At 37.4% G+C, this 288358-nt stretch overlaps 1 protein-coding gene and 2 pseudogenes across 5 annotated transcripts; all 3 read right to left on the reverse strand.

Annotated features, from left to right (window-relative positions):
- Positions 1-8034: 8034 nt before the first annotated feature.
- On the reverse strand, positions 8035-8758 carry LOC100985265 (swi5-dependent recombination DNA repair protein 1 homolog; annotated as a pseudogene).
- Positions 8759-19808: 11050 nt separating this feature from the next.
- Positions 19809-207221, reverse strand: CHM (CHM Rab escort protein). 5 transcript variants are annotated; one of them, XM_003824441.6, is made up of 15 exons: positions 207133-207221; positions 186595-186661; positions 140646-140718; positions 137679-137803; positions 122552-122939; positions 117747-117863; positions 116740-116860; positions 115039-115264; positions 70163-70240; positions 60081-60185; positions 59643-59706; positions 52863-52959; positions 37623-37721; positions 31690-31850; positions 19809-23468 (listed from the first exon to the last, which is right to left on the reverse strand). In XM_003824441.6, exons 1-15 carry the CDS (start codon positions 207179-207181, stop codon positions 23277-23279), a joined length of 1962 nt encoding a protein of 653 aa, XP_003824489.1. In that variant the 5' UTR covers positions 207182-207221; the 3' UTR covers positions 19809-23276. The 5 variants fall into 5 exon arrangements, with proteins under 5 accessions (XP_003824489.1, XP_024783108.1, XP_034806463.1 ...); XM_024927340.4 differs by lacking the exon at positions 207133-207221 and adding an exon at positions 206897-206973; XM_034950572.3 differs by lacking the exon at positions 207133-207221 and adding an exon at positions 206761-206837.
- Positions 207222-245098: 37877 nt separating this feature from the next.
- LOC100985600 (stress-induced-phosphoprotein 1-like) lies at positions 245099-248280 on the reverse strand (annotated as a pseudogene).
- Positions 248281-288358: the final 40078 nt, after the last annotated feature.

A 288358-nucleotide genomic window follows, 5' to 3' on the forward strand; every position in this document is an offset into this window, starting at 1 on the left:
GCCCATCTGGCATCCCTGTCTCCAGTAAGGCCCTACCACATCCTCTACTAACAACTTCAGCCTAAGCCACTGAAGAACCCACAGACACCATTTATGCTGATTGCAGTCAAATAAATCATACAGAGACTACAGAAAAGCGTGCACCCAGAATCAATGAAAAATCACCGAATCCAACCAGAACTATAGATAAATTTACAAGAAACAGTCTTTACCTACAAAATCCTATCCATAAAATAAGTGACTGCTACATCAGACATGCAAATATCAACATAAGAACACAAGAAACATGAAAAAAACAAGGAACTATGACACCTCCAAAGAACATAATTCTCCCGCAATAGATTCCACTGAAAAAGAAATCCATAAAATGCCTGAAAAAATGCAAAATGATATTAGAGAAGCTCAGTGAGATGCAAAAGAACACAGATAAACAATACAAAGAAATCATAAAAAAAGATTTATAATCTAAATGAGAAATTCAACACAGATAACTATCATAAAAAAGAATCAAACAGAAGTCTTGGAGCTGAGGAATTCAATGGGTGAAATGAAATAAAACATATAACTGAGTTTCAACAATAGACTAGATCAAGCAAAAGAAGGAATTTTTAAAGTTGAAGGCAGGTCTTTTGAAATAACCCAATCAGACAAAAAAGAGGAAAAATAATTTTAAAAAGAATAAAGAAAGCCTATGTGGCATATGGAACAACATAAAGCAACCAAATATTGAAATACTATGCAGCCATAATAAATGATGAGTTCATGTCCTTTGTAGGGACATGGATGAAATTGGAAATCATCATTCTCAGTAAACTATCGCAACAACAAAAACCAAACACTGCATATTCTCACTCATAGGTGGGAATTGAACAATGAGAACACATGGACACAGGAAGGGGAACATCACACTCTGGGGACTGTTGTGGGGTGGGGGGAGGGGGGAGGGATAGCATTGGGAGATATACCTAATGCTAGATGACGAGTTAGTGGGTGCAGTGCACCAGCATGGCACATGTATACATATGTAACTAACCTGCACATTGTGCACATGTACCCTAAAACTTAAAGTATAATAATAATAATAATAATAATAATAAAAAGAAAAAAAAAGAAATTGTGGGTGTTCCAGAAGAAGACATGGGCAAAGGCACAGAAATCTATTTAATGAAATAATAGCTGAAAACTTTGAAGTCTTGCAAGAGATACAGACATCTAGTCGCAGGAAGCTCAAAGATCCCCAAAGAGATTCAACCTAGAATGGTCTTTTCCCAGGCATATTATAGCCAAACTGTCAAAAGTCAAAGACAGAGAGAATTCTAAAAACAGTAAGAGAAAAGTGTCAAGTCACATATGAGTGAAACTCCATCAGTGTAAGAATGGATTTCTCAACAGAAACCTTATAGGAAAGGAGAGGATGGGATGAGGTACTCAAAAGTGCTGAAAAGAAAAAAAAAGAGGCCAGTCAAGGGTAATATAACAAGCAAAGTTCGTCTTCAAAAATGGAGATATAAACTCTTTCCTCCACAGGCAAAAACTGAGGGAATTCATCAACACTAGACCAGCCATCCAAGAAATACTTAAGGGAGTCCTACATCTGGAAGCAAAAGGACAATACCTATTATCACAAAAACACACACAAAAGTATAAAGGAGATACACAAATGAGAAAGAGAAGCAACTCAAATATTACCACTACAGAAAACCACAAAGCCATAATGATAAATGGATGGAAGGAAGGAAGAAATGAAGGAAGGAAGGAAGGAAGGAAGGAAGGAAGGAAGGAAGGAAGGAAGGAAGGAAGGAAGGACTCAGACACCACTTATGCTGATTACAGCCAAAGAAATCACACAGAGACTACACAAAAGCATGCACCCAGAATCAAAGCAAAAGTGCCTTACCCAACCAACACTATAGATACATCCATAAGAAACAGTATTTACCTACAAAATCCAATCCATAAAATAAAAGAGGTGACTGTTACATGAGACATGCAGATATCAACATAAGGACAGTTGATATCCTTTGATGAATTTCTCATTGAGATTATAAATCTTTTTTTTTTCTGATTTCTTTGCATTATTTGTGTTATTTTGCATATTATTGAGCTTCTGTAATATCATTATTTTACATTCTTTTCAGGAATTTTATGGATTTTTCATTGGAATCTATTGCTAGAAAATTATTAAGTTCTTTGGAGCTGTCACAGTTCCTTGCTTTTTCATGTTTCTTATAGGTTGTACAAAACGATCAGAAAATAATTAGCAAAATGACAGAAATAAGTCCTCACCTATCAATAATAACCATGAATGTAAACAAATTAAATTCCCCTAAAAGATATAGACAGGTTAAAATGGATTTTTAAAAGTATGACCCAATTATATGCTACCTACAAGAAACTAAGTTCCCTGTAAAGACATGCATACACTGAAAGTAAAGGGATGGAAAAAGATATTCCACGCAAACAGAAACAAAGGTAAGCAGGAATAGCTATACTTCTATCATATAAAAGAAACTTCAAGTCAAAAATAGTAAATAGAGATAAAGAAGGTCACTATATAATGATAAAGGGATCAATTCATGAAAAGAACATAAGAATTCTAAATATGTTTGCACCAAAACTCAGATAACCCAGATATATATAGCAAACATTTTTAGATATAAAGGGAGAGATTGATGCAAATACAATAATAGTTGGGGACTTCAACACCACACACTCAGGATTGGACAGGTCATCTATAGACAAAATTAACAAGGAAACAATTGTACTTTAGACTAAAATGGACCTAACAAATATTTAAGGAACATTTCATTCAATAACTGCAAGATACACATTCTTCTCATTAACACATGGAACATTCTCCAAGATAGACCATACATTAGGACACAAAACAAGCCTCAACACATTTTTAAAAATTAAAATCATATCCTGGTCAGGTGCGGTGGCTTATGCCTATAATTCCAGCACTTTGGGAGACGGAGGTGTGATTGCTTGAGGATTGCTTGAAGCCAGGAGTTTGAGAAGAGCCTGGGCAACAAAGCAAGACCCTGTTGCTACACAAAAATTAATAAATAAATCAGTTGTGGCAGCATGCACCTGTAGTCCCAGCTACTTAGGAGGCTGAGGTAGGAAGATTGCTTGAGCCCAGCAGGTTGAGGCTGCAGTGAACCACACTCACACCACTGCTCTCCAGCCTGAGCAACAAAGCAAGACTCCCTTCTCTTTCTCTCTCCCTCAAAAAAAAAATATTATGTATCTCCTCAGGCCACGATTACATAAAAGTAGAAATCAATAACAAGAGGAAACACTACAAATACATGGAAATTAAACAACATGTTCTTGAATAAGCATTGTGTCAAGGAAGAAATAAAGAAGGAAATCAAAAATTTCTTGAAATAAATGAAAATGGAGGCTAGGTGCAGTGGCTCATGCCTGCAATCCCAGCACTTTGGGAGGCTGAGACAGGAATCTCACTTGAGGCCAGGAGTTTGAGACCATACTAGGCAACATAGTGAGACCTTGTCTCTACAAAAAATATAAAAAATAGACAAGTATGGTGACACATGCCTGTAGTCCTAGCACCTCTGGAGGAAGGAAGGAAGGAAGGAAGGAAGGAAGGAAGGAAGGAAGGAAGGAAAGAAGGGAGGGAGGGAGGGAGGGAAAGAAGAAACAATATACAAGCATATCAAAACCTATGGAATACAGCAAAAGCAATGCTAAGAAGGAAGTTTATAGCAATAAACACCATATCAAAAAAGTAGAAAGATTTCAAATAAACAACTTAGCAATGTGCCTCAAGGAACTAGAAAAGCAATAATAAATTAAACCTAAAACTAGCAGATGGAAAAACAAAACAAAGAACAGAGGAGAACTAGGCAAAATTCAGAAGAAAAAAAATACATATATATTTTACATATATACAAATGTATATGTATTACAAAAAATACATATATACTATGTGTGTGTGTGTGTATGTGTATGTATGTATGTGTGTGTGTATATATATATATACACATATATATGTATATATATACATATACATATATATGTGTGTATATATATATATATATACACACATATATATGTATATGTATATATATACATATATATGTGTATATATATATATACACACACACATACATACATACACATATGGGACCAACAAGACAAAAAGTTGGTTTTTTGAAAGATAAACAAAATTGCTAAACTGCTAGCTAGACTAACTAAAAAAAGGAGAGAGGACCCAAACAAATAAAATCAGAAATTAAAAATGAGACATTATAACTGATACCACAGAAACACAAAAGCTCATTAGAGACTATTATGAACAACTAACTATATGTTAATAAACTGGAAAACCTCGAGGAAATGAACAAATTCCTAGATACTTACAACCTACCAAGATTGAATGCAGAATAAATAGCAAACCTGAATAGAACAATAATGAATAATGAGATTGAATAAGTAATTAAAAGTCTCCCAACAAAGAAAAGCCCAGGACTGGCTTTACTGCTGAATTCTACCAAAATTACAAAGAAGAACTCACACCATTTATTCTCGAACTATTCCAAAAATTTTAAAAGGTGGGAATTCTTCCTAACTCATTCTACAAGACCAGAAATACCCTATACCAAAACCAGAAAATAATGTAACAAAAAAGAAATTATAGGCCAATATTCCCGATGAAGATGGACACAACATTCTCCACAAAATACTAACAACCTGAATCTAACAGCACATCAAATAGATAATACGCTATGATCAAGTGGGATTTATCCCCAGGATGCAAGGATGTTTCAAGATATGGAAACCAATAAATGTTGATGTAATAATCAACAGAATGAAGAACAAAACAATGTGATTATATACTCGGATGCACAAAAAGCATTTGACAAAATTCAGCATCCCTCCATGGTAAAAACTCACAACAAGCTACACACTGAAGGATCATACCTCAACAGCATAAAGGCCATTTATGACAAAACCACAGCTAACAACATACTGAATGGGGAAAACCTGAAAGCCTTTCCTCTAAAAACGGGAGCAAGACAAGGATACCCACTTTCACCAGTCCTATTCAACATACTACTAGAAGTCCTGGCCAGAGCAATCAGGAAATAGAAAGAAATGAAAGGTATCCAAATAGGAAAAAAAGGAAGTCACACTGTCCCTCTCTGTGGATGACATAATCGTGTATATAGCAAAACCTGAAGGTTCCACAAAAAGCTCTTAGGATAGAGAAAGAAACTGAGTAAAATTTCAGATACAGAATAAACATACAAAAATCAACAGCATTTCTACACAACAATAAGAAACTAACTGAAAAAGCAATATCAAAGACAGGCAATAACAAATGCTCAGTATCACCAGCAGAACCTGCAGAACAGCAAAGATTGCTATCTGTTCCTTCCTCTGGAAGCTTCGTCCCAGAAAGGCACCCACCAGATGCCAGCTGGAGCTCTCCTGTATATCTGTTGACCGCTGCCAGGAGGTGTCTCCCAGTCAGGAGGCACAGGGGTCAGGGACCCACTTGAGGAGGCAGTCTGTCCCTTAGCAGAGCTCCAGCGCTGTGCTGGGAGATTCACTGCTCTCTTCAGAGCCAGCAGGCAGGAATATTTAAGTCTGCTGAAGCTGTGCGCACAGTTGCCGCTTCCCCCAAGTGCTCTGTCCCAGGGAGATGGGAGTTTTATCTATAAGCCCCTGACTAGTCATACACAAAAAACTGAAACTGGACCCCTTCCTTACATCTTATACAAAAATTAACTCAAGATGGATTAAAGACTTAAATGTGAGACCTAAAACCATAAAAATCCTAAAAGAAAACCTAGGCAATACCATTCAGGACACAGGCATGAACAAATATTTCATGACTAAAACACCAAAAGCAATGGAAACAAAAGCCAAAATTGACAATGGGATCTAATTAAACTAAAGAGCTTCTGCACAGCAAAAGAAACTATCATCAGGGTGAATAGACAACCTAGAGAATGGGAGAAAAATTTTGCAATCCATCCATCTGACAAAGGGCTTATATCCGGAATCTATAAGGAACTTAAACCAATTTACAAGAAAAAAACAACCCCATCAGAAAGTGGGCGAAGGATATGAACAGACACTTCTCAAAAGAAGACATTTATGTGGCCAACAAACATATGAAAAAAAGCTCATCATCACTGGTCATTAGAGAAATGCAAATCAAAACCACAATGAGATACCATCTCACACCAGTTAGAATGGCGGTCATTAAAAAGTCAGGAAACAATAGATGCTGGAGAGGATGTGGAGAAATAGGAACACTTTTATACTGTTGGTGGGAGTGTAAATTAGTTCAACCATTGTGGAAGACAGTGTGGCAATTCCTCAAGGATCTAGAACCAGAAATACCAATTGATCCAGCCATCCCATTACTGGGTATATACCCAAAGGAATATAAATCATTCTACTATAAAGACACATGCACATGTATGTTTATTGTAGCACTATTCACAATAGCAAAGACTTGCAACCAACTCAAATGCCCATCAATGATAGACTGGATAAAGAAAATATGGCACATATATACCATGGAATACTATGGAATACTATGCAGCCATAAAAAAGGATGAGTTCATGTCCTTTGCAGGGACATGGATGAAGCTGGAAACCATCACTCTCAGCAAACTAACACAGGAACAGAAAACCCAACATCGCATGTTCTCACTCATAAGTGGCAGTTGAACAATGAGAACGCATGGACACAGGGAGGGGAACATCACACACTGGGGCCTGTCATGGGGAAGCTAAGGGAGGGATAGCATTAAGAAAAATACCTAATGTAGATGACGGGTTGATGGGTGCAGCAAACCACCATGACACATGTATACCTATGTAACAAACCTGCATGTTCTGCACATGTATCCCAGAACTTAAAGTATAATAAAACAAAACACACAAACAAACAAGCAAATGCTGGCAAGGAGGTGGAGTAAAGGAAACACTCGTATACTGTTGGTGGGAATGTAAATTAGTACAACCACGATGGAGAACAATTTGGAGGTTCCTCAAAACAATAAAAATAGAGCTACCATATGATCCAGCAATCCCATTGCTGGGTAGATATCCAAAAACATGGTAATCAGTATATTGAAGAGATATCTGTACTCCCATGTTTATTTTAGCATTATTCACAATAGCCATGATATGGAATCAACCTAAGTGTCCATCAGCAGATAAATGGATAAAGAAAATGTGGTACACAATGGAATATTATTCAGCCATAAAAATAATGAAATCCTGTCATTTGCAGCAACATGGATGGAACTGAAGGTCATTATGTTAACTGAAATTAGCCAGGCACAGAAAGACAAATGTCATATGTTCTCACTTATTTATGAAATCTAAAAATGTAAACAATTGAACTCATGGACATAGAGAGTAGAAAGATGGTTACCAGAGGCTGGGAAGGGTAATGGGGGTGTGGGAAGGAGGTGGGGACAAAAAATAGAATGAATAAGACCTAGTATTTGATAGCACAACAGGGTGACTAGAGTCAATAATAATTTATTTTTATTTTTTTAAAAAATTTGGACATATGAGTTTAATTACCTGCTAGGTCATCAGATGGAAATATGTAGTAGTAAATGGATGGAAAAAAGGTTTATAGACTTAGGAGAGAGGCGGGCATTTTTAGACCACTTGAAATTTAGACATTCACCAGATTGGACAATTTTGGGCATTTAAAATAAATCATTTTGCCACAAAAAAACACAAAGCAATGTATTAAAACTGGTTTAGAGAATTGCCCAAATGATTTTTTCAACATGATTTGAATTTTTTTCATATTACATTAAATGTCAAATTTTCTTCGGCAAATCTATCCAAATACTACATTTTCATTCTACAACTTAATTTATATTAATATAGTAGAGTGTCCTAAATTGATGTTCATCAGGATACCTTCCTCTAAGCCCTAATGGTTTCTATCTTCCATTTAAAATGTACAAGTATCTTTTAATTAAGTTGTTATTCTCAAAGATATTCTGGAGAAATGATTAGGAATTAAACACCTATAAATTCTTCTTCACTTCTGTTACAGTGTAGCAATTTATTATCTAACCCATAGTGGTCTATCAATTGAGTAGGTTTACTTTCTTGTTCTCTGCAGACATAGCTGACTACAACTCATAAAGCAACGGCTGGCTACAGCTTCTCTACTTCTTTATTAACAACTGTAACTGAGACGATCAACATTCTTTGATCTATATACATTTGGACAAGATTTCGCCTCCAAAGAAAGTCTTCTTTCTCCTGAACCTGCTTCACCAATTTTGCTTTTTCTTCGTTTAATTCTTGTTTAGGAAGATTCTAATTCACAAACTCATTTTGGAGAGCACTGAATGACACAGAATCAAGTGACTGAGATTCACTCACATTGATATTCTTGAAGGTATTTTTCAAATATGTGATTTCTTCAAATTCACTTGTCTATGTGTTTAAAATTTTCTTGAAATTCCGAACAGTTTTCCTCTGTGGAATACGCTGGTTTCTCTGAAAAGTTCTGATTGTTTTCTTCATTCTCTACTTTAAGACGTTTTATCACATTGTAACAGGAATTAAATGAAGATCTTGTTTTCCTTAATCTTTCTTTAAGTGTTGCACTCATAGGTTGTTTTCATGAACTAGTTGTACGGGGAGATGATGGATTCACAAAGGCCTGTGGAGTACTAGGCAAAACCACAGCTGAGTCTGACTGACTTTCCATCTTGAAAATGAAATCTTGGTTTACCTCTCTGCTCTCCCCAGCATGAGCAGAAAGCACATGCAGTTGCAGCCATAAATCTATCCTGTGACCAAGGTGGGGCCATGCGAGAGAGCTATGGTCAATAATAATTTAATTGTACATTTAAAAATAACTCAAGGAGTATAATTGGATTGTTTGTAACACAAAGGATAAATGCCTGAGGGGAAGGATACCCCATTCTCTATTATGCAATTATTATGCATTGCATGCCCGTATCAAAACACCTCATATTCCCCATAAATATATACACCTACTATGTACCTACCAAAATTTTGAAAAAAAGCAATCCCATTTGAAATAGCTACAAAAAGGTACCTGGGAATAAACTTAACTAAGGAGTTGAAAGCCCTCTCCAAGGAAAACTAAAAAATTCTAATGACACAAAGTGAAGAGGATGCAAACTAATGAAAAGACATCCCAGGCTCACAGATCAGAAGAATTAACATCATTAAAGTAAGAAGACTGCCCAAAGCAGATTGAGTGCAATACTTATCAAAATGCAAATCTAACTGACGCCTGATGATCAGAGGTGACATTCTTTACAGAAATAGAAATAACAATCCTCAAATCCATATGGAAACACAAAAGACCCTCAATAGGCAAAGCAATCCTGAACAAAAGAACAAAGCTGGAGGCATCATACTACCTAACTTCAAAATATACTGTATCAAGCTATAGAAACCAAAACATCATGGCATTGATACAAAAAGACACATAGACTAATGGAAAAGAACAGGAAACCCAGAAATAAAACCACATATTTACAGCCAACTGATTTTTTGACAAAGGTGACAAGAATATACATAGGGAAAAGGATACCTTCCTCAATAAATGGTGCTGGTGTTTTACTGTCCCTTCTGTATGGAGCTTTGGACCTGAACCTTTTATGACACTTGCTAATCAGTATAAATGTAAATTTGCATAGTACACAAATGCATTCACAGACATACACATATAGATATGCATGAATAATAAGAGAGACCATTGATCAGCATGTTTCATGTTGGCCACTTGTGGACAGTGATTTCATCCAAAAAGAACATACGTTTTAAACATCTGAGTAGTTTAAGTTAGAAAAAAATTATGAAAGGAAAACAAGAAAACAGGACAAGTGTCCTCCAAAGAGCAGTAGCTGATGACCATACGTTGTAAACAGCCTGACTTCGACAGTGAGTGATAGGGGACATGTAATAAAGCCTGGTAGAACCCAAGAAATCCAGTGTGTCCACAGGCAGACAGGTGTATAGTATGGACTGATGTTTCTACAATTTAGGGTGAACCTTTCTGTCCCCAGTTAGTTGTGAAAATAGTTTTTAAAAACAGTTTTAGCCTTTTAAGAGTAATTTTCTAGTCCCTTCTGTGCTTTGAAATGTTAAGGATCAATTTTAGGGGCAAGTTCCCTGTTGGGAGATCCTTGTTTTCAGGATTTGAACATGTGCACGACTTGCACCACATACTGCCGGCAGATGGGGCACTTGCTCATGCGCTTGCTACACTTGGTGCAGGTGATCATGTGCCTGCACTCAAGCAGGTAGAGGCATTTTCAGAGGTTCTAATAAATGACATTTCCCAGAAGTGTGTATTTCGTTTAAACATTTTGTGTGCAAGTGTCAGAAATCCAGTGGTGTTTTCTGAACATCAAAGCAGGGGATTTGATTATAAGGATACAGGAGTGTATCACAAACCCTCAGGGCAGGAATGATACTGGACCTCCAGTATCATTAGAATTAGAAAGCTCTCAGAAACCAATTCTAGGTTCACCTGGCAGTTCTGTGTCTCTCATCTCTGTTTTTTCTTTCTTTACAAACAGATTTTCTCTGCTCTACTGTCCACCTAGTGGAAGATATGGCTGCCTATAGCTAAAGAGGTTTCATGGTACGTATCAGCCACCCAGAAAATTTAAAACTCATTATGGATCTCAATTTCAAAGTGGGTCAGGGGCCTGCCCCCACCCTAGGTCGAGTCTACTGTGGCCAGAGGAGCAGGGTTATGCAGGTGATGCATGGCAATGAGTCAGGCATTGTCATGTGCTGAGGACACAAGGATGAATGACAGGGTCCCTGCACTCAAGTTGTTCACTGTCTAGAAGACAGAAACAAAATCAGAAAACTTAGAATCCAACGAAGTAAGTACTTTATGAACAGTACTGTGGGTTCCACAGAGGGAAAAGTAATTTTGCCAAAGTATTAGCAGTCGAAGTAACACTACATCTGGATTTTAAAGACAGAATATAAATTTGTTGTAAGAAAAGGGGTGTGGTAGTAGCAGAGAGAGGTTAGAGGTTAGGGCAGGGGTCCCCAACCACTGGGTCACAGACCTGTACCAGTCTGCGGCCTGTTAGAAACTGGGCAGCACAACAGGAGGTGAGTGGCAGGCAAGCAAGCATTAGTGCCTGAGCTCTGCCACCTGTCAGATCAGCAGCTGCATTAGATTCTTATAGGAGCACAAACCCTATTGTGAATTGGCATGCGTGGGATCTAGGTTGTGCGCTCCTTATGAGAATCTGATTCCTAACGATCAGAGGTGAAACAGTTTCATCCTGAAACCATCCCTGTACTGCTTCCCGTCTGTGGAAAAATTCTCTTCCACAAAACTGGTCCTTGGTGCCAAAATGGTTGAGGACCGCTGAGTTAGGGCATTTTAGAAAAATAAATGATATGTGCAATGGGCCAGAGTCTGAGGATAGTGGGAAGTTCATTGTGATTGAAGAATAGAGTGAGAGGTGAGAAGGGAGGTAGAATGACAGGAGATGAAGCAAGAGAGGAATATTTTGTATTTTGGGGAGGTGAACTCACATGTATACTGAAGAGGTCAGATTGTATTTTATAGGCAGCAGTTTTAAAGGACTGACATGATCAGGGCTCTTATGTGTTTTTAATTTTTAGGTGAAACTCTGCCACTGGTAGGACAGGCAGATGTAGTTCATTATGATGAGAAAGAACAGAATCTTACTATTTACTAGTTCATAAACATGTTTTGATGTGTACCAATTCAGAGGAGCAATCCAAGCCTTTCCAACTATGACCTTGGATGTCATTCTATCTCTCGGCACTTCAGTTTCCTCATCAATGTCCTCATCTATAAAATGGAGGATAATTACTTACAAGTTATTATGAGATTAACAGAAGAGAGCCTAGTACATAGTAGGCACTACGAGTGTTACCTGTAATTTTTTTCCTATCCTCTGAGCTATGCTCAGGGTCCCAAGCTCTATCTCGTCACAGCCACATATGGTGCAGGCTGGGGATACCTACTTAACGGCTTCATTCTTACATATCTGTGGTGTGTTCCTATGCTAAATGACCTCCTTCTCATAATGCGTAAGCAGAAGAAGGAACCAATGAGGTGATTTCTACCTCAATAGGTATTGGAGTAGACAGAAGAGCCTGGTGTCAGGATGACTCATTAGAATAGTCTGAAAGAGAATGATAACAGTGGGTCGTGGGAATAAAGAGGAGGTGGCTGTGATCAGGAAGATATTCTGAGATAAAAAATCAGTAAGATTGTGTGCCCAAATGCATGCGGAAATTGAGGAAAAGTGATGAATTGTAATTTACCATGTGTGTAAGCAAGATGAATAGATCTTTTGACTCTACTGGATCAACTACTTTGATTTTTAAAAATCCTAGATTTCAGTTGGCTTATTCACTTGTTCCATTGGTAGCACAAGTTAGACAAAAATAACTGGCATGATCTCCACTCAGCCCTTAAGAAGAATAGGAAAAGAAAATTAGCCAGGTGTGATGGCGTGTGCCTGTTTTCTCAGCTACTCAGGAGGCTGAGGTGGGAGGATTGCTTGGGGCTAAGATGTCAAGGCTGCAGTGAGCTATGATTGCGCCATTGAACTCCAGCCTCAGGGACACGGTGAGACCCTGTCTCTAAGAAAAATAAAAATAAATTTAAAAACACAATAGATCTACTGCCCCATCACTGACAATTGTTGAAGGCAACAGCTAGTAACAGTGAAACTATGTTTATTTCTTCCAGCTTTACTAAGATATAACTGACAAACAAAATTGTACCCAAAGGATTATAAATCATTCTACCATAAAAACACAGGCACATGTATGTTTATTGTGGCACTGTTCACAATAGCAAACACTTGGAACCAACCCAAATGCCCATGAATAATAGACTGGATAAAGAAAATGTGGCATGTATACATCATAGAATACTATGCAGCCGTAAAAAAGGATGAGTTTATGTCCTTTGCAGGGACATGGATGAAGCTGGAAACCATCATTCTCAGCAAACTAACACAAGAACAGAAAACCAAACACCACATGTTCTCACTCATAAGTGGGAGTTGAACAATGAGAACACATGGACACAGGGAGGGGAACATCACACAGCGGGGCCTGTCGGGGAGTGGGGGGCTAGGGGAGGGGGAGCATTAGGAGAAATACCTAATGTAGATGACGGGTTGATGGGTGCAGCAAACCACCATGGCACGTGTATACCTATGTAACAAACCTGCACGTTCTGCACATGTATCCCAGAACTTAAAGTATATTTTAAAAATTTAAAAAAAACACAATAGATCTACTGCGCCATTACTGACAATTGTTGAAGGCAACAGCTAGTAACAGTGAAACTATATTTATATCCTTCCAGTTTTACTGAGACATAACTGACAAATAAAATTACACATATTTATGGTTTAAGCATTTTGATACATGTATATATTTTGAAATGATCCAATGTACAGCGTGGTGACTATAGTTAATAATACTGTATTGTATATTTGAAATTTGCTAAGAAAGTAGAACTTAAGTGTTCTCACCACAAACATACAAACATAAAGGAAACTGAGAATAAATGAATATACTAATTATCTTGATTGTGGTAATCATTTCACAATGTATACATATATCATTTCACAATAAATTATATTTTTAATATAGGGCAAAGATTGAATTTTTGACTGGATAATTGGAGCATATATTATACAATATATATTTTCGGCTGTTTCTGAAAAAAAATATTCAACAGATTCTCATAGAATAGTGTCACAAGTCCAAATGTGAGGCATCAAAAAGGTTTCATGTGTGGAAATTAGTAGCAGACTCCATGTTGCAACGTCTAAAAACTGCCTAGATAGAAACATTTTAGAGGTTAAAAAGCATTAACAATTTCATCATAGATTGGTGATAATAAAGTAGGCAATCTAAGTCGTAAGATTATAAATTCCCTCCACTCCATGGTACTCAATAATGCCATTTTCATTTTTAAATTTTTAACTAAGGGGAAGAGAGAGGGAGAGGGGCTGACTCTGTAAACATGTTTATTCTTCCTGACCTTGCCCTGTGCCAGTGTTGCTCAGCCACACTACCTCTTTCTCTTTCTTCCTCTGGCCTGGGAAGACATCAATCAAAGGTAATAAATTTAAACAGGTGATTTTTAGAGTCCCTGGTTTCAAAACATTATAAAACAAAGTATATAGGACTGAACTGAATCCTATAGGACCTCCTTTTCAGAAATAGTGGAGGGTAGTTATGTTGTAAAGGAAGAAACAATGTACAGGTAGGTTATTATTATTAACCTATATATTATTATTAACCTTTATCTGTCATTTAAAAAATTTACTATGAAAAATTTTAAACACAATAGAAAATGCATAATAGAAACAACTCCCCATATATCATGTATTTAATCATTAATATTTTGTTCTACTTATTTCATCTATTTTTAAAATCTCTGAGATATCTTTTAAAAATTAAAATTATCTCATTCAACACTATTAATATGAATTCCTTATATCAACTATCATCCAGTAAATGTTCAATTCCCTCTGATTGTCTCAAAACGGTCTGGATTTTGCTTTAAAAAAAAAAAAAAGATGTCAGTCTGGGTGCTGTGGCTAATGCCTGTAATCCCAGCACTTTGGGAGGCTGAAGTGGGCGGATCATTTGAGGTCAGGAGTTCCAGACCAGCCTGACCAACATGATAAAACCCCGTTTCTACTAAAAATACAAAAAAATTAGCTGAAAAAAATTAGCTGGGCATGGTGGCCTGCGTCTGTAATCCCAGCTACTTGGGAGGCTAAGGCAGGAGAATCACTTGAACCCGGGAAGCAGAGGTTGCAATGAGCCCAGATCACATTACTGCACTCCAGCCTGGGCAACAGAGCAGGACTCCATCTTAAAAAAAAAAAAAAAAAAAAAAGATGTCATTTGTTCAAAACAAGGTCAGCATGTTGCAGTTGTTTGATATCTCTAAAATCTCCTTTAGTCTGTAATAATGCTTCCTCCATTTTTTTTTTCCTGTGCCAGTTAATTGTTGATAAAATTGGGTCATTTGTCCTGTAGAATTTTACATGTTGTATCTTCATGATGTCACTTAGCATGCTTTCCTGTCCCCCTCATGCCTGTAAGCTGGTAGTTAGAGCTAAAGGCTTGATTAGATTTAGGTTCATTTTATTTTTTTATTTTGGCAAGAATTCTTCCTAGGCAATGCTGTATACTTTCTATTTCAACACACAAGGAAACTTATAATGTCTGCCTTTCTACTTATAATAATTTTAAGATTGATCAGTAGGTTCGAGTGATGCCTTTCAACTACAGGTTTTAGCAGTCATTGATAATCATTGCCTAGGTACATTATTATACTATATTGAGTTTATAAAACAGTGATTTTTCTAATTCTATCATTCCTCATGCATTTATTAATTGTGATTCTTCTACAAGAACTTTCCTTTAACAACTATTTGGATATCCTGAAATACAGTCTTTACAGGACATATATGATAATTGCTTCCGTCTCTTTATTAGTTTCTAGAACAAAGAGTGCCTTAGCAATCTTCATGGCTGGTCAATGAGGTTCGTTTGCTTTTTGGAGTATCATTATTCACTCTTGATGTTCAAATGGCCTTATCTGTGACCAATGGGAGTTCCTTCACATTGGTTCTTATGTCCTTTTGACATAACACCAGTAGCCTTTGCCAATTTTCTAGCTAGAAAATATATTTTTAGAAAGAAGTAACTGCATCTTGAGTGTATATTGATTTTTTTTTGGGGGGGGGTATAATTGAAATCCAAACACTGCACATATTTAATCTGTACAATTTGATGAGTTTGAACATATGCATACACTGATCTGATTCAAACTAAAGAGCACAGGGTTTTTACTTATCTTTGTTTTTATATTATTTTCTTGTTCTAAATGTTAATAATCCCATCAACATTATCTATCACAATAAATATTAGCACTATCATCAAGTCCACTCAATAAAGTTTAAGATTTGTGTTCTCTACCCATCTCCATATCTTACAATATATACTTAAATACTATGCTTGCATTAGTCCACTTTTGCATTGCTATAAAGAAATGCCTGAGACTGGGCAATTTATAAAGAAAACGGGTTTTATTGTTTCACAGTTCTGCAGGCTGTACAGGAAGCATGATGGTGGAATCTACTTGGCTTCTGGGAAGGCCTCATGAAACTTACAATCATGGTGAAAGCAGAAGCAAAAGAGAACTTTTAAATGACCAGGTCTCGTGAGAATTCACTCTCTATCATGAGGTGAGTGCCAAGAGGACTGTACTAAACTATTCATGAGAAATATGCCCTTATGATCCAATCACTTCCCACCAGGCCCCATCTCCAACATTAGGGATTACAATTCAACATGAGATTCGGGTGGGGACATAGATCCAAACTATACCAATGCTTTAAAGTCACCTAATTCTACATACAGTTATGCCAACAACTCAATACATGGTTATTAAAGGCTTCACATTTTATGGATTGCTTTTGGTTTCAAAGTCAAAACTATAAAACAAGGTACAAAGAGGTCTAGCTTCCATTCCTCCACCCTGCCTCCTCCCTTTCACAATAGGTGACTATTTAAATATGTGTTTTGGAATGCCCCTACCTTTCTCACACAAAATGAAGATATACATGCACATTTGTGTATATTCTTCTGTCACTTAAAAGTGTATTCTGGTGATCACATAAGCAGTAGTTTCCTAATTCCATCTTACAACTGCATAGTACTCCATTGTAAGAGATGAATCATAGTTTATGTAACTAGTCACCCGTTGATTATTACCTTTCATATCTGAACTGCACTTTATAAAACATCAATGTAACCCAAAGTCTGAAGTCACTATTTTTGGAGGTCCCACATGCCACCTAAGAACTTGGCTTTGGATTACTAAACAGATTCAAATTTTAAATACAACAATACGTGAATACTTGCTAGTTATAAAAAACTGGAAAACTAAAACAATTATGTAGAATTAGAAGTCTTTTCATTCTCCTCCTACGAATACTAATCTCTTCCCAACATAACCAGTTACCATTTTAGTATGTAACTTCCCAAAAATTTTCTATGATAGGCATATATATGTAATAAACACAGGGTTTTGATTTTTACACATATATACTTACCATTCTGTGACTTGGTTTTTAAACATGTTGGAGATATATTTCATACAGATGCACCTTACTTTTCGCAGCTGCATAGTATTCTATACTATTAAATGCCTATATTAACAATTCAAGCCAGTCTCCATTTAATGAACATATAGGTTATTTCAAAAATTAAATAAAACCACAAAGCTATAGTGTGGAACCTTGTATTTTGTGCACATGTACAAAACATTCTATAAGCTGGGTTTTTAGAAATGAAAGTGTTTGGCCAAAGGCTATCTGCATTTAAAGTTTTGATAGGTTTTGATTTGCATTTCTGATGCCAAATAAATCATTCTACCAAAAAGACACATGCACTCATATATTCATCAATGTGCTATTCACAATAGCAAAGACCTGGAATTAATCCAGGTGCCCATCAATGGCAGACTGGATAAAGAAAATGTGGTACTTACACACCTTGAAATGCTATGCAGCCATTAAAAAAAAAAAAAAAAAAAAGAAGACGAGATCATGGCCTTTGCAGCAATGTGGATGGAGATGGAGGCCATAATCCTAAACAAATACAGGAACAGAAAACCCAGATACAGCATGTTCTCACTTGTAAGTGGGAGCTAAACACTGAGCACATGTAGACATAAACATGGTAATAACACACAATGCAGTCTACTAGAGGAGGGAGGGAGGGAGGGAGGGAGGGGGACACGCATTGTAAAACTACTTACTGGGGTGCAGCACACCAACATGGCACATATATACATACGTAACTAACCTGCACGTTGTGCACACGTACCCTAAAACTTAAAGTATAATAATAATTTAAGAAAAACTACTTACTGGGTACTATGTTATCTGGGTGATGGGATTCATATCCCAAACCTCAGCATCATGCAATATTCCCATGTAATACTCCTTCATATGTACTGCCTGAAGCTAAAAGTGGCACTGAAAAAATTTGTAAATATTAAAAATAATGCCATTTTAATAATCTGCAAAAAAAAGTTTTGACAGGTTCTGCCAAATTGTCCTTTGAATATGCTGTAACCTACTTATGTACTTTCTTACTCACAATGTATGAGTGTCTTTTCCCCTACATCCTTACCACCCTGGCTATTATCAGTATTTGGGATTCTGCCAACTTGATAAACAAAACATATCTCCTGGGTTTGTCTGCATTTCCTTGATTGTTATGAGACTGGATTTTATTATATAGCTTTAAGATGTTAATTTCCAGAACTTTCAGGATGGTATTGACATATTAAAATGTGATTTCAACACAACCTTGGGCAAACTTATTTTACTTTTAAAAATAAGAGAAAAAATGCTATGTTAATAGTACACATAGAGCAGTAGTTTCTAACATATTTTAGAAATGGAAATGGAAAAATTAAGTGCTAGTATTTCATCTTTTCAAGTTCTGGAGAAAATGCTTGGCTAAGTTGGTACACTCATTCTATTTTTTTCCCCACACATAAAAATCCTGAATAGGACAATTCACTGAGGCTTCTAGATCAGTTACAGTGTCCACCTCTAAAGAATGTTTCTTTTAGGAGTCAACTGTCTCATTGACAGGAGGAAGATTTACACATGTAAGTCCTATTAATAGGAGTTACAAGCACAAATCCCCCTTCAACGATAGACCAAAAAGACCCTACAGTCTACCAGGATCCAGGTTCTAATGATTACCTGTCATATTGTCCTAGGAGTCATCATCACCAGAAAGAGCAGACATGGCAACTTATACCACAAGGGTATCTCATTGCAGCCCCAAAGCTAAATTGTGCATCAATGGAAAGAAAAGTGGCCTTCAAAATGTGACTTGGGATACTAAGTGTTAAACCACTTAACCAGTATTTTTAAACAGCCATCATTAAAGAAAATTCAAACATTTGGAACCATTTTTTTTTAAAGTGTGAATATTGTATGAGTTTCAAGGTGCTTGAAGGATAATACAGCTGTTTATTTAAAAATTCAATTAATCTTATCTTTCTTAAAATTGATTAATTAATAATCTCACAGATAAGCTGCCAGTTTTGAGAGTCCTGTTATCTTTTTAATGTCTCCTTACTGAGGAACTTTAGAAACTACTTGAAATTGACAAAAAGTGTGAGTCTGCTTTAATTATTTGACTCAATAGCAAATCATAGTTTAGTGAATAATTTCTGCATAAAAAGAACATCAGCAGTCTCTTGTCTCTTGCAAATGAGTTGCTGGGGACTCAAACCCCTTAAAGAAAAACATTTCAGGTTCTCATTTACAAAGCAGATATGAAAAACCTTTCAGATTCTCATCATGTAAGTGAGATGTGAAAACAGTCTGTAGGCAATCAATGTACTGTAAATTCACAGCCCATGCCGCACAGCCTCTACAGCACTGATTCCAAACAGAGGAAGGTCTCATCCACCTTTGTTTGATATTGGCACTAATGTTGGCATCTAGAACAGTTTGCAAAGTAGCTCATGCCCCTATATTATTTCATTGCCTTTCTCACAAACTTAGCACAGTTGGCAGATGCCTAAAAACAAAACCAAATATACAGCTTGACAATTAAGTATTTACATACTAGACTAATATTAAAACATAAATCAGGTTAAAGGCAATCTTCAAATTCTTGGCATATATAAAAGATGCAAGTATTACAAAATATGACACCATGACTGAAAAGGATTTAAAAGTCTTTATTTCCTCTGAAAACTTACTGGTAAAGTATACAATTTATGAATAATCATATATTCATGCTTTTTGAAATATATCTGAGTAAAAGACAAATTATTCAATATCAATAGCAGTAAATAACTTACTTGCAAGAAAATTATTACAATTCCTACTGTAAAGAATCACCAACCACTATTTAGCAATTAAATTTCAACAAATTTTTTTTGGAACTCTTTAGGACTTTAGACAAAGGCTACCAAGGCTGCCAATACAGGTAACTATGGCAGTGACAGAAGTCAATCATTAATACTGCCATTATTTTAGACAAAGGGCTGACAATCTCAGAAACTAGTTCTAGAAATGATCATCAATGTGGCCATTTTACTATGGACAAATAAATATGGGAGATAGGGAACTTGTTACTCCATTTTCCTATAGAAAAATATATAAATTGACCTTTTATATATACACAGGTATGTATACACATACAGTATATATTTTTCTGAGCAGGCACACCAACTAGGAAAAAATACAATAGCAACATAGGATTAGGTATTGGTTCTCATACTGATCACTAAACTAAATGGTATTATCATTTTCGGTTAATAAGAAGCATGCATAACTAAACAGTTTAAATACTTGAATCAAAATTCTTTAATAGCATTTTCTGAAATTTTAAATTAGCTACTGAAAATTTTCCACTATGTACAATATATTTTATTAATATGATTTCAAGCTTAAGGTTTTATAACAAGACTTTTCTTTTTGATTTAAAACTATAAGAACAAATATTTATTTGCAGTAATTAGGATAGCTAAAAACAAAGCTCTAAGAATAATTTCTGTTACATTTTGAGGCAACGGGAAATATATAAAGTTCTTAAAGTCTTTTATCAGTTGTATGATATTTTAATCATCATGAATCATGTTCAGGAACTTTTAAACATTTCAATCATATTTAATAAATGACCTGAAAGAGAGATTCTGATGCTAATGGATGAAACAGGGTACAATAATGGACCACAAACTATCTCCTCCATTGTTCTACATATAGGTGGCTGCAGTAAGGCCAATAGAATTTTTGTGGTTATTCTAGGCCTACCCTGATTGTCTGTTTACATGAATGTGCATGCTGCATTCAAGCGGCTTTAACTCTAAGACCGTAACAGTACAATATCTTTATTGGCACAATTTACTGCAATTGTATTCAGACTCAATCGTCTCATCTACTGGAACCTTTTATAATATATTGCTGATATCCAGGGGCAAGGCCAATATCTGGTACATTAATAAGTATGTATTAGACATTGAGTGCATATGCCCCAGCTGGGTTTCAGGAAACATGATTTGATATAAGAAAAATCGAATCCCTGTGACAAAGTAGGTTATAATGTGATCCTACTGTCCCTGATTTGTGTGACATTATAAAAGGGGAAGTGAGGGAAAGGGGACTAAAGAGATGGGGAGGGGCTGTACACTGGGAGGTAGGGATAGGAGCAGCCTGAGAGGCTAGTAAGTTAAGTTCTTCCATTATTCTGGCTTGAACTATATCTGCAGTGGGTAGAAAGGTGAGGCAAGAGCTATATTCCTTGGTTCTTTCCATTTCCCATGAATCTGTGACCTGCCACAGCTGGCTTCCTTTAAGAACATCTCTGAAACCTGGTGAGGTCAGGGACCAGCTGCAGTTGAAGTATGTAAGAACTATGTACTTTACATTGGAGCCATGGCTTCCTGACAGACAATATAGGCCAGATGTTGTGAAAAAAAAAACAAATAGTTCATTTGTTTGTTTATTTACAGGCAATTATAAGTCTCAACTATTGCTCAAATAAAGTAGACCATCAGAGCTTGGTCATTTGAGAAAATTTAAATATAGGCAACGTCACTGCAGCTTAGTTTGCTGCCTATGTACAGCCCTTTTTTTTTTTTTTTTTTTTTTTTTTTTTTTTTTGTGAGACAGAGTCTTGCTCTGTCACCCAGGCTGGAGTGCAGTGGCAAAATCTTGGCTCACTGCAACCTCCGCCTCCCTGGTTCAAGTGAGTCTGCTACCTCATCTTCAAAGTAGCTGGGATTACAGGTGCCCACCATAACACCCAGCTAAAATTTTGTATTTTTAGTAGAGACAGGGTTTCGCCATGTTGGCCAGGCTGGTCTCGAACTCCTGACCTCAAGTGATCTACCCACCTCAGCCTCCCAAAGTGCTGGGATTACAGGCAGCCCTAACGTTTTTATGTAGTGTATATTAGGGCTTACCAACTGTCATACACAATTTGGAGTCCTTGGTGGTTGCAGGTTTACCTACCAGAAAAGGAATAAAACAATTTATAGAGTGTTTTCCTTAGTAATATTTCAAAACCACAATTCTACTTGTTACTATTTTTACTGGTCTGTAAGACTATAAAATACTACTTTAAAAAAGAAATTTTCATTTAAAAAGCTTAATGCAATAAAAACACTGTGATCTATTTTGTTTGGAAGTTGACTGACAGCAAGCAATTATTTCCTGCGTGAGACTTTTGAGATTCATCAAGTCAATGGGAAAATTCTAAAACAATTTTCTTCTGGCAAACCGATTCTAAACATGGCATTGCATTGTCTTCATAACCATTCTCATATAGTAGGCATAGTAATACTATTTCCACTTTATATATGGAGAAACGTAGGCTCAGAAGTTAAACAATTTACCAAATATCATCAGTAGGACAGCCAGGATTAAATTAGGTCTGTAGACAATTAGCCTAATACTCTAGTTACTTGACAGACAGAATATCCAAATACCAATGAGCCTATCCACACCTTTCCTTCCATTCTTTCATTTCTTCATTATTGACCTTTCCCAATATGTAAATAATTTACAAACAAATATCACTACTGATACTAAAAAACACCACTGACTTGTTCGTAAAAATGTCTAAACACCTTTATATTAGCATTTTCAATGCTTCTCAACATAGAAAGCAAAACAAACCTGTATTCCAAATACAGGCTTCTATCTAGATCATGATACTTTAGTTTTTCTATATGTTTTTATCATTATGTTATGATGCTCTTGTCCATAAAGAAAATATAATTCAAATAACCAAAGAAAATACATGAGCTGGTTCTGAAAATGTGGCTTTCAAACAAAGATCCAAAGTGGTAAGCAAAATTGTCCTAAGACCATGGAATTATTAACAATGCATAGGATCACTTTCATATCCACAGTTACATTCCTGAGAATCAATTGATTTATAATTTTCATCTGCTAGTCACACAAGTTTGGTATTTAAAATGAGCAAGTCAATGTGCTTTATAAGTGTTGTGTGTTCTTGGAATGTCCTCTATAAGGAAAATCCCCTTTTGGATTTCTATTACCTATTTTGCCTTATAATTGCTGCTGCTTTCTAACATTTCTCAAACAGTCCTTCTATCAAGTAGACTCTGAGATCAGTCAAAATTTCCAAAGTTGGGTATCCAGTTTGGTGTATATCCATTATTCAGAGGACTCCTCTAGGTTTCCAAGGTTTGTGCTTTCCTTGAAAGTCTCCGAGTTAGCCTCTGGTATGGCACTGGATTCTGAAGCCTCTGGCTGTAAACTGTCTCCATCAAGGATAATGTCTTCAGGATTTGGTGGAGGGGGACAGAAATCTTCATTGGGGCAGATTTCCTGGAAAAGTGTTTCAGCCTGGCCAAGGAAGAAAAGATAAAATCGTTTTTGGAAATCGGTTTAAAATGTGTGTGCATTTCTGGCATTAACTAAAAAAAATTAAGTGTTTTATCCTTAAAAATTTGCTTAAACAGGCTACAGCACTTTATCAGAATACATGAAATTCCGTAAGTCTGTTTTCAGAATTCTATGACTTCTCCCTTTAATTCTATACATGTATTCAGGTCCACTCTTCAAGGATGGCAGTACCTCATCAGGTTCATTATCAAGTGTTCAGATTGTTGAGAACTGAAACACATTCATTCTATATATCAATAGAAATACAATTTCCTTAATATTGTTTATATGATTTCTTATAGAGCCTTGATATGGTTTGGTTCTGAGTCCTCACCCAAATCTCATCTCAAATTGTTATCCCCACGTGTTAGGGGGTGACTAGATTATGGGGGCAGCTGTTCCCATGTTGTTCTTGTGATAGTGAGTTCTCAGAATATCTGATGGTTTAAAAGTATTTAGCAGTTCCCCCTTTTCTCTTTCTCCTGCCACCATGTGAGATGTGCCTTGCTTCCCCTTCACCCTCTGCTATGATTGTAACTTTCCTGAGGCCTCCCCAGCCATGTGGCCTTGTGAGTCAATTAAACCTTTTTTGTTTACAAATTACCTAGTCTCAGGTAGTATCTTTATGGCAGTGTAAGAGGCACTAACACTGAGAATTGGTACCAGGAGTGGGGTACTGCTAAAAGATAACCTGAAAATGTGGAAGTGACTATGGAATTGGGTAACAGGCAGAGGTTAGAACAGTTTGGAGGGCTCAGAAGAAGACAGGTAAATGTGGGAAAATTTGGAACTTTCTAGAGACTTGTTGAATGGTTTTGGCCAAAATGCTGATAGTGATATGAACAATGATGTCCAGGCTGAGGTGGCCTCAGATGGAGATGAGGAACTTATTGGGAACTGGAGCAAAGGTGACTCTTGCTATGCTTTAGCAAAGAGACTAGTAGCATTTTCTCCCTGCCCTAGAGATCTGTGAAACTTTGAACTTGAGAAAGATGATTTAGGGTATGTGGCAGAAAAAATTTCTAAGCAGCAAAGCATTCAAGAGGTGACCCAGCTGATTCTGAAAGCACTCAGTCATGTGTGTTCACAAAGAGATGGCTTCATATTGGAACTTATGTTTAAAAGGGAAGCAGAGCATAAAGGTTTGGAAAATTTGCAGTCTGACCATGTGGGAGAAAAGAAAAAACCATTTTCTGGGGAGGAATTCAAGCTGGCTATAGCAATTTGCATAAGCAATGATGAGCCAAATGTCAATAGACAAGACAATGGGGAAAATGTCTCCAGGGCATGTCAGAGATCTTCCCTAGGAGGAAAAATGGTTTAGTGGGCTGGGTGGGCCCCACTGCTCTGTGCAGCCCTGGAACAAGGTACCCTACATCCCAGCTGCTCCAGCTCCAGCCATGGCTAAAAGGAATAAAGGTACAGCTTGGGCTGTTGCTTCAGAAGGTGCAAGCCCCGAGCGTTGCCAGCTTCCACGTGATGTTGGGCCTGAGGGTGCACAAAAGACAAGAGTTGAGGTTTGGGAGCTTCTGCATAGATTTCAGAGGATGTTAGGAAACGCCTAGATGGCCAGGCAGAAGTCTGCTGCAGGGGTAGAGCCCTCATGGAGAACCTCTGCTAGGGCAGTGCTGAAGGGAAATGTGGGTTTGGAGCCCCCACAAAGAGTCACCACTAGGGAACTGTTTAGTGGAGCTGTAAGAAGAGGGCCACTGTCCTCTAGACCCCAGAATGGTAGCTTCACTGACAGCTTGCACCATGCACCTGGAAAAGTCACAGGCACTCAATGCCAGCCCATGAAAGCAGGCACAGTGCCTATCCCCTGAAGAGCCACAGGGTTGGAACTGCCCAAGGCTGTGGGAGCCTAGCCCTTGTATCAGCATGGCCTGGATGTGAGACATGGAGTCAAAGGAGATTTTGGAGCTTTAAGATTTAATGACTGCCCAGCTGGGTTTTGGACTTGCATGGGGCCTATGGCCCCTTTGTTTTGTCCAATTTCTCCCATTTGGAATGGGGACATTTACCCAATGCCTATACCCCATCGTATCTTGGAAGTAACTAACTTGCTTTTGATTTTACAGGTTCATAGGCAGAAGGGACTTGACTTGTCTCAGATGAGACTTTGGACGTGGACTTTTGAGTTAATGCTGGAATGAGTTTTAAGACTTTGGAGGGCTGTTGGGAAGGGATGATTGGTTTTGAAATGTGAAAAGGACATGAGATTTGGGAAGGGTCGGGGCAGAATGATATGGTTTGGCTCTATGTCCCTACCCAAATCTCATTTGCAATTGTAATCCACAAGTATTAGGGAGGGACTGGTGGGAGATGAATGGATTATGGGGGCACTTTTCCCCATGCTGTCCTCGTGATAGTGACTTCTCACAAGATCTGATGGTTTAAAAGTGTTTGGCAGTTCCCTCTTTGCTTTCTCTCTCCTGCTGCCATGTAAGACATGCCTTGCTTCCCCTTTGCCTTCCACCCTGATTTTACATTTCCTTAGGCCTCCCCAGCTATGAGGAACTGTCAGTCAATTAAACCTCTTTTGTTTATAAATTACACAGTCTCAGGTGGTATCTTTATAGCAGTGTGAGGACAGACTAATACAAGCCTACATGTGATACTGGTATAGTCTAATTTAGCATATAGTAATTTTAACAAGTCACTGTTCAAATGAAGAAAACTCTTCACTGTTTGTTCAACTATTTGCTTTTTGATAGAATTTCCATTCCCTGGACTTTAAGGACTATAGCACTTGTTTAAGCTCACGGGTTTTGAAAAGATAGCCTCAGTAAAAATACTGGCTCTACGATTTAGCAGCTATGTGATTTGGGGAATGCTTTCTCAATTTCTGAGCTTTGGCTTCCTTATCTATAAAATATCAGAGATTAAGCCGACATATATGGTAGCTATTTTCATTATTACTAATAATAACATAAGTAAAAATGTCAAGATTTAAGCTGAACTTATTAGTATGACAGGGTAACAGAATAAAAAAACTTCAAGGATATGTTTTTGGACATGCCAATTACTATAGACAATTTAAGTTTTTAAATACTTAATTGACAAAAAGTATATATATTTAAGGTGTACAAGGTCACTTGATATACACTGTGTAATGATTACCACAATTAAGTTAACACGTCCATCACCACTAATAGTTACCACTGTGTGTGTGTGTGTGTGTGTGTGTGTGTTTGTAGTAAGAATACTTAAAATCTGCTCTCTTGTCAAATTTGAATTGAAGAATCCTGTCATTTATGACAAGATAAATGAACCTGGAGGACATTATGCTAAGTGAAATAAGCCAAGCACAGAAAGACAAATATCACATGATCTCACTTATATGTAGAATCTAAAAAAGTTGAGGGTGGTTGCCAGGGGCTGGGGAGTGAAGAGCTGTTGGTTTAAGGGTATGAACTTTCAGCTATAAGTTCTGGGGATCTAATGTACAGCATGGTAACTATAGCTAACTGCATTTTTTATTATGGCTATCTGGAAATTAAACATTACAGATGCCTGTCTTTGCTCTCCATCCCGGAGACTCACCATACTCCTTTGCTAGAGACACGCAACCCCTGTAGAAGCAGGACCTAGGTCAGACAAAGCCATTACCTCATACTTCCGTTCCCCTAATGGTCTTTTTGTCTTACATCTCTGTTTTTACTATCTGTAAAAGTTCTCCCTCCCTTTTATCTTTGGCATGCAAACAATCATCAAATTCTATCAATTTTATCTTCTATCTCTTAACTTCATCTGTTCCTTCCCCACTGACATAGCCCAGACATGCACCATCTTTCAACTAGACAACTACAATAGCCTCAGAATTGGACTGGTCTCCTTGCCTCTAGAGTTCCCCCATATAATCCATCTCCATGCCATCCTCAGATGGGTCAATGGAAAATAAAATTCTGTTTATTCCATTTTTGGCTTAAAATTCTTCAATGACTCCCCATCACCAATAGGATAAAATCCAAGATTCCTACTATAGAAAATAAAACCCTTCAGGCCTACCTTCTCTGATCTTATCATATACCATTTCATCTAGCCTCCATCTCTCAGACTTCTTGATTTACTAATACCTGTTTATTTGTATGAAACAATACACCATGATATTTATCTTTTACATCCTGGACTGGTACCAATGTTATTCTTCACATCCAGAATGTTTCAATTCTACTGTCTTTGATTTAGATGGAGAATTGCTACTCTTCTGTTATATCCCTCTCCGTAAGGTTCTCTGACTCCTAGATTGGGCTCATTTCTCCTTTGTGTTATTTCTAGACTTTGGATATATTAGTACATACGCCACACTACACTGTCATTTGTTTACATGCTTTTCTCCTTTACCTGACAGTGATTCCTCCAGGATGACAAATACTTTTAGTCAACTCTGGATCCTTAGTGCCTTGGCATAAAATAGAATGTCAGTAACATTTAATACAAATATTAAGTATAAATATAACAATTATTATTACTAATTCTTTTACTTCTTCTATGCTAGTTCCTCTGTGTTTGACACCTTGTCTCCCTTTTGCCTCCTCCCCATAGAATAGCTTTTACCCTAAACTCCAGTCTCTGTGGCTGGATCCCACACCACATACTTCCATATATCTTGTCATGCACCACCTGCCTCCTAAGATTAGCACCAGTTGCAGGTTGTCACACCACTCTTCCTTGTGTTCTACCTGCTTATGAAACTCCCACCTATAGCCCATCTGCCCTGGCCCTTGTTGATGCCAATTTCCAATAGCCGGACTCCAGCCCTTCCCAAATCTCTCCTCTCTCTAACTGCTGGAACCTCTTAGGGTCAACTGCCATGCTCTGGAAAGTGTATCTAATGCTTCTTGGTCTGCTGCATTTTGTTTGCCAACTAAACCTAGTTCTAAGCATAGAATAGTTGATTGGCAACTTTTCATCCTCTTCACCTTTTTTAAGCCGGAAGTTAGATCAAAGGGTAAAAAATTTCAGGTGGTTAAAACATTGGAAAGGGCTAATTATATTGTGACTTGGTGTGCTCACACTGGAAGTACAGAGAGAACAAAGTGAATTATTTAAAATATTTCTATGTTTAGTTAACATACATCAACACAAACAAAATTAAACATTTCATCAATATAGTACTTTAATGTTTTTAGGATGTATGCCTACTCATAAGCTGAAAGTAGCATATAACACTGGGTGAGTGTAAAAGCACTGGGATCCAAAAGAGTTGAGTTTAATTCTTGGCTCAAGAACTTACTAGCTATGGGACCTCTGGACAAGTTATTCAGCCCCTTCAGGACTTAGCTTCCTTATCTATAAATGGGTATATCACAAATACTTATTTCGTAAGATTGTTTTGAGGACCAAATAAGATAATATACATGAGATGCTAAGGATAGAATCTGACACACAGAAAGTGCTCAAATGAATGGCAGCTACAGAAAATATGACATCTAAAATTGCCCTCTCTCTCTCAAAGGCATGAGAAAACAAATGGCACTACCGTATGTGAACAACCTGATAGTTCAATCTATACAGTTAGCTCTCAACTTAATAATGGGCTGTATATCAAACGTCGTAAGTGACTGGCTAATCTGTCCATAAAACAATGCTCTAAATGGTGGTTAAGTTGCCTGCCCAGCCCAACATCAGCCAATTTAACTCATTTTATACTTGAAGTAAAATACAAAGAGTATGGTACTATTTATTCTTATTCCCATGGTAGTGACATCTCCAAGAGGGTGGGGCTCCTGAAGGAGTGAGCTATCAATGTCTTGGGAATGAGGACTATGGAACTGTCCATCAGTACGTTTGGGTAAATGGTACACAACATCTACCAAGAAAAGAGATATATCAGATGTCAGTTTCAGAAAAATAAAAACAAAACTGAAATACAAAAATGAGCAAGTCATAGAAAGAATCACAACTATCACTTAGGTTGGTATTGCGGTGGCAATAGAGAATGTCTTGGAGGCCAGGAGCACACAATTTGAACTTGTGGGTATTAAAGACAGATCACTTTATGTTTTCGGTGCATCTTCAAATCATAAATGGTTCCCTATGAAAACAAGAGTGTCAAGTTTACATTACTCAACCTCTATACATTTTACAAATAAGAAAAGATGTAAACCTGCCAACTGGTAAAATGAAGTATTTCATTTGCTTTTTAAAAATGAAGAAATCGGGCCGGGCGCGGTGGCTCACGCCTGTAATCCCAGCACTTTGGGAGGCCGAGGTGGGTGGATCTTGAGGTCAGGAGATTGAGACCATCCTGGCTAACATGGTGAAACCCCGTCTCTACTAAAAATACAAAAAATTAGCTGGGCGTGGTGGCAGGCGCCTCCCAGGTACCTGGGAGGCTGAGGCAGGAGAATGGCATGAACCCAGGAGGGGGAGCTTGCAGTGAGCCAAGATTGCGCCACTGCACTCCAGCCTGGGTGACAGAGCAAGACTGTCTCAAAAAAAAAAAAAAAAGAAGAAATCTGCATGGGCTTGTGTTGTCAACACAAGCAAAGTCTAGGTGATATTCTGAGAGCTTTTATGGATAATCTTCATTTGGAAAATACCAATCACCAGAAATCACCAATTAGTGACTGACATAATTACAGGCTGATACACAGGAATTAGCATGCAGTTTATCTGAATACACAAGCTATTTATAAATATTGTCAATGCTCTTTAAAGTAGGCATTATAATATTTCCCCCAAAATTGATGAGATTAAAAGCTATACAACAAATTTAAAACTGCTTACATTTAATAGCATATATTAATTAGTACCAAAATTAGCACTATACTGTTTTCTACTGTATAGCATGTTACCTCTGAAGATTATCTTCTTGAGAAGCAAATTACCTCATGATAAAATTATCCCTCAATTATAATCTTCTAGCATGCAGTTTAGATGTTTAGCTTACATTAGTACTTGTATTATAAGCCCTTACTTAAATTTTTTTGGTTAAAAAATATTAAAAGTTCATTCAGGGATAAAAATGACCTAAGCTACCTTGCTAAAAACTTGTTGGCAATTTCTACTTGCAAAAAATTAGAACATCAAGGTAAAAATGACTTGATCATTTCAAGCTATAAATGCAGATCTTCAGCCATCTTGGGTTCTTACTAAACTAACAGAAGGAATGATGGATGAGAGATGTGACTTCCTATTTTTGTTTGGTGTCACTGGCTGAATATGATTATCCAGGATCACCATCAGGCACTGAAGAAAATACACAAGAATTCTAGAAAAAAACTGCAGATGTCTGTATCCTCATGATAGACATAGCTTTGCTACTATGACTCAAAATTAGATTACAGGCTCAACCAGGACATTTGCTACTATAAGATCCTTGCCACTGGCGGGAATGAAAGTTCCATCTGTGGTCTTAGAACAATGCTAAATTACCCAATTATTGACTTAATGGACAGATGTGCCAGTTCTACCCGTGAAAAGTTTAGAAATGTGTCTCAAAAAATATTTTGTTTGTTTTCGTCCTGTCCAGGGCAAAGAAGTATATTTATATATACATATCAATATTCAGCTTAATGGAATCATGGCTCACTTTTAGCAGCTTGTATCAAACTGTGCCTCTTCATAGCCCTGACCGGGATGGCTATCACAAACTTCCACCTTACTTTACAATAGACCTCAGCAGCAGTAATGGTAGCTCCTGGGACAGGAATTTGTGTCAAAACATAAATAGAATCAAGTTAACTATGTAAAAACTAAGCTATAACTTATTTTCTATGATTAAAAAAATGCATTAAGACTACTGTAAAATTAATTTTATAAGCCTTAGTAGTTACAACCTTCTTGACTGTTTACCAAGAAAAATAATTTATGTATTTCAAAATAATATAGCAATCGTCCAACTGTTTAAGTTAGAAACAATGTTTCTTTAAAATATTGGCATTATAAATTCTTATGAAATATGTATTTTTAGCATCTTCTATCGTCATTCCCACGATGGAACTCATAAAAAATCTCTGTAACTCAACATTTTATTCAAGAAAGTGAAAATACCTGATCCTGTATTTAAAGTATATTTAAAGTAGCTTTGTAGGTCATAGAAAAAACTTTTAGGGAAAATTACAGAAATGGTACTACTGAGAGATGCTTTTCTAGACTTCTCTCCTCCCAGAGGAAAAAATATTTCCCAACCACACCAACATCTTAATACAAAACTGAGAAACATCAAGAGCCTTACCTGTTTGACTGCATTATCATTTCCTAAACCACAATCTGGGCCAGAGCAGACATAAACGTTGGATGGTAAATCATTATAACAGCTCCTGCTGATGTCTGACGAATCTCTCATATTGAAGTAAAGAGCCCACAGAATTCTTGGCTTTTCTACTTGTTCATTTTCTAAATATAGAAATAAATTTTATTTACATTCTAAAATACAATATGTTTGTCAATTACTACACTGTGTAGCCTATTACCGATTAAGCCATGACTAGACATTGTAGGAAATCAGAGCTTCGTATGTAAACATTTAGTAAATTTGCATCTACACACTCTATTTTGATTAGTAAGTTAATTAGATTTTACTCCAGTCATGCTCCTTTGGACTTCTATTACTTCTTCTCACTAGTATCAAAGGGTTTATGATCACATTCATCCTAAAATTTTCCCTATAAAGAGAGAAGATAACATAAATTGATTTCCTTATGTTTCAAATGGACAAACCAACTTGATAAATTATATAGTTATTCAATAGTATATACACATGAAATATCCAGGATAAGCAGGAAGTGGGTTAGTAGGTTACCTAGGGCTGAAGGAAATTGGGGGCAAATGGGAGGTGATCACTAATTGGTATGACGTTTCTTTTGGGGTGATGGAAATGTTCTAAAACTGATGGTGGTGATGTATGGACAATTCTACAAATATGCTAAGAGACAATGAATTGTACACTTCAAATGGGTGAATCATATGGTATATGAATGATATCTCAATAAAGTTATTATTAAAAAAATAGTAAATACAGGATTAAAACTTTGTTGTCCTAACTCACATCCTAATGCTTTGTCTTATTGGATTAAAAAATTAATGACAACCAACAAATATCAAAAATGAAGTCATAACAGTGAATGCCATTTTGAGCACATGTTCTCTCATTTAAGAGCATGTGTCTTTTATGCGTGTTAGGCATTGAGCTAGGAGCTGGGGATATACACATGAAGTAGACTTAGTTCTTACTCTCCTTCCTTGTTTTTGGTTCCCTAATATAGGGCCTAGCACACGACAGATGCTCAGTAAATAATTTCTGAATTGATGTTATTGTATTTTCAGGTATGATCAAAGTACGATGTGCTTATAAAAAGGTCCAACATTACTAATCTCAATGCATAAAGCCTATTTCTTGCTAATTTGATAATCATTTATTTGCCTCTCCTCTTTAAAACTGTTATAATTAAATTTTCTGTTTGAAAACATAAAATATTGCTGTTGATACACATTCATTGACTAGAGAGTTTTCTTTAGCCTGAATCTGAACAAAAGTTCAAATTTTGTACAATAATAATGAATGTTTATGAAGATTGCCCAAGACCACGAGGCACCTCATGAATAACAAAGAAAATGCTAAAGGCATAATTATCTCATTAATTACTATTATTTAATTGTTAATCAATGTAGAGAAATCTTCACCTAATAGCAGTATTCAGTTAACAAGAAAGCCCTATTTCCCACATCAGGATAAATAGGATTTTATTATATTTAATTTACAGTATCTCCACTATAAGAACACCAAATAAGTTATTTTCCTAGTTCATCCTGAATAATCCATAATTATTAGTGGAATAGGATGAAGAAACTGAGTGGAAGAAGTGATCTCCTAAGGTGCCCCTTTCTGGTGCTAAGATCTACGAGTCATCTAAGATATCGCTAACTTCATGTAGGAACATATTAGGTGGCTAAATCTATTGACAAAATAAAGGAACATAAGGAATTCATATTTTATAGCTAACATCATATGGTTCTTAGTAAACTGATTAATGAGTTTAGTTACACGAATCTTATGGGAAGATACTTAAATGTATCTCCTATGATTTGGGATACCAGACTTGGGGAGCACTGCTAACAAGTGGGCTAAGGTCTGGAAAGTCTTTAATAGTGCCCAGCCCATTTCTAAGCATATACTAGGAGAGCTTATCTTGTATCTCATTAAACATCCAGCTCAAAGGAACACTTCACTTAATAAACGCTGGAGGAAATGAATAATCCAATAGATTTAAACTAATTTCATAGACGTTGCGCCTTTGAAAAGAAACCATGAGGAAGGTGAAAAACTGACATAGGCTGAAGATAAATGCTCTGGATACTAGGGCATTATCAGGCTTTGACCTTAAAACTTTAAAGAGATATATAATTGCTTCATCTTTCTTTGAGGTCAGCTGGAAGGCAAAGAGATAGCTAGAAAAAGAATATGCAGTTGTGAAGTGCAAAACTGTCAAAAAATATTAAAGTTGCTGAGCTTTGGCTAGGAGTGCATCACAAGTTGCCAGGGGTAGAACTGGTTTTCTGCAGTAGCTCATTTCATTCAACTTGATAGTAAGAAGGACTAAAGATGTAACAGGTAATTTAGAATAGGGTCTTGGGCAAATTAAACTGGAGTAAGTGTAGAATAGGGTAGGTAGAAGAAAAGCAACTATAGCACAACAATAACAAGAAAGCAAGAAATGGTGTCTACAGCTGCATGCCATGTTTAGGGATAGAGTAAACTATGTTAGTAATACCAGCAGAGTGGTGGAGACTGTCATAGCCCTGACTGAGTCTGGATACAGCACACACAGAAAGGAATTAAGACATTTGCTTTCACAGCCCAACAATTACTTAACACACTAGCTATGGACTTTAAACTACACCTATAAGGGAAATTTCTGTTTTTTTAGGCAGTGCTGCTCTTTGAGATAGAAAATGAGTGAGACGCTTCACTGACCATATGATTCCATACCTAGAAAATCCTAAAGACGCCATCAAAAGGCTCCTTGAATTGATAAACGACTTCAGTAAAGTTTTAGGACACAAAAATCAGTAGGATTTCTATACACTAATAACAATCAAGCACAGGGCTAAGTCAAGAATGCAATCCTATTTACAATGCCACAACAAATATTTACAAGTCATGTATCTGATAAGGGATTAATATCCAGAATATGTAAAGAACTCCTACAACTCAACAACAACAAAAAATCCAATTAAAAAATGTGCAAAGGAAATGAATAGATATTTCTCCAGAGAAGATAGACAGATGGCCAATAAGTTCTTGAAAAGATGTTGAACATCACTAATCGCTGGGGGAGAAGCAAAGCAAGACTACTATGAGATACTACTTCACACGTACTAGGATGGCTATTATATAGATTTTTTTTAAAAGGTGACTAGGCTGACTTTCACTGAGGATTATGAAGCACAGAGAATGTAGAATTCAAAGACAAACAAAAAGAAAATATGCCCAAATAATGTTATTCCTTTGGTACATGTTTTAAACTAAAATATTTACAATGCAGTAAAGCATAAGGTATTATATGAATGTCAAATAATCAAAACATAATACTAAAAGCCATCAATCTGTGAAAATAGGGGCTTCTCCTACAGAGAAGAATGTGCTTTAATGTATTAGAAGTTCATATTGCTCATAAAGTTCCTTCTTCCTCATTTAGGCAGGAAAATGAATTGAGTTCTCTTCTCCAGGTGACTTTGCCTCTTTGACCTGCTATGGCCCAGTGCTCACTTTATCTGGTGATTCATTTTCAATAACTCCAACAGTATTTGTTCTGACATTTTAATTAAAATATGACCACTACCTCATCCTGATGATAAAAAGGCCTATGTGTCAGTGAAAACTAGCTTTTCAGTGCCTCAGTGCACCTGAGGACCCTTCTGAGCACATAGTTCTTATCAAAGAATTCCTCTCAGGTTCTAAACAATACATCATTTCAAAATGGGATCACTTTAACTATTAAGATTAATGTTTAAAAATCTAAAATGGATAGAGGATGCTAAGTAATGAACATGTAATTTCCCCCAGCTTGATTTTTTTAAAGAAAATTAAATGCATTTAAAAAGTGAAGAGTAATGATATGATTCATATTTAGTGCATTGAGACTACTACACAATGAAATTACAATATAAGAATTATTTAAAATTTCAGAAATAATTAAGAAACTCAGGGTTTCTACACAAAGTATAGTTGTAGTTAAAGCCAAAAGAAAAAACTATGACTCCATATTAGATTTAGGAATATTATCATGTATTTTACCTTAGCAATCAAATTTTTAATAATCTAAACATTTATATGATACTTTCCAATAAAGAAAATACGTAACTTACAAATTAATAAATTAAAACTAAAATAATTTAATTTGTAAATTAACCCCCAAATTAAAGTGAAGTTTTAAAATACTTTATTTGGGTAGCTCCCAAAAAACATAATTGATATTAGCCTCTGAGAACATAACAGGTTCATTATGTTAAGTGAAATAAGCCAGGCACAGAAAGACAAACTTAATGTGTTCTCACTCATTTGTGGGAGCTAAAAATTAAAACAATGTAATTCATGGAGATAGAGTGTACAACAATGGTTATCAGAGGCTAGGATGGGTAATGGAGAAGGAAGAGGGAAAAGTGGGGATGGTTAAAGGGTGCAGAACATAAATAGAATGAATAAGATCTAGCATTTGATAGCACAACAGGGTGAGTACAGTCATTTACAGTGTACTTTAAAAATAACTAAAAGAGTATAACTGGAATGATTGTAACACTGAGAAATGATAAATGCTTAAAGTGATGGGTATCCCATTTACCATGATGTGATTACTCCACATTGTATGCCTGTATCAATATATCTCATGTACCCAATAAATATATACACCTAGTATGTACCCATAAAATTAAAAAAAAAATTAAAGAACAGAACAGTTTGTCTTCTTATGTAAATAAACCCCCCTCTATGCACTATCTCTGCATTAAGAAAATAAGCAACCCACATAGGAAATGAGCTGCAAGGAAACAGAACAGGTATGAGTAAATAAATGGTTGCATGAACAAAAGTAACATGCAAAGAAAATAAAGATATATACATCAATGGAAGAAAATGATCAAGATTCAAGTGCACATGCAAATCCTACAATAAAAATCACCTTCACTTCATATAAAAGAAAATGCAAAAGGCTTCTTGTATCATTTACACAGAAAATATGCCATATTTTCTCCATTCACAGCTGCAAGTGCTACCCTATTATGTAGGGAGAAAGTTTTAAAATGTGTTTCCCCCATGAATAAGTAGCATATACACTTTTGGGAGTTAAATATTAAATCACTAGCACACTATGTATTAAAAGACTATTAGAGGCTGGATGCAGTGGCTCACGCCTTTAATTCCAGCACTTTGGGAAGCGGAGGTGGGCGGATCACCTGAGGTCAGGCGTTCCAGACTACCCTGGCCAACATGGGAAAACCCCGTCTCTACTACAAATACGAAAATCAGCTGGGTGTGGTGGCACTCGCCTGTAGCCCCAGCTACTCAGGAGGCTGAGGCAGAAGAATTGCTTGAACGTGGGAGGTGGAGGCTGCAGTGAGCCGAGATCATGCCACTGCACTCCAACCTGGGCGACAGAGTGAGACTCTGTCTCAAAAAAAAAAAAAAAAAAAAAAAAAAAGACTATTAGATAGGAAAGGATTTCTACATCTGCCAATTAATATTTTAATCTGTTAGTTGAATCTTTTTTCCTTAAAGAAAGATACATTTTTCTGATAAAGGAATATATGCTTTTTGTACAACACTTGTAAAATAAAGAAAATTATAAGGAAAATTGCCCATAATCCCACCAAAATTAACTGATTTTCTAACAATCCTTTTTCTGTGTAACTATACATATAAATGTATATTTTTGTGCTTAATTATGTTTTTTTTGTGTGTGTATGATGTATATACTTCCTTTAACATTGTAGAGTGAACATTTTCCCACATGTTTAGGCAGACACTGTGCTCAAGCATCTTATCAAAACATGTGAATTGTTGTTGAATACATCCCATTTCAGTTCAGGTTGCAGAAACTTTCATGATATATCTAAGAAGATTATGATGGTTACATTACCTTTCCATCATGAGTTATCAATTATTTTTCTTACCTATCTCCATTTCAGTATATGGAATAAACAATTTCTGCACAACCGATTCTAAATCTTCTCTTGCTGTTTTAGAAGATGTGCAAGTCAAATGAACCAAATCTGTTAAAAAAAAAAATTTGAGTTCCTTCTCATCACAAATCTATTTTACTTATACTTAAGGCATTAAGCTGGTATTATGGATAATAGAGAGCTGAGCAAGTCATGGTGGTTACAACATTTGTTAACTAACAGCTAAAGGAAGTACCCAACAAGTACCCAAGAAGTACCAGTTGATGTTAATTTGATAAAACAGAGTAGAAAATCTTAGACAATCATTTATTCACAGAAAAGAGCTTGTTATACTTATGACATTCCTAAAGAATAACTGGGTAAAAAAAGGCTGAAAGTGAGGTATGTATTTACCTAAGAGAACACACTTCATATACTGCAGACAGAAACACCCATTTATACGTGTTTTGCTGATAAGTTAACAACAAATTATCTACTAATTACAGGGTTCTCTAAAAACCTTTTGGGAGAACACTGCTGACTTAGTTAGAATCACACATATACTTGAAAGCACATAAAACGGCATAGGTTAAAACAGTCTATAATATTTTCAGGAATTTCAAATTATTTTCCTTTTGCATTTACAGAGTTATGGGGCCTGAATCTTGGAGAATGTTTATGTTAGAGAAAATCACGTACAAACAAGGCCCTTCATGGAAGTAAAATATTGTAGCCTAACTCCGTTAAAACTCCTAAAGGCCTATGCACAAAGGTGAAGAAAGAATAAAGAGTTCTGTGTTTTGCAATAAAGGAGTAAAGGGATCTCCAAATGAGAGAAGTTCTTACGGTCCTGTTATTTGGGATGAGATACAATAATGGCAGAAAGAATATATTAGAGAACAGTAAGTACCAGTACCGAGAAATTCCTCCCCCCACTATATTAGTAGGGGGAGAAAGATACACCCACTTCTCTTCCAATAGTTTATTTCAGACTACTAGAATTTTTTTTTTTAAACTCCAGGAAGATAGTTCAAATTTTATCATGAAAGCCAACATCAGAATAAGATTCTCATTATCAAAATTTATTCTACATTCAACTACTTTAAAATATATCTAAGCATAAATTGAGGGACTCTAATAACCATGGAACTAAAATCAAATGTTGTAGCTTTTTCCCTCCCAGGTCCACTAAAGGAAGTATATTTTCGGATGGTTCCTGAATTACTTATGGCCTAATAATAGGTCTATCTTATTTAAGCATTGTTTTCACATGAATTTAACAATGATTCTCATTGGTTCTGGGATACTGTAGGATGTATGGTACTAATTATTTCCAAAGATATAATGAGCTTCATAACAAAAATTATTTTGGTTAACTTTTTTCAAATGCTGTATAGCATTAGTTGGGATGAGACTTAATCCTCCTAGATAATTACTGAAGTAAACAGGGTATGCAATTACAAAGGTCAGCAATCCATAGGAGACAATCTATCCTGTCTCTTATTTCAAAATCTCGTGAAATACCAATGCCCAAAGTTCTCAATTTTCCAGTTTTTTGTTTGTTTGTTAATGTTTATTTGGGAAAAAGCAGATGAACCTGGACATAAATAAGTATATTTTGGAAAATATCTTAATGGGTAAACTATTGGTTCTGTTAAACAGGACATATATTTTAAAGAGATACACTTAAGTTACTATATCATTATATTTCTTAGCAACATAACAGACAGTTCAGGTTATGCTAGGAAAAATGTCTAGTAGTGAAGTAAGATTATCATCTCATGATTAATGAGTTTTATAACAATTCTTACAAAGACATTCATAAGCTGAATTATAATCCCTATACATTGACTTTGCTTAGAGGCTACATTGTTAATTGATCTATTAATACAAATTTAAGGTATGAATAACTACTTTTTCCCCTTACCCTTCCTGCTTTTCCTGTTACCTAGGTCACCTTCTAGTATAGATTACTGAATTCATTTTGGTTCTCTTCAAATCAGAGATTGCTGATTGTGCTATTTTTAAAATTCATTGATTCTCAACATTTGTTTATTAATCTTAATATATCTTGTAAGTCCTTTGCAGGGGCAAGCTTTAGAGTCGATTTTTCTCCTTTTTGTTAAATACAACTTTTACTTAGAGTGGGTATTCAATAAATGTTAATTATAATTTGTCTCACTGTCACGGACAAACATCAAGTATTCCTGTGTTTCAATAGATATGCATTCCCATACCAATAGATCTATGTGTACATATTCATGGGGAAATTCTGATTAGTTTCTTGTATAAAATTTGGGAAATTATCTGATTTACCAGGAAAGAGGAAAGGGAAGTACCAATTGATAATCTCAAATTATTTAAATCTGTCTGAGAAATGCTTATAAACACATTAAGATATATCTATAAAATTCTCAAAATACATTTAAGAGAATATCTAGAGTTGACTGTACAAATAACATGCATGTGTTAGACACTATTTTAAGCATGCTACAAGTATCATTTCACTTCACTTGTGCAACAGCAAACTGTTATTCTCATTTTACAGATGAGAAAACAGGGATGGGGGGCTATGCAGATTTCCTAAAGTCATGCAATTAGTAGAAGGAAGAGCTGGGACTCAGAGCTCGAATTGAAGCCCATATGGCCTGCCTGCAGAGTGTCTGCCTTTAGTCACTAAATTATATTATGTGATTCTAATAATCTCCTGCAGAAGGCACAGTCAGTCACTTAAGTCAGCAGCATTCAAACTGGGATGTGTGTGAGGATACAAGAGGACTTTTCACAAGTTATATCACCTACAAGGGGGTTCTCATACAGATGCTCAGCTCCACCTCTCCTACTTTATTCAGTGACACATTTCAACAAATTTTACTTATTCTGTTTAATATTTATTTACCAAAACTGTAATATATTTATGACAGTTAGATTAATTCTGTAGAAATAATAATTGCATTAATTACTAAATCCAGAAGAAAGTTTTAGATTAGAAGCTTATTGCCCTAGAAAGTTTCAAAAAAATTCTATTTCCATTTATTTTTTTAAATGGGTGATGGGTATCAAATATCCCTGATACTTAGATTCCACTGAATACATTTAAATGACTGATGGTATAATTTTACTATAAGTCAATATTTACGATGTTAGAAATTATATTCTTTGCAATTATTTGACTCTTCTGATGAAAAACTGTGTATGTCAACTTGTAAAGGGTTCAAGGGATAAATGAGCAAAAAGTCTGAAGACCTTAAGGGTATAAGGTAAACTCAAAACCAAACATGTAGAACATGCTATCACATTTCTACTAAAATTCAATTATGTAAAATACTTCTTTGCATCTATGTGACTTTAATTCTTCTCCAAATAATGAACTTGCTCAATACAGGCCAACAACGACCACAAATTAGATCATACAGGGTAAATGCTTTCCTAAAGGTATTACGTTTCATTAGTACCAATTGACAACTATCACTAAGATTGTGGAAGATGCAATACAAGTGGAAACATTTCCCACAGGCACCATGTGAGAAAACTGAACAAAAAAAATTTAATATCTTTTTATAAACTATGCTCCTTTGACTTCATTTAGCAACTGCTTAAAGGCTTAATGAGCTAAAAATGGCCAAAGACTTAATGAAAAAATGTGTTTTCTATCACAATCCCTCTTTTGGCAATACACTTAGATTTGTATTGGCATTAAAGAAATCTTAGTGCAAAATAAGTTTTAATTTAGAAGTGAGAAGTAACAACACAAAACTAGAAATAACAACACACTTTCAGTTCTCCAAAACTGCCTTTGGAATGCTGATCGCTCTTACGAGTTGTTTTGAAACACATGAGAAGTAGGATTTCTGCTCAGAATGTGCACAATAATGAGCACATTTAAAAGTAACAAGTCCAACGTACAGTAGCAGAGTGACATACTATAGGATGATTACGTGGGTCTGGTATTACGTCAGCTCTCTATATCTACTTGGCCAAGTCAGTTTTTCTCTCTGGCTTCAGTGTCCTCATAATTAAAATGAAGGGGTGCAATTAGTCCATCTTTAAGACCTCTTCTGGTCTCAAATTTACGAAGCTAATTCCTTACTCACCAGCTACGATTCTTTCAATGATGACAGATTTTAAATCAAAACGGATGGCATTACAAATGTGAATGTAAAACCTAAGTAAATGCTTGCTGTAAAAGGTAGGAAATCTATTCCTCAAGCTTCTGAGGTTACCACATACAGCAGTCATTCACTCTATACAAGCAGGCAAAATTGTTCCAAATGCATTTAAAGAATCTTTATTTATAGGCTAGTCAGCAAGTAGGCTTTGTTGTGTAACCTAACTAGAAATATGTAATTAATTTACATAGAGATCAATGTGGCTGGTAACATATCTTTCATATAACTAAAAAGGCCACATGTACTTTATGTAACATAGCACAAATGAGGATATGACTGTATCAATAAAACAGAGAACCTCAGAGACACACTTTCTCTATGGTAGCAAGTAAGGAACTGAGTTTGATGATATATGACACACAATTTAATTTTTTAATTCAACTATGAAAAAGTCTATAGTCGGCTTATACTTTCTCAGTAGAATTTAAGAAAAGAACTCCAGAACGTCACCTTAAGATCAGGAAGAAAAATTAGTTTACATATAATAAAATCAAATCTTTGTTTTGTGATAATACTAACAATAATAATTTGAAATGTCACATTTTCAAAAAGCAAATGAAAAAGGCACTGATAATTGTTTTAAATCAATATCTAACTCATTTTTATAAAAGGTATATAGCATTTTAAAACTAGGGTCACAAAAGCAGAAAAAGTATATAAACCAGTACCTACATGAAATTCTGGATTATTACATATATCATATATATATTTCACATTATATATTCACAAATATATAATCATATCACAGATAACATCCTGTAACATCAAATCCCAGAATAAAACAGCTGTTATTGCCTGATTAGTATGTACGAAAAAAATTCAAAATGTCTAGTGTATGAGTAAGTACTGCAAAGAACATGAAAATGAATGTCGAATGGAAGGGCTGCAAAGATAATGTTTTGTTCATTTACAAATGACTTTAAAAGAAAGTAAATCTCATATTAAATTCACTTAGGATATAAGATGAATAGAAATAAATATATTGGGTATGTCCTGAAAGATGAACTCTGTGAAAAAAAAATATGGCTTGTTTAGCTTTGAAAAACACAATAAACAAATACATTTCAGTTATTTAACAATCCCAGTAACTTGAACCAAATTAGCTGAGGGGAGGAAAATTTAAGTGGACTTATAGATTTTACAAAACATAACTTTACTACTTTAAAAAAAGATGCAATAACGATGCTAACCCAAAGTTGCTTAGAAAAACCCCTGCATTACTGGATAATCATGATTTCCTATCGGTCTATCAAAATATCAGCTTAAGTAACATTGATACTAATAACGGTCCTGAGGCAGATAGTATCATTATTCCTATTTCACAGATAGGAAAGCTGAGGCACATAGAAATTAAGTAACTTGCCTAAGGTTAGTCAAGTAGTTAGTAAAAACTGGGATTTGAACTTAGCCTATGTTCTCCACCACTATAAGGTAGTATGTTAATGAAATGTACCTCCCCTGTTTATTGAACTATTTATTTGCCTTTCAAGAACCTTTCATATATACTATTCCCATATGATGTGAAGGTAAACTTCAGTGGCATACGTATGGTTTTACAAATTCTAAATCAAACCAAATTTAAGGCAATGTGACATCTATGAAAAGTCATTAAAGAGAATAAAAAGTATAAGTGAACTCTGAGGTAGTTTTATGTCTTAAGCACATTCTTGAGCACACACTTAAGACTACATACAGTACAGCATTTGCATAGCACAGGATTAAAAATAAAAAGTGTAAAAAGTGTGATTTGTATAAAGAAAAAAGTGGTTGAGAAGTTGAAAACACTGAGAATTATACATTTTATCTTATTACATGACATCTAAAACATTAAGATTTAATGTTTTATATATTATATGCCACTGTGACACAGTAATTAAATAATATTTAATATAAAGTGCCACAATATTAGTCAAACCTGATTAGTCAACACTAAAAATTCACAAATTTCTACCCCATGCTTAATGGGAAGTAAAAGCTTGTGCTGATTTAAGAATGGACGAATTTGAGTAGTAGATACTGAAGAGAAGTAAAGATAAAATGAGTATCAGAATTAGTTAACAAGTGAATACTTAATATGTACTTAAAGACAACAACATAAAACCTTCACTAGTTAAGAGTAGAGTACCCGTGACAAATTTAAACTTCCTCATCTGCTTGGATTTATCTATGTGGGGAAAATACCTTTAAAATCAGTAATATTTTTCAAAGAAAAATACATCTTCACATATAGATTGTTATGGCTAATGAATAATGGACAAACTAGATTAGACATAAATGAAATCCAGTGTTTAAAGCTACAAAAAGGCTTAAATTTTTACTGAAGAATTCCCATAATTTCTCTAAAAGCCATAATTTTGTAACAAGTATGTCCAAGTTAATTTGCTCATGAATAATATATCTTTAAAACACATTCTTTGTTAAACAATTGAACTCTAATTAAATCACCAAAGTTTACATCATTTACTTTCTATAAAATTCATTTTATAAACTTTGAGGTATGCATACAAGTCACAAAGTCTCATTGGTCTATATTTTGATTATATTTGATTTATTCAAGTATAACTAAATCAGTTACAGTACTTGCCAATATTTGTCAAATGATTCTTCCAAGAGGAAGAACAATAAGTTTATTTCATGATTTCATTATTACAGCATCAAGTTTTAGGGCAAGGGAAGGCACTTGGTTCCACTCATTTAGCAATACTGATTACATGTCTGTCACTTATGCAATGGAACCAAAGTTTAAATGTATAGATGTGTTTGTCCACTTATTTTAAGTAGTTGTTTGAAGGGAAAATAAGTCACAACAAAATCCATTTAGAGTTAATGATTTTTTAAAAATATAAAATTTACATTTAAAATTTATTCTTCTTAAACACGATTTTATTGTTTGATTTCTACAAAACCATGATCAAATGGATGATCACAAACATTTCAACATCATAATTACTACAAATATGAGAATTCCACCACATAGCTAATGTAGACATATATAAATAACAACATTCAGATAGAATGGTAAAAAGCCTTCCACCAAGAATTCTATTTGAAACAAATTGTTCTGAATATACATTTCTTTCCAATTATGAGTAATGTCAAATTCCACACATCCTTCCCCCCAAAAGTGGGATGTTATGGCATAATAAGCATATTTAGTATTTTCAGTTTTTGGTGCTTGACCTGGAAAATAATGAAATTATGTTTCTACATTATTCTGTAAAGAAACAATTATGTGAATTTTAAAACATGTTCTATTGTGCTCAGGATATGCTTTATTCAAAAGGTATAGGAAAGTCAAAACCCTTAAAAGAGATTTGGAAGTAAAAGTAGTTAGGAAAGAGAATGACTGTGTAACATTCTAAACTATATAATTTGCCCATAATTGGGGAGCTTAAAAAGAGAAAAATAAATGAGTTACGAACAGGTTTGGATACATAAAATAAACACAGGGTATATTTGCTTCTTCTTCTTTTTTCTGACTTGAAATAGAAAGAAATCAATAGAAAAGAAAAAGGTGGTTTAAAGCCTTCTATGAGATTATAAGGCTAGTTGTTTCAGAAGACAGACTGAGAACAGAACAACTTGCAACTATTTGTGACATCAGTGACTCTCAATTAGGGCAGCAGCAAGAAAATATATCATTAAAGTCTTTTAATGTCCAAGTTACAAATTGCTCCTGAATGTCTATGAACAGGCCAAAAGCATTAAAAAAGGAGGAGAAAAAAAGAATCTAAGCTTTAATAAGAACAAGTGAATGATAAAAATATCAGTTTTATCTCAGTGTATTTCTTAAGTCTTGTTATATATTACACATTAACTCTATTATAGCACTACTACAGTAATGAATGTTATTTTAAAAAGAATGCATACAGGATTTTTAAATGAACATTAACTTCTCTTTTTATTGAGAACACGGCATAGTATAAATAATAAATTGAAACTTAACTTTCTCAGGCTTCCTGGTGTAAGCCTTACTATTAAGACTAAAAAACCCAAACCCAGTCCATTTGTCTACTTTTGTACTGATAAACTGATTAAACTATGGTGATATGGTTTGGCTGTGTCCCCACTCAAATCTCATCTTGAATTCTCACATGTTGTGGGATGGACCCAGCGGGAGGTAACTGAATAATGGTGACAGGTCTTTCCCATGCTGTTCTTGTGACAGTGAATAAGTCTCATGAGATCTGATGGTTTTACAAGAGGGAGTTTCCCTGCACAAGCTCTCTCTCTTTACCTGCTGGCATCCATGTAACACATGACTTGCTCCTTGATTCCCAACATGACTGTGAGGCTTCCCCAGCCACGTGGAACTGTAAGTCCATCATAAACCTCTTTCTTTGGTAAATTGCTCAGTTTCTGGTATGTCTTTATCAGCAGCATGAAAATGAACTAATACAGTAAATTGGTACCATTAGAGTAGGGCGCTGCTGAAAATATACCTGAAAACGTGGAAGCGACTTTGGAACTGGGTAACAGGGAGGGGTTGGAACAGTTTGGTGGGTTCAGAAGAAGACAGGAAAATGTGGGAAAGTTTGGAACTCCATAGATAGTTGTTTAATGGCTTTGACCAAAATGTTGATAATGATATGGACAATGAAATCCAGGCTGAGGTGGTCTCAGACGGAGATGAGGAACTTGTTGGGAACTGGAGTAAAGGTGACTCTTGTTATGTTTTAGCAAAGAGACTGGCAGCATTTTGCCCCTGCCCTACAGATCCGTGGAACTCTGAACTTAAGGGAGATGATTTACGGTATCTGGTGGAAGAAATTTCTAAGCAGCAAAGCATTCAAGAGGTGACTTGGGTGCTGTTAAAGGCATCCGGTTTTGAAAGGGAAACAGTGCATAAAAGTTTGGAAAATTTGCAGCCTGACAATGAGATTGAAAAGAAAAACCTATTTCCTGAGGAGAAATTCTAGCTGGTTGTAGAAATTTGTACATGTAATGAGGAGCCAAATGTTAATCACCAAGACAATGGTGAAAATGTCTCTAGGCCATGTCAAGAGACCTTTGCAGCAGCCCCTCCCATCACATGCCTGGAGGCCTAAGAGGAAAAAATGGCTTCATGGGCCAGGCCCAGGGCCCCCTGCTGTGTGAAGCCTAAGGATGTGGTGCCCTGCATCCCAGCTGCTCTAGCCATGGCTAAAAAGGGCCAAGGTACAGCTCATAACTCATAACGTTATGAGTTATTAAATGCAAGTTTAAACACAATATTTCAATTTTCAAATTGGCAAAAGAGTTTTGATAAGATAATATTCAGTGCTCTTGAGGCTTTGAAGAAAACAGACATGCTTGTTTATAAACTGCCATTGGATGTGTAAGTCGATATAACTTTGGGGGCACTTTGAGACTTCCACATCCAGAAAGAATAAAGGAGGTTATCCCGGTTTTTCCTGAGTACAGCTAAAAATTTTAGACATAATATATAAAACCAACATAGCAAGACTCTGAAAGCTGGAACAAAGAAAGCAGACTGGCTAGAGAACTTGGGACCAAAGAGCAAATGGCAGAGTCCCCTGGGTTTTCTTTTTGTATCATGTATCTCCAAGTAAGAGCCATAGAAACTGACAACTGGAAACACCAATGGTCTCAGATTTTAAAAACCCCAACAAAAACCTACACTCTCTAGCAAAAGACCATATCTTAGCAAGATAGAAAACTTTGAGACAATAATTGCTCTACTTCTACCAAGCATCACTGAAAAAATTGAGGTCTCACTTCAGTTTAAATGGCATAACCAAAATCACTGAAAATGCTATCACAGACATGCAAAACCATTTTTGTACTACATTTATTAAAAAACATATTATAAAACAGTATATAAAACAATATTGCATTTTATGAAAATGTATGTGCATGCCCATACAAAGAAAAAAGGACAAAGAATCATACACCAAGGGTATTTATCATTATTTGGTAGAGGGATTATAGTAACTTTTCTTTTTTATATCTTCCAAATTGTCAACAGTGAACATGAATTATTAGACTGCGGATATTAAAATATGACAAATGGAAAAATAATTTACAAAACAATTTATGAAGACTATTTACAATTTATGACCAAGTCCTCAAAAGCAAATGCAACAAAAACAAAAATTGACAAATGGGACTTCATTAAACTAAAGAGCGTGTACACAGCAAAAGAAATTATCAACAGAGTGAACAAACAAACTATAGAATGGGAGAGAATATTCACAAACTATGCATCCAAAAAACAACTAATATCCAAAATCTATAAAAAATTTAAATCAACAAGAATAAAACCATCCCATTAAAAAGCAGGCAAAGATTTGAACAGATGCTTCTCAAAAGAAGATACATAAGTAGCCAACAAACATATGAAAAAATGCTGAACATCACTAATCAGAGAAATGCAAATCAAACCACAAAGAGACACCATCTCACCCCAGTCAGAACGGCTATTATTAAAAATTCAAAAAATAACAGATGCTGTCCAGGCTGCAGAGAAAAGGGAATGCTTATACACTGTTGGCAGGAATGTGAATTAGTTCAGCCACTGTGGAAAGCAGTTTGGAGATTTCTCTAAAAACTTAGAACAGCGCTACCATTCAACCAAGCAATCCCATTACTGGGTATATATCCAAAAGAAAAGAAATCATTGTACAAAGAAAAAAAAATGCACTCCCATGTTCATCACAGCACTACTCATGATAGCAAAGACATGGAACCTAGGTGCCAATCAACGGTGGACTGGATTAAAAACATGTGGTACATATACAGCATGGGATACTATGCAGCCATAAAATCAAAGAAAATCATGTCATTTGCAGCAACATGGATGCAGCTGGAGGCCATTATCCTAAGTGAATTAACACAGAAATAGAAATCCAAATATTACATGAACTCACAAGTAGGAGCTAAATCTGGCATACACAAGGAGATACAGATGGGAACAATAGACACTGGAGACTCTAAAAGGAGGGAGGAAGGGAGGAAATGGCTGAAAAACTTCCTATGGGGTACTATGTTCACTATCTGAGTGACAGGATAAATAGAAGACCAAACCTCAGCATCATGCGATATACCCTTGTAACGAACCTGTGCATATACTCCGTGAATCTAAACTAAAAATGGAAATTTGAAAAAGAATATTCACAAACATAAAATAAATACAAATTACAAAAACCATAATAGGTGCAGTTTTATTTTATATCTAAGAAGCTAACACAGATAAAAAGACATGAAAAATAGTTAAAGTAATAATAGAAAATAACAACAACTGTCATGGTGAAGATTTTCCTGTAGCACAAATCACTATATGATATGGTTTGGCTGTGTCCACAGCCAAATCTCAACTTGAATTGTATCTCCCAGAATTCCCACGTGTTGTGGGAAGGACCCAGTGGGAGGTAATTGAATCACAGGGGCTGGTCTTTCCCACGCTATTCTCGTGATAGTGAATAAGTCTCAAGAGATCTGATGGGTTTATTAGGGGTTTCTGCTTTTGCTTCTTCCTGATTTTTCTCCTTCTGCTGCCATGTAAGAAGTGCCTTTTGCCTCCTGCCATGATTCTGAAGCATCCTCAGCCTATGGAACTGTAAGTCCAATTAAATCTCTTTTTCTTTCCAGTTTCGGGTATGTCTTTATCAGCAGCATGAAAACAGACGAATACAGTAAATCGGTCCCCGTAGAGTGAGGCATTGTTGAAAAGATACCCGAAAATGTGAAAGCGACTTTGTAATTGGTTAACAGGCAGAGGGTTGGAACAATTTGGAGGGCTCAGAAGAAGACAGGAAAATGTGGGAAAGTTTGGAACCTCCTAGAGACCTGTTGAATGGCATTGACAAAAATGCTGATAGTGATATGAACAGTAAGGTCCAGGCTGAGGTGGTCTCAGATGGAGCTGAGGAACTTGTTGAGAACTCGAGTAAAGGTGACTCTTGTTATGTTTTAGCAAAGAGACTGGCAGCACTTTGGCCCTGCCCTAGAGATTTGTGGAACTTTGAACTTGAGAGAGATTATTTAAGGTATCTGGTGGAAGAAATTTCTAAACAGCAAAGCATTCAAAAGGTGACTTGGGTGCTGTTAAAAGCATTCCATTTTAAAAGGGAAACAGAGCATAAAAGTTCAGAAAATCTGCAGCTTGACGATGCAGTAGAAAAGAAAACACATCTTTTGAGGAGAAATTCAAGCCTGTTGCAGAAATTTGCATAAGTAGCAAGGAACCTAATGTTAATCCCCAAGACCATGAGGAAAATGTCTCCAGGCCACGTCAGAGACCTTCACTGCAGCCTCTCTCACCATAGGCCTAGAGGCCCAGGAGGAAAAAGTGGTTTCATGGGCCAGTCCCCCCATATTGTGTGCAGCCTAGGAACTTGGTGCCCTGTGTCCCAGCCACTCCAGCAGTGGCTGAAAGGGCCCAACATAGAGCTCAGGCTGTGGCTTCAGAGGTGCAAGCCCCAAGCCTTGGCAGCTTCCATGTGGTGTTGACCCTGTGAGTGCACAGAAGTTAGAATTGGGGTTTGGGAACCTCTACCTAGATTTCAGAAGAAGTATGGAAATGCCTGGATGCCCAGGCAAAAGACTGCTGCAGGGGTGGGGCCCCCATGGAGAACCTCTGCTAGGGCACTGTGGAAGGGAAATGTGGGGTTGGAGGCCCCATACAGAGTCCCTATTCTGGCACTGCCTAGTGGAGCTGTGAGAAGAGGGCCACCATTCCAGACCCCAGAATGATGACAGATCCACCAACAGGTTGCGCCAGGAAAAGCTGCAGACACTCAACACCAGCCTGTGAAAGCAGCCGGGAGGCAGGATATACCCTGCAAAGCCACAAGGGTGGAGCTGCCCAAGACCATGGGAACCCACCTCTTGTATCAGTGTGACCTGGATGTGAGACCTGGAGTCAAAGGAGATCATTTTGGAGCTTTAAAATTTGACTGCCCCGCTGGAATTTGGACTTGCATGGGGCCTGTAAACCCTTTGTTTTGGCCAATTTCTCCTATTTGGAATGGCTGTATTTATCCAATACCTGGACCCCCATTGTATCTAGGAAGTTAACTAACTTGCTTTTGATTTTACAGGCTCATAGACAGATGGGACTTGCCTTGTGTCAGATGAGACTTTGGACTGTGGACTTTTGGGTTAATGCTGAAATAAGACTTTGGGGGACTGTTGGGAAGGCATGATTGCTTTTGAAATGTGAGGATATGAGATTTGGAGGGGCCAGGGGCAGAATGATACGGTTTGGCTGTGTCCCCACTGAAATCTCAACTTGAATTGTATCTCCCAGAATTCCCACGTGTTGTGGGAGGGACCCAGGGGGAGGTAACTGAATCATGGGGGCCGGTCTTTCTTGTGCTATTCTCATGATAGTGTGTAAGTCTTACAAGATCTGATGGGTTTATCAGGGGTTTCCGCTTTTGCTTCTTCCTCATTTTTTTCTTGCCACCGCCATGTTAAGAAGTGCCTTTTGCCTCCTGCCATGATTCTGAGACCTCCCTAGCCATGTGGAACTGTGATTCCAATTAAACCTCTTTTCCTTCTCAATTTCGGGTATGTTTTTACTAACAGCATGAAAAGGGACTAATACACTATAAAAGGAGAAATGGTCCTCTGAGCTACTTTTCCAAAGGAAATTTAGGATTATAGCAATGTTGAAAAGTTTTCTTAACCCTCTCTGCTGGCATCAGACTTCCCACTTTTCTGCCTGACCACATGTTCCCATTTTTAAGTAGTAGCTCTACATTTCCCCACTGAAGTTTTCCTTGTGACTACGCAAAACCATATTAGTTTTTTTGCTTCTCAGAACTCACATGACAATCTGAGTAACACTTACGTTTACTCAAATATTTTTTTACAAAAAATTTTTTTCTAGTTAATGATATTATGTCTCCCTCCTATGAATCCCTAGAGTACACTGTTTGTTGGTACCTCTCATATTTTGCATCTTCCAGCTACTTCTGTGCTTGTTTTATCTGTTCAACTAGACTGTGAATCTCCTACAGTCAGGGAATATCTTATTCATCTTTACGTACCATGAAATGCCTAGCACAATATGTTGTACTTGGTTAATAAATAGTCTTGTTCCATTAGGTGAGCAGTAAGATTATGAGCATTTCAAATCAGGTATCTCACCTTCTGCTTCTAATACTTATAGTACATAGCTTAGGTCTAGACACAGTGATGTATAATGTATACTTATTGACTCCTATTTACTGAAATAGCCTCAAGAAATATGTTGTAGAATGCATGATATCTAATGCTGGAAACAAAAAATTTGAAACAAATAAGTGAAAGAGCAGGTAAAGTAGTCCTTAACTTTAGTCTCATAAATAAACAAAATAAATTGAAAATTTATACATGAAAAAAGTTCAGTAATTGGATTTAGAATTTAGAATTCAAGGTGCTATGGTTTCAATGTTTGTGTCTCCCCACAATTCATTTGTTGACATATGCAATACAAAAGTATTACCTCTTAATACCTCAAGTAGGCCCACAATGCAAAAGTTATTAAGAAGTAGGGGCTTTGGAAGATGGTTAGGTAACAAGAGCTCTGCTCTCATAAATGGGATTAGTGCTCTTAAAAAGGGGTTCAAGGAAGCTTTTTTATCCCCTTGCCTGTATGAGGACACACAGAAGGTGCCACTTATGAGGAACGGGTCCTCATCAGACACTGAATCTGCTGGCACCTTGATTTTGGACTTTCCAGCCTCTAGAATTGTGAGCAATAAATTTCTATTGTTTATTCTAAGTTACCCAGTCTAAGGTATTTTTTCATAGCAGCCCAAATGGACTAAGAAAGTAAAGAAAAAAAATTAACAATAAAAAAAGTTATGCAACCAGGTTTTCAATAAGCTAAATAAAAATTAGAATTGAAAGTCATAAAATTTCTTAACTGGAGAACTAAAACATCATGCTTGTGAAGATTTAGCCACTGAAATGTTTATAGGTAAGGGGATGGTGTGAAATGACTTACTCTATAACCATCTTTTATATAAACAAAAACTGTGAATAATAAAAAAGTGAGAAAATCTCTACAAATACAACCTTCACAACTGTAATAACTGCCCCCTTTACCCCCTAAACAAACACAAAATACAAATAACCACTCTACTATGCTTACAGGTGCCTTTCATGCATGTCATCGTTGAAGAACATAACTCAATGACCCGAACAGCAAAAGTTCCTGGTTCCTCTGCTGGCACTGTCAAAATGGAAATCTAAAAAGCAAAAATAAAGTATCAGACACAGCTGTTAGATCTCATTTTCATTCTTCTAACATTAAAATGCTGTTAACTTCTAAACTGAGTATCTTTTTCAAACATCTCTTGATGTCTGAAAAAAATATGGCTTGTAAGGATTTAATTTTGGAACAGAATTTGAAACATTTATGTATCATTTTCATAATTCTCATAGATAATAACTTTTAAATATCTTTAATATTTATTAAATCCTTACTTACTATAGGTTTCTTACTATAAACTTACTACAGGTTGAGTAACCATTATCTAAATTCCAAAATACTCCAAAATCCAAAATTTAGCACCGACATGATGCTCTAAGGAAATGCTCATTGGAGCATGTTAGATTTTAGATATTCAGATTAGGGACATTCAACTGGTACACTCCAAAATCTGAAAAAATCTGAAATCCCAAACACTTCTGGTTTCAAGCATTTCAGATAAGGGATACTCAATCTGCATTTTTCAAAGGATACAATTATGACTTCTTAGTTCTGAAATATGTGTATTTTGCTGTTTGAAACCAGACCATATTAAATCAATCTTGATTACTCATAATGGCTAAAAACAGCAGTTAGCATTAATAATTAAAGATGTTACCCATTCCAATTATATTGAAGCAAGCAGTCAAACTATATATATATCAAAACATTTGAAAACAATTTTTAAAGACTCCATTAATAAAACTAGAAACTCAGAATCAAAAGTAAAATGTAAAATTATTCTTAAGTACTATTTATTTATATGTAGTATGCTATCCTAGGCATTAATGATATGCTAGATGGCTTTATATTTTAAAACTTTAAATGACCTTCAGGTCAATGTTTTTTGTTTTTTTTTTTTTTTTTTGAGATGGAGTCTCACTCTGTTGCCCAGGCTGGTGTACAGTGGTACAATCTCGGCTCACTGCAACCCCCGCCTCCTGGGTTCAAGTGATTCTCATGCCTCAGCCTCCCAAGTAGCTAGGATTACAGGCATGCATTACTACACCTGGCTATTTTTTTTTTTTTTGTATTTTTTGTAGAGATGGGGCTTCACCATGTTGGCCAGGCTGATCTCCAACTCATGACCTCAAGCAATCCAGCCACCTTGGCTTCCCAAAGTATTGAGATTATAGGCGTGAGCCACTGCGCCCGACCCAGGTCAATGTTTCTTTGTAGATCCTAAAGTTTCAATACTAATCCTCAAACTAATATTCATCTGAGGAAATTTTATCCTCTCACATAGAAAATACTTGTCAAAAGGGAAAAGCCCATTTGCACTTTGCCCTGTAAGTGCTATGCTACATTTTGACTGAGAATGTCACAGTGATGGCCCAAAGATGAAACACCTAAAACAAATTTTACATAGAAATTATTTTGATAACCATGACTATCCTACTTTTATGTGCATTTCTAGCCTCAAAATGTCTCAAAACTTTATTTCTCCATGTTCCTCTTAACTCCCTTTGTTCATGATAGAAAATGTACTTTAGCATTAAAGAGATAGAAGCCACTAAGACATTGAATGTTGAACAATAGTTAAATGAGTACAACTAAAAACATGACCATAATTGGAAAAGTACCTTAATGACTTCAATAACATGTAAGGACGTCTTTTGATTTCTACGACTATCACCTTTTTTTTTTTAACTGAGATGCAATTAGTAACCTCCTACTACAGTACCTCCGTCACCTGAACTCTGAGAAGTTAACTGTCTCAAACCTCATAGAGATGATAAAAAACCATCAAAAAAGAATTCCCTCAACCCTCTACTATCACTTCCATAAAATTTACCTGGACCCACACCTATTCTTCCCTCTAAGTCTCATCATTCTATCAATACTGCACAACTCAAAAAAAAAAAAAAAAGAAAAAAAAAAGAGAGAAGATGAAAGAAGAAAACTCTCTACAGGGAACAAAGAAAGACAATCAGGACACACACTTTAGACTGATCACTCTGAAGGATATGTAGAAGGCAGATTTGAAGTAGACAAGATGAGAGGCAGGGTGACCAATTACAAGTCAGAGGTGATGAGAACCTAACTGGAACAGTGAGAAAAGGCAGATCAAAGCAACTTTTAGGAAGTACATTGAAGGACGTGAAGTTGATGAGATGTCAGAGAGGGAAGGAAGAAGTTGCCATTGAAAGGATGTCAGAACTGTTCCCAGAAGTAGGGAACACTGGATGAGGAGCAGTTTGTGGAGGGAAGATGGTGAGTTCAGTTCTGAGTGTATTCCATTTGACAGATGTCCAGCAGGAAGCTTAGCATGTGGGCCAGACACTCCTGGGAGATACAGAAGTGTCTGTCACCAAGATTTATGCAGAATTGATATCATGAGACTACACAGAGTCATCTAGTGAGTATGCCCAAAGCAAGACATACTGTGGGCTGAGGGAAAAATACTGAGGAGCCCTGATATTTAAGGACTGAGTAAAGGAACAAGAGCCCACTAAAGAAGTAGAGAGGAAACAGCCAGAGTCATGAGGGGAACCAAAGAGCAGTTTCATGGAAGCCAAGAGTACAAACGTATATAATATATAATTATATAATATATTATATTATACGTATTATATATAGTATATAATATGTATTACATATTATATATAGTATATAATATGTATTACACATTATATATATAGTATATAATATGTATTACATATTATATAGTAATGTATTATATAATTATTATATAATGTATAATTATATATTACATATTATATATAGTAATGTATTATATAATGTATTATATAATACTATATATAATGTATATATAGTATTATATACTATATATAATATGTATTACATATTATATATAGTATATAATACATACTATATAATACATAATATATAATATGTAATACATAATATATAATACATGAAATATATAATATATAATACATATAATATATACTATATATTAATTATATAACATATATAATATATAATATATTAATTATATAATATATATAATATATAATACATTAATTATATAATATATATAATATATAATACATTACATAATATATTATATATAATATATTAATTACATAATATATTATATATAATATATTAATTACATAATATATTATATATAATATATTAATTACATAATATATTATATATAATATATTAATTACATAATATATTATATATAATATATAACAGCATATATGAAGTATATATAATATATAAATAATAAGTATATATAATATATAGCATATATATCTAATATATATTATATATATACTATATATTATATAGTATATATACCAGCATATATGAAAGTATATACTAGCATATATGAAATAGAAAGTAGTATATATATATACTAGCATATATGAAATAGAAAATGCTTGTGTATGTGTGTGTGTGTGTGTGTTTGTGTGTGTGTATGTGTCTGTGTCTGTTTAAAAAAAATGGTGCCAGCAGCAGTGGGGAGAGGCTGAAGATACAGGAGAGAGAGCAGGCAATAAAGGGTGGTGTGTGTGTGTGTCAAGAGCACTTGTCAAAAGGGCTGGCTTTGAACAAGGAGGGGAGCCTCCTGATTCATTCCTGGGCTGAAGTACACACGTGGTGGTGGGGCAGGAAGTCAAGGACTACTGCGCGTGGTGGACAGCCTCACTATTTTCAGCGAAGCAAGGTTGGTGGGGGAGGGGCAGCAGGTTGAGAGGAGCAGGGGATAAGCAGGGTGGGTAAAATCAGGAAGACTAGGATTAGGCACTGAGGGAAAAGGGAAAGGGGCTGTCTGAGGCCAGTGGAAGAACTGACTGGTGGTGTGTGCTGAAGGTCCAGCTGAATAACGCTGGCACCCTTGTGTCTGTGGCATGGTTAGTCTGTCTGGTTGCATGGTTTTCTTAAGCAGCCATCAGTGATCCAGATGAAGATTACAGCCTGACTCAGGGATGGGATCTTCCTCTGTGGGTGTAGTGAAAGGACATGACAACATGGGTACTGAGAGTGTCAGACAAAGAGCAATTCAGAAGATTTACTATGGGGTCTAGCACAGGGAAAAGGAAAAGGGCAGAAGGCAGATGATAAACTGAAAAGAAACAGGGAATGAGGAGTTGTACGTCTCTTAACAGACTGGGTGGGGGTAAGAGAATGAAAGAGCTGGAAGGATAGGAGCAGATTAATGCCACTATAGATTCATGACCTTCAGACTCAACTGGTCCATTAATATTGCCCAGCAATTTGACCATGAGACAGTACACTCTCCAACTCCTTATGGTGATTATTTTACATCTTTCCTTGAGCTTCTACCCATCCACATTTGCACACCCCCATTCTCAAAAGATGACCTCACCTTGTTTATAATTTAAAGAATAAATGTAACCCATAAGATGTGAATTCCCAAATCTACAAATGCATTCACCCTCTGGTTTCAACGTGTCTCCCATTCCATCCAAGGGCAACATTTTTGCCTGTTCTCTGAATTTTAGCCTCCCCAGCCTTTGCCTGGACCTTGATCTATCAATTATCCTCCTTCTTACTTCGGTATCTTCAACCTCTCCCTCTCTACTGGCTTCATCCCATCAGCTGAAATATATACTAATCTTTTAAAGTAAAGAAACACCCTCTTCATCTCCACATCCCTCTTCAAAGACCAGTTCCTCTCTCTTACTCTTCACAGCTTAGCTTCCTCCAAGAGTTATCTCTATTTGCTCTCTTCACTCTTCTGCCTCCCTGGCACTCTTTGATCCACTCACAAACCTCATAGCTTACTGGGAGATACAGACAATAAATCAGTAATTGTAGGACAGTGGAGTAAGTAATATAATAGCTGCTGTACTATTTCTTCTACCCACCCATGCTCATACTTGTCACACTGAACTACAGTTGCTACTTATCAGTATCTGTATTCTCCAGACCGTAAGCTATTTGAGAGCAGAGATGCTATCATAGTGACCACTATCTCCTTAGAACCCAGCAACACTGGCTGGAAGGTAAAAGGCACTCATTGTTTGCTGAATGGCTTAATGAAAGTATTTATGCTTACACATATAACAAGTATATTTGGGGGACTTTTTTGTATATAACGTTCATTTATTAGCAATAAAAATTGTTACAAATGAATTGACTTTATCCACTCACATATTTCTTTTATATAAGAAGAAGCTTTCAACTTAAAGAACTTTAGGAGCCTACTTTTAGCAGTGGCATACAGAACTGAAAGTCACGCCTACTGAGTAAGGTGAGTTTATCAATCACTATAAAATATGGTCAGAAGGAGAACTGGTACCCTGGAATTTAAGAGGTCTGACTGAGGAAAAATCAGAGGCATAATGACATTCCTCTATGGAACTGGGGGTAAGGAGAAAGAAGAGGGTACTGAAATGAACAATGGTGGTAAGTAAATACCATAACCGGGGACATGTGGAACCAGGCCTAACAGTGGACTTATAGTCATTGCCATAGGGTTGGCTACTGTCTTTTCCTACCAGATTTTTAAATGTATTCTCTGGGGATTCTCTTTTTCTCCCCATAACAATGTATTTTCAATTTCACAGAAATAATCGTCAAAATCTAGTATTTAGTCTGATTTTCCTAAAATAAATCTGTTATATAAGATGCAACTATTTGTTCCACTGGATGGAAATCCTTAAGAAACCAATGCCATTACATTATTGCCATCATGTATTTTTTAAAAACACATTTAAAAAATATGACAAGCTGAGTACCCTAATCCAAAAATCCGAAATCCAAAATGCTCTAAACCCACCCCCCCCCAAAAAAAACCCTAAAATCCAAGCACTTATGACCCCAAGCATTTTGGAGAAGGGATACTCAAACTTTAGTACATATAGCTTAATACGCTGTATTTTGCCAGTATTGATTTATACATATTACCATGTAGATTAAGTTCGTAACAATGTTATTAGCACAGGACTGAATGAGGTTTCATCTCACACCTGTTAGGATGGCTATTATTAACAAGACAAGACATAACAAGTGTTGATGAGGATACAGAAAAAAGCAGACCCTTTACACTGTTGGTTGGAATGCAAATCAAATCTATACAAACATTATGGAAAACAGTATGGAGGTTCCACAAAAAAATTAAAAATAGAATTATCCTATGATCCACCACTCCCATGTTCAATGCAGCATTATTCATTGCAGCGAAGATTTGGAAACAACCTAAGTGTTCATCAATGGAAGAATGGGTTTTTTAAAAATGGGGTGTGTGTATGTATAAACAATGGAATATTATTCAATCTTTAAAAAAGAAGAAAGTCCTACCATTTCCAACAACATAGATGAACCTGGAGGACATTATGCTAAGTGAAAGAAGCCAGACACAAAAAGGAAAGTACTGCATGATTGCACTTATATGTGAAATACAAAAAGCTTCAAATTCATAGAAGCAGAGAGTAAAACGGTGCTTGCCAGGAGCTAGGCAAAATGGGGAGACGTTGGTCAAAGGGTACAAACTTTCAGTTACACAAAAAGAATAAGTTTTAGAGATCTAATGTACAGTACAAGACTACAGTTAATAATATGGTATTATATATTTAAAATTTGCTGAAAGTAGATCTTAAGTGTTCTCACCACAAAAAAGGTAACTATGTAAAGACATACGTTAATTAGCTTGAGTGTAGTGATTAGTTCACCGTATATATATACCAAAACATCTTCATATATACAACTTTTATTAAAAATATATAGGACTGAATTTACCTGTTGATCTGAATCTGTTTTTAGGACAGATCTATCTGTAATCAGCACTGCCCTGGAGATCTGCCTGTAATGCACAAAACAGTGAAGCAGTAATTCTGATTCCATGGATAAGTTTCGTTTATAGTTATATAACCACCAGAAGGCACGTTTCAAAGATTTAAGTCAGGATAAAAGTGTCACCTCCCAAAACCAAGTCAAGTTCGGCTTTAATCTTTCCTTGGCTCATGAAAGAAGAATGCCTGACCTACAGACAAACCCCAGCTGAAGCAAAGGAGTTGAAATTATGCTAGGCTTCCCTAAAACCAGACCCCGTAAGTGAAGTAAGATATTGAATATATCTTTGGTTTGGCATTTATTTGCATGTTACCTGAAGAACAGAATTATACAGGAATGTCAATGAAATTACCTTCGCTTGCTAATGGGTGGAGGGGGCCTTACCTGTATTGCACACGTGAGCACATGTTCTCAGAAAAGTAACTGTCCTCCACGAGGAAATGCTCAGAGATTATTCTCTGACCAAACTGATCTATAATTGCTTTACATCTATAAAGAAGATAAGCATACCATAAAAGTTCATATTAATGATTAAATAATTGAGAAAAACAACGTAATCGGCTACCAATTTTGAATCTAAAATGAATTTCTCGTGAAGACAAGATTTAAAACTTGCCTACAATTCCACGTTTTCTGACACAAAACTGACAGTAAATGACAGAATATATATTCTTGTTGCTATTTTGAGGGCTTTTAAAGTACAAAATGAACATGGAATACAACTTAAACATGTATTTTGAATGCCATTAATAAGAATAAAGTCAGGTTAAGAATTATAGTAAACCATAAATTTCCTAATATTTAGGAACATAAAAGCATTTCCTTTGTTTAGAAAACAGGCTTTTTTTTCCCCCCTTCACAGCTCTAAGAAAAGAAAGAGAGAAAAATTGATTAAATACCTTGCTATACCATTCAGAGCCTGTAAAGGCCTTTTACGAGGTTTTTATTTTTCTGTTAAATGTTGGTTTCTCTTTTGTCCAAGAATAGCTATATGGTCACGTGTTGGATAATGTTTGAAACAGAAAAATGTGATAGAGCTTCTTTTAATATCTGTTTCCACTTTACTTCAAAGGATGATCATAGAAAGATTTCTTTGAAGTGCTGTTTCCAAATAAGGAAAACACTTATGCACGGACATTATCAGGTCTCTGTCATCTGATATGTGTTGGAACAATGAATCATATAGAACCCTCCATTGACCTTCTTTCAATGTGTCTAGATAAAAGGATGAAAATTAGAATCCATCTCCTTGCAGTGCCACAAGTTATAAATGTACTTTATAGGGCTCATTATCCAAACTAATGGACTAAGGGCAACATCCTTGAAATGGACTTACCAGCATTGACAAAGCCAGTATGCAATATTTCAGGAACTATATGCAAATGACTGTGTGTTTGCTATATCTTTTGATTATGGAAATATCAATTTATTTGTGTCACAGCTTCTCCTTTGGGGAACAGAATTATTTTATTAGAAATGACTTATGTGTTGTTGCCCCTCATAAAATGCTAGCAAATTAATTCCAAAAGCATACTGTAAAATATACTGGTATAAGTTAAAATCTGTTCAATCACTTAAAAAATAAGCCATATAAGTGATATTTTCCAGGAATAAAGGCATTAAAAATAAAATGACTAACACTCAAGACCAATAGTGAGAGGAATTTAATTTGTATTTCCTAAAGGCAGATTATAATATGCTGGTATTTTTTAATAAATGGCATCCCACTGTTGTAAGGATAGTCTATGATGTCTAGTGATGTTACATGTACATAATAGATATTTTAACCAATTAACCACCTTTTAATATAACATTTGTAATATTAGGTTAATATTTACATGATTTTTTTCCATCTCATCTCCACCTTCTTTCTCTTCTACACTTCTGTTTCTATACATACCTCTTCATATTTCATTGAACTAGAGCTCTTGCCTTATAAAATACTTAACAAAATAGATCTGAAGTATTTACATCTGATATTCTCCAAAATAATGTTTTAAAAACTGAAAATATAAGTAATTCACTCAGTCTTCTATTTTAAAACACTCATATACCATTTGAAACACAAAGTGCTTCAGGCAATTGAGAAGAGAAATCTGCTGTCATTAAACATCAATCTCTATTTGTCCTGTAAGCACTGACAAATCTTTTTCTTACCTTTAATTCAGAGACTATGTAAAGTCAAGAGGAAATAACTGGGCAGAAAAAAGGGGTTGTTAAATTTCTATATCTTGATAGGGGCTTAGGTTATACAGATTTATCATTTGTTAAAACTCAGTTAAGAAGCACTTAAGATTTGGACCCTTCACTGTATATAAATTTACATCAAAAGAAAAACACTTAACAAATATTGAGCTCCAGGTAATAATATGCAAGCTGGAAGTATTTAGGGGAAATTTTACTGACATCTGCAATTCACAGTCAAATGCATTAAAAAGATGACTCGATACATGGATAGAGGGGTTAATATTTGGGTAGACGTGTGACTGAACAAGTTTATTAAAATGTTAATTATAGAATCCAGGAGGTGGATATACAGGTGTTCTCTTGAAATTCCTTCCATGTCAGTATAAGTTTGAAAATGTTCATCATAAAATGTTAAAATAAAACCGGGGGAGGGGGTCAGTGTTAATGTAAATCTCAGACCTGAGTGTAAGTCTTTAAAAAGGGTTCCCATTTAAACTGTATTATTAAACCTGGCCCTCAAGCTTTGTAGGCTTCTAAACATGAACAAGGTTGTTTTGGTGGTAGCCATACCTTTGGTGACAGACATTTGTTTCAAAAGTTATGATATTAGAAAGAACTAATGGAGATCACTCAAAAGGCAAGTATGGGGGTTTGGGAGTTAGGGAGCTCAACCATACCAGGAGAAGATACTAATACATGTGCCTATTTATGCTGAGGCTTCTAAAGAAACGGTGATTCTCAGAGCAGGAGGAGGAAAAGGAAGCAAATCAGAATCACACCTGGGGGACTTTTTGAAATTATAAAGTACCCCTGGAGATTCTGATAAGCTCCCAAATCCCAGGAAAAAATCACTGTCAAGCGTGCCACTGCTACTGTTGTATCTCTTATGTTGTGCTAGGTGGAGAAAAGTCAAGGGCTATTGGTACAGATAAAATATTTGTTTCTGCAGAAATTGAGGTGATGGTCACATATGCCCAAGTCTCAGTCTGGTAGATGATAGTAACATGACTCACCTGATAATATCACGCTGAAGTACTAAGACTCTAGGCTTAAGCAAAACTGCTCAAATCAAGACATGTTTAAGCAAGTGATAAGATATGTTTTCCTCTCAGACATTTAACTTACTGTCATATATTCAGCGTAATTGGGAAAACAATGAATAAAAAAACATTGATTTTAGATCTAAATTTAGTCTTTGTATTATAAAGATTCATATAAAAAATTAGATGACATTTAATTAACAGAAAGCAGCAAAATAAACAGCGCTGCCAGAGTCATGAAAATACCCCTCCCACATAAACCTGAGGAAGGCAGGAAAGATTAAACCACGTAAGATTTAGTTGAGGGCCTTGCTGAGCCTCATAAATAGTAACTTGAGGAGGAACGTAACAGGTGTCTCCAGTTACAGGGACACAATGACCAAGCTGACCATACAGAACACTCAAGCCAGACAGAACATTTCTAGAGCTAAGCTTTCTAAATCAATAAATCACAAGTTATTCAGTTATTGGTTCAACAATATAAGTGTGTAGATAGCAAAATGATGATGAGGAAGAAAATAGTAAGATGAAAACTCAAAATCTGGAATTTGGCCCAGAAGAGAAAAATAACACTAAAACAAGTATTCAATCTCTGTGATCTTCAGAATGAATATACCAACTAATTTTATGATAAAGAAAGCAGAAATCACATATGGAATAATTTAAAGGAAAATGTACTAAGGAAATTAGAAGATTCTCAATCACTGAAGAAAACAAAATAATTTTCCCTAGTCACTATGCCCTTCTGAGCTTTCTCAAACACATTAGTTCAAATGCCACCTCATCCATAAAACCATTTCAAATGCTTCCCACTCATTTTTCTTGGGTGAAAAACACTCTACTAGTTCTAAACACCATTAACAGGCAAATAACTTCAAATCTATAGTTTTAGGCTCTGACTTCTGTTAAGTTCTGTATCCATACTTGTAATTGTCTATTATCTACTACTTTCTGGATAGACTCCAAGCTCCCTTTTAATAAATACTTAATTGAAAAACAAAAATTGTATATAGTCAATGTGTATAATGTAATGACTTGATATACACTGTGTAATGATTACCACAAATGAATTAACACATCTATTGCCACCCATCATTACCATCTGTGGGTGTCATGAGGAACTTAATACCTGCTCTTACCAAATCTCAAGGAAATAATATAGTATTATTAGCCAAGCATTTTTTAAAACTAGCATGCTACAAACTGAGTTTATCATGGCTCCTCACCTGCTCCCACTCCCTTGGAATCCCTATGTCAGGCAATGGCATAATCAGCAGTTTTCCTACCTCAAATCTCTTTTTATATCTAGTCTGCTACAACATTTTGATTGCACTTTATAAATACTTCCTGAAACTAGCCTCTTCTCTCCGTCTCCACTGATACTGCCTTAGACTCTTACAATGTCTAATATGATAATGACCTGCTAGCAAATTGGTAGTTCATTTGTTCAACATAAATGTATAGCATAACAACCATGTGCCAAGCACTGTTCTAAGAGGTAAGAATAAAAATGTTTTGCCCTAAAGGACAAGATTCAGACAGAGACAATTTTTGAAGATTCAGGCAGAGACAATTTTAAGACAATAGCAAAGTCCAGTGATAAAAGATAAGGATAGGGAATTACACAGTACTAGAAGAGGTACCTAACTCATCTTATGGTGGAGGGGTGGAGTATCAGGGAATGCTCTTTGGAGGAAGTGACACATTTGTTGCTTTTAAAGGATAACATACAGTTAAGCAAGCAAATAAGGATACAGATATCTCAGGTAGAAGGGCAGAATTTGCAGGGTTACAAAGGCAAGTAAGAGAAGAGCAGGTACAGAGACCCATGAACAGATCAGTATTATGTGACAATAAAATGAAAAGCAAGTAGGGAAGAGAGATGAGCCTAGACAGGGAGACAGAGGCCAGATTACAGAGTCTCACCCGTCATATGTCATGTAAAAAGGTCTTACACTTTATTCTGAGATTATATAAAGGCACTGAAGCTTTTTAAATAAGGAGGGGGCCAGATCTGCATACCGAACAGATCTCAATGTGCAATTATCTTATAAATTTAGTTGTTCTGTAATGTCCCCCAGTAGACTGTAAGTTCCTTAGAACAAAGACCCTGATTGTCTTATTCTCTGCTGTATCCCCAGTGCCTGGCAAAAAGAAAACAAATAATACTTGTTGCATGGATGGGTGAATGGATGGATGGTTAATGAAGTATTCCGTACTTTGTGAATAGTGTAGAGACAGGAAAAAAACGATACAGAATCTCTGATTTAGGAGGAAAAGAATCACTTTCCATCACAGTGCTTCTTCCAAATCATTGCCAGAATTACTAACTTAAAGTAGCAAATTTAATCTTGTTACCTCTGATTATAGTCCAAATTCCTTATTAGCATAGCACAGAAGAATCTTCACAATAGGTCTCCCCCACCACTGGATTCCAAGGTCTCCAATTATATTAATAGTTATTGTTAGCTAACATAGCTAGCACTTACAATGTGTAACAAATGGTTCTACAAGTTTTGTCTATTTAGTTAATACTTATAATAACCCTATGAAGTAGGTGTAGTCAATTGTCCAAGTTTCTAGATAAAGAAACTGGGTCACAGAGAGTTAAACGATTGCTCAAGTACACACAGCTAGTGACAAAGTCAGGATCCAAATCCAATCTATCTAACTTTAGAGCTGTACTCTTTACTGAAGTCTCCTTGTATACAAGGGCAAGGTCCATGTTTCATTCACTTCTTTATCCCCATAACAACTAGCACGGGGGTTGGCAGACGTTAAGTATCCAGAATATGACCACTACCATTTTGCAAGCAGGCCATGCTAAAATCAGTGCTTCAGCAATGACAAATGGTATTAACAGTCAGTCACCTCAAACTTGGTCTCACATTCTATTCATTACTAACTTCCAAGTATCTAGAAAAGGCATAGACAGCCGGACGTGGTGGCTCACGCCTGTAATCCCAGCACTCTGGGAGGCTGAGGCCGGCTGATCACCTGAGGTCAGGAGTTCGAGACCGGCCTGACAACATGGCAAAACCCCGTCTCTACTAAAAATACAAAAATTAGCCAAGCGTGGTCACGGGCCTGTAATCCCAGCTACTAGGGGGGCTGAGGCAGGAGAATCGCTTGAACCTGGGAGGCAGAGGTTGCAGTGAGCTGAGATTGCACCACTGCACTCCAGCCTGGGCAACAAAGCGAGACTCTGTCTCAAAAATAGAAAAAAAGAAAAGAAAAGTCAGAAAAATATATCTGACATCAGAAAATATATATTCCTGACATCAGAAAAATATATTCCTGACATCAAGAAAGAGTCATAGTAGGAAAGCTGGTAAGTGAGACAGGTGAAGTACACAGGAAACAGCAGCTGAAGTAATTAATTACAACTATTGGTTATAGATGTATCTGGTCCTAGTCCAAGGCCATCTCTACCCTACCGATATATAAAATACTATACTACTAAATGGCCAGATCTAATTTACAGGAGTTTTACCTGGTCAGCATAGCTGCAAAGGAAAAGAAAACTGTTCAACTAGAACATTCAGTTTTTCTAAAAACAGTCAACGGAAGCATGCAGTATTAGAATTTAGTGAAAAGGTTTAGAAAAGAACCACTGATGCATACCTACATCCTCTCAAATAAGAAAGCAGAACTAATCAAACAAAAATGAAAAATAAAACCTGGCTGAAAATAGGTATGCATTTGGTTACATATTCCATATACCATGATTTAGTGTGCCTCCTCAATGCCCTATTTCTTCGGTCAAAGTTTGTACAGTGTTTTGATGTATAATCACCACATTAAACTCAATGCTATGATCACTTATGCCTCTCTCAGTTTTCCTAAATGGAGAGTGCAAAGAAAAGCACAAAAAGGGTTATAGCCAGTCTTTAATCTTTAATCATTTATTTAACTCAAAGTTATTCAGTATAATGGCTACTAGGAACCTGCCTTGGTTCTGGAGATACAACAGTGAGATCCTGCCTTTTCTTATAGAGAAATTATAAAATGATCATACGAGGGGATGTGACAGTGGGGAGTGGAGACTGACAGAGGGTTCTGATGTAGTCTGTGGGATCACAGAATAAACTCAGAACTTTGACTCAAAGTATAAGTAGTTCTTAACTGTCCTAAAGAGGAGAGAGGATGTCAAGTGTTCCATATAGAAAACTAGGAAAAGAAAGGCAAACTAAAACCATAAGGAGACAAATGCAAATCTTTGCAGATTCCTTAGTGAGTACCCTAATTATACTTAGAACATAACAATTGTTTAAGCCAGCCTTGAATCCTTAAAAAGAAATGTATGTTGGATTTGCCTAATACAATGTCAAGGTTTTTCCCTCAAAAAACTATCCCTCACTTTATGTTCAAGTCCTAACAAAATATCTCCTATTACTGGTTATCTCTCTTGTATGTTTGATTTTGAATGGCAAAGCTGTGTTTGGTAAAGATACGCTGACCTGAGCCAACTTCAGTCAATGCTAGCTTTTATTTATAGAGACTATTTGACTTGCTAGTTTAAAGAGGAAAAATTTAATATAAATATGGTAATTATTACTGAAGGTATAAATATGAACTTATACTTTTCAAGTATTGCTTGAGTCTTAAAACTTTTAAAGATCACTTAAGCAATTTAGTATAGTGAGAATATTGTAGATGACAGTAGTACTATGATTACAGGTCAAGTTTTAAAAACTGGCAAGTTACAGAAATAAATAATTATAGCTTAGAATATATTTTCCAGGAAGAGATTCATATACAGAATCCAAAATCATTGCATTCTGAAAAAACAAGATGGACAAGAAGATCATGTTCACTGGAAAACTGGGGTTCTAGTAATATAACAATATAATTAATAGCACAAGAAGACTGTGTGCTATTTAATTTATATTCATAAAAGCAGGCACATCCAAGTTGTTCAACTTTTTTAAATTTCTCACTGGGACTGAAGATTATGCATTATGTGAGAATGGCTTACATTTGAGCATATAAAATACTTTAAGATAATTTATTTCTAAATAAGGAAAAGCCAAGTACTTTCTAAGAACATTATCAAAGAACTATCTAAGAACTCAACCAAGGAATGTCAAATCTAGAAAGATATCCAGAGATTACTGCAGAGTCCATGTCATTCATCTTACAGATAAAGGATCCGGTCCAGAGGAAAGGATTTGCCCACTGTCATTCATGGCACTAGTGGAAATCCAAGTCTCCTCTCATTCAAGGGCTACACAACCTTTACTCATGCCTTAGAAGTTACAAAACAAGACATGTCTTTCTATGAAGATATTCTTAGAAGCAGTCTGCCTGCTATTTAAAATTCACGTTTGATTGTTGGTATATCTGGCAGTTTCATATTGATACGGCCTTAGACTGAATTAAGACCTAGAGCCCCCAGTTTGTCATGGAACACAGTACCCTTTACTAAACCCTCATTTTTACCTTACAGATCAGTGTTATCTAATCTAAGGACTTCCTATACTAGATTCACTTGGGGTTTTCTTTAAAACTGCAAATTACTGCATTCCCCCTAAGCATATTAACCAATTTCACTTTCTGAGGGTGAAGAACAGAAATCTGCATTTTTGCCAAGATTACCTGGTAATTTTGGGGCACATTAAAGTTTGAAAACCACCAATCTAGAGATTCATTTGGTCTCTAGACCATTAGCTTTCAGCTATCTGTTGCAACTGGAATCTGTACCAGATCATAAAAAAGAGCTCCTCTGTTTAGAGCATGTCATAAAAACTAAGTCAAAGGTAAGGAAAAGGTAGCCTTTAGTTCAACAAAGGCAATTACTATACTAGCATACCTTTAAAAAGCAAACAAACAAACAAACATGAGCTATGCAAATTATTCATGTCACATGGGACTGAAATGGGACCCCCAGGGTAAAAGAATCTAAGCAAATAAACACCAAATAAGCAATTCATTATCTGGCTTTCTGTCATGGGAACATACTCTTGTAGCAAAATGAATGCACAAAGAAAAATGATTCTAGAAGTCTAAAGACAACTATTCCTTAACTTCAACAGAGTTCTTCATGAATCAAGATGTTAACATCCTGGGCCTTTAGGGATTAATTTTTCTCTGCAAACTATCATGTTTCATTTTGTACTATCCTTCTATAAAAGTGCTAAAGGTACTTTACAAGCCATTTAAAATACGTATCAATGTTATCTTATACTACAGAATTACTCTTCTAAAGCAAATTTACTATCTAAGCATTACACATTTCCAGAGTTGAGGATTTTCTTCACCGTAATTCAAAATACTAGTTTTTTCACTACAACTAGTCTATAAGAAGTTAATAGACATTGTATGCCACTTAAACAATACAAAACTTTTGTCAAATGAAAGAAATAGCTTAAAATTTATATTATTTAAGCTTCCAGTTCAAATATTAAAATGTTTTATAACCTCAAAAATACTATTTAACTATATACTCCTAAAAACAATCATCTCAGAAATACAGGTCAGTAGATTGTTGAGAACATGTAAAAAAAAGAAAAACACATTGCAATTTAGATAGTTTCTAAAACTGGATCTAAAATATTTAAGTTTCAGTGTAGAAGGCAGAAATCAAAGAATATTTTATCCAGTGTAATTCAGACCAGTGATTATAACTGAAATATAAAATACACAGTAAACAGATGGTGTTCAGCTCTTTTAAAGAAAAGGTAAATTCTTATTTCAATCCTAAAGCAGCCTATAGGCCTGATACTATTGTAAAAAATTTATCCTCAGATAAGAGGGCAGCATGGTTTATGACAACAACCTACCTAAAAACTCATTAAAGTCTTTTCTCTTGGAGTGACATGCATTATCAGCAGAGATTAATCTGATGAGTCTTTAGGTGAATTCCATTTTTAAAAATGCAATAACAGAGGGCTTTGTTGTCATCTGATGAAAATCAATTAGAGGAGGTAAGGCCACAAGGAAAACTAACATCACTCATCACCCACCCCCTGGCAGCTGAAATGATTTGTCTTCCAAGCTTGGATGACCAGGAGCTATAGGCATATTGCAGGGAAATTAATTTAGTTTCTATATTCTGAACTCACTATTCTTGTTCTGGAGGACCTAAACACAAATTACTTTTAATCAAGGTTGATATGTTATTAATACCAAGGAGGATCTTTGAAGAATCTTTTTCTTAAAACTGACTTCAGCATTTTTCACTTGTGTTTGGGATATGTATGTATATATATATATGAAGGTTACTTATATCATCCTTACTTTCTGGATTCTTTGTCCACTACAAGGCACTGTACTGAATGGCGAAGACAATAAATTCCACCAAACACAGCACACATCCTAGAAAGAGAACAGAAAAATAAGAATTAGGGTAATTGGGTTGAAAATAAAGGTAAAAGTATTTTCTTTTAAGTATTTTACACTTCATAACTGGTATTACAGAAAAAACATTTTGATAATGTATTATTTTCTCTATCATAGTATTAAAAATCTCTCAGAGGCAAGATTAGTAATATCTTGACACAGTAGAGGTGTTACTGATAATAATACAATGCTGACACTTAGAACTGTGAGCAAACCAGAAGTGTCCCTAAGCAAGAGCCAATTATCCCCCGAAAATCAGCTCCTGCCTACCTAAGATACAAAGAACACAAACAGCTTCAAGAGGTAATGCATGTATGACAAACCCAAGAGAAATCACCATTGAGAAGTGTTAAAGAGGAATTAAGCAGGGAAGACTCTGGAAAACTCCTAGATATTTTACTTACAATAAATGTAAACAAAATCTCCAGTAGCCAAAACTAAACTGGGAACTGAAAGCTAGAGCAGTAAACATGAGTAAATGCAGCAGAAGCCCTAGGGAGTGTGTCTATCTCAGTAGTAATCTAAGTGCATAAGTTTTAATGCACACATAAGGAGAGGAGAGGCCTTAAGATCCAAACAAGGCAGTAAGTACGAAAGGAGATATTTTCTTATATCTGGATTATTAAAGAGCTATGCCTCAGTTAAAGGGTAACCAAGAAAAGAAATCCACGTACAAAAAGAGGGAGAAAACAAGCAAAAAAACCCCATTTTTCTTTGGGTGGATCCCTGAATGGAGGAAGATTACACTGTGTATTTATTAATATTATCAGTAGTCTGCCCTCATACATGTTAGGGGTTTGAAATTATACCACTATATGATACAAGAAACTCTTAGCCAATAAAATATAAAATATCATGAGAAGTGGTTCTGGGTCAGTGAGTAGACTCCTGGACACTTAGGGGAAGCAATGGCTAAAGCTTTCTGGTGGAATAAGACTAACCAAGGCCACATGAGATTGCCACAGATAGAGTCCCTAGATGATGAGTTTATAATCTAAAATTATACAACACATGAGGAAACACATCTTACTTTGAGTGAGCAGACAAAAGAAATAGGATTAAACTCCCCAAAATGTTATTCGGATGGTATAACTATCTGATTGAGATTATAAAATGGGTATGCTTAGGGTGAATGAATCAAAAACACAGGAAAATAATAATGGAATGTCCAGAAAGACGACTATGGTAGGCTGAAAAATGCACTCTCCCATTAAGATGCTCACATTTTAATCTCTGGCTCCTGTGAATATATTACCATACCTGGTAAGAAGGACTTTACAGTGGTGATTAATGCACTGATCTTGAGACTGGGAGATTATTCTGGTGGGTGCAACATAATCACAAGTGTCTTTAAAAGAAAGAAGTGGCCAGGGAACAGAGGCTCACACCTGTAATCCCAGCACTTTGGGAGGCCGAGGCAGGCGGATCACCTGAGATCAGGAGTTCTAAGACCAGCCTGGCTAACATGGTGAAACCCCGTCTCTACTAAAAATACAAAATTAGCCAGGTACGGCGGTGCATGCCTGTCATCCCAGCTACACGGGAGGCTGAGGCAGGAGAATTGCTTGAATCTGGGAAGCAGAGATTGCAGTGAGCCAAGATCGCGCCACTGCACTCCAGCCTGGGTGACAGAGTGAGACTCCATCTCAGAAAAAAAAAAAAAAAAAAAAAGGAAAGAAAGAGGCAGGGCCCACGCCTGTAATCCTAGCACTTTGGGAGGCCAAGGCAGGCAGATCACCAGATGTCAGGAGTTCAAGACCAGCCTGGCCAACATGGTGAAACCTTGTCTCTACTAAAAATACAAAAATTAGCTGGGCATGGTGGTGCACACCTGTAATCCCAGCTACTTGGGAGGCTGAGGCAGGAGAATCACTTGAACCTGGAAGGCGGAGGTTGCAGTGAGCTGAGATTGTGCCAGTGCACTCCAGCCTGGGCAACAAACAGAGCAAGACTCTGTCAAAAAAAAAAAAAAGAAAGAAAGAAAGAAAGAAAAAAGGAAAAGGAAAGGAGAAAGGAGACGGGAGAGGAGACTGGAGAGGGGAGGGGAGGACAGGAGGCAGGAAGGCCAAAGTCAAAGAAGATGATGTGAAGACAGGAGTAGACGTCAGAATGATCCCACTGTTGGAAGTGGGGCACATGCCAAGGAATGCAGGCAGCTTCTATATGCTAGAAAAGACAAGGAACAGATTCTCCCCTAGTGGCCCGAGAAGAAATGCAGCCCTGCCAACCAGTTTTAAACTTCTGACCTCCAGGATGGTAAGATAATAAATTTGTGTTATTATAAGCTACTAAGTTTGTTATGGCACCAATAGGAAAGTAATAAAAAGATCCATGAATGTATGGAAATGATGACAGAAGTGGCATTACAAAACAGTGGGGAAAGAATGGAACCTTGAAAAAATGATTTGGAAGGAGAAGAGCCAAGATGGCACACTAGACACAGCCAATAAAAGCTTCTCCCACCAAGAGAGACCAGACAATCAAGCAGACAAGCATACTGCGAACAGATCTTCAGGAAGAAGGCACTGAGAGTGGATATACGGAGAAAGAATGCAGGCCCCAGGGCTGAAAAGGGAGGAGGCCGAGAAGACTCCATGGGGTTGCCAAACACCAAAACTTGTTCCTGGCCACTAGCGGCTCCTAAAGAAGGGGTGAGTGAAATAGGCATAGAATGGTTCACCTTTGTCATGGACCTCTGGAATGCTAGATGCAGGAGCCCCTATGAGCCCCATGGACATTTGAGATGGCAAGGAGAATTGCTCGGAGAGTTGGTAGAGACAGAAATCCAGTATACTTGGAGCCCAGAAGGTTTGGCACGGGAAGAGTTGCAGTGGAGCACAACCAAGGGAGCCCATCCCCCAAGGCTCACCATGCTCCTCTAGGTGGTTTTACCCTTTGTGAGCAACTGGACCTGGAGATTGCAAGTCTATCTTACCTGCAGGATTGGGCCGGTGTGATCTAAACAAACCCCCATGTGCTGATATCTCCTCTGGCCACACCTGCTTTCAGCACAGCCTCAGCTGCCCTGACAAAATCCTTGCCAGAGTTCACTGTCATAGATCATTGACTGACAGTCTCCACCTTCCCATCAGAGTATTTTTGAAGACAAACTTCCCCCAGTGAGCATCCACTTGCAGCCTCCCCTCAACGGTGCGCACTCAGCTACAGCCTCCCCAAGCCACGCTGCCAGGGCCCACATGCATAAGAATCTACCACCACCACATCAGCGCCCATGCACACACAAACCAACCACAGTCCCACTGACACACTGGGAGCCCTTCCCTCAGCGATACCATTGCTGCAGTCACCCATGGAGCCCAACACTGCCCTGCTAGTGTACACTTGCCTGTGCCCCAGCTGCCACAGCACCCATTCTGTGCCTCCCACGCCCAATTGCAGCAGTTTTGCTGGCAGCCCCTGTTGAAGAATTGTTGCCATTGGAATGGGAACACCTCACCTTCTCCAGCACAGCAGGTGCTTGACCTCAATAAACCAGAACAAAGTAGCAGGCCTGGTCCCAGCCACCTAGGGTTAGAGCATGCAGCCCAGGACAGGTGAGCTGAGCCTTGGCCACCTGAAAGTACCCAGAAAGGAAGCCAATGAAATAAACCCAACTTATACCACAAACAAACCTTCAAAAAAATAAAAAAATATAAAAGCAAAAAACCCATATAAAAAAAAACCCGGCAACTTCAGAGGTTAAACACCAGCTCACACAGACGAGAAAGAACCACCGTAAGAATTCTGGAAACCCTGGCATCATCCAGATACCAAAACCTGGCAGAGATATAACAGAAGAAGAAAACCTCGGGCCAATATCCTTGATTATTTCAATAGATGTAGAAAAGACTTTCAATAAAATTCAAAATCCATTCATGTTTAAAATGCTCAATAAGTTAGGTATTGAAGGAACATACCTCAAAATAATAAGAGCCATCTATGACACACCCACAGTCAATATCATGCTGAATGGGCAAAAGCTGGAAGCATTCCCCTTGAATACCGGCACAAGACAAGGATGCCCTCTCACCACTCCTATTCAACACAGTATTGGAAATTCTGGCCAGGGCAGTCAGGCAAGAGAAAGAAATAAAGTGCATCAAAATAGAAACAGAGGAAGTCAAACTATCTTGTCTGCAGATGACATGATCCTATATCTGGAAACCCCATAGTCTCAGCCAAAAGTTTCTTAAGCTAATAAACAACTTAAGCAAAGTCTCAGAATACAAAATCAATGTACAAAAATCACTAGCATTCCTATACACCAACAACTGTCAAGCTGAGAGGCAAATCAGGAAAGACCACTATACACAATTGCCACAAAATGAATAAACTACCTAGGAATACAGCTAACTAAGGAGGTGAAAGATCTCTCCAAGGAGAACTACAAACCACTGCTGAAAGAAATCAGAGATGACACAAACAAATGGAAAAACATTCATGCTCATGGATATGAAAAATCAATATTGTTAAAATGGCCATACTGCTCAAAGCAATTTATAGATTCAATGCTATTTCCATTAAACTACCACTGACATTCTTCAAAGGACTACAAAAAAAAACTATTTTAAAATTTATATGGAACCATAAAACAGCCTGAATAGCCAAGGCAATCCTATGCAAAAAGAACTAGGCTGGAGGCATCAGGCTACCTGACCTCAAACTATACTACAGGGTTACAGTAACCAAAGCAGTATGGTACTGGTACAAAAACAGACACATAGACCAATGGAACAGAATACAGAACCCAGAAAAAAGACCACACACCTACAACTATCTGACCTTTGACAAACCTGACAAAAACAAGCAATGGGGAAAGGATTCCCTATTCAATAAATGGTGCTAGGATAACTGGCTTAGCCACATGCAGAAGATCAAAACTGGACCCCTTCCTTACACCATATATATATCTAAATTAACTCAAGATAGATTAACAACTTAAATGTAAAACCCCAAACTATAAAAACCCTGGAAGACAATCTAGGAAATACCATTCTGGACATAGGCATGGGCAAAGATTTCATGATGAAGATGCCAAAAGCAATTTCAACAAAAGCAAACACTGAACAATGGGATCCAATTAAACTAAAGAGCTTCTGCACAGCAAAAGAAACTATCAACAGAGTAGCCAACCTACAGAATGGGAGAGAATTTTTACAATCTATCTATCTAAGGTCTAATATCCAGCATCTATAAGGAACTTAAAGTAATTTAAAAGAAAAAAATCACCCCATTAAAAAAGTGGGCAAAGAATATGAACACACACTTTTCAAAAGAAGACATACATGCAGCCAACAAGCATATGGAAAAAAGTTCAGCATCAGTTATCATTAAAGAAATGTAAATCGAAATCACAATGAGATACCATCTAGCACCAGTCAGAATGGCTATTACTAAAACATCAAAAAATAACAGATGCTGGTAAGGTTGTGGTGAAAAAGGAATGCTTATACACTGTTGGTGGGAGTGCAAATTAGTTCAACCATTATGGATGACTGTGGAGATTCCTCAAGGACCTAAAGACAGAAATACCATTCAACTCAGCAATCCCATCACTGGGTATATACCCAAAGGAATATAAATCATTCTATTGTAAAGACAGCATACACATGAATGTTTATTGCAGCACTCTTCACAACGGCAAAGACACAGAATCAACCTAAATGTCCATCAATGACAGAATGGATAAAGAAAATGTGGTACATATACACTGTGGAATACTATGCAGCCATAAAGAAAGATGAGCTCATGTCCTTCGCAGGGACATGGATGGAGCTGGGGGCCATTATCGTTAGAAAACTAACACAGGAACAGAAAACCAAATACTACTTGTTCTCACTTATAAGTGGGAGCTAAATGATGAGAATATATGGTCATATAGAGGGGAACAACATACACTGGGGCCTATGGGTCAAGGGAGGCTGGGAGGAGGGAGAGGATCAGGAAAAATAACTATTGGGTACTAGGCTTAATACCTGGGTGATGAAATAATCTATGCAACAAATCACCGTGACACAAGTTTAGCTATGTAACAAACCTGCAAATGTAGCCCTGAACTTAAAATCAAAGTTTTTTAAAAAAGAAAAAAACAAACAAAATACAATTCTGGCGACCCTAAAAGGCAGAGTGTCTTCTTACCTCCACACAACCACACTAGCTCTATAGCAGTGGTTCTTAACCAGATTGAAATGGCTGAAATGACAGACATATATTTCAGAACCTGGATGGGAAGAAAGCTCAATGAGATAGAGGAGAAGGTTGAAACGCATCCAAGTAAAGCAGTAAAATGATCCAAGAGTTGAAAGATGACTTAGCCATTTTAAGAAAGAACCAAACAGAACTTCTGGAAATAAAAAAAAAACACTACAGAAATTTCATAATGCAATTGGAAGCATAAATAACAAAATAAACCAATCTGAGGGAAAAAAAAAACCCTCAGAATTTGAAGACTGATGCTTCGAATCAACACAGACAAAATTTTTTAAAAGAACTGAAAAACTGAACAAAACCTCTGAGAAATATGGGACTACATAAAGAGACCAAACCTATAACACATCCGCATTCCTGAAAGAGATGGAGATAGAGCAAGCAACTTGGAAAACATATTTGAGGATATCATCCATAAAAATTTCCCCAACCTTGCTAGGGAGGTCAAAACACAAATTCAGGAAATTCCAAGAACCCCTGTGAGATAGTATGCAAGATGACAATCCCCAAAACACAGTCATCAGATTCTCCAAGGTCAATATGAAAGAAAAAGTCTTGAGAGCTGCTAGAGAGAAGGGGCAGATCAGGTACAAAGGGAACCCCATCAGGCTAACAACAGACCTTTCAGCAGAAACATTACAAGCCAGAAGAGATTAGGGGCCTATATACAGCATTCTTAAAAAAAGAAATCCCAACACAAAATTTCATATCTAGCCTAAGTGTCATAAGCGAAGGAGAAATAAAATACTTTTAGACAAGCAAATGCTAAGGGAATTCGTTACCACCACACCTACCTTAAAAGAGGTCCTCAAGGGACCTAAATATGGAAAAGAAAGATACTTGCCAGCAGAAAAAACATGCTAAAGTACATAGACCACTGCCACTATAAAGCAACCACACAACCAAGTCTACAAAACAACCAGCTAACAATATGATGACAGGATCAAATCTTCACATATCAATACTGACCTTGAAAGTAAACAAGATAAACGTCCCACTTAAAAGGCACAAAGTGGCAAGTTGGATAAAGAAGCAAGACCCAACAGTATGCTGTCTTCAAGAGGCTCATCTAACATGCTGTGACACCCACAGGCTCAAAGTAAACAGTTGGAAAAAGATCCATCAAGCAAATGGAAAACAACAAAGAGCAGGGGATCCTATTCTTATTTCAGACAAAATAGACTTTAAGCCAAAAATCATCAAAAAAGACAAAGAAGGGCATTACATAATGATAAAGGTTTCAATTCAATAAAAAGACTTAACTATCCTAAATGCACCCAACACAGGAGCACCCAGATTCATAAAACAAGTTCTTAGTGACCTACAAAGAGACTTAGATAACCACACAATAATAGTGGGAGACTTCAACACCCCACTGATGGTGTTAGATTACTGAGGCAGAAAAATAACCAAGATATTGAGGACCTGAATTCAGAACACCCTACCCAACAACGACAGAATATACAATATTCTTATCTGCACATAGCAAATACTCTAAAATCGACCACATGTTCAACCATAAAGCATATACACACAGAAAAAGAGCATTAGATAAAACTTAATATTATTGAATCAATTCTCCACTGGAGAAAAATAACTTTTAAATGTCTTTCCACATTACAAGAAATACAAAGGAATAAATTCAGAACCCACTGGAAGCTGTATACGGTTAAAAATATATAAAGGTTAAAAATATATAAAACAATATGCCACAGGCTATTACATTATCAAAAGCCTAAATAATCCACTTAACCAAAATTAAATGTAATTTTCTATAAAGACCTCCTTTTATGAAATAGTATAATGTTTATGAAATATACTATTACTTTATAATATTAAGTATCCTTTTCCTTGAAAATTAATTTTATGAAGTATTTTTAGGCTAAATGGGGCCTCAAATACATTTAAATACAGTTATAGATGCCGAGATACAGGGACATCTATAACTACTTATAGTAAATCATCAAAAAATTACCTGATTTTCAACAATATGATTTATTAACAGTGGATATACACTATATGGAAAAAAAACACAAGAATGTAAAGAATGTTAAGAACTAGTGTGAATGATGGGAAATATTATAGAAGAAGTTTAATAATGAGACAGAATTGTGATAATTCATTTAAATATCCTCTTAATTTTAAATGAGAACATAAGAAGTATTTTGTGCTCTTGGAAAGGTATATGGTTACATGTGCACATACATTTTTCATATTGCTTCTCATTTGTTTTTCCCCCATACCAGTCTTTGTTAGAAAGGGAAGCTATGTGTAGCTCATAATGGCAGCATTTGTTCTCTGTCACCTCTGTATTTTCTTCATGTATCTTATGCCCAAGTGAAAAAAAAAAGTGATTTGTAAGAAGTGCCACACAAAATGAGTATTGATATAAAGACTCCTCTGTATGCTATTCTTATCAGTCATTCCGATAGTCTTTAAAAAAAATAAGTTTTGGTTGGGGGTGTAAGGATTACTTGGTGTCAACGAGCAATAGTGGAAATCTTTTTTGTTTTTGTTATTTTTATTTATTTATCTATTTTTTTGAGATGGAGTCTCGCTCTGTCGCCCAGGCTGGAGTGCAGTGGCGCGATCTCGGCTCACTGCAAGCTCTGCCTCCCAGGTTCACGCCATTCTCCTGCTTCAGCCTCCCGAGTAGCTGGGACTACAGGCGCCCACCACCACACCCGGCTAATTTTTTCTATTTTTTAGTAGAGACGGGGTTTCACCGTGTTAGCCAGGATGGTCTCGATCTCCTGTCCTTGTGATCCGCCCGCCTCAGCCTCCCAAAGTGCTGGGATTACAGGCGTGAGCCACTGCGCCCGGCCCAATAGTAGAAATCTTTTGTAAGTGGGTAAGAAGCACAGTAGTAGGGAGTTCTTGAGAGCTGTATTCAAAACCCAAATAGGAGGCATTTACATGAGAAGTAGGGAATTACATGTGGGGAAATAACTATTGGCTACATACTGTTCTTTGGGGCACACAGCCAACAACAACAACCATACAAATAATAATCACAACTAGCATTGAGTGCTTACTACACAACAGATGTTTTACATGTATTAACACATTGTATCCTACAATAATCCTATAAGCCAGGGTTTCACAGATTTGGAAACTGAGGAAGAGGTCAAGTGACTTGCTTGAGGTCATTTAGGAAATGGTATTGCTGGGGTAAAAATCCAAGTGATTTGGTCTCAGAGGTTTCTCTGTTAACCATCATACCAACCTGCCCCATTGTCAGTATTATCTTTCTTGGGATTATGAAGGAAAGCAACAGAATCAGATGATCAAAGTTACTCTAAGACTTGTTCTAATTCCTGTTGAATTGCAAAAATTATTACAAAGAGTAAAATAATCCCTCAACTTCTGCACATTATTTTCTCTCAAGAAAGTACATGTTTATTCTGTCTGTACATGTTAAATGGATTATGTGTGACTTCATTTTAGATAGTGCAAAAACTCAAAGGAAGTATAACCATGGGAATAGTGGTCTTCAGAGTACCTAGCAAATTATGACTATCTTGTAATCCATATTTTAAAATGTGATGTATAAGTATACTGGTAAGCTAGAAATTTTTAAATAAAGAAAATGCTGTGAGTAGAAGGTAAATACTTTACCATGATTTTGGGGGAGGTAATAAGTTTCCACATGACACGTTTTCTTCCAGTGCATTAAATGGCAGCCTAACAACCCAAAGGTTAACATGTCTTAGTGAAGGACAATTAAGCAACCAAAGATGGCAAACATCTCTGAGATGTCAGGTAGGCTCCATCTTTGGTGCAGTTTACAGAAGCCATCCTAAGGCCTAACATAACACCTGGCAAGACAGCTCTGTACACCTCCCTTCCAAAGGGTAGTATGCAGCCTAGAGGCAAGCAAGTATAAATTTTGCAGGACTTATCTAAAAAAGAAATCTACTAAACACAGTAGGTAGGACTGTCCCCAAAAAAGTCACTACAAAAATACATTTGAACTCTTTATCAAATTCCATTAAAAACAAACCAAACAAAAAGGTCTGTTACAAGAGAAAAATTAGAGTGACCATTGATCATCAATGTGCTTTAGTGACACCCCAGCTAAAACCGTAAACTGAAAAGCAGAAGTTCCATTCCAACAGTAAGTAGGCATGCCTACATGTCACGAGACACTATAAGGCTTCAGTGATTGCATCTATCTATAAAAAGTTCAACTTTGTTTCTTGTAACTATATTCATACATATGCATTTATCATAACACTATATTTAAAACAACATATTGAGTTTTCTGTCATGTTGTAATGTTGACCTGATTGGTGGCTGCCAGTCTGAAAAAATACATGTAGGGAAACCTAAATGCATGTATTTATTTTTATATACACACACACACGGGAAGGGGATCCCAAAAGTCTTTACACACATGTGCATGAACTATAAATGCAGTATTTACACACATGTGCATTTACACACATGTGCATGTGGTATTTACACACATGTGCATGAACTATAAATGCAGCTTTTACACAGGATGGTCTTAGTGCTGTTTACACACATGTTCATGCACTATAAATGCAGTTTTACTATATACTGTAGATCAGATAGCATGTTTGTGGGTTACATACTTATATTGCATATTTATATTACTAAATCATGTAGTAGTAATATAAATGATATAAATATGCAATATAAATATGTAACCCACAAACATGCTATATGATCTACAGTATAAAGTAAATTATCAGAGTTTTCACTTATGCTAACATCCCCCCCTTTTTTTTCTTCCTTTCTTGGTATTTGGTATCTTTCTTTGAGCAGGAAGTAGAGGGAAGGAGAATATTTGTATGGTGGGTGTCAGAAGTAAATGCTGTATTTTGCTGTAGTGGGTCTGGCTCCTGGGAAGGCAAAATTGGACGGCATATGCCATAGCATCATCTCTCCCCAAGATCCCTGCTAAGACTCAAGCTATTGGAATCCAACTCAGCATGGACTTCCTATTGGCCTGAAACAGAATGCTTCCTCAAGAGCAGTAGCTAAATACAGATGCTCCTTGCCTTGTAAACTGAAAATATCAATGGGTATAATGGGACACAACTCCATCATAAGTTGAGGAGTGTACTGAATGTGTATCACTTTCATACCATTTTAATGTCAAAAAAACCTTAAATCAAACCAAGTTGGGGATGATCTTTCATAGGCAATGACTCCTGCAGCCTCAGGAAACAGTTACGTTCAAAACAATCCCAAGCCAGGCCTCATCCTCTGCTACAAGCTCTTGAAACTCATTATCTATAAGGTTTTACTCTATTCAGCAAGGCCATCAAAAAAGCCTTCAAATGAGTGTTCCACTACAACATAGCCTCATTCACAATGATCCAGTATTGCCAAAACAGCAAGCGTGACCTGATATGAGTCATGATGACAGAAGTTGAGTGGGCTTGTTTAGCAAGCAGTGATCACCAAAATCAAAATTACTAGGTCACCAGAAGTCAAGTGTATAACTTTAGTAATGATGTGCAAATTGCAAAGAGATCAACTCATGGGGGTGATTGTGAAATTAATGTGGACATTCTAACTCTTGAGTCAGACTGCCTAGGTTCCTTTCCCGATTCCTCCCACTTACCAGCTGTGTGACAGTGCTTCAGTTCTCAAGACTATAAAATGGGGATAATGATATCTATTGCATAGACTTGCCACAAGGATTAAATGGGTTAATACATGTAAAGTGCTTACTATCTGCCTGGTGCATGGTAAATGTTAAATACATCAACGCTTTTGTTAGCTATCATCTTCCGTAGCAAAGGAGATAATAATTACAGATTGTACCACCAATGTGGGGTTTGTAGGCTACATTGCTCTTATTGACTGTGTGAGAGTCCACCTCCAGGTGTTCAAGCCCTGTAGTTTCTAACAGAATTCAAGCAACTTGGGGACCTGGTCAATTCAACTACCTTCTACAGAGGAACTTGTGACAGTTTTAAGAGAAGTGTTAATGCTGATGGCAACAAGCAACAACATTTATACCTTTATGCACAAATATTTGTAGAACTAGGCCTACTGTGTACCAGGTATAATTCTGGGCACTGGGGATACAAAAGTATGCGAGACAAATGCTGTCCCTGCTGTCATATAACTTACCTAGTACAAGAGAGAGACAACAAACAAGAAATAAGAGTAGATAGTGGTAAGTGTTCTGAAGATAATAAAACAGGATAAGGTGAAGGTGATACGGGGGTTGGAACATTAGACAGGGTATTCAGGGACAGTCTCTTTGAGGAACTGGTATCTGAGCTGAGACCTGAATGATCAGAAGAAACTGACCACATGAAAGGGTGGAAGAACATTCCAAGCAGAAAGAAAATGAAATTTCAAAACTTGAAGTGCAAACTAGCTCAGTGTATTTGAAGAAGAAGAGAGATGGCTAATGGAGCTGGATCACAGTGAATAGGGAGGAATACAGTAGGAAACGAGGACGCATATAGTTGGGGGCCTAATCATGCAAGGCTTTCAAGGCCAGGGTAAAGATCTTAAACTTTACTCTTAAGTACAATGAGTAGTACAACCAGCAAGTTTTGAGCAAGGCAGCGACATGATCAGATTTGTATTATTTTTAAAATGGGTCTGGCTGCTCTGTGGAGAATTCTCAAAGGGGCAAGAGTGAAAGAGGGGAGGCCAGTTATGTCTGCCATAAACCAAGTAAGAGAAGATGGTGACCTAAAGCAAGGTAATGGCAGTGCACATGAAGAAGTGGAGAGGCTGGGGACATATATAAGACATTAAGCTGACAAGAATTGCTAATAGACTGGAGGCAGAAGGGAGGTGTCTTCCTCAGAACAAGTATAAGGTAATGTGCACATTCATGAAAGCAGTCTCCCCCATGAAATGTGAAGCAATCAAATGCAACTGCTCAAGCCTGGTAGTCTTCCTATACAAGTATTGCTGTGAAGGAATACCCAGAAAGCACTCTTACTCCACCTGTGGAGTGATTATTAGAGACAGCAAATTGTTACCAACCTCAAAAACCACTACTATCTCTTGGCCATTCATCAAGATTACAACTTAATACTCTGGGTACTAATTTCTATATAGGAGGGCACAAGAACAGGTTAGTTTCTGTGCCTTAAGGAGTCATCATGGACCTGGAATAACAGCACTGCTGCTAATTCAAGAAATTATGTAGTACAAGTATCTGAGTCTAGTGGGGCTTCTGGTGTAGATTTCCCACTCAAGGAAAAGGTTGTGGGCAGATGGACTGCCCTTTAGGAACTGCTGTCTATCTTGGAAGGCATAATCATCATGCTTAATCTAGAAAAAGCTGTCAAAAAAAACAACACATAGCCTTCAGAAAACTTGCTCCCAAAAAGTGCCTCCTTTTTATAAATCTTAGCCATTTATCTAGCTTCCTCTATTCTTGATGAGACTGTAGATGATACATTCATTATCTTTCAGTTTTTCCAGCTGTCCTTAAATTTAACCTTCTATAGGACAGTCACAATAAAACTATGTATTGGATGACAAAAACAGATCTGTATTAGTAATTGTACCAGGGGTCCAGAATAAATTAGCACAAATTATAGACTACAAGTGATCACTCAATCTTTAAAACATAAAGCCTTCTAAAATACTGAGGGTCAACTTATATGTCTGGGTCAAAACCTAGCCTCCATATCTATGTTTCATAAGTACAGTGACCACCTGGTTTGTACAAGGGCCAGAACCACCGAACCAACTCAATGATTCCTCAATATAGCTTATCACAATGATGTCAATGGACATCATTTCAATGGAACTTTTGATGGAAAAGCACTGGTGTTTCCTGACTACTCTTTAAACACATCATAATTTAAACTAAGCTCTTAATAAAATTGCATTTTTCAGTCTGAACACCCATGCTATTTGCCCCATCTTTATTATCTGCCACAGAGATACCTAAGCAAATTCATTCAAAAATAGGTTTTTTAAATTCAAAAGAAAGCCTTTGGTTCAAACTTTTGGGGTATAGCAAACTAGCCTATAGCAATCCTACTTAGAATCTCTATAAGATTTCTTTTGCTCAATCTCCTTTCTTGGGCTCTTTCTCTGGTTTAATGTCCTGTATGATATATATTCATTTTTGTTTTGAGTAATCCTTATTTAAATCATTGTTCCATTTTGCTGCCCAGTCTTGAAAATTCAAATTGTACAAATAACATAAAGGTAAAGAGACATCCATTTTGAATCCAGATAAGAATATACTTCTTTTACTTCTAATGCTCTTCATGGCTATGTTCAGGATTATGTTGGTTTTTCTGAATGTAGAAACAAAAATATCAAAAGTGAATGTCTTTAGGGAGCCCTACATAACAACTCCTAGATCTCTTTCATGGGTTGAAAAATGTACAGAGACCATCTTCTTAGAAACATGGCCACTCATGTCATTTTCCTGCTTTTTCACAGGGTCCTTGTGAAATAGTCCGTTAGCAAATACTCTTCAGCTTAGCATTTTATTTTACTATCTATAAGCTCTCAGCATCAACAATAAACTGGAAGGTGGGTTGGAAGTGTGTTACTATGCTGACTCTTAAATCATTTATAAAAATGTTAAAAAAAAACACAAAAAACTAAACATTGATTCTTGGCAAAGCCTACTGTAAAAATCTCCCCATGCAAGTAAGAGCTCATATAAACCACCCCCTTCCTTCCATATTGTGTTTAAACTGGATCTTTATGCATGACTAAACATTATTCCCAACCCCATGGTGGGAGAACATTTATTTTTTAAAGCAGTCTTTGGTATAAAATCTTCTCAGAGGCTGTTTGGAAATTCAAATGTTCACTGGCTCCCCCTTGTTCATACCTTATTTACCCCTCTCAAAGAACTCTGTTAGATGGTTGAGATATAATTACCTCACAAAAACCATGTTCTTCCCTCCTGTGGGTTATATGTTCAAGAATTTCACCCTTTAGCTATTTTTCACAAAATTGACTGTCATGCCACGGTAATAGTTAGCCTTACTTCTCTGTGGTTTCTGGCCTGTTTCTTGAAACTTCAGAAGGAAAAAAAAAGAAAAAAACTATAGAATACTATATATTTCCTCTGATGAGAAAAAATATATATATTTCAATGCACAGAAAAAGATCAGGAAAGATACACCACAAACTGGCAAGAGCTATTACCTTCCGATAGAGGGTTAGGGGGCTAAGGATGAAATTGAGGAGGATAAATGCCTTAAGGGCACTCTGGCCTCATTTGTACTACTTCCATTTTTAATAGAGATTTTTTAATAATTAAAATTTAATTTAAAATAAAAATATCTCTCTCTGAGATGAGAGCCAGTGATAAAAGAAAGTTTAAGCCTTATTCTGAGTTATTCTTACATAGAATGCTCATACGTTTTACATAACAGTTATTTGCCATTTAATACCAAGATAATCTTCATACTTTTCAGAAGTTTTGGAGAGTTCTGAAATTAACACAATGGGAATACTAATTTGAAAAAATTGGCATTTATTTGAAATTAATACCTGTGTCTGACTACTGACCAAGAGTAAAGACAATTTTCCTCACTTGTAAGCATGGTTTTCTTTTGTAAAAAATTAGTTACAAAAAAAGAAAATGTCACTTTCAACTATACAAAATAAATTATACTGCCCAGTAATTTAAATTGTTTTCTAAGTTAGTACAGTCTTGGATTTTTTTAAAAAAATAAATTTACTTTAATAGGCTCTGACAAGAGTATAATGTTTGACTGTACAAAGCTGTGGCTGAAACTTGTGGTTAGTATCACCAGCTAGCTTCACGATTCCCATACGATTCCTGTATATGCAACTGTAAAAAAATACAAAACTCAGCAGCAAGGAATTTCCCATTTGTCCCATTTTAATTGAAGTTAAAAAGAATATGGGAATCCATATAAATAGTTTCTGAGTAATGTGAAGTACTAAGTCTAATGAGATATTTTTCCTGCTTAAGTTTCAATTATTAAACTGCCACTTCAATTACTTGTTTACAAACTCGAGAAACATTCACTAAAGCAACTTAATATCTTTACAGTATATTATTCAGATAATTGCGTATATCTGGAGTATAATCTAATTCTTTGATGTTATTAACCCCAAACAACAGACATTTAAATCAATACAACTCTAATTGAGTATATTATATCCAACGAGTCAGATTTTACTGAAAGAGAGCATACCAACATGTACTGAATTTCAACTTTGCCCTGGTGACATCAAATTGCACTACAGATAAACTAAGAGTTGTCAAAATTTTTGGCTGGTAGCCCCCCTTCTACATATGCTTTACAAAAGCAATTTTGGTTCCTATCAAGGTACAAATCAGCAGTTGTAATTTTCTTAATCATAGCTGCAAAACAGTATGACCCACTAATAGCCGAACTTTTGACAGCACTATTCAAGATGATTTATGAGTTTGTATATAATTTGATTATTCTATTAATTCTTCTGATTACTGCTTCAGCTAATAAAGTGAAGGTCACTTCCAAAATAAATCTTCATTTCACAGAAAGTAACTGCATCCAACTAGTTTTCTTTAATTAAAAACTAATCTGTATAACAAGAAAGAAGACAGGCTTCAGGGTTAGGGAACCTGTTAAGAGAGAAATATACTGTGTGGACACAATGAAAGTGTCTCTTTATTCAGTATCTTTATTGTCAGAACATAAGAACTATTATATACATATGCATTCGTACTAATTTTAAATTATAAAAATAGGGCCGGGCGCGGTGGCTCAGGCCTGTAGTCCCAGCACTTTGGGAGGCCGAGGCAGGCAGATAATCTGAGGTCAGGAGTTTGAGACCATCCTGGCCAACATGGTGAAACCCCATCTCTACTAAAAATACAAAAATTAGCTGGGCATGGTGCGGGCGCCTGCAGTCCCAGCTACTCGAGAGGCTGAGGCAGGAGAATCTCTTGAACCCAAGAGGCAGAGGTTGCAGTGAGCCGAGATCGCGCCACTGCACTACAGCCTGGCTACAGAGCAAGACTCCGTTTCAAAAAAATAAATAAATAAAATAAAAAATTATAATAACTGAACTGTATTAATGCTTTAGAAACTGAAAACATAAAAGAATCTTTGAAAATAGCTTCCAAATTCATAAGTGCAATATGTAAGGCAATGTTTTCATTTCTAAAATTATGCATGTGGGATTCTATATATGAAAAATGAACAGTAGGTCTTAGCCTTAACTGGAGTTTTTCCTAAAGGTGACAAGAGGCCATTTCTGCCCCTTAAGATAAACACTGGGCACAAGGCCATGACAGGCTGGAGGGAGATCAGAGAAAAAATGTCAAGGGACATTGATATATTATTATTATTTAATCTATTTTTATACACAGAACATTCTGTGTCCTGAATTTAATGCTTCATTTTATTATGTTTTTTAAAGTTCCCCAGCCCTTCAGCTAAGGTTCTATCATCAAAGCTGTTGAGTCATACAACTATATAAAAGCAATAAAGCAAATTAAATATGATGCATATTTTCCAAAAGAAGTAAAAAGTCTCAAACTCAGAAAATCATATACCAAAAGACAGAAAGCTTGAACGTAAGAAATCAGGGAAGCACAGTGATACAGCAAAAAAGCAAGCAGCAATGATGTGTATGCTCACCAATGGCCTCCATTGGTATTGTCACAAACACACTCCTGATTAACTCCCTCACTCAACCTTTCTGCATATCAAAAGATCCTCTGACACTCACAGTTCCTTCTGACTAGAGAGCTCTTCCCTCAAATATTCAAAAACTCATCCATTCCCATCATATTCTGGTATCATTACACACTCAAATGCCACCCTCCTTAGTGGCCTTCGTTGACCATTATGCCCTCTAAAGAGGAATTCCTCCCTGTTCCTGCCAACTGTCACTCCCTGGCCTGTCTATTACCCTATTTGTTTTTTTTCTTTTCTTCACAGCACATTCATTCTCTCAAATTGTATTTGTCTACTGTCTCTCTGGGAAGAGCCTTCAACATCTTCCACAACCAGAGAGTTTCTGTTTTCAGCAGTGTATTCCAAATGTCTACAAAAGAGCTGGGATCAATACATTCAGTATATACTTACTAAATGAATCCTAATTTTTATTCTAAATACGCATAAGATAAAACAGCCCGAATTTATAGTCAATTCCTCCCTTAACTTTTCATTTAATAAAATATTAGTTTTAGCTCTTTTTATTCTAAATATGCATATGATAAAACAGCCCGAATTTATAGTCAATTCCTCCCTTTTCATTTAATATTAGTTTTAGGTCTTTGGTAAGAAATTCCATAACCAGGCCAGGTGTGGTGGCTCACGCCTGTAATCCCAGCACTTTGGGAGGGCAAGACAGACGGATCACTTGAGGTCAGGAGTTCGAGACCAGCCTGGCCAACATGGTAAAACCCTGTCTCTACTAATAATACAAAAATTAGCCAGGTGTGGTGGCATGCACCTGTAATCCCAGCTACTTGGGAGGCTGAGGCATAAGAATCCCTTGAACCAGGGAGGCAGAGGTTGCAGTGAGCCGAGATCATGCCATTGCACTCCAGCCTGGGCGACAGAGACTCTGTCTCAAAATAGAAAATAAAAAAATAAGTTTTTAAAAAAAGAAAGAAATTCCATAACCATTAAACCATACTTAACATGCCTTAAAGTGTGTCTGTGTATGCATACATAGACAAAACTCATATGGCTATCAAAGAATGTTAGAAATTCACTAAGGTACTGGTAGTAACAGACACATGAACCACTCCTACTCTCACGAGGTCCCTCTTGTGACCAAGAGTACGTACTTGCAAGACAGGTTTAGGGCCTCAATCTTTGGACAGGGAAGCAGTCTGTTTTCAAAGAGGACATAGTCAATGGGTAGAAGAAAATTAGATCAAAACTAGTACAAGTCCCCAAGGTCAAAGTTCCTATTTAAATTTATTTTACAGTTTTGTTTTTAAAAAACCTCTGATGTAGAAAAGGCTGATTTTATTGAAATGTCTAGTTTCTAATTTAACATCATAACTGGCACGCTTTAGTCTTGCAAAAAGTAGCATATAAACATATATACTGTTTTCTATTCCTACATTCTAGGGAAAAATGCCTCAACTTTGATGGATGGGCCTCTGAAATCCACTCTCTTATTCCCAGTCCTCACAGAAACTTTGTGATAATACTATTTTTAAAAAACACACAAAGAGACAGAGAGATGCTTTCCCATAACTTAATTTCTCCAACTTATGGATTCAAGTTTATTATGTCTTGTAACCTTCCCCTCATGAGAAATTCAAGTCTTTATCGAGTTATTTGTAGGAGGATCAGAATTTCTTCCTTTGCCAATAAATCATGTAAATATTAAAAAGGCAAAACATATTTGCAACACTGGAAGCCACAGAAGAGTGAAAAAAGCCTGAGAATTTTCAAACTTTAACAACAAACTTGTTTACAAAATGATACCATATTGAGCAATATGAAAGAGCTCTTTTTAGTTTCCAAGTATTCTAGTAGTATTGACACTATGCATAAATTAAGGCAGGGATACTAAGTAACAGGATGGTCAAAGTAAAGACAAGCCTATACGAGCCATTTTTAAAACAAACCAAAATGAATCAAGGTAATTCTGCTAAAAATAATTATTAATTTAAATTTTATGTTCTTAATACCTTCTTTCCTATCCAAATTCCTAATCATAGGCATGCATTATTTTCATAAGAAAAAAATACTTTATTTCAGGGGAAAAAACGGTCAACTTGCTATGAGGCACAACCAAAAACAGAACAGCAGTAAGTTAGGGAAAAAAAATAGCAAAAAAATAAACAGAACGCTATCCTTACCTAATATATGCACTGCCAAAAATAGACCAGTTCGATTTGCTTTATGGAACTAAAAATGCGTAAAAATCCAGACCCACAAAGAGATATAGTTCACATATCTTAGATACTATTTTTTCATCCAAACAAGAAATCTAAAATTGTGTTTTCTTTTTTCCTTAAAACATAAGGAAACACACATATCAGTTGTTAATAAGCCAAATTCCACCTAACAAGATCAATAAAAGCTATCACTCCTAGATGATTTACGGATCTACTATGAATTTCATGCTTAGTTTTACAATATAGTGGTCTTAACCTTGATGGTCTGAGAGGCAGTATTGTACCCCAATCCCATAGGAGAAAAAAATGGTGTCACAGTGGGACCCATGCAGAGACTACAGCCTCTCATCTATGCCAAAGCCTGTAAAAACTCTAGGTACATCCCTGGGAATGAGTCACATGTGAAAACGCATCCACCATGTATGCTGACATATAAATGGGTTTAAAGAACTAATGATTATTTAAGTATTCAATTCTTAGCAGAACAAGAGGGCATCCTGCCAGAGAGGACCTCAAAGTACCTTGCACTATGCTTTTGTGCTTTGCTGCTTTCAGTGTCCTCATTTTTACTAGCTTGATTTCTGATAGTATCTTTTCCTCATGCCATTTCAACATACAAACAATATGCTCCAAACTGACATTAAGGAATTAAACTCAATTTAATTTGGCAAACTTAGCTTTGTATCACTACAGAAAATATCCCTACTTATGGAGATATGTCACCCATAGCTCCTTTGATATCTTCCAGGGGGAGCAAACTGCACAGAAGCTCTAATTTAATCTGCAAGGATGACAGATTCGTATTTCTTAACCTCACTATATAAGGGTACTTCTAAAACCTTTCCGAATGCAATAGGCCAATTTTATTAGTACATTTCTAGGATTAAGACTATCTCTCTAAAGAATGGCTAAAGTGAACAGCAGAAATATTTGGTTTGTTCAATTGGCTGTGAATATTAACAAGCATCAATGTGTTTATTAGGGCCTTAAAATACCATTTCCAAAGTTTACATGTCCAAGGAAAATTATTTTCTACCCCAGTAACTATTCAGAAATAAAGCAATATTTCTTTTCTCATATAAATTGTGATATTATTAAATCTCTATTATAAAACAGAAACTGCACTGGACATGAGTAGTGCAGTCTCATCGTGGCTAGAATACTGAACATATAAAAACATATGACAAAACACTTCTGAGTCGCACTTGATTTATCTGTACAATACAGTGATTGCCTTAGTTTGCAGACCTTAAAGAGCCCATTTCAAACATTAAAACTTTCGTGTCCTAATTAGACATTAAACAGCACTTTTTATTTCTCCTTTTGGAGCACAAAGAAAACTAATGCTTGTTTTCGTCTGCATATTCTAGGAAAGAAGTACATCATAGCATACACTACTGCCCCACCACAATGCATGGAAAAGAGTGAGGCCTAACCTCACAAAAAAAGACAAGCAAGAAAGTTAATTCAGTGAGGGACAAGCAGGTGCTACACAAGATATGTGACAGTAGCAGCTCTGCTCTTGGTACATTTACACTTGTTATAGGATCACTACAGCCTGGCAGTTAAGTGTTGATTATGAAAACATCATGGAAGGTAGAAACACTCCAATCAGAAGTCTGTCTCTCAATTTGTTAGGCATTTGAGACCAGCCTACTATACCTAAGAACCTAAACTCAAAGCCAGGCACAGTGGTGTGCTTGTAGTCCCAGTTACTTGGGAGGCTAAGGCAGGAGGATCCCTTGAGCTCAGGAGTTTGAGGCTGCAGTGCACCAAGATCGCACCTCTGAAGAGCCATTGCACTCCAGCATGGGATTTAGTGAGACTCTGTCTCAAAAAATAAAATAAAATAAATAAATAAATAAGAAAAAAAATCTGAATTCATATATTCACAACTTAACACAGTTTGGAAATTATTTTAACTAACAATGGCTCATATAGTGCTGATCATGTGCCAGATATTATTCTAAGAGCTTTGCAAATATCAATTTCCTAATCCTCATAATAACCCCATGATATAGGTACTATTCCTTTTTTATAAAGGAAGAAATTGTAAAACAGAGAGGTTAAACAGTAGGATTCTAACTCAGAAAGTCTGGCTTCAAAGTCTGTGCTCTTGACCACCACACTATGCCTATATACACTTTGCAGACTTTTATAATACAAGAAGTTAAAACACAAAGTTAGGATCAAAGCTAATTATTTGTTCAATAAATGTGTGCTATTTAAAAGGGTTATTTTAGAGTTAATTTCTCCTTTAAATACACCTGAAGAATAAGATTCTATGCAGATAGGACCACAATTAAAGACTGTGGGGATCGAGAAGGAATATTTTACATTCTAACAGAGTGAAAAGAGATTTACTTAAGAAAAACAGCCACACAGAATCATATTTTTCTTTTAAAAACTGCAGATGGAAAAGCAAAACATTTAATAGGTATGGCTGTTTACAAACACGTGTGTATCTGCATGGCAAAATTTAATTTCTATGAAATAAATGAAGGATGCATATTATAAAATATAGGTTTATTAAATTCAAGTGTTGTCACTCAGTACATGAATTCAAGATTGCAGGAGTCATTTACAAAATGGTTGACACTAGCTTTTTTTTTTTTTTTTCTTTGAGACGGAGTCTCGCTCTGTTGCCCAGGCTGGAGTGCAGTAGCGCAATCTCGGCTCACTGCAACCTCCGCCTCCTGGGTTCACGCCATTCTCCTGCCTCAGCCTCCTGAGTAGCTGGGACTACAAAGGCCTGCCACTACACCAGTTTAATTTTTTGTATTTTTAGTAGAGACAGGGTTTCACTGTGTTACGCAGGATGGTCTCGATCTCCTGACCTTGTGATCTGCCCACCTTGGCCTCCCAAAGTGCTGGAATTACAGGCATGAGCCACTGCGCTCGGCCTTTTTTTTTTTTTTTTTTTTTTTTTTTAGGGCACATGTGCACAATGTGCAGGTTTGTTACATATGTACACATGTGCCATGGTGGCGTGCTGCATCCATCAACACATCGTTTACATTAGGTATTTCTCCTAATGTTATCCCTCCCCCCTCCCTCCACCCCATGACAGGTCCTGGTGTGATGTTCCCCATCCTGTCTCCATCCTGTGTCCAAGTGTTCTCATTGCTCAATTCCCACCTATGAGTGAGAACATGTGGTGTTTGGTTTTCTGTCCTTGCGATAGTTTGCTCAGAATGATGGTTTCCAGCTTCACTGATGTCCCTACAAAGGACATGAACTCATCCTTTTTTATGGCTGCATATTATTCCATGGTGTATATGTGCCACATTTCCTTAATCCAGTCTATCACTGATGGACATTTGGGTTGGTTCCAAGTTTTGCTATTGTGAATAGTGCCACAATAAACATACGTGTCCATGTGTCTTTATAGCAGCATGATTTATAATCCTTTGGGTATATACCCAGTAATGTTTGGTTTCTTGAGTAGGTATAATAAGAAGGTAATATACCTTCTTGTTCATGGTATTCATTTGATCAGCAAACTGTTTACATACAGAGTAGGAGGTAAAAACATTAAAATTGTTATGAATGTTTTGTTATAAATTCTAATTTGGTGAGATTAAAATCAGAGAAGTTTTACCAAATAAAACTGTCTTAGTCTGTTTGCACTGATATAAAGGAATACCTCAGGCTGAGTAATTTATAAAGCAGTTTATTTGGCTCCCAGTTCCACAGGCTGTTCAAGAAACATGGTGCCAGCATCTGCTTCTGGTGAGAGCTTCAGGAAGTTTCCAATAATGGTGGAAGGCAAAGAGGGAGTAGATGTGTCACACAGTAAAAGAGGACGAAGCAAGGGAGGGAGGAGAGGAGGCCAGGTTCTTTAACACTTTCCATGTGAAATAGAGTGAGAACTCACTTACGACCTCAAGGATCGCACCAAGCCATTCATAAGGAATCCACCCCCATGTCCCTAACACTTCCCACTAGGTCCCAACTCCAACACTGGGGGATCAAATTTCAACATGAGATTTGGAGGGGATAAGTATCTAAACCATGTCAACAGCCATCCATCGCTTAACAACAGGTCTGAGAAATGCACCATTAGGCAATTTCATTGTTTTGTGACCATCATAGAGTGTACTTAACAAACCTAGCTGATATGACCTATGACATGCCTAGGCTATATGCTATATAGCCTATTGTTCCTAGGCTACAAACCTGTGCAATGTGTGACTGTACTGAATACCGTAGACAAACGTAACACAATGGTATTTGTGTATCTCAACATATCTAAACAACATAGAAAAGGTACAGTCAAAATACAGTAATAGAATCTTATAGGAACACCATCATATATGTGGTCTGTTGTTGACTGAAATGTCACTATGCAGCACATGACTGTAACAGTATTTGTCAAAACTTTCATACTATTTTATTATATTAAGCAAGCATGAATCTACTGCCTAATTTGGAGAGAAGACAGAGGATGGAGCATGAAGAGATCCAGAAATAAAAAGGAGGAAGAGTAAAAGCTACATTAATTATTTCAGTCCTAACAGAGTTCTTTTTACAAATTATTTCTCTAGTACATGAAAGGAAAAGTTTCTGTCCCATAATATTTAATTTCTTTTTATGGTAATTGCTAATTAAATTTTAAAAAGTCAATTTACTAAGCACCTACTATGTGCCTACCAAAGTTCTAGGCAATTAACTGTGTATGAGTAAAACACAGAATTTGATAAGAAAAAATTATGGAGTACCCATTTTGTAGAAGGCAATATGCTCAGAACTATGGGAGAGATGAAGATGACTTTTATAAAGCAAATACATCTATCAACAGACATAAATTATTAGCTAATTTAATTACATAATTAAATGTTAATACCAAATCTAGTTTGTATAAACTGAATCATCTATAATATATAAATTAATCTTTTGGTAATCACCAAAACATTCATTCTAAACATCAAGACCGCAAAGTCATGCAACTTTTATGTAATAATACTCTGCATTAGTGTGGGATAAAATTCAACACTCTTTTCTTTACATTATCACATACAAGTCTCAAAGTAGCCAAAGGTAGGAGGTAAGACTAGATTATGGCCTTTTCCATAATACAGGTAAGACAACTGAGGCTTTGGGAATTTAAATGACATGTTCAAGTCCACCTAAATAACAACATGACAAAGTTAGAATCAAAACCCATTTCTGAGATTGATACTTCTGTAGCACATGGAAAACCTTACAAAGTTCATAAGATGTAACAAAGATTTTATAAAAAGACTCAGTTTTTGAGTATTCCCTTCCAAAGTAGAAGGTAAACTGATGAAGAATCAGAAATAAATAGCTTTGCTACAATTTATACCAATCACATTAATTGGATTATTTTAATCTAGAACAAAAACAAATTTACACTGGGGAATAGTAGAGAACACACGGAAACCCAGCAAGTAAAGCCTTAGATCTGGCTGCCTTTGTTTTGTGTGTTTTTGTTTTGTGTTATACTTTTTATTGAATGGCAATCTTAAATTTAGCTAGCAAATAAACACATTTCACATACTGTTTCTATCACAACTGGGTAACAGTATACTGGTTCCAAAGAGATGGGTCAAGAATTATCTTGAACAATCTTTAAAAAATTAGTCTGTGCAGGCCGGGTGCAGTGGCTCACGCCTGTAATCCCAGCACTTTGGGAGGCTGAGGCAGGTGGATCACGAGGTCAAGAGATCAAGACCATCCTGCCTAACACAGTGAAACCCCATCTCTACTAAAAATACAAAAAATTAGCCGGGTGTGGTTGCGGGCGCCTGTAGTCCCAGCTACTCAGGAGGCTGAGGCAGGAGAATCACTTGAACCCGGGAGGCGGAGGCTGCAGTGAGCCAAGATTGAGCCACTACACTCCAGCCTGGTGACAGAGTGAGACTCCGTCAAAAAAAAAAAAAAAGTCTGTGTAATAATACTATCTTTCAGTTTAATCAAACTAAGATTTCAGCTCCAAACACTTGCCTTAATTCAAATATCAGCCTTGCCCTATTATGAGTCAACCACCTTTTATTCTCATACAAACTATTAAAATTATTTTAAGAGCTGGAATAGTATACATATATAACAGAGAGAGAAAACTGGACTGGGTAAGTTTTGTATCTACCTATGAGGGTAATCTAGTATCTAAGTTAGTTAGCACTGAAGGGGGCTATTATTAAAATGGAAAATCAGGCCAGGCATGGTGGCTCACGTCTCAAGCCTGTAATCCCACCACTTTGGGAGGCTGAGGTGGGCAGACCACTTGAGGTCAGGAGTGCGAGACCAGCCTGGGCAACATGGTGAAACCCCACCTCCACTAAAAATACAAAAATTAGCATGGCGTGGTGGTGCACACCTGTAATCCCAGCTACTCAGGAAGCTGAGGCAGGAGAATCAGTTGAATCCCTGAGGCAGAGGTTGCAGTGAGTCGAGATCCTGCCACTGCACTGCAGCCTGGGAAACAGAGCAAGACTCTGTCTCAAAAAAAAAAAAAAAAAAAAAAAAAAAAAGGAAATTAAACTGTATCCACACCATAGGAAAGGTTTAAAAAAGAAGGAAATCAAACTCTATAATCTATATAGCCAATGTAATTCCAATATACTCATGAGAGTCACAATAATTCCTCCACAAAATATACTTAAATGTAAGTTTTAAAAGAGGTTATTCCCAAATGGGAAATATTTTTCTGTCAAAACGTAAGGAATAATGCAGGCAAGGACACAAAAGCATTCCATTGCTTTATTAACGACAATGTTCACTGATCTGTGAATAACCTGGAAAAAAAATGAAGATTATTGAGTTACTTTACCAATATATCCATCCATCACCAGAGAACAGGTTTCAAAATGATGGATTATCTCACCACCCCCTTCTGTTTATCCCAAGAAACACTCTTTCCTCAAGGGAAAAACAAATAAATGATCATACAAACATAATCATGTATCATCTCCATGCTAATATAAACTATCAACTAGAGAGGAAATTGTCTTTAAAATCATATACAAATTATTCTGAAAATAAAGTATGTTGCTGTGCTTATTTTATCCTCCAAAATTCCATAGTTTGTAAGAATTCTATTCAAATAGCAACCTTCAAACTTTTGGGATAGAAGCTTTTTGTCAATCTACTGCACACTACTCTTCTAATTTAGTAAAGACAGTTCTCAATTGAGATAGTATATCTCAGTGGTTCCTAATCTTTTTTTTTTTTTTTTTTTTGGTGGTGGGGTTGCAGGGGGCAGTCACACACTCCTCTGAGACACTAATAGAGACACTATGAACTTCCTTCCTAGAAAAATGTAGCTATGCACATTATACGCACAATATTTGGCATGCAATTTCAGGGTATTTACCCCCTAAATTCCTGAAACCCAAGTAACTGATTACAAACATTGAATATCAGTTTAAGGCCTCCTGAATTTAAAGACCTCCTCTTAATCTAGCCAGCCTTCCGTTGCTATTTTAAGCTGATATATGTGTGTGTGTGTGTTTTTTAATGATGGCTGTAAGTCTGCTTATTCTATAGTTGAAGATGCCCAAATACAAAAAATATTGAGATTATAACCATGCGCCACATAACAATATTTCAGAGAATAATGGACCACATATATGAGGAAAGTCCCATAAGATTCTAATACTGTATTTTTACTGTACCTTTCCTATGCTTACGTATGTTTAGATACACAAATACTTATCATTATGTTACACAATTGCCTACAGTATTCAGTGCAGTCACACACTGTACAGGTTTGTAGCCAAGAAGCAATAGGCTATATCATACAGTCTAGGTGTATATTAGGTTGTATCATCTAGGTTTGTGTAAGAACACTTTATGATGTTTGCACAACTATGGAATCACCTAATGATGCATTTCTCAGAATGTATCCCTGTTGTTAAGTGATGCACAAAGCTATATACTTTTTTAAATGTGTGGACTAAAAAATGTAGAAGAAAATACACCAAAATATTCAGTGTGCTATTGTTAACAAGTGATGGGATTTCAGTTAATTCTTGTAACAAAAAATAATACTTATGTTATTTTCTAAAATTTCTAGATATGAGATATTTCTTCCATATCAAAGACATAATTTTAATGCTTACACCAACAAGGAAAGTGATTAAATTATGGCATATACATCCTCATACCAGACAATACAGCCATCTAAATTTCTTTAAAGTATGCATATATGTACTCATTTATACACAGTTACCTGTACAAGCATGTAAAATGTAGGAAGACATGCAACCAACTTAACAATGATTAAGGGTGGAATATGAAGGTGTGGAATGGTGCTTCTATTTCTTTATAAAATTGAGGAGGATATGCGTATGTGCACATTATTCCCCCCATATTCTTATTCTTTTTCTAACTACTAAGATATGGTATACAAGAATTTGCTCATCAATGGCTACTCAGTATCTCCTATATGCTTTGGCACCTTGCTAAATAACCCTCACAAATTAGCCCATTGGTTCAAATGCCAACACATCTAAAACTGTCCTGTTCCTTAAATAGATTTTACTTTGTGCCAGACTACAGAATCAAAACATGAGTAATAAGATTCAAAGAAAGGACTGCAAGAAAATTTTATTCCTCCTGCCTCTATTAGTCCATTTTCACACTACTATAAAGAACTACCTGAGACTGGGTAATTTATGAAGGAGTTTTAACTGTCTCACAGTTCTTCAGGCTATACAGGGAGCATGGCTGGGAGGCCTCAGGAAACTTTACAACCATGGCAGAAGGTGATGGGGAACAAGCACGTCTTACCATGACGAAGCAGGAAAGAGAGAGCAAAGGGGAAAGTGCTACACACTTTTAAACACCAGATGTCTTACAAACTCACTCACTATCACAAGAACAGCAAGGGGGAAATCTGCCCTCATCCAATCACCTCCTACCAGGTCCCTCCCCCAACACTGGGAATTACAATTTGACATGAGATTTGAGTGGGGACACAGAGCCAAACGACATCACTGCCTTTCAACATTGAACTAGTTTGAGGTTACTTGTTAAAGAGAAAGAAAATCATATATTTATCATATTATTGTAAAGACTACAACAATTCAATATATACTGAGTTGGAGCAAACCAGTATTTTTCAAGCGGTTATGGTTTTGCCTCTATAGGGCATTTGGCAATGTTTAGAGACATTTTTGTCTGTCACAAGTGGGTTGGGTGAAGGTAGTGGCATCTAGTGGGTAGAATCCAGGTATGTTGCTAACATTTTACAATGCACAAGACAGCCCTTTCCCCAACACAGAGAAAATTATCCTGGCAAAAAAATGTAAATAGTGCTGAGATTGAGAAACTCTGGTCTAAACCATGAGTCTCTGAAACAATTAAGTATCTCAAACATATATGCACCATGTTAAAGATAGGTATGATCAGACTACTGATGGTTATTGGCTTAGAGTGGAGCCCAATCTTGTTGCTCTTTTCTGAGAATGGATGGGTTAACAGTAATCTGAGATTCCTATAACTTCAGCAAAGTAGTCAGCCTACTTTGATTAGTTTCATGTCATAACTGTTTAGGCCCCTTCTGATCATGCATTCATACCTCTACTGAAAATTTTGGAACCCGATAAAATACATTTTCTAATTCTCTAATTGGTCCATAAGTGCATACCATCTGTCTTTAACTAGATGCTTCTTGACATTGATATCAAGGTCTATGTCATATTCTTTTTCATATACTGTACATCCACTATACCTAGAAGAGTATTATGCAGAGAATAGATGCTTTAAAAAGTTGTTGTTGAATTAAATGGAAAGAAATGAAAAAAATTACATTTACAATAAAGACACAGATGCTTCTTCAAAAGATTTTGGTCATTTTAACTAAACCCTTTCTTTCTTGTTCATTAGAATTAGGCCCAGAGAACAATTCTTGTGATTGCTTCTTCTACAGCAGTGTTCCCTAGACCAGCAGCATGAGCAACACCTGGGAATTTGTTAAAATTTCACATTCTCATGCTCCACCCAGATCTACAAGTAAGAAATGCTGGAGATGGAACTCAGTAATGTTAATTTCTGACACACCTGAAAGCTTGGAAAAACACTGCTCTATCATTTCCTTAACATACAATTTCCTCAGTTATACATCATCTGCTATTCATTCATTAATCCATCAAATACTTAGTGCATGACTAATATACACTAGGCATTGCATTGAGACATTCCTGTATAATCTCTTAATACTGGGGTTTTTTAAAATTATCAATTTTTGGAAAAAAAGACGATTCAACTGAAGTTGGAAAAACCTGCCACCTATTTTTAGAAATAAATTTTTTAGAATACAGCCATATCCATTTGTTAACATATTGTCTATGGCTACAAAAGGTTTCAATGGAGACCATGCGGCCTGCAATACCTAAACTATGTACTATAATATTTGTCTATTTACGAAAAAAAAAATCGCGGATTCCTAACTTAGATCACTAAATCTAGCTAAGTCTCTAACTGCCTCATATTTTCCCTGCTGGCATTCTGTAACAGCAGCAGCAGCAGCAGCAATGGTTAAAAACAATCACAGTAACAACAGTAATAGTAATAACAGCTAACACTTATGTAGTACTTGGGCAAGCAATATTAAAAGCACTTTCTTCTACATGTTAGCTCATTTTAATCCTCACAACCTATGAGGTATGTACTATTATCCCACCAAAAATGATGAGCACAGAAAAGTTAAATAATTTGCCCAATGATACACAGTTAATAAATAGCAGAATCAGGAGACGATCCCATTGGTCTGGCTCCAAAATATACTTTCTTATTCACTATTCTACACTTATAATATTTCTGTCCCATATGACTAAGGCATAGATATCATCTGCTTGCGTGTTATATGAAGAGGTGCCTATATATCATAGTACTAACGGCAACATTTTCCAACTTTTCCCCTTCCCTTAGCCCCCAACCCCCAACCCCCAACCCCAAGTCTTTACATCCCAGAAGCACTCTTGTATTCACTCTTTAGGACCTCTTCCTTTTATAAGCTCTTAAGGAATGTTTATCTGAGTTTTAAAAAATAATAAAAATTCCTAACAACGGTTCTCAATCCTTGTTTTTAAGTCATGGATGTCTGTGAAATGCGATGAAACTATGGACTTCTTTTATGAAGAAACATAAAACATTTTGTAAATAAATTTCAAGGTCTTATGGACGCTAGATCAAGAACATTTCGCATATCTCAATGCAGTTCTCCTCAGCTGCAGTGCTGCAAAAGGATAGTATGTTGTGATTCAATAATCGAGCTTCACACACACACATCTGGACTAGTCAAATCTACCCATTTGACACAGGGTCAGTTTCTGCACCTAGATTTAGCTATATCACGTGGTTCTATGACACTGTGGGAGGAAACCAATGGGGATGGGGACATGAAACAGGTCAATGTTTTCTTTTTTTTTTATATATATACTTTAAGTTTTAGGGTACATGTGCACAACATGCAGGTTTGTTGCATATGTATACATGTGCCATGTTGGTGTGCTGCACCCATTAACTCATCATTTAACATTAGGTATATCTCTTAATGCTATCCCTCCCCCCTCCCCCCACCCCTCAACAGGCCCTGGTGTGTGATGTTCCCCTTCCTGTGTCCCTGTGTTCTCATTGTTCAATTCCCACCTATGAGTGAGAACATGCGGTGTTTGGTTTTTTGTCCTTGCGATAGTTTGCTGAGAACGATGGTTTCCAGCTTCATAAATTGACAAATGAGATCTAATTAAACTAAAGAGCTTCTGCACAGCAAAAGAAACTACCATCAGAGTGAACAGGCAACCTACAGAATGGGAGAAAATTTTTGCAATCTACTCATCTGACAAAGGGCTAATATCCAGAATCTACAATGAACTCAAACTACAATGAACTCAAACAAATTTACAAGAAAAAAACAACCCCATCAAAAAGTGGGCGAAGGATATGAACAGACACTTCTCAAAAGAAGACATTTATGCAGCCAAAAGACACATGAAAAAATGCTAACTATTCTAACCGCTACTGGGCTCCTCAGCATTAATGCTTATCGAATGCACAAATTCAAGTTATAGGGGTAAGGAGGAGATAATTTGCTCATGGCTTGTTTTTCCTTTTACCTTTATCAATTAACTAAAATATAGAAAGTTGAAATAAATTCTTTATTTATCTAAACTGGCATTTTGTATTGGGCACAGAATTGGAACATGTTTCTAGAATACTGTAAGAATGCCCCGTATTCTCTCCAACTTTTTCTGGAAGCTGAATATGCATCCATAATGAGAAAATAATTAAGTCATAGCAAATTACAAGTTGTTAAAAATTAAGAAATACCACAAATATAACAAGTTCCAGAAAATAACACAATATTTTTGCAAATTATGTCTTAATTATTTTCAAAAAAGTTGTTTAAAAATATAATAGGTGAGTCAAGAAAAATGCATATTAGAAAATCTGGTTTCTAGCCTCAGCCTTTTTATCTTAACTTTGTTCATTTGTAAAAATTAGACAACCAGTCAAAACAATATAAAAGAGTTCTATCAACTTTAATTTTTTTTGTACTGCTACCAGAATAGTAGGTAGATTTTTACAAGAAAAGAGGTTAAGGAGAATACTATGGAAGAAAAAAAAAATAATGTACTGTTGAAGAATCTACATCTATAATCTAACTCCAACTTGTTAAGGTAGAGGAGCAACAACATCGGGGGCAGACACTAAAATTCCATCTCAATGTTGCTCTGACTTCACATGCAGTTGAATATATAAACTCTTTAAATTTTCCAACAGTATACTCCTTGGCCAATTTTAAGACTTCTCTTGGTTTTCTAATAGGTTGATCCAGGATAGGAAATGTTTCTTAGATTTCTGAAAACTCTCTGAAGAAAAACACAATGGTTATCATAGAATAAAATAAGGTAGTTCCTTTGGTCTAAGAGATGCTTTATCTTTTGATTTATCCAAAGAGAACTAAAAAACACTCCGTAAAATGTATTGACTCTGCAATGAAGAAGGGGATTTTTAAAAGCAGGGGGAAAAGAGAAAACAATATAAAATACCTTACAGTCTATATAAATGCACAAATTCCATGGTTATGACAAAATCACAGTAGCATGTTGTCCCATTTTGGGCATAGTCCTGTCATCACTGAATAAGTTCATTAAATGGGAGATTCCTTTTCCATTCTCTCCATGTTGCTCCTATAATTTTGAGCAAGCTGCTTAAAGATACATATATCCATTTATATATTTGTAACTTTTGGCCTTCTCTAAATCTCTTTTTAAAAGCTGTAAGTTAGACAGCTGCTGGTGAGGCTGCAGAGAAAAGGGAAGCTTATACACTGCTGGTGGGTATGTAAATTAGCTCAGCCACTAAGAAAAGCAGTTTGGTGATTTCTCAAAGAACTTAAAACAGAACTACCATATGACCTAGCAATCCCATTATTGGTTACATACACAAAGGAATACAAATCATTCTACCATAAAAACACATGCCCCAGTATGTTCACTGCAGGACTATTTACAATAGCAAAGATATGGAATCAACCCAAATGGTCATCAATGGAAGACCTGACAAGGAAAACGTGGTACATCTACACCATGGAATACTATGCAGCCATAAAAAGGAACGAGATCATGTCCTTTGCAGGAACATGGATGGAGTTGGAGGACATTATCCTTAGCAAACTAACGCAGGAAGATAAAACCAAATGCCACATGTTCTCACTTATAAGTGGGAGCTAAATGACAGGAACACATGGACACATAGAGGGAAAAAATAGATGCTGGGACTTACCTGAAGGTGCAGGATGGGAGAAGGGTGAGGACTGAAAAACTAGAAAAACTACCTATCAGGTACTATGCTTATTACCTGGCTAACAATATGTACACCAAAGCCCCATGATATAGTTTACATATTTGTCCCTGTCGAAATCTCAAGTTGAATTGTAATCCCCAGTACTGGTGGTAGGGCCTGGTGGGAAGTGACTGAATCATGAGTGTGGATTTCTCATGAATGGTTTAGCATCATCCTCTTGGTGCTGTTCTCACTATATGAGTTCTCACAAGATCTGGTTGTATAAAAATGTGTGGCATCTCCCTCTCTCTCTCTCTCTCGTTCCTGCTCTTGCCATGTGATGTGCCTGCTCCACCTTCAGCTTCTGTCATAATTGTAAGCTTCCTGAGGCCTCCCCAGAAGCCAAGCAGATGATGGCACCATGCTTCCTATGGTGCTGCATCCTTCCTAAAGGCTGCAGAACTGTAAGCCAATTAAACCTCTTATTTTTATAAATAGCCCAGTGTCAGGTATTTCTTTATACGAGTGCAAGAACTGACTAATACAGAAAACTAGTACAGAGGAATGGGGCATTGCTATAAAGATACCTGAAAATACGGAAGCAATTTTGGAACTGCACAATGAGCAAAGGTTGGAAGAAATTAGAGGACCCAGAAGAAGATAGTAAGATGAGGGAAAGTTTAAAATTTCTCAGAGACAGGATAAATGGCTCTGATCAAAATGCTGACAGTTACATGGACAATGAAGTCCAGGCTGAGGAGGACTCAGATGGAAAAGAGGAACTTATTGGGAACTGGAGCAAAGGCCACCCATGTTATGCCTAAGCAAAGACCTTGGCTGCGTTCTGTTCATGTCCGGGGGATCTGTGGAAGCTTGACTTGAGAGTGATGATTTAGGGTATCTGAGAAATTTCTAAGCAGCAAAGCATTCCAGATGTGACCTGGCTGCTTCTAATAGCCTATGCTCAATGAGGGAGCAAATAAATGACTTAAGTTGGAACTTATATTTAATGGGAAAGCAGAGTGTAAACGTTTAGAAAACTTGTAGCCTGGCCGTGTGGTAGAAAAGAAAAGCCCATTTTTAGGAGAAGAATCAAAGTGAGCTGCAAAGCAACCTCTTTCTAGAGAAATGTGCATAACTAAAAAGGAGCCAAGTACTAACAGCCAAGACAATGGGAAAAAGGCTTAGAAGGCATTTCAGAGAACTTCGAGGCAGCCCCATCACAGGCCCTGTGGGCTAGAAAGAAATGGTTTCAGGAGCCAGGCCCAGGGCCCTGCTTCCCTGCACAACATGCTCCCCATATCCAGGCCACTTCAGCTCCAGCCTCAGCTCAGATGACCTCAGGTTTGGCTCTGGTCGCTACTTCAGAGGGTGTAAGCCATAAGCCTTGGTGGCTTCCATATTGTGTTAAGACTCCAGGCACACAGAGTATAAGAGTGGAAGGGGCTTGGCAGCCTCCACCTGGATTTCAGAGAATATATGGGAAAGCTTGGGTGTCCAGGCAGAAACCTACTGCACAGATGGAACCACCACAGAGAACCTGTATTAGGACAGTACATAGGGAAAATGTGGGGTCGGAGGCCCCATGCAGAGTCCCTACTGAGGCACTGCATAATGGAGCTGTGGGAAGGGAGCCACAATACTCCAGGCCCCAGAATGGTAGAGGCACAGGCAGCTTGCACCCTGCACCTGAAAAAGCCACAGGCACTCAACAACCTGTGAGAGCAGCCACAGGGGCTGAACTCTACAAAGCCACAGGGGCAGAGTTGCCCAAGGCCTTGGGAGCCCACTCCTTACAGGACTTGAATGGGGCCTGTAGCCCCCCTTTTTTGGACAATCTCTCCCTTTTGGAATGGAAATGTTTACCCAATACTTAAACCCCCATTGTATCTTGGAAGTAAATAACTTGTTTTGATTTTATAGGCCCAGAGGTGGAAGGAACTCATTTCCAGAAAATAATTTGAATTTGAGACTTGGGAATTTTGAGTTAATGCTGGAATGAGTTAAGATTTTGGTGGGGATTATTGAAAAGGGATGCTTGTATTTTGAAACGTGATAAGGAAATGAGATTTGGGAAGGGCCAGGGACAGAATAAGTTTGTACATTTGTCCCTACCCAAATATCATATTGAATTGTAGTTCCCAGTATTGGAAGTGTGAAGCCTATTTGGAGGTGACTGTATCATGGAGGTGAATTTCTCATGAATGGTTTAGCACCATCACCTTGGTGCTGCCCTCATGATAATGAGTGAGTTCTCATGAGTTCTGGCTGTTAAAAAGTGTGTGGCACCTCCCTCTATCTTGCTCCTGCTCTGGTCATGTGACATGTCTGCTGCCCTTTCGCCTTCCATCATGATTGTAAGCTTCTTGAGGCCTTCCCAGAAGTTGAGCAGATGCCAGTACCATGCTCCCTGTAAATCCTGCAGAACCATGAGCCAATTACGCCTCTTTTCATTATAAATTACCCAGTCTCAGGTATTTCTTTATAGAAATGCAAGAATGGCCTACTACACACAGCAATTTATCTATAGAACAAAGAGCCTGCACATCTACCCCTGAAACTAAAAGTTAAAAATAAATAAATAAATGAAAGCTATAAGCTAGAGATCAGCTTGTGTTACACAATTTCCTATAAATCTCACATCTTCAATTTTCCACATACAACAGTCAGGAAAATTTCATCTGAGGTTCAACAATTGGTAAAAAAGTGTTTGGTGGTGATAATTTACATGATTTATTTACATACATAAATTTATACCACAAGCTACAAGTGAAACATATTCATCCTTCATCTTTTAACAATTCTACCACATTAAAGGAAAAAATTAGATCAAATCTAGGCCACAGAATAATGAAAGGCTGAATTATCTAGAAGGTTGACAGTTAAATGCCCTCTTTTAACAAAATTAAGTAACAATCTCTGGGCAGTTCACATCTACACATAAAAAAAAAATGTGAAGTTTGTTCCCACTGATACTGCTCCAATTAACAGGTTATAAATACCTGACGTAGTATATAAAACATATTCCAAACTAGAATGTAGTTATAAAGGCTACTATGTTACCGACCACACAAATAAACAAATAGGTCAGTTAAGGCTTAAAAAGGACTTCTGTTTGGAAAATATATTGTGAGCGTTTTAAAGTCTATAAACTGCATATATATCCTGTGCAATGTGCCAGAAAATTTATCAACCAATTAATTTACATTAGGGAAAACTGTAAAGCTTGCTAGACTAGAAAAATATATAGGTTTTAATGACTTTTCTTCCAATATGCTCCAATTATTATATCTTGACATATTAATGGATACTAGGTAGCAACATAAATATGTTTCATTTTCTTTACCAAAAAAAATCTATCTATTTAAATTGATAAAAGCCTCAAAGGACATTTATTCATGAAAGTTATCTCTAGTAGTTAAAATGTCACATGCAGAAATCATTTAGAATGCAAGGATATGACTTCCAAGTGTCTTTGAATCCTTCACATAAATATGCATGCATACCATTTATAATAGTAGCCTTGATGAGAACATGCTGTAACTGGCTGTGAGAAATGCTTAAGAGGCTTATATTAAAACAGAATATAGAATGGTGGTTAGAAATCACAGAACAGGTGATACCTTATTCTGATAACCTGGTGATAAAAAGTGTAGGCTATGATGTATAGATGGTAATAGTGTTACTACTTTAGGATAAAAATAAAACAATATTTATATGGAATTATAAAGCATTATGAAGAGAATCTAATATAAAATTAAAAGTTAATATCTGTAGGTCAAGGAAATGCATGTTTATTATAATTCACAGACAGACTCTTGTATATAAAATGTAAGAACTCAAGAGAATTACCCAGAAGTTTAATATATTTAATCCCAAAGTGCTGGGATTACAGGCATGAGCCACCGCACCCGGCAGGATGAGGTATAATTTTTATAAAAAACATTCAATCTGAGCCACATGTAGGCTCTGCAGAGAATAAAAATATATGTAAGGCTGACAAATCTCAGCCTTAAGGTTACAACCATCTTTGGAGAAAAATGTTTTCTTTGTCTAAGATTCAATACATAAGATCACATTCTGAAATTTTATATCTGTACATGACAAACAAAACTTGTAAATGTCTTTTCCCTTCAAAAGAAATAAACAAAAACAAAATGCATTTTTTAATGTATGAATTAGAAATAGAGGGATTTAGTGGAAAAAAGAGAAATATAAACATTCCATTTTTGTAAAACACTAGTAAGGAGGCCAGTGAGCTTTAGATCACTTCCCAGTGATCTGTTCATTCTGTTTCTGTTCCTTACCCTAAGCTCCATAGGAGTGAGTAGCAAGTGGCAACATAAGAGGAAACATGGTGTGTCTCCTTTGAATCAGGCAATGACACAGGAAGAGGGAAAGAGTAACTAAGAAAACCATAGAACTCCCCCGCTTGTATTAAGTTGATAGAAGGACCTTTGGTTCCTGGGGGACATGGCACTCCCCATTTATTCCTACTTTGACAAGTAATCGGAAGAGGAAGAGCTTGTCTAGAAATACACAGATCCATCATATTCGGAAATAAGTTACTTCCAAATTTATAACGTTCCCACCTAAAGTCATAAAATCACATATTTAGGTAATGTAAATTTGAGAATACCTACTTCCAGTGGTAAACTGAACTAGATACTGTGAAGACACTTCCAGTTAATACCAAAACTAGGTCTTGGATGAAATAATTGTTATTGAACCAATGACACTGAAGGAAGGGGAATGTCCATGGGAAACACTGATCCCCATGTACATACAATACAAACCCTAACCTGAAATAAAAGCTTTGAGCAATAAACACTGAAATTAAAAAAATATATATATATATATCTTGTAATGGTATCACTATGTGGAGGTTGTATTGCATTATTAAGTGACGACCCCCAAAGGGAACTAAAATGATCCTAATTCTGTAGTGCCCTGAGGATGAAGCAAACACAAATAATCCCTGAAGAAAGGCACTCCCAATTTGGGTCCCCAGATTAAAATCAATCAAATATAAACTCTCAGCTAAGGAAAAGCATTGCACACACACACACACACAAATCACTGAGATGAATCAGTAGAAACAATACACGGCAATATTATATCGTTATGAAGTTTAAATATTAGAGTTATCAGAAAGAGAATGTAAAATATCTATATATGAAATGAATAGAATAAATAATTTCAAAAATGAACAAGTAAAAAAAAATCAAGAATGACAAGATGGTGAGTAGAATTTCTAAAAATGAAAGATAATATTGAAGAAAGAAAATGAATGGGTTACAGGTGAAGAGAATCAATATGCTGGAATACAGATCTTAATTAGGTACCCAGAATGCAGCCAGAAAGACAAGAAGATAGCAAATATGAAAAAGATATTGAGAGATATAGAAGAGAGAATGCTAAGTTCTAAAACTTACCTACTTAGGGTTCCAAAAAGGCAAGAAGATAAAAGGAAGAAAAAACAATACTTATAAAGATATTGGCTGATAAATTTCCAAAACAATAAACATAAATTTACAGACAGAAAAAGCACAATGTATTTAGTTGAACCACAGGATAATGTAGGTCTAAAATGGTTGAATAATGTTAATTTCATATGGTTCAACCTATACTAAGCAAGATAAATACAAAGAAATTAACACCTAAGATTCACTGTAGTAAAAATATAGAATACAAAAGACAAACTATATTAAAAACAATGTGAGAGAAAAAAAGATATCTTTGTAACTTGTCATAATAAAAAATGACAAAGTAGGCTGACACTGAACTTTTCAGCAGCAAAAATGGAACACAAATGACAATGGAATAAAATTTTAAAGTATTAACAAAAATTGTCAGCCTAGCATTGTTTACTCAGTAAACTTCCACTCAAGAGAAAAAAGAAGAAAAAGTTATTTTCAGATACACACAACTAGGATGCATTTGCCACCAGTAGATGTAAACTAGAGGAACTATTCTTAAATGCTTATATTAAAAAATATTTAAAAGATGAATACTTAATTCACGGAACTTCAGCCTAATAATTGCCAAGGGCAGGGGAGGGGAGAGATGATCTAAATATAATCCAGAGAAAGCAAAACAAAGGAGATAATAAAGAGCAGAAAATAATGAATTAGGACACAAAGCTACAACTGAATAAAAAAATCCCAAATTTGATTCCTGAAAAACAGAGAGAGGTCGTAAAACTTGCCCAAAGTTACATGGATAATAAACAGAAAAGTCAGGACTTAAATCTAAGCAGTCTTGTCTCTATACTTCAGGTATACTAAATGACCTCCCAAAAAAAGCTAAGCATAAAAAAAAAAGATTGCTCTATTTGACTATATTAATCTTCATGACCTTTATGTATCATAAAAACCATAAGACAAAATACATCCAACACATATAACTGAAAAAAGATCACTAATCAGAATATATTTTAAAACTCCTACAAATCAATAAGACCACAACCCAATAGACAAATGGGCAAAAGTCAACAATGAGAGGGTGGAGCAAGATGGTCAAATAGATGCCTCTAGTGATCATCCCTCCCACAGGAATGCAGAATTTTAACAACTAACTACACACAAAAAAAGAACCATCATAAGAAGCAAAAATCAGGTAAGCAATCACAGTACCAGGCTGCAACTTCCTATCACTGAAGGAGGCACTGAAGACAGTCTTGAATGGTCAATGCCACCCCTCCCCAATTCCACGGCAGTGGCCACATGGTGTGGAAAGAGAAATCTATGCATTTGAGGGAGTGAGAGCATAGCAACTGGGGGATGTAGCATTGAACTCGGTGCTGCCCTGTCAGTGGAGAGCAAAGCTATGCTAGGCTCAGGTGGCACTGAGAGAACATTTGGACCAGCCCTAGCAAGAAAGGAATGGCCCATCCCAACAGCTGGAACTCGAGTGTCTCAGCAAGCCTTGTCACAATGGGCTAAAGTGCTCTGGAGTTCTAGGTAAACTTGAAAGGCAATCTAGGACACAAGGACTGTAATTCCCAGGCAAGTGCTAATGCTAGGCTGGGCTTAGAGCCCATGGACTAGGGCAGCACATGACCTAGGGAGAAACAGCCTGAGCAGCTAAGGGAGTGCTTGTGCCACCCCTCCCCAAACCCTAGGCCATGCAGCTCACAGCAACGAAGGTGACTAATTCCTTCTGCTTGAGAAGAGGAGAGCAAAGAGTAAAAGGACTTTGTCTTTCATCTTGGATAGCAGCTCAGCCACAATAAGATAGGACACCAGGCAGAGTCATGAGGCCACCATTCTAGACCCTAACTCCCAGAAAACATTTCTAGACATACCATGGACGATAAGGGAACCCATTGCCTTCAAAGGAAGGACCCAATCCTGGCAGGGCTCATCACTTGCTAGTTAAAAGCCCTTGGCTACAAAATAATCAACAGTAATACCCAGGTAGTATGCCGTGAGCCTTGGGTGAGATTCTGAGACATGCTGGCTTCAGGTGAGACCCAGTACATTCCCAGCTGTGGTATCTATGGCAAAAGACTTCTGTTTGAGAAAAGCAGAGAGAAAAGTAAAGGGGACTTTGTGTTGTGTGTTAAACACCAACTCAGACACAGGGGTGCAGAGCACCAAGCAGGCTCTTGGGAACTCAAGTCGAGGCCTAGGCTCTTAGAAAGCCTTTCTGGACCTACCCTCGGCCAGAGGGGAGCCCACTGCCATGAAGGGTAAGGCCCAGGCCTGGAAGCATTCAACACAAGCTTACTGAAGGGTACTTGGGGTTTAAGTGAACATCAGGGGTGGCCTGGCAGAACTCCCAGTTGACCAGTGGCTGTGGTGGCCACTGGGAGAGGCTGAGAGAAGTCAAATTATCCTTGTTTGCAGATGATATAATTTTATATTTGGAGAATCCTAAAGACCCCATCAAAAAACTATTAGACTGACAAATTCAGTAAAGTTGCAGGGTATAAAATCAACATACAAAATTAATAGCATTTCTATATGTCAACACTGAAGAATCCAAAAAAGAAATTTTAAAAAGTAATCTCAATCAGAATACCCACAAATGCAATTAAATACCTAGGAATTAGCTTAATCAAAGAAGTGTATGATTCCTACAATGAAATCTATAAAACACTGATGAAAGATATTGAAGAGGACACAAAGAAATGGAAAACTATTCCATGTTCATGAACTGGAAGAATCAATATTGTTAAAATGTCCATACTATGCTAAGCAATCTACAGATTTAATGCAATCTATATCAAAATATCTATGGCATTCTTCAGAGAAATAAAAAAAATCCTAAAATGTATGTAGAGACACAAAAGACCCAGAATAGCCAAAGCTATCCTGAGCAAAAATAATAAAACTGGAGGAATCACATTACCTTACTTCAAATTATACTACAGAACTATAGTCACCAAAACAGCATGGTACTGGCATAAAAACAGACACATAAACCAAAAAAACAGAATAGAGAACCCAGAAACAAATCCACACACCTACAGTGAACTCATTTTTGAAAAAGGTGCCAAGAATATACACTGGGTAAAAGACAGTCTTTTCCATAAAGGGTGTTGGGGTAACTGGATATCTGTATGCAGAAAAATGAAACTAGACCCCTATCTTTTGCAGTATATAAAAAGCAAATCAAAATGGATTAAAGAATTAAATCTAATGCCTCAAACTACGAAACTACTACAAGAAAACATTGGAGAAAACCTCCAAGACACTGGTCTGGGCAAAGATTTCTTAAGCAATGCCCCACAAGCACAGGCGACTAAAGCAAAAATGGACAAACGGGAACACATGAAGTTAAAAAGTTTCTGCACAGCAAAAGAAACCATAAACAAAGTGAAAAGACAACCCACAGAATGAAAGAGAATATTTGCAAACTACCCGTCTAACAAGGAATTAATGACCAGAATATATAAGTAGCTCAAACAACTCTACAGGAAAAAAATCTAATGATATGACTAAAACATGGGCAAAAGATCTGAATAGACATTTTTCAAAAGAAGACATACAAATGACAAGGAGACATATAAAAAGGTGTTCAACATCACTGATCATCAGAGAAATGCACATCAAAATTACAATGAGATATTTTATTACCCCAGTTAAAATAACTTTTATTCAAAAGAAAGACACTAGCAAATGCTGGCAAAGATATGGAGAAAAGGGAACCCTTGAACACTGTGGGTGGGAGTGTTAATTAGTACAACCACTGTGGAGAACAGTTTGGAAGTTCCTCAGAAAAGTAAAAATAGAGGTACCATACGATCCAGCAATCCCACTGCTACGTATATACCCAAAAGAAAGGAAATCAGTGTATCAAAGGGATATCTACATACCACATTTGTCGCAGCACTGTTCACAATAACCAAGATTTGGAAGCAACCTAAGTGCCCAGCAACAGATAAATGGATAAAGAAAATGTAGTACAGTTACACCTTGGAGTAATACTCAGCCATAAAAAGAACGAGATCCTGGCTGGGCATGGTGGCTCACGCCTGTAACACCAGCACTTTGGGAGGCTGAGATGGGTGGATCACAAAGTCGGGAGTTCAAGACTAGCCTGGCCAAGATGCTGAAACTCCATCTCTACTAAAAATACAAAAATTAGCCAGGTGTGGTGGCACGTGCTTGTAATCCCAGCTACTCAGGAGGCTGAGGCAGGAGAATCACTTGAACCTGGGTGGCAGAGGTTGCAGTGAGCCGAGATCACACCACTGCACTCCACCCTGGGTGACAGAGCAAGACTCCATCTCCCAAAAAAAAAAAAAAAAAGAATGAGACCCTGACATTTGCAACAACATGACAACATGGATGAAACTGGAGGTCATTATATTAAGTGAAATAAGCCAGCCACAGAAAGACAAACAATGCATATCCTCACTTACTTGCGGGAGCTAAAAATTAAAACAATTAAACATATGGAGACAGAGAGTAAAAGGATGGTTATCAGAGCCTGGGGCGGGTTTTGAGGGGGCAGCGGATAAGTAGGAATGGTTAATAGGTACAAAACGTAGTTAGAAAGAATGAATAAAATCTAGTATTTGATATTACAACAGAGTGACTACAGTCAATAATGATTTAATTGTACATGTTAAAATGAAGAGTATAATTGGATTGTTTTCAACACAAAGGATAAATGCGTGAAGGGATGGATACTCCATTTACCATGATGGATTACACTTTGCATGCCTGTATTAAACTATCTCATGTACCCCACAAACACATATGCCTCCTATGTACCCACAAAAAATAAAAATTTTTAAAAATGTGTAAAACAAACAAAAAAAGACACAAACAAGTATTCCCTGAAGATAAAACATGAATGGCCAGTAAACATATGAGAAAAGGTTCAACTTCATAGGTAATTAGGGAAATGAAAAATAAAAATCCAATGCAATGATAATTTATGTGAGTTAGATTGACAAAAAAATTTTAAATGTTGGCAAACATGTAAAGCTTTGGGTATTCTCATGTACTGCTAAAAGGTTATAATTGGTACAGCCCTCTAGAGAAATAACTGAACACGATGTTGTAAAGTGTTAACATTCATGTATCTCAGGACTGGGGAATTCCACCCCTAGATATGTTTCCGAGAGAAATTCTTGAACATATACAACTTGAAACATACACAAGGGTGTTAACCTCAAAAAACTGGAAACATTCTGTGTTCAACAACAGAAAAATGAAAAAATTGATTGTGGTGTATTCACAATAACATACTATATAGTAATAAAAAATTAACTAAAATTATATGCAATGACAATACTTTCCATCATGCTATTGAGTGGAAAAAGGAATTTATAGTATTTTTATCAAGCTCAAAAACAGGCCACACTGAATATATCACTTAGGTGGGTAGATAGGTAGGTAAATAGATTATAAAAAATAAATAGAATAAAGTATATATTTGCATATACTAAATCTTGAATAAATCTCATTTTTGCCTGCCTAATTTTCATCTGTTATTCAAGTATCACCTTTAGAAGGGACAAGAAAATCAATGGCAAACTTACCTGCAGAAACACTGGGGGAGTTCTCCTTGGCCATATAAAGGAAACAAAAATGGAGTGTTGCCATACCGCCCAAGACAGTGAAGAAAGTTTTTGGTAGCTTTGAGACCATCTATGGTGCTGCTGGCTGTCTCTGATGTCATTGCAATTGAATGCATGACAATATATTGGAGGTTGGGGGTTAATTTTTGAGTCTTTAAATATTCATAAAATGTGATCTCTTCATATCCTATGAAAAGATGAAATTTTATCACTTAAAATCAGAACTAAACTTCTATTTAAAACCACCCCACAAAAAGGAGATGAAGTGTGTTTCACAGACCTCACAAAGGACATAGGTGGTATTACATTTTGGACACTGATGGTTGATCTTAGAAAAAAATGGAAACAATCTCTCTCTCTTATTTGGAGTAATGGCACAATTTTTAGCTTTAAATGATGAATTATGATTGAGCATTTCATGGATTTAAAAAAAACTAGAAAATATTAAATAACTCAATGGGTTGTCATAGTTGGCAATAATCTCACTTTATTATCATGAAACCTGCAGGATAATGCCAATAATGGTACTGAAAATATTAAACAACTATGACAACATGGGAATGTATTGATTTAAAATGATAAATATGTGAGTTTTGTAAAACGTATACTTCTCACTGATACTCAGAAAATAAACTAAAAAATAATGAAATGAATTTCCATGTGGCTACTAGAATCAGTCTTATGGCCACATAATCACATCAAAACATACGGGACCCCCAGAAGTTACTCCTTTAAACCAAGAACAGAATATAATGTAATTGGACTGTTAGTGGTGGGAAATAAATCCCATGATAAAAGACAAAAACTTTACAGAAATAATTTACATAAATAAAAATTATGAAAATTTACTGAGAGAATTGAATTTTACACAGCCACTGTGGATAACAACATGACAGTACCTAGTAGACTTGAAGCTTTAAGAGCAAGGATTAGACTTTCATTATTTCACAGAGGAAAAAAAATATCGCTGCACTTCTCATTGTAACTTTATAAATAAATTATCAATAGTATATTCCAATTTTGGATAACATTTTCAGACCAATGGACTTAAAGTATATAGCTCTGACACTAAAATGGCATATTCAATTTTTAACAGACAGTGAAGTAACTGGCCCCAGATCACATAATGAAATAGGTCAAAGCCAAGAATAGAAACCATGCCTTTTCTGAATCCAGTATTTTTCCCCATATACCATCTAGCCTTTTTTTTCAAACGAAATAGTTCAAGATTCTATGCAAAAGCAATCCTGGAAAATGATAAAATATATAGTATTTTTACTTATGAGAAAAAATAATGGAATCATGAAAACGGATTATCATCTATGAAGAGCCAGTTGACAGTAGTATTTAAATAATAAGAATAAAAATTAAAATCTAGCATGCCACTTCAGCAATAATGAAACTATCTACACTGTAGCCACATGGGGCTATGGAGCCCTTGAAATACAGCTAATAAGACTGAGAAACTGAATTTTTTATTTTATTTCACTTTAATTAATTTAAATTTAAATAGCTAAATGTTACTAATGGCTAACCTATTGATAGTGCAGAGTTAGAATGCATTTTAAAACAGTAATAAGTGGCTCACTAAATCAGAGCAAGCATATTAAAATAGTAAGAAATGTCAAATAATTGGAGAACACTACTTAATGAAAAAAATACCTTTATATTCATCAGGATATTTCTCATATTCCATACAAAATGTAAGAAATTTCATTAGCATTCGCTTTTCTACCATAGTAAGTTGTTTGCTATTAAAGACATCTGCTCTGGAACATGGAACCTGAAAAATATTATGATTTTAAGTTAAGAAACTGCTTCCTAATGATATAACTATTCCAAATTACACTTTTTTCCCCTTTACATATAACAGGATTATCGTTTCCACTCTAGCCAGGCTTTTTCACATCACCGTCCATCAGTACTAATGGCATCTCTGCTAACTTCAGAGCTAATTGTGAGCTTTCTTACTTAATTCTGCCAAGTTACTCCTCATGCCATTAAAAGGCCAACGGCATGTCATCCTAACAGAGAAAAATTTAGCAGTGCTATCTAAAACAAACACTGTGGTTCTCCCTATGTACATGTTAGTACATTTTTATGCCTTTTCTCCAATTAATCTGCCTTTTGTGAGTTGATTTTTCAGTGAAACTTCAGAGGCTTAAGAGGGAGTGTTTCCCTTGGCCCCTACAGTTTTGGTGCTGTGAGCAGGATAGCAAAGCTCTGCTCTTCTGGAAGCTGCAGTGAAGAACCCAGGATCTGATCAGCTGTCATAAGGGTAAGAATTTTTTCCCAACCAGGCTCCGGGCCTCCTCCTCTGTGTGGAATCTGATCAAGTGGACAGCAAAAATCACCGTTTCTTTCTTTTCCCTCTCCAAAATCTTGATTAATGGGAGAAAAGGATTTGTGTGACTAGTCTTGGGTATAGTAACTCTGGTGTGCTTTTTGGTTTTTTGTGTGCTGCTTGGTACCAACACCAAGCTGCAGAGTAAGCCATGAGAAAATTAGCACTAGAAATTTTAATTAAGCATTTACATTTGTAAATCACCACGGAGGACTGGAATTTACTGCTTTATGAGGAAAATAACAATCTTATTTGCTTATCTTTCCAAAACAAACCATAATAACTTAAGCTGATGCCCAGTTACAATTCTTGATCAGCACAGTACCTGTTCCACTCGTCCTTCTCGAAATGCAAGAATCCTGGTAATATTTTTAAACTCTGCATATCGACTAACATTAGATTTGATTAGAAGATCAATTAGTAATCCTCGAGAATACAGCAGCTGTACAAAGAAAATATTTTACAAGATAAAAGTTGAAATAGTAGAAAAATTGGAAAACAATAAAGATACATAATTTTGCTATATTTTTTATTATTTGTAGAAACAATCATACCTATAAATATTATAATACATAACACAATCTATTACAGGTTCAGAATTGATTAGCTGAAATTCAAAATTCAAAAAACTTTGCAATCCATAAGTTTTTACAAAACATGTTTAGCAGCAAAACCTGATCCATACTGATAAGGCACTCTGGCTTTGTTTGTCCAAATTAACATAAATATTCATATATTTCACTGCAGAAATAATGTGTTTAGTTGGAGTTCCTCCTCAGACCCTGCTAATAATTTAACCTAACATATAACATATCAGCATATGTACTTCATTACTTTCTAAAATATTTTTTTTAATCTTAATGATAGAATACACCAGGCCCTGAGGGTTTTGGATAAGAATCTATAGTCTTACACAAAGCCAGGTAGTTATAAGAAGAAATCAGTCCAGTGAACCTCCCTACCCCATCAAAAAAAGAAAAAATATTTGTGATGCATTTACACTGAAAGAGTCAAATTATAAGGTACTTCTGTAATTCTAGAAGTCTGGGTTTATATGAGATATGTCTTTCTCAAAAAGTGAAGATGATGATTATTGCTGGCATGTATGGGAGAAATTGATTTAATCTTTCAACATCTCATAAGTAATATCAGAGAGATAAAATCAATAATGTAAACAGTATTATCTAGCATGTTAACCGTATGGTTAAATGCAACAGATTTGACTATTTCCTATATTAAGATACTCTTAATGCCTATAACTCAATAAATATTAAAAATGAATGTTACATCTATAATAAATAAATGGGAAAATTAGCTTTACTATACAAAGAAAAAGGAATCTCAAAAATCAATCTAAACCATTAGTCTGAGCAACTAATAAGTCAGTAAAGACTATCAGTAAATCAATACCATTCAAGTAAAATTTTATAAACTAATAGTTCAGCATTCTGCAAAACAAAATTGACATCACTTTTTTGAAGCTAATCTGATCATCCTGATTAAATATGGCACGTTACTTCATTACCCTCTTCCTAACACACTACATTACTGAAAGAGACCATGTTTTAAAGAATACATTGCCAATTCTTAACTCTATAATAATGATAAAAAATAGTTACTTCAAAAATCACTTGTTTAAAAAGATACACATTTGAGACTCAAGGATCCCTGCATAGCCATAATAATGTCACAAACATTAAGATATAAAATATGAAACTGCATTTTTATTTAATAAGATCCAATAAACCTTAAGGTTTAATGCCAGCTTAAAAAATAATGCATTTAAGATATCACAAGAACAAAAACAAATTTCAATTAAAATTATACTAGATTTTTGTTTCTGAAGCTCACAAATAATAAATGTGTACATATCAGAATCTAAGCCTCTTTTTCTTTTTTTTTTTTATTGAGACAGAGTCTCTCTCTGCTGCTCAGGCTGGAGTGCAGTGGCTCAATCTCAGCTCACTGCAACCTCTGTCTCCTAGGTTCAAGTGATTCTCCTGCCTCAGCCTCCCGAGTAGCTGGCATTACAGGAATGCAATGCCACGCCCAGCTAATTTTTTGTATTTTTAGTAGCACACAGGGTTTCACCATGTTGGTCAGGCTGGTCTCGAACTCCTGACCTTAGGCGATCCGCCTGCTTCAGCCTCCCAAAGTGCTGGGATTACAGGACTGAGCCACCACGCTCAGCCTAAGCCTCTTTTTCACTACCCTCTAAGCGATCTACCACAGTGATGAGGGGCTAAAGAGCAGTGCAATTTGATTACAATAATGGAAATTAGATTTAATAATTAACAATTTTTCCTTCACTTAGCATGTTGGTTCCATAATTATTAAGAGTATGGACTTACTTAGAAATGAGCTTTCATTTTAAGAATTTCATCTTTGATCTTCTCTATTAGTCTGAGCAGTATGACACTATACGTATTTTATTTAACTAACCTACCTTGAGCTATTACTTTTTAAAAGGCTATATACATGAATGTGTATTGTCAACTGTAAAGCCCCACAGTATTTAATTATATCATGATGTCTTTGAGGTTGAACGCATATAGAAATGTCAACTAGTTTGGAGATACTGAGTTGGACTTTAGAAAAGAGGTAGGTCTTTGGACGAGCACGGTGGCTCACGCCTGTAATCCCAGTACTTTGGAGGGCCAAGGCAGGCAGGTCACGGGGTCAAGAGATCGAGACCATCCTGGCCAACATGGTGAAACCCCATCTCTACTAAAAATACAAAAATTAGCCAGGCATAGTGGCACGCGCCTGTAGTCCTAGCTACTCAGGGGGCTGAGGCAAGAGAATCACTTGAACCCAGGAGACGGAGGTTGCAGTGAGCTGAGATGGCGCCACTGCACTTCAGCCTGGCAACAGAGCAAGACTCCGTCTCAAAAAAAAAAAAAAAAAAAGGAGGTAGGGCTTTAGGGCTTTAAGATAGATATTTGGCAATCATCCTAAACTTAGACGTTTATTAACTGCAATTATTAGAACAGATAAAATTTCTAAGGAGTGACCAATTGCCCCAATAACATGGAATACATTGCTTTCCATCTAGCATGCACTGAATATGTATTAAATGACTTACATTTTAAAAACGGAAAATTAATCTCCTGTATTACTATGGTTATATGTGATTAAGATACTTCTGGTTTTGAAAATGAGTACATTAAATGTTTATTAGTTATTTTGTAGAACGTATGAACCCATGAAACTCTGCAGGACGCAGTCCCAACTGCCTAGTCCACTGCCTCTAGACATGTTTGGTTTTTACTTACCATAAGAGAACTGGTTATTACTAACCATTCAAACCGATGAAAATACCCAGAAGTCTCCTTCAGGGTATCTTCAAATGTGTCAACTTCTAATTCAATTGTCTTTTTCCTCCCACAACCAGCATTCGTTTTCTTATACAACTGAATAATTTTCTACACCAATTCCTACAATTGAAACAGCACCGTCTTCTACCATTTCCCTTTGCAAGATATATACTAAATTTCAGCTAACATAAAAGTTACAGACTTTTATGAAATAGCCTTGATTCTTAACCACATTTATATCATCATTTATTTAGGTAAAACATTCCAAATTCCAAGTAATTACTTCAAAATGGAATTGTCACACAAAGCCCATTTGTTATTTGACTTGTTCAGTTTTTATGTTTTGTTTAACCTATTTCATAGAGTACTGCTCATGGGACCAGGAAGGTTATTAGTGAGCTAGGATTAAACTTCCATCCACAGATGAACAGCCAAGGTAATGTGGAAAAAATGCTAGATTTCAAATCATGACAGGGTCAAAGTAGATGGAGGTGGGAGAGAGAGTACGGAAGTATGAAGTAGAACCAATGCAATAGCCAACTATGCAAAATCAGACACAGAGTGCTACATGACAGACAGAAAGAAAAATGGGTAGTAAAAAGATATTTATATTTTCAGGCATCAAGTTCAAAGGGAGCAAGAGTATGAGGATATGGGATTTGCAGAAACAACTTGTCAAGGGAAATGTTTTGGTCCCTCTCTGTCCCCTATCACTTGGAACTTGAAGAAAGTACATTAAATTGAAAAGCCTAGTTCTGTGCTAGTTCTGTGGCAAGTCTTGTGCTATTCACTATCCTCTCCTACTTCTTTTCAGTTACTTATTGTTAGCTCTCAACTTATAGGATTTAGTCTGTTTTTCTCTACTTTTACCCTGTCCTGTATCATGACCCTTTAAGGCCATAATCCTTTATCTTACTGATTTTCTACTCTTTTGCACTAAAAATAGTCTTGCTTCCTATAAACCAAATGCAATATTGTACCCTTCTAAGATGGAGGGACCTCCTGTGAAGTTACAGTGAACTAACGTTCAAGTTAGTTATGTTCAGGAACATAACTGAAGACAATAGCTTTCTTCCCAGCCTTCCTGCCTCCATCACTATTAAATTTTCCTCTGAAGCTTTCAAACCTGAACACATGATTTTTTTGAGACTTTTTTCTTAAATTATACTTTAAGTTCTGGGATACATGTGCAGAAAGTGCAGATTTGTTACATAGGTATACACACGCCATGGTGTTTTGCTGCACCCATCAACCCGTCATCTACACACCCGTCATCTACATACCCATCATCTACATAGGTATTTCTCCTAACGCTATCCCTTCCCTAACCCCCAACCCCGACAGGCCCTGGTGTGTGATGTTCCCCTCGCTGTGTCCATGTGAACACGATTTTTAAAAATTCATTGGTTTATTCTGAGTATTCATCATCATACAGTTGTGAAAATAGTTACTATACATAAAGGCTAAAAGAATCGATGGAAATTGACTGTAAATAACATGGATTTCTAAACAGGTTCATTAGAATTTTTCTTTTGATAGAATTCATAGTGTCCAGAGAATATTAGGTTGTAGTATGTGCTCAAGCACAAAAGTATTCTTCAGGTATAGATTAAAAACATAATTAAAGCATTTTAATGTGAGCACTTTAAATGTGTTTTTAATTTGTACTTAAGGAATATTTTAAATGAATTACAAACATCTGGCTACTATCTCTTTACAAAACAAATGTTCTGCATCTCAGAGAATTACAAAAACTGGGTTTATGGGCCCAGATACTGTTTTCAATGCAAAGATGGGTAAAATTAGTACTTACCTTTGATACTAAATCAATATTAAATCTCCTGCCTTCTTTAATAATTTGTGAGTAAGTAATTCTGTTTTTCTTTGGTTGCTCTGTGGTATCTTCTGCTATAGGCACATTTTCACTCATGTCTTCTGCTGAAGTTGATGGCACACAAGTTTTATCATCACAATGGTTTTCTTTTTCCCCTGTCACTTCAGCACCATTTACTTCTAGCGCATTCTCTGGATCGCTGCTTGGAGTTTGTTCTGTGAGCATTTCACAGCTCATAGTGCTTAATGACTCATCCTCCGTAGGCAGGAAGGCAGAATCTGCAGCTTCTGTGGAGTTTGCAGATGTCACAAGAGCATGATTTTTCTGCAGTGCACCAGCTTCTTCGACATCTTCATGCAAATCCTGACTAATAAGAAATATAATAATAAACACCAGGCTTTTGATAATTCTACCCTGCTACATTTTTATATTGCTTTAACTTTTCACAGCAACTTTTATTCCCTTACCCCTTTTATCAAGTTCAGTGTACGTTTTGCTTATGTGACTCAGACATTAAACATTCATCTGTTAATGTTTCAGTAAAATATGAAACAAAATTAAGATTTGAAAGATATAAAGATTTCATGTCACATGCACATTTTTGAGAATTTAAGGCAGACAGGGGAACTGTATTGGAAGCAAATTACCACAGTGATGAAGAACACAGTCTTCAGAATAACAGATCTTGGTTCAAACCCTGACCATATGACTAGTAAGCTCTGCGAACTTAGATACTTATGTATCCTCTCTGAGACCACCTAAATTACCCTAAATTTAGGTAATTACCTAAATTACCCTCTCTGAGACCACCTAAATTACCCATCTATGACACAGAGATAATACCACCTACCACAAGGTTGTTTTGAAGATTAAATTAAGTACTGCATGCAAAGAGCCTGACACAGTGCCTGGGACATAGTAAATACTCAACAGTGGTAGTTATCAAAGATGATTATTACTGAGGAATTCCTGACTTGGTGATACGACAGAAGACCTTCAATAAAGGGAAAAATATCTGCCTTGAAAAGATTAAGTTGGCCTATCACAATGTGGTATCTAATAGGACCTTTCTGTATAATTTCCTGCCTATTTTAGTACTGACGTCTATTACTCTAGTCGAAGCCCCATTTCCAAATTTATTATTGGAGCTAACATTCTCAGTCCACCATTGTCTTGATTTATAGAACAGGCTCCCATTCAGTCTGCCTGCTTTATGAATTTCTGTGATATTTTATCCTCCACAGAACCCACTATTTTCACTGAGTTGCCACACTGCTCAATACCTGGCAGAATGCCTTGTATGTGATTGGTCTTGGCAAGTAAAAATCTGCTAGTTGACTAACAGTAGCCCTAACAGTAGCCCTTCCTTATATCAAATACCCCACAAAAAAATCTTCCTCTTCCTGTCTCTAAACCAAACCACCTTCCTTATTTACTAATCTTCTGGTTTCATCTCCACCTACTTTCCAACATGGCATCTCTAACTCCGAATTTATCAATTCTAATTGTCAAATCATGACAGTTTGGTTCATATCATTTGTTTCTTCTGTCCTTTTCTTCCCACTCTGCATAATATCACAATTCTTCCATTCTCAAACATAATCACATACTTTAACAAACTACTTTAAGAAAAAGTTTAAATTTAACTTCCAATTAGTCTTCCTTACTCCAATTACACTCATCACTCTATTATACCATGCTCCCATAATACACATATGCAGTTTACCTTGCATGTATTTATCCATTCCTTTTTAATAGTCCTTTAGTTTTCCAGTATATCCTTTATCTTCCAAATCAGACTGTAATTCCTTGAGGGAATACCTTAGCACCGCTCCTTCTGTGCCCCTCACGACACCTACCACACTGCTCTATAGATGTGGTATCCAATAAATGCTTAATTAATAATGGTTTATACATGCAGACTATTTTTGTTTCAAATGCGAAACAAACTTGTTGCAAAAAAACACAAAAAATAAGGCCAAGAAAAAAACACGGTATTGTAAATTAGAAAGTCCGAGTTAAGTGAAAAAAATAAGTGCCTTATTAAAAATAACACAATGAACACTACAAAAAAAATGAGGGACAATGAAAGAATAACACTCAAATGTCAAGAAATAAAATGTCATATTTACTGTTATAGTAATTCTAATAAAATCTAATGAAAAAACAAATTGATATCATTAATGTTACATGAATATTTTTGAGATCTAGGAAACCAAAGTGAGGAAAACACCCATGTTCTATCCTAGATTTATCACTTAGGAAATACTTGGCAAGTCATTTAATCTCTCTGATTCACCACATATAAAATGGGGATCAGTCCATTTGCCTTACCTTTTATGAAACTCTTGTGAGATAAGAAAGCTAACATATATGAAAAGTAGTTTATAAACTCTAAAAGGTTAATCAAAGATAAGATACTAATCAGGCCGGGCACGGTGGCTTACACCTGTAATCCCAGCACTGTGGTAGGCCGAGGTAGGTGGATCACTTGAGGTCAAGAGTTCAAGACCAGCCTGACCAACATGGTGAAACCTAGTCTCTACTAAAATGCAAAAATTAGCTGGGCGTGGTGATGGGCACCTGTAATCTCAGCTACTTGGGAGGCTGAGGCCAGAGAATCGCTTGAACCCGGGAGGCGGAGGTAGCAGTGAGCCAAGATCGTCCCATTGCACTCCAGCCTGGGCAACAAGAGCAAAACTCCGTCTAAAAAAAAAAAACTACTCAAAAATAAGATATTGTTAAACTGCCCACAGCTCAACAGTCAACTCAAAACCTGTATACCTAGGTTTTCTGCATTCACATGACAAAAGCCCATTGGCCATATAAGCACATAATAGCATCGCTATTAACAGCATTAAGAATGAAGAGTCATAATATGAAAGGTGATTTATATATTTTCTACAGAATTGTTCACACTCTTATTCACTTTTATTATTTTGAAAACCAACAAAACTAAAGTGTGTTACATGAGGGATCTAAGGGGACAATTTTCAGCAAAAGTTCCACACCTACTTTTTTGTTTTTCAGTAAAAGTTCCATGCCTAACTCTTAAAGCAAAAGTTCCATGCCTTTAATTTTAAGAAATGAAAGGATAATTAATTACACTTTACAGATAAGACAAAATATGGCAACTTCTCTTATTACAGACTATGATGATGACACTGTGAAAACTGAGCATAGCAAATGATCTAGTCAGTGGTTCTCTATTACATTCTGTGATGGGGGCCCTATAGAGTGAATGAAATACATTAACCAGTACTGGACAACCTGGAAGATATAAGTCAAAATACTTAATTAAAGGTATAAGCGAAGAGAAGAAATTATTCTTCGGAAATTTTTTCTACATCAATAAACTATTGTTTTACTGTTCTCAACATTATAATTTGGTGAGATTCCTAGCACTACGGAAAACACAAGCAATAAAAACACGACACTGTCCTCACTTTCCATTAAAAACAACCACAGTATTTTTGGAGTTCTGCCAAGGTTGAAGTTAATACCTAATGAGAAAATATAAAGACACCCAAAAGCTCCTAAAACTCCACTGACAGCCTCAGAAAGCAAAATTCTGTTCATCTAAAAGGGTTATCTTTCCCCAAATTTAAAACTTTATACTGTGGTAAAAGACATTTTCTTAAAAAGATATTCAACCTTTCAGAGAAAACCTCAGAATCCAGTAATAGTTCAATTCTACTAATTTAAAAGTGTTTGAAAACTATAAAAACACATTTACCAATTACAAAACAATGTAGCTGCATTATAAGCCTTCAAATGAACCTTGGAGTTCTAAGATATTACAATGATTTTAACATACACAGGTGCTCCTCGACTTATGATGGGGTTACGTCCTGATAAACCCAATATAGTAAGACAAAGTGCATTTAATACCCCAATAAAACCATTACAAAGTTGAAAAACCATTAAGTCGAACCATCTTAAGCTGCAGACTGTTTATCTAAAGGAAAACAATCTGCATCATTAGTTCTTATAAAAATGTTCACTATCAAAATTGATTTCACAAATTAAATTTAGTGTCATTTACATTGCTAGCTTTAATTCCAAAGGTCATTTATAATGTAACAATATTTTTTAGATAATTTTTCTTAATAAAAACTGCTTAACACTGCTTTTTGTAAATGCATTTTTCACTAATTGCCAAAATTCATATATTACTCTGAGAGTTTGGAGGTATATATTCTGATATCATCTAGTACTGCTTCCCAATTAATAGTAATAACAAAGAAACACCTCAAAGTAAATGTGTCTTATGAATACCTTGTAACAGCCTTTTAGAGGAATCAAATGAAAAACTGAGGAACAGGTGTTTAATTTATTCAGCACAGGTGTTCACCATTTATTTTTCAGCCATTTGCACCTTCTCTTACCCAATACGACTTGCTGCAGACATTGTATTCTTTTACTTTGATGTTTATACTTTGTTCTAAGGCCATTTATTTCTGATTTTCACAGTATATATTATACTGCTACCCAGCTGTTTATTCCTAAAATAAATGTTTAATGGCTATTCATAAGAATTACAAAAATCAGACTATTCAGAAATTGTTGTTCTACAAAATAGCAATATAAAAAGTGAAATCAATTTTGAATTGCTGCAATATGATACATTGGTAGATATATATTTCTCAGTTTGTTACCAACCTAAAACGTTAACACATACTATAGAATACAGGTGAAATATCAACCTCTTGTCATGTTTACCCAAGAACAAAACTTCATAAAATGGTGTGCAGCAGGACTGTTGGTTGTCTACTCAACAACAAATACCCTTTTTCTCCTTGCTTTAAGAGCTCCAATTTTGTTCCAATATTAGAGAGAAGCTGCTCAGTCCTTGGGGATGGATCATGACAGATCAAAACCAATTATGATAATTTTACCTCCCTTTGCTGGTGATTGATTTAGAAGTGAGTACATTATCCAGTTTCAGCCAATAAGATAATGATGAGTCTGCTGGGGGCCCTTGTTGAAGACTTTCCAGTAAAATAAAAAAGCATAAACATGTTAAGAAAACCTCTTCCCCTTTTCCTCATGTTTAGAGGTTTTTTTCTTATGTGAGAACCTCTTTGAAATCCTGGCAAACATCTTGTAACTCCAAATGGAAGGCTAAGAGAAGTGTGGAGTGCTGCCCCAGGGCTCTGATGGGCTGAAGCAGCACAATTACAAATCCTCTACCTACCCACCCACCCACTTACCTATGGACTTGTTTAAACCACATTTAGTTGGGCAGTGTTTCAATTCTGGCCTAAAACACACTTAACTGTAGACAGTGATGAGTAATTTCCTCTAAACTGTAAAAATTACAGGTGATTTTACATTTTATTTGTATTGGCTTCATCTAAATTAGAAGTATTAGTGTTCGAGAAGCTCCTGTTGCTTGTATAATTTTTAAGTGGAAATTTAAGAATTCAAAATAAATCAGTAGAATTTTAGATTCCTATTACAAAAAAATCTTTATTTTTGGTATGAATACATTAGAGTTGGTTCATTTGAAGGTAACAAATAAGTTTTCATCCTGCTTTAATATTATACCAGAAAAAGGGAAACAATGTTCAGTACAATGCAGAAAATAGGACAGAAAATGTATAAAGCTATTGTTAATATTTTAGAAAGATAAAATCTCTTCTCACTAAAGAAACTAGATGACTTTATGCAATTAACAAGCAACGATATTTTACCTAAGAATAACCTGAGTTTGTGTGATTTAAGTGTGAATTAATATATTGCACCTTTTTATAGTCTGTTCAAGATCTAAAACTAGAAACAATAGCTACTTTTATTTCCCCACATAAACTATGAAACTATTACATGGTAAGAAAGAAGAACTCTCACACACTGTTGGTAGGAATGCAAATCAGTACAGCCATTATGGAAAACAGTACAGAAGTTCCTCAAAAAATTAAAAATAAATCTATCATATGATCCAGCAATCTTCACCCTCACTACTGGGTATATAGCCAAAGGAAATGAAATCAGTAGGTTGAAGAGACATCTGCACTTCCATGTTTATTGGAGCACTATTCACAATTGCGAAAATATGGAATCAACTTAAATGCCCATCAACAAATGAATTAACAAGGAAAATGTGGCATATATACACAATAGAATACTACACAGCCATAAAAAAAATTAAATCCTGTCATTTGTGACAACATGGATGAGCCTGGAGAACATTATATTAAGTGAAATAAGCTGAGAACAGAAAGAAAAATACTGAATGATCTCAGTCATATGTGAAATCTAAAAAACTTGATAGTGGTTACCAGAGACTGGGGAGAACAGGAGGGAGGGGAAGATGAGGAGAGGTTGGTCAATGGGTATAATGTTACAGTTAGGTAGGAGGAATACATTCTGGTACTCTATCACACAGTAAGGTGAGTATAGCTAACAATAATGCATTGCATATTTCAAATAGCTAAAAGAGATGATTCTGAATGTTCTCACAAAAAATAATAAAGGTTTAAGGTGATGGATATGCTAATTAGCCTAATTTGATCATTCCACAATGTTTATATGTATTAAAACATATTGTATCCCATGAATATATACAATTATTATGTATCAATTTTAAAAATCCCATGGCATATAAACTGGTCTCAACAACTAAAGAATATTGGATTCTTCCCATAGCTTCCTAACACTGGGAGTTAGGCACTTTAATTTCTCATTACAGATATAACTACATTACAATACTATATAGTATTCCAGTAAATTAAAGAAGTAAATGCACTTTCTTAGGTGCTAGTCTTCACAAAGGAAATACTTAATTCACTTGGTGGAACGGTTGGTTCTCTTGATGTGCATACATGTGTTTACCTGATGACTGAAATACAACATGATACAATGGAAATAGCACACGTTTTTGAGTTAGAAAAACACAAGTTCAAATTTGGCTCTGCTATCTCTAGCATTCCTTGAGCTTCTGTTTGTCAGTAAGATGTACCTATAGCTCACGCACATGACTGCTGCACAGAATAAATGAAATTAATATGTAAAGCAACAGGTTACAGCAGTTGCCACAAAGATAATATCCAATAAACACTAGTCCTTTTTCATTTCCCTTCCATAACTCGATTGTGTAATCACAAAAAATCACTTCAATGAAAAACAATCTTTGTGTAGCAAAAATATTTTAGGTCCAAAATATTAAGTAGCCCACTTATTGTAAGGAAGAATCAGGAAAACAAAGCTCTGATAAAACAATCTGGATAGTTCTTTACAGTCTATGATGTTTGAACCTAGCCTATGATAGAATAATTACTACAATTTACATTTTAGTCTTTAGCCTGTTTTGCAATACCCAATGTATTAAATTTAATGTTGAAATGATCATGAAAACCTTTCAGTTGAATAATACTTCAGAATACTTTTTAAATAAGTCATGGTAATCAAAAAATAACTATCCTATATATTTATATTAGAATACATAATATATAAATACACCCTATATATTTATATTAGAATACATATATTAGAATTATATTGCCCAAATACTTTGACGTATTTTCCAAGCAGTGGTAATGGGTTTGCACTAATCCATTTGAATTCTCGCGCAGTCCTCCTTGCAATCAAAGATAAAATATTAGAATGCTATCGGTGTGTCCGGAATTGGTGGGTTCTTGGTCTCACTGACTTAAAGAATGAAGCCGCGGACCCTCGCGGTGAGTGTTACAGCTCTTAAGGTGGCGCGTCTGGAGTTTGTTCCTTCTGATGTTCAGATGTGTTCGGAGTTTCTTCCTTCTGGTGGCTTCGTGGTCTCGCTGGCTCAGGAGTGAAGCTGCAGACCTTCGTGGTGAATGTTACAGCTCTTAAGGCAGAGCATCTGGAGTTGTTCGTTCCTCCCAGTGGGCTCGTGGTCTCGGTGGGCTCAGGAGTGAAGCTGCAGATCTTCGCGGTGAGTGTTACAGCTCATAAAAGCAGCATGGACCCAAAGACCGAGCAGCAGCAAGATTTATTGCAAAGAGCGAAAGAACAAAGCCTCCACAGTGTGGAAGGGGACCGGAGCGGGTTGCCACTGCTGGCTGGGCAGCCTGCTTTTATTGTCTTATGTGGCCCCACCCACATCCCGCTGATTGGTAGAGCCAAGTGGTCTGTTTTGACACGGTGCTGATTGGTGCGTTTACAATCCCTGAGCTAGATATAAAGGTTCTCCACATCCCCATCAGATTAGTTAGATACAGAGTATAGATACAAAGGTTCTCCAAGGCCCCACCAGAGCAGCTAGATACAGAGTGTCGATTGGTGCATTCACAAACCTTGAGCTAAACACAGGGTGCTGATTGGTGTGTTTACAAACCTTGAGCTAGATACAGAGTGCCGATTGGTGTATTTACAATCCCTGAGCTAGACACAAAGGTTCCCCAAGGCCCCACCAGAGCAGCTAGATACAGAGTGTCGACTGGTACACTCACAAACCTTGAGCTAAACACAGGGTGCTGACTGGTGTGTTTACAATCCCTGAGCTAGACATAAAGGTTCTTCAAGGCCCCACCAGAGCAGCTAGATACAGAGTGTCGATTGGTGCACTCACAAACCCTGAGCTAGACACAGGGTGCTGATTGGTGTATTTACAATCCCTGAGCTAGATATAAAGACTCTCCACGTCCCCACCAGACTCAGGAGCCCAGCTGGCTTCACCCAGTGGATCCCGCACCAGGGCTGCAGGTGGAGCTGCCTGCCAGTCCCGCGCCATGAGCTCACACTCCTCAGCCCTTGGGCGGTTGATGGGACTGGGCGCCGTGGAGCAGGGGGCAGCATTTGTCAGGGAGGCTCGGGCTGCACAGGAACCCACAGAGGCGGGGGAAGGCTCAGGCATGGCGGGCTGCAGTCCCGAGGCCTGCCCCGTGGGAAGGCAGCTAAGGCCCGGTGAGAAATTGAGCACAGCGCCGGTGGGCTGGCACTGCTGGGGGACCCAGTACACCCTCCGCAGCCACTGGCCCAGGTGCTAAGCCCCTCACTGCCCGGGGCCGGCAGGGCCGGCCGGCCGCTCCGAGTGCGGGGGCCGCCAAGCCCACACCCACCCGGAACTCCAGCTGGCCCGCAAGTGCCGCGCACAGCCCCAGTTCCCGCTCGTGCCTCTCCCTCGACACCTCCCTGCAAGCTGAGGGAGCTGGCTCTGGCCTTGCCAGCCCAGAAAGGGGCTCCCACAGTGCAGCGGCGGGCCAAAGGGCTCCTCAAGTGCCGCCAAAGTGGGAACCCAGGCAGAGGAGGCGCCGAGAGCAAGCAAGGGCTCTGAGGACTGCCAGCACGCTGTCACCTCTCATCGGTATGGCTATGACATTGTTTATAACCAAGAAATACACATTTTACTCTTCCTTAATGTTAAATAATCAAGTGGCATATATGAAAATCAAACCATAGGCCGGGCGCGGTGGCTCATGCCTGTAATCCCAGCACTTTGGGAGGCCAAGGCGGGCAGATCATGAGGTCAAGAGATCGAAACCATCTTGGCCAACATGGTGAAACCCAGTCTCTACTAAAAATACAAAAATTAGCTGCGCATGGTGGCACGTGCCTGTAGTCCCAACTACTCGGGAGGCTGAGGCAGGAGAATCACCTGAACCCGGGAGGCAGAGGTTGCAATGAACCGAGATCACGCCACTGCACTCCAGTGTGGTGACACAGTGAGACTCTGTCTCGACAAAAAAAAAAAAAAAAAAAAAAAGAAAGAAATCAAACCATAGATTCTACCCTAATATACACCAACTCTATAAATAAGCTAAGTCATCTGGTCTAAAGTGACAAGACATGTCATAATATTTTAGCCTTCATATCATTAAAAAGTAATTTTTACATGATGTTTTGGAAATTTACAAAAACATTTAAAACAATATCCCACATACATAGTGCACCAATGATTCAAGTTTGACATATCTATTTACTTGCTTGATACAAGCAAATACAGTAAACTCTTGGCATGAATGATCATTTAAGGGTAGTACTTTTGGTAATTTGTCATTTGGCCAGATTATGGATTTGAATTGCATATGCTGAGACACCATGTGCAAGAACAATATATTCAGCAAATGAGAGACATGATTGCCCAGCATTAGCATATAATTAAAATGTCCTCAGGAAGTGATGAGAACTTCCTTTCTGGGAAAAAAGAACAAAGTAGGGCTTATTAAGTGAGCCTAAGGATAAGTAGAAAACACAATTAACCTGTTGCCATATGGCTGTGGATGGAAAACACATGACTCACAAGAGAAAACAGATTCTTAAAAACAAAACCAAACCAACAAACAAAAAAGCAGCCAGTGAAAAGAAAGGCATAAAACTTTTCCTCTTTACTGTACACATAATTATCTAGGTAGAAAATCCCAAGCAATCTACAAAAAAGCTTCCAGAACTGGGAAGTAAATTCAGCAAGATTTCAAGAAATATCCAAAATCAAAACATAAAAGGCAAGTGCACTGCTAGATAGTAGCAATGAATATGTGAAAACCAAAATTAAAAAGACAATACCATTTATAATTGTTCCAAAGAAAATTAAATATTTAGGTATGCAATTAGTAAAACATGTACAGGATCAGTATGCTGAAAATTACAAAATTCTATTGAAGAAAATCAAAGATGAGCTTAATAAGTAGAGAGACATACCATGTTCATAGATTGGAAGACTCAAAATAATAAAGAGGTCAATCCTCCCAAACTATAGTATTAAAGTAATTGTTATCAAAATCTCAACAAGATTTTTCTTTAGACATAGACAAGCTTATTTAAACATTTATATGGAAAGGCACAAACTCTAGAATATCTAAAACAATCTTGACAAGGAAAAATAAATTGGGAGGAATTTATCTGATAGTAAAGCCTATCACATAGCTTCAGTAATAAAGATAATGTGGTATTGGTGGAGGAAAAAACATATAGATCGAACAGAATAAAGAACCTCAAAATAGACCCATCCAAGTACAATCAACTGATTTTTGACCAAGGTATAAAAGTAATTCAATGGAGGAAGAATAGCCTTTTCAATAAATGGTGTTGAAGCAATTGGATATCCTTAGATCGAAAAACAAAAAAGAACACTGATCTAAACGTACAACATAAAACTATAATTTAAAAAAAAGAGAAAATCTATACCTATAGGTAGGCAAAAAGTTCTTAGACTTCACACCAAAATAATCAAAATAATCAAAATAATAATAATTGATAAATTAGACCTCATCAAGATTAAAAATATTTGCTCTGCAAAATATCCTATTTAAAGAGGATGAAAAGACAAGCTAGAGTCATGGGGAAAATATTCTCCAACCACATATCTGACAAAGGACACATATTTAGAATGGATTTTTTTTAACTCTGAAAACTCAACAGTAAAAAACTACTCCAATTTTAAAAACAAGCAAAAGACATGAACAGACACTTCACCAAAAATGGTATATGGATGGCAAATAAGAGAACATGAAAAAATGTTCAAAATGAGCCATCAAAATGGCTAAAATAAGAAAGTGACAACACCAAATTAAGGTAAGTATGTGGAGAAATTGGATTACTTACACATTTCTGGTGGGAATGTAAAATAGTACAGCTCCTCTGAAACAGCTCTGCAGTTTCTTTTAAAACTAAATATGCAATTACCATATGACCCAGTAATTATACACTTGGGTATTTATCCCAGAGAAATGAAAACTTTTATCCCAGAGAAAGTCACATGAAAACCAATGCACAAAATTGCATAACAGCTTTATTTATAATAGCAAAAACTAGAAACAGTAAGATGTTTCTCAATGGGTGAATGATTAAACAAACTGTGGTAAACCCATTACTGTGGAATACTATTCAGTGATGAAAAATGAACAAACTACTAATGTACACAACAACCTGGATGAATCTCCAGGGAATTATGCTGAGTAAAAAAAAGCCCATGCCAAAACATTACATACTATACAGTTCCATTTACATAATATTCTTAAAATGACAAGATTATAGAGCTGGAAAACAGATTAGTGATTGTCAGGAGTTATGAATGGTAGGGGTGAGTAAGAAGTAGATCAGATGTGCTTACAGAAAAATAATAGTAGGGGTCCTTGTGGTGATAGAACTGTTCTGCTCTGTAACTTGACTGTGATAGTGAATACATAAACCCACAAATGTGATAAAATTGTATGGAACTAAATACACACAAACTCCATATCTGCAAAATGTAACATTAGCATCACTAACACATATGTTTCAAAAAGCAACGACAAAAAGCCAGAAACCTGTACCATATTTTTCATTATTTACAAAAGGGTATCCATGAAGATTTTGCAATGTATCCTTTAAGAATGTTAAAGATCTACTATATAGTGATACTCTTACTTACTCAAGAGGAAATAAGAGAATTTTCTAGATAACAAAACCTCGTCTCTTAAAAGGGTACAATTTTTATTCTAATCATTTTTAATACTCATCTTTCTAAAACGTACTTCAAATCCTCTACTTTTTCAAGTGGAGGATAAAGAACATTATTTAACTTTTGCCTGAAGACACTGGAATACAACTGTGATCATCAGCTGTTACACTGTACTATAATATAGTGACGGCCTTGAGGGATCTTCTGATATGAAAAGCCACTTACCCATACACTAAATGGCCCAAAGTCTGCTTTCAGCTTGCCGATGCTGTCTTCTCCTTTATTATTCTACCAAGCAGCACTTAAAATAGTAGCATGTTAGAGCCGGGTGCAGTGGCTCACGCCTGTAATCCCAGCACTTTGGGAGGCCGAGGCAGGTGGATCACGAGGTCAGGAGATCGAGACCATCCTGCCTAACACGGTGAAACCCTGTCTCTACTAAAAATACAAAAAATTAGCCGGGTGTGGTGGCAGGCGCCTGCAGTCCCAGCTACTCGGGAGGCTGAGGCAGGAGAATGGCATGAACCTGGGAGGCGGAGCTTGCAGTGAGCAGAGACCACGCACCACTGCACTCCAGCTTGGGTAGCAGAGTGAGACTCCGTCTCAAAAAAAAAAAAAAAAATAGTAGCATGTTAGAGCCCAGAGAGACTTCTGAGATTGCCTAGTCCAAACCCTTCCAAACATGTTTCATTAATGGCAAAACATAGACTCAAAATAGAGACATCCCTTGCTCAGTATCACATAGCAAGTCAAGGACTATAACCCTAGTCTCCATGTGGTTCTCAGTTTGCTTGCCTCTAGCAGATACCCCTTTCCTATTTGCTGCTTTAAACTACAATGCTAGGGGGAAAACACACACAAACACACACACACACACACACACACACACACACACAGAAAGAAAATGAGGTTGTCAGAAATACGTATTAAATAAATAAGGCTTTTAAGTCAGTGAGTGCTGATGATAACCTCCTGTATAATGTAAAACTTTGTGACAACTATTTTGGCCCTAGCCCCTTTCATATAATTTCAAGTTTGTGAACATGATCCAAAAGATTAAGGATGCCAGTCTTGCTGGGGCTAAGTGAGATATTGTTAGTCCTATTTACCCATGTTGCCAGCACTTACTATAGATAGCCCTTACAAATGGATTTTCTGTACTTTCTCTACTTTCCTGATGTTCTCAAGGCTTTTCCTGCTTACTACTATGACATTAATAACCAGCTAACTTTTCCAAGTGAATTAAGACATATAAAACATTATCCCAGTTCACTTTATGCTCCACGCTCTAACTGGCAAGAGGAACATATAACAGAGTTCTATTTCGTTGTCTTCAAACAAACCTTCCACCAACAACCATTTAGTTTCTCACTTTGAGAAGTTATACAAATGAAACTGAAGAGATCAGGAACTGAAAATGAGATAATTTTCTTTGCACTCAAAATGTATCAACTCAGCCATTAGAAACTATTAACCTCAATTATCATAAAAAGTAATCAGTGGCCTTGAAGTAACAAAAGTATAATACCTCTCAGAAGGCCAGTGTGACTGTCACTATATTGTAGTCAAGTAATATAATATTCATGGGCACACAAAAGCACGTAAGAAAGTTACCAAATATTTATTCCTCATTTCGTTAAAGCATATGTTTTTTCAGTTGAAATCATCTTCCGTTTTAAATCTTTCAGCACTGGCTCTGAAGAATATCTAGTGAGCTGTACCTTTTCATACCAAATGGCATTTAGCATTATACAAATTATAATCTATACCAGACATTTCAAAGGCTGTGCTTTTACAGAAAATCACAGAACACAAACAGTATATTATGGGGAAAGAATGCTACTTACATGGAAGATATGAACATAGGTTAGGAAGTCAAGCACATGTTACCAAACTTTTCACAGGCTCATGCTTAACACTCTGCCACAACAATGATATGTAAGATGACAAAGCGTATCCTGAAGAATCTCTGGTGTATTGAATTTTAAGTTTTAATTACTATTAAAGTGCCTGACAGACTGATGTTCTAAGCCTCTGGACTCTATAACTACTTGAATGGCTTAACTATGTGATTATTACCTTTTAACCTGTCAATCATATATCATTTGAAAAAGTATACTAATCCAATTGTTTTTAAACAGTGAATCTCTCACTCAGAGGGAGATACTTAAAACATTACTTCCAACTGTTCTATCCTAATTTACCAAAATATGTACCCAAATATTATGCCCACAAAATTTATGTATTCAAAAATGATAATCTTCCATTTTGCTACACTGAGTATTATCTAAGAAAGATGATATAGTTGGAAGAACACTGGAGCAGTAGGAAAAACTCTGGAATTTAATCTTGAGCTCTACCACTCTGGAGCTTAAGTGCGGCCCTGCTGTTTACCAAGCCACGTGACCTTCTGCAACTACTTAATCTCCTTAAGTTCCATTGAGGATTCTGTAAAAAAAATCCAACTATTAATACTACTATCTGCCCTACCCTAGCAAAGAATTGTTTTAATGATCAAATGAGATAATATATTTAAAACGGCTTGGTAAATTCGGAGGCGTTAAGGTAAAATGTTATCATTATTACCTAAACAGAGAAAACTGAAAGTTCCATTTAAAAACAGGCAAAACCAGCATATTAACGTGACTTGTAGCAACCAATGCCACATAAATCTTTATTGTTGGCTTCTTCTAAAGAAGAGTGAAAAAGTCATTAATTTAGTTTACCTGCAGTAAATACTTTTCATACCTGGCATAACAAAATACTTCCACATGTTGAATAGTTTTGTCCTTCCTGCTAAGAGCAATGGCTTCTTCATTTTCAAGGATCTGGTCTTGCCACACTGGACTGTCACTTACAATGTCACTGTTTTCCTAAACAAAACACAGATAAGAAGTTTTAATCAAAGTGGGCAGTGTGAAACATGCAATTTTCTGAGAAAATTTACCTCTTGTCTAAATTCATGCTTATTTCATCTTACCAAAACTCAAAGGATATCACCTCAGAGTCACCAAAGAAAGTCCAACAAGTGTTTCAACTTCAAAGGAAGGGGAGAAAAACAATGTGTAAAATCTATACTATGAAAAACTAGATCTGATTTACAGATTTCTGTCAGGGTATATGAAATTTTGAAAAAGTCATTTGGACATGGCTGTTTGGACATTGCTTAAGAACTAGGACAACTAACCCTCTATCTGCTGAGAATCAAGTATATCTGTTATATACATTACTTATTAATAAAAACAGAGCCTTTTTTAAACATTTTTTGGTCAAAACAGCAGAGTTAAAATAACTTCGTTCTATTTATTTTCAGATATTTGAAGGTTGGTCGCTAGTCATATCAAATTTTGATTACATATAAAAGTACTTATGAAAAATATTCAGCCCAGTATAACTAAGGGCTTTATAATAATTAGTCCCTGAATACCTTAAAAAACAAGAAAGACAATAAAAAACAAGAATGTGTACTAAAGCATGTAAACTCTCACTAAGGGTTGAAAGTGGTCCGTTAAAATGTTCAGTAATTCCTAATTATATTTTATGGAGTATTTGAATACACAGTATTTTTGAAGGTGTCAAGATATACCTTTTTCAAATGTCAAGGATCAATTTTTAATCTGTTTAAAATTTTAAGCTGTTTAATACATATCTTTCTCAGAGAAAACTTTTTGAAACTGTATTATACATACTGAAGGAACTAGTAGGAAAATAGAATTACAATATCTTTTAAGTAAATTCATCTCAGAAAACTTTTAAACTTACAAATGTCATAAAGGCAATAAATATTTTTAAAAGGCTTTGTTGTCCTGAGTTTAACATTTTAAACTGAAGAAAAGTAGTGACATACAGCTCTTATTATCAAGTATAATATTAGATAGTACTAAACATCCAAACATAAGTAGAAGAGAAGGTGAAATACAAGATTTTTGAATGTGTAGACATGAGGTTACCAGCCTAAGAAAAGAACTGTGGACCAGGGAAAGGGAGTGGAGAGACAAAGACAGTGGCAGGGTCAAGATTCTGGAGTAAAACAATCATTAAAATAAACTAAACTTCAAGAAAAACATTTTTATTTGAATAAATAATAAACATTACCAAATTTATTTTTTTAAATTTCCATTCAGACTATTGGGGTATATTTTGTTATTGTTGTTTTGAGAATCTACACTACATTTTCTCATGGAAGTACTAAATATGCCTAAATATAAGGTGACCCTCACATACACTTCCCAAAAATAAGGTGCAAAAAAGAGTTTCTGATCAAAGTAAATACATGAATATTTAAGCACAGACTAAACAGTTAAATATCTACTTATTTACTCTCTTGACTTACACAGTTTGAATTATTATATGAAATGCTACTTTACAAATACTGCTTGTTTCTCTATACTCATTTCATGCAACAATATTCAAACTGAATTTTCACTGCATCTTCAATATCAGTGTCTTTGTCATCATGAGAGGCACTATTTGAGTCATGTATACTGATTAAGTCATGTACATTGATTAAATCAATCAATCAATGCAATGGTGCTTGGCACATGATAAATGCTTAACAAGTCTTAGCTAACTGAATACAATTTTCTGGACTACATCATCCTCCTTTCCAAACATCTAAATTCTTTTGCGATACAGCAGTTTCTGATCTTCTGTATGATGCTCTCAGCAGAAATTTCATTTCAAGCCACATGTACCAATCTGCATAAGAGTAGGACAGATTTTTTTAAATCTGTCTTATAAAAGTTGGCAAGCTCCATAACTGACTCTCCATATTATGCTATACGTGATCCCTAAACAGTTTCTTTATAATGGTATTCAACAGCTTAGTATTGAGATCCTACTCTTAGAAAAAAAATTACTGAATTCATACTAAATTTCTTTGATTTTTTCTTTTGGCTGATTGTGTCAGGTGACCTCTATAAAATACAAAATCACCACTGAGATCATTTCAAATTAATGTATATTCCCCAAATTGTTAGGTTTTTTCTTTTTTTCAAAAAAGGTTTTTGTTCAAAATATACTGACTCTAAGAGCAACCAGTAAATGTGAGATTTTATAAGGACTAGGATATTTTTTCTAAAGATGATTTTGGGGAAAAAATTATTATCTTATATTTGGGCACATAAATAATTAGGAAATAGTTATTAAGTACAAACAGTTTACTCTTCAACCAACATTTCTATTTCTATTTCTATTTATATATATATATATTTTTTTTTTTGTTTTTTTTGAGACAGAGTCTCACTCTGTTGCCCAGGCTGGAGTGCAAAGGTGCAGTCTCGGCTCACTGCAACCTCCACCTCCCAGGTTCAAGTGATTCTCCTGCCTCAGCCTCCTGAGTAGCTGGGACTACAGGCACGTGCCACCATGCCCAGCTAATTTTTGTATTTTTAGTAGAAATGGGATTTCGCCATGTTGGCCAGGCTGGTCTCGAACTCCTGACATCAGGTGATCCGCCCACCTTGGCCTCCCAAAGCGCTGGAATTACAGGCATGAGCCATCGCACCCGAGCTCTATTTATATTTAAAAAGGGATAAAGACATTGGGAAAATATTAGCTAAAAAGGTGACTTTACATATTTTTTGTAAAATAAGTGAATAAAAATAAAGAATCAATCCTGTATTACAGGTGAAGCTTAGGGTTTTCTTCAGTGCAGGGTTACTATGTAACATACAATAAAACAAAGCAAATTAAAAGGTCAGATACAAACTTTACCTGGTATTCCTTTAGCCAGGACAATAGTCCTGAAAAGCTAAAACTGGCCCAGTTTCCTCCATAGTAGCTTCTTCTGTAACAATTAAAAAAAAAAAAAAAGTAAAGAAAATGGTATAAAAATCAATTCACTGATCTTCATCAACAAACCATCTTTAACCCTTAAACTTACTTCACTTTTTAATATTACTGCCTCAAGAGTTCAAAAGTACACATAATTGGAAGGCTCACATAAGTGGAAGTGGTAGGCTAAAAGTGGGCCTCTCAGATCCCAAAAGAAATTTTTCATCACATAAGGAGTTAAAAAACATCTTTGGCTCCCTTAAAGCTTTCTCCACTGATTATGTGAACCGCCTGACATGGGCATTTAGCAGGTAACATGAATATATATGACTCTTGGGTTAACAAATGTGGCAAGGAAGAAAACCTTGATAGATCTCAAAGAAAGCTACTGAAAAACTGCTAAGTTTTCTGTAAGTACTTAAATCTCCTCCTCCTCCACCACCACCTCCGCCACCTCCACCACCACCACCACCAAACCCATCTCCAACACAAAACATACACATACACACAGACACACAATTGGCTACTCTAGATAAAGTGGAAGACCCTGTGCTATTCTTAGCCTTTAGGGCCAAAAATAAAAGGAGATACTGGGAAACAGTTATTCACATCACATCAAGATATTTGCAATAAGTATAATAGAAACAAAACTATCACTAATAACCGGGTGAGCTATTATTCTTCATTACTCAGTCCTGTGAAGATCGCTGTTTTGGACAACCCAGAGGTCTCCTAAATAGGTCAGGTAAACCTTGTAGACATTAGACCATTAAGTGGGGATTTTTTGCAACCAGAACTCTTTAATTCTTCACTGCATATTGGGGCTCCGGATCCTTGTAAAACGATTTGCACTTACTGACTCTGTATGATGAGCCCCCAAGTACACTTGATCCCACCTACAACACCCATTCTGGTTCTGGTTGGGAGGGATTCTTGGTTTTGTTTCCATTTTCATTTTTGCTTCTCTGTTTCTCTAATAAAATAAAAATCCATGAAAGGTTTTTAAACAATTAAACAAAAAATAAAACCTATAATGTGATATCTAAAATTACTCTTCCAGCCAGGCACAGTGGCACACACCTGTAATCCCAGCTACTTGGGAGGCTGAAGAGAGAGGAGTCCTTGAGCCCAGGAGTTCAATACCAGCCTGTGCAAAATAGCAAGACCCTATCATAAAATAAAATAATGAAATGAAATAAAATATAAAATAACTCTTCCATAATGCTACTGGAGATCATCTCCCAATTCTGATTCATGTTTCCTAAATCAACTGTCGACACAGGTCTGAAAAGTAAGCAGATTTTAGGCTCAAGCATTTTACCAAACAAATACTGCTTTTCTCTAACAGAAAAGGGTTAAATAAAATGCCTGTGAAAGTAGCTTTATTAATATAGATCATATCGTACTTACATCTGATGGTCTCTTCGGAAATAATGTAAATTCATACACTGTCCAGAATCTCCAATGGTCTTTAAAATTTAGCTAGAATTTCAGCTATAGTAGCAATTCTAGATGGTCACCCTTTACCAAAATGTTGGAATCAGGAAACCTACAAGCAGTGACCCCTTGCATCAGAGAGAACAGTGAAAGGAAGGAGAAGGTGGGTGATGGCAGGTATAGAGAAGACAGAGGAATGTTAGAATTTGAGGTTTTCCCATAGCAATTTATACTTCCATCCCTTTTACCTGAGAAGAATACAATTCTGCTATCTCTTCCCATCCTCCAAATATAATACTCAACAAAACTAGAAAATATCCTAGGTTTTGAAGGAGGGGAAAAAAACCTGAAACTACTGACACTATATTTATTTGTTGAGATATTTAGATTTATTTGCAATCAACATAAAGTCTTAAGTGAGCAGCACTGGCTAATGGGTGAAAGCTTCAAGATCAAAGTAAAATTTATTTGAATGGATATACCAATATATAAGTAATAAATATATATCAAAAATCTAACATTGGGGACAGACAAAAGTTTCTTTGGACACAAAAAGCAATTAAAACTATTGATAAATTAGGTTTCCTCAAAATGAAAAACTTCCCTAAAAAATAAATTATTTTAATAAATGAATGGGCCAGACACAAATATTCACAAAACATATCTAATAAAGGCTTGGTATTGATCGGGCACGGTGGTTCACGCCTGTAATCCTAGCACTTTGGGAGGCCGAGGTGGGCGGATCACCTGAGGTGAGGAGGTCGAGACTAGACTGGCCAAAATGGTGAAACCCCGTCTCTACTAAACAGAAAAAAATTAGCCGGGCGTAGTGGCACACACCTGTAGTCCCAGCTACTCAGGAGGCTGAGGTAGAAGAATTGCTTGAACCCAGGAGGCAGAGGCTGCAGTGAACCGAGATCATGCCACTGCACTCCAGCCTGGGTGACAAGAGCAAAACTCTGTCTCAAAAAAAAATAAAAAATAAAAAATAAAAATAAAACTTGTTATCCAGAATATATAAAGAACTCTTTCAACTTAATAAGACAGATATTAAAAGGTAAAAATGGGCAAAGGGTTTGAAGAGACACTTCACAAAAGAACATGGTTAATGAGCACATGAAAAAGTACGCAATATCATTAGGTAAGTGCATATTATAATAGCATTACAAATGAGCATATGAGATACCAGTACGTAGCCACCAAAATAATTAAAAAGATTGTCAATACCTGGTATTGATGTGGATGGCCAGAATGCTCATATATTTTGGTGAACATACAAAATGGTACAAGCACTTTCTAATATCTGGTAGTTTTTTAATAAATAAATATATACCCACCTTATGATCGAGTAATTTCAATTTCTAGGAAATTACACATGAGAAAAGCATATACTGACAAAAATACTTGTACAAGTCTTTCCACAGCAGCTTTATTAATAGCCCCAAACTGATAATAATCCAAGTATCCATCAACAGGAGAATGAATAAACAAACTGTCGTATATCCATAAAATGGGATACTATTCACCAATAGAAAGGAATAATCACCTGCTATATACAACATAAATGCATCTCAAAAGCATTATGCTGAGTGAAAGCCTTGGCCAAAGAGTACATACTATATGATACCATTTATATAAAATTATGGAAAAAGTTAATCTATGATGAAAAATATCACAAGACTGGGAGTGGGGTCAGGACTTGACTGTGACTTTCCAGGCAACCTGGCTAAAGAAGCTGCGACTCCAAAGAAGTGGGAGGTTAGACCCCCATACATACCCCTAGGAAAGGGGCTGAATTCAGAGGACTGGGCAGCAACAATCTGCAGGCCCCACTTCCATGGCACCTCACAGGATAAGAACCACTGGCTTGGAAGTCTAGCCAGCCAAAGGGAGCCGCATTGCACACCTCTCTGAGACAGAGCTCCCAGCGGGAGAGGCGGGCTGCCATTTTTGCTATTTGAGCAACTTAGTCTTTCCAGCCTTTGGACTTTGGAGACTCCAAGCCATCGCAGGTCAGACCCAGTCCCCCAAGCCCAGCACAGCGGCTCTACAAAAACGTGACCAGACTGCTTTTATAAGTGGTCCCCGATTCCATTCCTCCTCACTGGGTGGGATGTCCCAACTGGGACCAGCAGCCCCTGCCAGTGTTCTCTGGCCAAAAGAGATTTGAAACCTCCCTGGAAGGAAGCTCCCAGAGGGAGGGGTGGGCCACCATCTTTGCTCTTTGGATGACATAGCCATTCCAGCCTTCAGGCTTCGGAGAGTCCAAGCCAACCAGGGACGGAAGCGGTCCACCAGCACATCACAGCTACTCTACAAAAAGATGGCCAGACAGCATTTCTTAAGTGGAACCTCAATCCCATTCCTCCTCATGAGGCAGGACCTCCCAACCAAAGTCTCCAGCCATATTCTATAGGTGCCTTAAGGCTGGCAACAAGTCCACATCTTCCTCGGATGGATCTCCCAGAGGGAGGGGCAGGCCACCATCTTTGCTGCTTCACAACCTTCAATGTTGATATTTTGAGGTACTGGAAAATCCAAGGTCATTAGCAACTGGAGCAGGCACCCAGTATACCATAGCAGCCCTACAGAAAAGCAGCCAGACTGTTACATGGGAGCCTGTTCCCATAACTCCACACCAGGCAGGTCCTCCAGTCCTGGGTCACCAGCTACCCTCACCAGAGCTATTTAAGCCAGTAGCAGCTCGGCAACTCCCTGGACAGAGCCCCCAGGAGCAACTGAAAGCCTCTCTGCCACTGCCTCTGCAGCAGACTTCCCTTGCTACCCTTGGACTAACGAAGAAGCAAAGACCCTAAGTGCCTTACCCAAACCTCCAACTAACTGTAGTCAACAGAAAAAGGGGTCAGTCCATTTCCCATAGGTCACACCCACCCCCGACTGCTCGCCACTAGAGAACACCCAGGTTGGGCCCAGAGCACAGATCCTGAATCCTGGACTGCTCTCACTGAGCAACTGCTGACCTGCATCTCTCTGGGGTGGAGCCCCCAGGATACAAGTAAAAAACCCTTGGCCAAAATCACTACTAAGGTCCGTTACTCTGCTGCCTCCAAGTTGTGGAAAAAACATAAATGCTGAGATCACCCCAGAGTTTCAGTGGGCAGCCCAGGAGCACCAAGCTATGGTCTACAGCCAGCACTCAAGAGGGAGAGGAACCCACACTTTCAGAGCATTGATAGGGAACATGGCTGCAACTGTGAGGAAACATAGCGGAGGCACACAACCAAGCAAGAATCTATCAACTAAACAGTACACTTAAATGCCACCTACTGGATGACACGCCAAAGTTTCAAGACCAAAAATACTCACTAACATACGTACCTCTCTTAAACCAAAGACAAGAAGTCAGCTTCCAATAAAGACCCTGTACGAAGCCTCGGTCCTGTGAAAATAACCAGAAAAGAAGTCTACTGACTGTACTCACTCTACACTTTAGTTAAAGGAATACCCACAGGCAGATATGGGAAAGAATCAATGCACGAACTCGGGTAACTCAAATGGCCAGTGTTGTATGTCCTTCAAACAACCACACCAGTTCTCCAACAAGAGTTCTTGACCAGGCTAAGCCGCCTGAAATGACAGAAATGCAATTCAGAATATGGAAAGAAATGAAAATCTTTGAGATTCAGGAGGATGGAGAAACCCAACCCAAAGAAGCTAAGAATCACAATAAAATAATACAAGAGCTGAAGGATGAAACAGCTGGAAAAAAAAAAAAACTAACAAATCTGACAAAGCGGAATAACACAATACAAGGATATCACAATGCAATCACAAGTATTAACAGCAGAATAAACCAACCTGAGGGAAGAATCTCAGAACTTGAAAACTGGTTCTCTAAAATAAGACAGACAAAAATAAAAAAGAATAAAAAGATATAAACAATATGACTGAGAGGTATGGGATTCTGTAAACAGGCAAAATCTATAAATCACTGGCATCCCTGAAAGAGACAGGGGAAAAGCAAACAACTTGGAAAACATATTTCAGGATATCTTCCATGATAATTTTCCCAACCTTGCCAGAGAGGCCAACAGTCAAATACAGAAAATACATAAAACCCCTGCAAGATTCTACACAAGAATATCATCCCCAAAACACATAATCTTCAGATGTTCCAAGGGCAAAATGAAAGAAACAGCATTAAGTGCAGCTAGAGAGAAAGGGCACCCCATCAGGCTAAAAGTGGTCCTCTCAGCTGAAACCACCCAAGCAACAAAAGACTGGGAACCCATATTCAACATTCTTAAAGAAAAAGATTTGCAACCAAGAATGTCAATGAAGACAGGAAAAACTATTCAAAACATCCATGAATCCAGGAGTTGGCTTTTTGAAAAAATTAATAAGATAGATAGGATGTTAGCTAGACTTAAAGAAGAGAAGAAAGAAGACACAAATAAACACAATTACAAATGACAAAGGGAATGTTGCCACTGACCCTACAGAAATATAAATAACCATCAGAAGCTACTATTAACACCACTATGCATACAAACTAGAAAACATAAAAGAAATGGATAAACTCCTGGACACATACACCCTCCCAAGACTGAACTAGGAATAAACTGATTCTCTGAACAGACCAATAACAAGCTTTGAAATGGAATCAGAAATAAATAGCCTATCAACCAAAAAGGCCCAGGACCAGATGGATTCACAGCCGAATTCTACCAGATGCACAAAAGAAGAGCTGGTACCATTCCTACTGAAACTATTCCAAAAAAATGAGGGACTCCTCCCCAACTCATTCTATGAGGCCAGCATCATCCTGAAACAAAAACCTCGCAGGGATATAACAGAAAAAGAAAACTTCGGGCCAGTATCCTTGATTGAATATTGTTGCAAAAATCCTCAACAAAATACTTGCAAACGGAATCCAGCAGCAAATCAAAAGGCTAATTCACCACGATCAAGAAGGCTTCATCCCCAGGATGCAAGGTTACTTCAACATACATAAATCAATAAATGTGATTCATCACATAAACAGAACTGAAGACAAAAACCATGTTTATCTCAATAGATGCAAAAAAGACTTCTGATAAAATTCAACACTCATTCATGTTAAAAACTCTCAGCACACTAAGTATTAAAGGAATACATCTCAAAATAATAAGAACCATCTATGACAAACCCACAGACAACATCATGCTGAATGGGCTAAAGCTAGGATTCACCTTGAAAACTGGCACAAGACAAGAATGCCCTCTCTCACCACTCCTATTCAACATAGTATTGGAAGTCCTAGCCAGATCAATTAGGCAAGAGAAAGAGATAATGGGCATCCAAAAGAAAAAGAGGAAGTCAAACCGTCTTGGTTTGCAGACTATATGATTCTATATCTAGAAAACCCCAGTCTCGGCCCAAAAGCTCCTTCAGCTGATAAACAACTTCAGCAAAGTTTCAGGATACAAAACCAATGTTCAAAAATCCCTACCATTCCCATGCATCGATAATAGGCAAGCTAAGAGCCAAATCAGAAAGCCAATCTCATTCACAATTACCACAAAAAGAATAAAACACCTAGGAATACAGCTAACCAGGGAAGTAAAAGTTCTCTACAATAAGAATTAGAAACCACTGCTCAGAGAAATCAAAAGACACAAACAAATGTAAAAACATCCCATGCTCATGAATAGGAAGAATCAAAATTATTAAAATGGCCATACTGCCCAAAGCGATTTACAGATTAAATGCAATCCCTATCAAACTACCAACAACACTGTTTACAGAACTAGAAAAGACTACTTTAAAATTTATATGTAACCAAAAAATACCCAAATAGCCAAGGCAATCCTAAGCAAAAAGAACAAAGCTGGAGGCATCACGTTACCAGATTTCAAACTATACTACAAGGCTACAGTGACCAAAACAGTATGGTACTGGTACAAAACCAGGTACATAGACCAATGGAACTGAATAGAGAGCCCAGAAATAAGGTTGCCCACCTATGACCACCTGATCTTCGACAAAGCTGACAAAAACAAGCAATGGGGAAAAGACTCCCTATTCAATAAATGGTGCTGGGATAACAGGCTAGCCATATGTAGAAGACTGTTATCTGGAGCCCTTCCTTATACCATATACAAAAATCAACTCAAGATGGATTAAAGACTTAAATGCAAAACCCAAAACTATTAAATTGTTGGAAGACTACCTAGGCAATACCATCCTGGACACAGGAATGGGCAAAGATTTCATAACAAAGATACCAAAAGCAATCACAACAAAAGCAAAAATTGACAAGTGGAATCTAATTAAACTTCAGAGTTTCTGCACAGCAAAAGAAACTGTCAACAGAGTAAACACACAACCTACAGAATGGGAGAAAATTTTTGCAAACCATGCATCTGACAAGGGTCTAATATCCAACATCTAAAAAGAACTTCAACAAATTTACAAGAGAAAAACAATCCCATTAAAAAGTGGACAAAGTACATGAACACTTTTCAAAAGAAAACATACATGTAGTCAATAGCATATGGAAAAAAAACTCAATATGACTAATCAGTAGAGAAATGAAAATCAAAACCACAATGAGATACCATCTCACACTAGTCAAAATGGCCATTACTAAAAAGTGAAAAAATAACAGATGCTGGCAAGGTTGCAGAGAAAAGGGAACACTTGTACACTGTTGGTGGAAGTGTAAATTTAACCACTGTGGAAAGCATTAGGGCAATTCTTCAAAGAGCTAAAAGCAGAGCTACCATCCAATCCAGCAATCCCAGTAGTGGGTATATACCCAAAGGAATATAAATAATTCTACCATAAAGACACATGCATGCAAATGTTCACTGTAGCACTATTCCCAATAGCTAAGACATAGAATCAACTTAAACGTGCATCAATGACGGACTGGATAAAGAAAATGTGGTACATATACACCATGGAATACTATGCAGCCATAAAAAAGAACAAGATTGTGTCTTTTGTGGGAACACAGATGGAGCTGGAGGTTATTATCCTTAGCAAACAAACGCAGAAACAGAAAACCAAATACCAAGTGTTTTCACTTATAAGTGGGAGCTAAATCATGAGAACTTATGAACACAAAGAAGGCAAGAGCAAACACTGGAGTCTACTTGAGGGTGAGAGGAGGAAGAGAAGCAGAAAATATAACTTTTGGATACTGTGCTTAATACCTGGTTGCTGAGATAATGAGTACAACGAACCCCCATCACACGAGTTTACCTATGTAACAAACCTTCACATGTACCTGCAGACATAAAAGTTTTAAAAAAATTGTAGAAAACATGGTTGTAATCTTTTGAAAGCTTCGCATAGCTTATTCAGAGTGCCACCTAAGGTTTTCCAGAAACAATAAGGAAATAAGTTATACAACCCTCCCTTAACACTAATCAAGAAGATAATAGAAAAAAATAGTACTGAAACTAAATCAAGATCTTTCTCATCCTTCATATGGTGTTTAATGTTAAAGCAATATCAGTTTGCTTAACATCTCTTAACAGAAAAGCAATACTACAGGTAGACTCAAAGAAAGTTGAACTATATGAGAAGGCTGAGCATTAAACCCATTAAGTGGAGCTTATTAATTAAATCCTAACAATCTTCTTTTCCATTGTGCATCATAATTACAATTCAGTGTTGAATATTCAGCAGCAGGCATAGCTAAATGCTAATAAACTACATATTGTATTGTGAAATGGCTTCTGTAAGCAAGTCCAAGAACAGTAACAAAAGATGAAGCTACTGACATTCAAGCATATTCATCTGGGAACCATTCTAATTATTAAGAAATTAGGAGTTGAAAATGTTTTCAGGCAGGTAGCTAATGGGATCCAAGGTTGCTCGATGGGAACAAGAGCAGCATAGCTCAACCTCAGACTGTCCTATTATTCATTCACTGCTCTTACAATTCCTTTTCCTAGAGTAGTAGTAATACCATCTTCCATTGACAGCAGTTTTAATTTCCCAACTTGTTTTTACAACTATTCTCTCATAGATTCTTCTGGCAATCTTGTGAGGCAGATAGAAAGGGTGTTATTTCATAGATGAGGACACTACGACTTGTCTGTGTAGAGTTTAGTCACTAGTCAGGGCCACACAGTTACAATTTGCAGAACTGCAATTGAAACTCAGTTCTCCTGAACTCTAATCCTGTCCATTACAACATACAAATTCCCAAACTTTTAAGCTGGCTAGCACCATTTAGTCCACAAGATATAATGGTAGCTGTGGTTCAATAAAGTCAAACACTTAATTGAGTAGTGCCTGGTCCTGATTACTAAATTAACCTTTTCTAAAATGTACCCCATCAAAATGAGCTATTATTAATAGGTCTCCCAAGAAAAAAAAATGCACAGTGACAAAATAAACTTGGAAAATGCTAGGTTGAAAAATTTAAACAACAGCAACAAAAAAAGGTTTGTTTATATGATGGCTTCTCAGCACGATTAAATATGTTAATGTCTGTTATAGCTCTCCAAGAGGGAATTATAGCAGTAGGCAGAATTTCTCAAATTCAGTTAACCAACAAACATGTTTTTTTTTTTTTAAAGTATATTAAAGGATTAGGGCTTAATAGAGCATCTGTTGAGAAACGCTGGCTTAATCCATGTTAAGTAGAACAACAAAAATAGGTTACTAAATACGTTGAGTTTGGCATTTTATATTCACTATTCTCACAAGAATCCAGAGATTGGTGCTACAATTATCCCCATTTTACAATTAGGGAGAAAACAACAACAACTGTGAAGCTGAATATTGTCTAACTCTCTCAGCTAGGAAATGGCAAAACCCAGATTTAAGACCAGGGACAATCAGGCACCAAAGCCTCTGCTCTTTCCACTAAATACACTGTCTCCTATAATTTACAAGATTAGAATATTTAAATTATAAACATAAGCATATAATACAAATCCTGGAATCTGACTTACTATAAGTAAAGACAGTGGCATCTATTCACAAACAGCAGATGGAATGAAATCTAGTTTTTATTTTGTTACCCCAATTCATCTGGATAATAACTCCATGGCTATGATTACTCTAATGTCAGAGCTGGGGAAACTATTCATTTCTAGGACCTAAAATACAACCAATTTTATTGCTTATCTCACATTTAATGTGCACAAATATCTTCACACATATGATAAGAATAGGAAAATAATAGTCTGGCATGTCTACTAGTATTGATTTGCCAGATATTATTGAGTACAATATACTATGGACATTAAAAGAGGCTCTATTTCATTTAAATTTGGTTGAAGTACTACAAAGAGTCATGACATCTCCCTGGTGACAAATAATAGAATAGGCTAGAAAATATACTGGACTTACTCCCTACACAAATTCTCATTTACTGTAAGTTCCACATACTTGCTACACAAGAAAGCTGAGCTCCTTTCACCATCTCCTCATTCCAAGACCAAGGAAAGTGGGCCTCTATGACAAGGTATGCAAAGCAATTCTAATGTCAGAGAGGAAGACCAGGATCTTATTTGCTTTTATTAATTGACAAGCAAAAAGTGTATATATATTTCTCACGTACAACATGTTGTTTTGAAATGTTACTTGGTTTTAAGAGAGCCCTATGAATCTACAAGAAGTTGCTTTGGCAATCAGATCAGCCTGCCAGAAAGAAATACCAGATCGTGTTCGCAGTCATTAGGGCTGGAGAGAGATTTTCCTGTGTTTGAGTTATTACTCATTCCACATTAGTCCACCCATTCAAATCCGTTTATAGACAACCAAGGCAGGTAGATGAACAAATAATACACAAAGGTTGCCCTCAATTTTTGTTTCCCTCTGTGATCTCATCTGTTTTCACTGATTCAATTATCACTTCTCTGTTGATGACTCACTAATTGGTATCTCCAATCTGGGCCCCTCTGGTGAGCTCCAGACTCAAATCTACTTCTAGTTGGTTGAAAACACAGATCATGAGTCATGAGCTTATTGGACACCTCCTTTCACTAAAAGTCCCAGATGTACTTTAATCTCTACATGTCCAAAAGACAAATTTATTATCTGTCCCACACCCCCAATTTGGTCATCCATTCAGTTTCCCTATCTCAATAAATGGCAACACCATCCTTACAGCCTCCTATGCTGAAAAAAAAAAAAATCTTAAACTCATTCATCATTCCTTCCTCACATATCCATTCTAGTTAATTTCTTAAGCCCCTTCTATCCTTGCTATCCCTACCACTGCTGCATTATTTCAGGCCCTCACTCCCTCTTATCTATCTATTGCATTAGTCTTATCAAAGGTTTCCCTGCCTGTAGTTTCTTCCCCTTCCAATTCAATCTTCACACTACTGCCATTGTGATCAGGTGTTGGCAAACAGTATTATGCCATTCCTGGCTTAAAGATATTTAATGGCTCACTAATGTTTCTACAGTAGAGTCCAAAATTCTTAGCATTGCTATAAGACCCTTCAAAACTTAGTGCCAACCTAACTCCCCAGTCTTATCTCTGGACATTGCCTTTCTCTGCCATGCATCAGCCACAACTGCACACTCAACATTGTTTGAGTGAGCCAAGGGCCTGCATATCTCTCTGCTTTTATTAGTGCTATTGCCTATGCCCCAAATGCTATTCCCCCATAAAACTAATGATGGAACTAGTAAAAAAAGACAGAACTACTCAAATTCAGTATCATCTCTTCTGTGAAGCCTTCAACTCTTCAAAAAGAACCGATCCCTGTGCTTCCATAGCTTTGCACATACTTCCATTAGAGTTTTGTCATGCTGTCTTATAATCAGATTGCATGAATGCTTCCTGTGACTAGACTGAGAGCAACTTAAGGGCAAGGACAGTAGCTTAGTCATCTCTGAATCCTTAATGCATAATAATTATAGTTAACTAAGGGAATTATTACGATTAATGCAATGATATTAATCAAGCCTTTGGCACCAGACAAATCTGGATTCAAATTGTAGTTGTGCCTTTTACTAGCAGCATGACCTCAGTCAGTAATTTTACAGAAGTTACTCTAAAACTCATTTTCTTTACCTGTAACATAGAAATGAAAGTATTTGAAGCAATGCCTAGCACATAGTAAGTTATCAACAGCATCATCACCATCCTCCGCTCCTTGCAAAATGTGAACACAGAAGAACGTACCCACAGCCAGCACACTTCTGCAAGCAATTAACACAGTCCAGTGCCAGTCAGGCATTGCTACATTCACTGACAACCCTGGGAAGGAAGAAGACAAACAGAAACAAGAATGGGGACACAGATGAGAGAACAGAAATGACAGATCAAAGGGTTAAGGACTGCTGATTCCCTCTCCCTTTCTCCCTATCCTCTACTTCAGAATATTCATGGTTCCTTAAATTTAACCCTTCCTTTGTCTTGGAAGGGAAAATTAAACTCTATTTTCATTAATAGGAAAAATAGCAAAATTAGAATGTCAGAAAAAAGCTTAAAGCTTTATTGCTGCAGAGCACACTTTCAGCTGTGAAACTGACTGACATTCTTCAACTACCACCTCCACCCAATGGTTGTAGGGATAGTTGCCATTTCAAAGTCAAAGCAAGCCAACAAAACAATAAAACTAAAACCAAACAAAAAAAATAAGGAGGAAAAATATAAGAGAAAAAGTTTTCTCTTTATTTTCGAAAGAGGAAGGATAGTAAAGAAATTGCTCAAGGGGAGAAGAGAGTTGTATGTAGAAGCAGTACATTTCAATTATCTTTGCTTGTATTTTTCTAGTCATATGAAAGCTGTCCTAATTCAAATCCACTGAATAAACAAGTCAAAGTAGTATGTAGAGAGAAGCTGATGTTTCACAATTTCTACATTAAGAGCTGTCTCAATCTAGCCTCTGTTTGAGCTCTATGGGAAAAAAATTATCTCCTCATGTAAAAACTATAATATCATTTGCAAATGAAGCTCCTGAAATTTGCAAATGTCAATACGGATTTCAGTGACCTAAAAATATAATGACATTTGGTTTAAGACCATACAAATACATAAATTACTTTTAAATATTTTTCCCATTCTGCCCTCCAAAGTAAAGGGTGAAAACATTCCTTATTACTAAAAAAAAAAAAAAAAGTTTTTGTGGAACCTGCTACATTTTATTATCAGGCCTTGGCAGCCACACCTCAACTTTTTACAGGTAACTCGCTGGACCCTCACAGTGACTCTTCAAATGAGGTTTTGCACTAGACCCATTTCACAGTTGAGGAAAACAAGACAAGTCACATAACTAATCAGTGAGAGTCATAACTTGAACCAGATCTCCTGACCATCAAACCCAGTATTTGTGTCTTTTCCAACCCTACAGCTTATCTTAGAGAAAAGAGCACAAGCTTTGTTGTCAAATGGACCTAGATTTAAAACCTGGTTCTTTCCCTTAATATGCATGTGACATTGGACAAGTTATTTCAATTCTCTGAGTTTGTTTCCTCATCTGCAAAAGGAGGGAAATCATACTTATTTTAGAGAAATGTAATAATTAAATGTTAAAACACTTGTAAAATACCTAGTAGAGCACCAAGTAATTGTTCAGTAAATGGTAGCTATTATTACATGTTGGCTTCAACAGCTTACATCTTGAATACTAGATTAGTTTGAACAAATGACAATCACTTTCATTCATAAATTAGTTCCACAGACATCATAAAATCTGTCTACAACATGGGGGAAAAAGGAAAGGAGAAAACTAGGGTAACACTGATTCTTTGATACTTGTTCATTTTTCTCACTCTTACAGGGTTGCACTGTTTTATTTATCTAAAGAGACAATTTCTTCTAAGTGAAGTTACGTTTACTTTATTCTCCTATCCCTTTATGGTAGTCTTGAATCTAAAACCTTTAAAATACTTATCTCTGAGTTACCTTATTCACATATATATGATTATTTTGGTAGAAGAGAAAGAGCCATTTTATTTTACTTTTGCTGTAAAGAAAATATAAACTAACCAACCTTAATTTCCAAACAAGCCACTAAAAAGAAACCTCACATGAATAGCTGTTGAATCAATATTGTCTTCTTAAGAGCAAATAATAATTGAGCATCTATACAAAGTATTTTTGTCCTTTCATTACTGAAGCAGAGCATCACAACTAAATTTCTCACCCAATTCTACATATGTACAGTTAATTTCCAAGGCAGAAAAAATAGCATAAAATTGACTTGATGAATATAGATGCAATTTCTGAAATAAGTCAATGAGGTAGAGCTTTTTCAAGCCACAAAAATCCGGCTCTACTAAAAAATCAACTATTTCTATAAAAGGATTACAGAGGAAAATAATGCTGGCTCCCTGTGAAAGGAAAATAAATCTTGGGACCCCAAACTCACTAAGCCCAAGGGAAAAGTCAAGCTGGGAACTGGGTCATGCAGATCTGCTTCTCATTTGGTTGCTAAATAAGATGGCTATGAAGATAAAAAGCAACATACCTCCCTCACAATTTGCCCACAAGGAAATTCCTTATATATATAGCTTATCTTCACAGGTGCTGGACAAAGGAAAGAGAACTCAAAGTCACCCTTCTGCTCACCTAAGACAAATGAGTATCTGATTGCTTCCTCCGCCCTATTGTCTACACTATCTTATGTAAAAATGCAGATTCACTGAGCCAGATGAAGGTATGAGTGGCTATTTCCTCTATCTACCCAGACTCATATGAAAATTGTGTATTCAGTGAAGGTTGATCAAAGATTCAAAAGGATGCAACCCTTTTGTCTTTTTATCTATCAACACAGTTTTTAAAGATTTTTCTTCCCTCAACATCTGCCCTTTCCCTTTCAAATACTGAAGCCCTCAAAAGCATCTTTGGAGAAAGGCACAGACCTGCCTCCCAGGCACATGTCCTTAATGTTGGCAAATTAACCTAATATGATTAAGACTTGCCTCTGTCATTTTCTTTCATTTGTATTTCAAACATTTTCAGAGTGTCATATCCACAGTGAGAAGTCAATAAGGGATTATTGCATTGCGGCCACTCCAATTCACTCCAACCTCCTACCACCAAATCTAAATGATGCCCCTATTATTCTTTAGTAGTACTCCCCTTTTGCCTTTCATAGTACAGTTTATAATATAAAATTTGAGCATGTTTAATGTCTATACCCCCTAGGGTCCAAGGGCAGGGGTCATAGTCTGTTTTATTGTTCACCTCGATACCCAGGAACTAGAAAAGAACATAACCTCAATCAGTTTTACAACTGCTTTCTAATTATATTATAATTTCTATATTTCTTGAGAAGTGACAATTATTGACAAGTTTTAGGGTATCCCACTTGAGTGCCACAACATAGCCAACAATGACATGTAGGAAAACGGATGCCAATACAATGTCAAGTCAATGCTGAAGAAAAAGTGAGCACAAAAAGCCCCTACTCCACTTTCCCCACCACTACTACCTACCCTACCTTACAAAGCCCTGAAGGAGGAAATTCTAACTCTCCCTTAAAAGTGAAGAAGCTGGCTGGGGGCGGTGGCGGTGGCTCACACCTGTAATCCCAGCACTTTGGCCAATGGGTAAATCACTTGAGATCAGGAGTTTGAGACCAGGCTGGCCAACATGGTGAAATCCCGTCTGTACTAAAAATACAAATTTTAGCCAGGCGTAGTGGCACATGCTTGTAATCCTAGCTACTGGGGAGGCTGAGGCAGGAGAATTGCTTGAACCCAAGAGACAGAGGTTGCAGTGAGCTGAGATGGCGCCACTGCACTCCAGCTTGGGCCATAGAGCGAGACTCCGTCTAAAAAAAAAAGTGAAGAAGCTACAAAAAATCCTGATAATCTTCAGTAGCACAATAGAGATTTCAAGCTACACTTTGAAATGACTGTTGGCCATAGCTCTACAGCTCCCAAGAAATCTATTGGGATGAATTTTCTTTATACATTCCTATATGGTCTCATTTCGTTTTGTAGCTTTTGTCAAATATTTATTTGTAAAAAAAAAAAAAATTAATTTTTTATTGTTCTTTCACTATTAGTACTACAGCATAATATTACTAAATAATATTCTCAAATGTGAAAAGAATGAGTAAATACACAGAGGTGATGGTGAGATACTATCATGGCATATTTTCACTACATCGATTCACTTCATTTTATCCTTTCACTCATACTCTCCTTCATCTGTCATGAAACTTTCTCTCTTAAGTCCCCCAGACAGAACATAAAAAACGATAATGAGTCTCTTGGGAGTGGTATGTGGGAAGGATAATGCGTATTTTTCATTTTTCATGTATACAGATGTGCCTTGACTTATGATATAACATCCTGATGAACCCACAATAAGTTAAAAATATCATAAATCAAAAATGCATTTAATATACTTAGCCTACCTAACACCATAGCTTAGCCTAGCCTACCTTAAACATGTAAGCATACCTTACATTGGACTACAGTTGGACAAAATCATCAGGCAACACTGTAGAGTATCAGCTACTTACCCTCAAGATCACATGGCTGCCTGGAAGCTGTGACTGGCTGTCACTACCCAGCATCACAGGAGAGTATCCTATCGCATACTGTTTGCCCAAGATCAAATTTTAAAATTTGAGATATGAGTTCTACTGAATGAGTATGGCTTCTGTACCATCATAAAGTTGAAAAACTGTAAGTTAAACCATCAGAAGTTGGGGACAATCTATATTGATGGTCTATTGGAAGTGGTATATGGGAAGGATGACATGTATATCTTTCATGTATGTATGCATATATGCTTGTAATATATAGATATATACGTTGCTTGAATTCTTATGACAAGCATATGTATATTTTTATAATTACAGAAAAAAAGGTTTTTTTCAAACCAAGAAACAAAAAACAACTACAGAGACAAAGATAATTGGTCATTTTTCTTTATCACAATTCCTAAATAGTCACAACTCCTACCTAGAAAAAAAAAATTCATTTGTCAGGCCAAAGAGAAATCTAGTCCAGGGACTGACAGACATATAACAATGACATCATCAATTCTTAATCTAAGATAATACTATTTAGATGAATATGCTTACTTGGTGAAATTATTAAAACATACCAATGTTTTCACCTTTTAGGAATAATATGGTTATTATATAAGATTTAAAAATCAACAACTGTATTTATGACAATTATTTGGACCCATGACATAAATTCACCAAACACTTAGTATAATGAGATTTAAAGACCCCAAATATTAAGTATTCTCTTTTTAATAATGACTAAGAAAAACTGAATCTAAATGAATTGTTAGCATATATATGAAGGTAGTATATAACAGAACATGAAGACTGTTATGAAAAAAATATAAAGCCAAATGACATAAATGATCAGAAAAAAGGATCAGTTGAGGTCATGTAAATGAACAATTATTGGTAGAAGTAGATTTTGTTCAAGTATAAACTTCTGTGCTTACTACACCTCCATTTAACAACTTCGAGTTTAAAGTAAATGCCAATCTCTACATTTAAGAATTGCAAATTGCTCTTTTAAATCACATCTATTCTTTAAATTTCACGTGTCTGCAGCTCATTAATATTTACAGCAATTGTAGGCCTCTGAAAAAAACTAGAGATTTTACATTTACTGAGACAGATAGCTGGCACACAAAAATAGAGCTCCCTCAATTACAATATAGCAGAAGTTAACTTTAGTTTAAAATATGTCTACAGAAATTTATGGCAACACAACAATGAAGTGACTATTTTGAATAAGATTAGCTGCTCTTGATAATGACAGACACTGTTTATAAATCAACAGAGGTTGTACTTGATATTTATAGTGGGGCACTTCAGAATCATCAACCAATATCACTTGAATAGAATATACATGCAAACAATAGCAAAAGATTACAAGTACTAAGATGATCTTCACAAAGTCATGAATGTAATACACGCACATAAAAAAGTCAAAGCGTATTTTTGTTTGCTGTTAGTCTTACAGTTTTTGTCTCATTTAATATTCAATGTTTCCAAGTAAGAAATATTTAATGAAAATAAGGAAGATAGCCCTACTCAGCAGTTTTATCGGGATGAAATTACATTTCTTCAGTTCAGGTTACTATTCTACTAGCTACCTAACTAAGTAAGTCTTCCTGAAAAAAAAAAAAAAAAGTAAATTTCACCTTATTCCTTACTGTAACATTCAGTTTTATTGAGGCACAGAAGTTATACAAGTTCAATAAGTCAAACTGACTTTGTGACAGTTGTTTAAATTAGAGAAAAAGAAAAAGATCAGTAAAGTAGTATAGCCATTATGGAAAACAGTATGGAGGGTCCTCAAAAAACTACAAGTACAACTAGCATATGATCCAGCAATCCCACTACTGGGAATATATTCAAAAAAAAAAAAAAGAGGAAATCAGTATATCAAAGAACTGCAGCATTACTCACAACAGCGAAGATATGGAATCAACTTTAATGTCCATTAATGGTTAAATGGATAAAGAAATATTGTATATATACACAATGGAATATTATTCAGCCTGAAAAAGAATTAAGTCCTGTCATTTTCAGCAACATGGATGGAACTGGAGGTCATTATGTTTAGTGAAATAAGCCAAGCACAAAAAGACAAATATCTCATGTTCTCACTCATATGTCGGAGCTAAAACAGTGGATGTCATGGTGGTAGAGAGTAGAATGATAGTTAACAGAGGCTGGGAAGGAAAGGGGAGCAGAGGGCATGAAGTAAAGTTGGTAAATGGGTATCAAAATACAGGTAGATATAATAAGTTCTGGTATTTGATAGCATAGTAGGGAAATTACAGTTCAAAATAATTATGTATTTCAAAATAGCTAAAAGAGAAGAATTTTAATGTTTCCAACAAAAAGACAAATGTTTAGGATGATATATTTCCCAATTAGCTTGACTTGATCATTACACATTGTATACATGTATGAAAATATCACATATACCCCAAAAATATATACAACTATGGTGTATCAATTGTTTAAAAATACAAATAAATAAGAAAAATATCATAAGTCCATTTTACAAACACAAAAATGTGATAAAGATGTGGGACAATGCCCCTTTTTAAAATATTGGACAGTTATAAATAGAAACGACATGCATATATGAATGTTTACATTTTGTTCATAACAAGAAATCAGGAACAGCTTAATATGCAACAGTAGAGAAATGGCTAAATAAATCATGACATGTTCATCTGCAAAAAAAAAATACTATACTGCCAGTATTAGGGAGTTCTTGCATTGCTATACAGAAATATCTGAGGCTGGGTAATTTATAAAGAAAAGAGGTTTAGTTGGCTCAAGGTTCTGCAGACAGGACAAAAAGTGGGGTGCCAACATCCGCTTCTGGAAAGGGTCTTAGTTAGGAAGCTAACAATCACGGCAGAAGGTGAAGGGAAACCAGGCACCATGCATGATGAGAGTGGAAGCAAAAGAACAAGGGGGAGGTGCCACACACTTTTAAACAACCAGAACTCACGTGAACTGAGTGAGAACTAACTTATCATCAAGGGGATGGTGCTAAATCATTCACGAGGGATACACTCCCATGATCCAAACATCTCCCACCAGGCCCCACCTACTAAACTAGGGATTACATTTCAACATGAAATTTGGAGGGGACAAATATCCGAGCCATATCGCAGCCCATTACAATCAATTGAAAAACAATTTTTTCAAAAAAAAAAGTTGTTGTTAAAGTGTTGTTTAAAACAACAACAAGAAGTACATCTTCTGTAAGAAAATTGCATGCAATTAAGCCAGCCCCATGGTGTAATGGTCAACACCCTGGACTCTGAAAATTGCATGCAATTACAAGCAAAGACCACTACCCCTCTACCGAATCTCCCATCTCCCACAGGTGGATATAGACATATGGCAATCAAGCTAGTGATGAGTTTTATAACTCCATAAAACTGTATGTGGATTATGACTAGTTTTTGTCCAGGAACTATGAGCAAAGATGATATATGCCACTCCAGGTCCAGGACTTAAAAGAACAAAGGTCTATCCACTCTCTATCTCCTCTCTGAAAGCTGGAACCTGGGCAAACCTGTGACCCATTTTAGACTGTGCTAACAAAGAAAACCCTAGGGGGTGGTAAAGAAAATGAGATAAAAGGAACCAGAGTGCTCATGGACTCTTCACATTTGTTTTAACCACAAAATATTTTCAGTTATTGTTTTCAAGCCATTGTGTCTGGGTCTTTTTTTTACAGCTTCTTATTCTTTCATTCTAACTAATGTAGTACAACATAGAAAAATGCCATAACTGTTCCAAGATGGCCGAATAGGAACAGCTCTGGTCTGCAGCTCCCAGTGTGATCAACGCAGAAGACAGGTGATTTCTGCATTTCCAACTGAGGTACCTGATTCATCTCACTGGGATGGGTTGGACAGCGGGTGCAGCCCACGGAGGGAGAGCGGAACCAGGGCAGGGTGTCGCATCACCTGGGAAGCACAAGGGGTCGGGGTATTTCCCTTTCCTAACCAAGGGAGAACTGCGAGGAGGCAGCCTGGCTGGGGAGGGGTGTCGCCATTGCTGAAGCATGAGTAGGTAAACAAAGTGGCCAGGAAGCTTGAAGTGGGCGGAGCTGACCACAACTCAGCAAGGCCTACTGCCTCTAGACTCCAACTCTGTGGGAAGGGCTTAGCTGAACAAAAGGCAGCAGACAACTTCTGCAGACTTAAACGTCCCTGTCTGACAGCTCTGAAGGGAGCAGTGGTTCTCCCAACATGGGGTTTGAGCTCTGAGAACGAACAGACTGCCTCCTTAAGTGGGTCCCTGACCCCCGTGTAGCCTAACTGGGAGACATCTCCCAGTAGGGGCCGACAGACACCTCATATAGGCAGGTGCTCCTCTGGGACAAACCTTACAGAGGAAAGACCAGGCAGCAATATTTGTTGTTCTACAATAATTGCTGTTCTGCAGCCTCCGCTGGTGATACCCAGGCAAACAGGGTCTGGAGTGGACCTCCAGCAAACTCCAACAGACCTGCAGCTAAGGGACCTGACTGTTAGAAGGAAAACTGACAAACAGAAAGGAATAGCACCAACATCAACAAAAAGGACATTTACACCAAAACCCCATCTGTAGGTCACCAACATCTAAGACCAAAGGTAGATAAAACCACAAAGATGGGGAGAAAGCAGGGAGAAAAGCTGAAAATTCTAAAAATAACAGTGCCTCTTCTCCTCCAAAGGACTGCAGCTCCTCGCCAGCAATGGAACAAAGCTGGACGGAGAATGACTTTGACGAGTTGACAGAAGTAGGCTTCAGAAGGTCGGTAATAACAAACTTCTCCCAGCTAAAGGAGCATGTTCGAACCCATCGCAAAGAAGCTAAAAACCTTGAAAACAGGTTAGATGAATGGCTAACTAGAATAAACAGTGTAGAGAAGACCTTAAATGACCTGATGGAGCTGCAAACCATGACACGAGAACTTCATGACGCATGCACAAGCTTCAATAACCGATTTGATCAAATGGAAGAAAGGGTATCAGTGACTGAAGATCAAATTAATAAAATAAAGCAAGAAGACAAGGTAAGAGAAAAAAGAGTAAAAAGAAACGAACAAAGCCTCCAAGAAATATCGGGCTATGTGAAAAGACCAAATCTACGTTTGACTGCTGTATCTGAAAGTGATGGGGAGAATGGAAACAAGTTGGAAAACGCTCTTGAGGATATTATCCAGGAGAATTTCCCCAACCTAGAAAGACAGGCCAACATTCAAATTCAGGAAATACAGAGAATGCCACAAAGATAATCCTCAAGAAGAAAAACCCCAAGACATACAATTGTCAGATTCACCAAGGTTGAAATGAAAGAAAAAATGTTAAGGGCAGCCAGAAAGGTCAAGTTACCCACAAAGGGAAGCCCATCAGACTAACAGCGGATCTCTCGGCACAAACCTTACAAGCCAGAAGAGAGTGGGGGCCAATATTCAACATTCTTAAACGAAAGAATTTTCAAACCAGAATTTCATATCCAGCCAAAGTAAGCTTCATAAATGCAGGAGAAATAAAATCCTTTACAGACAAGCAAATGCTGAGAGATTTTGTCACCACCAGGCCTGCCTTACAAGAGCTCCTGAAAGAAGCACTAAACATGGAAAGAAACAACCGGTACCAGCCACTGCAAAAACATGCCAAATTGTAAAGACCATCGATACTATAAAGAAACTGCAACAATTAACGGGCAAAATAATCAGCGAACATCATAATGACAGGATCAAATTCACACATAACAATATTAACCTCAAATGTAAATGGGCTAAATGCCCCAATTAAAAGACACAGACTGGCAAATTGGATAGAGTCAAGACCCATCAGTGTGCTGTATTCAGAAGACCAATCTCACATGCAAAGACGCACACAGACTCGAAATAAAAGGATGGAGGAAGATCTACCAAGCAAATGGAAAGCATAAAAAAAAGCAGGGGTTGCAATTCTAGTCTCTGATAAAACAGACTTTGAACCAACAAAGATCAAAAGAGACAAAGAAGGCTATTAATAACGGTAAAGGGATCAATTCAACAAGAAGAGCTAACTATCCTAAATATATATGCACCAAACACAGGAGGACCCAGATGTATAAAGCAAGTCCTTAGAGACCTACAAAGAGACTTAGACTCCCACACAATAATAATGGGAGACTTTAACACCCCACTGTCAACATTAGACAGATCAACGAGACAGAAGGTTAACAAGGATATCCAGGAATTGAACTCAGCTCCGCATCAAGGAGACCTAATAGACATCTAAAGAACTCTCCACCCAAAGTCAACAGAATATACATTCTTCTCAGCATCACATCGCACTTATTCCAAAATTGACCACATAATTGGAAGTAAAGCACTCCTCAGCAAATGTAAAAGAACAGAAATCACAACAAACTGTCTCTCAGACCACAGTGCAATCAAACTAGGACTCAGGATTTAAAAACTCACTCAAAACTGCATAACCACATGGAAACTGAACAACTTGCTCCTGAATGACTACTGGGTACATAACAAAATGAAGGCAGAAACAAACATGTTCTTTGAAACCAATGAGAACAAAGACACAACATACCAGAATCTCTGGGACACATTCAAAGCAGTGTGCAGAGGGAAATTTATAGCACTAAATGCCCACAAGAGAAAGCAGGAAAGATCTAAAATTGACACCCTAACATCACAATTAAAATAACTAGAGAGAAGCAAGAGCAAACATGTTCAAAAGCTAGCAGAAGGCAAGAAATAACTGAGATCAGAGCAGAACTGAAAGAGACAGAGACACAAAAAACCCTTCAAAAAAATCAATGAATCCAGGGGCTGGTTTTTTGAAAAGATCAACAAAATTGATAGATCACTAGCAAGACTAATAAAGAAGAAAGAAGAATCAAATAGACGCAATAAAAACTGATAAAGGGGATATCACCACCAATCCCAGAGAAATACAAACTACCTTCAGAGAATACTATAAACACCTCTACGCAAATAAATTAGAAAATCTAGAAGAAATGGATAAATTCCTCGACACATACACTCTCTCAAGACTAAACCAGGAAGAAGTTGAATCTCTGAATAGACCAATAACAGGCTCTGAAATTGAGGCAATAATTAATAGCCTACCAACCAAAAAAAGTCCAGGACAAGATGGATTCACAGCCGAATTCTACCAGAGATACAAAGAGGAGCTGGTAGCAATCCTTCTGAAACTATTCCAATCAATAGAAAAAGATGGAATCCTCCCTAACTCATTTTGTGAGGCCAACATCATCCTGATACCAAAGCCTGGCAGAGACACAACAAGAAAAGAGAATATTAAACCAATATCCCTGATGAACATCGATGAAAAAATCCTCAATAAAATACTGGGAAACCGAATCCACCAGCACATCAAAAAGCTTATCCACCACGATCAGGTCGGCTTCATTCCTGGGATGCAAGGCTGGTTCAACATACGCAAATCAATAAATGTAATCCAGCATATAAACAGGACCAATGACAAAAACCACATGATTATCTCAATAGGGGCAGAAAAGGCCTTTGACAAAATTTAACAGCCCTTCCTGCTAAAAACTCTCAATAAACTAGGTATTGATGGAACGATCTCAAAATAATAAGAGCTATTTATGACAAACCCACAGCCAGTGTCATACTGAACGGGCACAAACTGGAAGCATTTCCTTTGAAAACAGGCACAAGACAAAGATGCCCTCTCTCACCATGCCTATTCAACACAGTGCTGGATGTTCTGGTCAGGGCAATCAGGTAAGTGAAAGAAATAAGGGGTATTCAATTAGGAAAAGAAGAAGTCAAACTGTCCCTGTTTGCAGATGATGTGATTGTATATTTAGAAAACCCCATCTTCTCAGCCCAAAATCTCCTTAAGCTGATAAGCAACTTCAGCAAAGTCTCAGGATACAAAATCAATGTGCAAAAATCACAAGCATTCCTATACACCAATAACAGACAGAGAGCCAAATCATGAGTGAACTCCCATTCATAATTGCTACAAAGAGAATAAAATACCTAGGAATACAACTTACAAGGGATGTGAAAGACCTCTTCAAAGAGAACAACAAACCACTGCTCAAGGAAATAAAAGAGGACACAAACAAATGGAAGAACATTCCATTTGCATGGATAGGAATAATCAATATCATAAAAATGGCCATACTGCCCAAGGTAATTTATAGATTCAATGCCATCCCCATCAAGCTACCAATGACTTTCTTCACAGAATTGGGAAAAAGTGCTTTAAAGTTCATATGGAACCAAAAAAGAGCCCACTTTGCCAAGTCAATCCTAAGCCAAAAGAACAAACCTGGAGGCATCACGCTACCTGACTTCAAACTATACTACAAGGCTACAGTAACCAAAACAGCATGGCACTGGTACAAAAACAGAGATATAAACCAATGGAACAGAACAGAGCCCTCAGAAATAATGCCACATACCTACAACTATCTGATCTTTGATAAACCTGACAAAAACAAGAAATGGGGAAAGCATTCCCTATTTAATAAATGGTGCTGGGAAAACTGGATAGCCATATGTAGAAAGCTGAAACTGGATCCCTTCCTTACGCCTTATACAAAAATTAATTCAAGATGGATTAAAGACTTACATGTTAGACCTAAAACCATAAAAACCCTAGAAGAAAACCTAGGCAATACCATTCAAGACATAGGCATGGGCAAGGACTTCATGTCTAAAACACCAAAAGCAATGGCAACAAAAGCCAAAATTGACAAATGGGATCTAATTAAACTAAAGAGCTTCTGCACAGCAAAAGAAACTGCCATCAGAGTGAACAGGCAACCTACAGAATGGGAGAAAATTTTTGCAATCTACCCATCTGACAAAGGGCTAATATCCAGAATCTACAAAGAACTCAAACAGATTTACAAGAAAAAAACAACCCCATCAAAAAGTGGGCAAAGGATATTAGTAGACACTTCTCAAAAGAAGACATCTATGCAGCCAATAGATACATGAAAAAATGCTCATCATCACTGGTCATCTGAGAAATACAAATCAAAACCACAATGAGGTACCAACTCATACCAGTTAGAATGGCAATCATTAAAAAGTCAGGAAACAACAGAAGCTGGAGAGGATGTGGAGAAACAGGAACGCTTTTACACAGCTGATGGGAGTATAAACTAGTTCAACCATTGTGGAAGTCGGTGTGGCAATTCCTCAGGGATCTAGAACTAGAAATACCATTTGACCCAGCCATCCCATTACTGGGTATATACCCAAAGGATTATAAATCATGCTACTATAAAGACATATGCACACGTATGTTTATTGTGGCACTATTCACAATAGCAAAGACTTGGAACCAACCCAAATGTCCAACAATGACAGACTGGATTAAGAAAATGTGGCACATATACACCATGGAATACTATGCAGCCATAAAAAAGGATGAGTTCATGTCCTTTGTAGGGACATAGATGAAGCTGGAAACCATCATTCTCAGCAAACTATCACAAGGACAGAAAACCGAACACCACATGTTCTCACTCATAGGTGGGAACTGAACAATGAGATCACTTGGACACAGGGCGAGGAATATCACACACCGGGGCCTGTCGGCAGGTGGGGGGCTGGGGGAAGAATAGCATTAGGAGAAATACCTAATGTAAATGATGAGTTGATGGGGGCAGCACACCAACATGGCACATGTATACCCTATGTATCAAACCTGCACGTTGTGTGCATGTACCCTAGAACTTAAAGTATAATTAAAAAAACTGCCATGACACATGTTCATGACACCTATATTTTAAAAAGTGATAGCAGTATGCTTTTTATTGTTGTCTTCATGATCTTGTATACATGTATTATTTTGCAATAAACTTTAAAAGTAGTATTTTAATAAATTTTAAAATATGAATCATTATTTAATTATTCTCTGATCCTTACTTCGCTGTCTTCCCTTAATAAACAGCTATTGTACAGTTAAATATACAATATATGCGTTTATATGGGCTAAAAAAATTTTCTAGTGGAGGGTCAGCAAACATTTTCCGTAAAGGATGAGATAGTAAATATTTTAAGCCATATGGTCTCTGTTGGAACTAGTCAACACTGCCATTGTCTAACAAAAGCAGACAGAGGCAATACAAAAATGAATGGACATGTCTGTTTTCCGAAAAACTTTATTCACAAAAGCAACTGTACTGTGGGCCACAGTTTGCCAACCCTTTCAGAACATAGTCCTTATTGTACTATTTTTATAGTTTAGATTGTTTTAAAATATTAAAGAAAATATCAAGTAGCATTCATTCTCCATGAATGGAAAAATCTTTAAAAATTGAAAAGGTGAAAAGCAAATCAAAAGAGTTCTGTGAAAACTTTCATATACTAATCCTCATAGAAATGAACAGTAAGCTATCTTCAACACTACCCTATTACCAAATAGCATTTGTGAAGTGTCTACCCTCATATGGTGCTCTGCCAAGTAACAAAAATAAGGAAGGTCCTTCATATGACAAGATGATGCCAGGATATGTGCTAACTGCTGTTGTTCTAGCTGTGATGGTGAATTGAAAGGGTTAATTTATTTATTGAATCTCCCATATGGTCAATGATATACATCTGGCAAGATGGCCAGGGTTACAAATTCTGACCATGATCATGGAACAATGTAAGTTTCTGGTCCCACCAGTCATATACTATTATATTGAGTCATACATCCAGAAAGTATTTACTGAGTACCTACTATGTGCCAACCATCTCAGAGCAGACAAAGTGTACACTAACACAAGGCTTCCAACATTTCCTTCAAAGCAGCTCTCATGGCTTAAGGGAAAGCTTATGCTAGGGGAAGCCAGGAGAGAGCTTACAGTCGTCCTATATAAACACAAAATGTTTAATTTTCATGGGTCATCCTAACAAAAAAATCTGGTATATTTTGCATCTTATTCCACTGTATATCCATGTTTTAAATAATATTCTTAAATGTATTCCATTTAATTGAAAGTATCAACACAGATTTATGGTTTTTAGTGTTTCAGATCTTGGTTTCTAAATATCACTCTCAAATACATAGAGGCAAGGCTCTTGTAGAAATACCTAATGTAAACCTCTTTCATAGAGGTAAGTGGTTGATTCTATAGCAAGAGCAAGAAAAATATCAGCATAGGAAAACACCACAGTGTATCATGGGGAAGATGATCTGAGACTATTAACAACTAAATGCAAGGTAGTATCCTGGACCAGATCCTGGAACAGAATAACATTTTTTAAAAAATCCATCAATAATAATAATTTTAAAGTCCATCAATGATAGACTGGATAAAGAAAATGTGGCACATATACACCATGGAATACTATGCAGCCATAAAAAGGATGAGTTCATTTCCTTTGCAGGGACATGGATGAAGCTGGAAACCATCATTCTCAGCAAACTATTAAAAGGACAGAAACCCAAACACTGCATGTTCTCACTCATAAGTGGGAGTTGAACAATGAGAACACACGGACACAGGGAGGGGAACATCACACACCGGGGCCTGTAGAGGGGTGGGGGGGTAGGGGGGTGGGGGGGGCTGGAGGAGGGATAGCGTTACGAGAAATACCTAATGTAAATGATGAGTTAATGGGTGCAGCAAACCAACATGGCACATGTATACCTATGTAACAAACCTGCATGTTGCGCACATGTACCCTAGAACTTAAAGGATAATTAAAAAAAAAAAAAAGAAAGAAAAAAAATTGGTGAAATTCAAATAAGGTCTGTAGTTAATAGTATTCTACCAATATTAATTCCTGAGTTTTTATAATTATACTATGGATATATAAGATATTAGCATTAGGGAAAGTAAAATTAAATATATTCAAAAACTATCTATACCAATTTCACAACTTTTCTGTAAGTCTAAACTTAGACCAATAAAAACTTTAATGTTTTCAATTTAATAAAACGTATATACCAGGCAGATGCTCCAGTGTTTATCCTGTGGCTTTATATTCCACCACCACCCCACCAAGTGCCAGAATACGACTACAGTTTCTTAGAAGCATGCTTCTAGCCTATTCAAAAGCAGAACTTAATTGAGGAATATCCAAAAATATAAGGTGATGATGTATTTTGTCTATAAATTATAATTAGAGTAATACAAATCATCAACAGCAAAGTTAGTGTGGTATATTTCAAAGAATGCTGGAATAGGAACAAGAAGATCTTAGTTTTGGCACCAGTCCTGCTGTGGTCTGTCCATTTGACACTGGGCTCACCTCAACTTTCTCATCAACAGATGACTTCCATCTGAACTACCATAAATTTATAAATCTACAGATGATCAGCAAGGGATCAATGCTTCCCTTATACTAGGCAACTGTACTAGGCAATTGTAAATTACTACCAACAGCACAGTGGCTTGGCACATATACATATTCTTAAACTTTATTCATTTATCAAAGGTTTATTGAGGGATTGTTATATTCCAGGCAATCTTAGGCACTGAGGATATATAGACATATAAGACATGATCCCCCATCTTTAAGAGTCTAATAGGGCCAACAGATCTATAAACAATAATACAGTATGAAAAATGTTATATTACAAAAACATGCATGGTACTTGAAAGCACAAAGAGAAAAATTGATACTACCGGGATTATCAAATAAGCCATCACTAGAAAGCAGTATTTTAGATGGGTCCTGAAGGAGGAGAAAGAATTGTTCACGTACAACGGGGACCAGCATAAAAAAGGCATAAAGGTATGAGAGAATATATATTCAGACAGCAAGGTGCATGGTGTCATGCTGCTGAAGCATGACTGTAGAGGGAGGGGAAATTTTCCTGAGAAGCATATATAACTGTAAACTTGGAGCACAAGTAAATATAGTGCTCTAATTTATACTACTCACATACAACAGGAACCCTCAATTCTAGAAATAAACACAAACATTGCTTTGGCCCAAGGTGGTAGACAATGGCTCCCCAAAGATGCTCAAGTCCTAATACCCAGAAGCTATGAATATATTATCTTATATGGCAAAAAGGATTTTGTTAATGCAATTAAGGATCTTCACATGGGAAGATTATCCTGGATTATCCAGGTAGGCCCTAATGTAATCACAAAGTTCCTTAAAATGGGGAGGCAAAAAATTCAAAGGCAGAAGAAGGAGATGGAATGAGAAGCAGAGTCTGAAGTGATGCACTCTGAAGTTGGAGGAAGGGCCATGAGCCAAAGGATTCAGGTGACCTCTAGAAACTGGAAAAGATAAGGAAACCGATTTTCCCCTGGAACCTCCAAAACTAATGCAGCACTGCCTACACCTTGACTTCGTCCCCGTAAGACTCATTTTGAACTTCTGACCTACAGAACTGTAAAAGAATAAGTCTGTATTGGTTTTAGCCACTACAATTGTGGTAATTTATAACAGCAGTAATAGGAAACTAAGACCACTAGTAATAGCAGTAAGTGATGAGGCAAAAGGAAATGCAAAACCACTCAGCAGAAACATAGGGATCCTCCAGGCAAAGTGCCACTTAAGAGAAATTCAAAATTCAACATTTCAGGGGGAAAAGGAAGGAAAAATACTGACCCTAAAGCTGGAGAGAAAATAACAAATCATATTAAACCCTCCAAAAACATTATATATGAGGAAAGTGAAAATCACCTGGTGGCAATTGAACAGGCCCTGGAGACAAAAACTCATTATCTGAGGAATTTAAAAGGGAGCAAAGACCACCTGGTGGCCATCAAACAGGCCATTTGGAGGATAAACTCCTTATCTAGGGAATTTAGAAATAATTAAACTTCCCTGGTATATAAAGTTGACATCTGATTCCAGGCCTCTTTCAACTTTTATAAGTAACTAAAATTTCTATACATCTCTGGAATGCCATGTTGAAACTCATTTTACAACCCTAAGCTCCCACTTTAAGGTCCATAAATACCCCTAAGGAAAAAGCCAAGGCTGAATGCTCAGTCCTCTCATTGAGGCACCCCGCTGGAACCTTTTGCAGAGTTCTTCCTAATAAACTCCTTTTTCAAACCTATACTGTTGTTGGCAAATTCTTTTTACCAACCCAGAAGTTGACCACTTCCCAGTGCCAGGGCTCTGATACCTCACCTGGCAATATAATAGAAATATGTGAAAGAGGCTACTGATAGTGGCAGGAGGCAGACAAAGGCCTAGGCAGACAGTGGCAGGTCTACAGTGAAACCCCACCTCCAAGCTGAAGACAGTTTAAAGCCTGAAAGCCAAGCTAGAAGTCAAATCCACAGATCGGATTGAAAACCTGTGTTCCTGTCTGGCATGCTTTCTCTGACTGATCCCCGCCCTTCACCTATTTTACTTATATCTACCCTTTCCTAATTGCTTTTCTACACTGCTATGCCCAACTTTGAGTGGTGCCTTTGCTTTAGCCTTTCTTTGCATACTCAGCAATCAGCACACACTCCCCTATTCTGAGCCCATAAAAAACCCCGGACACAGCCATACTGAGAGAGAGAGAGAAACCACCTGGAGTCCCCTTTCCTCTTCCATCGCTCAATAAAATTCTTCTCTGCCCATCCAGACCCTTCTAATTGTCAGTGTGTCCTCATTCTTCCTGAACACGGGAAAAGAGCTCGGGGAACCACCAAACTCGAGTACAATCTGCAACACAGGCTGAGTGGGCGGGTCACCTCCAGTGGAAGGCCCAGGACCAGGTGAGGTCCAGGCGTGGGGATGTTGCTGGCTGTGGAGGTCCCTGGTTGGCCAAGTGGCCAAGAAAAATCCTGCGTCACTATAAAACAAGTATGCTTTACATGTTTTAAAACAATGAAATAGGCCAGGGACAGTGGCTCATGCCTGTAATCCCAGCAATTTGGGTGGCCGAGACGGGCGGATCATGAGGTCAGGAGTTTTGAGACCATCCTGGCCAAGATGTTTTGAAACCCCGTCTCTACTAAAAATACAAAAATTAGCTAGGCATGGTGGCACGTGCCTGTAGTCCCAGCTACTCGGGAGGCTGAGGCAGGAGAACTGCTTGAACCCGGGAGGCAGAGGTTGCAGTGAGCCGAGATTGTGCCACTGCACTCCAGCCTGGCAATGGAACAAGACTTCGTCTCAAAAAAAAAAAAGAAAAAAAAAAAAAAAGAAAAGAAAAACAATGTAATAAACTGAAACACAAAGAACATGACAGCTTTAAAAAACATAACCAAACAGAACTTCTAGAAGCCATTGAGATAAAAATGATAGCTAAGTTAAAATCAGACACATCTTAAGGAAGAATTGAAGAACCGGCAAAGAGGCCTGCAAGCAATGTTTATAAAGGGCCAGAGAGTAAATATTTTAGGCTTTGCAGGCCACACAGCCTCTGTTGCAGTTACTGAATTCTGCCTTTGTAGTGTGAAACCTGCCATAGTTAATGTGTAAATATGCGTTCCAATAAGATTTTACTTACAAAACCAAGTGGTCAGTGGGCCATAGTTTGCAAACTCAAAACCAGAAGATAAAGCTGAGGAAATTACTCAGAATACAGCATCGAAAAGAAAAAGACAAGAAATGGGAAAGAGATGTTATGAGGAATAAAAGAATGAGAAGATCCAATATATTTCTAAGAATTTCCAAAAGGAAGAATAAGAGACAGGCAACATTAAAAAAACTATATCGGCACTTTCCTCCCAATAAAAGGCATAAAATATCTGATTTCAAGTGGCAAAACAAGTCCCGAGCAGGATAAATAAAAGCAAAGCCCAAATCTAGACAGCTAAGAGCAAGACTGCCTGACTATAAACACAAACAAGAGAATGTTAAAGTTAGCAGAAGGAAAAGAGAATTCATCTACAAAAGAATGACAGACTAACAGCAGACTTCTCAAAAGCAATAAAAGAAGCCAGAGGACAAAGTGCTGATGGAAAACACTATGAATTACAGAACTAACTAAACTGTAATTTGAGACTGAAGGTGAAATCAAGACACTGCCAGGACCAGGCGAGGCCCAGGCAGTGGGGGTGTCCCCGGCTGTGGAGGTCTCTGGTTGGCAAAGTGGCCAAGAAAAATCCTGCATCACTATATAACAAGTATGCTTTACATGTTTTAAAACAATGAAATAGGCCAGGCACGGTGGCTCACACCTGTAATCGCAGCACTTTGTGTGGCCAAGGCGGGCGGATCACAAAGACAGAGTGTGAAACAACAGACTCAGGGTGAAAGAACTTCAGGAAGCAGGACATTAGTGCCAGAATGAAGAGCAAGCAAAGAAACTGGTACAAAAAGGCAAATCTAGATAAGCATTGACTTACAAAATCAAACATAATAACAATAAGGATTAAAAAAATAAGGATTTTAAAGTCAAAGTGTCACCAAAATGCTACATAACAAAAAACATGAGAGGGGTGGGCCTTGCATTGCTTGAGAAAACACTTTGATTAGCTTAGAAGTTTAGTTTCAATATATACATGAAAAAGTTATTTTTTTTTATTCTAAAGGAATAGAAACTTCTTCATGTGTCACTCTGATGTGGTTTGACAGTGTCCCCACTCAAATCTCATCTTGAATTCCCGTGTGTTGTGGGAGGGACCCGGTGGGAGGTAACTGAATCATGGGGGTGGGTTTTACCCGTGCTGTCCTTGTGATAGTGAATAATCTCACAAGATCTGATGGTTTTATCGGGGTTTCCGCTTTTGTATCTTCCTCATTTTCTCTTGCTGCTGCCATGTAAGAAGTGCCTGTCACCTCCCACCATGATTTTGAGGCCTCCCCAGCCATGTGGAACTGTAAGTCCAATTAAACATCTTTTTCATCTCAATCTCGGGTATGACTTTATCAGTAGCGTGAAAACAGACCGATGCAGTAAATTGGTACCAGTAGAGTGGGGTGTTGCTGAAAGATACTCGAAAATGTGGAAGTGACTTTGGAACAGGGTAACAGGCAGAGGTTGGAACAGTTTGGAGGGCTCAGAAAAAGACAGGAAAATGTGGGAAAGTTTGGAACTTCTTAGAGATTTGTTGAATGACTTTGATCAAAAGCCTGATAGTGATATGGACAATAAGGTCTGGGCGGAGGTGGCCTCAGATGGAGATGAGGAACTTGTTGGGAACTGGAACAAAAGTGACTCTTGTTATGTTTTAGCAAAGAGACTGGTGGCATTTTGCCCATGCCCTAGAGATCTGTGGAACTTTGAACTTGAGAAACATGATTTAGGGTATCTGGAAGAAGAAATGTCTAAGCGGCAAAGCATTCAAGAGGTGACTTGGGGCCGGGTGGGGTGGCTCATGCCTGTAATCCCAGCACTTTGGGAGGCCAAGGCAGGTGGATCACCTCAGGTCAGGAGTTTGAGACCAGCCTGGCCAACATGGTGAAACCCCGTCTCTACTGAAAATACAAAAATTGGCCAGGCATGGTGGCGGGCACCTCTAATCCTATCTACTCAGGAGGCTAAGGCACAAGAACCACTTGAACCCGAGAGGCAGAGTTTGCAGTGAGCCGAGATCGCACCACTGCACTCTGGCCTAGGAGACACAGTGAGCCTTTGTCTCAAAAAATAAAAATTAAAAAAAAGGTGACTCACGTGTCGTTAAAGGCATTCAGTTTTATAAGGGAAGCAGGGCATAAAAGTTCAGAAAATTTGCAGCCTGACAATGTGATAGAAAAAAAAAAAATTCTGAAGAAAAACTCAAGCCAGCTGCAGGAATTTGCATAAGTAACTAGGAGCCCAATGTTAATCCCCAAGACAATGGGGAAAATGTCTCCAGGGCATGTAGGAAGTCTTCACAGCAGCCCCACCCATCACAGGCCTGCAGGCCTAGGAGAAAATGGTTTCTTGGGCCAAGCCGGGGATCCCCCAGCTGTATGCAGCCTAGGGGCTTGGTGCCCTGAGCCCCAGCAGCTCCAGCCTTGGCTGAAAGGGGCCAATGTAAAGCTCAGGCCGTGGCTTCAGAGGGTGCAAGCCCAAAGCCTTGGCAGCTTCCACATGTTGCTGAGCCTGCAAGTGTACAGAAGTCAAAAATTGGGGTTTAGGAACCTCCACCTATATTTCAGAGGATGTATGGAAATGCCGAGATACCCAGACAGAAGTTTTCTGCAGGGGCAGGGTGCTCATGGAGAACCTCTGCTAGGGCAGTGCAGAGGGGAAATGTGGTGTCAGAGCCCCCACACAGAGTCCCTACTGGGGTACTGCCTAGTGGAGCTGTGAGAAGAGGGCCACTGTCCTCCAGACCCTAGAATGGTAGATCCACAGACAGCTTGCACGTTCACCTGGAAAAGCTGCAGACACTCAACACCAGCTCATAAAAGCAGCCAGGAGGGAGGCTGTACCCTGCAGAGTTACAGGGGCGGAGCTGCCCAAGACCATGGAAACCCACCTCTTGCATCAGGGTGACCTGGATGTCAAAGGACCTGGAGTCAAAGGAGATCATTCTGGAGCTTTAAAATTTGACTGCTCCACTAGATTTCGGACTTGCATGGGCCCTATAGCCATTTTGCTATGGCACATTTCTCCCATTTGGAATGGCTTTATTTACACAATACCTGTACCCCTATTGTATCTAGGAAGTAACTAGCTTGCTTTTGATTTTACAGGCTCATAGGTAGAAGGGACTTGCCTTGTCTCAGATGAGACTTTGCACTGTGGACTTTTGGATTAATGCTGAAATGAGTTAAGACTTTGGGAGACTGTTGGGAAGGCATGACTGCTTTTGAAATGGGAAGACATGAGATTTGGAGGGGCCAAGGGCGGAATGATATGGTTTGGCTCTGTGTCCCCACCCAAATCTCATCTTGAATTGTACTCCCATAATTCCTATATGTTGTGGGAGGGACCCAGTGGGAAACAATTTGAATTATGGGGATGGTTTCCCCCATACTGTTCTCATGGTAGTGAATAAGTCTCACGAGATCTGATGGTTTTAGCAGGCGTTTCCACTTTTGCATCTTCCTCATTTTCTCCTGCTGCCACCATATAAGAAGTGCCTTTTGCCTCCCGCCATGATTCTGAGGCTTCCCCTGCCATGTGGAACTGTAAGTCCAATTAAACCTCTTTTTCTTCCCAGTCTCAGGTATGTCTTTATCAGCAGTGTGAAAACAGACTAATACAACAAGGAAACCTAATGTCATTACATTAACATCACACAAAATAGTCTTTAAAGAAAAAAGCTACGAAAAAGCTAGAAAAAAGAAAAAATCTAGGCAAATGGAGTAATTACACAAGGATATCACAATTCTAAACCTGTATGCCCCTATCTATACTCAGAATATATAAAGCAAAAATTGGAATTGCAAGGAAAAATAAGAATTCCACAATCAGGATAGGAGATTTTAATATACTCTTCAATTAATAGATAACATAAATTTCAAACAATAACATTAACAAATTTGATCTAACATATAAAGCTCTAACAATTAGAGAAAACACAACAAGCCACATGAAGCCATATACTTCCAAACCATGAAGCAATTCTAAAAAATGCCAAATAATTGATGTCATGCAGAGCTCATTCTCTGACAATAGTGTAATTAAATTGGAAACCATTTATGAAAAGAAAAACTAAAGTTAAAAATGTATTTGGTTAGAAGGCATAAAGAATTCAAAACCCAACAGTAAAACAAACAATCCAATTAGAAAACAGTCAAAATACATTAAGACATTTTATCATAAAAGATATACAGATGGCAAATAACCACGTGAAAAATGTTCAAGATCATTAGCCAGTAAGAAAATGTGAATTAAAATAAGGAGATATCACTACACACCTATCAGAATTACCAAAAATACAAAAAAAGGTGACAACACCAAATTCTGGCAAAGATGCAGAGGAATTGCATCACTCATACACTGTTAATGGGAAATAGTATAGGAACTCTGCAAAATAGCTTGGCAATTTCTTAAAAAGCTAAATAAATATAATTACCATATGACCCAGCAATTGTACTCCTAGAAATTTATCCCAGAGAAATAAAAACTTACATTCACACACACCAAAACAACTATATAAATGTTCCCATAGCAATTTTATCTGTAATAACCAAAAAATAGAATCACTCCAGGTACCCTTCAATAGAGGAATACTTATACAAACTGTGATACATACATAATATGAAATATCACTCAGCAATAAAAATAAATGAACTACTGATACATGCGACAACCTGGATGGATCTCTGGGGAAACAGGCTGAGTGAAAAAGGCCAATGCCAAAAGTTTACAAACTGTACAGTTCTATACATGAAATGACAAAATAATAGAGATGAAAAACAGACTAGTGGTCACTGGGGTTAGGAACTGAAGGCAGGGGAGTGGCAGAGGAGGGAGGTAGATACAGTTATAAAAAGGCAACATGAGAGATCCTTGGTGTTAACTGCTCAGTATCTTATAATTTTTCTATACCAAATCTAACATACACATTATAAATACATATTTTTCTGTAACTTACTTCTCTGGAGAATGTATAAAAGGTAACAGTAGCTGCTTCTGGGAGGTGGGACAGGGGACAGAGTGGGTGGGGTGTAGGCAGGAAGAGGAGGCACACTTGAACTTTTTTACTTTGTGTCATTTGCATGTTCTGTCATGAGTGTTGGAATTTAAAAGTCAATAAAGATGTTGAAATTTAAAAATATATTTCAAAATTTAAAACAATAACCTCTAAATAACCAATAGAGCAAAGAAGAAATCATAACAGCTATTAGAAAATACATAGAACTCATGGGAGAGAACTAATGTGGTCCTTAAGGGAAACCATATAGTCATAAATGATTATATTAAGCAAAAAAGAAGGCTTAAAAATAAAGAGCTAAGAATTTAATTCAAAAAGTTAGAAAAAGCACAAGAGGGATTCCAAGCCAAAGAAAGGAAATAAAGATAAAAGTACATATTAAAGATAACACTGAAGGAGTCAACAAAGCTAAAGCTGGTTATTTGAAAAGTCTAATAAAACAAACAAATATCTGGCAAGAAAGATCAAGGAGAAAGAAACAGAGAAGAGGCATAAATAATATTAACAATGAAAAAAATGTCCAGAGGCTGGTCCAAGTGCAGTGGTATTTACAACTAATTGATCATAATCAGTTACAGATTTATTTGTTCCTTCTCCTTTTCAACTCCCACTGCTTCACTTGACTAGCCTAAAAAAAAAAATAAAAAATGAGTGCATAGTTACAGCAATAGCACAGTATAGTAAGCAAGAAAGAGAATATAAATGATGCAGTTAGAAATGGGGAAAAGGCCAAAAATTGGGGTAGTAGTAGAAACAGAAAGATCAATAAGGAGGTTATCAGAGTAGTCCAATGGCAATGACGGTGAGGAAGAGTGGAGACAGAGAAAACAGATTTAAACTGTTTTTGGAAGTAGAGGTGACAGGATATGCTGAAGCATGAAATATGAGTTTGAAGGAAAGACAGAATGAGATTTAAGACAATTATTAAAGACAAAAATCAGTACTTCCTACCTCAGCATACAAGGTCCTCAGAATGATTCCAGTTTAATTCTTCTAATTTCAACTCTCATGAACCAAATTCACTTAGCTTACCTTCCAGTCCTACTAAAATTCTCACCATTCACCTAGCATCCCACGCTCTTTCGGTATGTTCCCTCTTTCTGAAATGCTCCAATTCCTCATTAAATCCCAATCATCTTTCAAGACTCAGCTGAAATGTCACCTCTGTGAAGCTTTCCACAAATCTCACAGGCATAATTAGTCACGCCTTTAATCTGGCTTCCTACTATTCTTATCTAATAGTAGCAGTAGTATTAGTACCTGTTGAGCATCTCAAATTAGAAAATCCGAAATCTGAAATGCTTCAAAATCTAAAACCTTTTGAGTGCCAATATGATGCTCAAAAGAAATGCTCCTTGGAGCATTTCAGATTTTCAGATTAGAGACACGCAGCTAGTAAGTATACTGCAAATATTACAAATATATGTATACATAGCAAATATTACTATATATATTGCAAACATTACAAAATATACATATTACAAATATATATATTACAAATATTACTATATATTGCAAATATTACAAAAATTTATATATGATATACATCTGATATATATCTCCGATATATATGAAATACATCTGATATATATCTCCGATATATACATCTGATATATACATCTGATATATATCTCCGATATCCGAAACACTTCTGGTCCCAAGCATTTCAGATAAGGGCTATTCATTCACCTGTAGCGGCAGAAGCAGCATTTAAATATATAAGAGCAGTAGATGCTCTTATATATATCTCTGATATGTGATACATCATATATATCATATTTATATATATTTATCATATATATCTGATATATATGATAGATACATACATCTGATATATATATCTTATATATCAGAGATATATATCATTATCTATCAGAGATATATGATGTGTGTATATATACATCTGAATCCCAGATGTGTGCGTGTATATATATATATTTACACATATATACACACACATATATATACACATATATACACACATATATATACACACATATATACACATATATACACACACATATATACACATATATTTTATATATATACACATATATATATACATATATATATGTGTATATATATATATGAAATCCGAAGCACTTTGGGTCCCAAGCATTTCAGATAAGGGCTATTCACCTGTAGTGGCAGAAACAGCATTGTTAAGAGTAGTAGATGCTAACATTACTGAGGGCTTACTATGAAGCACTGTTATAAATCCATTACATAGATTAGTTGATTTAATCCCATCAACAATCTTAGATATTAAATATTATTATGCCCTTTTTTCTTTTGCTAACATTGGTACCAATATTATGTCATTTTTATAAAGAAACTAAGGTACAGAAAGATTAAATAACTTGCCAAAGGTTACACACCTAGTAAGTGGAGAAACCAAGATCTGAACACAGGCACTCTGGCTTAAAAGCTCACATACAACTTCCCAATAAAGCCAAAGAATAGGAAGTTGGTGGGAATGTGAAACAGTATAGCCACTATGCAAAACAGTATGGCACTTCCTAAAAAATTAAGAGTGGAACTACTATATGGTCCAGCAATCCCACTTTAATTTATCCAAAAAAACAGAAATCAGGATCTTGAAAAAACATTTGCACAGCCATGTTCATAGCAGCATTATTCACAATAGCCAAGAAGTGGAAGCAGCTCAAATATCTATCAACAGATGAAGAGATAAACAAAATGTGGCATACACACACAGTGGGATATTATCCAGGCCTAGAAAGGAAGGAAATCCTGCAGTATGCAACAAAATGGATAAGCCTTGAGGACACTGTACTAAGTGAAATAAGCCAGTCACGAAAAAGACAAATATAGTGCTGCATAAGTACACTTATATGAATGAGGCATCCAGAGTAGTCAAAATCATAGACAGAAAGTGGAGTAGTGGTTGCTAGTGGCTGGAAGAGGAGTAGAAAATAGGGAATTATTGTTGAATGGGTACACAGTTTCAGTTCTGCAAGATCAAAAGAGCTCTGGAGATCTGTTGCAGAACAATGTGAACATATTGAACACTGCTGAATTCTATGCTTAAAAATGGTTATGATGGTAAACTTTGCATGTTTAAATGACAATTTTTTAAAAATTATTTTTAGAAAAGCAAATAAAGGCATGTCCACAGAACACAGATATATGGTATAATTTTACATGTAAAGCAGACATGACAGATAGAGCTGGGGAAGTAGACTGAACCTGATGAAGAGTCTTAAATGCTAAAATGAATTTTAAATGATAAAATATTTAATCCTGGCCCAGAGCAGGAAAACATTACATAAATGTTCCTTTCCTTCAGACTTTCTCCTCTATGGGTAGAGAGACACTAAGGTTTTCAAGGAGTGAAGTCGCCATATATGAAAATCTACACCCTCCTGCTTTTCTTCTCAACCTCTGATTGTTTCCTTTCAATCTCCTTTGATGGCTTTTCTCCTTTTACCCATGCCTTAAAAGTTGCTCTTGCCCAGGTTTCTATACTTGCCTGTTTTGTGTTTCACTATATGCATTTTCAGGATGATTCTATTCACTTCTTTGGTTTTAACAGCCATTTATTCACAAATAATGCCCAAATCTCTTATCTCCAGCTCTAGATCTTCCACTCAGGCTCCTTATACACATACCCACATACACATACACATCCCTAGGTGAACGGATCTCTTCACCAAGGTATGTCACTGGTACCTCAAACTCAACATCTTCAATTCTGAACACATTATCTTCCCTTCCCCAGTTCCATCCCTAAGTCTGAACATTCTCTTGAATTCCTTGCGTAAGTAAATGAAATTGTCACCACCATCCACCAAACGGCTCAAACCAGAATCTTTGGTGTCATCTGTAATTCCTTCCATTCCCTCACCTACTTTATCTGATCCACCACCAAAAATTCTTGCTATAACCTCAAATCCTTCTACCTTTTATTCATTCTGATTGCCAATAGCTTCTTCAGTTCATCATCCATAAACTAGACCATTGCAAACAGCCACCTAGCAAGTCTGCCTACTTTTCTCCAACCAACCCTCTACTGTGTAGTACTAAAACACACATCTGATCATTTAATTCCTCTGCTTAACAGCATTTAATAGCTCTTTAATATCTATAAGATAAAGTAATTCTTTGACCTGAGCCCTACCTTTGTACCCTCAACTTTCCACCCCAACCTGTACTTAATTGTATATTCTCTGCACCTGTCATACTCAACTACGTGTAGTTTCCCAAACTTGTCATTCTCTTTCATCTCTCAAATCTTTGTACATGTTGCTCCATCTGTCCAAAATGTTACTCCCAGCTCCAACCCCTACTAGTACATCTCATCCGATGAAATCCTACCTGTCCTTAGAACCTTAGATAAGGTACCTACTCCTATGGGAAGCCCTCTCACTGAGTTAGTTGTCCCCCTATAGCACCTTATATATACCTCCATCAAATAGCATAGCATGTGTGTCTATTTCTTTACTTCCCTTACTAGATTGTGAGTCAGTGTATTTTTATTTATCTTTGCATTCTTAATGAGTTAGTTGTCCCCCTATAGCACCTTATATATACCTCCATCAAATAGCATAGCATGTGTGTCTATTTCTTTACTTCCCTTACTAGATTGTGAGTCAGTGTATTTTTATTTATCTTTGCATTCTTAATGAGTTAGTTGTCCCCCTATAGCACCTTATATATACCTCCATCAAATAGCATAGCATGTGTGTCTATTTCTTTACTTCCCTTACTAGATTGTGAGTCAGTGTATTTTTATTTATCTTTGCATTCTTAACATCTAGCACAATTCCTTGCACAAAGATTCTCAATAAAAATGAATGAATAGTGATAGTTTAAAAACTTGACACTAAAAGTCAAGGTTACTGACTGCATACTTTAATTTTTAGCCACAGATTACATCTCTAACAACGGCTATTTATCCAAAATGTGTGTGACATAAAGATTATACAACACCAAACTAACCATTAACAAAAAAAAAATCATACACACAAATATGTATTAGTACTTATCCACCCATCAAATATCTAATGTATACCAGCAACTGTGCTAGGTGCTGGAGATACAAAGATGAATAAGACCTATGATGTAAGGGCTTAAAGGGTAGTGGGGAAGACAGGGAAGTGAATGATTAAGAGTATGATAAATGCCATGGCACTCTTATACAGTGTTACAAAAACCTGGGCATAGTTGTGACACACAGCCAGTGGGGTTTAAGGAAGTGGGACTTCCCTGAGGAGGTGGTATGTAAGCTAAACATTGAAAGACAAATAGAAGTTAGCCAGGCTGAGGGGTAGAGACAGGCAATCCAGGCTGAGGGGATACCTTATGTAAATCCCAGACAAAAAGTGGGAAGATGAAGTAAAGACTACAATATGTTCAGCTACTGCAAATTTCAGCATTGCTGGTGTCTACACCTAAAGATTGAAGTGGCAAGAGATGAGGCTGAAGGTGTTTTAAGCAAGGCCACATCATAGATGGCACTGTATGACATACAGAAAATTTGGACTTTCTCCTAAAATCCAGTTATATCTACACTGACCCAGACCCACTCATTTCAACCACAGCAGCTCTGCTTTCATCTTTTCAAGTTGTTTCGGTTCCCTCACTAAGTCTTTCTTTTAAACTTGGAAAATCACTAACATAGGCAGCAGAGAAACACTGAAGGATTTCATGCAGCAGAGTGATGTGACTGGTGGCAGTGTGATAAATAAACTAGAGAGCTGGAGATAAAGTCAGGAGGTTATGAGCTCATTCAGTTGAGAAATGACAAAGGTTTGAACTAGGGAAATGACAGTGGCATAAAGAAAAAGAGATATGGAGACCTATTAAAGTTAGGGGATATAAGTGAAATTATGTTTTCAAAGTATGTATCATAGTACCTAGAAGAGATCAATAAATGTGTTCTATTATTATCAAAATCATCTGAATAAATCTGGAGGATAAAGCAAGAAAATCAACAGAAGTTTACAAGTTTCATTAAGTTGAGAAACTGGGTAGACGGTGTTATCATTCCAAAAGACTGGGAGCAGGATGCTGTTTTTTGGGTTCTGTACATTTTGAGGTGAGAATGGGGAGGATGAATTCATGGCTTAATATTAGCCATGTTAAGGTGCCTGTGGAACATCTAGATGAAGATATCAGATGATAGGCTATATGAAACTGGGGCTCAGAACAGATTCAGATCAGGAGATATCATCAGTATGCAGACAACCACTACCCTCAGATAGTGGTGCCAAAGAAGCCCCCAAATCTAAGCTTAAGATGTGGGAGAATCAATACCTAGATGTATCTAAACTTTCAAAAGCCACCAAGTCTGAGGATGTACAAGAGAAGAAGAAAAGTTTTGTCACTTTGAAATGCCATTTTTATTATACTATAATGTCTTAAGACAACCATATTATCAAGCTTTTCTAATTGATTCACTGCTTGTCAAAGTAAGACCTAGGTTCTTATATTTTTAATCAAACTTTATTTTTGGAATATGAGTAAACCCAATTTGATTTGTAAAATAGTCTTCATTCTGGGAAGACCTCATGTTCTGGAATAAGAAAACACAAAATAGGCCAGGTACGGTAGTTCATGCCTGTAATCCCAGCATTTTGGGAGGATCGTTTGAGGCCAAGAGTTCAAGACCAGCCTGGGTAGCATAGCGAGATTCCATCTCTAAAGAAAATGTTCAAAGTTAGCTGGGTGCAACGGCATGCACCTGTAGTCCTAGTTACCCAGGAGGCTGAGGCAGGAGGATAACTTGAGCCCAGGGGTTTGAGGTTACAGTGAGCTATTACCATGCCACTGTACTATAGTCTAGGCAAGAGTGAGATCCTGTGTCAAAAAAAAAAAAGAAAGAAAGAAAGAAAAAGAAAAAGAAAAAAAAACACATACCTACACACAAAGTAAATCTGAAACTAAAATTATACATGTTAGGAAGGTAAATTTCGAAAAATTACTTAATGTCTCTATGTCCCATATTCCCCATTTGTCAAATTGGGATAACACCACCTACCTTACTTGGCTGTGATGAGAATTAAGTTACATAACATGTGTAAAGAAACTAATATGTTGACTAGCACGTAGTGCAAGCTCAACAAACAATAACTTTTACTATCATTCTACCTTTGAGAAATGAGAAGCAAGAATTTTACTTTTAATTTTAGGTTAAATAAGGTCATGAAAAATATATCTGAATTAATATTTTAAAGTATACTGTCTCAGTACCTGGGCTTTCAAGGTAGCAGATTTTCTTTTTTTTTTTTTTTGAGACTGTCTTTCTCTGTCACCCAGGTTGTAGTGCAGTAGCGCAATCTCGGCTCACTGCAACCTCCACCACCGGACCAAGTTCAAGCAATTCTCCTGCCTCAGCCTCCCAAGAAGCTGGGATTACAAGCATGCACCACCACGCCCAGCTAAGTTTTGTATTTTTAGTAGAGATGGAGTTTCATCATGTTGGCCAGGCTGGTCTCAAACTCCTGACTTCCTGACCTCAAGTGATCCGCCCACCTCAGCCTCCCAAAGTGCTGGGTTACAGGCATGAGCCACCACACCTGGCCCAAGGCAGCAGATTTTCTAACATGTAAACCCATGATATGTCAAAAAGACTGAATTGAGAGATTAACACAAGCAGTCGTGCATACAATAGTGAAATAGTAAAAGCAAATTACAAAGGCAGGACGTGTACGAAAACTGAATCCAATTTAGAAATTTCATCCAGTTGCTCCCAAATCTTAGCTATTATAACAGAATATGCTTTCAAAATGAATTTAGAACAGGTTAAAAGAAGATTAACTCATGTTACTTTTTGGATTCCTACATATTTACAATGAGATAACATATGGGAAGACACTATAAGCTATGACAAATCTAATTTTTTTTATATTGTAGCATTCTGAAAAACACTGTAGTTAATATCTAACAGAAAATAAAAAGTGTGTTTCTTCTTTCTATTCCTATTCAATGAAGAATTAAAGTGCCAAGATCTAACAGTCAAAAGCACTCAATAGGTGGGAGATTAGGGGTTTGTTTTGGGCGGATATAGAAATGGAGAGATTTAACCTATGCTTTATCTTAAACTTGAGTTTTCCATCAACCTCCTGTTTATCATCACATTTAAGAAAAAAAGGGAAAAACATAATGGTAGATATTTTTCCTAGTTAAGACTTCCTAAGTTTAAATTTTGATGAAGTTTAAGAAAATAATGCTCAAAATCTATTGGCTGACTTTTACAACCATCAAATATGAAGCCTAAAATACAATAGCATATATAGGTTGTATATACCCACACACATATGTAGGAAAAGGGGCAGGCATGAGGTTTCCAAGCCTCTTGGAGAATTACTTGTTATTTTAAACAAAATCACTCATGAGAAAAATAAAATGATGCATTTGGTTTATTCTCAAAGGAAAGATCACTATTTCACAAAACAGTAAAACTTGTATGCTATATATTTCACATATTAGTGGTTAAAATTAAACAACTCCAATCTTTCTTCTAACTTAAGTTTATGTATGATATACACATACATGTACATACGTACAGACATATATGTGTTTATGTAAATTTTAATCCTGTATAGAGATATTTAGGAAGTATTAAATGCTATCGTTGATAAACTTACGAATCAACATGCAGAACTCTCCGGCCACTTCTTGAACATGCAGCTGCAATGATGGATTCAGGCAAACCTACAAAAACACACACCTGTATCATTTAGAATGTAGAAATATATATATTTTACATAAAATGTTCAATACATGCCATTGCTGTATAGAACAGTTTAACCACCAAAGAGACCCATCCTTGCTTGTATTCAGAATTATAAAGTTTATATTAATTATACTGTAAGATGTTTCTTAAACATATACCACTCATACTGAAAATTTTATTATGTGGAAGACATTTTTCTTTTTTGAGACGGAGTCTCACTCTGTCACCAGCTGGAGTGCAGTGGCGCGATCTCGGCTCACTGCAACCTCCGACTCCCTGGTTCAAATGATTCTCCTGCCTCAGCCTCCCGAGTAGCTGGGATTACAGGCATACGCCGCACACCCAGCTAATTTTTGTATTTTTAGTAGAGACAGGGTTTCACCATGTTGGCCAGGATGGTCTCAATCTCCTGACCTTGTGATCCGCCCACCTCGGCCTCCCAAAGTGCTGAGATTATAGGCGTGAGCCACCGCGCCCGGCCAGAGATATTTTTTAAAAAGCAGTTCTGCTTAATTTGGCAAGAAAAAATAATTTTTAAAAGTACTTACAATCTTTTTGTATGTAAATTACCATCAATGAGCAACTGTAACTACTATATATTGTTCAGTTAAAAACCATGTTCACACACTAGCTCATCTGAGTCTCCCAATTGCACTGAGAGATAACCATATGCATATGCATTTTAGAGAAGAAGAAAAAGAACCGGGACATGAATATCTTAACTTTCTGCCCAATGCTTAAAACAAACAAAAAAAAGTTCTAGAGTTGAAATTTAAACCCAGATATAACTCCGAAGCCACAATGCCTCTGAGGGGGAATGGCACACACTTTTTAGCTTAAGAAATATGTCAGCTAGTTTAGAAAGGGGCTGCTTACAAGATACATTATTTTGCTTTTGACCAATATAGCAGTATAAAAACAAAACATTTATGCTTTAGAATCAAACTTAATCATACCATAAAGCTGATTATCATAAAAAGACATATATATATTATTTCTACCAGCACCAACCAAAAATTAAAAATTGCCAAAGATAATGATGTTTTATGATTTTAAAAATTCAAGTTTTCTATTTGATAGTTAATACCCTGTAAGTTCCAGACTCTTCAAAAATTTTTGTCATATGATCTACCATGTTGATAGAAGCTAGTATTTTTTATATTAGTTATAAAAATAAAGCATGTTTTAAAAGTTTAGTGCAATTCTATAGTGCTACTACGAACTCCTTCACCATGATGAAACATCCTGATCCTCTCATGTTTTTACTTAGTGGAAAAAAAACAGCACCAGTCTTTTGGCAAGGGTTTAAACTACACACTAAGCATCAAGGATTTCAGGAAAGGGGAAAGTCATCTTCTGTATATAAAAAGCAATATGCATATGGAAACAATTGATACAGTCAATCTCTAGCTAAAATCCATATTAAACACAAGCTCCAGCCTGCCTTCACAGAGGAACTAGTTTTCCAGTGTTGAACATTTTGTGGGAATATAATGCTTGGTTCAAAACAAAAGAAGTTCTAACAAATGTACTGAAAATAACCATTAAATATCAATCATTGAAAACAAGCCATCATAAAGTTCCAAGCTTAACTTTAGATATAATTTAAGTAAACAAAATAAGAATTTCTGGAGTAGAGGGAAATAGGAGAAAGTTTTAAATAGCTAAATGCAGTTTTTAAGTTAAAACCCTTATTGAAATCAAAAGACCATCTGAACTTTTTGCTACACTTAAAGAAATAAAGTTCCTTTTTAGTGAAATGCAGTCATTATGGTACTTTAAAAGCTGATAAGCAGCTTAGTTAAAAGGATAATGGCAAAGAAATACTCAGGAAGCAGAATTAGTAGTTAAAGATTAATGCTCTTATGTGTAATAATCACAGCATTAATAACAATGCCACCAAATATTAGTATAGGGTTTCATCCTCCAAACTGTATTTTCACATACATCATCTTATTTATTCCTCATTATAATCCTAGGAGGCAGGCAGTATTATCTATGTGAGGAAATAGGTTAAGAAAGGTTAAATAACTTGCCAAATACCAAGTAATTTGGTAATTCCATATCCCCAATTCAAATTACCATGATAATTCACTATCTCCAACTTGGATGCAAGTTTGAAAATGAAGATTTAAGGACAATACAGCAACAAAATGAAACAGGCATGGTCTCAATCAGACAGACTTAGACTTGAATCTTGGTTTTGCTACTCACCTAGCTGCACAACCTCAGATAAGTCACTTGACTTCTCTGAGCCTTTGTTTCCTCATCTATCAATGAGAATATCATGATCTACCTCACAGAATTCAGTTCTGTTGTTAGCAAGGGTACTTGCCCTATGAACACTATCTACTCTTATTATCCTTCAGAATGATATTTTAGAAGCATTATTTCCATCTAACACTACCCCAAACATAAACCTATTTTCACCAGATGCCAGCTCCAATAGTGAACAATAATAAAATTACTCGCCTCCATTTGGCCAAAAATAACTCTTACTTAGGGTAGGCAGTTATACACGTGGTTATTTCCATGGCTGTGATCAACAATGTCAGAAGTCAAATCTCTGCTATTAAAGCAAAGCCAAGAATGGATTTCAATACTGAACATGATTTGAGTCCAAATTACATAAAGCCAAAATGACTATCATTTGTGTTTTTCCTTAATACTTCCATCCAAACATTCCCATAAGTTTGTGAAATTCATAAGCTGTTCTAATGTTAAATGGCAAGGGCCTATTATCTTCATGCTTAGAATGACTAAAATAGCAAACTAATAATACAGTTAACAATGTCTTCTTGGCCAAGATTTCATATTTCTTCCCACCCATTCAATAAACAGAATTTCCAGGATACAGGAGGCATGTAGTAGGTTCTCCATAGATATTTGCTGAAGAAAAGAAAAAGAAAATGGGGAAAGGGGAGAGGAAGGGAGAGAGAGAACAAACTGTGCTAGGTAGTGAGAGGTTGCCATACGTTTTTTGCAAGATAATCCCTAGCCTGTTAGAGCTCAGAGTCTATGTAACAAGAATTTAAAGAGATTAAAATAATAAGTGTATTTAAAACTGTGATAAAAACACAATGGAAAGAAACACTCCCTCTGTAGAGGGAGTCATGGAAAGCTCCAAAGAACAGGAGAAATTAGCTGGGTCTTTCAGGGTCTCTAACAACCCTAACTGAGGAGTGCAGAAGATGGAAAAAGGAAGTGGAAAGGAGCATTCCTGGCAAAGTTAAAGGAGGAAGGGAGAACCAAAAAGTGATGCTTTAAAAAAAAGTGTTTGGACTGGCCTACTTCACTTAGCATAAAGTTTTCAAGGGTTATCCATGTTGCAGCATGGATCAGTACTTCATTACTTTTTTTTTTTAATAACCACGTAATATTCCCTTATATGGATATACCACATTTCTCTATCCATTCTTCTGTCGATGGACATTTAGGTTGTTTTCACATATTACCCATTGTGAACACTGCTGCAACAAACATAAAGCCAGTGACAGAAGGACAAATGCCACATGATTCCACCTATATGAGGTATTTAAAAATAGGCAAATTCACAGAATCAAAAAGTGGAATGGTGGTTGCCATGGGTTTGGGGGAGAGGGAAATGGGGAGTTGCTAATCAACTAGCATGAAGTATCAGTTATGAAAGAAGAATAATTTCTAAAGAACTGCTCTACATCATTGTACCTATAGTAAACAACACTGTATTGCACACTTAAAAATTTGTTAAGAGCAGAGATCTCATGTCAAGTCTTCTTACCAACATAAAACAAAATTTAAAAAAATTCCCAAGAGGTTGAAGCCAAATTATAGTATCTGAACTTGAGCCTCTAAGGAATAGGGAGTCTTGAAAGGACTTTAGCCAGATCATGGTCAAATCAGGGTTTCAAAAAATAAAAATAAAAACTGTAGTCAAAGCAAGGAGGATAAACTTGTATAAAACTGGAGCTTTATGCTTCATGGTTTTTAAAAATTATTTAGGGCTGGGCACGGTGGCTCACACCTGTAATCCCAGCACTTTGGGGGGCCGAGGTGGGCAGATCACCTGAGGTCGGGAGTTCGAGACCAGCCTGACCAACATGTAGAAACCCCATCTCTACTAAAAATGCAAAATTAGCCAGGCGCGGTGGCGCGTGCCCATAATCCCAGCTACTCGGGAGGCTGAGGCAGGAGAATCACTTGAACCCGGAAGGCAAAGGTTGCGGTGAGCCAAGATCGCACCATTGCACTCCAGCCTGGGCAACAAGAGAAAAACTCCATCTCAAAAAAAAAAAAAAAATTTATTTAGGAAAAGTTAACATACTTAAAACTTTTTGGTCTTATTGCTAATTTGGTAAAATAATAAAATGACTGCTTGTTTTGTTTAAATTAATATTTCTAAGTGCACACTTAAAAGTTTTTGGTCTTATTGCTAATGTAGTAAAATAATGTCTTTTGTTTAAATTAATATTTCTAAGCTCGATTTTAATGGCACTTAAACTCTTGATTAATTTCAAAATAACACCTGTTCAAATTCAATGCTTAAAAAAGTGAACTACTCCTCAAGTTCACACAATATATTTGTGAGGCATTTAGATGAAACATGTACGTGCTTATTTTGAACTATACAGTCTCTCCCACAAGGAAAAGTCCGACATGAGTTAGAAACAGATAACCTAGATGAGGGTCAAATCCTACAGCATTCCACTGGAAACACTCTGTAAAATGTGTGAGCACAAATATACAAGTACAACGTTTTCAACTGTAAGATGAGGTTAATAATACATCTCATATGGGTGTAGGGAGAACAGGTATAAAACGATATCAAACACTATACACAGTGGCTGTTGGCATGTCACTGGCATTCAGTAAATGTTGCTTCTCTTCCCTCCTCTTCCTTTCCCCTTCAATAAGATTAGTTATTTGAAGGAAAAAAAAAGGTATCACTTGCTTACTATTTACTTAAGTTACCTTCAAAGATCTAGCAACTTAAAATCATTTTTTAAAAAGTCCAATAACCTTTTCTTTATGTAAACTATAGAGGTTCATCAAACATTTAATATCATTTAAACATTTCACATTATTAAATATAATTATTACATTCATTAGAGAGGCTGTACCAAACAACTTGCTCTGCCACAGTATTATAAGCAAGCATGTGTAATTCTGATGCAAGACAACAACTTTGGCAAGTCATTTTTATTAAACACAGGTAAATATTAGGTATTAAATTACCATTTCATAACAGTTGTAGTGGGGGAAACTGAGGTTTCCTCCATCATGACTTTCACAGTTGAGGTTCTGTTACAAAGGTGGCAGCTAGAAAAAAAATTAGAAGCTTATGGAATGTTATATCATCATACACTAATATGTATGGTACCAGCTTTCTGCAAGTTTCTAAAAACCTGTCTAGATGAAATAGAGATGTTTCTTTATCAAATGAAGGAGCTAGGCTAAAATCAGGACCCAAGAACCTCACCTAAGATATTTTACAGGGATAAAACCATTATCCATTCATTTTTCAAAACCCCCCTTTAATCCAAATTCTTAATGTCAAATCTCATCATTTACAACTATAACATTTAGGTTAGTTCCCCATGATATATTCTTAAAATGTATTAGTATCTGGGATTGATTTTTCCTAACACTATGCTTACACGAGATAAACATAAAATAAAGTACTTACACCACTCCCAGCATATCGAACAATAAATAATAGATTCCCCTGACAGGACTTTGATGACCTGGCAAAGCCCAAGTACTTTCAGCTCAAATCATATGAAACCATAAATCACTCTTTATTTTATAGAACATTTCAAAATGGATTTCTGCTTTCTACCTTGAAAGTCATTCCATGTGTTATTTATAACCAGTGAAGACCAGAATGGAAAGAAAATTACATAGAACTAGAAAATTTACTGTGACTGCTTTAATAAAGAGTAAGTTCTTTTTTAGGAAAAACAGAATTGCTGGCAAGGAAAACTTGATTGAGCAATGAATGCAAAGGTGAAACTACATACTTAATTCATGCAGCCACTCAAAATAATGACATCACAAAATTAAGCAGAAACTGAATTTCAACCCAGGTTTAAGTAGTTTTGTTGATTCCTATCTTAAATTCTATATTAAATATTTACATCTTAAGTCTACTTTTTAGTGGCTACCATAAAAAGGGAAAAATTGCAAATGAAGTAGCCTAGGGAACTACCACAACATAAAGATAAAAATATCATTTTTAAATTGACAATTATTTTTATTCACTCTAACCTCCCCACAAAATACTAAATATTAGTAAATGTCATTTAAAATCTCTGAACTTCTTCCTCGTGGAACAAAATGTGTATTTATAGCCATGTAATTTTTACAATTTTTTGAAAAATATACTACCCATTAAAACATTAACTTGGAAAATTTATTTTAATTTTTAAAAATTCACTATGGTGTGAGCCTTTAGGGATGGCTAATTAAAAGAGTTTCAGTATTCAAGAGTACTGAATTAAGAATCAGAAGGACTGGCTTCCTGTTTTTAGGTGGATACTAAATAGCTGTGACCTCACGAAAGTCACTTAACCTCTAGAATTCAGATTCCTTATAGATATCCTTATTAGATAAAATAAAGGGCTTGGAATAAGTGACCCAAAGGTTTGTTTCAAGTTCTGAAAAGTGAATGTTTATGCTAGGTCAACAACTTGACCTCTATTCTTGAGCAAATGATAAAGTGAAAGATAAAAAGAGGCTTCTGTAAAGATGGCAGCAGTTGTTGAATCTCCCCCATAACTCCCATAAAAACAGACAGTACAATCAGGATACCCAAACCAAACTCCCAGGGACAACATCCATAACAAAGCAAGGTGATACAATATCATCATGAACCCCAAAATAGAAGTGGGTAGTTACAAGCCACCAATAGCTGTAACACCCACATGGTATTAGAAAGTGTGCAGGCTGGGTGTGGTGGCTCACACCTGTAATCCCAGCACTTTGGGAGGCTGAGGTGGGCAGATCGCCTGAGGTCAGAAGTTCGAGACTAGCCTGGCCAACATAGTGAAACCCTGTCTCTACTAAAAACACAAAAATAGTCAGGCATGGTGGCAGGTGCCTGTAATCCCAGGTACTCGGGAGGCTGAGGCAGGAGGATCGCTTGAACCTGGCAGGCAGAGGTTGTAGTGAGCCGAGATCACGCCATTGCACTCCAGCCTGGGCGACAAAAGCAAGACTTTGTCTCAAAACAAAACAAAAAAAAAAAAGAAAGTGTGCAAAAGGAAATGAAGAGAAGATCAAAAAAACTGTTACAGCCCTGAGAGCCAGAAAACCCCAAAAGTGCTATCAGGCACTCACTGGAAGCTTGGCAGACCATTCTGAGAACAGCAGCAGAAACTGGGAAGGGGTTTTGCAGACTTCACCTTGTGAATGAGGGGATAGTCCCACACTGAGGAGTAACTGCTGGGAACCTAATCCAAATTCAGCAGGGAAAATAGAGGCAAAGGAAAGAGAAGGTCTAGACAAAACTAGGGGAGGGTAACAGAGCCAGCAGATTTCAGGCTACATGTTTGATTACTTCCTGAAAACAAAGAAGAGAGGTCTACAGCAAAACAGTTCGAATAGTTTTACTGGCCCCTCCTTCCTATTGAAAACAAAAGGAAAACATTTTTCACTTAAAAATGAGCAACGCAAAAGGATTTCAGTTGAATCACATTCAATGTACATTGGAAAAAAGGGAATAAGGAACAAAATAATATCCCAATAGACAATAAAAGAATGTCAGCCTCACAAATTAGATGAAAAACGTAGCTAATTATGGTATTATGTGCTAAAAGAAATTAACAAAATGGTGGCAGCTCTGAGAGAACAACATGAATCAAAATTAGAAAAACTCAAAAGTAAGGTGATTAGAGAACAGGAACATTTTGAAAAAAATGGAGTTAAAAAATTAAAGAAAAAATCATTTCAGATAAGAAAACTAAACTAGGAAGAGCACAAGACCAAAGAAACAAAATGGATAGATGCCTTAGAAAAAACTGAAGATGCAAAGGAGGGCATGTGATGTAAGTGTTAAGCACATGTTAAACAAAACAGTAGTTATGTTTAAAAAGGAGAGCCCTACACTTTTTGATATATGTTGGAATATATACAGATAGAATGATACGATATTTAGGATTTGCTTCAAAATAACAGGGTTGGATGGTGAAATGAGAGAAACAGTGGAAGATACTGTCGACGAAAAGAGTTCTTTTTTTTTTTTTTTTTTTTTTTTTTTGAGATGGAGCCTCGCTCTGTTGCCCAGGCTGGAGTGCAGTAGCGCGATCTCGGCTCACTGCAACCTCCGCCTCCCGGGTTCACGCCATTCTCCTGCCTCAGCCTCCCAAGAAGCTGGGACTACAGGTATCCGCCACCACGCCCAGCTAATTTTTTGTATTTTTAGTAAAGACGGGGTTTCACCGTGTTAACCAGGATGGCCTGGATCTCCTAACCTCATGATCCGCCCGCCTCGGCCTCCCAAAGTGCTGAGATTACAGGCGTGAGACACCATGCCCAGCCAACTCTGTAAAATATTTGAAGAGATTTATTCTGAGCCAAATATGAGTGACCACAGCCCGTGACACAGCCCTCAGGAGGTCCTGAGAACATGTGCCCAAGGTGGTTGGGGTACAGTTTGGTTTTATATATTTTAGGGAGGCATGAGACATCAATCAAATACATTTAAGAAATACATTGGTTTGGTTCAGAAAGGCGAGACAACTCAAAGCTGGTGGGGGGGGAAGTGCTTCCAGGCTATAGGTAAATTTAAACATTTTCTGGCTGACAATTTGTTGAGTTTATCTCAAGACCTGGGATTAATGGAAAGGAAAGTTCAGGTTAAAATAAAGGATTGTGGGGACCAAATTTTATTGTGCAGAGGAATCTTTCAGGTAGCAGACCTCAGAGACAGAGCAGGTTGTAAAATGTTTCCTATTGGACCTAAAAGGGTGCCTGGCTCTTAGTTGATTACCTCCTGGATCTGGAAAGAAAGGAAGCAAAATAAAGCGGGGAGGGTATTCTCTATAGAATGTGGATTTTTCCCACAAGAGACTTTGCAGGGCAATTTCAAGGTATGGCAAGGAAATATATTTTGGGGCTAAATATCTTTTCCTTGTCTCATAATGTTATGCCAGAGTCAGACTGAAAAATAAGTCACAATACATAGGGTCAAATAAAACCCATCTGATGAGAATTTATGGTTTGTAGGGCATGACTCCCTAGACCCCTTAGGTAGGAATTTGGGCAAGATAAAAAATCAGAGCTTAGACCTCATTACAGAGAAAACAAGACTGGCCATGAGTTGATAACTGTTGAAACTGGGAGTCTGGTATGTGGAGGGTTACTTTATTCTACTTTTTTATGTTTGAAATTTTCCATTGTAAAAAGCTTAAAAATGGACGTAGCATCCTGTTTTTTATCTAAATGGAGAAAACTACATCAACTCAAAATCTCTTGAAGTTTTGTTAAATAAATATAAATGTTTGCTGAAGACCTTATCCTTGCCAGGAAATAATCTCCACTACAACTAATTTTTCCTTTTTTTTTTTTTTTTTTTTTTGAGACAGAGTTTCACTCTTGTCACCCAGGCTGGGGTACAATGGCACAGTCTCGGCTCACTGCAACCTCCGCCTCCCGGGTTCAAGCGATTCTCCTGCCTCAGCTTCCCAAGGAGCTGGGATTACAGGCACCTGCCACTACACCTGGATAATTTTTGTATTTTTAGTACAGACAGGGTTTCACCATGTTGGTCGGGCTGGTCTTGAACTCCTGACCTCAGGTGATCCACTTGCCTAGGCCTCCCAAAGTCCTGGAATTACAGGTGTGAGCCACTGTGCCCAGCCTAATTTTTACTTAATTTTCTTAACACAAATATTTCTATTGTAATTTAAGTGACCAAAATGATCTTTTCACAGCAAAGTATACCCCAGGCCAGTGCTCTTCAAACTTAACATAAAATTTAATTTGTGATAAGGAGAATAGTTTCTGTGTTCAGAACATATTTTACTAATGTGCCACAGAAGAAACATGACCTTTACTGCATTACTCATAAAACTGTGAGTCTAAAATAGATGATGAAAGAGAATAAGTACTCATTTCAAAAATGTTATAAAAATGATACAAAAAACCCTTCCCCTTTATATAAAATCCTATCATGAAAATCATTTTACAAAAAATAGAAATAAAAACTTTTCAGCTTTATAAACTATTTTTTTTAATGAGCGGGCCCTTGGACCAAAAAAGGTATTATCATATCCATCCTATCAATTAAGATGCATGATGTATCCATTGTAAGCACTGACAGTTGTTGAAGACTGTAGGAAACAAAAGAATAGTCAACCAAAAGAAAAAAAGCTCCATAAACAGGACAAGGAGTCCCATATTTGATCTTGAAAATTTAATTTGGAAGAACACTAAAAAAGACACAAAATGGCAAACCCCAGCACATGCACAAGTATTTCAGTGGGAAATTATGTACCTTGGGATTGTGAAAGGAAAACAAATCTCCCCAAAATCACTAAACCAAAAGGAAAAGTCAAGTTGGGAATTGTGTTGGGCAAACCTGTCTCCCTTTCTATTCCTAAATAAGATCACTACAAAGATTTTTAAAAAGCTACATACCTCCCTCACAATTTGCCCATAAGGAAATTCCTTGTGGACAACCAAAGGACAGGCAGAACTCAAAGTCATTCCTCTGTTCCCATGAGACAAATGCGTATCTGATGGCTTCCTCCGCCCTACTGTTTCACTACAGACTAAGGCATAAGTGACTATTCCTCATTTGTCTCTTAACTAACTATGACCCAGAAGCCTCCTCCCCACTTCGAGTTGTCTGGCCTTTCCTGATGGAACCAATGAATTATACATCTTACAAACGTTGATTAATGTTTCATGTCTCCCTAAAACGTGTAAAATCAAGCTGTGCCCCTACCGCCTGGGGCACGTCATCAGGACCTGAGGCTGTGCCACAGGTGCATCCTTAACCTTGGTAAAATAAACTTTCTAAATTAATTTGGTAATCTAAATTATTTTGGTTTACAGGATCAATGAAGAATTCCTACTGAAGCAAATCATTTCTTAAAATGTAACTGTAATCTCTGATCCCATTTCTGGCCATTGCTTTAGTGGTTGATTCTCTCTTCAGTTTTAAGGGATAAACACAACCAGGTCATTCCGTTCACCTTCATCAAAAGAAGGTTTGCAAGCTGACACAGATGTCATGATGCTGTCAATAATAAGAAGCTGACATCATGAGGTTACTGCTGGAATCAGGATTTTAATGTCAACAATGATAACTCTCCAAAATAAAACAACTGCCAACCACAAACCCAGGTTAAAATAATCTAATCTTGATACTATGAGCTATTTTTTCAATTGAAAGATTCTAGCAAACTTAATCTAATACCTCAACCTTAGTCAGAAAAACTTTCGTCTTAACTGTTTCACCTACATCAAACTTAGCTGAGCCTCAGGCTTCACATTTGAAAAATGGAGATGATATAGTATCTACCGCAGGGTTACTGTGAAAATGAGACAATGCATTGTAGGGGCTTATCACCGTGCTTGGCATATAACAAATGTTAGACAATATTTTTCATGTGTTTGACAGTGTGTTGTAGGTACTAAAAACAATTTTCTAATTATCATTGATTTTGCTTACATAGCTTAAACCAAAGTAACACAGGTGTAGAAAATAAGGATTTGAACTCACAGCTCAGCATCTTCTTAATATGCCTCATATCCATGTGTAAAACTTTATTTTCTCTATACTTTAGCTTGTGTAAATTCTTTCATGATGATTTTAAATCCACATAAATAAGACTAGTTTAACAAATGTGCAAAGTCAGATCACAGAAACATGATTCAAAACATTTCAAAGCAATATAAAATGATTAAAACCACCATTAACTAGTAGCCATAATAACTCAATGAGAACACTGGCCTAGACCAAAAAAAAAAAAAAAAAAAAAGACAGGTGAGAATACTCAAAAGAAAGAGTAGAAGTTAGTGACAGGGACAGGAGGCAGGGAAATTCTAGGCAGAAAAGGGCAGGTCCCTGAGAAAACCCCACCCTCAAGCCTGAAACCATGACGCAAAGTGAGAACTTATATCCCCGTTTTCCCGTGCGAATGTTGCCTTTTCCGAAACCACTTACGGCCCACCCCACACCCCATCCTGTGTACATAAAAACCCCAGGTTCAGCCAGCAGAGAGAAGAGAAGCAGTTGGACATTAGAGACTACAGCCGGACATCAGAGAGAAGTGGCTCGACTTCAGAGGGACACCTTGACAGCCTAACTTCGAAGAAGAATCTGGCCAGAGACAGCTGGCATTCAGGGGAAGACTACCTTCCTGCCCTTTGCAGCTCCCCTTCCCACTAAGAGCCATCTCCATCAGCAATAAGATCCCCTACATTTACCATCCTTCAATTCATTCATGTGACCTCATTTCTCCTGGATGCCGGACAAGAGCTCGGGAACAATGAGTGTGGACACAAAAAGGCTGTCACACTTGCCCTTTGCCCTCACTGGTAGAAGGCAGCCGATTAACACAAAAAGGCAGAAGGCCCACTGAGCTGTTAACCCTTAAGCCGTCTGCGGACAGCACAGCTAAAAGAGCACTGTAACATTCCCTCTGGAGCTTCAGGGGTTGCAGGCACCACCCTCAGAGATGCTACCACAGGGCCAGCACAGAGTTGACTCCTGCCAGTGCCCAAAAGCACTCGCCCCGGCTCCTGCACCCACTCAACTGCACATCCCCTCTTGTGAGGGGTGAAACACAGCAGGTCCGAGTGAGTGGAGTTCATTCCTCCTGGCACAAGAGCGGCAGGCTGACTCCAGCACTCATGTATTCCAGTTCCTGCCTTGTTCACTCACGTGCTCCCTCCTATGAGGAGTTGAAAGTGGTGGGCTGAGTAAACAGGGTGCCCCCTTCACAAGTCCCATGAAGGGGTCAGGAAAATATCCTGCTTCACCAGTACTTTTTAAAATGTGATAAAAACCAAATCAGTCAAGGAATACATTACCAACTTCAGCTCCTGATAAAATCCAGTATGAGATGAAACACTTATTTAAGCACCATACTGGCCAAGCTGCCTCTGGTCTCTTCTCCTGTCTATTTGCAAACTGTTCTTTTCAAAAACACCCTCAATATGATAACATGCTAGCTCTCATAATCATGCTCTAAAAAAGCAATATCTGTGATAAATTATCAACTCTTTTTACACCAAACCTTAAATGAAATTATTAGAAAAGCAAAAACAAAACATCAACCTTTCAATGTATCCCTATTTTGCTGGCCACAACTAAACGCCCCCAAAATGTTTCCAATGAGCACCAACAGTGATTTTTAGCCTATTTTACTTTTAAATATATTTATATACAGAACACGCACAGACTAACTTTTTAGTTAAAGAATGCACTGAGACTGAATAGCAGATGATTTAGCATGAGTTAACAGGTCAATTATATGGAATTATAATTGTTTCTGTGCATTGGGATTTTATGTTAAACATGAGAATGTAATGGTGGGCTGCCATATTTGAATTTAATTACTGTAGCCTGTTATCCAAAACATCATGAAAACACTGGAGAAAATGAGAAAAATGACATGAGGCATGGGAGATGAAAATGATGCTGCAGAGGAAATTATGGCAACAGATGTGGCTCTCTCTGAGGTAGTGGCTCAAATTCACGATTTACAGAGAAGGGTAAGCATCTCCCAGAGAGTCTTCTCCAGAGTTAGATAACTCTTTACTTTTCTAGGTATTGGAAGCAAACAAAAACATACTTTTCCATCAATAAATGCCTGAAGAAGTGCAAAGCATTTTTCAGAACAGCAAAATCTGCAGGCTATCTTTCACTCCTATAGCATCTCTTACATTGACAACGGAGTGTTTCATACTATACCTCAAATAAGACCGATACTAAATCTGTTCCAAAAACTATGAGGAAAACAAATGATAAATAATGCAAGCTGGTGAACAAAAGAGAAGACAACAAATAAAGAAAAAAATAAAACCAGTAAGCCACTAGGTAAGAAATCTGATAGAAATAGTGATAATAGACACATAAAGGTCTTTCCCACCAAGCAGCCAATGAGAAGACGAGAAACATAAATCAGACAACCGAATCCTTCCACCATTCTTCACGAAAATCATGACCCCTTCCTGGAAAGCATTCACGAAATAATAGTAGTAGTAAAAGCACCTCAATATGGCATTACAACCACACAAATTAACTGCATTTTGTGAGCACCTACTAAGCTTTTTTATAGGAATTATTTCATTGAATCCTCAACAGTCTTGTTAAGTTTATCCTAGAGATAAGAAAATTGAAACATAAAGAGATTAAGGAAAATGTCTAAGATGACACAAGAGGAATAGCTGGAATTCAAATCCAGAGTGTCTGATTCCAGAGCCACACTGTCAATCGCTACACTATACTGCTCAAATGAAACACACGTATGTCAAAGTAAAAAAATATATATATGTAATGTACGGCATTTGTAAAACTAAAGGACTTTTGAAATACCATTTCACTCCTACTCACTATGTCATTCAGCTGATCAATATACTCTATGCTTTAAATTTTTTGACCCTGCCCTCCCCAAAAACATATGTGTGTATGTGTGTTTATGTGTATATATATATGTTATATATATGGTATGTGTGTGTATATATATGTTATATATATGGTGTGTGTGTATATATATATACATATATATATATATATATATAAAAAACAACATTCATCCTTACTACATGCATTCTGATATATTCTACCTCATTTTTATAATGCTGGAATTCACTCCATGATCCACTAATAGGTGGCATCTTACAATTTTTAAAAATCCACTGTAGACAATAGATGTGAAGATTTTGGAAATACACAGGGAGGACTATGGACATCCTGTGATGTGAGAACCACATTCAGGCATCCTGGGAGAAGATTAAGTTAGAAATATAGGAAATCACTTGTGCTAAGGCTGGCACAAACAGATATTTGGTAAATATCAGTTTTCACAACTCCTCCTGCAATATTACTATCCCCCAAGGCTTACAGAAGTGATGCTATTCCAACATCATCATAAGTCAATGAGCTGCCAGTCAAGGTTAACTACCTTAATGTTTAAATTCACCAACATCAAGGAATGGGACTGGAACATCCCAACATCAAGGAAAGGCTACTTAAGTGACCTTTTCTGAAAAAAGCAGCCTATCATTTTTAAGAAAATGCCTTTTCTAATCAGTCACTGTATTAGGCTGTTCCTGTGTTGCCATAAAGGAATGCCTGAAACTGGGTAATTTATAAAGAAAAGAGGTTTAATTGGCTCAGGGTTCTGCAGGTTGTACAAGCATGGTACAGGCATCTGCTCGGCTTCTGGGGAGGCCTGAGGGAGCTTTTAGTCATAGCAGAAGGCAAAGGGGAAGCAGGCATCTCCCTTGGTGAGAGGCAAGGCAAGAAAGTGTGGGGAGATGCCACACACTTTTAAACAACCAGTCGACCAGGCACAGTGGCTCCCATCTGTAATCCCAGCAATTTGGGCCACCAAGGCAGGTAGATTGCTTGAGTTCAGAAGTGCAAAACCAGCCTGGGCAACATAGGCAGACCCCATCTCTACAAAAATAAAAAAAAAAAATTAGCCAGGCATAGTGATGCATGTCTGTAATCTCAGCTACTCAGGAGTCTGAGGTGGGAGGATTGCTTGGGCCCAGGAGGTTAAGGCTGCAGTGGGCCATGATTGTGCCACTGCACTCCAACTAGGGTGACAGAGCAAGACCCTGTCTCAAAAAAAAAAATTAAAAAATAAACCACCAGATCCTGCAAGAACGAACTCACTATTACAAGAAGAGTACCAAGCCATGAGGGATCCACTCCCATGACCCAAACACGTCCCATCAGGCCCCACCTCCAACAACGAGGATAACATTTCAACATGAGATTTGGGCAGGACAAATATCTAAACCATATCAGCCATTTTTATAGGAAAATTTCTGAAGTATATGAAACACTGACTTTCCTTCTTAAAAAGACTACACAGAACAGAATTTAGCCTTTTCTCAAGGACATGGTGTCATAAATAGATATATACAATGGTAATTTTAGGGCTGGTAGATCCCTACCTTGGAGATCAACTATTGAAATTTCTCACTTTACAGATGAACTAAATGATGTCACAAGAAATTCTGTAATTTTCCCAAAATCACACAATAGGATGGTCATGTGATTATCATACACCATGCTGCCACATCTACTACTGTATGGTGCTAAACACTATCTAGCAAGATAATCAGGATTTAGGGGCAGTACTCCTTATAATTTCCATGTTTATCTTTGCTATCCCTTCTCTTTCCCCATAATCTTTAGCAATAAAACTTTTTTTTTTGAGATAGGGTCTTGCTCTGTTGCCCAGGCTGAAGTGCAGTGACACAACTATAGCTCACTGCAGCCTCAAACTCCCAGTTTCAGGCAATCCTCCCACCTCAGCCTTCCAAGTAGCTGGGACTACAGGCACGTGTCACCACACCCAATTAATTTTTGTATTTTTTTTGTAGAAATACAGTTTTGCTGTGTCGCCCATTTCAGCTACTTGGGAGGCTGAGGTTTCAAACTCCTGAGCTCAAGCAATCCACCTGCCTCGGCTTCCCCAAGTGCTGGGATTACAGGCCTGAGCCACTGCACCTGGCCAATGAAACTTTTTTTTTTTTTGAGACAGTCTCACTCTGTTTCTCTGACTAGAGTGCAGTGGTGCCATCTAAGCTCACTGCAACCTCCGCCTTCCAGGATCAAGGGATGCCTGTGCCTTAGCCTATAGAGTAATGGGGATTACAGGCCCGTGCCACCATGCTTGGCTAACAATAAAACTCTTAAATCAAAAGAATATATGTGTTTATCCTATGCAGTAGAAAAATTAAGCTAACCTACTCTGCAGCCCATCTTAGTGGAAGAACTCCAAAAGATGTGAGCAGTGTGCTTTTAAAAAGAAAAAATGCAGGCTGAATGTCTACATGGTCTTCAAAAAGAAAGAAGGATGCAATGAAAAGCCTACATTGTCTTAAGAACAGCTTTGGGGATATGACTGTTAGGAAGGCCAGAATGTTCCTGAGAATAGGCAATACAGTAAACTTCACAAGGGAAGGGACTAGGTTCTCAGTAAATGTGGGTTGAATGACCTGAAAAATGAGTATTTGTCACTACACTAAATGTTATCAGGCCTTTGTGATGTTTGATGTAAGTTTGCATTTTAGGTGTTTTTCTCTTCCCTTTCCTATACAGATATAAACTGTCATTTATATGTCTAATAGCAACCCCACCAAACATAGTCTTTGCAGAAGTTGATAACATTCCTTGTATCTTCTAAGGGGGTGGTTCTAATATGCTGAGCTTGCTAGAATTATTTTTAAAATGAGGATAAATATGTTCTAAGTGATGATCTCAGGGATTCCCCTATGTATGAAGCATGTCAATATTATCATATAGATCTTATAACTTCCATCTTGACTGCTCTTCTGTTGAGTTCTTGGCTCTGCTGTGCTGCAGATTACACAGGCTTCCAGATAAGTCACCTCCAGTGAGATGTAATGTTACTGGGACTATTTTTAACCTTCAACCAATGGTACTTGTCTATAATCCACAAAACTGTCATTTAAATGACTTTTTAAATGGCAAAATACCCTGAAAATGACAATTCTGTACCCAAGCTGAAGAGCACCTTCTAGACCCTTACCACATATATCTATTTTTATCCTCTCCCTTGAGACTCCAGTTGGCCCTCCTTCTTTATTCCATTTTCTTCTATTTTTTCCGCAATTCCACTTTAGCTTACTCTTCTGTCTTTGGATGTTCAAGAGATATTTACTGTATTTTCTAATCAGAAGGAAATGGGCTTAACTAAGAAAATACAAAGTTTATTTTTTTCCATAATCTCCCAAAAATATGATCTTAAGGAACAATTTCCATCTTGCATTACAGAAAATGATAATGCAAGTTAATCAAGGTGAAAGGGATTATAAAATATTATCTTCACATGATTATATTTGATGAAGCAATTGTTCCTTTATGACATTTTAACTAGGACTAAATCTGCTAAAAAGTATATCTAATAGCCTATTTCTTCATGTTTCTGATGCATGCATTATTGCTTCTACTTTTGTTAATACAACTGAATCTATGAAACACTGCTTTTTCTATGATTTGCTCAATGTAATACATTTAATAAAGCAAACATTTTAAAGGCTACTTTCAGCAAACTATTTCACAAGAGAAATATCCCAAGCACACTAAAAAATAAATCAAATTAAATCATGATTGGAATTGTTGGAATCATTTATTTGGGGAATGACTCTTTTATTCAATTTTTACACTTTTGATGTACCTAAAAGCAAAATTACATATCATAAATTTAAGCAATGTGCTTGATAAAACCTAGAATGTGTCACCAATAAACAATATGAAAAATTTAAGTTTTAAGATTAACTTCAAATAAGTTCTTCCCAAACACTGAAAAATAACATTGCACTCACTGGGATAAGTATAAAATGAGTATTTTTCCAAATATAAGCGATGTCACCTGATGCAATTCTCTGGCTCACTCACTGTAACTTCCTACCTCTACCATAACAGACTCCATCAGGATGGATGTCTTCCAATTCTGAACTGTACAGAAGGCAAAATATTTATGAAAAACATTAGCATCATTCATAAGAATTAACATTCATCAATTAAAATTTGAACCCAGACCTGAAAAAAAAAATTGTTGATTAAAAAAATTGTTAAAAACACCTCAAGTTCCTACACAAAAAAAGCAGGATTATAAAACTCAAGTATGGTATAACAACTATTCCAAAATGGATGCTGTTCTCAGTTTTAGTATAGACTTAAAAGAAAAAATGAATAGTCCATTGGCTCTTTCCAGCTCTCATCCAACATCTGTTCATAGCAACTACAACCAGGTTATTTGCAGCCATGCAGTTATTTTCAGGCTAAGAATAAACCTGTCCATGCTGTTCTGAGAACTGTTACCCAGGCATTTTTTGTTAGATAACATAAAGACCATCTATTTTACCTTCCTTATATTCAAAAACAAGGAAACTGAGGCTCAGAGAGATTTAGTGCCTAGCCCTCCCAATTCAAGCAATTCATACTAGCACTAAGCAAGACCTAAAACCAAGTTTTCTCAATTGTTTCTATGAATATGGGTCAACTCTGAGGATCAGAACCACTGACTGTTTTCCTGGGATGGAATGGGCCTTTGGAAATTTACCAGCTGTGTGATCCTGAGCAAATTACAACTTTTCCAAGTCCCCTTTTCCTCTTCTACAAAATGCAGAGAGTACCTACTACTCTAACAAGGTTGTGAGGATTATGTTCGGCTTGTAAAGTGCTTAGCACAGTGATTAGGAAATTTTAAGCATTCGAAAACAGGTAGCTATTATTTTTACTCCCAACCTGAAAACATGGCTGCTCCTAATCATGGCTGTATGAGAAGACAACGAACTGAATTCATTAACACAATGGACAGGGTCCCATCCACCAGAGCTTCTCTGGCCTACCACATTCTAGAAACAGTAAAAAACCCCATCAAACAACCTATTTCATTCCATCTAAAATGATCATCCCTTACACTATTAAAAAAAAAATTGAAATTGCTGCCACATGTGTTCTGCTACGTGTTGTACACTGAATATGTCAACTAGAAACTGCAGAGGAGTTTCTGGTTCCACCCAAAACATGAAGAACAAACGACGGGAAAACAAGAGTTAGATAAGGTCACACACCTGAACTGGAACTCAGGACCTTATTCTCAGCACATTTAGTTATTGATGGTAGAAAGCAAGATGCTTTAAGCACCATAAAGCAGGAATAATGGCTACCTCAACAAAATACAATTCCCTAGGTTTCTCAACAAAATAGAATCCGTTTACTTTCCCTAGTAAATTCATACGCACATGGGCAATAATTGAGCATCTTTCTTGTAAAACTGAGGATTAAGCTGTGTCTGAGCTGCGATGTACGCTAAGATCATACAAATCTATGAAAAAGTCCTATGAAGTGGCGAGACAAAATGATGGGGAATATCACCTTCAAATCAGTAAGGAAGGAATCATAATGTCTTGCCAAAGTCGTCTCCGTTGATAAAATCCCGACCCTCCATTTCATGACACTGCACATCCACTTCCCTCTAAGGAAATTAACAGGAATCACCGCAGCAACCAACCTCAGCAATCAGCATCGACCAGATCAACCCCTACTCAAATGGCGATAAGCACTGCGGGTCCCAGCCCCTCCCTGTAACTGCCAACTCCCGCGCTGACTCCGGACTACCTCACTTCCTTTCAGTTCTCCCTCCCACTCTCGACCCACGATGTTTGTCCCAAAACTCGCCACTGACAGAAAAAACGAAACAAGACAGTCTTCCTAAACTTTGTCCAGGAAGCACCAGGCTACACATACCCGTCCCTATTACGATCACATCAAACTCCGAAGGGAGAGTATCCGCCATCTTGACGGGAAACGTGTCATGTGACTATTACTGGTGGAAATGAGATCAAGTTAGGCATTCCCTCCGTGGAAGGCGGAAAGGAAAACAGTGCATTCTGGGTGTTGTAGTTCTTGGGTGGAAGGTCCAGGCAGGCGACTACAGTATTATATTTAAAATGTTTACACGTAAGTTAAAAGCTCGACTCATTTTCCAGGCTGAATGCTGTAGCTCATGTAGCCTGGAGGGTTGAAGTAGGAAAGAAATGTAGATTTTTATTCCGTTAGCTAGGATGAATGTGGGAGACTTGGATACCCCTTGACAATACTGAAGCAAAATTGTTAGGAGACACGGAGAGCGGAGTGAAATTGAAGGCGGTTTGCTCTGTGAACAAAGGAGACTTTCATTCCAGCCTAAAAAACTGTTTCCCGCCATCGTTTCTGTACTTTCGTGTTGGCCCTCGAGGCATGGTTTTTCACACCAATACTTTCAGAATATATTCCATATCTTTTTCGTTTCCATGTCTCCTCGATGAAAACCCACAAAAAACCTCTCACCCTAGTTTCGCCAGAATGGAACTCCCACCGCGTCCGTATTTGTTCCAATTAGTCCAGACAGCCACTCGGGCAATAAATTAGCCTTGCTTTACAGGAGGGAAAAAATATATGAAAGCATGGTTGCGCTGGATAAGCGTTTGTTGAGTCTGAATTCGATTTTCCGCACCAACTAGATAAGTTCATGTAAGATTCTCCTTAGTTTACATTTAGTTTCCAATCTATTAGTTTCCATAAGCTACCGTAGAAATAATTAAGGTAAAATGGTCTTTATATTAAAGTGATTGTATCTGATGAGGGGCTTTAGGTCGTCTATGTCTAACAGCTAACATAGCTCTCATAAGTATCTTCAAGGTCTGTCGCCTCCCACCGCTTCCCTCCAACCGCCCCCCACCCTGCCCCCGATTATTTAATACTCCGCTGTCTGACAACACCAAAGTAAAAGGGGAAGGATGCTGGGAATGAAGGAGGATACTTTTTTGACGACAGAAATTTCTTGTGTAGTTATTTTACAAGAGTTTCAAAATAAATCAAAGATAATGTGCAGTAGTGGGCCTTCCCTGACACCACCTGTCCGCTAAGATGCTTGTGGTTCCCCAGACATTGTTTTCTTTCCAGTCTCTGACCACGCTCATGCTGTTCTTTCAGCATGGAATGATCTTCCCATTCTCTAGCTAACAGTTATTCCCAGGATGTCGTTGGGCTTCCACCTCCTCCTCCTTTCGTCTCCGTGTGTGGGCTGTTTCCCTACATGGTGCTAGACTTTGTCTTAACCCGCCATACTGCATTTATGACGATTCCTATAGAGTACACATATCCACATATATCCACACAAAAATACACACCCAGACATGCAATACCATAATTATAAACCCCTGTACAGCATGACAGACACCAAGTCTCGTTTATCTTTTTCACTCCTGCACCTAACCTAAGCCCGGTGCATAGTAGGAATTTAATAAATGTTTGCTAAACCAAACTTGATTTTGACTCCCCTAATAGATGGATGAGACGAGTCCCTGTCCTCATAGTGCTTACCATCTTTGCCTTTATATCTGCCCACCACTATCATGTGTCTTACATTTAGAAGATGTTCAGTGTCCATTAATTGTAAATATTTACATGAAAATGCTTTAAAATGTATTTTGATACGCTTTTTACTGCATTTCTCTTGCATTTTACCGTAATCATTAGCAACATTGTACATGTTTCATTAATTTCTTTTATAGATCATCCAGTTGTATTACACAACTCTCTTAAGATATGGTCTTTGATTAGTATTTCCTGTAAAACAGATTCCCCTGAGAAGTATAATGTACTGTTCAGTAAACCACTTTGTCATTTGCCTTGGTATGTAAAGCAAGTTTTTAGTATTATCAGAAGTGAAACAGATATTATTTGTGAGACTCTTGATAAGACAGTAGAAAATGGAAACAAATGGATTTCTCAGAGTAAACACAGAAAACTTTCCAAAATCTTCTCTAATAATGAGAAGCCACAGATGGATGGTTAAAAACCTGATAAATAAAAGTATTTCTACCATACTTTGGATATATATTTATTTACATTTGTTCATGTATACGAGATATATAAACCACATACATATACTTTTCAATATAAGTATCACTGACCTTCTAGGGATTCAGAAATTTTCTGACAATCACACCATGAAGATGCAATTCATTCATTTGTTTATTCCTCAAATATTCATTCAGCACCTACTATGTGCAAGACACTATTTTGGATGCTGAGATTACAGCAATGAACAAAACAGACAAGAACCCCTGTCTTCATGAAGTTTACATTTAGTAGGGTAAAACAAAATAAACAAGTAATTACCCTGTAGCATAGATTTTCCAATCTGTGCTGCCCTTAGTTTGAAACCTTCTTTTTTTCCCCTAAGGATAGAAAGCACAATCCTCAGAAGGATAATATTACCAACTTATATTTTGCTGTTCTTTCTCTAAAGTTATTATGGGACTTATTCATGCCCTTTTCTGGGCATGGAAAAGATTACTACATTAGGAAAATTTCAGTCTTGTGCATGGAGAAAATGCTCCAAATACCTTTTATTTCAAATGTATTTTTGTAGACTTTATGCAAAGTAAAGATGAATATAGGAGTTAATAATTGCAGTAAAAAAAAGCGTAAAGCAAAACAGCTGAATTGCATCTATTCTGTTATTCTAAGGACATCTTTTTTTTTTTTTTTTTTGAGACGGAGTCTCTCTCTGTCGCCCAGGCTGGAGTGCAGTGGCACCATCTCCGCTCACTGCAAGCTCCGCCTCCCAGGTTCACGCCATTCTCCTGCCTCAGCCTCCCAAGTTGCTGGGACTACAGGCGCCCGCCACCACACGCGGCTAATTTTTTGTATTTTTAGTAGAGACGGGGTTTCACCATGTTAGCCAAGATGGTCTCCATCTCCGGACCTCGTGATCCGCCCGCCTTGACCTCCCAAAGTGCTGGGATTACAGGCGTGAGCCACCCCACTGGGCCAAAGACATCTATTATTGAGAGCTTAAGTATTTTATTTGGATAAGTCACAGTACAATGAGATAATAGATACCTAAAAATTGACCACCCTATTAAAACCACTATGGCACTAATTCTGTACTTAATTATTTCCTGAGTTGAAAAAGCATGATTCCTTGAACACTTACCTGGTATTCAGACAGTTACTCAACTATGAAATCTGACTGTTATCTTTATAGAAACCATAATTTAATGGTCTCTATCCCTGGGGCCTTTCCTTTGTGTTCCAGACCCATATAACCAACCTCTTACTCAACATCTCTTCCAAACATGTCCAGTGCTGAATTACTGAACATCTGAATCCCACTCCCAAATCTTCTCTTCATCCAGCATTCCCTATCTTGGAAATAGTACCACCTTTTACTCTGCTATTCAAGTCAAAAACCCAAGAATCATCCTTGACACGTCACTGTCTTTCACCTTTAAACCAATCCATCAGCAACACTTGCCATATTTACCTCAAAAATATATTGTAACTATATCAATTAATCTGAATATAGAATGCCCACATAATCTCTTGCCTAAACTACTACAATTGGTTGTAGGTGGACCCCTCATTAATGCTTGCTTCTTTCCAGTCCACTCTCCACACTGAAGGCAGAGTAAACATTTTAAAACTCAAATCTGATTATACCTTTCTCTACCTACAACACTTCATGACTTCTCATTATTTTTAAAATACACTGCAAAATTATAAACATAGCCTAAAAGGCCCTGCCTAACTCTTCAGTCTCATCTCATGCCTCTTAACCTTCTCTCTCTAGGATCCAGCCATATTAGCTCTCCTTCATTTCCTTGAGTGCTCATGCTTCTCCCCACTTCAAGGCCTTCAACTGACGCCCTTCCATGTGCCTGAATTGCACCTTTATCCTTCTGCCCCTCTTTAGTGTAGCTTCTCATCCTTTACAGTTAATTTGAAATGTCACATAATCTGGCAAGTCTTTGTTGAGTCATCAGTCTAGCCTAGGTCCCCTATCACCCTATATTCCCTCTTTGTTGAACTTATGATTGGAAATATCCAATTACTTATAGAATTACTTGTTTCATCTTGTTAGAAGGTAAGATCCGCAAAGGCAAGGACTATGCCCATATTGGTCATCATTATATTCCCAGAACCCAGTCCAATACCTGGTACAAATAGTCACTCAAAAATATCTGCTGAGAGTTTCTCTTGGTATTGATTTCTATTTTTATTCCACTGTGGTCCAAGAATATGCTTGGTATGATTTCCATTTTTAAAAAATTTATTGAGACTTGCCTTATAGCCAAGCATGTGGTCATTCTTAGAGTATGTATCATGTGCAGATGAGAAGGACATATATTCTGTGGTTGTTCAGTGGAGTATTCTGTAGGTGTTTATTGAGTCAAATTGGTCAAGTGTCAAATTCACATCCAGAATTTCTTTATTAGTGTTTTGCCTTGATGTTCTATCTAATGCTATCAGTGCGGTATTGAAGTCTTCCACTATTATTGTGTGGCTGTCTAAGTCTTTTCATGGGTCTGGAAGTACTCATTTTATGAATCTGGGTGCATTTATATTTAGGAGAGTTAAGTCTTCGTGCTGAGTTGAACCATTTGTTATTATATGATGGCCCACTTTGTCCTTTTTTTACTGTTATTGGATTAAAGTCTGTTTTATCTAATACAAGGATAGCAAGCCCTGCTCTTTTTTTTTCATTTGCATAATAGATCCTTCTCTGTCTCTTTACTTTGAGCCTATGGGTGTCACTACATGTGAGATGAGTCTCTTAAAGACAGCAGAATGTTGGATCTTGTTTTTTTATCCAACGTGCCACCCTGTGTCTTTTAAGTGGGCTGTTTACACCATTTACATTCAAGATTAATATTGATAAGTAAGGTTTTGTTTCTGTTGTGATGATGTTAGCTGGTTTCTTTGTAGTCTTGATAGTTTAGTTGCTTTATGAGGTCTGTGGGTTATGCATTTAAGTGTGTTTTTGTGATAGCAGGTATGTTTCTTTTGTTTCCAAGTTTAGAGCTCCTTAAGTATCTCTTGTAAGTTTAGTCGCAACAAATTCTTTTAGTTCTGGGAAACATTTTATTTCTCCGTTGCTTATGAAGCTTCATTTAGCAGGATATGAAATACTCAACTGGAATTTCTTTTCTTTAAGAATGCCAAAAATAGGCCCCTAATCTTTCCTGGCTTGTAAGGTTTCTGCTGAGAAGTCTGCTGTTAGCCTGAAGAGGTTCCCTTTATAGGTGATATACCCGTTTTTGTTAGCTGCCTTTAAGATTTTTTCTTGCATTGGAAAGTTGGAAGACTATGTACATTGGAGATAGTCATCTTGCATAATATCTCTCAGAGATTCTCTGAATTTCTTGAATTTGCATGTAGACCTCTCTTGCAAGGTTGGGGAATTTTTCATGTATTATATCCTGAAATATGTTTTTCAACTTGCTTACTGTCACTTCTTTTCTCTCAGGAATGCCAATGAGTTGTAGGTTTGGTCATTTTACATAATCCCATATCTCTCCGAGGCTTCATTCATTTTTTGAAACTCTTTTTTCTTTTTCTTTGTCTGTGTAGGTTGATTAGAATAACCAGTCTTCAAGCACCAAAATTCTTTCCTCTGCTTTGTCTAGTCTGTTGTTAAGGCATTCAACTGTATTTTGAAATTCCTACAGTGAATTTTCCAATTTCAGAAGTTCAGTTTGGTTATTTATTAATATGACTGCTTCATCTGTCAAGACTTGGATCGTTTTTCTGGCTTCCTTGGATTGAATTTCAAGGATGCTTACTGAGCATCCTTGACATCCAGTTTCTGAATTCTTTGTCTCATTTCAGACATTTCAATTGAAAAGAGATTCTTAGAAAATAGTTGTGTTTGTATGAATGTGTATCTCTTAACACTATGAAAAATAAGCAATAATAATTCAGGAAGTAGATTATTACATCTTATTATAAGTTCCAGACTTATAAAGAATTTTTTTCAATTCAGAACTAGTATTAAAGCTAATTTTGAATTAAAAAATTTGTCTCCAAGCCTGTAGTTGTAGTGGTGGTAAAAATTTACCAGTACCAATACTCTGGACAATAAAACAGAGCTAAAAGTAAAGAAAGTCCAGTCTAGTGGAGAATATCCTCAAATTACATGAACTAGTGCTGTTGTGAGTATACAACCCCCTTGAGGAGTTTCACAATATATCCAGATGAAGTTAACTTAAAGTTTTCCATTTCAAATGTGTATAAATACTATTCTATCATACCATTTTTGTTTATAAAATTGAGGTCTTTGAGTTCATGTTCATTTCCATCTTTAAAAGATAATCAATGTCATGACGGCAATTATTTCCATATATTAGAAATATTTTTTAAGTGTTAGTTTTAGTAACAAAATGATTATTTGTACTAACTATTGTATTTGTCAGCTTCTTCAATACAGAAATATTCAGAACACATTTACATTTTTCATAGTCCCTGCAAAACAAAACAAAACGAAACAAAACAAAGAGGCTGAATAATTTTGTGGGAATTTCATCAACCTTTATAGAAAGTCTTGCTATTCTTCTTTTAGCTGTTTAATTGTAATGTCATAGTAACAGAAAGCAGCATACCCAATTTTGCATGGATGAATAAACACATTCAATAAGGAAGATTTAACAGAGTAAATCAAACACTGGATTAAACATTTTCTGCATAACAGACCACAAAATGGGCATTCATTTTACCAATGGATCCTTGGCATTAGAAGCAAATAGAAGTGCATACCAACATAATTAAACTGAATATTCAGTGGCCTGATTGCAAAGTTTCCCAATATTTTATCAAACTAACGTCCAGTTAATTAAAATTGCCTATACATATTCAAGCACACACATAGAAAAGATTAAGTATAGATACTACTCATTTAAATTTATAATTCAATAGATTAACTTGTTTTCTTCTATTTTTTTAGCCCCAAAGTTTGAATATAGTAAATTTTCAGTATGATCGCACAAATGAAAAGTTCAAACACATTGAAATTGGCAATATTGTGTTGTTTTGCATTTAATTGTATTTAATTTTTCATTTTTGATATAAGAATATTATTTAAAGACATATTTTAATCTCAAAGGGTGAGCTATTTCCACTAAATTTGCTGACAAAACTTCACCCCAGAATTTATTACATGGCTATTCATAGTCAAATTTTAAAATAGTTTACTATTTTTGTACAAGTAGTTTCTCCTATTATTTATGTCTTATTATTTCAGTTTGTTTTTACTGTAATGTTTTATTTCAATGCAAAAGCATTTTTACATTTATTTTTATCAAGAAATGGCTGAATAACCCAAGATTCAGGGCTTTCTATTCTCTCTAATCCTCAAAAATAATGTTTAATTAATTCTATATATGACTCAAAGCATTAAGAATAAGAAGAACCACTTCATATTTGGACTAACTTTGTGATAATTTTGAATATAATGAGGTCACTTCAACTGTATTTTTTATTCTACATAGGTATTAAATAGGAGTTTGGAAAGAAATAGATGACATGCCTACTAAAAACAGGGATTGTCTCTGTATTTCTGCAATATCAATGTCTACCATTGCCACAATACCTTCTTACAGCCATGCCAAAAGGAGAGCAAAAAAGAAAGCTGATCCAAGGGAGTCCATGGCTTGTCCAAATTTATGCCTAGACTTGTGGCCTGTTTTAAAAAGATAACCTGGGCCAATCAGATTTCCTTTCCAGGAAATTCTTTAAAAATGATGTAGATAAAAGATGCAGTATAACAGAAGCTGAAAGAAATGAATTGAGATTTGTCTTGATGTAAAGTAGGGTAGAGCAGCCATTATATGCAGCATCCATCTGGTGTATGGGCCACAGTCAAGATGACTACCAGAGAAAGTCAACTGGTAGAGAGAAAGGATAATACAGTAGACCTGCAGGGACATGTATATTTGTCATGGGTGCAAAAGCAAGTTTATACTTGTGAAAAAAAGAGTTGTGGTCTCAGTTCATGAAATCTGCTTGTGTTTTATTTTCTGTGCTTTAATTCGTGCAAATTCTGAGTGTCCTTATAACAGCACCTCCTTTTCTTAGCTAGCCAGGGTGAGCATTGCAAGCAAAGTAATTTTGATTAAAAGATTTTAAAACATGCATATAGCTGGGCACACAGATGATTCTCTACAAACTGTTGCTCTACCTAAAAATTAAAACTGTAAAAGATTTTAAGAAATTACTATTCAAATACTAGAAATATTGATTCAAATCCAAATATTTATCTGGAAATCATAGATTGAGGACAGATTTTTTTTTAATTATACTTTAAGTTCTAGGGTACATGTGCACAACGTGCAGGTTTGTTACATATGTATACATGTGCCATGTTGGTGTGCTGCACCCATTAACTCGTCATTTACATTAGATATATCTCTTAATGCTATCCCTCCCCCAGGCCCCCACCCACGACAGGCCCTGGTGTGTGATGTTCCCCATTCTGTGTCCAAGTGTTCTCATTGTTCAATTCCCACCTATGAGTGAGAACATGCAGTGTTTGGTTTTCTGTCTTTGCAATAGTTTGCTGAGAATGATGGTTTCCAGCTTCATCCATGTCCCGACAAAGGACATGAACTCATCCTTTTTTATGGCTGCATAGTATTCCATGGTGTATATGTGCCACATTTTCTTAATCCAGTCTATCATTGATGGTCATTTGGGTTGGTTCTAAGTCTTTGCTATTGGGAATAGTGCCACAATAAACATACGTGTGCATGTGTCTTTATAGCAGCATGATTTATAATCCTTTGGGTATACACCCAGTAATGGGATGGCTGGGTCAAATGGTATTTCTATTTCTAGATCCTTGAGGGATTGCCACACTGTCTTCCACAATGACTGAACTAGTTTACAGTCCCACCAACAGTGTAAAGGTGTTCCTATTTCTCCACATCCTCTCCAGCTTCTGTTGTTTCCTGACTTTTTAATGATTGCCATTCTAACTGGCGTGAGGTGGTATCTCATTGTGGTTTTGATTTGCATTTCTCTGATGACCAGTGACGATGAGCATTTGCTCAGCTATGCCCTGCCCCCAGAGGTGGAGTCTACAGAGGCAGGCAGGCCTTCTTGAGCTGCAGTGGGCTCCACCCAGTTTGAGCTTCCAGGCTGCTTTGTTTACCTACTCAAGCCTCAGCAATGGTGGATGCCCCTCCCCCAGCCTCACTGCCACCTTGCTGTTCAATCTCAGACTGCTGTGCTAGCAGTGAGCCTGAGGGTCCGTGGGTGTGGGACCCTCCAAGCAAGGGGCAGGATATAATCTCCTCGTGTGCCGTTTGCTAAGACAGTTGTAAAAGCGCAGTATTAGGGTGGGAGTGTCCCGATTTTCCAGGTACCATCTGTCACGGCTTCCCTTGGCTAGGAAAGGGAATTCCCTGACCCCTTGTGCTTCCCAGGTGAGGTGATGCCCTGCCCTGCTTCAGCTCACGCTCCGAGGGCTGCACCCACTGTCTGACAATCCCCAGTGAAATGAACCCGGTACCTCAGTTGGAAATGCAGAAATCACCCATCTTCTGCATCGCTCATGCTGGGAGCTGTAGACTGGAGCTCTTCCTATTTGGCCATCTTGGAACCTCCTCAAGGACAGATCTTAAGAAGTGATCTGTCTATACCTTTCCTTCAGTCCATTTCATAGCCAAATTATTCCAGGCAGTTAGAAAAATCTATCTTATTTTGAAGACCTCTGGAGAAGTATATTTTATTCTGTTTTGCCCATTTCTTCACTGTTAGGAAACTCTACCACTGAAATATTGGTTTCTATAATTTTTATTATTAAATGTAGAGTTCTAAGTGACACATTAATATTATATTAATATTGCATCATGAAATTAAAAATTCTGCTATCATAAGGAGTCAACTAAGGAGGAATCATGGGCTCCCTTGGCTTTGCAGAGAGGAAAAGAAAATGTCAATGTGAGAAATGTTATAGGAGTATCAAAACACGTGAAAACACAAAACACATTAATAGTAAAACCTCAGTTGTAGTCTTAATTTCCCTACAGCAGTATATGAATTAGGAATTCTCATTAAGATAGAAAAATAGAAACTGTGACAGCCAGTGTCCATGGTCCACACATCCTGGCATTAATGCCTTTACATAGTCCCTTCCCATATCAAACCAGCTGACCTGTGTACAAATAGGATTTTATGGAAATGATGGAGTGAGCCTTCAGAGGGCATGTAACTTAAGACATTGCAGTTTCCACCTTGCTCATTCTGGGACCATTTGCTCTGGAAAAAGCCAGCTGCCAGTTCATGAGGACACTGAAGTAACTCTTCAGAGAGGTTTGTGTGGCAAGACCTTCTATCTACATGCAGCAAAGAACCAAGGCTTTCTGCCAACAGCCAGACATGTGAGCCATCTTGGAAGCAGATCGTCCAGCCACAGTTAAGCCTTCAGATGATTGCAGCTTTAGCCGACATCTTGGCTGTAACTTCATGAGAGACCGTAAGACAGAACCATTCAGCTGAGGTGCTCCTAAATTTCTGACCCACATAAACTGAGATAATACATGTTTATTATTTTAAGACACTAAGTTTTAGAATGATTTCTTATTCAGCAACAGATAACTTGTAGAAAAATAAAACCATTATAATCCATCTGAAGCAGACATTCCAATCATGTTGCTTCAAGTAGAGAATAGCCACTGCCATATCCAAGAAATCTATGTCCCTACATCATCTCAACTGTTTTAATTAAGTCAACGCTTAATCTCACCTTTCCAGCTTTATTTACAACTACTACTCCCCTACCTATACTCTATGGTCCAGCAAAACTGAGCTTTCACCATTCCCTGATCATTTGTATGTCTCCATGTCTTTGTTCAAATTGTTTCTTCTGACTGAAAAGCATTCTTTTCCGTGCAAAAATCATATACTTCCTTCAAAATCCCCCTTAGCTGCCATTTTTTTTATGCGAGCTTTACTGATCTCCCAAACTGTATATTTCTTCTTCATTTTAAGCCCATTATTTGCGAGGACTATTTTCACTGCAAGTGACAATCCCAACTCGAACTAGCTCAAACAAAAAGGGAATTTATTTTATTGGATCACGTAATTGGAATATCCAGGTGTGGAGATGGCTTAAGCCTGACTGCATTCTGAGTCTCAAACATTGTCTTCATCTCATAGGCTTCATCCTATAGGCTTCATTCCATAGGCAGTCTCTCTATTTGTCAGAGAAAATAGCTGCTAGAAATACACACTACAGTTTGTTGTTCAATAACTAGAGAGCCTCTCTTTCCAGGTCCATATATCAGGGAACACTAATTGATCCTATCAGGGTCCCAGCAGGAATTGAGGGCACACTCAACCTGAGTAATTTGTTGGCAGAGTTTGGGGAATCCAACAGAGAGTTGTGCATCAATAACAACAAAAGAGAACTGTTATCACCCCTAGGCCAGAAGGGGAAGGGGTGGAAACACTTATCTGAGCCCAGAGAGGGTAGCTTTGTGGAGGAGGAGGCCACCTGATAGGTGTTGTGACTTCAGTAAAAGGGCATAACCAATTTACAGCAGCTGTGCAAGAAAATAACTGCAGGAATAAATTACCTGGCCTTATTGTCCTCCCTTCTTTTATTCTCTCTCCAAGGCTCCCCATTGGCCAAACCCAACAAGAAAGCAGAGAAAAGGAACCCACTGATGTATTTTGTAACGGCCAGCCTCCCAGAGATCAGAGTAGAAAAGGTTAGGTAATAGATCTGGAAGAACAAAGATGAGAAGTGACAATGGAAAAGATGGACACACAGAGATGTTTTATAATACCAGAAATAAAATGAGTATGATAAAACATATAAATAAAATAGTATGAGTCTACAGAATAAAAAGTGATTTATTCTGCCAAAAAGGATAGGAGAAGGCATCTAGGAGATAGTGGCATTTGGGCTGTAACACATAGGCTAAATGCATGGTACAATAATGTCTAATTTTGAATGTACATTAATTTTTAAAACTAAATGCAATGAAGTATATTAATAATATTATAATTGACACCATTTTTTAGGGGGTTATTGTGTTAGACACTATGTTAGGTATTTTAAATATATTATCGCTAATCCTTTGAACAACTTTGCAAGGAAAATATCTTCATTTTACAGATTAGGTAGTTGAGATTCAGAGAGGTCCAAAGACATTTGAAATATGTTTTCTATATTGAACTCCATCACATATAACTAACGTTTAAAAGGTTGTTTATTTACTACCCACCCCATCTGTACAGTTTGAATATATTTTGGCCTCCCAGAACATTTGACACAAAACTCAACCCTTGCACTGGCTTTCACAGAATTCCAATTATACCACACATATCATTGTTGTTTGTCTTTGTTTACGTTTTTGGTTTTGAATTTTACTGTGCATTTATGGAAACACAGGAAGGTTCACATTATACATTGCATAACATTTAGTGACAAAAATCCCCAGTGGGCACGTGTCTCCTTACAAGTTTCCCTGGTTGCACCATCAATGTGTGTGCATGTGGGGAGGGAAGCATGGGGTGGGGGAGTGTTCTTATATTCCCTCTTTCCATCTCACTTTCAGTCTTTCTTCTTAGTGTCTACTCTTACTGACTTGGATCTCCTTCGATCCGAGATCTTTAGCCTTGGACCTTTAAATCTCACTCCTTTCTTAAGCAGTACGTCTGAAGTCAGCTTCAGTTCTTCCAAACTTTTGCAACAGATATAAGCTGCATTGTCCCAAAAGTCAGGTATGAAACTTCAAAACTTTTATTTTACTATAACTCAAATTAGCTCATGAGCCACATTTTTTCACCTGGCAAAAAAACTGAAACCAGTCAATTCGATGTAACTCAATCACCACTAGTTTGTAAATGTGATCAGTGTAAGATTTGAACTTATCACTTTCTCCTTCCCCAATGTCTTCAAAACTGATTCCATTAGCATTGTCTTGACACCTTCTTGGGGGTTCTGGAGCACTTAGCTGCTTTCCATGCACCATGTTGAGGTATGCATGACATATTCAGACTACCTTGAGGTCCGCCTTCCTAAATATCTCCCACTGCCACTGCTAATCTGCCAAGGTACATCCCTATGAGACTTAGTTTTCAGGATAGCACACCTTGGGAAGCTAGACAGTGGTCTCCTGTGCTCTGGGTCCTACCCTCCAAAAAATCCCTTACTTAATGGTTGAAGATACAAACTTATGTTCTCAGCTTTGGTTTCATATAGAAATTTTAGAATTCCAAGAAAACTTATTATCTTCAGCAATCATACTTGGCTCTTATAAATTGAAATGCATAGACCCTGAGATTATTGTGTCTGCTATGTTTTAAAATCCATTCAGCAACTCAGTTGACTTCTTTGTTCTAAAATAAGGCCAACCTGCAAGCAAAGGCAGGGCATGTAGACATATAGAAAGCTATTTCTGTTGCCGGGTTATTGGGAAAGAGTAATGAATAAAGAAAGAGGGGCAGTGAAGATGAAACATCTCAAAATATTAGCTCACAATATTTTACATGCACATACTCAGGAGCTCAACAAATAAAGATCCCTAAGTTCAGTATTCACCCTCCCTAGAAAGGAGTGGAAAATTAGAAAAAATAATATTGAGACATAACTTGAAGTGATATTTATTTACTGGAGAAAACAAAAATTATATGTGTGGAAATGCATGTACATTTCCATATGTGTTCCATTGAAACTCTCTATATTTGCCCACTTTTATGAACAAGGCCTTGAGAAACATTAGTATAAATTGTGTTGCCTATTCTATGCTCCTAGAATGTAAGCTCCATGAGGGCAAATATTTTGTCTGGTTTTTTTTCACTGTTTTTAATCCTTGTTGATTAGATTAGGGTCTGGAAATAGTAAGAAGTCAATAAATATTTGTTGCATGCGTTAATACTGGAATTTAAATTGATAGCTAATAACCTGGATTATATTTTGTTTGCCCCACACAGTTTAGACAACAACAGCGACACTACCACTACCAACGACAAAAGAGTAGTTGCCAATAATATTAAATTTGGGTATTTCATGTAAAAATATAGATTTTGTTGCCTTATTGAAAACTGGGGCGCATATGGCAACACTGGATCTATATTCCCATGTGACATCTGAATTGAATAGTATATTTGCTTTCCAGTTCATCACAGTCTCCACTGGTCCTTTGTCTCAAATAGCCCACTTCCTTCATTTACATTACCTGACAGACCTCTGTAGTGTTTGAGTTTATAATTTCTTCTTTACACACACACACATACACGCAAACCTTATGTTGAGATAGCTATCTATTCTTTGACAGAATGAAACAAATAGCTCATCAAGAAATGTACATTTTATCTATTTTGTGATTATTTTTGAAATTTGGAGGTACAAAACTTGTCTCCAAAATGCAAAAAATAAACCTCTCACATAGGTTTATAAAATTCACAAAAATATTCTCTATTATTTACCAATAGGACTTCCTAATTGTTTGAATCCTTCCCAAAGCGCTTTGCTTTCCAAAATCTTCAAGAAAGAGGAAAACATGATGTCCACTTACCTCCCCTGAAAATTTTCCTCAGAAGAAGAGTCATTTTTCACTTGCCCCTAATTTCTTTCAGCTCTGTCAGTTTATTTATTCAGCATGTTCTGTGGAGACATCTTATTTTGTTCTGCACACTTTACTGAGTGCCCTTGTAGTTTTCTAGGACTCTTCCTTCAGAAAATTATGTTGAAAAAGAAAAAGAACATTATGGTGAATGGAGTGAGATGTAAGCTCACAACTTACTATTCCTCACAGACTTTATGATGATGCATTTCTATCAGACAGAAAATCAAACTCAGACTCCTTGAAGTCTAAAGGAGAATTTATTGACTTGTATAACCAAATCAATGTCAACGTCATTAGAAGTCCACAAACAATGTCATTAGAAGTCCACTTCACTCTATTTTTCACCTCTACCTTCTGCTGTGTCCACTCCTTTTCAGTCTGTGGTGGCCCCCAGTAATTCTAGGCTCTCCCCTTCTATTGGTGAGATGGTTGGAGCAGCTTGACCTTCTCAGGCAAACAAACTTCCAACAGGGTGGCTTACTTGCTTTTCTTCCAATCAACTCAGTGAATCTTACTAGCTCTAACTGGGTCATGTGCCCATCTCTGAACTGATTACTGTGGAGATGTAAAGTTCTGGATGGCAAGGATCAAGTGGCATAAGTCTCTTCCCCTGGAGTTTGATATAGGCTCAACTCCACCCTAAGCACATAAACTGAGAGTAGAATAAAGGACAGTTCCCCAAGAGAAATTATTGTACATTTTGCCACAAACCAAGTGTTGAATGATTCTTCAGCAACATAAGTAATAGATATCCACTAAAACATTTTGATAGTAGGAAAATATTTTGGGTTACATTTTTATCATTACTTTAAAGTTACATATAATCTCTTTCACATCTCAAAATTCAAGGCCTTTATTAATTTACATTATTTTTGTGGTTTCTGATGATTTAGAAAGAATCTTGTTTTCTTTTTTCTCAGTTCTTTATATTCATACTTTCTGTGACATATTTTCTATACTCCTGTGGTAGACCTGGATAGGATAAAGGAAGGAGCCCCTGGGAAGGGCCTTTCCCAGGAAGAAGGCCTAGGACTTAGTGCTTAAATAACATGACAAATAAGAAAGTCATAATTGGAGATTGGCTTCTTATATTTTACTATTTCTACAGCTGCCTTAGGGTACACTTTTAAAGCCTACATTTTGCTTTAGAGTTTCTCAAAACTAAAATCATACCTAAACCACATTTTTGTGGTGTTTGTGAGAAAAAGTAGAGAACAGGAAAAAAAATACTATCATGCTTATCATTTAAATTTTCCATATCTTTGAGCCTGAAACCAAAATCTGTGGGGTTTAGGCAGAAAGCTTACTGGAGGGCTACTGGAGAAAGAGTTACAACTGAACTAGGATGACTAACATTGCTCTCCTGGGTATGGGTAACTGGTTCCAACTCTGCTAGAATCTGTATCTAATTCTCAAGTGTTCTATTTGTGGTTGTAGGCCAGGATGCTAGTTTCTTCAGAAAAGTGGAATAAGATTCAGAAAAAGAGGCAGAAACCAAGTCAAACTGAAATTACATGTGGATTTAAGAGAAAAAGAATGCAGCTGATAAAATGAAAATGCAGGTACCTGTGAATCTTGCTTCAGGCCTGCTGAACTCCGGTTTTAGGGTAAGAGTGCTCAAGCTTAAGCACACATCAAAATCACCTGAAGAACTTGTTAAAACAAAGATTCCTTCTATAAAGAAAATGTGGTATGTATACACAGTGGAATACTATTCAGCCATGAAAAAGAATGAAATTCTGTCATTTGTGGCAACATGGAAGAGTTTGGAGGATATTATGTTAAATGAAATAAGTCAGGAACAGAAAGATATAAATAGTGCATGCTCTCACTCATATCTGGGAGCTAAAAAATTTGAGCTCATAGAAGTAGAGAGTAGAATAGAATTCTGGTTATTAGAGGCTGAGAAGGGTAAAGGGGAAGAGAGGATAGGGAGAAGTTGGTTAATGTGTACAAAATTACAATAATTTGTTGTCTATTTCAAATAGCTAGAAGGGAGGATTTTGAACGTTCACAATACAAAGAAATGATAAATGTTTCAGGTGATGGATTGCTAATTACTCTGATTTGATCATTATGTATTGCATACACGTGTTGAAATATCACTCTATACTCCATAAATATGTGCAATTATTATATGTGAATTTAAAAATTATTAAATTAAAAAATACATAAAGATTCCTCATTTGGTAAATCTGGGGTAGGGACTAATAATTTGCCTGAAATTTTTTTTACAAAGTTCCCAAGTAACGTTGATGCTGCTGTTCTTGGGTCTTCACTCTAAGAACTAATAGACTATGGCAACAAGAGTAGTTACAAACTCCCATCTTCTGGTAGAAATAGAGCCCCCGGTAAAATGCCAGGCTTGGTTTCCCCCTCCTGTTTTAGGAGGGGGAGAGATTAAATCTACAGTTTGAAGGTCACAAAATCTAAAACTTGATAGGGCAGAGTAAGTGGAACTGACATCTGAGCAGTGGTGTGCTGCAGCCTGCTCATACTAGCTTTCATGAGCCAATATCCACATCTCTTCCCAGCTCCAAGTTCAGTGATATCAAGTGGGTAACTTGAATTCAGCCTTGGTGGGAGATTTAAACCACACTTATTTACCAGCACAACGCTGCCTACAAGTGATATTGAGTGCTGATATGTGCATAATATAAGATACTCTACATACCCTAAAACCCACAGACCCCATCTTTTAAGAACGTACATTCCAAATACAATTATAGTCATCCCAGGAAAATTATGCAGTATTATTCATTCAATAACTATTTTTTTAAGTACTTGCTGTATATCAAGAACTGTGACAGATGCAGGGGATACAGCGGTGAACCAGAAAAACACATTCCTTGCCTTCTTGGAGCTTACACAATTTTAAATAAAAGAAGTAACTGTAATGTGAATAATTTAACTTAAGTGATTCTGTAAATACATTAACAGCAAATATCATAATTGTTTTAAAAACTCAAATAATGAAAAAATCCTAATAATTATCTTTATAAGCCCTGGAGCACAGTGGACTATTGTAATTATCAAAATTATTTATATCTGTTGACATTTACTATATATTTAATATGTTTACTCCAAGTATTTAGTGTGGTTATAATTACTGTCTATCTGGCTCTCTCCTATACCATATGTCTTCAAATTTAGAAATAGCGTGGGCATGTACTGCTCCTTAGGTTAATGTTTCCTCATTTCTGGATACAGAGTTCATTGGCTTCACTTTGTGTGTGTTTTTAAAGAAGAAAACTTGTGCCATCTGGGAGAAAACAGACTTCAAGGAAAGAGGTCAAAAGGTGCTTAAAATATTTATGTTTTAGCAGGAAGAGTAAATACATGTTAATGTCAAGAAGAAAGCTTTTTAACATAGCTTAGTTTAGTCAATTATCCTGGTTTCTTTTATACAGAGTGACACATTTTAAAGAAGCAACTATTTAATCAGCAATTAGCCTTAGATATAGTAGGTATTTCGGAAGTAGGCAATGGAGATGAGGATGAATGGGATTTTAAGGAAGCTTGACATGAACATCAATGTTGCCTCTGGGCTGTAACCAAGGCACCTCTCTGTCTCCACTCCCTTGTCTGCCAGCACTTGCCAGGTTCCAACAGGGATGTGGGAATGGGCAAGAGTCTGTGCGTTTTGGATGGTGGGTGGGTGAGGACATGTAACAGTAATATCCTTTTGTTAGTGGTGGAAGGTATCCAGGTTACCAGTGGTGAATCCGTATGGGTCTGTAGCAACCTCAATTCTTGCCTCCTCAGAAGAAAGAATTCAACTGAGGGGCGTAAGGCAGAAAAACAGACTGAGGCAAGTTTCAGAGCAGGAGTGGAAATTTATTAAAAAGCTTTAGAATTTTCAGTTTTTCTCTTCTGTATTTCCCCATCTTTGCGGTTTTATCTATCTTTGGTCTTTCATGGCACATGTATACATATGTAACAAACCTGCACGTTTTGCACATGTACCCTAGAACTTAAAGCATAATAAAAATATATATATATAAGTCATGAAACATATTCAAAAAAGGAAAAAAAAGCTTTACAGCAGGAAAGAAAGGAAAGTACACTTGGATGAGACCCAAGCGGGCATCTTGGAAGTCATGTGCGGTGTTTGACCTTTGACTTACAGTTTTATGTGTTGGCATACTTCCAGGGTCCTGCATCCCTTTTCCTTGATTCTTTCCTTACGGTGACCTGCCTGCATGTGCGGTGGCTTTCTAGCACTTGGGAGATGAGCATGCACAGTGGGTTTACTGGAGTCATATGCATGCTCACCTGAGGCGTTTTTCCCTTTTCTGGTGGAGTGCCCCATGCTCAAGCCCACTCACCTAATTCCTGAGGTCTTATTGAGAAGCTATCGATCACCAACTTCAGGTGTTTTCTATCTACAGAGATACTACCTTTTCCTGGTGCTGGCTGCAACCAATGATTATTTTAGAGAGGCAGTGTGACAACTGCCTGATCATCACCTGATGATCTCCTGACTTTCCTGGTGGGGTGTGGTGGGGAGCCCTCTCCTACCCTGCTCATGGCTGACTAGCGACCTACCGTAACAATTTTACACTCTTCTCAGGGTCTTACTACTAATTTTTAAACTGCATAATTTACATTACTTCCTCTAAGTTCTTGCCATTATATTCTAGGACTACTCACAGTAAGGTCTCCAAACTTTCCTGGTCTAAGTACAGAAACTGACTGTAAACATTTAGAAACTTTTATAGCAATTTAACAGAGTAATTTTATGTATGTTGAATATAATAATAAAAGCTGGAACTTGACCAAGGTCTTCCCATTTCCCCCACCCCTTAACTCCTGGCAATCACCATTCTTCTCTGTGCTTCTGTGGGTTCTATTTTAGATTCCATATTTAAGTGAGATCATACAGTATTTGTCTTTCTGTGTCTGACTTATTTCACTTGGTATAATGTCCTTCATTTTCATCCATGCTGTGGCAAATGGCAGGATTTCCTTCTTTTTTAAGGTTGAATTACATTCCATTATATATGTAATGGACTATTCTAAGTTTTGAGTAGTCTTAGAAGATAATGGCGTATATACATATATAACATTTTCCTTTTCCATTCATCTGTCAATGGAAATTTAAGATATTTCCGTATCTTGCCTATTATAAATAGTGCTGCAATGAATGTGGGAACACAAATCTCTTTGAGATACTGATTTCATTTCCTACTTTCAGTTATCTAAGACAAGTACATGTGGAAGATCTAATATATGACGTAGTAGCTACAGTTAACAATACCATATTGTATACTTGCAATTTGCTAAGAGAGTAGATCCTGTGTTCTTACCAAAAAACAAAAGCAAAACCCAAATGGTAACTGTGTGAGTTAGTTGATGGATTTGTTAATTAGCTTGATGGTGGTGATCATTTCACAATGTATACATGTATCAAAAAATGAAGTTATATATCTTAAATATATACAATTCTTATTTGTCAGTTATACCTTAATAGAGCTAAAATAAACAAAAACAAAAAAAAACTGGAGCTTGTATTTTATGTCTTTTTTCATTTTTCTAGTAATCAATCTTATTACTTTATTACACTTTATTACTTTTATTTTATACTTTTATTACACTTTACAAAGTATCAGTCTGCAATTGGTTCCAAAATTTTAAAAAAGTTATTTCGTAACAGATGGCTTGAGAATCACTGGTCTAAGTGATATTTAGACCACCTTTAAAAGTGTTGATAAGGTGCTACTTTGGAGGACAAAGCTCAAGCAAAAGTAACCACTTACCCTGCTTCCTCTGTAGCCATACTTCTACTTTGGGGCAATTGTGGGATAGTAAGAGGCCAGTAAAGAAAAGGATATTGATTGCTACAAATGCTTGTCCTTCTCCTGCCATTCATTTCCCCCACAAAATGATTGATGCCTATGGCACACTGAATGCTGACAGCTAGAATACTCTGTGACACCTACATAGCCCTGCTCTAGAAGTTCTGTATTTACCAAGAGTCAGTTGTATTTGTTTCCAATTTCACTCTTGTCGTCCAGGCTGGAGTGCAGTGGCACGATCTCGGCTCACTGCAACCTCTGCCTCCCAGTTCAAGTGATTCTCCTGCCTCAGCCTCCTGAGTAGCTGGGATTACAGGCATGTGCCACCATGCCCGGCTAATTTTTTTGTATTTTTAGTAGAGACAGTGTTTCCCCATGTTGGCCAGACTGGTCTCAAACTCCTGACCTCAGGTGATCCGCCCGCCTTAGCCTCCCAAAGTGCTGGGATTACAGGTATGAGCCACTGTGCCAGGCCCAAAATATTTTTAATATAACAGAACATTTAATTACATCAGTTTCCCATCAACCCACCACGGTCATTTAATGACGATGATTTTGTCTATTTCCAGTAATTGTCAGGAGGCTCTTCCATTAACAGTGCCCATAGTTACCTTTGCATAATTTTTCTCACCAGGCTTAGTTCATCTTCAGACTGAAAAAATCACCTCTTTTATTTGGCCACCCTGAAGTCATCAAATATTGGAATTCTATATGTGGCATTTTTAGGCATTTTCTCAGGAACATCAAAAATCTTTGTGTACAATATTCTTAACCTCTCTTGTGAACTCTCACATACAGCCAATAATTCTTTTACTAATTTTTAAAAGTAAATTCTCAAGTATGGTTTCTAATCACATTTTTAAAGACAGCTTCTACAGTATAGACAAAAAGCACAAAAGGTGTTCAGAGAAGGGAGAGACCATTTTGCACTGGAATGGCAGATAATACGTTATAAAGGACTTTGGGACACCCTGAAAGATAGGTAATATTGAAAGGTATGAGAGTTCAGGGAGAGCTGTAGGAGAAAAGGCATCAAGAGAGGAAGACATGAGCCTATTAACGGAGGAAACAGTGGTGCCTGGTCCACCTTAGAGGAAGGTTAATACTGGCAATCACGGACTGTTAGATTAGCTACGAGAAAGTTTATGACCTTAAAGCAGCCATTCTGGTTGAATGCTCTCAGCTGGGCTCTAGGAACAGTTGCTTTCAGACATTTTTTTTTGGCAGCAATACACAGTAAGAAATGGATTTTAAACAGCAACACAATACACACATGATGTATTATGTCTACATTTCAAGAAACACGCTTACTCTAATTACAATCTAAGTGCTCTGATACTTTCTATTGAATTCAATTTCATTTAAAAATGCTGTTACCCACTGAACTTATTGCAGTACCCGATACCCCAGTAACCGGTGTGACCTTCAGTTGGAAAAATACTGTCCACGGAAGTGGTTCTTAAAAAGAGGTGATTTTGCCCCCCAGTGGACATTTGGTACTGTCTAGAAGCATTTTTCATTCTCACAAATGGTGGGGGCTGGGGTGGGGGAGGGCGGAGAGCTACTGGCATCTAGTGGGCAGAGGCCATGGATGCTATTAAACCTCAATGCACAAGTCAGCCCATGTCTCCTCCACCCCCCAACATCAAAAAATCATCCAGACGTAGTTATCAATAGTCCCAGGTTAAGAAAGTCTGTCCTATTCAACATAGTATTGGAAGTTCTGGCCAGGGAAATCAGGCGAGAGAAAGAAATAAAGGTATTCAAATAGGAAGAGAAGACGTCAGACTATCTTTGTTTGCAGATGACATGATCCTATATCCAGAAAACCCCATCATCTCGGCCCAAAAGCTTTTTAAGCTGATAAGCAACTTCAGCAGTCTCAGGATACAAAATCATTGTGCAGAAATTGCTAGCATTCCTATACACCAACAACAGGCAAGCTAGAGCCAAATCAGAATGATCTCCCTTTCACAATTGCCACAAAAAGAATAAAGTGCCTAGGAATACAGCTAACAAGGGAAGTGAAGGAGGACCTCTTCAAGGAGAACTATAAACCGCTGTTCAATCAAATCAGAGATGACACAAACAAATAGAAAAAACATTCCATGCTCATGGATGCAAAGAATCAATATCATGAAAATGGCCATACTGCCCAAAGCAACTTATAGATTCAATGCTATTCCCTTTAAACTACCACTGACATTCTTCACATAACCAGGAAAAAAAAAAAAACTATTTTAAAATTCGTATTGAACAAGAAAAACAAGCCTGAATAGCCAAGACAGTCCTAAGCAAAAGAACAAAGCTGGAGGCATTATGCTACCTAACTTCAAACTATATACTATATGGCCACAATAACCAAAATAGCAATGGTACTGGTACAAGAAGAGACACATAGACCAATGGAACAGAATACAGAACCCAGAAATAAGACTGCACACCTACAACCATCTGACCTTTGACAAACATGATAAAACAAGCAATGGGGAAAGGATTCCTTGTGTAATAAATGGTGCTGGGAGAACCGGCTAGCTATATGCAGAAAACTGAAACTGGACCCCTTCCTTACACTGTATACAAAAATTAACTCAAGATGGATTAAAGACTTAAATGTGTAAAAAAAAAAAGTAAAGTAGAAGTTCCTCTTCAAAGACTTTCCTCCCCGTCTAGGAATAAATAGTAACTTCTCTTAGAAGCAAAATTTATTCAAAGACCAGTGCTAACATTCTTTTTTTTTTTTTTGAGACGGAGTCTTGCTCTGTCACCCAGGTTGGAGTGCAGTGGCATGATCTCCGCTCACTGCAAGCTCCACCTCCTGGGTTCACACCATTCTCCTGCCTCAGCCTCCCAAGTAGCTGGGACTACAGGCGCCCCCCACCACACTCAGCTAATTTTTTTTGTATTTTTAGTAGAGACAGGGTTTCACCGTGTCAGCCAGGATGGTCTCAATCTCCTGACCTCATGATCCGCCCGCCTCAGCCTCCCAAAGTGCTGGGATTACAGGCCTGAGCCACCGTGCCCAGCGACCTGTGCTAACATTCTTAAATATCTGCTAGCCGTAATAAAGAAATCAACATACTTTATGTTCTTTGCCCCCACAATTTAGCCTAAATATTTGCCCTGGAATGCTTATACTGGTCCAAGCAAGCATTAGGTCATAGCCTGTTCCTCTTCCTTATTTGAAGGTGTTTTTACCTTTCTCAGCATTCCACAAGTTACTTTCTCCTTCCTCTGTTCTCCTCTGCTTATGCCTCTTTTAAAACGTTCTAAGTTGCTAGCCAATCGGGACAAATATAGAATGTGAGGTCCTGTTCAAGCCAATGGAAACTGGACACAGCAGTAGGATGGACGTGTCAGGTTATAAATGACCTTGTCTCCTTTGTTTGGTGTACTCTTGTGGCAAAACTGTTGGTGAGTGTACCCTTTCTGCAGAAAGTATAAAAATGGCCTTGCTGAGGAAATTAAATTTATGTTCAAGTGCTATTTCTTTACGGCACCGGGGAACAAGCATTTCAAACAAATGCAAAACCCCAAACTATAAAAAACCCAGAAGAAAATCTAGGCAATGCCATTCAGGACATAGACATGGGCAAATATTTCATAATGAAGATGCCAAAAGCAATTGCAAGAAAAGCAAACATTAACAAATGGGATCTAATTAAACTAAAGAGCACAGCAAAAGAAACTATCATCAGAGTGAACAGACAACATAGAGAATGGGAGAAAATTTTTGCAATCTATCAATCTGACAAAGGGCTAATATCCAGGATCTACAAGGAACTTAAATTTACAAGAAAAAAACCAAATAACTCCATTAAAAAGTGGGCAAAGGACATGAACAGACACTTCTCAAAAGAAGATATACATGTAGCCAACAAACGTGAAAAAAATCTCAACATCATTGATCATTAGAGAAATGCACATCAAAACCATAATGAGATACCATCTCACACCAGTCAGAATGGCGATTATTAAAAAGTAAAGAAACAAAAGATGCTGGCAAGGTTGTGGAGAAAAAGGAATGCTTTTACACTGTTGGTGGGAGTGTAAATTAGTTCAACCATTGTCAAAGACAGTGTGGCAATTCCTCAAAGACGTAGAGGCAGAAATACCATTTGATCCAGCAATCCCATTACTGGGTATATACTCAAAGGAATATGAATTATTCTATTATAAAGATACATGGACACGTGTGTTCATTGCAGGACTATTTCTAATAGCAAAGACATGGAATCAACCTAAATGCCCATCAATGATAGACTGGATAAAGAAAATGTGGTACGTATACACCATGGAATACTATGTAGCCATAAAAAAGAATAAGATCATGTCCTTTCTAGGGACATGGATAGAGCTGGAAGCCATTATCCTTAGCAAACTAATGAAGAAACAGAAAACCAAATACCACATGTTCTCACTTATAAGTGAGAGCTGAATGTTGAGAACACATGGACACATGATGGGGAACAACACACACTGAGGCCTGTTGGAGGGTTGGGCTGGGAAGAAGGAGAGCATCAAGAAGAATAGCTAATGGATACTGGGCTTAATACCTAGGTGATGGGATGATCTGTACAGCAAACCACCACGGCACATATTTACCTATGTAACAAACCTGCCCATCCTGCACAGGTACCCCTGAACTTAAAGTAAAAGTTCGAAATTAAAAAAATAGAAATTCCGTTAAAGAGAACCCATTAATAGAATGGAGGGGTTAGCTCCAGAAATTGTATTTCTATTTTTCCTTAGCAATCAAGATTCAAGTACCTTTGTATTGCCATTCCTCAACTTCCAATGAGTAGAGCTGGATAAGAATTTACCACCTTTTTTTAAATTGCTAGGTGCCCTTAGTTCTCCTCCATAACACAAATGTACAAAGACAAGAAGTCAAAAATCCTGGAGCTGTTAATTCAAATACCACTTCCTATATTATTCTTAGAAATATATCCTAAGATGGTTAAGCTATCACTGTACAAATTCTAAACTTCATGAACTGGCTATACAATGGTTAGCTATGTGTAGTTTACATTTTTTAAAAATTCCCCATTGGTGTTCTATTTGGATGGCTTTGCACATGCCAGTATGCCCTTCCTGAGGCCATGAGTAACACTAAACATGTTAACTGCTATAAATTTTGTGACATTGTAGAACCATGAAGTTAACACTGGAGGGTGGAACAGGGAAATGGATGTAATAAAGAAAATGCCATGGTTTCTTCTATTGAGGAATTTACAATATGGAAAGACAAAAATTTGGAAAGTCAAAATACATTCAAAGGAAATAATTCATTCACAGAGCAGCTTATGAAGAAGTGCTCATTAAGTACTTCTCTCTTTCTCTCTCCCTCCCCTTGCACTTGAGAAAGCAAGCTAACATATTATGAATAGCCTTTAGAGAGGCACATGTAGGAAGAAACCAATGTTTTTAGTGACCTACAGCCATCGAAGAGACCTAAGGCCTACCAATAGCCACATGAGTGAACTTTGACCTGGAACTTCTAATGCCTGTCAACAGCCACGTGAGTGAGCTTAGAACTGGATCTTCTTCCAGTGAAACATTATGACGGCTGTAGCCCCAAGCAACACCTTGAGTGCAGCCTTAGGAGAGACCCAGAGCCAGAGGATCTGGTTAAGTTGGGCCTAGAAACTGAAATAAATGTTTGTGGTTTTAAGTCAATTATTGTGAGGTAATTTGTTACATAGAATAGATAACTAATACAGACTATTAAATTCTCCAACTATGCTTGTGGAATTATCTATTTTGCCATTAATTTTTGTCAACTACTGCCTCATGTATTTTGAAGCTCTCTTGTGGGACACACATTTATGATTGTTACATCTTCCTGACGAATTTTTATCGTTATGAAATGTTCTTCTTTATCTCTTGTAATATATTTCATCTTGAAATCTCTTTCATCTGATCAATATGACCATTCTCATCTTCTTATGCTTATTATTTGTAAAGTATATTTTTATATCCATTTACTTTCAACCTATACCTTTTTTTAAAGTGCGTCTCTTTTAGACGGTATACAGTTGAGTCTTGTTTTCTTTTTACCCATTTTGACAATTTATTTGGAATATTTAGGTAAGTAATTTTTAAGGTAAAATTATTGACATATGTTTGAGTCCATCAATTTTTTGTGTGTTTTTAGCTTGCATCCTCTGCTTTTTGTTCCTCTTTTCTTCCTTTCTTGCCTTTTATTGACTTATTTGATTTTACTAGAATTACATTATTATTTCCTGATAAATGTTTACTTAAAATTCTTTGCATTTTATTTATTTTTATTTTCATTTGTTTGTTTGTTTGTTTATCTATTTATTTATAGAGATGAGGTCTCACTCTGTTACCCAGGCCAGGCTGGAATGCAGTGGTGAAATAATAGCTCACTGCAGCCTCTACCTCCTGGGTTCACATGATCCTCCCACCTCAGCTCCCAAGTAGCTGGGACTACAGGTGCATGCTACCACACACTGCTATTTTTTTTTTTTTTTTGGTAGAGATGGGGTTCTCACTTTGTTGCCCATGCTGGTTTTGTAGTCCCTTAAGTTCTCACCTTGGCCTCCCAGAAGTGTTGGGATTACTGGTGTGAGCCACTGTGACCCGCCTGCATTTTATTTCTTAATTATTTCCCTAGAGCTTATGTTATTAATCCCTAATTCTATAGTCTGTTTATAGTTAATAACGTATTCTCTGCTATCTTTGTCATGTGTATTATATCTATATACATTACAATATAAGACAACGTTATTTTGCACTGAACAGTTATGTGGTTTATAAAGCAATTAAGAAGAAAAGAGCAAATTTTTTTAAAAAAATAGTCCTTGTATTTAACCAGATAGTTACCGTTCTGATGCAGTTTATTCTTTTCTAATGATCTAAATTTCCATCTGGAATTATTTCCCTTTAACCTGAAGAACTACCTTTAGCATTTCTTGTAATGCAGACCTGGCATTATCTTTGTTTTCTTTTACCTGAAAATGTCTTTATTTTCCTTTCATTTTTAAAGAGTTGTTTTGCTGAATATAGAACTATAGGTTTATAGTTTTATTTTAACATTTAAATGTTTCTGCTTCATTATCTTGTGGCCTCCCTTGTTTCTGATGAAATTGGGTGTTAAGTAGATCTGTCCCCCATTGTCTCTGTCCCCCACCCCCACTGTCTCCCATCCCCAGCAGCCCCTGCCCGTTTCTTCCCATTGCATCTTGCTCTTTCTGCTTTTAAGATTTGCTCTTCATCTTTGAATTTCTTTTTTTCTTTCCAACTCATATTTTAGGTGCAGGGGGTACATATGCAGGATTATCATGTAGGTAAATTGGGTGTTGTAAAGGCTTGGTGTACAGATTACTTTGCCACCCAGGTAATAAGCATAGTACTTGATAGGTAGATTTTCGATTCTCACCCTTTTCCCACCTTCACCATCAAGTAGGCCCCAGTGTCTGTTGTTCCCCGTCTTTGTGTCCATGTGTTCTCATTGTTTAGCTCCCACTTATACGTGAGAACACACGGTATTTGTTTTTTGTTCCTGTGTTAGTTCTCTTAAGATAATGGACTCCACCTCATTCATATTGCTGCAAAGAACATGATCTCATTCTTTTTTTAATGGCTACATAGTATTCCTAGAAACATCTGTGACTTTCAATAGTTTGACTGTGATACTCCTTGGCATGAACTTCTTTTTTGTTTACTCTGCATGGTATTCATTGAGTATCTCAAATCTTCCAATTTCTGTTTTTCATCAAATTTGGAAAATTTTGAGCTACTGTTTCTGAAAATTTTTTCTGCCCCATTCTTTCTCATCATCTTCAGATATTCCATTTACACATATGTCAAATCATTTGATAACACCTAAGAGTGATCTGAATCTCAGTCTATTGTTTTTCTCTCTGCATGTCACATAAGGCTTTTTTTTTTGAAACGGAGTTTCGCTCTTGTTGCCCAGACTGGAGTGCAATGGTGCAATCTTGGCTCGCTGCAACCTCTGCCTCCCAGGTTCAAGCGATTCTTCTGCCTCAGCCTCCTGAGTAGCTGGAATTTTAGGCACACGCCACCACGCTAATTTTGTATTTTCAGTAGAGACGGGGTTTCTCCTTGTTGGTCAGGATGGTCTCGAACTCCTGACCTCAGGTGATCTGCTCGCCTCGGCCTCCCAAAGTGCTGGGAATACAGGCATGAGCCACCGTGTCTGGCCTCACGTAAGGTTATTTTAATTGATCTGTCTTCAAGTATATTTACTTGTTCCTCTGTCATTTCATTTGGCTTAGCCTATTGTGGACTTTTAATTTCAGAAAGTATATCTTTTAATTTTAGAATTTCCATTTAGTTTGATTTTATTGTTTCTCCTTCTCTATTGAGATTTCTTATATTTTTGCTGAGACTTTTACTTATTAAAACCATATTTTGTTTATTTCATTGAGGGTGGTCATTATAGCCACTTTAAAATATTTGTTTAATAATTCCAACAACTGCTTTATCTTGGGGTCAGGCTCAACTGATTATTTTTTCTCTTTAGGCTATGTTCTATTTTCTTAGTTCTTTTTTTTATTATTATACTTTAAGTTTTAGGGTACATGTGCACAATGTGCAGGTTAGTTACATATGTATACATGTGCCATGCTGGTGTGCTGCACCCATTAACTCGTCATTTAGCATTAGGTATATCTCCTAATGCTATCCCTCCCCCCTCCCCCCACCCCAAAACAGTCCCCAGAGTGTGATGTTCCCCTTCTTGTGTCCATGTGTTCTCCTTGTTCAATTCCCACCTATGAGTGAGAACATGCAGTGTTTGGTTTTTTGTCCTTGCGATAGTTTACTGAGAATGATGATTTCCAATTTCATCCATGTCCCTACAAAGGACATGAACTCATCATTTTTTATGGCTGCATAGTATTCCATGGTGTATATGTGCCACATTTTCTTAATCCAGTCTATCATTGTTGGACATTTGGGTTGGTTCCAAGTCTTTGCTATTGTGAATAGTGCTGCAATAAACATACGTGTGCGTGTGTCTTTATAGCAGCATGATTTATAGTCCTTTGGGTATATACCCAATAATGGGATGGCTGGGTCAAATGGTATTTCTAGTTCTAGATCCCTGAGGAATTGCCACACTGACTTCCACAATGTTTGAACTAGTTTACAGTCCAACCAACAGTGTAAAAGTGTTCCTATTTCTCCACATCCTCTCCAGCACCTGTTGTTTCCTGACTTTTTAATGATTGCCATTCTAACTGGTGTGAGATGGTATCTCATTGTGGTTTTGATTTGCATTTCTCTGATGGCCAGTGATGGTGAGCATTTTTTCATGTGTTTTTTGGCTGCATAAATGTCTTCTTTTGAGAAGTGTCTGTTCATGTCCTTTGCCCACTTTTTGATGGGGTTGTTTGTTTTTTTCTTGTAAATTTGTTTGAGTTCATTGTAGATTCTGGATATTAACCCTTTGACAGATGAGTAGGTTGTGAAAATTTTCTCCCATTCTGTAGGTTGCCTGTTCACTCTGATGGTAGTTTCTTTTGCTGTGCAGAAGCTCTTTAGTTGAATTAGATCCCATTTGTCAATTTTGTCTTTTGTTGCCATTGCTTTTGGTGTTTTAGACATGAAGTCCTTGCCCATGCCTAGGTCCTGAATGGTAATGCCTAGGTTTTCTTCTAGGGTTTTTATGGTTTTAGGTCTAACGTTTAAGTCTTTAATCCATCTTGAATTAATTTTTGTATAAGGTATAAGGAAGGGATCCAGTTTCAGCTTTCAACATATGGCTAGCCAGTTTTCCCAGCACCATTTATTAAATAGGGAATCCTTTCCCCATTGCTTGTTTTTCTCAGGTTTGTCAAAGATCAGATAGTTGTAGATATGCGTCATTATTTCTGAGGGCTCTGTTCTGTTCCATTGATCTATATCTCTGTTTTGGTACCAGTACCATGCTGTTTTGGTTACTGTAGCCTTGTAGTATAGTTTGAAGTCAGGTAGTGTGATGCCTCCAGCTTTGTTCTTTTGGCTTAGGATTGACTTGGCAATGCGGGCTCTTCTTTGGTTCTATATGAACTTTAAAGTAGTTTTTTCCAATTATGTGAAGAAAGTCATTGGTAGCTTGATGGGGATGGCATTGAATCTATAAATTACCTTGGGCAGTATGGCCATCAAAGCCAGGCAGAGACACAACCAAAAAAGAGAATTTTAGACCAATATCCTTGGTGAACACTGATGCAAAAATCCTCAATAAAATACTGGCAAACCGTATCCAGCAGCACATCAAAAAGCTTATCCACCATGATCAAGTTGGCTTCATCCCTGGGATGCAAGGCTGGTTCAATATATGCAAATCAATAAATGTAATCCAGCATATAAACAGAACCAAAGACAAAAACCACATGATTATCTCAATAGATGCAGAAAAGGCCTTTGACAAAATTCAACAACTCTTCATGCTAAACACTCTCAATAAATTAGGTATTGAAGGGACGTATCTCAAAATAATAAGAGCTATCTATGACAAACCCACAGCCAATATCATACTGAATGGGCAAAAACTGGAAGCATTCCCTTTGAAAACTGCCACAGGACAGGGATGCCCTCTCTCACCACTCCTATTCAATATAGTGTTGGAAGTTCTGGCCAGGGCAATTAGGCAGGAGAAGGAAATAAAGGGTATTCAATTAGGAAAAGAGGAAGTCAAATTGTCCCTGTTTGCAGACAACATGATTGTATATCTAGAAAATCCCATTGTCTCAGCCCAAAATCTCCTTAAGCTGATAAGCAACTTCAGCAAAGTCTCAGGATACAAAATCAATGTGCAAAAATCACAAGCATGCTTATACACCAATAACAGAGAAACAGAGAGCCAAATCATGAGTGAACTCCCATTCACAATTGCTTCAAAGAGAATAAAATACTTAGGAATCCAAGTTACAAGGGACGTGAAGGACCTCTTCAAGGAGAAGTGCAAACCACTGCTCAATGAAATAAAAGAGGATACAAACAAATGGAAGAACATTCTATTTTCTTAGTTCTTTATATGCCTAGCAATTTTCTGCTATATCCTGGATACAATGAATGTTAAATTATGAAGATTTGGGATTCTTCTATTTTTCTCTGATGAACGTTGTTTCTTTTGTTTTAGCAGGTGATTTTTTTCGGTGGGAAGTGGGGCTGGGCTTGAACTTCAAATGTTACTTTTTGGGCAGCATCTCCATTATCTGTTCAGATTGAATTTAAATATGTCTGTGTGCAGGAATTACCCATGAGTTGGCAGTTTGTAACCTCTATATTAGAATGTTATGGTCTTTAATTGAGATGCCTTTAGTCTGTTCCATAAATGCCTGATTCAGAGATCACTAAAAAATGTGGGTAGACAGAATTTGGATATGTGTTCTCTGGTTCTTTCTCAGGTAGGATTCTCCCCATGGCTTCAGCATTCAGTTTATTGGATTCAATTTTTTGGTTTCACAAATCAGAAGACAAATCCCAGCCAATTCATATACCAAGCCTGAGCCACACAGAATTTACCCATGTAACAAACCTGCACATGGACTGCCTGAACTTAAAATAAAAGTAGGGAAAAAAAGTAGGGAACAAACGACCAAAATAAAATAAAACATTCAGAACACACGCAAGAAGGAAAGTGATCACATCTGTCATGCATCAACTTATGTTTTCCCTTTGAAACTTTGCATACATTGATTACAGAGCATACCTATCTGGTTGGCTCAGGAGAGGAAGGTTGGGCTGAATTAGTCTTTTCCAGACAGAGGCATGAAAGTCTCTTTCTCTCTTGTGAAGCAGACATCAACCCAACTGCATATGAGAAGAGGGCATAGAGGGAGCCAAGTTGGGGAGATCTGACTGTCTTCTCCTGTTCTGGTCTATGATCTTTACCTCACACGTTTACCCACTGGTAATCTCGATTATGGAATAGGAACCATAGCATGGCACAGATAGCAATCCTTGTGCACCAGGAACTAATTCAAGTGGATCAGAAAAGCCCAGGGATATGGGGATTGTGCTAAAAGGAGCAGCGGTGGCATTCCTGAACACTGAGAAGAGTGTTTCCAACATCTGAAGAGATGCTACATTTTCCAGCCTACTAGGCTGAAAGATAAAAACAACTTTTGTTGACTCCTCTGAAAACTTGAGAATTTAACTGAAATATGTAAATGAAATTTTGAATACATATGAAATGTGAAGCCTTCTCCTGATATTTGGTCCATAAATTATGTTTCACCAGAGTTTAGATCATAAAATTTTTCCATTGCAGACAAACTACTGGTCTTTCTATTCCTATACATTATAAACCCAAGATGTGTCAAATTATGTAATGAAAACCAAATAGAAATTTGTTCTTTAAGGAACTTCATAATAAAAAACAAAACAAAACAAACAAACAAACAAATGAGCCAAGCATGGTGTGCACACCTGTATTCCTGGCTACTTGAGAGGCTGAGGTGGGATAATTGCTTGAGCCCAAGAGCTATGATCACGCCACTGCACTCCAGCCTTGGTGACAAAGCAAGACCCCATCTCTGAAAGAAAAAAAAAGTATAATGAACTCATGAGTCCCTCTATTCAGCATAAAAAAATTACCATAACTTCCCAATTATGTTCCATTTTTCTTTTTTTTTACTGGAATATTTCTAGAGAAATCCAAGCTATCGTATCACTTTATTCTAAATACTTTAGACTCCTATATGTGTCTATAACCAATAAACATTTTTTCTTGTTTATCTTACTATTTATCCATTATTACAAATAAATTAATTAATAATTATTCCCTGTCATCATTTAATATCTGTTCTATATTCTAAGTTTCCTACACTGTATCAAAAATAGCTTTTAATTGTTGTGTTTGTTTCAGGATCCAAACAAAGTCCACTTCTGACTTTCAGAGATTCTACCACAAAAGTATCTTATTTCTACAATTGCCACCTTCCCTCACTTAGTTTTCATGTCATTTCATTAAGGTACTGGAGAAATTAGATCAATTGACTTGTAGAATGTCCTACACTGTTGACTTGGTATCATCTAACTTGTTTCTGTATCCGCCATATTTCCTATTAAACTGAAAGTCAGATCCAGAGGCTTGCTTAAATTCAGCTTGAATTCCTTGGTCATGATGCTTCAGAGGGAGTGCTGTGTATTTCCTCTGCATTGTGCTATGATATCTCGTCGTCCCCTGTTAATGATGGTCATTAAGATTGATGAGTGAGTTCCTGTGTTATCAGTCCAATTCATCCATTGCGTAATCCCCATAGCCTTTCTCCTAATGGTTTTAGCATCCGCTGATGATTGTTACCAAGATCCATTATTTCACTACATGTTGCAAAATGAAACATAATAAAACAAAACAAAATGATTTCTTAATTCTGTCATTCTTCTTTTAAAAGCTTGTATTTGTCTACAAAGAAGGAATTTCTCCAGTCAACTATTTGTGTTCCCTGAAATAAGGTTTATTCAGAAAAAAAAGTGTTTCTTTGAATATCAATTTTCAGAATAAAAGATTGGTAGTCGAGTCAGTAAAATCTAAGTGTGGAGTGCACTTAGCTGCTGACTAACAATTGCAGAGATGGGAATGTACTTATCTCCCTTCCACCAAGTAAACATGTACTTCCCATCCAACAGACACTTCTGACCACTCTCCACTACATTCAAGTATTCACTTTTTGTTTTGTGCCTGAGTTTTATATTTGTTTTCTTCAGTGGGATGGAGGAGAGACTTGTCAGGTAGGGTAATAATATACCATACCTAGAAGTGAAATTCTCTGTAGTTTAAATTTTTTTAATGAATACTTCCAAAAATAAACAAAAATAGAAAATTGTACAATGGACCCACATATACCAATCACCAGACTCAGTCATTATCAAGATTTGCCTCACTTGCCACATCTATCTCTTTTTGTTCTTTCTCATTTTTCATAAGTATTTAAGACAAGTCTCAGACATCACATAATTTCACCTCTACATGCAATCACAGATACTCTGTTACATAACGCTTATTTATGGTTAGTGAGAATGTGAATGAGTACAGTCATTATGGAAAACAGCACGGAAGGCTCTCTAAAACTAAAAATAGAATTGCCATACAATACAGTGCTTCACCCACATTTGTTGCAGCAGTATTCCCATGGCCAAGATATGGAATTAATTTAAGTGTCCATCAATATACGAATGGATAAAGAAAATTTTGTATACATACTCTGGAATCTATTCAGCCATTAGAAAACAATGAAATCCTGTCATTTGCAGCAATATTGATGGAACTAGAGGTCATTATGTTAAGTAAAATAAACCAGGAATAAAAAGACAAATATCACACATTTTCACTCATATGTGGGAGCTAGAAAAGTTGATCTCATGGAGTTAGAATGTAGAGTGATAGTTGTCAGAGGCTGGGAAGGGTAGGGTAGATGAAAAAAGGTTGGTTAATGGGTACAAACATACAGTTAGATAAAAGGAATACATTCTAACTTTTAACAGCACAGCAGGATTATTATCATTGATAATAATTTATTGTATATTTCAAAACAGCTAGAAGAGAAGATTTAAGTGTTCCCAACACAAAAAAAAATGATAAATGTTTGAGGTGATGGATAGCGTAAATACCCTGATTTGATCATTATATATTGTATGCATGTATCAAAATATCACATATACCTCACAAATATGTATTATTATTTTGTATCAATAAATAATCTAATATCTTGTCTACAAGTAAATATTCCTGGTTATTTAAAAATGTGTGCTCTAATTAGGATTGAAACAAAATTTATAAATTCCACTTAATTGATACCTCTTTGGTCTTTGTGAATCTAGAACAGTATCTTCTCTCACTTTTATTTTCCCTGCCATTGACTAGTTAGAGAAACCACAACAGTTGTTCTTATGGAATATCCCACTTTCTGGATTTGTCTATGTCCTTCTTAGTTTCTCTGTCTTCCTTATTTTCATAAATGAAAGTTAACTCTGGGGACTTAATTACACTCAGCTTCAACTTCCTGGGAACAGTACTTCACAGATGGTGCTGTGTGCCTGACGTCACAATGTCTGGATAACCTAACAATTTTTACATTTCACTCTAAACCAGAAGTCACAAACTGACAACACATAGCCAAATCTTTCACATAAACACATTTGAATTTAAGTGTCAGTTGTTAATTCTTGTTTTTCTTGCACAATTGTTTTTCCTATAGTAATTGAAAGGAAAATAAAAAATAATAACTTTCTGTAGCTGTATCTCAGTCAAAAGCAGGAAAATGGAAGATCACTTTCATAGTAGTCCAGTTTCATGCTGCTGATAAAGACATACCCGACACTGGGAAGAAAAAGAGGTTTAATTGGACTTACAGTTCCACATGGCTGGGGAAGCCTCAGAATCATGGTGAGAGGCGAAAGGCACTTCTTACACGGCAGCAGCAAGAGAAAATGAGAGGAATGCAAATGCAGAAACCCCTGAAAAAACCATCAGATTTCATGAGACTTATTCACTATCATGAGAACAGTATGGGAGAAACTGCCCCCATGATTCAAATTATCTCCTGCCAGGTCCCTCCCACAACACATGACAATTATGGAAGTACAATTCAAGATGAGATTTGAGTGGGGACACAGAGCCAAACCATATCATTCCAACCCTGGCCCCTCCAAATCTCATGTCCTCACGTTACAAAAGCAATCATGCTTTCCCAACAGTGCCCTAAAGTCTTATTTCAGCATTAACCCAAAAGTCCACAGTCCAAAGTCTCATCTGAAACAAGGCAAGTCACTTCCACCTATGAGCCTGTAAAATCAAAAGCAAGCTAGCTACCTCCTAGATACAATGGGGGTACTGGCATTAGGTAAATAAAGCCATTCCAAAGGGGAGAAATTGGCCAAAACAATGGGTTTACAGGGCTCACAGAAGTCCAAAATCCAGTGGGGCAGTCAAATTTTAAAGCTCCAAAATGATCTCCTTTGACACCAGGTCTCATGTCCAGGTCACGCTGATGTAAGAAGTGGATTCCCATGGTCTTGGGCAGCTCTGCCCCTGTGGCTTTGCAGAGTATATCCCCCCTCCTGGCTGCTTTCATGGGCTGGTGTTGATTGTCTGAGGCTTTTTCAGGTGCACAGTGCAAGCTGTCGATGGATCTACCATTCTGGGTCTGGAGGATGGTGGCCCTCTTCTCACAGCTTCGCTAAGTGGTGCTCCAATAGGGGCACTGTGTCAGGGCTCTGATCCCACATTTCCCTTCTGCACTGCCCTAGCAGAGGTTCTCCATGAGGGCTCCGCCCCTGCAGCAAACTTTTGCCTGGGCATCCAGGCATTTCCATACATCTTCTGAATTCCAGGCAGAGGTTCCCAAACCTCAATTCTTGACTTCTGTGCACCCATAGACTCAACACCACATGGACACTGCCACGGTTTGGGGCTTCCACCCTCTGAAGCAACAGACCTAGCTGTACCTTGGCCCCTTTTCATCATGGCTGGAGTGACCGGGACACAGGACACCAAGTTGCTAGACTGCACATAGCATGGGGACCCTGGGCCTGGCCCGTGAAACCATTTTCTCCTAGGTCTCCAGGCCTGTGATGGGAGGGGCTGCCATGAAGATCTCTGACATGCCCTAGAGACATTTTCCCCATTGACTTGGGGATTAACATTTGGCTCCTCATGACATGCAAATTTCTGCAGCCAGCTTGAATTTCTTTTCAGAAAATGGGTTTTTATTTTCTATCACATTGTCAGGCTGCAAATTTTCTGAACTTTTATGCTCTGCTTCCCTTTTAAAACTGAATGCCTTTAACAGCACCTAAGTCACCTCTTGAATGCATTGCTGCTTAGAAATTTCTTCTGCCAGACACTCTAAATCATCTCTCTCAAGTTCAAAGTTCCACAAATCTCTAGGGCAGAGGCAAAATGCCACCAGTCTCCTTGCTAAAACATAACAAGAGTCACCTTTGTTCCAGTTCCCAACAAGTTCCTCATCTCCATCTGAGACACCTCAACCTGGACCTTTTTGCCCATATTGCTACAGGATTTTGGGCAAAGCTATTCAACAAGTCTCTATAGACGTTCCAAACTTTCCCACATTTTCCTGTCTTCTGAGCCCTCCAAACTGTTTCAACCTCTGCTTGCTACCCAGTTTCAAAGTCACTTCCACATTCTTGGATGTCTTTTCAGCAGCGCCCCACTCTACTAATAAAAATTTACTCTATTAGTCCATTTTCACACTGCTGATAAAGACATTCCCAAGACTGGGAAGAAAAAGAGGTTTCATTGGACTTACAGTTCCACATGACTGGAGAGGCCTCAGAATCATGGCAGAAAGTGAAAGGCACTTCTTACATGGTGGTGGCAAGAGAAAACAAGAGGAATTCATAAGCAGAAACCCCTGAAAAACCATCAAACATCATGAGACTTATTCACTACCATGAGAACAGTATGGGGGAAACTGCCCCCGTGATTCAAATGATCTCCCACTAGATCCCTCCGACAACATGTGGAAATTATGGGATTACAATTCAAGATGAGATTTGGGTGGGGACACAGAGCCAAACCATATCAAGTATTGTTTCCCATGTCGAGATATTTCTTCTTACATCAGACAACTTCACTCATTTATATTACCTGCCGGGTACCTGTGAGAACATGAGTTTGTGACTTCTGCTGTATATATATAGATATATTCTCCAACCTATCATAGCAGGTATACCAGAAATCTGATCACTAGTGTTAAACCCACCCTTGGTAGTCAATTCTCATTTACCCAATCAACATGCAATTACTTTTGATGTGTTGAAAGCTTTGTGTCAGTGCATAGCTGAGCTCCAATTTAAAGCTTACATTGTCTGTAGTCTGTAGTTGTTTTTGTCTTTTTTTTTTTTTTTTCAGAGTCTCACTCTGTCACCAGGCTGGAGTGCAGTGGTGCCATCTCTGCTCACTGCATCCTCCACCTCCCAGGCTCAAGTGATTCTCTTGCCTCAGCCTCCCAAGTAGCTGGGACTACAGGCACATGCCACCACGCCCGGCTAATTTTTGTATTTTTAATAGAGATGGGGTTTCACCATGTTGGCCAGGATGGTCTCAATCTCTTGACCTTGTGATCCATCCACCTCGGCCTCCCAAAGTGCTGGGATTACAGGTGTGAGCCACCATGCCCTGCGTTTTTGTCTTTTTTTTCTTCCTAAATAACTTTTATGTTAAGAGGTACATGCGCAGGTTTGTTATACAGGTAAATTCAGTGTTACAGGGTCTTAGGAGTACACATTATTTCATCACCAGGTAATAAGCAGGGTACCCTGATATGATTTGGCTGTGACCCCAGCCAAAATCTCATCTTGAATTGTAATTCCCATAATCCTCACAAGGACCGGACCAAGTAGAGGTAATTGGATTATGAGGGCAGTTTCCTCCATGCTGTTCTCATGATAGTGAGTGAGTCTTAGGAGATCTGATGGTTTTATAAGCATTTAGTATTTCCCCTGCTTGCACTCACTCTGTCCTGCTGCCTTGTAAAGAACGTTCCTGCTTCTGCTTTGCCTTCTGCCATGGTTGTTAGTTTCCTGAAGCCTTCCCAGCAATGCAGGATTGTAAGCCAATTAAAGCTCTTTTCTTTATAAGTTACCCAGTCTCTGGTATTTCTTTCTTTCTTTCTTTCTTTCTTTTTTTTTTTTTTTTAAATAACCTTGCCCAACTGGCTTGTTTTATTGGAGAAGGGGACGCGGAATAAACAACGTGAGACAGCTGGGACCTGAGGCTGGGAAGAACCCCCTCCCCTCCCTATACATGCCCACTGCCCCAAATAAAAAATAACCAACTATGGGAGAGCAACTGAGACAGCCACTGGGGGCAGGGAAAGGAGACACTGAACTCAAGGGCAGCTGTGAAGAGACCATGTATGTGCTGAGAGGGCCCAGAGGCAGCGGCAGCACGAACAGCGCAGGTACAAATCTCCGTGTTTTCCCTGGGCTTACGTATAAATACAGAGAGGTGAGGCCTTCTCTCCCCCTGCTCTCCCTTCCGCTCCGTGCTGCTTGCCGCGGTCCCCGCTCCTCTTTCCACATGAGGGCGAAGGGAAGCGGGGATGGACAAGTCATTGTCGAATTGCAATCAGACCCACATCCATCAGCTTCTGGATCTTCTTTGCGATTACAGGATTCTTTAAGTGTTCGCTGAGTGCCTGGGGGGTCCTTCTGCATCTGCTCCAGGATAAGGTGCATGGCTATGTCACTCATGATCTGCTGCACCTCGGGGTCGGCCATGGCTCGTTGCTTCACATCTTCGGGGCTGTGGTGCCGGTTGTACTGCGCCATCATACAGCGCTGGTAGCCGTCTGCCGCCTCCTTACAGCTGGAGTCCGGGTCTAGCGCCTTCCGGTACACATCCATGACTTTGGTGTAGTCCTTCATCGCTTCCAGGGCAACGGCTTTCCGTGTATAACCCTTGATGAAGGTCGGTTCTAGCTGGATACATTCTTCACAGTCCTTGAGTGCCAGCTGGAATCCAGGAGTTTGGTGTAACAGGCAGCTCGATTGCTGTATAATTTGGCATCTTTCGGGTTCCTTTTGATGGCTTCCGTATAATGCTTCATGGCGTGGGGATAGTCCCCTTTCTGAAAACACTCGTTGCCTTTGTTCTTCTCTTCTAAAGCCAGGTCGGGGTTTATGTAGGCCAGCCGTTCTTGCTCCTTCAGGATTTTCTCTGCCTGCTGGCATTTCTTGAGCACATCTGGAGTTCGGTGCTCTGCCAGAGACTTGTTATAGAAATGGATGGCATCCTTGTACTTTTCTTCTTTGAAGTAGGAGTTGCCAATTCGAGCACACACTTTGGCAATCTGTAGATAGTCTTCTCTGTTTTCTCTCCCCACTTCAATGGACTTCTCACAAAGCTCCCAGCACTTATTGTAGTCGCCCTTTTCAAAGTATACCGCTGCTTGATTGGTAATGTAAGTCATGTTGCTGGGGTCCAGCTCCTTGGCTTTGTCGTAATGCTTCAAGGCTGTCAGTCTTTCTTCTTGTAGGCATCGTTCCTCAGCTCTTTTTCTTTCAGTGCCTGCTTCTTATTCTCTGGAAGATCTTCTTCCACTGGCTCTGGCTTGGTCTCCTTTTTGGGAAGGGGTGGTGGTGAAGGTGTTGCAACCTGTTCCTCCTCATCCATACTGCCCCGATCGACCTCATGGAGGACACTGAGGGTGGTCAGGATCCGGGGATCTTGTAGTTTTGTGCCCAGATCAGAAGGCTTGTTTTATAGTTGCTCTATCAGCTCCCGGTAGGTAGGATCACTGAGCAGTGTCCTTGTCCTGGGATCACTCTCCAACTTCTGTTACAGATTGGGCATGTTGAAAGCATTCATAAATTTTCTCTCTGCCAACCTGGCCTCCATATTCTGTAAACCCTCTTTCAGTTGAGGGTTATCTGCCTCGTGTTTTAAGCTCTCCTCGTAGGTTCACTTGGCTTCTTCAAATCGGTTTAAGAACTCTAGAGCTGCTGCTTTTCGTGAATATCCCTTGCCCCAGTCAAGCTTTTAGGTCGACGGTCTTGCAGCCGTCCTTGTAAGCCTTCTGGTAGTCTCCTTTCTTGGCATAGGTGGCAGAACAGTTGCTGTAGAGCACGTGGTTGTGGGGATCCAGCTTAATGGCTTCGGAGTAGCACTGTAAGGCATTGTCGATGTTTTCCATGCCCAGGGCCTTGTTGCCCTTCTCTTTCAGCTCATTGACCTGCTTCATAGCACAGCGCGGCCCGGAACCCCGCTGAATCGAATCTGTCCACTCTGCGTTCCCAACCCAGTCTCTGGTATTTCTTCATAGCAGTGTGAGAAGGAACTAATACAGTAAATTGGTTCTGAGGTAGTGGGGTGCTGCTATATGGATACCCGAAATGTGGAAGCAACTTTGCAAGCGGGTAACAGGCAGAGGTTGGAACAGTTTGGAGGGCTCAGAAGTAGACAGGAAAGTGTGGGAAAGTTTGGAGCTTCCTAGAGACTTGGAGGGCTCCAAAGACAGGAAGATGTGGGAAAGTTTGGAACTTCCCAGAAATTTGTTGAATGGCTTTAACCAAAATGCTGATAGTGATATGGACAATTAAGTCCAAGCTGAATTGGTCTCAGATGGAGATGAGGAACTTATGGGAAACTGGAGTAAAGGTCACTCTTGCTATGCTTTAGCAAAGAGACTGGTGGCATTTTGCCCCTGCTCTAGAGATCTGTGGAACTTTGAACTTGAAAGAGATGATTTAGGGTATTGGTGAAAGAAATGTCTAAGTGGTAAAGCATTCAAGAGGAAGAAGAACATATAAGCTTGAAAAATTTGCAGCCTGACAATGCAACAGAAAAGAAAAACCCCTGCAGATCACGAGGTCAGCAGATAAAGACCATCCTAGCCAAAATGGTGAAACCCCGTCTTTACTAAAAATACAAACATTAGCCGGGCATGGTGGTTTGCTCTTGTAGTCCCAGCTACTTGGGAGGCTGAGGCAGGAGAATTGCTTGAACCTGGGAGGCGGAGGCTGCAGTGAGCCGAGATCATGCCACTGCACTCCAGCCTGGGTGACAGAGCAAGACTCTGTCTCAATAATAATAATAATAATAATAATAATAATGTAGTAATAATAAATAATAATTTAATAATAATAAATTCCTGGAAGTAGATAAACCAAGAAGAAATAGAAACTCTGAACAGACCAATAACAAGCAGCGAGATTGAAATTGTAATTAAAATAAACTGCCAAAAAAAAATCCAGGACCAGATGCATTCCCAGCTGCAGTCTATCAGACATTCAATTAAAGATTGGTACCAATAGTACTGAAACCATTTCAAAAGATACAGATTTACGGAGTTCTCTCCAAATCATTCTATGAAGCCAGTTATCATCCTAATACCAAAACCAGGAAAGACATAACAAAGAAAGGAAACTATAGACCAATATCTCTGATGAACATAGATGCAGAAATCCTCAACAAAATACTAGCTAACTGATTCCAACAGCGTATCCAAAATATATTCCATCATAATCAAGTGGGTTTTACACTAGGGATGCAGGAATGGTTTAAAATACAAAAGCCAGTAAATGTGATAAACCACATAGACAGAGTTAAAACAAATATCATATAATCATCTCAACATATGCAGAAAATGCATCTGACAAAATCCAGCATCGCTTTGGGAGGCCGAGGCGGGTGCATCACGAGGTCAGGAGATCGAGACCATCCTGGCTAACACGGTGAAACCCCGTCTCTACTAAAAATACAAAAAATTAGCCGGGCGTGGTAGCGGGCGCCTGTAGTCCCAGCTACTCGGGAGGCTGAGGCAGGAGAATGGCGTGAACCCGGGAGGCGGAGCTTGCAGTGAGCCGAGATCGCGCCACTGCACTCCAGCCTGGGCGACAGAGCGAGACTCCGTCTCAAAAAAAAAAAAAAAAAAAAAAAAATCCAGCATCGCTTTATGCTTAAAACCCTCAGCAAAATTGGCATAGAAGGGACATACCTTAAAGTAATAAAAGCCACCTGTGGTAAAGCCACCTTTGGTAAACCCACAGCCAACATTATACTGAATGGGGAAAAGTTGAAAGCATCCCCTGTGAGAACTGGAACAAGACAAGAATGCCCACTTTCACCACTTATATTTAACATAGTACTGGGATTCCTCAGACAAAAGAAAGAAATAAAGGGCATCCAAATTGGTAAAGAGATAAACTGTCACTGTTTGCTGATGATATGATCATATACCTGAAAAATCCTAAAGACTCATCCAAAAAGCTTCTAGGTGTGATAAATGAATTCAATAAAGTTTCAGGATACAAAATCAATGTACACAAATTACTAGCACTGCTATACACCAATAGCGACCAAGCCGAGAATCAAATCAAGAACTAACTCCCTTTTACAATAGCTGCAAAAAATATATAAAATACTTAGGAATACACCTAACCAAGGAGGTGAAAGATTTCTGCAAGGAAAACTGCAAAACACTGCTGAAAGAAATCATAGATGACATAAACAAATGGAAACACATCCCATGCTCATGAATGGGCAGAATCAATGCTGTGAAAATAACTATACTGCCAAAAGCAAACTATAAACTTAATGCAATTTCCATCAAAATACCATCATCATTCTTCACAGAACTAGAAAAAAATCCTAAAATACATATGGAACCAAAAAAAGAGCCTGCATAGCCAAAGCAAGGCTAAGCACTGAGAACAAATCTGGAGGCATCACATTACCTGACTTCAAACTATGCTACAAGGCTCTAGTCACCAAAACAACATGGTATTGGTATAAAAATAGGCACATAGACCAATGGAACAGAACAGAGAATCCAGAAATAAAGCCAAATACTTACAGACAACTGATCTTTGACAAAGCAAACCAAAGCATAAAGTGGGAAAAGGACTACCCTTTCAACAAATGATGCTGGGATAATTGGCAAGCCACATGTAGGAGAATGAAACTGCAGGGTCATCTCTCACCTTATTAAAAACAACAACTCAAGATGTATTAAAGACTCAAATCTGTGACCTCAAACCATCTAAATTCTAGAATATAACATAGAAAAAACTCTTCTAGACATTCGTTTAGGCAGAGAGTTCATGACCAAGAACCCAAAAGCAAATACAACCAAAACAAAGATAAATAGATAAGACCTTATTAAATTAAAAAGCTTCTTCACAGCAAAAGAAATAATCAACAGAGTAAACAGACAACCCACAGAGTGGGAGAAATTATTCACAAAGTATGCATCTGACAAAGGACTAATAATATCCAGAATCTACAAGGAAGTCAAATGAGCAAGAAAAAATAATAATCACATCAAAAAGTGGGCTGAGGACATGAATAGACAATTCTCAAAAGAGGATATACAAATGGCCAACAAAGATATAAAAAATGCTTAACATTACTAATGATCAGGAAAATGCACATCAGAACCACAATGTGATATCACTTACTCCTGTAAGAATGGCCATAATTGAAAAATAAAAAAAAATAGATGTTGGTATGGATGTGGTGAAAAGGGAACACTTTTACACTGCTGATGGGAATGTAAACTAGTGCAACCACTATGGAAAACAGTATCAACATTCCTTAAAGAACTAAAAGTAGATCTACAGTTTGATCCAGCAATCCCACTACTGGGTATCTACCCAGAGAAAAAGAAGCCATTATATGAAAAAGCCACTTGCACGTGCATGTTTATAGTAGCACAATTTGCAATTGCAAAAATTCAGAACCAGCCCAAATTCCCATCATTCAATGAGTGGATAAAGAAATTGTGATATATATATATATATATATATATATACAATACTATATATATATGTATATACACACACCATACTATATATATATATACACACACACACACACACCATATCATATACATATATATACACCATACCATATATATATATACACACACACACGCACACGCACACACAGACACCATGGAATACTACTCAACCATAAAGAGGAAAGAAATAATAGCATTCACAGCAACCTGGATGGGGTTGGAGACCATTATTCTAAGTGAAGTAACTCAGATTGGAAAACCAAATATTGTATGTTCTCACTTATAGATGGGAGCTAAGCTATGAGGACGCAAAGGCATAAGAATAATGCAATAGATGTTGGGGACTTGGGGGAAAGTGTGGAAGGGGTGTATTAGTCTGTTCTCACACTGCTATAAAGAACTGCCTGAGACTGGGTAATTTATAAAGAAAAGAAGTTTAATTGACTCTCAGTTCCACATGACTGGGGAGGCCTCAGGAAACTTACAATCAGGGTGGAAGGGGAAGCAGGCACATCTTATGTGGCAGCAGGCGAGAGAGAGAGAGAGTATGTGAGAGAGAGCAGGGAAAACTGCCTTATAAACCATCAGATCTCGTGAGAACTTACTTGCGATCATGAGAACAGCATTGGGGAAACTGCCCTTATGATTCAATCAACCCCCTCCCTGGACACATGGGGATTACAAGTCCCTTGCTCAACATCTGGGGATTACAATTTGAAATGAGATTTGGGTGGGGACACAGACCCAAGACAATCAAGGGGACCGAGGGATAAAATGCTACACATTGGGTACAGTGTACACTGCTTGGGTGATGGGTACACCAAAGTCTCAGAAATCACCACTAAAGAATTATCTATGTAACCAAACACCACCTATTCTTCAAAAATGATAGAAATAATATTTTTTAAAAATTAAATAGGCCGGGCATGGTGGCTCATGCCTGTAATCCCAGCACTTTGGGAGGCTGAGGTGGGCAGATCACCTGAAGTCAGGAGTTTGAGACTAGCCTGGCCAACATGGTGAAACCCTGTGTCTACCAAAAGTACAAAAATTAGCTGGGCATGGTGGTGGGCGCCTGTAATCCCAGCTACTTGGGAGGCTGAGGCAGAAGAATCACTTGAACCCAGGAGGCGGAGGTTGCAGTGAGCTGATATTGCACCATTGCACTCCAGCCTGGGTGACAAGAGTGAAACTCTGTCTCAAATAATAATAATAATGATAATAATAATAATAATAATAATAATAAATCATTCAATAAACTTGTGATTGCATTTTGAAGTTATTGTAGTGAGTTTTTCAGCTCTGTCAGATCAGTTTGGCTCATTCTCAAAATGGCTATTTCATCTTTCAGCTCCTGTATCATTTTATTGGATTCCTTAGAATTCTTGTATTGGGTTTTGACTTTCTCCTAACTCTCGATGATCTTTGTTCCTATGCAGATTGTAAGTTCTATGTCTTTCATTTCAGCCATTTCGGCCTGGTTAAGAACTATTGTTGGGGACCAGTGTGGTCATTTGGAGGTAAGAAGACACTCTGGATTTTTGAGTTGCCAGAGGTCTTGTGCTGGATCATTGTCATCTGTGCGGGGTGATGTTCCTTTAATCTTTGAAGGTGCTCTGCTTTGGATGGTGTTTTTTGGTTTTATCTTCTTTGCTGCCCTTGAGGGTTTGATTGTGGTATAAGGTGGATTCAGTCAACTGGCTTTATTTTTTTTTTGAAGATTTCAGGGGCCCAAGGCCCAGCTCAGCAGTCCTGGCCTTCATGTTGTAACCCTGGACAGGTTACAACTGGGCCCCTGGCTTTGTTCTCTGGCCCCTAAAGATTAGGAACCTGCTGTGCTGGAAGGGCCTAGGTGTTCCTGGTCCACTGGCAAGAACACTCTGATGGGGTAATGGCAGAGAGTTTCATCCTTGCTTGTGCATATCAGCAGCAGTGGTGTTGGCTCTGTTTTCTAAGACATGAAAAAATTAGGGGAAATTTGTTTAATAATACAACCTTTCTATAATCTTGAAAATTAAAACTAAAATTAACAAAAAGAATTGACAATTTCCAAACTTTTAAAATTAGCAAAACTCCTTTAGGAATTTTACCATACATTTTATCACAATGTTTCATAAAGCTAAAGCATTAATGTCTCCCAAATGCAATATTTTAACTTGGACTTTTTAAAGAGAAACAACTTTTAAAAAGCCATAAAGACATCATATGAACTCAGCTCTTACAAATGTGGATTGTTGAAGAAGATACTTACTTTAAACTCATAAGGGATATAAATAAATATAAAACTTTAGTACCCAGGACATGCAAACCAGAATGATGATAAACGTAGGTTCCATATTAAACATCATGTTTCCAGTTCTTTCAGGAACAATATATTTATCTAGTTTCTAAATTGAGAAAAGGAAGTAAAAAGGAGAGGTGAATTACGAAAAAAGCATGTTATCAGTGTTCTCCTTTAGATTGTTTTTGAAAGCTTTTAAACACTGGGTGTGTAAGTTAAAGCTGCTTTTAGCACTTCCTCAACAGATCACCTTAGATTTTGCTAAACTTGGCACCATTATAGGGGTCATATTTTCACACGGATGCACTCTTCCTGAACAGAATGTATTTGACAGAAACAAGTTTTTCTTTCATGCCAGGCATTTGTGTGTTTGCTTTTTATAACAAACAGTAAGACAAAGCTCACCATTTTGGACTCTCTCCCAATATTTCCAATTTAGCTATGAAAACAAGATTTTTATTTCATGGTTTGGAGAAGTGCACTTTAAAAGTTAACTCTTTAAGAGCACACAGGATTTTTTCCTCAAAATTCATTTTATATTCTTTGATTTGAATTTTGTTTGCACTTCTTTGGATATCACAAAGTCTAGCCTCTCATCACATGAGTTGGTAAGGGAGATATTTTCATAAGTAGTCTTTTTTTTAACCTTACATGATTTAACGTTTTACTATAGTTCTTTTTTTAATATATATTTTTGTTTGAGATGCTAAATCTGGTCTCCATAATCAGATTTGGGAGCAGCCTTTATTTTGTTGTTAGGTTTTTGGCAGAGTCTAGAAGTTCCCCAGCTGCCAAAGTTTTGTCTGAAAGCCTTTTGAGTTCAGCAGTTTTCATACTCTATCCTGTCATAATGAGCAGCATCTGCCCCCCAAAAAAGGCCAAGTTATTATGACAGGTTAGAATCTTAATAGTATTAGGAAAAAATCTTGCAAGGTTATATCTAGAATATGTATTCAAATGAACCACAAGCTTAATTCCAGTGGTTGCAAGGACAGCACGTCATGCAGCCTGTATTCCCAGTCTTCCATAGAAGTCAAAGCATCCAGTGAAAATTCTGACACTGAAAGAATGTCTATTGAATTCTTCATTCTGAAGCAGGTTATAAGAAGGAGATTTGCTGGGCATGGTGGCTTACACCTGTAATCCCAGCACTTTGGGAGGCCGAGGTGGGTGAATTGCTTGAGCCCAGGAGTTCAAGACCAGTCTAGGCAACATGGAAAAATGCCGTCTCTACAAAGCATACAAAATTAGCCAGGCACAGTGGTATACACCTGTAGTCCCAGCCAATTGGGAAGCTGAGGTGGGAGGATCAACTGAGCCCAGCCGTTCAAGACTGTAGTGAGCCATGATCACGCCACCGCACTCCAACCTGGGTGACAGAATGAGACCCTGTCTCAAAAAAATAAATAAACAAAAATAAAAAAGGAGGCTGGCAAGAAGACCTATTTTTAAATGGACACATTTCTTTTAGGAAGAGAAAGAAATACTATTTTTTACTTGTAAAAGAAAATGGGTAAATTAAAATGTGACTGTACTTGATATTTTCACTGAATGTAATTATCGTCATCATCATCACCATGATCTTTGTAAGCCTAAATGACTTATTTGGAAGAGAATGTTAGTATATTTTACATGTCATCTTAGTTCTTTATTGTCATGCTTTCCTTTTTAAAATTTGCTTTCTTTAGCCTCTGAACCATTCAAATATGCTATTATCATTCTTTTCAGTTCATAGGCCTACATTATTTACTGTTCAAATATAATATAACACTAGAACAGCTATTTGTGCTGAAATATATTTCACCATTTTTAATGGGAGAAAAGATTATCAACTTTCTTATAGACAGAGAACTGACATACAGAGGTATTAGTTCATTCCATAGCACATAGGAGTGCTACTTGTACACAAAATGAAATATCAGGAAATGTTAATGCATGTGCTGTTCTGTGTAACTTCAGACTTCATCACTAAACTAATGAAAGAGTATCTTGAATAGTCGTTCAAGCTAGATACAAATCAGTTGCTGAAAATAAGAGGACAATAAATGAAATATTAGATAGAGATTTGCAAAAGCACCATAATAATTTACATTACTGGAATATGAGTAGAAATGTATTTTTAGTCTCTTATTCTCAAGGTTTGATATGCTAACTATAAAGCAAGGATGACACTTCATGAACTGGGGCTTCTTAGTGTTCACAAATGTGTGTGTATGTGTAGCTTTTAATTTTTAGTTTGAATACAAAACTGAACTTTGTTGCACATGTATAAAAACTCTACATTTTTTAGGTCATTCAGCCTGAGGAAAAAGTTATATCAACAGAAGAGCAACAAAACTAAATTTTTCTGACACTTCTTGTATCGCTATTACAGGACCTCTCTATTTAATTCAAGAAGTTCAGAAAGAAAGGAAAGAGGTGTTGTCTTTTAAATAGAAATGTCTTTTATTTCTATTTTTGTCTAGCTAACTCCTATTCATGTATCAATGCCTAGCTCAAGAGACGGTTTCTTTGGAAAGCCTTTCTTAACCCACATTCTATTTAGGTAGCCCATCTCTACACATTCATAAAACCCTATGCCTGTTTCCTGCTTTTCACAGTACTGAGTATGGAATTATAACCATTGGGTTACTCATTAGCTGTCTTATGATCTTTCTATCATTTCGCTCCTCTATTTCCTCCTCTCTTCCTTTTTTCTCACTCCTAATCTCACACCCGTACACAAGACCATGAGTTCCTCATGAACAAAGACTGCTTTACTGGGCTTTGAATTTCTAGCACTTAGCGCAATGTCTGGTACATAGTAATGACCAACCAATATTTATTGAATTAACATATATAAGTGAATGAATGCTTAGGAACTAGTCATATCAGCTGTGACCATTTTTGTCTTTTCCTCTAGATTGGTAGGATAATATACTCTGTTGCAGCTAATGATCACTGTGTTAGTTTGATAGGGCTGCATAACAAAGTACAACAGACTGGTTGTTTTTAAAAAATAAATAGAAATTTATTTTCTCACTGCTCTGGAAACTAGAAGTCTGAGATGAAGGTGTTGGCAGGATTGGTTCCTTCTGAAGGTGGTGTAGAAAGAATCTGTTTCAGACCTCTTTCCTTGTTTTGTAGAAGTCTGTCTTCTCCCTGTGTCATCATCTTCCCTTTGGACATGTCTATGTCCAAATTTCCTCTTCTTGCAGTGACATCAGCTATATTGGATTGGGGCCCACCCTAGTGAACCCAATTTCACTTGATTACCTCTTTAAAGAGTCTATCTTCAAATACAGTCACATTCTGAGATACTAGGAATTAGGAGTTCGACATATAAATTTTGGGGAAGACATAATCCAGCTCATAACTCCTAAGGGTGCTGCTCTTAGTAATAACCGTATTAGTAAGCAACCATTTTTGAGCACATATTTTATGCTCAAAAACAGTGTTAGAAACAGTATTAGTTTTGTGTCAGAAACAGTATTAAGTATTTTATATGCACATCTCCGACACGTAAGGTTGCCCTGATGTCTGCCACAGGCTCCTGCACTCATGAACCCATCGAAGCACCAATATTTTGTCACCCATCCTGTGGTTCAGTAGTTAACTGCAATGGAGAAAATTTCTCTTTACTTGCACTGGTGTGACACCTTACTAAGTGGGGTGCTAAGTAGTGCTACTTTTTCTTTTTTTTTAACATGGATTCTCAGCTGCCCAGGCTGGAGTGCAGTGGGAAGATTTCGGCTCAGTGCAACCTCCGTCTCCCGGGTTCAAGCGATTCTCCTGCCTCAGCATCCCGAATAGCTGGGATTACAGGCGCCCGCCATCACGCTTGCTTATTTTTCAGTATTTTTAGTAGAGATGGGGTTTCACCATGTTGGCCAGGCTAGTCTCATACTCCTGGCCTCAAGTGATCCACCGGCCTCAGCCTCCCAAAGTTCTGGGATTACAGGCATGAGCCTCCGCACCCGGCCTGAGTAGTGTTACCCTTAAGGATCTACAAAAAGTTTATTGAAGCAGTTCTTTTACTTTTTATTATTTTATTGCATTCTTCATGTATGAAACTTCAACCATGGGTCCACAGGAGTTGAGTCGGGGGACCAAGTTGAATGGCAAGTTACAGGCTCTATTCAGAATTATGCCATTTTATCCATGCCCTAGTACTGCCCTTGTGTGTTTTGATTCCCTCTTCTTTCGGTTTAAATTTTCCCCTCCGCGCAGGACTTACATATAATAGATGCAGAGCCAATCCACCTCCATCATCCCTCCAGACGTGCATGGTTTCTAGAAAATATACAAGTTCTCAACTGAGATCTCAGCTAAATTTAGCTGCAAACTGAGTTTTCACTATGCTTTTCTAAGAAATTTTACTCATGTAATTGTTTCTTGTTGTCTTGTCTTCTTTCTTTTTTAATTTAAAAATATTTAATTGACAAATAAGGATTATATATATTCAAAAAGTGTGACGGGGTATCCAATCTTTTGGCCTCTGTGGGCCACATTGGAAGAAGAAGAGTTCTCTTGGGCCACATGTAAAATACACTAACCATAGCTGATGAGCTAAAAAAAATCACAAAAAAAATCGCATAATGTTGTAAGAAAGTTTATGAATTTGTATTGGGCTGCATTCAAAGCCATCCCGGGCCGCATGCGGCCCAAGGGCCATGGGTTGGACAAGCTTGATGTACGATGTGATGATTTGATATATGTAAATATTGCATAATGAAAGAAAGACAGTGAAAAGAGAAAGAACCTCAAGGATTCATGTCGTCTGTTTTTTTTTTAGCAAGATTATGCAAGTGTCTATATTATAGGCATCTAAGAGCATTAGTAGTGCCTATTTTTCCTCCTTTTGTGAAAAAAAGAGCACAGGAGTAGTGGAAAAAGAAAGGAGTTGACACATGAGGTAAAATAATCTATACTCTTCTCTCTTTTAGAGGTGTTAGAAAGATCTATAGCTGTATCTTCTCCAAGGTCAAGTCAGGGCTTGTGGTGGAATACATTCTACCTCAGCTTCTCCATACACTGATGACAGTATCCTGCATTCAGGGCCATGGAAAGGTTGACTTACTCAATCTCACCACGTGAGTAGCGATAGACTTCTCCAGCAATTTTATTCATCTAGCTGAATTCTTTCTAAAGACTATTTTGGAAATTCAATTTCTAGAGTTTTGAAAAATGAATTCCAAATATAACCTGAAGGCTTTGTTTATTTTAACAACTTGAGATCAATAGGGAAAAGGTAGAGTTTAAAATGATTTCCCATTCTATGAATGTTCCTCCATATGATTCAAGTAGCACCTAGTATTTATCATAATTTTAAATTTAATTGGCAACATATTTTATTGTCCTTTAGTATTGTGGTTCATTAATACTATCAAAACCTTTCAAGCCAGATTACCAAAATCTTGGTGACTTTTATTGCCAGAATTTGAGAGTTTGTTTCCTCCAATCTTCAATAATTTCACCCTCTATTTAGTTTACCAAAGCCTGTTAAATTGCTGTTCTCGTAATGTCAGGAGGAATTTCACATCTCTTTGCAGAATTAAACTTATTGAGTTGGTGTTTCACATGCCAGATCTATCTATCTCTCTCTCTCTATATATATATATATTTATCCCTGGGGATTGCCTATTCACATTAGTAGGAGCTGAATAGACATATCAAGCAAACAACAGCCCTCTCTTCACTTGACAATCAGGTAGCAAGGGTACAGTTATCAGTGCTAGTAATATTACATCTCCAGAAGAATTTAAAGGATCACTTTTAATTATGGGTAGAGCTCTAAGCTTGATAGGATATTACAGAGCTGAACTATTTATAGAATCACAAATCCCTTCACAAACATTTTGGAAATTGATGTTTACATGTTAGCACTATTATAAAAATGTATTTTTTAAATGTATGCAATTAAATTTTTTTGCCAAGAATGTTAAAAACTTGAAATCATTGTGGAAAGCAAAAACGTCCATAGTATGTGTTCCTTAATAGAAGGCAACACAGCACTTTTTTGCCTGGAATTCTAATTTGCAAATCCAATGTCTCTCTCCAGATAAATGCAATGTAATATAACTCGTACCAGTATGTAATATGCCAGTTAGGTGCCCCCAAAAAGATCTAGATCTGTAAATAGTGCTTGAGGACCAACAGGATTTCTTTGTGGTTTTATGCTTGACACTATTAGCATTTTTCATAGATTGAAAATGCTTTATTAGATATTAAATCTTTCTAACAATATTACCTAATATCTATAGGTAAATTGTCATGTTTCCCAAGTGACAAAAAAGGGGGGCATTATTAGAAAGAAAGCATTACCAAATTTTCTGTTTTGGATAGATTCATATATATTATATGAATAATCAATAATATATAATTAAATACATTATAATTACATAAATAAATCAATCCAAATATATATATTTTCGTCAGTCTTAATTTTTTTTCTAAACAATAAGCCAAACCCTATGTATGCCAGGTACAAAGCATAATTTGGAAATTTCACCAGTCAGTGCTTTTCCATGCCATTATTGGGAGCATTATGCTTCTAGCTATAAAACAAATAATTAAAATCCAAGAAGGGTTATGTAATGAGAGTATACTCAAAGTGTCTGATGGGAAAGAAAATGACATGTAAAACCCTATGTAAATAAAGTAATCCTTTAATATTCTATGTAGATACTCATTTGAGACAAATAACTTTGTACAAAGATCTATTTTTTCAAATATTGTCTGCTTGAATGGCTTTTGATGATCCCAAAAGGGAACTATAGATACACCTTTCTTGCAAGTGGGCTACTGCTTCTGCTGTACTGAGAGTCTGGATACATGAACAGTTATTACTGGTAAGAATTAAATCTAAAAGGGGCTGCCAACTAGCAAGGTTCTACTTTGATCACATGCTGAGTACATATGAAGCCATTGAAATAATCATTAGTCTTGAAATAAGGATGTTGTGCCTGCATTCCTTCACCCCAACATAGGCGTAGCTGAATATTTGGAAGATTGTTTTAATATAGCAAGCTATAGAGCTGCAAATCGTTATTTTTGTGGTGACCTGAATCTCTTTACATCATTGTCCTTGAGACATTTATTTTTAGTATCTTCTATGTTCTTAAATAAGGTGCAATAGCTCCAGTAAGTAATCTAAAATGTTGTCATTTATTGACTTTTTGTAATGAAAATAACTAAAATTCCCCCAAATAATTTCTTTTACATGTTTACAGGAAGATATGAAAAATAAACACTTAAATAGCTTTTTTATTAACATTTAAAGAAAATTAATACTTCTTATTTGACTCAGAATTAAACAAATTCATTATTCTTTTTTTTTTTTTTTGAGATGGAGTTTCACTCTTGTTGCCCAGGCTGGAGTGCAATGACACGATCTTGGCTCACTGCAACCTCTGCCTCCTGGGTTCAAGCGATTTTCCTGCCTCAGCCTCCCTAGTAGCTGGTGTTACAGGTGCCCGCCACCATGCCCAGCTAAGTTTTTGTATTTTTAGTAGAGACAGGGTTTCACTATGTTGGCCAAGCTGGTCTTGAACTCCTGACCTCAGGATCCACCCGCCTCAGCCTCCCAAAGTGTTGGGATTACAGGCATGAGCCACCATGCCCGGCTCCAAATTCATTATTCTTGAAAAATATAGAGAATATAGTAATTGTCAAATTTCTTTTTTAAAATGTGAAATTGATGACAATGACAGTAATTCCTTTTATTTGCTCAGTTTCTATCCAAATGTTAATTTAAGGAATGTAGATAACTTGGTTTATAAGAGCATTGAACAATGACCAGCAATCCAGTGGAATGCATTTGTTACTTTTACGAGTTTTCTTTTTTTCTTTCTTTTTTTTTGCAGACAGTGTCTTGCTCTGTTGCCCAGGCTGGAGTGCAGTGACATGATCTCGGCTCACTGCAACTTCTACCTCCTAGGCTCTAGCAATCTTCCCACCTCAGCCTCCTGAGTAGCTGGGACTACAGGTGTGTGCCACCATGCCCAGCTGATTTTTCTATTCTTTGTAGGACGGGGTTTCATCATGTTGCCCAGGCTGGTCTTGAACTCCTGGACTCAAGCAATCCATATGCCTTGGCCTCCCAAAGTACTGGGATTACAGGTGTCAGCCACCATGCCCAGCCAACTTTTATAAGTTTTCTGATATCAAACATTGCTTAGTTTATCATCCATTTTCTCATCAAAATCATTCCTAACCATGCTGAGCAAAATAGAGGATAGAGCTCTGTGGCATAATACAGAGACTTTATTTGTAGTTGATATCAATCCATTAATTAGTATTCACCCAATATTTCAGCTACTATTCTTCATTTTATCTATAAAAATGTACCTAGAAATGTGGATTTGTGCTAATTCATCTGATTTATAAAAATTCAGATAATCTATGCCTTCAATATTCCTGTTTTTACCACTTGGTAGCTTCCTGTTAATCTTTCTAGAGCTTTTATGTGCACATACAGAATATGCACATATGTGTCTATCTGCCTTCCTTTCTTTTTACACACATAATAGCACACTATGTAAATAATAGCATGCTATGAAACTGCTTTGCATGTTGCCTTTTCCACAAAATATATCTTGGACATTATTCTGGAAAATCTAGATCTGCCACATTTTTAAATGGCTTCACAACATTGTGATTGCACAGATGTATCATAACTTATTTTGTCAGTTTCCTATTGATAGACATTTACATTGTTTCCAGTTGTTTGGTAATGCAAGCAATCTTTAGTACCTATCCTTGTACATACTTCTTGGTGCACATTTATAATAAGACTTATGCAAGAAAACTCTAAAAGTAGAATTGTTGAGTGAAATAGTACTTTAAATTCTGAGAGATCTTGTTAAAATGTGTTCAAACCAAAAATTTATGAGAGTGCCTGATTTTCTATACTTTATCTCTTCTGCATTTGTGGGCCTCTCATTGTTATAAGTTTTTTCTTATATTGAGTTATAATCTATTTTTCTATAATTTCCCCCATTTATACTAGTACTGACCTCTGGATTTACACATAACATATTAAGTCCCTCTCACATATAACAAGTCTTTAAGCAGTTAAAGAGCGTCCTCAAGGTTTGCCCAAGGTTCATCTCCAGATTTTATGCTCTGTAGTGGAAGTTTGCCAGTTGGTTGTCAGATTTATCCCTTGACCTTCCCCTGTTTTGCTCTGAAATGGAAGGGGGCTAACACATGAGGTTATGTTTTCTAGGCTCATGTTGGCTGACTTCTGACTGAGTTTGCCAAAGTGAGACACTGCAGGAAATTGGACAGAGGAAGGATCTAGTGATATAAGTATTTATCTCAAGAAACTAGGAAGGGACCCTGGGCAGATCAACATGGCAAAATAGAAGGCTCCACTGATTATGTCCCCACCCCTGCCCCCTCCCCCACAATGACACCAATTTAACAACTATCTACACAGGAAAAACATTTTCATAAGATCCAAAAATCGCCTGTCATCGCAGCACTTTGGGAGGCCGAGGCAGGCGGATCACGAGGTCAGGAGATCGAGACCATCCTGGCTAACATGATGAAACCCCGTCTCTACTAAAAACACAAAAAATTAGCCGGGCGTGGTGGTGGGCGCCTGTAGTCCCAGCTACTTTGGAGGCTGAGGCAGGAGAATGGCATGAACCCGGGAGGTGGAGCTTGCAGTGAGCCGAGATTGTGCCACTGCACTCCAGCCTGGGTGACAGAGCCAGACTCCATCACAAAAAAAGAAAAAGAAAAAGAAAAAAAAAGAACCAAAAATCAGGTAACCAATCATAGTGCCTGGTTATAACTTTATATTGCTGAAAGAGGCACTGAAGGGATAGAAAAAATAATCTTGAATCCTCAATGCCACCCCTCCCCCACCCCAGGCAGCTGTGGCTTGGTGCAGTGAGCCTCCTTGACCACTGTGAGAGACACAGCAATTGTGAAGCACTGAACTCGCTGCTGTCCTGTTAGAGCACAAAGAAAAACCAGGCCAAACTCAGCTGATGCCTGTCCATGAAGGAAGCATTTAAACCAGTCCTAGCCAAAAGGGATTTGCCAATCCCAGTGATCTGAACTTGAGGACTCACAAACCTCACTGCTACCAAGGACCAAAGTGCTCTCAGACTCTAAGTAAACTTGAAAGGCAGTCCAGGCCATAAGGACTGCAACTCTTAGGTAGTCTTATTGCTGAACTAGGCCCAGAGACAGTGGATTGGTGGGAAAGGAAGGTGAGACATACTGAGACACCAGCTGGGGCAGCCAAGAGAGTGCTGGCATCACCCCTTCTTTAACTCCAGTTTGCATACCTCACGGCTCCAAAAAGGCCCCTTCCTTCCACTTGTGGAAAGGAGAAGGAAGACTGGGAAGGACTTTAATTTGCATCTTGGATGCCAGATGAGCTACAGTAGGATAGGGCACTGGTTAGAGTCATGAGGCCCCCATTCCAGGCTCTAGCTCTCAGGTGACATTGTTAGACACACCCTAGGCCAGAAGGGAACCTGCTGCCTTGAAAGAAAGGACAGCATCCTGAAAGCATTAATCACCTGCAAATTGAAGAGACTTTAGGACTCAAATAACAAGCAGCAATACTCAGGTACTACATTGAGGGCCTTGGGGGATCCTCTGAGACCTGCTGGCTTCAGATAAGACTAAGCCTGTTATCAGCTGTGTTGGCTATTGGGCAAAACTCCTGCTTGAGAAAACCAGAGGGAAAGGAAAGGGGACTTTGTCTTGCACCTTAAGTACAAGCACGACCACAGGGATGTAGAGCACAAAGTGGGCTTTTGGGGGTCCCCAATTCCAGAACTTTGCTCTTAGATGGCATTTCTAGACCTGCCCTGGGGGAGAGGGAAGCCCACTGCCCTGAAGGGTGAGTTCCAGTCAGTCAGCATTCACCACAAGCTAACTTAAGAGCCCTAAGGCCTTAAAGGAACATCAGTGGTAGTCTGGCAGTACTCCTTGTGGCATGGGGTGGTGGTGGCTATGGGGTGAGGCTTCTATGCCTTTGGAAAGGGGAAGAACGAGTGGGAAGGATGGTGTCTTGTGATTTGAGTGCCAGTTCAGCCACAGTACAAAAGAACACCAGGTAGATTATTAAGGTTTTTGACTCCTCTTCCTGAATCCCAGGACAGTAACTCTGAACCCACCTAAGCCTGGGGGACTTCACCACCCTGAAGTGAAAGACCCAGACCTTGATGGTTTTGCCATCTGCTGATTGTACAACCTCGGGCCCTTGAGTGAACATAGGCAGTATCCAGGGAGTTATTACAGCAGGGCTTACAGCCAGTGGTTACAACACTGGGCAAGACCCAGTGCTGTGCTGGCTTCACATATGACCCAGTGCAGTCATAGTGGTAGTAGCCTCAGGGGTGCTTATGTTACTCCACCCACAGCATTAAATGGCTCAGAACAGAGAGAGACTCTGTTTGAAAGAAAATAAGGAACGAGGACAAGAGTCTGCCTGGTAATCCATATAATTCATTCAGATGTTGTCCAAGAAAATCAAAGTGGCATCTCTATGAGTCTGCAAGAACCACAATGTTACTGTGCTTGGGGTACACCCTAAAGTATATACAGCTTAGATCACAACACACAAGTCTCTTCAAATATCTGGAAAGCCTTAGCAAGAAGGAGGACTACAAATAAGTTCAGACAGTGAGGACTACAATAAATACCTTACACTTCAATGCCCAAACACCAAAGAATATCTACCAGTATCAATACCATCTGGGAAAATATAAACTCACAAAATGAACTAAATAAGGCACCAAGGATCAATCCTGGAGAAAGACAGATATGTAACTATTTGGACAGAGAATTCAAAATAGCTGTGCTGAAGAAACTCAAAAAAATTCAAGATAACACACAGAAGGAACTCAGAATTCTATCAAATTAATTTAACAAATAGATGACAATAATTTAAAAGAATTAAGCAGAAATTCTACAGCTGAAAAATGCAAGTGACACAATGAAGAATGCATCAGTGTCTTTTAGTAGCAGAATTGATCAAGCAGAAAAAAGAATTAGTGAGCTTCAAGACAGTATAATTGAAAAGCACTTTCCAGATCCTGTTGATGTGCTTCTTTGTTTTTTCTTATTTCTTTCATATCAGGAGAAAAACAAAGAAGCACACCAAAAGGATCTAGAAAATGGCCTCAAAAAGGCAAATCTAAGAGCTATCGGCCTTAATGAGGAGGTAGAGAAAGAAATAGGGGTAGAAAGTTTATTCAAAGGATAATAGAGAATTTCCTAAACCTACAGAAGGATATCAATATCCAAGTACAAGAAGATTATAGAACAGCAAGCAGATTTAACCCAAAGAAGACTACCTCAAGGTGTTGAATAATCAAACTCCCCAAGATCAATGATAAAGAAAGGATAGTAAAAGCAGCAAGAGAAAAGAAACAAATAACATACAATAGAGCTCCAATATATCTGGCAGCAGACTCTTTGTTGGAAAACTTACAGGCCAGGAGACAGTGGCATAACATATTTAAAGTGCTGAAGAAAAACAACTTTTAGCCTAGAATAGTATAGCTGGCAAAAATATCCTTCCAACATGAAGGAGAAATAAAAACTTTCCCAGACAAAGAAAAGCTGCGGGATTTCATCAATACCAGGCAGGTCTTACAAGAAATGCTAAAGGGAGTACTTCAATCAGAAAGAAAAGGATATTAATGAGTAATAAATGATCACCTGAAGGTACAAAACTCACTGGTAATAGTAAGTATGCAGATAAACATGGAATATTATAACACTGTAGCTGTGGTGTGTAAACTGCTCTTATCCTAAGTAGGAAGACTAAATGACTCAGCAATAAAAAATAATAACTGCAACAAATTTTCAAGACATAGTACAATAATTTGTAAATAGAAACAATAAAAAGTTAAAAGTAGGGAGACAAAGTTAAGGTATACAATTTTTATTAATTTTGTTTTTGCTTGTATGTTTGTTTATGCAAAGAGTGTTACGTTGTTATCAGCTAAAAACAATGGTTTATATGATAGTATTTGAAACCTTCGTGGTAACCACAAACCAAAAAACATACAGTGAATACACAAATAATATAAAGCAAGAAAGTGAATCATATCACCAGATAAAATCAACTTTACTAAAGGAAGACAGAAAAAAAAAAGAAAAGAAAACAATTAAAATGGCAGGAGCAAGACCTAGTCAGTACAATAATATATAAATGCAAACAACAAAACATTAAAAAGTTACTGGGTGTGGTGGCTCATGCCTTTAATCTCTGCACTTAGGGAGGCCGAGGCAGGCAAATTGCTTAACCCTAGGAGTTTGAGACCATCTTGGGTAACATGGCGAAAATCCATCTCTACAAAAAATACAACAATTATCCAGGTGTGATGGTGTGTGTCTGTGATCCCAGCTATTTGAGAGGGGGAGGTGAAAGGGTCAATTGAGCCTAGGAGGTGAAGGTTGCAGTGAGTCAATATTCTGCCACTACACTTCAGTCTGGGAGACAGAGCAAAACCCTGTCTCACAAAAAAAAAAAAAAAAAAAAAAAAGAAAGAAAAAGAAAAAAAGAAACGATAAAAAGCAGGTGGACAAAGAAGTTAAGCCATAGACTTTTTATTAATTTGTTTTTTACTTGTTTGTTTGTTTTCTTATGCAGACAGTGTTGTTATAAGGTTAAAATATGGGTTATTGGTAGTATTTCCAAGCCTCATGATAAACTCAAACCATAAAATATACAATGGATACACAGAAAATATAAAGCAAAAAAACTAAATTACATCGCCAGAGAAAATAACCTTCAATAAAGCATATATATAAGGAAAATATTATTAGAGCTAAATAGAGAGGCCACAATTAAATAATAGCTGGAGACTTCATCACACCATTTTCACCATTGGACAGATCCTCCAGACAGAAAATCACCAAAAAAAAAAAAAAATCAGACTTAATCTGCACTATAGACCAAATGGATCTAGATAATTACAGAACATTTCATCCAATAACTTCAGAATACATATTCTTTTCTTCAGCACATGGATCATTCTCAAAGATCGACCATATATTAGGGCACAAAACAAGTCTTAAAACGTTCAAAAAATTGAAATAATATCAAGCATCTTCTCTGACCACAATGGAATAAAACCAGTAAGTAATAACAAGAGGAATTTTGGAAACTATACAAATATATGGAAACTAAACAATATACTCCTGAATGGCCAGTGGGTCAATGAAGAAATTAAGAAGGAAATTGAAAAATTCCTTGAAACAAATGACATATCAACAGAATGAAGGATAAAAACTATGTGATCATTTCAATTGATGCTGAAAAAGCATTTAATAAAATTCAACATTCCTTCAGGATAAAAACTCTCAAAAACCTGGGGATGGAAGGAACGTGCACCAGCATAATTAAAACCATATAAAACAGAGCCATAGCTAGTATCATACTGAATGTGGAGAAACTGAAAACCTTTCCTCTAAGATCTGAAATATGACAAGGATGCCCACTGTATTAGTCCATTTTCACGCTGCCATAAAAAACTTCTCAAGACTGGGTAATTTATAAAGGAAGTAGGTTTAATTGACTCACAGATCTGCAGGACTGGAGAGGCCTCAGGAAACTTACAATCATAGCATAAGGCACCTCTTCATAGGGTGGCAGGAGAGGGAATGAGAGCCGAGTGAAGGAGGAAGCCCCTTATAAAACCATCAGATCTTATGAGAACTCAGTCACTATCATGAGAACAGCATGGGGAAAACTGCCCCCATGATTCAATTATCTCCACCTGGTCTTGCCCTTGACACATTGGGATTATTACAATTCAAGGTGAAATTTGGGTGAGGACACAGGCAAAGCACATAATTTTGCCCCTGGCCCTGCCCAAATCTCATGTCCTTCTCACATTTCAAAACACAATCATGCCTTCCCAACAGTCCCCCAAAGTCTTAACTCATTCCAGCATTAACTCAAAAGTTCAAGTCCAACGTCTCATCTGAGACAAGGAAAGTCCCTTCTGCCTATAAGCCTGTAAAATCAAAAGCAGGTCAGTTACTTTCTAGTTACAATGGGGGTACAGGCATTGAGTAAATACACCCAATTCAAATGGAAGAAATTGGCCAAAACAAAAGGGTTACAGGCCCCATGCAATCTGAAATCCAACAGAGCAGTCATTAAACCTTAAAGTTCCAAAATAATCTTCTTTGACTCCATGTCTCACATTCAGGTCACACGGATGCAAAAGGTGGGATCCCAGAGTCTTGGGCAGCTCTGACTCTATGGCTTTGCAAGGTACAGCTCCACTCCTGGCTTCTTTCATGGGCTGGCCTTGAGTGTCTGGGGCTTTTCCAGGCACACTATGCAAACTGTCGGTGGATCTACTGTTCTGGATCTGGAGGATAGTGGCCCTCTTCTCAAAGCTGCACAAGACAGTGCCCCAGTGGGGACTCTGGGTAGGGGCTCCGACCCCACATTTCCCTTCTGCATTGCCCTAGCAGAGGTTCTCCATGAGGACTCTGCCCTGCAGCAAACTTCTGCCTGGACATCCAGGCCTTTCCATACATCCTCTGAAATCAAGCCAGAGGTTCCCAAACCTCAACTCTTGACTTCTGTGCACCTGCAGGCCCAACACCATGTGGAAGCTGCCAAGGTTTGGGGCCTAAACCCTGTGAAGCAATGGCCTGAGCTGTATGTTGCCTTCTTTTAGCCATGGCTGGTGCTGCTGGGATGCAGGGCACCAAGTCCCAAGGCTGCACACAGCTGGGGGGCCTGGACCTTGCCCACAAAACCATTATTCCTTCCTAGGCCTCTAGGCTTGTGATCGGAAGGTCTCTGACATGCCCTGGAGGCATTTCCCCATTGTCTTGATGATTAGCATTTAGCACCTCATTACTTATGCAAATTTCTGCAGCCAGCTTGAATTTCTCCCCAGAAAATAGGTTTTTCTTTTCTATCCCATTGCCAGGCTGAAAATTTTTGAAACTTTTATGCTATGCTTCTCTTGAACATTTTGCTGCTTAGAAATTTCTTCTGCCAGATATCCTAAATCATCTTTCTCAAGTCCAAAGTTCCACAGATCTTAGGGCAGGGGCAAAAAGCCACCAGACTATTTGCTAAAGCATAGCAATAGTGACCTTTACTCTGTTTTCCAACAAGTTTCTCATCTCCATCTGAGACCACCTCAGCCTGGACTTCATTGTTGATATCACTATTGGCATTTTGGTCAAAGCCATTCAACTAGTCTCTAGGAAGTTCCAAACCTTCCCACATCTTTCTGGCTTCTGAGCCCTCCAAGTCTCTAGGAAACTCCAAACTATCCCACATTTTCCTTTCTTCTTCTGAGCCCTTCAAACTGTTCCAGCGTCTGCCTGTTACCCAGTTCCAAAGTCACTTACACGTTTTTGGGTATCTGCATAGCAGCATGCCACTCCCTGTGGTACAAATTTACTGTATTAGTTTGTTCTCATGCAGCTGTGAAGAAATGCCTGAGACTGGGTAATTTATAAAGAAAAGATGTTTAATTGACACACAGTTCTGCATGGCTGGGATAGCCTCAGGAAACTTAAAATCATGGCAGAAGGCACCTTTTCACAGGGCAGCAGGAAAGAGAATGAGAGCCAAATGAAAGAGGAAGCTCCTTATAAAACCATCAGATCTCATTGGAGCTCACTCACTATTGAGTACAGTGTGGGGAAACCATCCCCATGATTCAGTTATCTCCACCTGGCCCCACCCTTGACACGTGGGGATTATTACAATTCAAGGTGAGAGATTTGATTGGGGAGACAGAGCCAAACCATATCACCCACTGTCACCACTATTATTTAACATAGTACTGGAAGTCCTAGCTGCAGCAATTAGACAAGGGAAAGACATAAATGGCCTCCAAATTAGAAAGGAAGAAGTCAAATTATCCTTGTTTACAGGTAATGTAATCTTGTATTTGGCAAAACCTAAAGACTCCACAAGAAAGCTGTTAGAACTAATAAATTCAGTAATGTTGCAGGATACAAAACCAACATCCAAAAATCAGTAGCATTTTCATATGCCAATAGTGAATAATATGAAAAAATGTAATTTCATTTACAATAGCCATACATAAAATTGGATACCTAGAAATTAACTTAACCAAAGAAATGAAAGATCTCTATAATGAAAACTATAAAGCACTGATGAAAAAAACTGAAGAGGAAAAGAAAAAAAAATTGAAGACCAAAAAATGGAAAAATAACCCATGTACATGGATTGGAAGAATGAATATTGTTAAAATGCTCATAGTATCAAAACCAATCTACATGTTCAATGCAATCCTTATCAATGTATCAGTGACATTCTTCACAGAAATAGAAAAACAACTTTAAATTTATATGGAACCACAAAATATCCAGAGCAGCCAAAGCTATCCAAATTAAAAAGAAAAAAACCTGGAGGAATCACATTACCTGGCTGCAAATTACACTGCAGAGCTATAGGAACTGAAACAGCATAGTACTGGCATAAAACAGACACATAGGCCAATGGAACAGAATAGAGAAGACAGAAAAAAATACACACAACTACAGTGAACTCATTTTTGACAAAATTGCTAAGAAGATCCACTGGGGGAAAAGACAGCTTCTTCAATAGATGATACTAGAAAAACGGGATATTCATATTCAGAAAAATTAAACTGGACCCCTCTCTCTCACCTCATACAAAAATCAAATTAAAGTGAATTAAAGACTTCCATCTAACACCTCAAACTATAAAAGTACTACAAGAAAACTTTGGGGAAAATCTCCAATTCATTGATCTGGGCAAAAATATATTAAACAATACCCCACAAGCACAGGCAACCAAGCAGAAATGGACAAATGGAATCACATCAGGTTAAAAAGCTTCTGCACTGTAAAGGATACAATCAACAAAGTGAAGAGAAAACTCATAGAATGGGAAAAATATTTGCAAACTGCTCATCTGACAAGGGATTAATAACCAGGATATATAGAGAGTTCAAAAAGCTCTGTAGGGAAAAAATCTAGTAAGCTGAACAAAAATTGGGCAAAAGATTTGAATAGACCTTTCTCAAAAGAAGACATACAAATGGCCAAGGTGCTCAAAACCAGTGATCATCAGAGAAATGCAAATCAAAGCTGCAATGAGATATCATTGCACCCCAGTTAAAATGGCTTATGTCCAAAAAGTGGGCAATGATACATGCTGGTGAGAATGTGGGGAAAAAGTAACCCTTGGACAATGTTGGTGGGAATGTAAATTACTACAACCGCTATGGAAAACAGATTCCTCAAAACACTATAAACTGAGCTACCATGTGATCCAGCTATTTCTCTGCTGGGTATATACCCAGAAGTAAGGAAATCAGTATATTGAAGAGATATCTGCACTCCTGTGTTTGTTGCAGCACTATTTACAATAGCTAAGCTTGGGAAGCAACCTACATGTCTATCAAGAGATGAATGGACAAAGAAAATGTGGTACATATACACAATGGGGTACTCTTGAGCCATAAAAGAGTATAAGTGAATAAGTAATAAATGAATAAGCGGATAAGAGAATAAGCAAAATAATCCAGGCACAGAAAGATAAACATCACAAGTTCTCACTTAAGTATGGGATCTGAAAATAAAAACAATTGAATTCATGAACAGAGAGAGTTGAAGGGTGGTTACTGGAGGCTGGGAAAGGTAGTGGGGGCTGAGGGAGATGGGAATGGTTAATAGAAAATAGAAATAGAAAGTTAATAGAAAATAAAAAATAGAAAGAATGAATAATACCTACTTTGTGGTAGCTCAACAGGGTGACTATAGTCAACAATATTTAATTGTACATTTTAAAATAACTTAAGGTATGTAATAGGATTGTTCAAAACACAATGGATAAGTGCTTGAGGGGATGGATACCCCATTCTCCATGATGTGCTTGTTTCACATTGCATCTTTGTATGAAAACATCTTATGTACCCCATAAATATATACACCTGTCTATCCTTATAAATAAATAAATAAAAATAAATAAATAAACTAGGAGAAGAACAAATTCTACCTAATTAAAGGTGATGGAAAATAATAAGGATAAAGGCAGAAATTAATTAAAGAGAAAGAAAACATTTAATAGAGTAAGAGTACAAGCTTAAATTTAGTTCTTTGGAAAGACTAATATAATTAATTAACTCTTGGCAAAACTGATCAAGACAAAAAAAGATAAGACACAAATTGCCAACATCTTGGGTGAAAAGAGGGATACCACTGAGATTCTACAGATATTAAAAAGATAAGAGATTGATTTAATCTTATGACAATAAATTCAATTTTAGATAAAATAGAAAACTTCCTTAAAAAACACAATTTACCAAAACTATCACAAGAAGTATAACATTTGAATAATATTATATCTATTAAAGAAATCAAATTTGTAATTAAAAACTTTCCCACAAAGAATAGTTTAGCCTCAGATGATAGTAAATTTCTCCAAATATTTAAGAGAGAAATAACATCCATGTCACACAAATTCTTCCAGAGGATAGAAAAGGAAGGAATGTTTCTGAACTCATTTTATGTGATTATAATAACACTTATGAGAAAATCTGACAAGGACATAATAAGAAAATTAAAGGCCAATCTCCTTAGTGGACATAAATAAAAATTTTTATTATTTATTATAAAATTGAATCCAGTGATAAAATGAACAATCGTCATGATCAAGTTTGGTTTCTTCTATGAATTCGAAGGTGATATGATATTTTTGAAAATCATTTAATTATTATATCAAAGTTTTGATAGCGTTAGTTTCATGAGTGCTCTCTCATCCTATGGTATATTTAAAGTATTTTTTAAGAAAACACCTTAACATGGCTGAGTGTGGTGGCTCATACCTGTAATTCCAGCATTTTGGGAGGCCAAGGTGGGTGGATCACTTGAGGTCAGGAGTTTGAGACCTGCCTGGCCAACATGATGAAACCTCATCTCTACTAAAAATACAAAAATTAGCCAGTCGTAGTGGCGGGCGCCTGTAATCCCAACTACTCTGGAGGCTGAGACACAAGAATTGCTTGAATCCGGGAGGCGGAGGTTGTAGTGAGCCGAGATCATACCACTGGACTCCAGCCTGGGCGACAGAGCAAGACTCCTAAAAAAAAATAATAAGAATTGACTTGTCAGTTCCTACATAAAATCTGCTGAAGTTTTCATAGGGGTCAAAACATACCAATTTGCAGCTAATTGACGTCTTTATAATATTGAGTTTTTCAATTAGCATGGCATATCCCTCCATTTATTTTGGTCCTCCTTAATTTCTCTCAATAATGTCTGATAGTTTCCTGTACAGGACTCTTGCACATGTTTTGTTAGATTTGTTTTTAGGTATTTGATGCTATCATAAAAAGTATCTTTTTTTTCTCAAATTTTAATACTGATTGATTTTTGTGTATTGAACTTGTATCCAGTGAACTTTCCTAATACACTTACTATTTTTAACAGATGTGTATAGATTATTTTAATCTTTTCAATACATAACAGTGTCATAAGCAAATAATAAATCTCTTATTTTTTCACTTCTAATCCTTTTACCTTTTATTTATTTATTTTTACTCTATTTCACTGGTTAGGACTTTCATTACAGTGTTGAATGTAAGTGATGACAACAGGTGTTCTTGTTTTATTGCCACTCTAAGGAGGAAAACTTTTAGTATTTCACCACTAAATATGACGTTTGCTATAAGGTTTTGTTTCATATGCTAAGGATGTGTTCTTCTATTCCTGGTTTGCTAGAAATGTTTTTCTTATTACAAACTGGTATAGAATTTTAACCTTCATCCTAACTCATTTATTGAGACTATCATAGATTTTTCTAATTTATACCTCTTTTCTCATTTTTCCTTGATGTTTATCCATTCAAATAATTGATGATAAATTGATTTTTCTTGACAAAAGTTAATTTTTTATTATTATAATAAATGCAATATTTATTAAGCTCATATTAAGGTTTTTTGTTTGTGTGTTTTTTGTAGAGATAGGGTTTCACCACGTTGGCCAGGTTGGCGTTGAACTCCTGGCCTCTAGTACTCAGCCCGCCTTGGCCTACCAAAATGCTGGGATTACAGGCATGAGCCACCACACGCAGCAATATTAAGGTATTTTCTTAAAAAATGTTAAATGTACCATAGGAAGAGAGAGTACTCATAAAATTAAAACTATCAAAACTTTGATATAATAAATAATTTTGAAAAATATCATGTCACCTTTGAATTCATAGAGTAAACCAAACTTGATCATAACAATTGTTTATTTTATCACTGGATTCAAATTTATAATATATAATAAAATTTTTATTTTTGTTCATTAGGGAGATAGGCCTTTAAATTTTTTTTTTGAATTCAATGATTTATTTTTATTTATTTATTTATTTATTTATTATACTTTAAGTTTTAGGGTACATGTGCACAATCTGCAGGTTAGTCACATATGTATACATGTGCCATGCTGGTGTGCTGCACCCAATAAATCATCATCTAGCATTAGGTATATCTCCCAATGGTATCCCTCCCCCCTCCCCCGACCCCACAACAGTCCCCAGAGTGTGATGTCCCCCTTCCTGTGTCCATGTGTTCTCATTGTTCAGTTCCCACCTATGAGTGAGAATATGCAGTGTTTGGTTTTTTGTTCTTGCGATAGTTTACTGAGAATGATGATTTTCAATTTCATCCATGTCCCTACAAAGGACATGAACTCATCATTTTTTATGGCTGCATAGTATCCCATGGTGTATATGTGCCACATTTTCTTAATCCAGTCTATCATTGTTGGACATTTGGGATGGTTCCAAGTCTTTGCTATTGTGAATAATGCCGCAATAAACATACGTGTGCATGTGTCTTTATAGCAGCATGTTTTATAGACCTTAGGGTATATACCCAGCAATGGGATGGCTGGGTCAAATGGTATTTCTAGTTCTAGATCCCTGAGGAATCACCACACTGACTTCCACAATGGTTGAACTAGTTTACAGTCCCACCAACAGTGTAAAAGTGTTCCTATTTCTCCACATCCTCTCCAGCACCTGTTGTTTCCTGACTTTTTAATGATTGCCATTCTAACTGGTGTGAGATGGTATCTCATTGTGGTTTTGATTTGCATTTCTCTGATGGCCAGTGACGGTGAGTATTTTTTCATGTGTTTTTTGGCTGCATAAATGTCTTCTTTTGAGAAGTGTCTGTTCATGTCCTTTGCCCACTTTTTGATGGGGTTGTTTGTTTTTTTCTTGTAAATTTGTTTGAGTTCATTGTAGATTCTGGATATTAGCCCTTTGTCAGATGAGTAGGTTGCGAAAATTTTCTCCAATTTTGTAGGTTGCCTGTTCACTCTGATGGTAGTTTCTTTTGCTGTGCAGAAGCTCTTTAGTTTAATTAGATCCCATTTGTCAATTTTGTCTTTTGTTGCCATTGCTTTTGGTGTTTTAGACGTGAAGTCCTTGCCCATGCCTAGGTCCAGAATGGTAATGCCTAGGTTTTCTTCTAGGGTTTTTATGGTTTTAGGTCTAACGTTTAAGTCTTTAATCCATCTTGAATTAATTTTTGTATAAGGTGTAAGGAAGGGATCCAGTTTCAGCTTTCTACATACGGCCAGCCAGTTTTCCCAGCACCATTTATTAAATAGGGAATCCTTTCCCCATTGCTTGTTTTTCTCAGGTTTGTCAAAGATCAGATAGTTGTAGATATGCATCATTATTTCTGAGGGCTCTGTTCTGTTCCATTGATCTATATCTCTGTTTTGGTAACAGTACCATGCTGTTTTGGTACCAGTACCATGCTGTTTTGGTTACTGTAGCCTTGTAGTATAGTTTGAAGTCAGGTAGTGTGATGCCTCCAGCTTGGTTTTTTGGCTCAGGATTGACTTGGTGATGCGGGCTCTTTTTTGGTTCCATATGAACTTTAAAGTAGTTTTTTCCAATTCTGTGAAGAAAGGCATTGGTAGCTTTATGGGGATGACATTGAATCTGTAAATTACCTTGGGCAGTATGGCCATTTTCACGATATTGATTCTTCCTACCCATGAGCATGGAATATTCTTCCATTTGTTTGTATCCTCTTTTATTTCCTTGAGCAGTGGTTTGTAGTTCTCCTTGAAGAGGTCCTTCACATCCCTTGTAAGTTGGATTCCTAGGTATTTTATTCTCTTTGAAGCAATTGTGAATGGGAGTTCACTCATGATTTGGCTCTCTGTTTGTCTATTGTTGGTGTATAAGAATGCTTGTGATTTTTGCACATTGATTTTGTATCCTGAGACTTTGCTGAAGTTGCTTATCAGCTTAAGGAGATTTTGGGCTGAGACAATGGGGTTTTCTAGATATACAATCATGTCATCTGCAAACAGGGACAATTTGACTTCCTCTTTTCCTAATTGAATACCCTTTATTTCCTTCTCCTGTCTAATTGCCCTGGCCAGAACTTCCAACACTATGTTGAATAGGAGTGATGAGAGAGGGCATCCCTGTCTTGTGCCAGTTTTCAAAGGGAATGCTTCCAGTTTTTGCCCATTCAGTATGATATTGACTGTGGGTTTGTCATAGATAGCTCTTATTGTTTTGAAATACGTCTCATCAATACCTAATTTATTGAGAGTTTTTAGCATGAAGTGTTGTTGAATTTTGTCAAAGGCCTTTTCTGCATCTATTGAGATAATCATGTGGTTTTTGTCTTTGGTTCTGTTTGTATGCTGGATTACATTTATTGATTTGCATATGTTGAACCAGCCTTGCATCCCAGGGATGAAGCCCACTTGATCGTGGTGGATAAGCTTTTTGATGTGCTGCTGGATTCGTTTTGCCAGTATTTTATTGAGGATTTTTGCATCCATGTTCATCAAGGATATTGGTCTAAAATTCTCTTTTTTGGTTGTGTCTCTGCCCGGCTTTGGTATCAGAATGATGCTGGCCTCATAAAATGAGTTAGGGAGGACTCCCTCTTTTTCTATTGATTGGAATAGTTTCGGAAGGAGTGGTACCAGTTCCTCCTTGTACCTCTGGTAGAATTAGGCTGTGAATCCATCTGGTCCTGGACTCTTTTTGGTTGGTAAGCTATTGATTATTGCCACAATTTCAGATCCTGTTATTGGTCTATTCAGAGATTCAACTTCTTCCTGGTTTAGTCTTGGGAGAGTGTATGTGTTGAGGAATTTATCCATTTCTTCTAGATTTTCTAGTTTATTTGTGTAGAGGTGTTTGTAGTATTCTCTGATGGTAGTTTGTATTTCTGGGGGATCGGTGGTGATATCACCTTTATCATTTTTTATTGCGTCTATTTGATTTTTCTCTCTTTTTTTCTTTATTAGTCTTGCTAGCGGTCTATCAGTTTTGTGGATCCTTTCAAAAAACCAGCTCCTGGATTCATTAATTTTTTGAAGGGCTTTTTGTGTCTCTATTTCCTTCAATTCTGCTCTGATTTTAGTTATTTCTTGCCTTCTGCTAGCTTTTGAATGTGTTTGCTCTTGCTTTTCTTGTTCTTTTAATTGTGATGTTAGGGTGTCAATTTTGGATCTTTCCTGCTTTCTCTTGTGGGCATTTAGTGCTATAAATTTCCCTCTACACACTGCTTTGAATGTGTCCCAGAGATTCTGGTATGTTGTGTCTTTTTTCTCATTGGTTTCAAAGAACATCTTTATTTCTGCCTTCATTTCATTATGTACCCAGTAGTCATTCAGGAGCAGGTTGTTCAGTTTCCATGTAGTTGAGCGGTTTTGAGTGAGATTCTTAATCCTGAGTTCTAGTTTGATTGCACTGTGGTCTGAGAGATAGTTTGTTATAATTTCTGTTCTTTTACATTTGCTGAGGAGAGCTTTACTTCCAAGTATGTGGTCAATTTTGGAATAGGTGTGGTGTGGTGCTGAAGAAAATGTATATTCTGTTGATTTGGAGTGGAGAGTTCTGTAGATGTCTATTAGGTCCGCTTGGTGCAGAGCTGAGTTCAAGTCCTGGGTATCCTTGTTGACTTTCTGTGTCATTGATCTGTCCAATGTTGACAGTGGGGTGTTAAAATCTCCCATTATTAATGTGTGGGAGTCTAAGTCTCTTTGTAGGTCACTCAGGACTTGCTTTGTGAATCTGGGTGCTCCTGTATTGGGTGCATATATATTTAGGATAGTTAGCTCTTCTTGTTGAATTGATCCCTTCACCATTATGTAATGGCCTTCTTTGTCTCTTTTGAACTTGGTTGGTTTAAAGTCTGTTTTATCAGAGACTAGGATTGCCACCCCTGCCTTTTTTTGTTTTCCATTTGCTTGGTAGATCTTCCTCCATCCTTTTATTTTGAGCCTATGTGTGTCTCTGCACGTGAGATGGGTTTCCTGAATACAGCACACTGATGGGTCTTGACTCTTTATCCAATTTGCCAGTCTGTGTCTTTTAATTGGAGCATGTAGTCCATTTACATTTAAAGTTAATATTGTTATGTGTGAATTTGATCCTGTCATTGTGATGTTAGCTGGTTATTTTGCTCATTAGTTGATGCAGTTTCTTCCTAGTCTTGATGGTCCTTACATTTTAGCATGATTTTGCAGTGGCTGATACTGGTTGTTCCTTTCCATGTTTAGCGCTTCCTTCAGGAGCTCTTTTAGGGCAGGCCTGGTGGTGACAAAATCTCTCAGCATTTGCTTGTCTGTAAAGTATTTTATTTCTCCTTCACTTATGAAGCTTAGTTTGGCTGGATATGAAATTCTGGCTTGAAAATTCTTTTCTTTAAGAATGTTGAATATTGGCCCCCACTCTCTCCTGGCTTGTAGAGTTTCGGCCGAGAGATCCACTGTTAGTCTGATGGGCTTCCCTTTGAGGGTAACCCGACCTTTCTCTCTGGCTGCCCTTAACATTTTTTCCTTCATTTCAACTTTGGTGAATCTGACAATTATGTGTCTTGGAGTTGCTCTTCTCGAGGAGTATCTTTATGGCGTTCTCTGTATTTCCTGAATCTGAATGTTGGCCTGCCTTGCTAGATTGGGGAAGTTCTCCTGGGTAATATCTTGCAGAGTGTTTTCCAACTTGGTTCCATTCTCCCCGTCACTTTCAGGTACACCCATGAGACGTAGATTTGGTCTTTTCACATAGTCCCATATTTCTTGGATGCTTTGCTCGTTTCTTTTCATTCTTTTTTCTCTAAACTTCCCTTCTCACTTCATTTCATTCATTTCATCTTCCATCGCTGATACCCTTTCTTCCAGTTGATTGCATCGGCTCCTGAGGCTTCTGCATTCTTCACATAGTTCTCAAGCCTTGGTTTTCAGCTCCATCAGCTGCTTTAAGCACTTCTCTGTATTGGTTATTCTAGTTATACATTCTTCTAAATTTTTTTCAAAGTTTTCAACTTCTTTGCCTTTGGTTTGAATGTCCTCCCATTGCTCGGAGTAATTTGATCATCTCAAACCTTCTTCTCTCAGCTCGTCAAAGTCATTCTCCATCCAGCTTTGTTCTGTTGCTGGTGAGGAACTGTGTTCCTTTGGAGGAGGAGAGTCGCTCTGCTTTTTAGAGTTTCCAGTTTTTCTGCTCTGTTTTTTCCCCATCTTTGTGGTTTTATCTACTTTTCGTCTTTGATGATGGTGATGTACAGATGGGTTTTTGGTGTGGATGTCCTTTCTGTTGGTTAGTTTTCCTTCTAACAGACAGGACCCTCAGCTGAGGTCTGTTGGAGTACCTGGCCGTGTGAGGTGTCAGTCTGTGCCTGCTGGGGGGTGCCTCCCAGTTAGGCTGCTCAGGGGTCAGGGGTCAGGGACCCACTTGAGGAGGCAGGCTGCCCCTTCTCAGATCTCCAGCTGCATGCTGGGAGAACCACTGCTCTCTTCAAAGCTGTCAGACAGGGACATTTAGGTCTGCAGAGGTTACTGCTGTCTTTTTGTTTATCTGTGCCCTGCCCCCAGAGGTGGAGCCTACAGAGGCAGGCAGGCCTCCTTGAGCTGTGGTGGGCTCCACCCATTTCGTGCTTCCCGGCTGCTTTGCCTACCTAAGCAAGCCTGGGCAATGGCAGGCGCCCCTCCCCCAGCCTCGCTGCCACCTTACAGTTTGTTCTCAGACTGCTGTGCTAGCAATCAGGGAGACTCCGTGGTTGTAGGACCCTCTGAGCCAGGTGCGGGATATAATCTCGTGGTGCGCCGTTTTTTAAGCCCGTCGGAAAAGCACAGTATTCGGGTGGGAGTAACCCGATTTTCCAGGTGCCGTCTGTCACCCCTTTCTTTGACTAGGAAAGGGAACTTCCCTGACCCCTTGTGCTTCCCAAGTGAGGCAATGCCTCGCCCTGCTTCGGCTCGCGCACGGTGTGCGCACCCACTGACCTGTGCCCACTGTCTGGCACTCCCTAGTGAGATGAACCTGGTACCTCAGATGGAAATGCAGAAATCACCCATCTTCTGCATCGCTCACGCTGGGAGCTGTAGACTGGAGCTGTTCCTATTTGGCCATCTTGGCTCCTCCCTCTATTTAAAAAAAAAAACAGTTTCTTTTTCATTTCTATTTTGTATTTTGTTGTTGTTTTAATTTCATTTAGTTCTGCTCTGATCTTCATTATTTCTTTTCTTCTGCTGGGTTTGGTTTTGGATTGTTCTTGTTTCTCCAGTTCCATAAGGTGTGACCTTAGATTGTCTATTTGTGCTCTTTCAGACATTTAGATATGGGCATTTAATGCTATGAACTTTCTTTTTAACACTACTTTCTCTGTATCCCAGAGTCTTTGATAGAGTGTGTTGCTATTATCATTCAGTTCAAAGAATGTTTTAATTTTTATCTTGATTTCATTGTTGATCCAATGATCATTCAGGAGCAGGTTATTTAATTGCCATGTGTTTGCATGTGTTAGAGGCTTCCTTTTGGAGTTGATTTTCAATTTTATCTCACTGTGATCTGAGAGAATACTTGATATAATTTTGATTTTCTGAAATTTACTGAGACATGTTTTGTGTCCTATCATATGGTCTATCTTGGAGAATGTTCCGTGTGCTGATGAATAGAATGTATATTCTGTAGATGTTTGGTAGAATGTTCTATAAATATCTGTTAAGTCCATTTGTTGTAGGGCATAGTTTAAGTCCATTGTTTCTTTGTTGACTTTCTGTCTTGATTACCTGTCTAGTGCTGTCAGTGGAGTATTAAAGTCCTACACTTTTGCTGTGTTGCCATCTATCTCATTTCTTGGGTCTACTATTAAGTGTTTTATGAATTTGGGAGCTCCAGTGTTGGGTGCATATATATTTAAAATTATGACATTTTCCTGTTGAATGAGTTGTTTTATCATTATATAATGTCCTTCTTTGTCTTTTTAAACTGCTGTTGCTTTAAAGTTAGTTTTGTCTGATATAAGAATAGCTACTCCTGCTCACTTTTGGTGTCCACTTGCATGGAATATCTTTTTCCATCCCTTCACCTTAAGTTTATATGAGTCCTTACGTGTTAGGTCAGTCTCCTGAGGACAGCAGAAACTTGGTTGGCAAATTCTTATCCATTCTGTCATTCTGTATCCTTTAAGCGAAGCATTTAGGCTATTTACATTCAATGTTAGTATTGAGATGTGAGGTCCTCTTCTTTTCATTCTGCTATTTGTTGCCTGAATACCTTGGTTTCTTTTTCACTGTGCTATTGTTATATAGGGCCTATGCAATTCATGCTTTAAAGAGGTTCTATTTTGGTGTATTTTGAGGATTTATTTCAAGATTTAGAGCTCCTTTTAGCAATTCTTGTAGTGCTGGCTTGGTTGTGGTGAATTAATTCTCTCAGCATTTGTTTGTCTGGAAAAGACTGTAACTTTCCTTCATTTATGAAGCTTAGTTTTGCTGGATACAAAATTCTTGGCTGATAATTGTTTAGTTTAAGGAGGCTAAAAATAGGACCCCATCCATTTTAGCCTGAAGGTTTTCTGCTGAGAAATCTGCTGTTATTCTGATGGGTTTTCCTTTAAAGGTTACCTAATACTTTTGCCTCACAGCTCTTAAAATTCTTTCCTTCATCTTGACTTTAGATAACCTGATGACTACGTGCATAAGTGATGATCTTTTTGTGATAAATTTCTCAGGTGTTCTTTGAGCTTTTTGTATTTGGATATCTAGGTCTCTAGCAAGGCTGGGGGAAGTTTTCCTTGATTATTCCCTTAAATATGTTTTACACTTTTAGATTTCTCTTCTTCATCAGGAACACCAATTATTCTTAGGTTTGGACGTTTAACATAGTCCCAAAGTTTTTGGAGGCTTTGTTCATTTTTAATTTTTTTTTTCTGTCATTGATGGATTGAGTTAATTTGAAAGCCTTGTCTTTGAGCTCTGACCTTCTTTTTTCTGCTTGTTCAACTCTATTGCTGAGACTCTTCAGTTCATTTTGCATTTCTCTAAATGCATCCTTGATTTCCGGAAGTTGTGATTGTTTTTTCTTTATGCTATCTATTTCACTGAAGTATTTTTCTTTCATATCCTGTATTATGTTTTTCATTTCTTTAAGTTGGACTTCACCTTTCTCTGGTGCCTCCTTGATTAGCTTAATAATCAACCTTCTGAGTTATTTTTCTGGCAATTCAGATATTTCATCTTGGTTTGGATCCATTGCTGGTGAGCTGGTATGATCTTTTGGAGTTGTTAAAAAACCTTGTTTTGTCATATTATCAGAATTGTTTTTCTGGTTCCTTCTCATTTGGGTAGACTATGTTAGAGGGAAAATCTGGGATTCAAGGGCTGCAGTTTTGCCCCATGGGGTGCTCCCTGGATGTGATGTTCTTCTTCTTTCCCTAGGAATGGGGCTTCCTGAGAGTTGATCTGTAGTGACTGTTTTTGATCTTCTGGGTCTAGACACTCAGCAGAGTTACTAGGATTTGAGCTGGTGCTGGAGAGTATCTGCAAAGACTCCTGTGATGTGATCCATCTTCAGGTCTCTAAGCTGTGCATACCAACACCTGCTGCAGTAGAGGTAACAGGGGAGTGAGGTAGACTGTGTGTGGGATCTTGGTTGTGTTTTTGTTCAGTGTGTTGGTTTTGGTTGTGTTGGTTGGCCTCTAGCCAGGAAGTGGCCTACTTTCAAGAGTGTATTAGCTGTGGTCCTATAGGGAGGATGTAAACTTGCTGTAGGGACACCTGCTTTAGTATTCATATTTCTCAGTTGGTGGCCAGGGCCATGGAGTTTGCAAGAGATTATGACCTTTTTCTTTGGCTACCAGGGCAGGCAGAGAAAGACCACCAGGTGGGGCCAGAGATAGGTATGTCTGAGCTCAGCCTCTCCTTGTACAGGGTTTGCTATGGCTGCTGTGGGGGATGGAGGTGTAATTCCCAGTGCAATGTAGTTATATTCCCAAGGGGGACTATTGTTGCCTCTGCTGAGTCATACAGGTTGCCAGGGAGTGGGGGAAAACTGGCAGTCCCAGGCCTTACCCTGCTCTCACACAGCCCACAGTCCCAAAGGCCAGTCTCACTCCCACTGTGCCCCTCCAACATCCTGAGTCTATTTCCAGGCAGCCAGTGACCAGGGCTGAGAACTAGCCCCAGACCATGAGCTTCCCCATTGAGAAAGCAAGCAGACTCGCAGTTTTTTGCCATCTCATGGAGCTTGCAGTGGTGATTCAGTTCCTTCAAAGGGTCTGTGGATTCTCTTGGCTTTCCTGGTATATTTCTGTGACCGTTCTTGGAGCAAAAATTCACAGTGTAAGTCTCCACATGCTGTTCTGTGCATCTGAGCGGGAGCTGCAAGCTAGTCCTGCCTTCTGCCATCTTAATCTAGATAATGTGGATTTTGTCTTTAGTTTTGTTTATGTGATTAATCATATTTATTGATTTGCATATGTGGAACCAGCCTCGAATCTCAGAGATAAAGCCTACTTGATCATGGCGGATAAGCTTTTTGGTGTGATGCTTGATTTGGTTTGCCGGTATTGTGTTGAGGATTCTTGTATCGATGTTCATCGAGGATATTGGCCTGAGGTTTTCTTTTTTTTGTTTTGTCTCTGCCATGTCTCTGCCATGTTTTGGTATAAGGATGATGCTGACCTCACAGAATAAGTTGAGGAAGAGTCCCTCTTCTCAATTTTTTGGAAGGGTTTCTGTAGGAATGGTACCAGTTCTTCTTTGTACATCTGGTATAATTCAGCTGTGAATCTCTCTGGTCCTTTTTTTGGTTGATAATATTTATTACTGATTCAATGTCAAAGCTTGTTGGTCTGTGCAATGATTCAATTTCTTCCTGGTTCAGTCTTGGGAGGGTGTGTGTGTCCAGGAGTTTATCCATTTCTTCTAGATTTTCTAGTTTGTGTGCACAGAGGTGTTCATAAGAGTCTCTGATGGTTATTTATATTTCTGTGAATTCAGTATTAATATCTTCTTTGTTGTTTCTAATTGTTTATTTCAATTGTATCTCTTTTCTTTTTTATTATTATAGTTAGTGGTCTATTTTATTTATTTGTTTTCAGAAAACAAACTCCTAGATTTGTTACTATTTTCAGTGGCTTTGCATGTTTCAATCTCCCTCAGTTCAGTTCTGATTTTGGTTATTTCTTGTCTTCTGCTTCTTTTGGGCTTGGTTTCCCCTTGGTTATCTGGTTCTTTTCGTTGGGATGTTAGGTTGTTACATTCAGATATTTCTGCTTTTTGATGTGGGTGTCAAGTGCTATAAATTTGCCTCTTAACACTGCCTTAGCTGTGTCCCAGAGATTCTAGTATGTTGTATCTTTGTTTTCATTAGTTTCAAATAATTTCTTGGTTTATGCTTTAATTATTATTTAAATTACTTATTTAATTATTTACCCAAAAGTCATTCAGGAGCAGGTTATTTAATTTGAATAAAATTGTATGATTTTGAGCAATTTTCTTGGTCTTTATTTTCAATTTCATGGCCCTGTGGTCCAAGAAAGTATTTGGTATGATTTCAGTTCTTTTGTATTTGCTGAGGATTGTTTTATGTCTGATTATGTGGTAGATTTCAGAGTATGTGCCATTTGGTGATGACATTCTGTTGATTTTTGGTGGAGAGTTATGTAGGTGTCTATCGGGTCCATTTGATCCAGTGCTGCATTCAGAACTTAAATATCTCTGTCAATTTTCTGCCTTGATGATCTTTCTAACACTGTCAGTGGGGAGTTAAAGTCTCCCACTATTATTGTGTGGGAGTCTGTCTCTTTGAAGGGCTCTGAGCACTTGCTGTATGAATCTAGGTGATCCTGTGTTGGTTGCATAAATATTTAGGATAGTTAGGTGTTCTTGTTGAGTTTGACCCTTTATCATTATGTAATGCTCTTTTTTGTCTTTTTTGATCTTTGTTGCTTTAAAGTCGATTTTGTCTGAAATGAGGACTGCAATTCCTGCTTTTTTCTGTTTTTCATTTACTAGGTAGATTTTTCTCTGTCACCTTAGTTTGAGCCTATGGGTGTCATCTCATGTGAGATGGGTCTCTTGAAGACAATATACCATTGGTTCTTGGTTCTTTATCCAGCTTTCCACTCTGTGCCTGTTAATTAGGGCATTTGGCCCATTTACATTCAAGGTTAATATTGATATATGTGGATTTGATCCTGCCATCATGATGTTAGCTGGTTATTATGCAAACTTGTTTGTGTGGTTGCTTTATAGTGTTACTGGTCTGTGTACTTAAGTATGTTTTTGTATTGGCTGGTAATGGTGTTTCCTTATATTTAGTGCTCCTTTCAGGAGGTCTTGAAAGGCAGGTCTGGTGATAATAACTTTCCTTAGGATTTGCTTGTGTGAAAATGATCTTATTTTTGCTTCACTTATGAAGTTTAGTTTGGCCTGATGTGAAATTCTTGGTTGGAATTTCTTTTCTTTAAAAATGCTGTATATAAGCCCCCAATCTCTTCTGGCTTGTAGGGTTTCTTCTGAAAGGTGTGCTGTTAGTCTGATGTGCTTCCTTTTGTAGGTAATGTGATCTGTCTCTCTGGCTGCCTTTAACATCTTTTTCTTTCATTTCAATACAGAGAACCCCTGCAAAATTGTATGCGATGAGATCATCCCCAAGTGGGGATGACAGCACTGAAATACATGCTACACTTCTATACAAGAAGATCATCCCTAAGTGGGGATGGTGGAGCTGAAAATCACAAGTGAGGAAGTTTTAATGAACAATATCTCGAAATATGCTTTCCAAGTTGTTTGTTTTCTTTCTGTTCCTTTCAGGGATGCCAGTGATTCATAGATTTGGCTTCTTTACATAATCTCATATTTATTGGAGGTTTTATTTATTGTTTTTCATGTTTTTGTATTTATTTTTGTCTGGTTGTCTTATTTCAGAGAGCCAGTCTTCATGTTCTAAGATTCTTTCCTCAGCCTCGTATATTCTGCTGTTAATATTTGTGATAGCATTGTGAAATTCCTGTAGTGTGTTTTTCAGGTCTATTAGGTCAGTTACATTCTTTTTTATACTGCCTATTTTGCCTGTCACCTCCTGTATTCTTTTATTGTGCTTCTTGGTGATGAGTGGGGGTTGGAGATTTCCAGGGAAGAGGGGCTAGACTCATCTTTGTATGGTGGTTGCTGTGTGCTGGAGGTGGCAGCATAGTGACTGGGTCCTTTGTTACTTCCCCAGTCTGAGGGTTGTTAGGTGGTACCCCTACAAGTGCAGTGGCAGCAGGGTTGTGGGTTAACTCTGGGATTTTCTCCTCGGAGAAATACTGGGATGCCTCTGATTGAAGTAGTCAGGTGGGGGCAGGCTGGTTGTGCTGGAGTCCCAGGTTGGGCAGCTCTGGCCAGTGAGGAAAATCGAGGACTGGGGCCTGCATGGAGAAAAGCCCAGCCACTTTTCCTTGAGGTTGGTGCTTGGTGCTGGGAGTCCAGACCAGCCCCTGGTCCCTGCAGACTCTCCAGAGCCTGGAGACAGCAAGGGCAAGGGCTGCGGGACAGCAAATATGGCAACCCACGCCTTCTACTGGGACCTCTGACCCAGGGACTTGCAGAGCTGCTACTGGATCAGCCCTGGTGGGAGACTGCTGGAGATCCAGGTGAGGAGGACCCTCCCAGTGAGAAGATACAGGATTGGAGGCCCATGTAACAAACAGTCTGGCCACTTTTGCATAGGGCTGCTGCAGTATGCTGGAGGTCTGCTCCAGACCCTAATTACCTTGGCATTTCCATTATCTGTTGCCAGCCCAAATATACCACCAAGAAGTCCTGGTTGGGAGGTCCCTCCCAGTGAGGAGGAATGGGATTAGGGGCCTATATAAGAAAGCATTCTGACTGCTTTTCTGTAGAGCAGTTGTGCTGTGCTATGCTGGGGTTCCACTCCAGCCCCCGGTTGCCTCAGACTCTCCTAAGCCTGAAGGCAGCAATGACAAAGGCTGTGAAATA

The sequence above is a fragment of the Pan paniscus genome, chromosome X, assembly GCF_029289425.2.
Source record: "Pan paniscus chromosome X, NHGRI_mPanPan1-v2.0_pri, whole genome shotgun sequence".
Lineage (NCBI taxonomy): Eukaryota > Metazoa > Chordata > Mammalia > Primates > Hominidae > Pan > Pan paniscus.

Coding starts and splice junctions, on each gene's coding strand:
- CHM (XM_003824441.6), bottom strand. CDS start 207,181: ATGGCGGATACTCTCCCTTCGGAGTTTGATGTGATCGTAATAGGGACG. Junction 117,864..122,551: donor ATATTGATTTAGTATCAAAG/GTAAGTACTAAT, acceptor TTCTTTGTACAG/CTGCTGTATTCTCGAGGATT. Junction 60,186..70,162: donor GTGGACAAAGAATCCAGAAA/GTAAGGATGATA, acceptor TCTTCTTTATAG/ATGTAAAGCAATTATAGATC.